Raw genomic sequence first — 288,358 nt, forward strand, 5'->3', positions numbered from 1 at the left:
TTTGGCCTCTTCGAGACACTGGTTGAGAGAGTCCTTTGGGAGACAGTCCTGAAGGGCAAAGGGGTCCGGGAGGGATGGACATTCTTTAAGAAGGAAATCTTAATGGCTCAGGACCAGGCTATTCCCATGTGCCACAAGTTGAACTGCTGAGGAAAACGACCGGCCTGGCTGAACAGGGAGCTTTTGCTAGGAGTCAAGAAAAAAAGGAGAGTTTATCATCTCTGGAAGGAAGGGCGGGCAACTTGGGAGGAGTACAGGGATCTTGTTAGGTCATACAGAGAGGAAATTAGAAAGGCAAAAGCTCAGCTAGAACTAAATATGGCCACTATTGTAAGGGACAACAAAAAATGTTTTTACAAATATGTTAACAGTAAAAAGAAACCCAAGGAGAATATCTATCCTTTAACGGATACAGAAGGGAATGTTGCCACCAGAGATGAGGAAAAGGCTGAGGTACTTAATGCCTTCTTTGCTTCAGTCTTTAATAGGGAGACCAGTTATCCTCAGGGTACTCTGCCTCCTGAACTGGAAGGCGAAGATGAAGTGCAGAATATACCCCCTTAATCCAGGAGGAAATAGTTAGTGACCTACTATGCCATCTGGACACTCACAAATCTATGGGGGACCCGCTGGGATCCATCCAAAACTACTGAGGGAACTGGTGGAGGTGCTTGCCAAGCCACTCTCCATCATCTATCAGCGATCCTGGTCAATGGGGGAGGTCCCAGATGACTGGAGGCTTGCCAATGTGACGTCCATTTACAAGAAGGGTCAGAGGGAGGATCCGGGGAACTACGGGTCTGTCAGCCTGACCTCGGTACAGGGAAAGATTATGGAACAGTTTGTCTTGAAAGCACTCACATGGCAAGTCCAGCACAAGCAGGGGATCAGGCCCAGTCAGCATGGGTTTACGAAAGGCAGGTCCTGCTTGACCAACCTGATCTCCTTCTGTGACCAGGTGACCTGCCTAGTGGATGAGGGAAAGGCTGTGGATGTTGTCTACCTGGACTTCAGTAAGGCCTTTGATACTGTCTCTCATGGCATACTCCTTGAGAAGGTGGCATCTCATGACTTGGGCAAGTGTACTCTCCACAGGGTGAAAAACTGGCTGGATGGACGAGCCCAGAGGGTTGTGGTGAATGGGGTTAAATCCAGTTGGTGGCCGGTGTATTGGCTTTGTGTGGCAAGGTTTTGGTAGTGGGGGGGGTGTTACAGGGGTGGCTTCTGTAAGAAGCTGTGGAAGCTTCCCCTATGTCCGACAGAGTCAATACCAGCCGGCTCTGAGACGGACCTGCTGCCGGTCAAGGCCGAGCCAATCAGCAATAGTGGTAACACCTCTGTGATAACATTTTTAAGAAGGAAAAAAAAGTTGGGACAGACGGAAACGGCAGCCAGAGAGAGGAGTGAGAACATGTAAGAGAAACAGCCCTGCGGACACCAAGGTCAGTGAAGAAGGAGGGGGAGGAGATGCTCCAGGCGCCGGAGCAGAGATTCCCCTGCAGCCCGTGGTTAAGACCATGGTGATGCAGGCTGTCCCCCTGCAGTCCATGGAGGTCCACGGTGGAGCAGATCTCCACCTGGAGCCCGGGGAGGACCCCACACCGGAGCAGGTGGGTTCCTGAAGGAGGCTGTGACCCCGTGGGAACCCCACGCTGGAGCAGGATCCTGGCAGGACCTGCGGATCTGTGGAGAGAGGAGACCATGCTGGAGCAGGTTTTCTGGCAGGACTTGTGACCCCGTGGGGGACCCACGCTGGAGCAGTGTGCTCCTGAAGGACTGCACACCGTGGAAAGGACCCATGCTGGAGCAGTTTGTGAAGAACTGCAGCCCATGGGAAGGACCCATGTTGGAGAAGTTCATGGAGGACTGTCTCCCATGGGTGGGACCCCACGCTGGAGCAGGGGAAGAGTGTGATGAGTCCTCCCCCTGAGGATGATGAAGCGGCAGAAAATAATGTGTGATGAACTGACCATAAACCCCATCCCCGTCCCCCTGTGCCGCTGTGGGGGGGTTGGTAGAGAATCTGGGAGTGAAGTTGTGCCTGGGAAGAAGGGAGGGGTGGAGGGAAGGTGTTCCAAGATTTGGTTTTATTTCTCATTACCCTACTCTGGTTAATTTGTAACAAATTGAGTTAATTTTCCCCAAACTGACTCTGTTTTGCCCATGATGGTAATTGGTGAGTAATCTCTCCTGTCCTTATCTCAACCCACAAGCTCTTTGTTATATTTTCTCTCCCCTGTCCAGCTGAGGAGGGGGAGTGATAGAACGGCTTTGATGGGCACCTGGCATCCAGCCAGGGTCAACCCATCACAGCGGGTCACAAGTGGTGTTCCCCAGGGCTCGGTGATGGGCCCAGTTCTGTTTAATATCGTTATCAATGGTTTGGACGATGGGATTGAGTGCACCCTCAGCAAGTTTGCAGACGACACCAAGTTGGGAGGCAGGGTCGGTCTGCTTGAGGGTAGGAAGGCTCTACAGAGGGATCTGGACAGGCTGGATTGATGGGCCGAGACCAGTTGTATGAGGTTCAACAAGGCCAAGTGCTGGGTCCTGCACTTGGGTCACAACAACCCCATGCAGCGCTACAGGCTTGGGGAAGAGTGGCTGGAAAGCTGCCTGGCAGAGAAAGACCTGGGGGTGCTGGTTGACAGCTGGCTGAATATGAGCCAGCAGTGTGCCCAGGTGGCCAAGAAGGCCAGTGGCATCCTGGCCTGTATCAGAAATGGTGTGGCCAGCAGGAACAGGGAGGTGGTTGTTCCCCCGTGTTTGGCACTGGTGAGGCCGCGCCTCAAGTCCTGTGTTCAGTTTTGGGCCCCTCACTACAGGAAAGACATGGAGGTGCTGGAGCATGTCCAGAGAAGGGTAACCAGGTTGGTGAGGGGCCTGGAGCACAAGTCTTATGAGGAGCAGCTGAGGGAACTGGGGTTGTTTAGTCTGGAGAAGAGGAGACTGAGGGGAGACCTTATCACTCTCTACAACTACCTGAAAGGGGGTTGTAGTGAGGTGGGTGCTGGTCTCTTCTGTCAGGTGGCTGGTGGTAAGACAAGAGGAAATGGCCTCAAGTTGTGGCAGGGGAGGTTTAGACTGGATATTAGGAAAAAATTCTTTACTGAGAGGGTTGTCAGGTATTGGAACAGGCTGCCCAGGGAAGTGGTTGAGTCACCATCCCTGGAGGTGTTCAAAAAGCACGTAGACAAGGTACTCCAGAACGTGGTTTAGTGGGCATGGATGATGGTTGGACTCGATGACCTTGAAGGTCTTTTCCAACCTAAATGATTCTATTATTCTATGATTCTATCATAAGTCAAATGAATCATATGATTGGGAAAAACCAGCATGGATTCACCAAGGGCTAATTGCGCTTAACAAACCCGATCACCCTCTATGACAAAGTAAGCTGCTCAGTTGATGTGGGACTTGCAGTGGATATTGTCTACCTGGGTTTCTTCAAGTCTTTTGATGTGGTTTCCCACAGCCTCCTCCTAAAGAAACTAATGTGTTACCGTGTAGACAAGTGGTGTGGTCGGTGCGTGGCTGACAGGCTGCACCCAGAGGGTGGTGGTAAATAGCTCTTTTTCAAACCTGCAACCTGTTAAAAGCGGGGTCTCCCAGGGATTGATATTGGGCCCAACACTGTTTAATATCTTCATAAGTGGATGATGGGGTCAAGCATACCCTGATGATGTTTGCTGATGATACCAAACTGAGAGGGGAAGTGGGGACTTCGGAAGGGACAACCATCCTGCAGAAGACCTGGGTAGACTGGAAGAGTGGGCTAACAAGGACTATGAAGTTCAACAAGGACAAGTGTAAGGTCTTGCACTGGGAAAATATAATGCAGGTGTGGAGCAGCTCTGTGGAAAGGGACCTGGGGGTTCTGGTGGACAATAAGCTTAATATGAGTGAACAGTGTGCTGCTGTAGCACAGAAAGCCAAGAAGATGCTCGGTTGCATCAACAAGGGCATCAACAGCATAGGTAAAGAAGTCATTATCCCACTCTACTCAGTGCTTGTCAGGCCATACCTGGAATACTGTGTTCAGTTTTGGTCCCCGCTACACTAAAAAGATGTGGACAGACTGGAGAGGGTCCAGAGAAGGGCCACAAAGATGATCAAAGAACTGGGAAGACTGCTATATAAGAAAGGGCTGAGAGAACTGGGTTTGTTCAGCCTTGAGAAAAGATGGCTTAGGGGAGACCATGTCACCATGTTCCAGTATTCAAAGGGTGGCTACAAAGAAGATGGAGACTCCCTTTTTACAAGGAGTCACATGGAAAAGATGAAGCATAATGGGTACAAGTTATTCCTGGGGACATTCCAACTGGACATGAGAGGAAAATTTTTCACAATGAGAACAATCAGCCATTGCAATAATCTCCCCAGGGAAGTGGTGGATTCCCCAACATTGGACACTTTTAAGATTCAGTGGGACAGGGTGCTGGGCTGTCTTGTCTATACCGTGCTTTTGCCAAGAAAGGTTGGACCAGATGATCCCTGATGTTGCTTCCAACCTGGTATTCTATGATTCTATGATATAAACCTCAGTACAGCCTTTGTTTCATCTTTAACTAGGAGTTAACCTGGAAATCAGGCCTGCATTGATATTTTTCAGGGCTGGCATGCACAGATGCACAGATATTTTGGAATTGACATTTTGAAACCGAGCATCGTAACAATCATTTCTTTGGATGTTTGCTACTTCTTGTTAATCTTACTATATTTGAGTTTACTGACACTGGGCCAATTAAGTATTTACTCAATCAAAACTCCTACTGAAGTCAGTGGGGGTTTTACTTAAGCTTATAGTCAGTGGGAGTTGTAATTGGAGCTTGTGTTAGTTATAATATGTTTCTTTCAAAATTTTTCACTTTGCATTGTTCTGTTCATTTTCCACTCAAAATGAATGATCTTATAGAGGGATAGGAATATTAAGAAATATATAAAGAAGATTTAATTGTATCCTGACTTTGTGTTTTAGGGAGGCAATGACCCTACAGAAGGAATCTGCAACCTCAGTATGCTACACACCAAGGAGGTCAAAGTGTTGCTGCACTTTAGCAAGTAGTTCTGAGGTGTCCCCGTGCTACCAGGCACAGCAGTGGGTACACTCTACCTACTGGGGTGTTCATAGACAAAGGATAGTTGCGAACATGGGGATTTGTTAGCTGTCTCCCTGTCCTGTTTTGTTTTTTATTTATTTTAGTTATTAAACTGTTCTTATCTCAAAACCAAACCCCAAACCAAACAACAACAACAACAATAATAATAATAATAATAATAATAATAATAATAATAATGATAATAATAATAGTAATGAAAAGGTATATAACAAAAAGAGAGAAATTAGACCCAAGAAAAGACAAGTGATGCACAATGCAATTGCTCACCAACCGCTGACCGATGCCTGAGCAGTGATCCACCCCTCCTGGCCAGCTCCCCCAGTTTATATACTGAGCATGACATTCTATGGCATGGAATATCCCTTTGGCTAGTTCAGGTCAGCTGTCCTGGCTATGCTACCTCTCAGCTTCTTGTACATCTGCGTGCTGGCAGAGCATGGGAAACTGAAAAGTCCTTGACTTAGGATAAGCGCTACTTAGCAGCAACTAAAACAGCAGTGCATTATCAACATTATTCTCACACTAAATCCAAAAAACACTGTACCAGCTACTAGGAACCCCCCCCCCCAAAATACTATCCCAGCTGAAACCAGGACACCCCTCTAGATCTTTCAACTTACCTCTGAGTTGAAAGTTGAGTTGCCATACTTTGGGCCACCTGTTGAGCACAGAAGTTACTGCCCTTTCAATGCACCTTTTTTTTTGTTTCCTTTAATGTGATATCAAGGCAGAAGAACATATTGGGTTACTAAGCCTCATTTTCTTGGTGAATCCATAGGCCAACACAGAAGAGGGAAAAGGGCAACAGAGGAGGAGGACAGAAGGTGAAGAGCAGGTAAGAAAGGATCATGCTCTGAGATTGGGGAATCAGAAGTTCTGAGAGTGAATGAGCCAGGAAATGAGGGCCTGACAGATTTGTGGTGTTGTCTAATGGAAAGACAAGACAACATAGCCTCTCATAGTCCCTCTGGAGTTGAGTGTCTAGAACAACCCTCAGCTGCCATTTTAACAATGGGAGAAGTAACAGAGACTACTCAATCTCCTGGCTTTCTGCTGTTGAATCATAGAGACACCTATGTTGGACAAACCACTTAGTGACCTTCAAGAGGATGGTTACTTAGTGACCCCTGCACAAAATGGGGATAACTTGTACTGCCAAACTTGCAGAATCTACAAAGATGGAGATTTCATAACCTTTCTGGGCATCCCATCTACTGTTTTACTATTGCTGTAATTAAAAAAAAAAAAAAAGAAAAAGTTCTTATCTCAAAATACTTTGGAAGCCACAGCAGTGGGCATTAGTAGACTTGCCCTGTACAGTCTGGATTTTGGACTGTTCGCTGGCACATCCAGAGATTTCAGATTTACAAAGTGGACATCTTGACTGTAACTATTGTTGGTGTCGAAGTACGATGAAGCTCATAAACAGAACATAAAAGGAAACCTGCCTCACTGAAAATTGTGTGAAATCCTCTTGTCTGTGATGATACAATCATGTTTTATAAAAAACTGCCTGCCTGACACACTACAGAGAAAATGTAGACAGAGAAAATGTAGACACAAGACTTTCTGATGGAAACATGTCAGTTTATGGAAAGAAACTCTGCGTCTTTGCCTCACAGTAACATGAGACTGCAGCTTCTCTAGCACAAAACCAGTTCCTATAAATTGTATAAGTAAACATGGAAATCAATAATAAAAAATCCCAAACAATTTGATGTGCAAATCTGTGCTCACAGTTATCCTATGGTTAAAAGGTAGTTGAAAAAGTAGGCCCAATCAGCAAAATCCTCTTTCTCTGTAACTATTTTTAAATGAACTTTTTGTTTCTTTATACCAATTTCATAAGGTGTTTTCTTTGGTTTTGGGGTGAGATACTTACTAAAATATTTTGCTTACATCACACCAAGCATTGATGCCTTTTAAAGATTATTAGATCCTGGAATTTGTGACATATGGTGATTGATGTCACTTTGCTTCTTTTGAAGGACAAGAATTTAAGTGGGAAAGTGTGTGGCTTTGAAATTGCCATCTTTCCAGTTGCCCTGCTCAGAGGAAACTCAGACTAGAAACAACAGTGCTGAAGTGATACATTCCCTCCTTAGCACCTCCTCCTTTTCTTTTTCCAGTCTCTCAAGTCAGCTTCAGGGTATGTTCCTAATTTAAAAATAGTTCAGTATTTTGGTTAAGTAGCTTGATTCCATCATTAATGGAGGTGTTTTCTTTTAAATTTATTGTTTTCTATCTGATCTAACATTATAAAGAAAGGAGGTCTTGGCAGATTGCCTGGTGTATACAGCATTGTATACTGGAGAAGATGACAGCTTTTTCCCCAGCATAATGGATTAGCGGAAGAGGGCTGTTCTCGGAAGTTTATGTTTGTTCTCACTGCTGTTTGTATGTCTCATACATCAACAAAAAAGAAACCAGCTTTTCAGAGTTAGTAGTTCAGCTGAAAGCTGGGTGACTGGCTAATAGACCTGTAGAGGGCCATGCTGAAGTGGAATTTTTGATAGGTTTTTGGTTTTATTGGTGAACAGTCTAAGAAAAACATGCCCAAACTTTATTTCTAATGCTTCTTATTTTCCTTTTATTCATAATTCACATTTATTAGACATATAAAAATTAAATTTATAATATGCTCTGGTTTTGAAGGAAATAGGTGATGTAGAAAAATTATTTTCACCCATGCTTTCTACTTTATTTATGAAATGATACCTACAGTAAGTGAAATCTAAATGGCAGAACATGTACACATAATAGGCTTTTCAACAAGAACCCTAAAGAATACAGATACTCATATTTCTTTCTTTCCTTTGCATTTCTTTGTACATTTCTACTGCATTTATGAAGCAATAGCTTATATCACAGACTGTGGCATACATAGTCTTGAACCAGTGCTTAAAATTAAAGAGCTCAAATCCGATTAAACTGTAATGGGCATGTTCATTGCATGTAGCCTATAAAAATTAGTAGTAAAAATTTGCACTCAAGGTACATTTTTGTCATCAGGGACAAATAAATGAACATTTTGGGATAAGACAGAGCTCAGAATATTAATGTATGATAAAATATATTATATATAATATAATATATCATGTACACATATACTACATACTCATATGTACTGTAGTATAATAGAAAGTTCATATATTATGGAATACAGAATGTTCAGCAAGAAATCCAGACAACTGAATATACTCAGATACATAGTAGTAAACACCTGCAGAGCACTGAGAGCTAGACTGGTCTTAAGAGTATGAAGCATTACGTTTTTTTCTATCATCATCTCTCCTCTTCCTATGGTAGCTACAAGGCAACTGACCTACTACTGTAAGGATCTGAGGGGAACCATGGTGCTACTGTTCAAGGATGCTTGAAGAAAATGGGAAATTACTTAGTTCCCTTGCATCTCTACATACCTTGCATGGAGCTGGCTGGAAGAGTGGGGAATGTGTACTGGAGTACCTAGTGGCGTTCTGAGAACTAATAGCAATAACATGGTAGTTCCTGGAAGCACTTTAATTCCAGTGCTGTCCCCGAGATGATGTACCTGTTTAGCACACCTTCTAATGTGGGACAACACCTTAAGCTTTAGGTATCAATCAGGGCCAACCCCACTTCTAAACATTTTTTGGAAAAGTGACTGAAAACCAACCAACCAACTCAAATTCCACTCACCATGAAGAAGCACATCCTGAGGTTCTAGGCTTACCAAAACAAACTCAAATTTAAACCAATCTGAACAATCTTCTCTATGATGGGTAAATAGAGTTGGCTGGAAGATAGGAACACATTACAGCTATATTTCAGGATACTATATATTTGGTTTTTACATTTTACTTTGAAAGGAAAATTTGTCAGAGCTAGTCTGCAAATGGAGCAAATTGCTTTGGGATGCATCATAGTATGCTAGTGGGTTGCTTCGAACACTTTGGATAAAATATTAATCTTTTTTCTCTTTCATTTAAGATTTTAATTATTTTTGGACACATCTCAGTGCATCTATTAGGTTAAATAAAAAAAGCAACATCAAAATGCACTCTAATTGGGTGTAATTATCAAGTACATACTTAATATACTGTACATGGACTCTTTTTGAAAACTATGGTCACACCCAACTCATAAAGAATATATGCTTGCATGATTTATCAAATGCGAGGTCAGAAAAAATTTTTTAAGTTTTAAAAAATCTGATCTCTGCACACAAGGGGCCAGGAAATTAAACCAATAGTGGTTAAATGTAAATGACAATTTACAGCTACATCAGCTATGTAAGATATGGCATACAGCTATGTAAGATACAGCATAACTGAAATTATAAACCAGATGTCAAGACTTAAAGTTATGAGGAACATACTGTACCCCTTGTGAAGACACACCTGCAGTTAATTCCTTGTTTAAATCCTCTAATATTTAATATTTGCTGTTTGATATAGTAGCTGTACTGACTCTAGTTCCTTGGTAAAGTGGTAGTCTCCCTCCTATTCATTAGAAGGCAACTTTTGCAAAACAAAACTATTCTTGATAACAAATTCTGTTCAATGTGTGGTGATTCTTCGACTTCTCCAAGCTCTTTGAACATGTGGATTTACTTTTTTGATGGCTTTATTTTTACAGCAGAATTCTTAAGATGATAAATAAGGCACATTCTTGGTCATATCCAATTAATCAGATTGGAACTGAAAAAAATACATTAATGGAAGACAATTGGTTTCTTTCACTGAGCTTTAAGTAGTCATTGTCATTTTAATCAAGAGCGGGTTGGGGAAAATTCCTACTTTGTTCCTTGATAAATAGGTTCAGAATATAAGGAAATGTCTCATTAAAAAAAAACAAAAAAGAAACCCAGCAAAAAACCCAACCACCTGCCCCCCGCCCCAAAAGCAAACCCACAAACACCAAGCACAAACCCCCAAACCCACTTTAACACTTTGTTTTAAAATGCATGGCAGTTCTTCCTTGTTGTGGTTTAAGCCCAACCGGTAACAAAGCACCATGAAGCAGCTCACTCACTCCTCCCTCCCGGCCCCGGTGGGATGAGGAGAAACTATAAAGAAAAGCTCATGGGTCAAGACAAGGACAGGGAGGGATCACTTACCACTTACGGTCACAGGTAAAAAACAGATTCAACTTGGGGAAGAAACAAAATCAATTTAATTTACTACAAATCAAATCAAAACAAGGATACTGAGAAGTAAAACCAAACCTTAGAACACCTTCCCCTCAACCCTCCCTCATTCCTGGTTCAACTTCACTCTCGAATTCTCTACCTCCCCCACCCCCCAGCAGCACAGGGGGATGGGGAATGGGGGTTGGAGTCAGTTCATCACATGTCGTCTCTGCTGCTCCTTCCTCCTCAGCGGCAGGACTCCTCACACTCTTCCCCTGCTCCAGCGTGGGGCCCTTCCCACGGGACACAGTTCTCCATGAACTTCTTCAGTGTGAGTCCTTCCCACGGGCTGCAGTCCATCATGCACTGCTCCAACATAGGTACTTCCCATGGGCTGCAGTCCTTCAGGCACAGGTTGCTCCATTGCAGGCTTTCCCACCATCTCTGGCGTGTGGTCCTCCATGGGCTGCAGATGGGCATCTGCTCCCCTGCTCACCTCCATGGGCTGCAGGGACATCCCCTCCTCTGGTGCACCTCCTCCCCTTCTTCCTCACTGATCTTGGTATCTGCAGAGGGGTTCCTTTCACATTCCAATCCCCCTCCTCAATGCAGGTTCCCCTTCTTAAATCTGTTCTCCCAGAGGCACTACCACAGTCGCTGATGGGCTCGGCCTTGGCCAGAGGCAGGTCTGACTTGGAGCCGTGGAAGCTGCTAGCAGCTTCTCACAGGAGCCACCCCTGCAGCCCCCTCCCCCACTACCAAAACCCCACCACACACACCCAAAGTATTCCTCAAGGGGAAAGTATCAATGAAAGATTCCTCAAGGTTGGTAGCACAGGGGAGATGGTCCACAGAGAGCCAAGCCAAGAGAGGGAAATTGTAAAAAGGAGCAGGATAAAGAAAAGCTGAAGATGCACTGAACAGCACATTAAGATGAAAGAGAAATATCAGAAGTTTGCAGTAGGAAAGCTGTATGCTAGTGTTACACCCCTCGAATGGGGCTTTTCCCACTGAAATTCAGCTGTCTTAAAGTTAAGGATATATGTAATCTCAGCTCCTTCTCTAGTCAATGGCAAGGAGCACACATCTCCAGAGGACAATTCCTCCATCCAATAACTGGATGAATTGTTGTTTGGAGGTACTTGCCTCTTCAGTGACTACACAGTATCTGGACAAGTGGTTTAAATTAGATACCAAAAGTTTAGATAACTGGAATCAGGAGAGTTGAATCCCAGCCCTCATGTAAATCACTATAGTTGTTCCATTACTGTACAAAACAAAGAAAAATATTCCTATGAATGAAAAGTACTCATGTTTATCCAACAATCATATGAAAGAAGAGCTAAATCCATAGTACATATGGACAATACCATTCTATACAAAATAATGCCTGAAATTGTTTTACCATAACCTTCTTAAGCTTCTTGAATCACACTAGTACTGAGCATTCAGTCAGAAGTAGATTGTTTGCCTTCCAGGAATTACTGATGTCAGAAGAAAACATTCAGTCATTATTTCCATTTAATATACTTTTCTATACTTCTACACTATCAGTTTTGTTCTGCACAAAATTTATAGCAGTATGGATCCTACATGCAATGAGCTGCTACTACATAGAGGAGAGTGAACACTCAATTCTAACCATGTGTAATTACTGTCAGTAAAATTTTTTATAATCACACTTCTTATTCCTTCAATACTTGCAAGTGGTTGAAAGCATGGAGAAGCTTAGAAGCTTTGATAGCTAAAAATCCCTTGCTCCTCTCCATTTATGGATTACATTGTTGAAAGAATTCATTTATGATTGCAGGATTTGCAAGCATATCTACAGGTACCTTGATGCACTAATTCCATGTAGCTTTTTTAAACAAATGGTAAATATACAATTGTCCACATGGAATGGGCAGTGAAATTTGGCAGTCTACTTGGGCATGTGGGGCTGATAGAGCTTAATTGTTTTTCAAAATCTCTCTGAATGGCCTAATCGTTTGAACTACTCTGTCTTCCAAGAATAGTTCATCCTGGTTATGCACCAAAGGGGATGGAAAGTCCTTCTTGAAATTCATATATTTGCTCTGGGATTTAGTACAGGGATATAATCTGACAAACAAAATTAATTTTTCCTTCACATAACTTAGCTTCCCATTTGAGTTCCTAGAAAATGTCTTTCTCCAAGCTAAGAGCACTCTAAGGATCTAAGTGTCACAGGGTGAAACAAGAAAGATTAGCTCCTGAATACATCAAAAGACTCTGGAACACACATTTGTTTTACTTTTCCTCATCTAAACTGAAAAGGCTGAGCATAAAGGTTCATTTCATAGAATCATAGAATCATTTAGGTTGGAAAAGACCTTCAAGGTCATCAAGTCCAACCATCATCCATGCCCACTAAACCACGTTCTGGAGTACCTTGTCTACGTGCTTTTTGAACACCTCCAGGGATGGTGACTCAACCACTTCCCTGGGCAGCCTGTTCCAATACCTGACAACCCTCTCAGTAAAGAATTTTTTCCTAATATCCAGTCTAAACCTCCCCTGCCACAACTTGAGGCCATTTCCTCTCATCCTACCTCTAGCCACCTGACAGAAGAGACCAGCACCCACCTCACTACAACCCCCTTTCAGGTAGTTGTAGAGAGCGATAAGGTCTCCCCTCAGCCTCCTCTTCTCCAGACTAAACAACCCCAGTTCCCTCAGCCGCTCCTCAGAGGACTTGTGTTCCAGGCCCCTCACCAACCTGGTTGCCCTTCTCTGGACACCCTCCAGCACCTCAATGTCTTTCCTGTAGTGAGGGGCCCAAAACTGAACACAGGACTCGAGGTGCGGCCTCACCAGTGCCAAACACGGGGGAACAATCACTTCCCGGCTCCTGCTGGCCACACTATTTCTGACACAGGCCAGGATGCCACTGGCCTTCTTGGCCACCTGGACACACTGCTGGCTCATACTCAGCCGGCTGTCAACCAGCACCCCCAGGTCCTCTTCCCCCAGGCAGCTTTCCAGCCACTCTTCCCCAAGCCTATAGCGCTGCATGGGGTTGTTGTGACCCAAGTGCAGGACCCGACACTTGGCCTTGTTGAACCTCATACAACTGGTCTTGGCACATTGATCCAGCCTGTCCAGATCCCTCTGATTTAGTCTTCTAGTCTTTAGTTTGCATGCCCAAATACTCAGTGTACACAAGGCAAGTATGGCAAGCATGGTCTTTCGAGCAAGGCCCAGGGAACTCAATGCAACATAAGCAAATGTAAGTGCCACTAGCCATGGAAGCTGCAAAGCTAGTCAAACTAGAGGATTCAAGAACCGTGGACGTTTTGTAATTAGCTTTGGTATCTGGAAGAGTGGACTATAACATGTACACGGGAAGGCAACTGCAGACTGAATATCCACTTATAATTACGGTCCAAATAACTTATTTAGCAGTAAAAAATGTTCCAAGTAGTTTCTCACATCTTTTAAAACAAATTAATGAAGCAGATGTAACAACGAAAATCATAAACCCGGTTAAGTTGACACACCGGCAACAAGAAGACTCTCATTTGATACACAACTATTGCTTTGTGACTAAAGAAAGACTGAGACAGAGTAATAAATATGTACATTATTATACTAGTAGAAAACTCTCTCACTTCTGTCACTAGCATTTTTCCCTTTGTTACTTTGATTTTCTTCTGCTGCTAATGTACTTTATCTCTCATATCAGTTGGACTCCCGTTCCCTGCTATACTATGAGTTGCTCCCAGACACTGTGCTGATAGGTGCCCTAGAATTTCAAGAGTAAAATAGGAGATTTATCTCTTTGCAACATTCAGAAACTGCACGTGTTGCTAGGCTGGGGGGAAAAGGAGCACTTCCAGAATAAATTTCGGAGTGGAGTATGACATTATGAACACATCTATGCACGTTTAGTTTGCTTGCAGCTGTTTTACATTTTTGGCTAGCAAGCAGGTGTAAACTGCAGAAGGTGATAAATGCTTTCCTTTCACCGACTCTAAGTTGTCTGCCCTTTGAGGCCACCAGGAAGCTAGGTCTGAAGACAGATGAACAGAACATTATGCAGTCTCAGGAAATGATGAAGAGCTGCATTTCTAGTCGCCATCTGGTGGTTTCCTGTACAACGGCAAGTAATTTGGGAAAGTTGTGATGTCATGAGATTATTTTTAAGGATTGCACCAAGTGCAATAAATATCGATGCAAGCATTTTACTGACTTCCCAAGGCGATGTGCGTGTCACTAGACATGTAAGAATAGTAGCTATTAACTGATCCTAAAATGCATTTTTTAAAGGATGTATTACGAAGATCCAGCTCTCACAAGCTGAGAATTTCTCTCTTTGCTCACTCTGTTAAGTACTTGGTAGCAATAACGAAATCACAGTATATTTACTACTGTCTGAGAGAACATACTTTTCTGACAAGCCCCACTTTTCTGATCACCCTGAAGTATTTTCCACATATCGCTTACTATTTTTTTACTTCATTTTATAGAGATCTTTTCTTTTAAGTGACTGATTTTTCCAGGTGTTGACATGATTGCTTAGGATCATTTCCCTTTTATTTGCATTTACTTGTGTGAATAAGTGTGCACAGTGTTTTACAGCCCTTCATCTTTTCTCAGAAAGTGTCTTGGAAGTGTCTTGAATAGGATAGCCACATTTCTAGTCTTTAAGAACATGATGAAGCGAAAGAGCCACTGAAAATCCTCTTTTCATATAGGTAGGTTGTCAGGCTGAGATATGCAATTAACAAACCAAAGTATAATCACCAATTAAATTTTTTACTGGACTTTCAGCCTGTCAGGAAAGATTGAGATCTTGGTATTGAAGAGGGCGTGCCATCACAAGTCAGTAACTAGAGGAAGAGACTGGTGAACCATAGCTAGATTATTGATTTACAGTCAATATAAGTAGAATAGGCATTCTTCATCTAGTAGAGAGGTTGCGGTAAACCTGGAGGGGAGGCAAGGAGCTAACCATCAAGGTTAGAGATTTGGAATAGCAGTAAGACAGATGTGATAAACCTGTATGAGATATCACTCCCCAAAGTGGGAGAGTTCAGATAAAGTCTGGTTTCAAGGGAAAAGCTAAGCAGTTGGAAAATAATAAGAGGATGATGCTAAGCAACATTTAACCACTCCCAGGTAGAAAGTAATAGCAAACATACAGAAAGCAAAACCACCCAACTACAACCTGCTAAAGAGCACAGTTTCTTCAGCTATTGCTGGTTATTAGACTGAAAAAAACTTTTTAGGCATACTGTTCTGCCTCTGATTTGTGTACAAACTTCCAAGTATTGATACTCTTATGCAGTAAAGAGGACTGTGAATGAGCACAGTATCAGAATGTGAGAATGAGGGGAGTTTTATGGTGTTTTGAGAGAGATTTGGTTGTTTGTAAATAAACAACCTTGACTCTGTATGTTGTCCAAACATTTTTGCATATCGTTACTAGAAGACTTTATCAATGTAAGAAGTGGAGTAAATAGGAAAAAACTACATACACATAGAACTGTGTATGTGTTTCTTGACATCCATTACCACAAATAGGAAGAAGCTTTTGAAAACAGAAATATTTACAATATAACATAGAAAATCAGTCTTTTCCTAAGCAGGCATTTTGTGTAGTGTCAATATACATCAGGCTGGGTATGGTTTTAGTGGAATGAAGGCATACATATTATTTAATGATTTTTTTGCTTGCTTCTTTTGCATCCTAGCACAATTTCCCCTTGAAATAATTTTCAGTCATAATTTATTGAGAGTCCTAATAATGTTTTGCTCTTTCACACTGATTCTAACAAGGTTCTGACCTGAATCCTCATGTGTTCCACATCACTTCCTTCTGGAGATTACCAGGCCAAGCCAAAGAGTAAATGAGTTGTAAGGTCAAGAGATTCTCACTGTGAGACAACTGCTGAATTCCTGGTAGTTATGATTGTATCTTTCTATTACACCTTAATCACCATTTGACAAATTCCAATCAAAGATTCATAAATTTATGTGACTTATATTAATTAAGGCAATATGTTGCTTCACTACAGGAATATTAAAAATACACAGACCCTGAAGACAGTAAACATGTCTTAAAAGGATGGTAAAATGATGGACCTTTAATCATGGGTGAGTTCTACAGATGTAATCTCTGATTTAAAGAGTGAGTACAAATCATCATCTAATAGTTATAGGAGAGGGAAAGTACATCTGAAATTAATATTTTTTTTAATCTCCAAATACTTTTAAGCCTTTAGAAATAAAATTAAAAAAATCACAGAGGAGAATTTAATGACTTGACAAGCTTTACTAAAAAATATATTTAAAAAGTAATGACTTCTGTTCTTTTTACTCATATTACTACATTGCTAACAGTTGAATGTAGTTTATGTGAATAGCTATGTTCTCTCCAGAATAATCTCTTTTGGTGCTGAAGAGTCTAGGAACCAAAGAATCAGATACAGAATCATCTACTATACACATTATTTCTGGCATTTCTACCAACCAGAATCAATGACATCACTTCTTTGGTAGCAGAATCTATCCTAAAAACAGTAGTACAGTTTTTGTCTCACTCAGCTTCTTTGGGTTGGCTTGAAATATTCTTTGTAAATAAAAAAACCCAGACCAGCACATTTTAACGTGCAAAACTTCAGAGAGTTTGTGTTAAGACACATCAAGTTCCACAGCAGTGGGAGGGAGAGGGACAAGTCTAATGCTTGCAGGCCACTCTAAATGATTAGGTATTAATTTAGCATTCAGATTTGGCAGTGAAAACAGAACAAGGCTCTGACTCCTGCCTCTGTATCATTAAGAGGAGTGTATAATCACTCTTTCATCACACTCACTATAGGAAATGTACCTTAAAATACTTACACTTTCATTTGTCCCTTAAAGCTATGCTTTATATTAAGATCTCAGAGTTTGCTGAAGCCTTAATTGATTCAATTTTGCAAACTTCACTATCAGGCAGGAAAATATTTGTTGTTTCCATCTTGTAGAGATCTGTATCTTGTAGATACAGAAGGTAAAATACAATCTCTACCCAAATTCACATGACAGTGTGTAGGAATCTAAGGAATACAAGAAATGTGTTGTCCAGTAATAATTCATTTTCCTAGCATGATAAACACTACTTTTTCTAGAGATTAATGTAAAGCAACCACGTCCATGAAAACTACTTGTATAATAAATTGAGTTGATTCAAAGCACAGGACAATAAAAAGATCTTACTCAGTTTATGATTTCACTTAGACAAATGGCTATAAATATTAATTTCTAAAGTAAAGTTCTGTTGACTTTAGATCAAGACAAACAAGAGATGTCTTTAATGCTGTCAGGCTTCTTGAAAATCTAATGAGCTAGTGAAATAGTTCCACTGACAATATACACTATAATATCAATTTTCATTCAAGTTTGCTGTAATCCATGTTTGCTTTAAAGATTATAGACATAGTTGATATGGGAATCAAAATCCAAGTATAGGTCAGATGACAATTTAAGTTACTAAACCTTTGTATCTCTCTGTCTATCAAATCCTTCAGTAATATGTGAACTCAAACATCTATAGATTCTAGTACAGCAGTTGAAAATTAATCCTTAAAACAGGTGGGCCTAAGATTGACTTTGATATAAATTTAGAAGCAGAGTTTGTGTGTAGGTATGAATATGATTTCAGTGATTAGAATTCACAGGACATCCCACTCAAGACTGATCTGGAAACTGAACATGTAGGCCATAGTTGGAGGAAGATAGTTATTGAAATAAAATACATTTTGCAAAATGACTAAAATTTGCTGATGACACAAATGATAGGGGAGGGAGATAAAGAACAGAGAAATATAGTGCCTTAACTACACTAAATTCATAGGCAGATGACTGATACAAAAGCCCTCCATTCCAAAAGTAAAAATATATGGGTCCAGGAATTATTTTAGGATTTGCACATAGGAACCAACAAATAGATATGTCCTATGATCCCTATTATCTAAAATAAAAGCTCCATTCACATTCTCACCCAGGATTCAAACCAAACTCAAAATACATTCTTCAGATCTCAAGAAAGGCCAGCTGAATCCATTAAAAGATGAAACCCAAAGCAGTTCTCCTAACTCTATGTTGATGCTAGATATATTTTTTCCTAGATTCTGTGTATACTAGCTCTATCATAAAAGTTTCCCAGCCAAATGGCATTTTGCATGTCTTTTTCGTAAAAGATTTCATGTCTTGTACAGTACACAGTGAAATCTTACAGAGAAGGGTTCAGCACTGCAGTGGTTGGGGCAGCGTGGTATCTCACTGTTTGCTACTCTGAAATATATTTAAATTGCCTATGTAACTTGGATCAGAGCTCTAGGCTTTTCCCTACAGAAATGGCCTTGCAAGCATGGGTCTCCTTGAAACAGAGAACGCAGAGAGGAAACCAGTGGCAGGTATTTACAGAATGATTTACAAATACCTGATAAATGGTATTAGTGCTCTGCTACAAAGTCACTCTGTGTTTGCCATATTTGCTGTCTTAGGTGATTCAGCTAACAAAATGCTGAGCGATTGTCCTGGTTTCAGCTGGGATAAAGTTAATTTTCTTCTTAGTATCTGGTACAGTGTGTTTTGGATTTAGTGTGAGAATAATGTTGATAACGCACTGATGTTTTAGTTGCTGCTAAGTAGCGCTTATCCTAAGTCAAGGACTTTTCAGTTTCCCATGCTCTGCCAGCACGGAGGTATACAAGAAGCTGGGAGGGAGCACGGCCAGGACAGCTGACCTGAACTAGCCAAAGGGATATTCCATACCATAGAACTTCATGCTCAGTATGTAAACTGGGGGGGGAGTTGGCCAGGAGGGGTGGATCGCTGCTTGGGCATCCATGAGTGGGTGGTGAGCAATTGCACTGTACATCACTTGTCTTTTCTTGGATTTTATTTTTTTGTTTGTTTGTTTGTTTATTTCTGTTATATTCCTTCTCATTACAATTATTATTATTTTATTTTTTTATTATTATTGTTAGTATTGCATTTTAGTTTACTTTGGTTATTAGATTGTTCTTATCTCAACCCATGAGTTTTACTTTTTTTTCCAATTCTCCTCCCCATCCCACTGTGGGGAGGAGGGGTGAACAAGCGGCTGCGTGATGCCTAGTTGCTGGCTGGGGTTAAACCATGAAAGAGATTCTGCAGTCAGTGAAGGAGGAATAGTCATTCAGAGGAAGATGGAAAAGAGATGATGAGGCTGTGATGAGGATTTTGGGGTTACACAACATTACATTGCTTTCTTAGGGAATACTAATGATTCTGTGTTCAGCACTGTCAGCTCTTTTTAGTAATCAGTAAAGTGTTAAACCTCATTGCCTTGTGCATACCAAAAAGACTAGCTTTCTGCTACATGATAACAATAAATTCTTTAAAACTCTACAGAAACTGTGTTTACTTTTCAAAACCTGATCAGTCAAGGTGACAACTTGTGTTGAGGAGGGCTGACTAGTGGTGAGGTACTGGAGAAATCCTGTTTTTCAAAGGTCAGTACAGGTGATAACACTGTGGAATACTAGGAAATAGGAAGGAGCACTAATCAAAATATACTGAAATTAGGCTGACTTTTGTATGGCAGGGCTGGAATGGATTGATCTAATGCTAAAGTATTCACACTGTCTGTAGGTCTGAGGTAGACGATGTCTTCCTGGACTGAATTCAGAGGCCCAGGGGGAGCAGTGCTCATGACTTGTTTTAACAATGCAAACAGAAAGTTTAGTAAGGACTGAACATAGGCACTATATTTTTCTTCAGTTTCCCCAGTTGTGAGTACCACGGCAAGCAATATTGCAGCCAGCATGGAATCCACACTGTGCATCTAAAAAGAATATTTCAACAAAGCCAGCATTTAGACAACTGAATGTAGTCCAAGCCAGCCATTTCCCAGATATAGTTAGGAAGGAGATGCTATGGTGGTTGTAGTATAAGATACAATCACTTTTCCTCCTATAAGGTGCACAATAGAAGCATCCTTAAATTCTCGAGTTACTTTTCCTTTTTCCAGATGATAGAGTGCTGCACTATGTCATGGTATCAATGCATAGACAGACTGAAATTGCATTGGCTTGCTTTTGCTGCTGTATTTCATACTGCTGTCTAAATTGCTTTGCACTATCACTCCTGTCTTGACTGTCTAGGTTTCCTTCTGCCTGGAAAATTTATGTTTTATGTTATTTTGTCCCCATCTAATTGTATTAGACTGAATTCTTCTTCTTCTCCCCTCCTTTTTTTTTCATTGTGTCCTGTCCACATTTCTAAATCTTTTATGATTTTTTTTCCTACCATCTTGTCCTTTTCAGTTCTTTCTTCCTGTCATAGGCTCATATCTTTGGTGGAGACAGGTACAAAATTCTTCTACAGAATCATTACTGAGGATCCATATTTTAAGTAATTAATTAATTAGCTTTTTAGAATTAATGGGGGCACAGAGCTTACTGAGAACTGATAATGGAAAAAAGGCTGGGAGTGAACAATCCTGAGCTGCTTCAGTACTTCTTAAAATGTAAATTATAGAAAAGTAGATCTGTAGGAAAAAGCAAAGCCTGAGAAATGGAAGAAACTTGTTAATGGGATTTACTGAGAAGAAGACCCAAAGAATTTAAACATGGAGCATGCCCAGAATTTACTTACTTTATTTTATTTTATTTAAGTGAATGTAAATATTTTCTAGAATTTGTATCTCAGACAGAAAACAATAAACTGACAAAGGATAAATAATGAGTAAAGAATAAACAACTCATATAGATATTCAGAAGAAAGGTACAGCTGAGTAGTGGGGAAAAAGAATGATGAACAAAAAAGCTCATTCTCAAAATTAAGGGAATTAAGGAATAGAGTGGAAATAGCTAAAAGCTGACGAGTTCTTCACCTTATAAAGAAAATAAATGATAATAATAAGACAGCTTTCAGCCACATGAATAAAAAGTTAAAAGGTGAGGCCTATACAACACATTCCAAATACCAAGGATGCATATAATGCTAAAGAAAGTCGTGAAGCAGAGAGTAAATTAATAGTTTATTTACAGTTTTTATCTGGACACCAATATATATATATGGATAGTTGTAGGTACTCATGAAACTGCACACTGAGTAATGAAAGCTGCCAAATTTGTGATGAAAACAGCATTTGGACTACTAATGGGTTAAAATTTAACCACCTTTTGAAAATACTAAAAGAGTTGGAAAATGAATTTGCAAATCCAACAGTAACTATTTCAGTTAATTTAGTAGTAGGGATTTGGATTTAGAACATTCAAAGCCATATTTGGGTGCTGGGATTTTTATAACTTCTGTTTAATACTTTCATTAATGAGCTTGGTGATGTAGAAAAGTAGAGGTGATACCAATCCAAGCCTCACTACCAGTTTGGGGAAATACAAGACTATCATATGATATAACTTCAAGGGATGGAGTGATAGCAATGAGATAGATCAGATCAAGTACAAGATCATGTATGTTGGAATGGATAGCATGACATTTGTTTTAAGCAAAAATGGTTCATCAAATTAATGTGATAGCAGAAGAACGAACCTAAATGAACAAGATGATGGGTAAATATCAACCATGGAAAAAGGTGGCAGTTTTGCAGTATATAATGTGAGATATTTTCAGGAGAAATGTTACTCCAGGCACTGTATAGTAGCTTTACAAGGCTATTAGTAGAAGCGCATTTAGAATACAGTAATACTGTGTTAAGCAATCTGTGTTTAAAACAAACTAACAAAATCCTCTGAGACTGGAACAGGAGCAAAGGAGGACTACTTGTATAACTAGAGGAAATGGAGGACTTACCATATATAAAGAGATTAAAGGGAATTGGTTTGTTCAGCCTAGCAAAATAAAATTTGAGAAGGGTATGATTATTTTTCATAAATACATTCAGGAAATAAATGCAAAAGCATAAATACTGAAGGATAGTACTTACAGAAAATTAAATGGATACAAATGTATAAATTTAAACTAGAATTTAGAAATAATTTTCTAATCACAAAGGAAGATTTGGAAAGGCTTACATAGCAATGGAGGAATCTAAATTGCCTCTAAACTTGAAGCTGGTGAGTTCATGGGAGGTGTTTGTAATATGACAGGAATGATTTTGATATAAAAAGCAAAGATTTTTTTGTTTGGCTTTTTTCCATTTGTCAGTGAAAATGCTTTTATTCTGCCCAATATACTACTTGTTTTAACAAAAAAAAAACCCCTGATAAAATCATGTGAAGCCATTTCTTGTTCCTCTTTCAAAACTGTCCTAAAAAGTTGTTCCATCATGTCATCTCTGAATAGCAGATATAAGAAAAAATTACAATCCTAATTAACAATTCAATTAAGATATCGATCTGTCTGAATACCTTCATGCATTGTCTTTTTTTTTTTTTTTTTAAATGCCTTTATTGCTTATATGATCTTCTGTGTTGCTGCCTGCCCTCGGTCCTCATCTGTTACAGGGATAATATTCTTCACTGGGAATCAGATACACAGGCTAATAAAGCTTCAAAAAAGAGAGTATTGACTGTAGTGACAAAAAAAAAAAATTGAGTAGCATGGTCTGGTACTTACTTGGGAGAAGAAATTGAAGGATTTGAGGAACTGTTTCAGTGATGTCAGATCATCCTTTTGCCCAAGTGCTTTTGATAGGGGAAGACAGAGAAAGTCAAACAACCCAAATGAACACCACAGGAGGCAACTACAAAAAAGTAGCAGTATCCATTCCAGTAGTGAATTGCATTTGTAATTGCCAGAGTACTGGCAATTTATAAGTGCCAGAGATCCAAAGGAGAATTTTTAGATCCACAAACTGAAAAGAGATTAAAAAGGTAGCATGGTAAGTAAGCTATATAGGACAAAGTTGAGATGATCATGCAATGAACAAGATACCTAGGTATACATATACATTAGAGGAGATAGTTTAGGAATGTCTAGGTTGTGAGTACCATTGAGGAATCATTTTGAGTCCTGCACCTTGACAGTTCCAAAGCACTTTGACATATAACCATCAGGAGAAACATAAGTAATACAAGAGTAACATTCAGAGGTAACTGGAGTTTTTGTGTATCCGTATTTTGAATATTAGCATCTAAGGTCATCTAAGTCCTGCTGCTGAAAATCAGACATTAGTTGATTTGTATCTTGATTGTTTGGCAAAGTTTGCACTTTTGAACGAAAGGTATACTTTGACAACATACAAATAAAAGACTGCACAAATACAAAGTCAATATTTTTAGATATTCAGCTATGGTGAATGTTTTCTTGAGGAATAACAAAGAAGGAAGGGAGCAGACATAGCACTTAACCTAAGAATAAAATTGTCCCCAAGAACAAAGAGGAAGAAACAATAGGGGCCTGTTAAACTACTGATTGAACAATGAATTCTGATCAGGGGATTCATGAGGATGTAATTCAAATCAGAGAGGTTCACCTTTACTGAACTCATGCCAGGTCTGGGACCTTAATTTGTATCATGGTGTCTTGCTGTGTATGTACTTGGAATGTGAAAACAATATAAGCTTAATACTTCTGTTTAAACATACAAGTTAGACAACACTTGCATAATCATGGTGAGTCCTTATTTGCAATTCGGTGCATGAGAGAAAGGGTTGTCACAGTGTTTGAACCTGACACTTTGGTACAATGCAATTTCAAACAAGAGACTTCTGTCAGATGTGCTGATCAGTCATTTCCCCTATTAGAGCTGACAGTGCTAAATAAAAGGCTTTTACACAAATCTTAATCATGACAAAACCCCTTGCAATAATATGCAAGGCTATATCCTGTCAATAAAGAAAACAACCTCTGAGTAGAAAGTGGTAAATAGTCACAATATTCCCTATCATACTTGCACTGAGAATCAGTTCAGTGTTTGCTAACAGAAGGAGCCTTTTCTTGTTTTCACTGATGCAAATGGGAGTTTTGCTAATGGTACCACAATGACACTGAGTTCTGGAGTATCACTGACAAAAAAAATATGGAAACACAAACAGGTTCATGTAGGCTTCTTTGCTGGGCCTTTGTGTTTTCTTCTTCTGTGCCTCAAAATACAATGTTTTCTTTCATCTGGTAGAAACAGTATAATTTTGCCATTACTTAGTGGAAAATATGTTTCCATGTCCTTTGAAACTGTAAAGCTGTTTCGAAAGAATGAATTTATCTTTGAACATATAGTAATATAGGTTTTGGAAATCTAGAAGTATTAACTGTGGTTGTCTTTACAGCAAACTGTATTGCCTTCAAATAATGTGAAACTTGGCAGTTTTGCTTTGCAGGGGCCCATGCAAACTTTTTATTTGGCTTTGATACACTTAGAATAACATCTGCTAATTTAAATTTGAGTTTTCTGTTGTCTCAGTAAAATTCTGTCAGAACTCCTGGACTTCTCTCAGTTTTACTTGCCATCCATAAAAAACTACAAACTTGGTATGTTACAAATGCAACACATGTTTTCTCAGGCTCAGAGATTCATGAGCTCCAAAGAATGTTTTCTTTAAAAAGAAGAGTTTTACACTTCACAAATTGACTAAAAGCTGAAAATCATTTTAGTTTAACTTGCAAATGTTATGTAAATTTTTGTTGTGAGAAGGAAAGGCCAAGCTGGTAGAAAACATGGACATGAAATAATTTTGAGTGAAGATTAAAGTTAACATGGATTTTCAAGAGTCTAGCTAAGGTTAGGGACAAAACATCTTAGATGGATAAAGTAAATACCCACATATGAACTATCAGAAAGTAAATTAGACAAGACAAGCTAGTTATATGCTTTGGACATCTCTAATTAAGGAATTCTAGGTAACTTACCCAGCCTACAGCATCATTGTCCTCATTAGTGTACTGTCACCATCATCATCATCTCCATCCTACCTAACACCAAAGCCTGAGGGATTTGCCATCACACCATTGGGCATCCCATTTCCTTGACTCTTAGATTGCTTTGAGACACTGTGAATCTCAGCTGCTATTCCCCAAGGAGCCTATTTAAAAGACAGAGCACAGAAGGGGTACTCTGTTGTTGGCAGCTCTTGTGGCTTACACAGATGGTCTACTGCATTCAGAGCCTAGTGTGTCTTTTAAAAGTTGGTTTCATTCCTACATGCAGAAGATTAAAGTAAGAAAGTGTCAATCACAGATGTGCAGACTGCCAAGTCTGACTAGCTTTTGGGTTCCTGGGTAGCAACCACTCAGGTATCCAAAATCAAAGAAAAACTAATTGGCCGAGGATACCATGACCATGCAGACCCCAGAAAAAGAATTCTAATGAGTGAAGAGCAGAGGCACCCTTGCTTTGGAATCGACGTGCCAGCCAGCCTGGGCCCACAAGCAGCAATCCTGTGCTTAAGTTAATAATCATCTCAGAGGTTTTTTTTCCCTGAGATGTGACAGTGTGAAAACACATATTGGCTGTATAAACTTATTGGTTCTTCTGAATACTGCCTTAGGGGTGCAGCACCTTGCTCACTGTGCTGCATGTGCAGTGTTGACCTGTTGCAAAGTTCTTTTATCTACTCCAGCCATCCAGCGCTCCCGGTGTTCAGAGAGTTATCTGTGTTTATTGTTATCGATACAAAAAAGCAAATGAAAATATATATAAATGACAGAGCTGCTGACATTTTAAAATTGTCAGTTCTGAGGAATTATTCCCATTTTAACCTGCAGTAAGTTAGGACCATGTCACCAGGATTTGAAATACAACCCTCACCCTGGATTAGGAGTAGCTACACAGCTACTTGTACTTTTGTTTCCAGGGAATTGTTTTTTAAAAACTTGCAGAAAGTCCTCTACTGGAAAAATTTTACATTGGGAAAAGGTTCATGCATTCAATAAAATCAACACCTCTGCATCAGTTTCATTGCCCTTTTTCCAGAGAATAATTAAAATGTTTTTTTATGTGGCTGGGGCAATTATATTTGCTTATTACATGACATTTCTACTGTGAATTCTTTTTTAATGTCAGCTACAGTATAACAGAAAATGAAAAGGTGAACTCAAAGACAATGTTGGAACCTTAGTGAAGCAGCATTTGTTTGAAGTGAATGTATTTTTGAGTATTTGTAGGGGGAGCAATTTGCCATTTTTATTTATTTTATCCCAATTTGGGGAGACAACTACACCAAATTGTTTGCGAGAAACTCTGTCTGACCTGCTCTGCTACTCAAGGAGTAAATGAATGCTCTAAGGGAACAGTGACTGTGGAGCCAGTTCTTTCCCTCCTGTCTTTGTAATTTGTACTTAGCCATGTGTAACCCTGCACATTATGGGCAACATGTGATGTCAGCAAAAGCAGCTGCCTGATTAAGTGCTACCTACTGCAGAAACTGGGCCCTGGGCAGAAACTGGGCCCTGGGCTATGATTTGTGGGGCAATAGTCATCATATTTAGATAACTACAGTGTTTACTGTAACTTGGAGGGCATACATAGCATTTTTAAAAGCAAGGAGAGGAGGAATATATGTCTCATTAATATCTACTTGGTAAATTCTCAGAATATATATCCATATACATATTTGATATATCTCATCCTGTTACCTTCAAAATGCACCTAGTTTGGATATAGCTCCAACTTCACTCTGGCTTAATAGGGTAAAGCTATATTTCATACCTACAGTGTCATCAGAGAGTTGTTTATTTCACTTGAACTGATATAAAACCTCTCCAGTGTCACCTGAGATATAAAAAATGGCTAGAGTGCCATGTTTAAAAAAAAACACACAGAAACATCTTTTAACTTAGAAACTAGCATTTTGGATGGTGTTGCTTTAAATATGTGATGAATTTCTGGTTGTGCTCAGTAGCAATGGTGATTTTCTGAGAATTAAGGCACAAGATGATGGCACTTAAAGTTTGCATGTGGGAATTGAGTAACTTTTGTCTTACCGTTTCAGCCTTACTCCCTGGAGCAGGCAATTAGACCCACTGAGCCAAGCAGTACTGTGGCCTCTCTGCCTCCCCAGGTATGCTTCAGTGAACCTCTCGGGACAGGAAACTGGGTTAAACCAGGCTCTGATCATTCTTTGCCCTCCTTCCATTTTCTGGTTTGTAAGAGGCCAGTGAGGAGGCAGTATAAGGCGGCACACACAGTCTCCTGATAGCTTGCTGCTTTATAGCAGACTCAGGGAGACTGCAGTCACCGTCGAGGTGATTCCCAGCTACCTAGGGAGTTGTATTTTCAGGGAATGTGGTTCCACTCCAGGTGAAAAATGCTGGTTGGATCAGGGCTCAGACCGTGGTATACAGCCACGACAGATGCAGACACAACTAGGCTGCATACGTCCTGCTGAAGACTCCCTGGTGCTGTTAATGGGGGAAGGTAGGCAGGTCAAGATGACATGACGGTGAGTTAAAGCATCAGTTTACACTTGCAGAAAGCAAGTGAAACTAGGTGCCACAATTCATTGTTATGGTGTCATCAAAAACTTCTATGTTCCAATGTCTTCAGGTGGCCTACACCTTGAGTGGGTACAGTAGTGTAACAGGGTGTTAGTACTACAGGATGAAAGGAATATATTTCTCTTTCACGTGCTGCCTCAGTATTACTAACCACTCACACACATTGTGTGTTGTTGATTTTTGTTCAATCGTCTGCTCAATTTTGGAGACTTTAAACTCCTGTCTGAATACTTCATGTATAAAAGTAATCTTCCTGAGGTCTGATTTCTGGTTCAGGAAGATCACAACATGACCTTTTATTGAAAAAAACCACAAGTCTTTTGAAATAATTGTTTGAATAGCTGCCAGAGCTGTGGCACTCAGAATCACTGATGCCGTGATTGCAGCAGGACAAGTGCCTGGGTCCCGTGGTTCTGCTTGTGTCCTTGCTGAGTGTGGCTCATGCCAGCCAGATCTGACACGGGGTGCAGGGGAAAAGTTCTGGTTATAGTCTGCCTGAGAAGTAAATTGCATGTATTAGGGGACCTTTACCAGTAATCCTTGTTTACGAAGTGGAGGAGAAAAACGAGTACTTCCAATTTTGAAAAAAAGGTGAGAGAAACATCGCAGCTTCTCGTTGCTCTCATGAGGTCTACTACAAAACTCTCATTGATTTCAGCTGGAAATTTTGTTTGCCTATGGCTTGGCTAGCCATCAAAGAAATTATGAAGTCAAAGACACTTCCTTTCAGGCAGTTTGATTATTGTCCATAATGTAAATACTGGCCTTCAGCCTCGTAATATTTTCCCACTTAATTCTGGAGGTTTTACATTTGCCATTTTTAGAAACATAATTTTAAAAGAACCCTAAGAATCCATCTGCCGTTTGTGTATTCATTGAGCCTTCTGTCTGTGAAAGTCTTCTTGCCTTGAGAAAAGATGTGTAATGGTTTTATACGGATATGAAATTTCTCTCATAAATGTGATATGATCTAATAATTAATGAATGCCAGAAGACAAGCTAGAAAGCTTAAATTCTAACAACTTTTGTCTAAGTTATTCTATCTTCTCACTTTCCATCATCTCAGACTTTCAAATAGGTCTAGGGTTTATAACTAGGTAGATATTGAAAGTCCAGATCTCTTTATACTGAAGCCCTATTTCTCCCTTTATGTGTCTCTGCCCATATAACGTAGCATCAAAATGAGGTGAATGTAATGCAATTTATTTCCACTTTAAAGTTCCTTAACAGTATAAGAATGTCATACAGTGGTATAGGTATTACTCCAGAATCTTACTATATATAAATTAAAGTTAGGCTAATAATAATAGTAATATTTATATATTCATTTACATATGCCTTTATATGTATTTTTTGCTGGCATGTCTGGGGGAAGTGAATCATAGGTACTATCAAGTGTGCAACATTTTTTTCTGGACAATAAAAATGGAAAGTGTCACTTTATTATGAATCAGATATTTTGTTTGACAGAAATATGATGCTTTCTTTTGATTAAGTGATTTTAATTTATATTTTTAATTAGGTTGATAAAATCCTTTATGTAAAAATGTTAAAATTCAGATTTAAAATATACTAAGTGGATGGAAATCAGTCAGCAGAATTTTATAGAATGTAGGGCTGGCATATGGTGCAAATGATTTTGCAATTTTCCATGACTTCCTGACGATACAATTTTCAGAAGTATATTAAGATATTAGACAGGATTTTCAAAGTGTTATATTCATACAAGGGAGGCAGATGCCTGACAAGATTTCAAAGTGCATAATGGGGCTACCACACCTACTAGCAACTGTATAGAGGGTTGTGAATATTGGCACAACATAAAGTATCTTCTGTGCTTATATACTTGACAGATAGATATCTTTTTGCATTTTACTAGAATTAATCTTTCTGTCTCACATGTATCAGCTTCTTCTCTGTTACCACATATGTTACTTCTGTTGTCTTTCTTGGAACATCTATGTATTTTGTTTGTTTTCTCTTTTTCTTCCCAGCCCTTTCTTATCTCCTCTTTCTATGTGGAATGAAAACGTCATGCTACATCTGCTGAGGAGTCAACATATAGTGAAATAATTAACTTAGGTAAAGGTCAGCAAAATTGTCAATAGTAATGTCCCCGGTCAAAAAAATAAACCAGCAATATTCAGGCAGATTTGCAATTGGCCACGTATCTTTGACTTTTCATGACCATATATAATGCAGCAGTGAATTGCTAACTTTTTTCCTGTATAAAAATAGAGCAATGGAAGATACAAAATCATTGAAAGAATACACAAAGGGGCTGAAGAAATAACTTCTGAATCCAGTAAAAAAATGCAAGTAGTTACCAATAAAGTAGAGAAAAAAAATGTGAAACTGATTTTGGAGCCTGATTTCAGTAAGGTGATGTCATTAATACAATGTTATTTACTAAGTTTAATTATTTTTTCCTCTGAAAAGCTTGGACTACTTCGAGATATACACTTAAATTTTTATTTTCATTGGAAAATACAGTCCAAATCTTCCCTTTTGTGTAAATTCAAAGCCAAATAGAATGGGTTTTATATCATTTTAAGACAGAATAGTCAGTGCAATTTTTTAATGAAAATCACTAAATACATAGGTGTTATAGTTTTAGTAACAGGGAATTATCAAATATATGGACATACTTAGCAAATCATTGGTTTAACAGAAAAATTTCTTTTTAGTGTTCTTTCATGACTCAAAGAGAAACATTCAGGACCCATTTGGTTGTCTTCTTTTTGAATCATAAATCAGTACTGGAAATGGAAAGAAAGCTGTAGTTCTTGCAATGAATGCCACTGTTCAGATGAATTGAGATCATTTGGTTTAATTTTAAAATACTAAAGTTTGGTGTGGACATATCTATTTCAAATAAAGTGAACATAAACCTAAGATCAAAAAATGTAAAATGATGCATACAAACTATATTTAGGATAATCCTAATGTAATTCTCAGTTGCTGGATTGATTTGATCTCCTTATCATGGGGAGAAATTGGACTCTGAGATATTATCAACAGCTTTTTACTCCAATCTGATTATTACTATAATCCTGACAGTGATTGATTCTGAGTAATTATCTCAGAAGCAGAATTAGATTAAAAAACAATATTCCAGATTATAGAAGACTCCAGTCCATTCTTGTAATTAGTTCCATCTTAAAATGTACGATGCTATCACATTTGAATAATTTAGAGTAAATTATTTGCAATCAGCCAGTTTGACTATACTTTAATAGGAAAACAGATAAACAAGAAACCATAATATTTTAAGAAACATTACATTGTAAATTAGCAGCCTCATTGCAGTAAAGTTTACTTTGCCAATGTTTTCAGTTTGCCATGTAGCTCCTAAAATATTACTGGGTACTAAGCGAAAGCCCAGTGCTACAATAATCAGTGATCATGCATTCATAATGATGATTTATGATTACTGATGGTGTCATTATCACCATAATTATAGGCTATGAATTAATTTTTCACTATTGACATCTGAATTGTTTTCAACCGAGACCTTTCCTTTGTGAGAAGAATTACTTGCAGATAATGGCTGCAAAGAACAGACTTGTGAGAATGAACCCATATTTGAAGTTCTTGAGCAATATTCACTTACTATTTTCATTAATTCTGTTTATAGCAGTGATGGCCTGGACCAAAAAGGGATGAAGCTTCATTGTGCTAAGTACTTTAAAGAATACATAGAATGAATAGTCTCTGTCCAAAACACAATAGTAACAGGATCTTAACAGAAAATAAAGAAAGAAGTGTATATGTCTTATGTATTGTAATTTATGGAAACTGATGTCGCCAGTTTTTCTCCCTTCCTTTCCTCCTTTCTGCCATTATCTTTAATTGAAGGACCTGACTAAAAATATTCCATAGTCCAGACTAATTTTGAAGATCATGATTCCTGTGGCTTCCTTGGAGCCAAGGGTGATGTGTTCTGGGCCATGTGTTTTCTTCAGGTACCTTAGGATTTGAGAATAGGTGTTTTGTTCTCCAGGCCCATGCTGTTGGGCTGATGTGATAGAGTTTTGACAAAGACACAACAAGAAAAGTTGTTTCAGGGTGTTGAGTCAGAAAGGAAAGAAGGAATTTAATTCAGTGGCGAAAGAAGCAGACACAGTCATTCACTGCATCATATATGGAAAACTCTTATGATTCCCAATATCCCAGGCTTTGATCCTGGGCAGACTTCAGTCTCTCATCCTTTTGTCCTCATGTAAAGCTCAAGTATGTGTTGTAAAGGAGGGTGATGTATGAGAGGAAATAGCTGTTGAGAAAAGTGTTGATCAAGTTCGAAGGAAGAGAAGCTGGACAAGGAAAAAGAAATTGAGAAAAGGGACAGAGAATTAAAAAATCTCGAGTTTAAACAGACTAAAACTTTGACCTTTTAATTTTTATGGTGATGTTTTTATGAGGGCTTCTCTTAAACTTCCAACAGCTTATGATATGTGTTAGTTTAAAGTATTAAATGTACATACAGTAAAGTATTCTTGAATATGTGATGGTATCAGGAATTAATTGCAAATACAAGGGCCTTGAAGGGAGCTCTTGCACTAAAAGTAATGGTAACAAAAATGAATATTAAGATTAGCTACTAATTTCAGTCTGTTACAAATCAACTATTGCTTTGATGCCTAAGGACAACACAAAATCTAAAAATACAGAAGATATGGCCTCTCTGAACAGTACAAGACTAGCGATCATTCCATTTGGATACATGCAGTATAAAGACAGTGCCTTATTTTGCTAATGAGATATAAAAACTGTGTTCACTGTGCTCTCTATCACTGGTAAACAAACAATGTAATGCCAACACATAACAGATGATGTAAAGAGTAATCTGTTATAAAGCATGGGTGGAAATTGACGCTTTTCTTGTACCTCTGATTTTCCCACAGGTGTTATGAATACTCTGACTGTTAGTAAAGATGCTGATCTGTTCTTGTTTCTTGAAAATTCTTTGGAATAAAAATGCACTGATGCATTTAGGATAGGCACACGAAAGCAGTGGATTAAGTTACTGGAATAGCTTTGTCATGAAACCCCAGATTTAAATCTCCAGAACATGAGCAGTTGTGCCTTTGAGCCTTCCTTTTTATTTTTGTTAGGGACTAAAAATGTTTTCTTTCTAAATATAGTAACATATTTTCTTTTCCTACAGCACTTAAAAATGAACAAGTAGACTTCTTTATATTAAATACATTGACTCAGCACTAAGAGTATTCTGAATTCAAAAAATATTGCTGTGGGTCATAGACTGAACTACTGCAACTTCTCTTAGCTTTTTTGACAGTGTTGAATGACAAAATCCAGGAGCTGAAAGTTTGCATTTTTTTACTCACTTCCATCCTGATGACATCTGAAGTTTATAAAGTTGTATTACTCCCTTCACTATCCCATTAGTTTTGTCACTGTGTTAATAAACGGTATTAAACATATTGGTAATTTTGATTATATCAAGAACAATTTTTATATTAATAATATTGTTTACATACAAGAGTAGAAGGGGTAGAGAATACCAGTTCTAAGAACAGCTGAACTTTAAGGCTTTAGCCTAAAAGGATATTTCTAGTTGAAAGTTTACACCTAATTCATTTATGTGGTTCTTAACACTGGTTTTGACAGTGTGGGTTATGTCAGGCTCTGCTTAAACACTGCCTTTGGCTAAACAGAATTTGCTGCAGATGATATTTTTATATAAAGCTAACTTTGTCATTGAAGCCTTTAGCAGTGAAAATACTGCAGAGACTTATAGACAGTAACTGAGGATGCAGGTGAGTGTTGACCCATGGGTAACTGCAGCTTAATAAGCTGTTAAGTGATTGCATGGATCAGCCATGACTGCCATTCTAAGGTGTTTGAGATATTCTGCTGATGATTATGGACTTCCAATCTAATTAAGCTGCTTATTTTCCTTTAGAAATACACCAAATTTAAAGAGTAAGGAAAGAAAAGTTGGGACTGTGTCCTGGAAACCATCATTATAGTTGTCTAGAGTGCATGGTATTTATAATTACACAAGGCAATCTGTGTAATTAACTACTAGAGAATGATTCAGAACTTACTTTTGGAATGTAGGAAAGTTGTTTAAACTTTTTACACTTAAAAGCACATAGACAAAGGCTAGATTGGTGGCCTTCCAGTCTGATAACAGCAAGCATGGTTCATTTTTATATTTTCAATGGGGGTTGATTCAGTTTTGATCTCACCTATAGATATGTGCTTCAACGGTTACAGAGGGAGAACTGATCACAACTATCCCTGCTTTTGAATGCATTAACTAGCAATGACAAAGTCCATTGAGTATGTTTATCATCTAGCAATGCAGAGGTTTGGGACACATGGCTCAAATGGACAATGCTTGAGTGTTCAAGCTATATGCTGAACTACAACGTAGAAAAAGCCTGGTTGCTGCTGACAGTTTATCAAGGACATCCTATGACTTTGAATTATTTGCAAAATTTTAAAATCTTTAATCTGCAAACAGACAACAATGTGAGGGATGCCTTGTGACAAAAAATCCTTATCACTCTTTGATCTGAAAAGTTACCTGTTCAACTAGCATAGCCTATATTAAAACCATACCTATTAAATTATTTTCTTCCTCAGTTTTGAAGCTCACTGACAAAAAAGAACCACTTAGGTAAAAATCAGAACTATCAGTTACCCGTGAAATGCATTGCTCCTCCAAATCCTTTGAAAGTTACCTTGAGTGTCACACTATTGTTTGGGTGACATTCTCATGCACTCAGTTTCACACTTCTGTGCCTTTGGCCTTGGTACAGACTATCTGAACTTTTGGCCTAGGTTCAGCAGTGAGTAGATGCACAATCTCATCACCGAGTGGGTGATGAAAGACAGAATATATATAAAAAAAGCTTTCTTTCACCCTCTGCACATGACAGCATGACCAGCTGAGCTGCCATTTATGCCATAGCCCACTTACTGCTAACGCTGGTGACCAGCAAAGTACAACTAACTCCCTGAAGGAAAGGGATTGACAGGGAATGGCTTACGGCACACAGATGTGTTTGTGCCACAGTGACGCCCAGTGTTTCTCCTGGGGTGATGACTTTATTGTAATTTTCTTAGCTGTATGCATCGTCACTAGCTCAAGGCTGTTCCTGGAGGTACAGACCAACCCTTGTTCATTCGTTTCTCATGTGCGGGGATCAGCTGCACCTTTATCCAAGGAAGAATGTCATCTTGTTCTCTCCAGAAGCAAATGACAGACTAGCAGTTTGACTGCATATTTCCAGGAGAGAAACACTTTCAGATTCTAAGCTTTAAAAAAATCTTATTCTTCTAGCACTTGAGTATAACAATCTATATAGCTCTTATTTCCTGTATTTATTCTTTTCTTGTATTCTTTCTAACAGGACGGTTTCTTTACATCATCAAAGCAAATAAACAAATACTCTAACTGAGAAGCCTCCTTCCTCTGTCCTGAAACACATTGAAATGGTTAGCCTCGCACTCCTTTTCAAATTTGCTGTTCCCAGATGAAAAAGCAAGCCTGTTCAGGATGTTTATTTTTAGTGAATACTAAACTAAACACCTGTAACAAGTGCCAAATTGTCTATTCTTTTATGTTGTTGAGTGCATAGAAACAGCACTGGGAAAACTCTTTCAACATTAAACCAGTATATTTTGCTTTCTCTAAAGGACAAAAAGACATGCTTTTCTTATATGGATTACTTTTTCCCATCTCTTACTTATAACAACATGTACCCTTTGACCATCAATGTCACTAATACCACTGCCTAAATCTCTTTGTAAGTAAGTCTCTATCCCTTTATAAAATAGTTTTCTTATCTTTGTTAGCTCATCTTCATTATAACTAAACCTAATTCACTCCCTTCTAAAGGATTTATTTTCTGCCAGTATTAAGGGAATGCCCTTTGAAATATTTCCTCTGGAAAACAAAGAACTATAAAATCTAAGTATTTAAATCTAGTTAACATTTTTTTCTGTAATGTCATTTTAGCAAATGTAGAATGTAGACACACGGCACTTTCCTCCATTCTCAAAGCCAGTAATATAAGAGAGAGCTGAACCAAAAAGAGCCTTCCACATGCATCACCATTCTTTTCTTGCTGCAGCCATTTCTGATACACTTAGGTGATACATCCATCCTCATTAGCTATTGTTCTTCTTTATGGGCAGACTATCTTGAACAATCAACTATACTAGACCCTACACAGGCTAAAAAATAACCTAGCTTTGTTCCTTTAGAACCTTCAATATGGTTTCTTGTCCCTTCTTCCAATTAATACCACCTTTTTCAAATTATCAGAGACTCCACATTTAATTTCCTGTGTGTTCATATATGCCAGAATATGTTAAATTACATTTTGTTTGCATAAAATAGTTCAGTTACAATACATGGTCAGAAAGTAAGATATGTTCTTGTCTACTTAATCTAGCTGCCCAACCAAATATTTTTTACACAATGCATTCCACAAAATGTAAGTAAGTATTCTGTAATCAAAACCTAAATATAATATTATAATAGAATAGACATCTTTCTATAATGGATATCAATTATTTGTAAATAAAGTTTTCTAAAACTGTTTTCTGTAATACTATATATATATGTGAAATTTAACAGCAAAATTCAAGAACAAGGGTTAAGAAGCTGCAAACTTCAACGAACACCTGACAATCATTTACAATGAATCTCAAAGGCAAAACTGAATTATGGTACCTAAATCTACAGAAGAAAAACGGTTCTTAGAAAATCACACAAGTACACTGTGTAGATACAGAAACCATTAGCATTACATGTGCTCAGGTATTTTGCTTTAATTAAAGATTCACTTTTGATGTATTTCAGGTAATTTATTTGCAGTCTTATCATCATTATTAAAACTAATTATACTTCCATGCCTGGATACTTGACATGGCTAAACAGAACAATCAGCAAACAAGCAAACAAATCAAAATATGAATAAGATAATTTTCAAAAAAAGGTGTACTACTCTTTGGCATGTAGATTTGGCATTGCTATTTCTTTCCAAACCCAGAGCTGCTTGCAATGCATTTGAGTTCTTTTTCTGCCATCTGTAATTTTCTTAAAACTAAGCTTAATTGTCCTACACCTGTTTTCTTCTTTGTATGAGAGCTCTTATTACTTCTGATATTTTGAGGAAGTATCTTTCTTCTGCTTTTTGTATTTTGGGCATTGGAGTAGAAAATGGCTTTCAGATTTGATCTCTACTCTGTCGCATCAATTGTAGAGTCAGTCTTCCATAGGTTTCTAGTGCATTTTGTATCATTCCTGGTTTCTGTTTCTAAGCTGTGATAACAGACTCTGTATTTTGCTAGGGCAAAACGTCTACATATATGACAAACATTGCTATAGAAAATTTGTCTGCAGATTTGTCTTTGCTCTCACAATCCAGGCTTTTAGTGAAGAAAGCAGAATGTATAGGAAAAACTGGTGTGTTTCTGTGTATGTATAGTTGCATCACTCATATCAAATTAATCTTTCTGCATACATGTGAATTTTAAACATGGCAAGGTTTTACCTACAGTCTTTTCTTCAACTTGCTTTAATGTCTAGTTAGAATTCACATGAGGAAAGATGTATGATTTGTCCTTTTTTAGGATGCTCATTTAGCATAAGTAGAAGACTATCTCAAGTGACTACGTATGTCCATTTTTATTCAGCAAAGTGTTTTTGCATATTGCTACTGGTATGCTGCTCCTGAATACAGAGATACCTCTAGTGAGCCATTTCTAAGTTAATTAGCATGGCACTGGGAGCTGTCTAGGCATGGTAGCAGGGAGCACCACAGAGGCTAAATTACCCTTCTTCTCAAGCAGTTTTTCAGTAGATTAGGCTTCACTTCAGCTGAACTCTGTGCTGTTGAAGCTACTCTGCTCCTGCACGTCTTAGTAAGCCTGTGAAAATCTAGTTCAGATTTCTGTAGTTTGCAATGTAAAGATACACTGACTAGCTCTTGGTCTTTGAAAGAACAAGTTGTTTGTAGCCCCACACTGTAGCATTCGCTACATATCAAGGTGCCACGCTTAGATCACTGGTCGGCCCGGACCAGGGAAAGAGACAGATAACACACACAGTGTGAGCGCCAACTTCCGCCTTTTATTGCACAGTTAATTCCTTTTATACTAACAAGGGGAGGCGGGGTTACAGGTACATCACAAGGCTGCGACTAACCCTCTAGCTTTCCGTGACAACGCGAGATCTTCCGAACGCCGACACCTACATCTCTCCCCTCCCCATGACGAGTTGGCTTCTATTGATATGAACAATTCCACACAAAGAAATAACTATATAAAGTGCCATGAGTAGAAACATATCTCTACAACTACTTTAAAACACTCTATCTTAAACACCTGTAAATGTCCCATTTACCCTGCAGAGCAAAAAGCTCCTTTATAGAAATTCACACAAGAGGTAGATTGAAAGTTAAGACTTGGAAAGAATTACTTCTATTACTCTATAAGGCTTATCGTTGGTGTGCTGATGTTAAGGCTTAATGTCCGAGGCACCTAGATTCCTGGCTGCGAGTTCCAACAGTCGGATCCCATAAAGGCACGTATTGATGGACTCTGAGAGGGATGTCATCCGGATACAAAAGGTGTCATAAGCCAGGACAGGATAACAGCAATCTGTAAGAAAACTCAAACACTACGAGGTTAAGGCAGGACGAATCATACGACTAGGAACCCATTTCAGTAGCCCTTCACGTGTTTGTACACAGGCATACCCTCGCTCATGTTATGTTTAATCAAAGTATGCTTAACACACTTTTTACCTAAAGCAAGTTCTACATACACTTACTGGCTTTATCAGTAAGTGGATTCCGCACTGACTCACAGCATTCTTTAAGTTCTCAAGGACTTTCCAGTGAAACGCCTCTCTCTCTCTCCTTTTTTTTTTTTTTTTTTTTTTTTTAAACTCCCCTCCAATGCCTCTGTAAGGCGTCCTGTCCCTCCCTTGCCTGTCTCTGTGGCGCGCTTCTTGATGACTGCCGTATCGCACTATCCATCCTCACCTCATCAGAATAATCGGAGTCTATAGCTGCTGGTACCGCGCGCCAGTTTCGGAAGGGCCCAGCCGAAGGATTAACCCGTTCCGGCCCAGGAGCGGCAGACGGCGCAGTTGATGGCGCAGCAAGAATAGGCACAACAAGGCCAGGCCCCGCAGGCAAAGGCGCAGCCAGCACAGGCCCAGTAGGCCCGGCCCGCACAGGCAACGGCCCGGCCCGCACAGGCACGGGCCCGACCACCGCAGGCATAGGCTCAGCCGCCACAGGCACTGGCGCAGCCCGCGCAGGCAAAGGCTCAGCCGCCGCAGGCACTGGCTCAGCCTGCGCAGGCAAAGGCTCAGCAGGCAAAGGCTCAACCTGCATAGGCTCGGCAGGCAAAAACTCCGCCTGCTCTCCCGGCAAAGGCGCCTGGTTTCCCTCGCCGGGGGGTGGTTCCCCCGCTACTACAGTTTTTAACTCTCTCAGCTTCCTGAGCTCCCCCTCCGGAGGCGTTCTTTCCTCCCATTCCTTCACCTGACGGGACAATTCCCCCTTAACATCCCCGCCGGGAACCCAGTCCAGGAGGCAGTCCCGCAACTCCTTCAGAAGATCCTGCCGTAACTCCTCCCATGCCCGCCGCAGAGAGGGCCCATCCAGTCTCGCAGGTACCGTCTCCACTGGAAAACCCCCCAGCGCCGCCGCACCCTCTGAGTCCACGCTATCAGTCAGAGAGGAACCGCTCTGCGAGCCCCGCTCCACAACCACCCACTCCGTCTGATCTTGTCCCACCGTCTCTGGGGGCACTATCCCCCGTCGTTTTTGAACCGGCGCTTCATCCGCGAACAGGATAGCTCGCGCTGCCGACCTGCACTCCCTAGCCTTTAGTCCTACCTTAACTACCCCCTCCACCATGTCCCAAGCTCGTAATCGTTCCGCAGCGCCGTGCTCACCCTCGAGCGCCAACTGAAGCAACATCTCCCGAACCACTCCCCAATTTGGGGGACTAAAAACTTCTGTGGGAGAACTCATCCCTCCCCGGCGCAGCACCCATTGGATGCATTCGCCCGTGGGGCCCCTCCTAATCGTTCCTCGGGCACCCACCTCATTAGCCAACCCTTTCAACATCTTAATCACTTGCGCAAGTTCCATCGTCGCCTAGGCAACCGATCACGTCGGGGTCACCACTATGTAGCATTTGCTACATATCAAGGTGCCACGCTTAGATCACTGGTCGGCCCGGACCAGGGAAAGAGACAGATAACACACGCAGTGTGAGCGCCAACTTCCGCCTTTTATTGCACAGTTAATTCCTTTTATACTAACAAGGGGAGGTGGGGTTACAGGTACATCACAAGGCTGCGACTAACCCTCTAACTTTCCGTGACAACGCGAGATCTTCCGAACGCCAACCCCTACACCACACAAGTTTTATTCTGAAAATTTGGATAAAGAAATGAACAAAAGCAAATACCACCACTAAGTTAGTGTTAAACATCTTATAATTTGCATCTGCCCTTGTTGATCTTTTTTTGCATCTCATGTTGATTAACTTCAAAAATCTGTGGACCAGATGATATCAGGTAGTTTGAAAGGAACAGATTCTACTAGTAAATGAGAAGTTAAGAATTGCTCCTGTACAGGTGCATTTCCTTTTGATGTATAACTCCTACAAGACAGTGTCCTGCTCTACTTTCTCTGTCTTCACCCAAACTATGCCATAGATGTGAAGAAGGAAGGAGTGTGGGAAAGCATACTTAAGTTGATGGAGGAAGGAGTGTGGGAAAGCATACTTAAGTTGATGGAGGAAGGAGTGTGGGAAAGCATACTTAAGCTGATGAATTTATGCACTTCTGTTTCCTATACTGCTAACACAGTAGAATCTAACTCCTTGGTTACTTGATTACTACTGATGTAGTAATATAAGTAATGTTAGCTCAACTAGCTAATTTACATCAACACCAGAAACAGTTTTAGTTCAGCAGGAGTCAGCAGCTGTAATTTTCTCCCTAACAGCTCTTCCCAAGCCCTTCCTTAAAGAATGTGTAGAAGCCAGTGAAAACTGAGCCTGACTTGCTAGTAGTAAGAATGATTTGATGCATATCATCAAGGACTGCCTCCCTGAGGAAGGCGCATTCTCCTGTTTTTAGCCATACTGAATACTTAGATTTCCACATGAAATGAAATTACATAAACTGAAATTATTTTATGTGATCTATTACAACAAATTTCGCTAGGGCTAAGGCATGTGAAAATTCCTAGTGTATTGCTGCTCTTCTGTAATGATGTTGGCCACGTTCCAGACTTTAATGTTTTCTCTTGGGCTTAATAAACTCATAAAAATATCCACTAAATTACTCTAATTTGTTTTCTAACTCTTTTTAGTGATCTTGGACTTGAATGTATACACTCTGATCTTAGAGTCTTAGCATTGTGCAAGTTTCAAACCTTTTAATAATCATTAACTCTGTTATCAAGATACTTTCTAATTTCTTCTCTTTTGTCCTGGTAAATCTAATTTCTGATGTAGGTAAATGTTCATTGATTTCATTTGTACAGGCTGTGCTTAAGTAATTGTTTAACATCCTTTCTATTTTCTTATCCTGTGTCTCTCTAATTCTGTGCTAATCACTCTTTCGAAGGTGACTTCTCCTCCTTTGCCAATTCGCAAATGTGGACAGGATATTCGTAGTCCTTTATGTAAGAAAGTCTTCACAGAACCATCCTTTATTATACTGCCTTTTATGGGAGATCGCTTTGGTTTTATGTGTAACTTTCTGTTCCCTTGCAATTGCCTGAAATTGCTGCACTGAAAAATTCAGATATAAATATTAATCATGTGTTTTTCAAGGCAAGAGAAGCTTTAATTCAAATCATGGTTAGAAATGTTTCAGAAACTATCCTGGGAATAGAGTATGAAGAAAGCGTTATGGCCTCCGACATGATTCCTGGATTCTGTGTTAATCTTTGCCAGCACCTTAAGATTTGTTGATAACTTCTTTTAACTTCATATTGGATGGTTCTGCAGAATTAAATATGAAAATATACAATAGAGTAGCCCTGCTGCATTTATTTTATAGCAATCAATTAACTTGACTCTGTGACTACATTTTCAGTTCTCCACATTTCAGAGATTTTTGTACCAGTGCTAGATAAGCTTAGCCTAGAAACTGTGAAGGCCAGAGCTGACTCCAGGTTCCAATAGACATCTCCTATTGTGGGGCAACAGTTGGGGTATTGGACAACAAAGAGAAGTGGCAGAGGATATATATCTATGAAATAATAAAATTAGCAGTGAAGTTAGTGTGAAGCAGTTAATAACGGAACAATTAACACTGCTGTTTTTTATAACATCACCTCCATTTTTCAGTGTTAACTCCTTCCTGAAGTGAATGGGACATTTCATATTACTCAACCTTGTTTTGCTCTCTACTTGGTAACTTTTTACACTCTGTTCTTGTTTGAAAAGATACCTTTCCAGTCCTAAAGGACTTAAATAATTTTAAACAGAAATAAAAATAAAGAAAGAGCCCCCAAATGAGTTTTGGTTTATGAGGTCATAATCCTAGATTAGCTTTATTATGAACTTTATGGTGGTCACAGGATGAAAAGTCTACTTTTCCTTCACCCTTTACTTTTACTTTTTATCATGCACCTAAAAGAAGTGATTTGAATTTTTCCTTTATAAGTAGTTTTGACTTGTTTTAGTGGTGGATGTTTGCTTTTATCACAGAAATTGCTATCATAATGAACTCTAATCCATCTTCGTTACATTCTCAGTAGAAAGTCTAATAAATAAACTACTGAGGGTTTTCATAGGCATGTCTTTGTGAAACAAGATAAAACAGTAGGGAGCAGAGTTTGTGTTGTCCTTTCCCAGGCCTCTGTGTTTTACATCTCAGTAAACTCAGTATCCAGAAAATCACTTTCAGAAATATCAGTTTTCCATTCTGTCCTATTACATACATCTACCTCACACAGTTACTCACATGTGCTGTTTCTTAAGGATTCTTTTGATGTGTGCGCTCTTCAGTAGGTGACAAGACTTCACATCATAATGTGCAAGGAGAAGTAGGATCACGGGCTGAGACTGATGGGCAGTGGATCAAAAACAGAGCACCGCAGATAGTCAGCTAAAAAATAAACTCAAGTAAAAAATTATAGAACAAAGGTGTTTAGGAGCTCCGACTCCCTCTCTTCTGATTGTAGAAATTCTGGAAATGCTATATCCTTAATTAATCCTTTAAGAATGATAATATAACAGTGTAACAAGGGTAGGATAAATACAGAACTCATATTCTACTCTGAAGTGTTTCTTAGATGAAGAGGAGGCTTCCCGCATAAGATATTAGTACCTAAGGATCCACTACTGTAAGAGTAATGAACACTACTACACTTGAACTTTGCTAAAAAAAGGTCCTATTTGGGGTTTCGTGTAAACAAATTGGATCAAGATAGATTTCTAGTGAATGCCTTCCTTTGCCATTAGTGATATGTCATGCTTACTGGACTTTTTTCTAATGAAACACTAAAAAAGATCTATTTGGGAGTAAGAAAGCATATATTTAATGAAGCCAAAGTACCTTATGGAAACATTTTGGTGAACTCTCAGTAAGCCATAGGCCAATTTTGCAGTACCCTGCATGGTTTTTTCCATGATTTTCCTGGTCCCTATGGCATCCAGCATGAAGGGCTGTAGTGGCCATACTCTGTGGACTGCCTTTGGTGTCTGAGTGCCTACAGAACAAGAACCCGAGACCTGCTGAAGGAAGGATTGGGGAGTTTGGGCAGTTTGAGGCAGGGATGGTTGGGGCTTCTAGGTTCCCTGCCTTCTGCTTTGTAGTCACTGAGTCCCAGAGAGCTCTGGTTTGAGTTGCTGCCCAGCACATTGTCCTAATATCAAGGGCTTGGCAGGTCCTTCTGAGTGAGAGTACTGTGAGCTGCTGCTAGGTCCCATGACTCCCCAGCAGAGGATTCCCACAACACTGGGAAACTATTTTAACTCCTGAGGAGCCAGAGACCATGGCCCATTCAGGCTTTTTGTTTTAAGGAAAAAATAAAGCAGAATCTGTTTCTCCGAATAAAAAAAATAAAAAAAAAATCTGTTCAGTCTGTACAGAAAACCATCAAACTAAATTTTCATTCTCAGTTGAAGTGAAAGATCTGTTTGAAAAGTTGGAATATTTTTTAAAATGAAAATATGATATTCTGATCAACTCTGTCCATGACTGTAGCTATTTTGTTTTTAATTTGGCACTGCCCCAAGTCATACACTGTTATTACTGAAGCAATTATCTGTCTTTGGTGAAGAAACTCAGCCTGGGAATAACCCTGTAAAGCAATATGGTATACTTACGTGAACTACAGTCTGTTTCCCTACTCCCTTTTGTGGGTGCTCTTTGATTTTTTGGGTCAATGCAGGGGAAGAATGGATGAGTAGTTACCACAGGCGCACTGCTACCATCACTTTACAGTTAGTTTCAACCACATGAGCTAAGCCTGCTCTGCCTTCTTGATATTTTGGTGCATTAATACAGCTTTTCACCTCTCTTATCATGAGAGCCATTGATAAAAGTCAAGTAAGAGTTCTGTGCCATGTAAGAGGCACATACTGATGACAACAAGTAAGATTTTATAATATCTCAAGGGACTGACATGACTTCCTTTCCTGATGGCTCCCCAACCTCATACAAAGAGTGGTTCCTGCTCTGTATGTAGGTGAAACATAACCACATAAAATCTTACAGAAGCTCTTTAAGATCAGAACTGGGAGCAAAAAAATATATCCAACTAAAAGTGCAATGAAAAAAAGACAAGAAGTAGCAATTAAAAGGAGGGTTCTTCCACGACTTTAGGGATAATGTTTTTCTTATTGTAAGGGAAAAAAAGGCACTTTGAGGAATTTGTTGGATTGGTTTGGTTTGGTTTTTTGTTGTGGTTTTGTGTGTGTGTGTGTGGGGGGGGGTTAATTGGCTGATGATTAGTTACTTTTTGTTCTGGGCACTTGTTAGACCTTGGTTCACATGACTCCAGATTGAAAAGGAGACCTGAATCTGACCTGAATCTATGTAATCTAGGTCTGGATATCTCAAACCTAATACAGAGTAAGATGAATGTGCTTGGCAGCTCTGACATAGTGGCTTAACAGTCCAGACTCACTGCACGTGCAATGCAGACTCTTCTGACTGTGCAGGGTGACGTACCATGCATGTATCTTTAAGCCTCTGCTCATATAAAGTAGTATTCTACGTTATTTACTTCCTAGAGCTAGCTGGGAATATCCTGGGCCTGTTAAAATGATCCTAATACTATCCATGTATCTTTTTATAAATCGTATTACCTAATGCTACCATACATCCAATAGATGGCATACTGGCTGTCCATGGAAGAGTTAAAAACATAAAGCAGGCAGCTTTCAGAAGCTTTAGGTACTAGAGTTTTACCTTCAGGATACTCATAAGAAATGAGAAAGGTTCTGTTTTGCTTTGTTTTCTGGTAGTGAAATGTTTGATTCGTGCTATTGTGTTTTGGGTGGGTAGTGAAGCCATTTCCCGAGCAGGAATTACTTCCAGTTTATTGTTGTCATTTCAATTAAACCTAAGTTGAATTGAGTTGTCAGTAAAATTGGCTGTTGTTTTTGTTTTTTTTTTAATTCACCTCTGGACTGTTAAATGTTATTGCTTCAAACACAATACTCTCTGGCTACTGTTGGGTGCTTATAGCTAAGATTCGTAAACAAAATGGACCAAGGTCGTCCCTGGTGTAATTTACTGGAATTCAGCACTGTCACACCAGGAGTGAATTTGGCTCAATGTTTTGGCATTAGCAGTAAAGGTCATCCCTGCAGTTTGCCCTCGCTATAGAAAGCGTGATCAAAAAGTTTTTCATTTTCTTTCTCTTTTGATGGTCACATTAAATCTTATTACACTGTTGGTACTTACCTCACTGGAGTGTCTGTGGGTTTTCTTTATAGGCAAAGCTTTCATCCCTGGACATCCATAAATAACTCTATTCACCACACTTTCTCCCACAGCATTTGAGTTATGTTTCAGAGCTGAGACAAGTGTTAGTTTGCATGTTCTGCAGATGGCTTTCTGCTTCATTTTTGTCCACTTCAGAGAGGTTGGCTATTAAGAAGGGCTTTCTACCCCTGGACCCTCCATTCCACTCAGCTCCATCTGCATGTTTTCCCCTGCACCATGCATTTGATAGGGCACTTATCCAACTTTTCTGATTAAAGTGGATTCACTACTGTAGATACAGAGCTCTTGAAAGCAGAGGCTGCTGCTGCAAATTCTCTTTTAAAATTTGTTTCTGAAACAGATGCCACAATAAAAAGAGGAAAAAGTGCTAACAGCATATATTTGCAATAAAAGGGTTAGTATTTATGTACTTGGGGAAGTTATGACTCAGTTGTATATTATTCAGGACTTCATTTGTGTAAGTTACTTTCTGATTAGTTATTGATTATAATCAGAACCCTTGGAGCTAAATGTGCAATATAGCTAATAAGCAGGTCTTTTGCAGAAGAAGAGGATCCTTAAATATAATTTTGATGCACTTTACACTTTCTATTTATTGAACTTTGTCACAAATGGCAAATTACAGCAGGCCATTGAAACTATAGTAGTAGCAGAAGATTTGCAGTATTTCTGTAAGCAGGGAAACAACAGAATCTTAAAAAAAGGTCTTGTTTTTCAGTCTCCAAAGTCAAAGCAATAAAAAACATTTCAAAATAACCCTTGGTATCTAACTCAGTCCAATGCAGGCCGATTAAATCTCATGCACTGACTGTAAGACTCTTAGAATGGGTAAAACTGCCTCATCAGCTCCCACCGGCCAGCATGGGTTGCAGGATCAGACAAGGGAAGAAAGCTCATGAGGGCGCACCAACAGCTGTGTCACCTAGGAGGGTCCCTGGTTAAAGCATATTTCCCAGGTTCATGCTGATGTTGTTATTCCTTCCCCATCAAGCCACCTGGGATTCAGATAAGAGACTACCAGAAGACTAGAAGCACCAGGTATTTGTCCTGTGTGCATGCCTTCTTCAGTCCTGGGAGATAAGTGACTTGAGACCTCTGCTCTGGACACTTTAAAAGGCTTCTACTTGATGGGCAAAGGCACAAAGAAGGAAGAGGAGTAGTACAAGGCACAAAGGATTGATGCCCTAACAGCCCACAGGAAAACAGAAGGGTGCTGTGGAACTGGTCGCAGAGTGAAACACACTCCTTTGATCCAGGCAGTATATCTGGCTGCATTTTAGATGTCTTTTCACGCTTAGTACATATTTACTGGCAGCAGACTCAGAGGTCAAAAATATCTACTGAATCTGTTAAAGGGCTCCCCTGAAGTTAATGGGAGTCTTTCAGTGAGTTTTGGTTTAAAACTTTCTGTATCATTGAGTTAGAAATCTGTTCTCTACCATGAGTTTTGGTCAGTAAAATTATGCTAGGCTATAAGAAATATATAAATATTTATAATGTAATCTTTCTCATGAGATAACATTGCATTAATATTCACTGTAAATAGGAATACTACTGACAAGATTAGATAAAACTTTGGCAAAAGCAAATTCGTTGTCTAAAGAAGCCAATAGAAATCAAATCCCAGGCAAAATTTTTACCATTAATAGGAGCTGCAGAATGTTTCAGTTCAATCAAAATTTATTAAAATCTTCTTTTTGGAAGTATATAATCTTTTTACTGCTTTTAATTTGCATTTTGAATCACTTGAAGCATGGAAAGTAAAACAGTCAAAATTGCAGCGTAGTACATAACACAAATAGTGAATCCGTAAATGAAGATGAATTTATTTCAGGGAGAAACCAAGTCTCCTTGAAAATTACATATTTTTTGATGAACATTGTCCAAACTTTTTAGCTTGTAATTAAAAAAAAAAAGATTCAGTGGTTAAATATAGCTCAAATTTTGAAATAGATTGTGTATACTTGCCTTGTTAATAAAAAAAGCTCTAATACTGTCACAAAAGCATACACAGCTCTAATACAAACCCCACCAAGACTCCCACGCTGAAAGATTTTCAGCTGGCATTTTTTACCACTTGATTCATTTCTGTTATTTGATTCAGAATTCATGGCATGTCTTCCCTGCATCTTAGTTATGAAATTGTTTGATGACAATCATAAACCCCTGACTACTAGATATAGTACCTGCAAAAGCTTTTGAAATTAACTCTTGAATGCACAAGAAGAGAAGAAATTTGTAAGGCAGATGAAGAAATTATTTTATTTACTAAACCCCCTGAAACATCAGAACTATATAGCTTTTAGCTATCCTGGTCAACAGAAAGGGGCCCATGGTGTAATGTAACAACAGAGTAAAATGATGTAAGAAATGGCTGATAAATTAGATTCATATGTTGCAGTGCCAAACTATGAAGAATTGGAGTCTCTCTAGACTGTGGATCTGGCTTTGTATCCGTCTTCTTCTGCGGAACTCATAAGACACTAACGAGTCACCCCAGATGACGAGTCCCAGACTAGATGATCATTCCACATTCTCATTCTGGAAAGTGTCTGCCTCAGACTGCCCATGCAATTAAAATAGATGAGAGCTTTGGGATTTTAACTGTTATTACACTATGTGGACTCTTCTATTTTGTATGAAGAGGAGAAATCATGAAAAAAAGTTTTCTAAATGCTTCAATTTATTTTCAATCTTTACTTTATATGAGGCCATTTATTGGATTTAGAAGGGGTCTCATTAACTGATTTGAAGTTGGGTTAGAGCTTTACTATTTCTTTTTACTTTCTGAAAAGCTTGATACCTCATTCGATGATGTCACACTTTTTAATTCTAGCAGAGGTAAACCAAGACAACATTCATAAGCATATAATAACTGATGGGATGTATGGAGTGAAATTCATATCCTTCACATCCATGGATTCACTGGTTAGGATTCTTACTTGTATCTTCTATGACAAAACAAAAAGACTTTTCCATGAATGCAGTACTTTAAATTGCCAAACACTCTTGAGTTGACTCCATTTACACATTCACAGTTTAATGACCTTTCCCTCTTATCCCTGGGCTGGTTCTTAGTTTCAGGACAAATGATTTGTAGATTGATTATCTGTATCTCTACCAGAACATGTTATCTATTTTCTGTACTTTCTTTTTAATTGAAGCATTTTCAGTACACACACTCGGGCTGACAAAGTATGACTGGATAGTTATGTGGTATCTGGGACTGACATCAGACCATCAGGTCCTTCTCAAAGTCATTGGTACACTGCAGTTATTATTCTCTCACTCTATATATCTGTATATTATACATTATAGGGGAAGGAGATTTGCCTGGATATACTTAAAATTTTAAAAGACTGGAACTATAAAACCCTAGTCCTAGAAAATAATATTTTTACAAAAAATTTACCTTTTGAATGAATTTCTTTAACCTCTGCTTGAAAGAGATCGAAATAGACAAAAGTGTGGACATCTGGAGATATAACAATGCAGGTATTGGTATGCGAGGTGAAACAGAGAACTACCCAAAATTCTCCTTAAATGTTACTAGCTTGATAATCTGTTCTAACAGTCCAATGTCACCCCCCCCCAGCCCCCCCCCCAACTCCAAAAATCCCAAACACACAAAAAACTGAAGAATTTCCAGATGACATAGCTGTAGATCTGTGCTCAAATTGCATTTTGTGGTGTCAAGGATGGTAGGAAATAATGGTATAATGGAATGTGAGCTTAAAAGAGCTATCTGATTTTGGCAGTTTACCATCTGGGACTGCTAAATAATATTTTCCTATCAGTAAGTAGAAAGAAATAGGAACTATGCTCATCTTATCTATGAATAATATACATGACTACATTTGTTGTAACCCTTACAATTTTCTATTAACTGGCACCTATGAATAGTAGAGATACTGGACCTTTCATCCTGCTTTTAAACTGAGCACACAAACCTTCCTTAGATGGTGTGGGTATAACCAGTTGTCCTCAGGCTGAGCAGCAGACAGTTTTATTGCAGGAAAAATTATATTTTGAAGCAGATCAGAGTGTGGAATGCTGCGGTGAAATGCATAAGGCCATGGTGAACATCTGTGGTAAGAAGTTCTTTGGGCCCAGCTGTGAAAGACAGACTAAAATCTTTTGGTGTCTTTATGACAGTGCTTAGTTCTGAGACTCTACACACTCTGAAAATTTCCTTTATTAAACTCAGGGAAGGAAAATTCCTTACCAGGCTTATCTTCTTCATTCAGCACAGACAATATATCCCATTCTCTTTTTCGTGGAAAACATATCATATACTGTACATACATCTTTCTTTCAGTGCTCAGTAGAGCACTGCCAGGCCGCTAACTGCAAATTCACTCTGTAGGTTACATGTTTTAAAAGCCTGGTAACTTTGATAAATTAGAACAATTTTCAGCAGACTAGTAAAAGTCAAAGCTGTATCTCCATGACAAATTTGGTGTGTCTATCTTTTCTCTAATAGGAAAGGTGGGTATTTTTCCTCATCCACTATTAAAAGTGGCAAATGATTGCCTGAAAGACAATGGTCAACCATACCCAGCTTTTGCTTGGAAAGGAGTGACTTTGTTATAAGCAGCTAAAGATAATCTCTTAGGAATAGTAGCATCAGTTTACAAAAATGTAAGTAAGGTATGATGCATTCCAATAAAATTTCTGGTGCTATACTCAAATGCCCTGATTTACAGTTGCTTAATATTGTGAGAAAGCATGTACAGTGCTAAATAAAATCTCAACATTTCAAAATTGAGACAATATGACAAGTCTCTGAAGTGATTTTTATATGGTTTCAGTCCCTTTATCCTGGAATTCAGACGACTTTGTGACAACATGTCACACAGTTTAGAGAAAACAAAAAATAACTAAAAGGTTAAAACAAACATGGGGACCATGAATCTTGTTTCAAGGTCATGATAGATATTCTTTTTCATTCAAGAGTGTGTGTGTATGTGTATATATATATATTTATATATATATGTAAAAAACAGGTTAAAAGCCACAACAGATTATAGAAAAGTGGAGATTATAAAATGTAAAAGCAGAAGTTGTGGCTAGCAAAAATCAAATTAAATAGAAAAGATAGATGTAAACAATAACAAGGCAAAGGAAAAATATTTTGAAAAGCAGCTTCCTTAAATATTTTTCAAACACAGTAAAAAAAGCTGGCAGCCTGCCAGGGAATCTGTAGAACTTATATACAGATCAAGATCTAAAATGAGTTCTCAAGGAGGATGAGGACACCACAGAAAACCAAAATGAATTATTTGACTCAGTGCTCAGTTTAGAGGAGTTTATGACAATCTCAACCTATTCTACAAGGGGGATAGGACAGATGAACTATCTCAGCTTGTGGTGCCATCATTTAAAGTTTTAGAAAGAACTGACGAAATGAGTATTAATAAAAGTTCTAAAGAAATCGCTGTATGAAAACTGCCAAAATATGAGTCGTGGTTTGTAATTTATCTATGAATCAGCCTTTGCACTAGATAAGAAGCAAGGTTGTAAACACAGTAACACACTAAAAGGTTTCAAGGGAAAATTTGGAGAACTCCAGGCTAGTAAGCCTGAAGTTTGTAACGGACAAATTGGTTGAAACTACAGTAAATAATAGGTTCAGTAGACACCTCATAGAGTGATAAAAAATCAGATGGCTTTTCTAGGGAGAAAACACATTTATTAATCTACTAGAGTTCTTTGAGGAATCAAAAAACACGTGATAGACTATTTGGGTTTACTCATATTCAGGAATCTTTCAACATGTTTCTTAGCAAGGAATCTTAACCAGCCATGAGTAAAAGGAGTGCTGCAAGGTATTAAACAAAATATAGGAAAGGGGATTTTCATTTGCTTTGGAGAAAGGAGGATATTAGAGGAATCCCAAAGGGAGAGGTTCTGGATCAAGTTGTATTAACTACATTCATAAGTGATCTGAAAAAAGAGAAAAGGATAATGACAAATTTGCTGAGAATGCACTTACTTCAGGTGTAAACCACTAACATTTAAAAGATGAAGATCTTGTGAATGTCTGAGCAGCATTACAAGAGATGAATTTTTTTTTTTAATAAATGCAGTCACCCTGAGGAAACAGAATCCTGAACATGCATGAATGATGGTGGACTCTCTTCTTTGTTGCTAAAGAAATCTTAGAGTGTGTCTGAATTGTTCATTCTATCAGATAATTATATAATAGAGTTTATAAAGAAAATTACAGAGAATGGAACAGAAATCTTTATACCCAAGCAAATTAGCAATGAACTACTATCATGAATATTACGTGCCATTTCAGTCAATCCCCTCTCAAAAGCAATATAATTGGATTTGTTACGTTACAGGGAAGTGTACCCTGTATATTTAGAGTTATTGAATTACCTTGGTCATAAGGAGTGATGAAATAGATTAGAAATCAGCTTGAAAAAGAGACATGACAGGGTGGGGTATTTGATAGAATACTTGTCAAGAAATACTTAATTTCATTTTTAATACTTTACCAAAGGATGTTTGGATGCCAAAAGAATAATTGTATTAGAGGGAAATAAGGACAATCATGGACTATTACATATAGCGATGAAGATGCTCTTACTTATGAAGTCTGGAAAGTGTGTGGGTATATCAAAGGAATTATCATACTGAAGTACTTACCCTTTCTTTACACAATTTCTCTACAGCAAGTGTTACTGTCCCCTTTTCAAGTGTAATTTTGGGCTAAAAGGATGACTGTTTTGACTTGGAATGGCTGTTTGCATGCCTTTTTTGAATATGAAAAAGTATAAATATTTGCATAGTCATTGAACTGGTTAGCCACTTTTATGAAAGCATCGTAGAAATAATTTTCTACTTGAGGCGCAGATATACATGCATACAGATATCATGGCAGAAACAGGTTGGGGTTTTGTGTTTGTATGGTATAGTACCTTGCATATTTCTGATTTAGAAACGGTTCATCATGTATTGCTGTTGTGCATAGGATGCCAGACATACTCACAGGAAGAGCAATAGATCACAGGTGATAAGCATCAGCCACAGGCACAGTGTAATCCTGGTTCCTTAATCATCTTTGATGCAGAATAAGATACAAGTCATTCAAACTGATAGCTCAGTCTATATTGAATTTTATTCCTAGAAATGACAGCGTGTAAAACAGTTCAACCACCTGGTCAGGTGTCAGGAAATCCTTTTAGTGTTCTTGTCCTGTAGAGAATGAGATCAAGAGACTTATCATACTCTTTTTTACACAGGTACTAACAAAATGATCATGAAAACACACTGAAATGTCTCTTGGTGTCAGTGAATAACAGTGTTCATAAACAATTTGACTCCCTGTGCTATTTCAGTTAGACTGTATAAAATGCTTAGCAAACATGGGTAAAATTTCTCTAGAAGAGGTACAGTTTACTGTGACTTTAACAGAATATGGTAAAATCTACTTTCTAAAATCTTCAGCTTGTCTCATCACATGACAAGACATTCGTAGGGTTAATGCAGAGTTATGTAATACAGTCGTATAAAGTATGAACACTGGTTCTGTTGACGACACCATTACAGGCTTCTTTAGCTTTTTTCATACAGAAAATGCAAGATGACTATTAAAGTGTAATGGCACAGTACATCTTGTTTAAAAAAAAAAAGCCTTTTACAGTATTCTTGTTTATAGATTATATTTATTGCCATTGTATTCTTATGGTGTGCTTCTAAGTCAATTGAAATTCAAGTGCTAATGAAACCTCTACCATAGCACGTTCATTCTTTTTTACACCAAATGAGTGTACTACAAGATGTAAATGACTTACATATATCTGCTGCTCAGGTTTTATTGTTTTAGGTTAATTTATTCACTGTAATATTCTTAATGAAAGTAATGACTCTTCCAGTAGTTTGTATATTCATATATTGCAATTTTATTAAATCATGCTGTGAAAGTTCACACTGGCTGCTCTAAACATTCCTGAAGCTTCATGTTATACTTAATATATAAATGCAATCTTCTAGCAGATTATCAGCATAGTATGTTTTTCTATCCTTTGCTCTTCCTAATTTGTTCACACCAGGGTATATCTGATGTATAGGGGTACTTGTACAGGCAGGGTTGTAGCATTCTTATGCATTTTATCAAAATCTACAAAACAGACCCAGCTCAGCACATAAAATTTTATTAAAATATTCTTTATTGTTATGGACGCTTAGTGTAAATTTACTGTTCTAGAAAAAAACCCAAGTTATTTGTCAGCTGGAGTATTGGCTTTTACTTTAAGTGATCAAATTGAATGTTTTCAGGTGCAATTAAGAAATAAAAAAATCTGGTGACTAGAATGCTTTCACCTGCCTCACACAACTGTAAAATTCTCATTACCAATCACATGTAATCTAAACTATTGGATAATACAGCTTTACATGATCAAAATCTCCTAGAACTCTTTTGTTACATAAACAGCTTGCATTTTCTTTTTTATTAAACTTGTTGCTCCATCAATGATGGCAGCTCTCATTTCTTAAAACATTGTTCAAACACTAGTTACAAAACATCAGACTTCTCCTAAGAAGGAAGAATTACTTGGAACAGTGTACAGAATAAAAGCCTGAAGAGCAAAAAGGTTAAGTGAGCTGCCCAAGGACACAGCAGGCAGTAACAAAAAGAGCTTCTGGTAACAATAAACCCTTTTCTGGCCGCTGGACTCCATTTAAGCCTAGCACAATCTATTTTAACAGACAATGAAGAATGTTGAGCTTACTGCCTGTACTGCAGTTCTAGGACAATATTACCAAATTATCTGAATAACTACCATGTGATTTGTTATGCGTCGTATATAGATTGACACAAAATAATTCTCTCTCCCTTAAGACAGAATCAATCTCAGGATTACTCTCCATCCTTTCCCAGTATGAAGTTCTCCAGGTTTCGTTCACTTAAAAGGAAGGTAACAAACTGGTTAAAAAAACAAGTTTAAAAAACGCAGATAATGAAGCTTTAATAACATGTGGAAAGTCACTGAATGTTGTTAACCCTCTTTTAGTAAACAGTGTGTTAGCTTTCACTGGGCATTCTTCTCTTGCTTACTCTACATGTCACACAGGACCAGTTCCATGGAAGTAGTAAAGGACTAAAGGTATCTATTAATAACTGCCTGTATTGGGGCAGTCAGCGATGTCATTCCTACCTAACAGCATTACTCACAGGTAAGAGTCTGATGTGTTACTGTTGTGTCAAGGCACTGCAAACAGCCTTCACCTCCCATTCTGTCCTATGCCAGTGTGAAATTGGAGAGTAATGATGTAGACAATCACCTGGATTCTGCAGAACATATTTTAAAATAAGAAACTGCTGAAATAAAACATGTATTTCTGACTGTATTGATCAAATAGTGCCCTGCCATGAATGTTAAATTTTGTTATATTTCTGTTTTTTTGTAAGTTTCTTAACATGGGACATATCAGCCTCGTATAATTACAAATATGTTCTACAATAAGTGTCCATAGAGTTAGAAGAAAGTTTTCACAGATGGTTTAGCATTTAGACAGAAACCATTTTGTCTTTATTGCTCTTGACTCTTTTTCTGCTTTTCACACTGCTATTCTGAAACTCCCTTACAGGTTTCAGATTAATAGCCGGATCCAAGAAGTGGTCACAGAAGACTGGTGCTACCTCACTTTTTGGTGCCAGCCTCCAAAGTAAAATCCATGTGGATCTCCCTACAGAGCTTGGAGAAGTTAGCATAACATATATTATGTTCACATGCAATTAAAATGTGTTTCATATGTCAAGCTAAATTTGTACTATCTCTTGCTGTGGAGATGCATGGGTGTATGACTGAAAATCTGAAATGACATATTTCCCTTCTCCTAACTATCCAAACATAGAGACCTTGCTTTCCCATCTTAAAATAATGACATGATACTTATATTACTATGGATCAACAAATCCCAATGTGTTTTCCAGATACAGAGATGTAACCTGCATGAATATCCATGAAAGACAACAAAAAATATGTGTACAACAATCCAAATCCAAAACCCACTGAAATTCATGGGAATGCTTCTGATACCTTCAGAGGATGTTGGATTCAGTTGTCATAGTTGGGTGCAGGATATGTTTTTATATACTTTGGAATGGTCATAAATATAATTTGATCACAGTCACATTAGAAGTCATGGATTGTCTTGTAAGTGTGCTTTCCTCTGAGATACAACTTTGACACATGGAACCGCCCACTTTTTAGAAACAACACCTGCAATATAATTTGAAACTATATCTATGCAAAATCGACATTCTGAATAGGTTAAAATAAACAGTTTCAGGTTTTCAGTCTAACTGCTAGAAACAATTTGTCTATTTTTGTTCTCTCCCCTCAACAAAAGAACAAACAAAGCAGCACAACATTCTCTCTAAATGTTGAAAGCACCTGGAAAATATTTCAGTGTGGGAAGTTCTCTCAAAAGAATTACTTAACACATCACACCTTTGTTAAGAATGCATCCTTCTATTTTCCAAATTAATTTATGTCACAATATTAGTAGTAGTCTGAAGGAAATTGCTGTCAAGAATTGTGTTTATGAAATAGGATATAAGCACTCCTTTTAAACTTGGGGCTTCTCTCAAAAGTTCTTCCTCTTAAAAGCATGATTTAGTGCTGCACATTGGAGTCTTTGCTTCCTTTAGTTCACAGTCACTGGCTATATCTGTGTGTCAAAGTCAGAGACAGCCTGATGCCTCCTAATGCTTGCAAACCTAAGCTTGAGTCCCCAAAGAAATTTAGGAATCCAAATCCCACTGAAATCCTGTCATAATAGTACCATTAGGAATCTCTGCTTTAACTATCTAAGATATATGGAGAACAGCTCTAGTGGAAAAAACTAGCCATGCTTTACATAGAGCTGGAATACATATAAAACCAGAGTATTTTTGAGATGGCATGAGAAATATTTTGATGGGATTCATATTATATTCAGAACAGATATTTATATTTTCTAAATACTTATAGCACTTTGCATCTTCATAATTGCTTTGCTGACATTAATTAATCCTCGCAATGAGGTAGGTGATAAATTAAGGTGGATGAAGAATTCACAACAATTAATTTATCTAGGAAATAGAGTTATTTTCCTGAATGTGAAGTGTTCAAGAACAGACAAGGAGTTTCACTGGCTTATTTGGACTTCACAACAACTGTGTTAACATTTTATGCAAATGTAATTCAATCAATGGATTTCTTGCAAAATGTTAAATGTGGCTGGATTTGATGTAGAAGCCTCAAGAAATTAGCTGTCCAATTTACGTTGCTGTTGAACCAGCAACACTTCCAGGCTCCTCACACATAACCTGTATATACCCTGTCCCCCTTAATGGACACAGGCCAGGCTATGTACCAGTGTCTTTCAAGGGTAGTTTTGGGGAGGAAACCTGGGCTTGTCAACTGGGTTGAAAAACTTCCCATTGGTCTTAGATGTGCGGGTCTGGGGGACTTGCACCCAGAACATGTCATTGGTGCGCAGCCCACTTTCAGTCAAGATACAATGAGCAGCACCTGATTTAACAACTCTCCAATTTAACATTCATGGAAAAAATCTGGTTGCTCTAGCTGTTATTCAATATTTGTAACCTCATCATTAAGATGAGCTGACCATGTTACATCAGCCTGCAGTTCCTGCTACTGCTGCTGCTGCTAATATGATGTGAACTGCTGCTACTGACTCTTACTCACTTCATGAGAGCCCCAGCTGATAGTGACCTACATAATATACAGCTGCTTGCTCTACTTTGAGTCGACCTATTCCAGCTTGCTTGGAACTACTATTTTAAATGTTAATGTCAGAAAAAACCAAAGAGATAACTGATTGCTGATATAATAAAATAAATAATTTTATTAGAGTACTTAAAACAGCAGGTGAGCTATACACAGAGTAAAGTAGGAAGGGTACATGCCAGCTCATAAATTTGGCATAAGAACTTCTGTGCTACTTGCCACAAAATTATATTGTGGGAAATGGGAATATTGTGTTGGAACCTGTACTAATATTGTAACGCTGTATGCTTTTGTTAAAGAAAGCATTTCATCACTTAAGAAAGAGTTCTCCACTCTGTGATGGAGAAAAGTATCCTCTCCCTTTAAAAGTGCATCTTCTGTAATAGCCAAATACCATAAAAATCTCCATGCTGAGAAACAAGCATGCTTCATAGCAGAAAATGAATGCAGACAGGTAAATGTGGTGCTTTCTCCACAGCATTGAGGTGAATTAGTTGCAAAAGGAAAGTAAATAAATAAAGATATTAGCAAACCTTGGTCATCTATCCGAGGTGCCTAAGTTAAAGGTCCACTCATTGGAAAGGAACAGGCACCTCTAAAAGAAATTTTGCATATTGCCAGCAGACAGTTCATGTCATTTATTTCTTTTTGCTTACCCTACAGAGATCTCAGGTTGACCAGGTTCCTCAGTTAGGTGCTTCTCTTGGGTAAGAGGTGAGAAGGTGGAAAGCCTTCCTGTGAGCCAGCTCCTATTTGCCCAGAGCTGCCAGAGCACTGATTTCCTGATGCTGCAGGACTTTGTCCCAAACTGCTGCACCACGACAGAGTGCTGCTGGAGGAGGGAGCTTCTCTGTGTCATCTTCTCTCCATAGCGCTCACAGTAATAAGCAAAAAAACCCCCAACCCTATAAGAACAGCCATTAAATACTTCTTTATAAACTTTTTTTTTCTATTATTTGTGAAAAGACTTAAAAAATTGCACTGAAAGCTTTGAAATTCAGAACAGGTCCTTTGAAATCTTGTCTTTAAATGGCATTCAAACCTTCTAATTAGCTTTTGATTTCTCTGTTCTGTACTTTAAAGTGAACAATGACATATACTTACTCATCTTGAATATGTATCTTTCCTATGTTAGAACAAAAATAAGATTTCCAGGCTGAAGTCAGATTGACCCTGGCTTTACCTATGGTTGAAAGAAGGGTTTAAACCTAGTCCAGTGCCAGCCGTGGAAAATGGAAAACAATTAAATGTTCCGTAATGGCATTATCTCCCATTTTTGAAGTTAATAAAAGCATAATCTATTTGTACCTGCCATTTGCCTTAGGAGACAGCAGAAGATAATGAAAATATTTTACTATCTATTTTCAAATTATAAGCTGTTGTTTCCAAAGAAAGTCAAAACCCATGTATATTATCACATTATTGTTCTCTGGGGACTGCAGTCACTATAGTGATTGTAATTACATGGCTTCATTAACTTTCTACATTCTACCTGTTATGGGGGTTTCACATTAAGAAAATTTGCATATACAGGAAATGAATGCCGTTTGCAAGGAGCTAATGTCATTAAACATTTAAGCAGCCTCTCTCAAGTAAACAAGGAATTTTCACTAGAATATCCTTTTAGCGTGCATTTAAAACCAATGCAGTCACAATTGTCACTTTAAAGAAAAACACATAAAGTGCATTTAGAGTAAGCAACAGCAATCCTAACAAAACAGCTTCAAAATTGGAAATAATTCAATTACCGTCACAATCATTACAATGCATAATAAGGTGTAATATCCTTCTGTCAGATTATACTAGCTCATGTTAAGACAGTGTATGTGTGCTTATGATATACTGTAACCAGTGACCCATATTTAAACAGCACATGCAATAAGAACTTTCATTTTCTAATCTATAATTGCCTAATTTTTGCTATGAATGGATTATACATAAAAATAACTTTCAGTTTTTACTTATGAGTTATAAAATGCAAAGAAAGACTCTATAAGAACAGATATTTAATACTGTGCTGTAGTAGTAAGAGCACGAATGCTTTGTAGTCTGTCACATTTTCGTTTCATGGGCTTGATGCAAGCCCACCAATGCCAAAAGGAGGTGATTTTTTTTTTTCTTCTTTTCTGTTTGCTTGAGCCAGTTTTGACTGAGAATACCTAGCTGCTGACTTCAGTAGACACAAAATTTTAGAAACTGTTTGTGGTTCAAAGTCCTTTGCCTTGTCCAGAACTGTTATTGTAGCATTATGCTACACCCCTGTGTGCCTCTCTCTTTTGAAGAGTCTGACCTGATTCTGATTTAATCCCATTCTGTGTTGTGAGTGTATCTAACACTCTTCTCATAGCTGTCTCCTTTGTCTTGACTGTGAGGAACACATTTCCAAGACTTTTCTCTATATACCAGCCCAATGGATAGCATAGATGCACAGGCATTAGGAAATTAGGATTAGGAAACCCCAGGGTCTATTCTTTCTTTAGCCCATGGACATACGTGTAAGATAGTCCTACAATGGCCAAGTTATAAGCAAGTCATGGTCAGCTGTCCTTTTGAATGATGTACTTACTGTTTCCTCTAGGAAGCTTACTGGTCAATGTACAGGTTTTGGGGATCATTCTTTTGATATAAGTAATTTTCTTATACAATGTAAGGGAGAATAAAATGTATAACTGTCCTTTGTAGATTCTACTTTAAGGAATTCAGAGGTTCAAAACTGAAGAATTGGGATTCTAGTACCTAACATAGAAGCTTAAGGTCTTTATTGGTTCTTGTTCTTCATGCTTTCTGCTTACTATCTCTCTGAATCAGACTTTATCTTATAAACTTTCCTTTTCTAACTTTGGACCAGGCAGAAATATCACAAAACCAGTTTTTTCCATGGGGTATTAATAAGGTTTATATTTGTTTGGTATTTTGAGCTCTTCTGATGAAAAATGCTGTAGAAACATAATGCACAACGAGCTGGACTTCATCCTGCCAGCACAAGGATGTAAAAGAAACATAAGAATGTCAGCCATGTTCCCTTTTGTACCAGTTCTGAGTGCAATATCAATCTTCTGCTTACTCTCAATGCAAGGATTATATTAAACTGGCAGCCATCCATAACCAAGATGGGAGGAACAAAGAAAGAAGTAGACCAAAATATTAAGAAATAAATCCAAGGTTCATCTGTGAATCTAGCACGAATGGTTAGAGAAGTTACTGCTCTTTAGTTCATGTTGCTGGGAGTACTATCCACACAGCTAATCAAGGTCAGGGATTTTGTGAAAATCTCCTGATCAGCTTTAGCAGAAAATTCAGCTCATAGTCTCCTGTAGCTATTCCAGCTACACTGGCTTATTTTGCAGGGAAACAAATAAGAAGCCCTCACACAAGTTCAGCACAGCTGAGAGTGGTCAAGTTTTCAGATGGTACAATTGGTCTGTGATGCAATTCCCTCCTGCCTGGCGACGCGGCACCTGGCCTTGTGTTGCCTCTCTCCCTTTCTCAGAATGCCTTTCCATTGCATGGGAGAGATGGGCTTGGGGGAGGGAAGAGTCCTCCTTCTCTCACCTCCAACTAGGTCACGAGCTCCTTGAGAGGAGAGTGAGAGGGAAACGTGCTAAGCAAGGTGTTCATGCCTCAGGAGCTATGGTATGGAAAGGGGTTATGGGTGAGAGATGAAGTCCTCAGTATTCAAGCCCTTCTTCCAGAGTACATCAGATAGCCTATACATGACTTTTCTGAATTTAGGTTTTCTTACCTTGGTAACCTATCTTTTTCATCTGAGGATTGTCTGTTATTTCTCATCTATCAACTCATCTTCTTGGTGTGTCCTGAATAATTCCATTTTTTTTCAATTTAATGCAGCCAAATTATGTTCACTGATTGATAAAGTTTCTTCCAAGTTAGAGGTAGATTTCTTGTTTGCAACAGTTCATGTTAATGGTTTCTCTTACACTTATAAAATGTCCTTTCCTTTTGCAATATATTCTTCAATGTACATGGTGTTGTGTAGAAGTGACTTTCCAATTGCATATTACAAGTACGCCGACACCATTTGAAAAAGATTGGTTTCTTGGACTGCAGCTATTGATCTGATCTTTGTCACTGGAAGCTTATGGTGCAAAACCTTCCTTCTCTGTCTCAGTTAACTAATTTTTTTTTTTCCTCTACATCGTGCTTTGTTTTGCTTTACTTACTTCCTTACTTACTAACTCATTTACTCTTTTTTCTTCTCAGCGGTTATATTTCCTTTCCTTTCTTTTAACAGCTGCTCTTAAGGAATTTCAGTGTTGTGTAGTTATTTGTGAGCTAGACTGTTTTACTCTCTTGGTACCTGCTGTCTTTACTTGAAGCCTCTAAACCAGTAATTGGTAACAAGTTTCTCTCAGTGGGTTTTACACACAGCTGCAAGGCAGAAAATAAACAGTTCTTTCAAGTCAACACTCTTAGGGTTACAGCTGTATACTAATGACTTCCCCAGCTTGCTAATGCAAATTTTAAAGAGATATCATCCATTTCTGTTAACAGATTTTTAAAAGCTTTTCTACAGTTTAGGCAGGACCTTGTAATGACAATTGTGAGAACATGACATCAGAACAATATCCTTCCTAATTAAAGTATCTTTCCTAATTAAATTAGTCACTGGTGTGTAAGTCCATAACTTTTCATTAAACAGTAATTCACCTTCTGAAAGTTTTTAAACTTATTATAATTTTTTAAAAAATAATGGTAAGAATGCCTGATGTATTATCACTCCTAATTATTTCAACACCTAAGTAACAAAATAAATAGCAGAAAAAAAATTATAGTATGAATTAGTTTTGTTCAGAATTTTCTCTTCATATTTTTTGAGGAGAAATTTGTAAGTATGAATAGCATTTAGGTGGGATACTTTTGCTTTTACTAAAAAAATATATAAACATGTAGTCAGTAACAACAAAGATAAGAAAGTCAAAAAGCAGACTTCAGCTAAAATGTTCTGTTCTTTTCCTCTTAAAGTTTTGACAAAAAAAAATAAATTCCAGTGCTTCTTGGAAAGTGGGGAAAGAAAGAAATAAATGTTTATTCAGCTATTGCAATCTTAATAAGCTAGGTCATGACTTAATACACAAAAGGATATGTGTTTTGCTGAAAATACAACATATGCATAAACTCTATGTGTGTGTGTGTGTGTGTGTAGATAGAGGAGAAAAATAGAGTTAAATAGAATTAATATACCTTTTGCAATTAAACTTGTTCTACTAAGATTTTTTTTTCACCTTCTAAAGAAACCTTTTCAAAGGTTTCAGAGATTTTTCTCTCAAGCTATTCCAGTATTGGCATCTAGTTTTCTTTTTTTTTACAGAATGAAACAGTAATACTAGCTCTTGTTGTTTAAGCTTTTCATGTGACTGTTTCATCTCCTAATAATACTTCAAAAGCTTATTTAACAGGTTCAAAAATATCTGCAATGCTATTTGCACAGGTATGCAAATAAGACTACTAAAGGCTTGGGATGCTGGGGAAATAATGTGGTTATTCCCACTGTAAATAGAGTAGCAAGAAAAAATTCACTTCTATTGATTTTGAATGGTAGATATTGTCACTGTACAGCAGAATAGGGAAAACCTCCTGACTCAGGAGGGAGTAGCACAGTTGTTGCTCTTCTTGTATTTGTCTACCTCTACCACTGCAGTGAAATGGCAAAGTGCAGAGGTTCACATGGAATTGAGTTTGAGCTCTAGTTGTGTCACGCTCATTCACATCATGTCTATAAAACACCTCTGTGTTGCCGAGTAGAGCAATGCTCTGTGCTCCAGGGCATTTTGTAAGTACTTTGGAAAGAAGCACAAACCCTTTGCCTCCCTATGTCAAGAACAGCAAGGAGAAACCACCTGGCAGCAGCAAGGAGGATCTGTTACCGACTGCAATGCCCAAGTTGTTTGAGTGCAGCTGTCCATCGCAGGCTGATGGATGGGAAGGTAAGGCTAAGGTTTGAGAAGCCAGGATTTTCCTTCTAAGCAGGGCATGAAAAGTGGGGAGAAATACTATATTATTACATTATTTTTAAGATGTCTGTGAACAGGTAGCTGACTATGTTTAAGTATACCCTACCAGCACTGCCCCCTTTGACTTCTGTTTATCAAAGGCAGGGACGTGAGGTTTAAAATATGAATCAAGAATAACTACAGATGTAGAGAGCTCAGAATGTGTCATTAGAAATCTTCTGTCACTTAGGTAATTACCAGCTTCTGTACTTCTGTGTCCAGAATGCCAGAGGCAATCTGGAAATGGCAGCTTACAGTTTTTTCTTTCCTTTGAAAAGTTGTTTCCATGACTTAAGATGTTACATGAAATCTTTAACTTCCTCCCTTCTTCAGGGGACAACAACTTCTTATTTGACGCATTATGTTGAAGATGTAACATGCATGGACCATTTGAGGTAGTAGAAGTGAGATTTCCCAGAGTGTGGGAAGAAAAGCATGTTCTTTACAGATCTCATTCAGTAAAGTGTTGTGAAAGGTCATTATTTTGTACTTTTCTATCAGTTCCAAGCCAGCAGATACAGGTTTCTTTCATTTTAAATAAAGCAGTACTCTTGTAAGTACTAACCTGATGAACTGACTGGCAACAAATAATTGTGTGAGGCCCCTACTTTCTAAATGCAAATTCTAATGATGATGTTCATAGGATAGCACAGTCTATGTTTTTTTTTAAATTACAAACATCAGAATGATGACAAATAGAAACCTGGACAGAACTTCTATAGGTGTCATGGTATCTTTGATTCCTGAACAGTGCATTCTCCCTTTTAATATTAATTACAAGGTAAGAGGCATCTGACAGTTTACAAAATTGGAACACAATCAGCTTGACCACATTATACGCTGTTGCACATAAGAATTCTTGATGTTGTTTAACAAATGTCTTTTTTCCACTTTTCATTAGAGCCCGTTGTTGCCATCCAATCTTGATTTTAGAAATTAAAGCTAACAACCAGATTGAAAGAATCCAGAGAATGACAGCATGGGGCACAGTCTCAAAGCCACAACTAACAGCATGAGGCAAAGCGAGCCTCAAGCTACTCCAGCTCTTAGAGAAGGAAGGGGGAGAAAAAAAGCATTTGCAGGAAAACTCAATTATAACAACCCACAGCTATAGTAAAGCACTTGTGAATGTTGACACTAAAGCTTTTTCTGCTTAATGTTTTAATTAAATACCTAGAAGCCAACTCTTCTCCTCAGTCAGTGTCAGACAGTACTTCTCTATGGATAAATGTTTACAGCAAAAGCTCTGCTGAGGGTTTCAGCAAACAAGTCTCGGAGAACTGAGAAGGCTTTCAGCCGAGGCACTTGAGATCAAGAAAGCACCAGTGATTAGAAACTAGCAGTACAATAACAGGACGATTTAATCCACCCAAATGTCAGTCGCTGGTTTACAAGTTGGCAATCCCATCTTCATCTGCAGACAAAAGGGCACTGGTTAGTCATCTGTTTAATTCTCTTGCTGCAGCATGTCATTTGGATGTTGAAGGAAAATCCCTTGATTCAGTCTGCCATTTCTGACAGTCTCCCTCTAGACCACATTAATAAGCTTTTTAGAGAAGTGAATGCAGAATAATCAGCAGGCAGCCTGCACTCAAAATGGAGACAGATCAGACAGCAGAAATGCCTTCTTCCCTTTGTAGTTATGGTGCATAGGTGACCCTTCTCTCACAGAACAGCAAATGATTTAGACTAAGATTGCCTTTGAAAGCTACAACATAATTAACCATTTTATGCATGTGATGTCTGCCTAGCTTCAAACCCTGATGCTTTGCAATGGAAAAGATTCAGCTGCATTTGTGTTAGATTTATGAAACATGTTAACAATAGAGCAGACACGTAGAAAGGCTGCCTGGCATCCTGGAATACCTGGGGAATTTCACTCAGAAAACAAACATATTACTCTTTAATGTAGGCTCACATCTCATTATAAAATCACAAGTGGAATAAGACACATTTCTCCTTTGTAACTGTGTTGCCAGGAGGCAGGTAAGTGTTGTGCTACAGACAGTCCTGCTAAGATCTGCATGATTTTAATATATTTTGAAAGCAAATAATTTGTTAGATAATGGGGGTCTTGCTGTGGATATTTCCTGTTTTTCTCTATTAATAATTTCTCTATTGCTAACTGTAAATTGAAATTGTCAATAGCTTTGTTTAACCTATTGTGCACTGGCTTCTTCAAGGTGCAGCTGAAAACCAAACTCTTTCAAGGTATCCTTATTTTGTTTTGGGAAGGATTTTCTGGTGAGGCATTACTAAACACTAAAAATGAGAAAGCAGAAACCTTGGAGCCCTGAAAACTCTTTTTATTTTACTTGGAGATGAAGGAAGTAAGCACCATTGAAAATCAAGCTCAAGATATGCACATACAGACAAGAAAAGTGAAAGGAGATTAAAAGGAGAAGGAAAGAAATGTAATCCTGTGTGATGTGGTAAGATGTAGGTAAGGCTCGGGGAGGATTTTGTCAAGCAGAAAATTGACAAAAACTGCTATTAATTATTGTGCTGATGCTATCAGTGGCATTACCATAATCAAAAAGTGAGGCGTGAGCATAATTTACGAGGCGCTAGGTAGCTGGGGGGTTAAATCACTTATTCTCAAAGGAGATTTTAAGAAAAAAACATAACTAACAGTAAGAGAGAGCACAAGAATTCTTTTCTGTAGCCCATGTAGTCAGTAATATCTCAGTAACAAATTCAGACATACTGGCCTGTTTGTGTGTGTGAAGGAATAGAGGAGAATGGAAGGAGACCTTATTTGTCAGATGCAGCTACCAGGAAAGAAGGCTGGATCACACTTCACCAACTTTTTGTTATAGAGAAGAAGCTAGGGTCTCTTTAAAAAAGAATATATTTGACGCTTTGCAGGCAAATACTAGTATAAAACCCCTTCCAGAAAGAGCTTATATTCTAAAGTATCAGAAATATAGGACAAGAATGTACCAAAAAGAAAAGTGCTGAATTGATTACTTTTACAAAATACCTTTTTATTTGTTTTTTCCATTAGAGAGACAGAGAGAATAAAACATGGCAGCAAAGACCAAGGCAAAAGGCACCACTGTTTTAGAACATCTTCATTCTCAACAATAGCATCTTCAAGGGAAAAGGTAGAAAAGAAATTAAAAACAAGACCAGATCATCAGGTTAACCATGTAACTTGACTCATTGCCTTGCAAATTTAAACTATTAAAGAACCTGAGACAAATTCAATATTTACAGCAGTTGCATCTTAACAAGTCAACATTTACCAACTGTTATAGGCAAAGTTGAATAAATAATACCGAAAGTGTTTGCAAATGTTACTTTGAAGAAAAACATCACATTCGCTTTGATTCACAACATATATTATTCACACACTACAAACATTCATGCAAGCAAATCTGTGTTTATGGTGATATTGTAATCTCTCAGGCTAATAACTATCTGCATTACTATTCACTCTGGAGAAAGTCATATGGCAGTGTAAAAGCTCCTGGTTATTCTGAGATTCAAAGAAAGAGAAATCAGCACTAATAATCATGTGACTAGTGATATAAGATCAGCAGCAGATTGGGTAGGATATTTAAGATGAGTGTCACAATTAGAAGATTTAAAGATTTGTTTGATGTTTAGTGTTCATGTTTTTGTCGCCAGAATGAAAACCAAACTATATACACTGTCTGTATTCTTGGTCCCTTTACCACTTTAAGAAAGCCCATGAAAATCCTTCTCCCAGGAGGGGTCCAGGAACAGTGGCCAGTGAAAGCAATGGCTATTGCCCTCATTGGTAAGCAGAAAGTTAATACCCTAGTACAAGACTCTTTTGGCTCTCAGTAATCTTGACAGATTGAACTGTAAATAAAGTTCTCCATTTGCAAGGAAATCTCATGGAAAAATTATATTATTCCTAGTGAAAAACAGTATTGGAAGACTAGAGGATGAAACCTTTTGTGTTTTTTTGTGGGACTGCCTGTAGATTTTCAAGATCTACAATACGTTGTAATGGATTAATAAATTAATACAAAACTGTTATAAATCCCATAATATTCTGATCCATGCAACAGCATTACTTGGTAAATTAAATGTTGAAAATGAAGAATCAATATTAAAAGAAGACCGTTCGATTATACAGGAGAGGTCTATGTAACAAAGCTAACATGAATTTGCATGGTGAAGAAAGTAAAGTTATTTATGCTTCTAATCTGAAAGGAGTTGTAAGAATGATTGGTTTTGTATCAAATCGAACTTGTCAGCAGCTGTGGCCTACCTTTCAAACTAAAAATGTTTTATGCTTCTTGAAATTCAGCTATGAACTCCTGAATGTTTATAAATCACTTTTGTTACCCTTTTTAAAACTAATGCCAGTAAAGTGGCTCTGATTAGTCAATATCCAAATTCTCTTGGAAACTTTGTACTTGCCCTTCAGTAATAACAAGACACTCATCCCTCTATGCACAAAAACACCATCTCTAGGCCCATTTCTAGGACTGGAAAGAACCAGTTGGATTTTGCTGGTTTGGACCCAAGATGGCCAGCAGCACAAGTGGCTGTGTGGTGTTCTGTTATGTGGCATCTTAGCGTATACAGAAGCAGGCACCAAACAGATCATGCAACATAATTAATCCCATTGGTGACAAAAATCAAATGAGATACATTAACAAACGTAAGAAAGATTAATTAAGATACATAAGAAAGGTGAAAGCTAGCAAAGTTACGGAAAGAAAGACTACTAGACAAGAAAGCCTTCCAGAGAGTCTTAAGCAAGTAGAGACATCCTGTATTTGTTGCAGTGAAATGTTGCTTTTAGAGCATGGGTAGGGGACAGTTAGGAATGGCGTAGGACAGCCATTGAGGGAGAAGTATTTAGGAATATGAGGCTAAACCAAGCCAAAGCCACACCATTCTTCATGGGCTACTACTGAATTATTTTGAGGTGAACACTACACCTCAAGCTCAAAGTTCCCTGGGCTGTTACTAAAATTATAGAGGTCACTGGAGCAGGCCCCTCTCCGTAATTATATAGTTGCATTTTCATGTCTCCTTAGTCAGTTGATTACAGCAGTTTAGAATGATAGAAACCACTGAAAGAAACAACTGCAAAATCAAATTTGTTTTATAGGCATATACTTCTAGTTAAATTAATTTTTTCCCACTTACCAATAATGTAAAAAGTACTGAAAGCCTGGAATATTGTATGACTCAAGAGCCATTTTTTACTTCAGGAGACTAAACCAGAAAAGCATAAAAATTTAGTCTCTTTGCTTCATTTCTGCTTTCTTTGTTGCATCCAGTATTAAATAAGAAACCATGAATACTGTTCCTGAAATAAAATCCTCACACAAAAAAAGCCTCTAAGTCTTTGTTAAGTCTAATATCTGCATGCATTCACGTGACTATTCAAAATTACTCACTGAAGCAGCTGTGAATGCATATGAAATGAAAAACCTCTGTCTTATGTATGATGAATATAAAATGTGCCTCTACTTGCTAAATATTTAGAACCTTAACTCTCTACTTTTTCTCATTACTGTAATTAAAAATGTTTGAATTACCATTGACAGAGAATGTTTGCTAAAACGTGAAGTTATTGGCATCTTTCGCATAGGATAAGGCTCACTGTGGAGAAGTGAATCTTTTGAACATGATGGTTAACTGCTGTCCTGACGGTGACAATCACTGTCTTCAGTGTGACAGTGACTCCAGTTGGATTCACCAAGACTCCCTGAAGCATTTTTTTCTGAATTCTTACACCCATCTGGCACATGGTCCTATGTGATCACTCCAGCACATGCACAATCTGTTGCTATTAATTATCATAAACTATGTACAAAACACCTCCTAACTATCTTAGCTATGTGCAAGTGGTTGTCCTATGTGATCAATTCTTCACTTGCAGGAGCAGTTTCTACTAATTACAAGTGCACTATCCATGTACAGTTTAGTCAATTCTATGGCTGGGACTGTCTAGAGGAGTTTCTGGAATGACCAGGGTCTCCACCCAGGACATTATTAATTATATTTAAACATGAAAATATTTAAATTGTCTCAGCAGTAGGACTATATGCTTCAGAAGCTGCCTGTGGGAGGCTGTGGGTCTGTCTGAAATCCTCACCTGAAGTACTATAAAAATTGGTCAAATGTTTTGTTCTGAAGTCGACTAGGAATTCAGTCAAACTATATAACTATAGTGTCCTCCACAATTATAATGTTAATTCCAGAGCTCTTGCCACACTAGCTTGCTACCAGCTGTTTGTTGAATCCGAAGTGGTCATTGCCAGTTAAAGGGTACTCCACACTATGAGCATAGGAGCTGGGTGAAGCCCTTAACCTCTGAACGCTCCAGTGTCTCAACATGCTCTTTTCTTTTTGCGTAATGATATGATTTCCAATGGGAATTATTGTTTAGGAACCTTGACACTACCACCACTCCTGGGCTGGTGCTGTTGCCCACCTTTTCAATAATAAATTACTCATTGGAGCATTCACCCAGAAATGGATGTCCTGGCTTCAGTGTTAAAGTCTAAGGGTTTAGTCTACCTCTTAGAAACCAAAATTCTAACACTGAATCCAGATTATGAACGGACCTAAATCTGGAATGATCACATTTTTAGTTTTGGCTTGGTTACTAATAAAAGAGGAACTAGTGAGGAAAACCCAGATCCTTGTCTGGTGTTTCAGATGTTTTGGTCTAGGACTTGTACTATACTTTAGGAATAAAGGGCCTGCAAAAATATTTTGTTTGCCTTCCCACATGACATCCTCTAAACTCTGTACTAGAAGAGGAATAAAGCAGGTATACACAGCTGAATCCTAATATTCTGATTTAGATACAGTAAAACAAACCCAAAAGTTTTCAAAAGTGTTCTTTTTTTTTTTTTTTCTGATAATGCTTAAATCAGTCAGGTGTTTATTTTCAACCAACTCTCTTCTGTGTAATGATTTGCAGGCTTCATCAAATAAATGGACAGACAAACACAGCTGCCATAATGTCAGCCATTGGAATTTCATTAGCAAAATAAGTCATTTGCTATCCTGAGTCATTTACTACCCTTACTATCCTATTACATCCATTTTAGATGCAAATTCCTTTGAATTACAAGTCTACTTGTCCTAGACTGACCTACCACTCAAGTGAGAAACTACTCACCTGAGCAAAACAAATTGGATTTGGTCTGTGGTTTCTGAGGCATGACAGGGAGGGGAGTTCTCTTGTGTTTGCTTTTTTTTTTTCTTTTAATTTGGTGATAAGACTTGATGTTTATGAGTCTTGTTTTGAACTCTTCTATCTGCAACTGAATCATATCAATGTTACCTGCTCAGATTGGCTGTTGCTTAAGACACATTACAGGCTGGTCCCATTCAGTGGATGTCTCCCTTCTTATTGATGCTATTAATTTTTTATTAATCAGTGCCAGGACAGTTTGTTCTGATGGTATATAATAAAGGGATTTAGTCAGTTTTGTAATTGTATTGCTGTTTTGCTTTTTGTTGTCTAAGTATTTCAGATATAACTAACACAAAACATATTTATTAATTAATATTATTTGGTTTTATTGGAAACATTTCCAACTATAGAAAAATACGTAATGAAATTACCTTAATTCAAAAGCAGACCAATAAAAAAGAAACTAATCTTATTACAAATTATACCCATAGTCTTAGGAAGAGCAAAGATTACTCTTTTGGAAAGATGGTGTTATATGTCTTGAGATGTCCCCTGCATTTTCTCAGGAAGTAATTCCTCATTTGGTATAGAAGGCATTCTTTAAAAATACAAAAAGTTGTAAGGAACCTTTTAGTAATTTTCTCTTGCCCTTGGATGTCTCTAATTGACTAACTACTTTAACCCCACCTCATAAATGCAGGAAGGTTGCTTAGGAACAGACAATGATTTTCCCAAAATCCAAATCGAGAGGAAGATGACTGTGATTAATGTTACCTACTCCCCCTTTCCCATCACACACCTGCAACCTGTATTTTCAAGTGATTTATATATTAAAGTGGCTCCCTGATGCTTACATTTTTACTGTGGTCCTGTAGTAGTGAGACGAAAGCATGAAGGTACTCAAATTTCTGTGGGAAATACACAGCTCTGCAAAAAGCAGTCTCTCTTGTCCACAAACAGACAAATCCTGACATAAGGGCACATTGGTGCCTATTGGAATTCAAAACTTAACGTAGTTCTTATGCTACCAATGTGGAGTCAAAAGTTTCCTCTCCAGAAGTTCATGGAACTGTCCTCAAATCCCCATTCAATTCCAAAGTTGCACAGGAAGAACTAGGTTCAACAGTATATGAGTAATTTATATACTTCCCATGCATAGAATTGTCAAATAAATGAGTAATTCAATAAATATTTGTGAAAAACATATATATACAATTACAGTATGATTTTTTTTTTTTTTCTGGACAGCTCAATATTAAAAAGTGTCCACATTACCTTCTAGCAGCACACACTTCTGATGAGCAGAATAACAAACAAGATGATAACTTTTGTAGAAAGAAGCAAATGCTTCCATTTGAACAAATGTGGTACCTGGAAAAACAGACAAAACTTTCAGGCACAGTAGCCATCCTTCAGGTGTGAAAAAATAGATTCAATATAGTAATCAAATAATAGATAATTTTTTTACTTGGAGATCAATAAACAACAGTCAACCCTTTTCAAGAGGAAACACATGCAGGATGACAAGAAAGTTTGTTCTTTCATAGCTTATAGAAATGGTTGCAATAGATGGCAGTATTAGAAGACAGGTGCCCGCTATGTAATGTGTCAAGTTATGACCTTGATTCAGCAAAAATGAATGCATATGAATACCTCTGAGCTGCTTGATCTTTGAACAAGTGGAACTGCTAACCCATGGACTGTTCTGAAGTAGAGGTATTTAGGTGTTTAAATGTTTACAAGATTCAAAAGTAATATTCAGAGACAATATGGGATCTGGAAAAAAGGGGAAAGAGCAAAGGCTGATATAGTGCTGATGTGGTGCTACAGCTTGGGAGATGCTTAAGATGACTATTAATACTACATATTACTGTTACTAATTTTTTTTCTCAAAAGAGGTATTTTATAGCGCTGGCTGTAGAAGTGAAATACCTCAAGTGGAACCCAAGCATCTTTGATGATGGGCATCTTCCATATCAGTAATAAAAGAAAATAAAGACGGTATAACTCTATCCTCTGAACTCTATCAGGATGGAAATTCTGCTTATCGTTGTAACTAAAGGCTATGTTCTCACAGTGTATATTAAAAGGTCATAAAAAGCTGTTGATGAGACTCATGTTTTCTTTCCTTACTTGAATGTAGTTATGAAAGCAATATGCACACAGATTTTTAATATAAAATACCTTTTCCACTTTATAGCTAACACAATATGGAATGAGTAGCCATTTAGTTGATGGCTGAAGATGGGATTGAATAAGAACAGATCCTGCTTTTATTTAGCTTATCTATAGTATAGCATGAGGCAGCCAGAGAGACGTTTAAGCAGATTACTGTTAATATAGGAGTACGTATGCTTAATTTCCTTAACTACAGTCTACAGATCAAGCTTTAGTCTGTGATCCTTCCAGTGTGTATAATAACATAATAATAAATGTGCATGCAGGTAGAAATAACTAAGTCATCTAATTCAAGCAGATGCACAGAACTGCACAGAGGCTTTTTCATTATCTGAAATGAAAAGAAACAGACATTCTAACCTGGCAAATGTTAGTATCAGAAGGTGTTATAAATAGCACAGATCTTTTTAATTGCTCAGATCTTGGCCAAAGACCTAAATTGAGCTTGACCGATCTATTCCGTTCTTCTTTAGACATATTTATGAGAATATAGATAATTAAATGATCAAAGGAGAAAAAACTGATGAAGAGATCTTTTCTAGTCAGGTATTAAATTTCTAGGATGACCTTTACTTTCAAAACATTGAAGTTTTATGATATTAGAAAGATGTCATGCCAGCCAAAGAGAATGTGCCATTTTCAAACAGGAGAGAAGTCAAGATTAGTTTTTCAATCAAATAGTCTTTATTTAGAGAAGACACCTATGCATTTTCTTTGGAAGTACATAAAAGTATTCAATAAATACAGTATAGGCTATATCCTATGCTACCAAACTACCAAAACATATTCCTCCAAACATATCGTCAGTGCTGTTAATGGTGTTAGATACAGTGTTTTATGCTGAAGATCTGGCTCAAAATTTGTTTTTCCTAGGTATGATGTTTGCATTCAGGTTTTCTGGGTTAATCTGCGTCTCACCAGGAATTACTATCACTGGTAGCAAGAGTGTTTTATGTACTGGTGGAAAGTTTCCTAGTCACACAGGAGAAGAGAAACTAGTCTTCCTTCATGAGTTCTCTAATCCCTCAGGGTACCATCAGGATATCATTGTAGTGGTGTATCTATTCAGTTCTTTTTTATTGTAACTGAAAAGGAGTTTTTTTATACTGAAAGAAATTTGTGTTGAATCAAATGTTCTGGGTGAACTAGATGGGTATTTCAGTAAAGAATACCAATAAAATTTAAACTTCATTAAATCTAAGGTGAAGTTTTTTATTTTGACTTTTTGTTTGGTTTAGTTCTGAAACTGAAGAATACTGGTTATTCACACAACCTTGTTGTTATCAGCTTTATTCCACTGAAACAAAACCTGTGAATGGACGATGGGCAAGAGGAGAACAATTTACTTAGACCATTCTTTGTAGAAATCGTAGAAGGAAAAAACCAACACACCACTCCTTTGAACTTCAGTTGCTGTAGAACACCAAGTTACAAACACACCAAGCTAGCATGTTTCCATTTCTCACTTACTTAAAGGAGAGAAGCTTTGATCTGTGGCACTGTATTGTCATCTAAACATCTCCTAAACAGAGGGTGAAAGGGTAACATTAGAGGAAAGGTTAAGTTGTACTGTAACGTTAGAGTATCTAGAATACTAGGGAAATGTATTGCAGGGAAAGACTGTAGTAGGAAAGGAGGCTTCCTGATCAAATGTGTATGGACAGATTCACTAACACAATAACTGATATAACTTTTTTCTTTTTACCTTTTTTTTTTTAATCTGGAGTTCAAACTGTGCAAACCAAGTCCAACAAAAAACCTATAATAGAATATTAAAATGCAGAATGTGTACACCTCAGTCCCCTAAACTTTGTCATAGTAAATGCTTAATTCTTTGAAACTAGCATTTAACGCAAGCACTTTTGAAAAGCCAAACTGTAGTTCTAGAAAGAACTTCACCAAAAAGAAGCCCTTTCTGAGAACTTACAATTATATTTGTATCTGTAAATACTTATACATTTAATACAATTACTTGGGAAATGAGGTACCATGAAACTGGGAGAAGGGTAGGATCTGGCCAATGAGAACATGAGAAACATGGCAGCTACTTTGTTTCAAGAAATATGTATCTTGAGGGAATACCAAGAGGAATAATGTCAAAATCATATCAGCTTAATGGAAATCAAAATATTGTACTTGTCTCCTGGGCCATTGCCAATGTCTTTGCAAAACTTTTCTGACCGTATCAGGGAAAAGAAAACCCCCACAGTGTTGTTGAGATTTTCTCCTTAACAGAACTAGAACAATTTTAAAAATAATTTCCCTTGTGCCCTTCTGAATTCTTATAAGTGTGTGGTAAAGAGCCTAGAGAATCAGAAAGTACAGGGTATGCAGGATAAGAGGGATGAACATCATCTTAGTCAGGTGTCTGGGAAGCTGTGGGGGGAGAAAATGCTTACTAAAGCCTTCTGAGGTACCGTGCAATTTGCTAATTCAAAGAACTGTTTCAGAAATTTGTTTGCTATTTTAATTTTATGCTTATAAGTTTCAAGTGTAGACTGTCAGGTACAAGATGAAATCCATTACCAAGAAAAATGCAATGCTCAAGTGTTATGAAAGGTTATACATCACATACATTCTGGTATATAAAAACATTTGAGTAAAACCACTAGAATTTATGAAAAAGCAAGCCATATCAAATTATGTGGAACTCTTACTAAGCATAGTGACTGTAAAAAGGACAGGAAGCACGAAAGGAAACTGTTCAGGGAGGTTATGTGGTCTGTAAAGGTAGTACCCTTAGGAACTGGTTGGATAGTCACATTTAGGGTATGGGTTAGATCTGCCCTTCCATGGTTGATAATAAAATAAGAGACAAGTATTACTGATTATTTTGTCACAACATGTTCTGTGCTTGACATTTGTTTGGGTCAACATTATATTCTGGCGGAGATCCTCCCTGCAGGGACTTCCCCATGGGTTGCCTGGAGAACCTGGCAAGAAGCTGGTGTGGCTCAAGGGTGCAAGCACTGTGGAGACCTGAGCAATTTGTTACTTCACCTCCTGTGACTGTAAGCTAAAACAGAAAAGCAAATACAAGATATGTGCAGCTGAAGGTCACTTCACACTAAACAGACAACGAGCAGTCAGAGAGCAATTCTACTTCAGAGTTTGTCTCAGGACTTCTTTCTTCAGGATTGTCTCTAAAGCAGACCCTATCATTTTGTAGGAAGCAAGGGGATGAGGGCAAGATTTTTCAAAGTACCTGTGTCGTCTGATAAACAGCACTGATTACCTCTGATCCTCCTACTTTGGAAAACATTTGCCTGCTTTCTTAATTTCAATTTTAATACACAAATTATCTGTGATGAGCTCAGTGACAGATATAAACTAATTCTGCATTTCAGGAGTAGAGAGCAGGGTCTTCCCTTTTACTTGAAGGAATTCTGTGTTACCAGAGTAAAGATATGTTACTTCAAGAACTACTGTCAAGAGTAACACATGTAGGGAAATTAAATTTTCCAGGGAGGTGCTATACTGTAAGAAACCAGTCTTCCCCCCTCCCCCCCACAAGGAGCAACTGTAAGTCAAAAGCATACTGCAAAATAACCCTAAATCTTTACATTCCCTATCTGCCCCATGCTTGTTATCCAGTTACGGATTCCTCCTCGTTATTCTTTAAATAGAGTTGTCCTGGGGAATCTACCATCTGCCTGATGTAAACTGCCCCGTTAATTCTCACCTGGCTACAGCTGCAAAACAGATGAGAACAAGGAGAGGGATTTAATGAATGAGTCCTGGTAAAGATCTCAGCAGGGTGCCTCTTCTAATTCAGTCCACGTTGGTAGTTAGTATGACAACAAGCTGTTACCACCTAATGATTTCAGTTCCTTAAGTATAATGAGTCCCATGTTCTCAGTATGCTTTAGACTGGACAACTTAAATACTGTTGTGTTTTGTAACCCCTGTTTTATGTTGCAAAATTCCATGTAGAATTTTCACTGAATAAGGCTTCAACATGGAAACAGCTAACTGTAATGGAAAAGCCAATTAGTGAGCTATCAATACATTAAAAAGTAAAAAAAACACCAACCAAAAAGACCAATAAAAATATGAAAGCCTTTTGGATTGAAATATCTAGGAGCTTCTTGATAGTTACATGGTTTTAAAAAAAAGAAAAGTTATTTGCATCAACTCAATATACTGCAGAAATTCTAATTTTATATTTTACACATTTTCTTGCTGCTTAGAATAATATAAAATCTGAGATAAAGACATACATGTAGTATATGAAAGTTGTTACAGAGTGAAAATATCAAAAGAATTCATTCAAACAAATGCACATCATTAACAAGAATTTGAACAGCTAATAAAGAGTCAAAATAAAGAAAATCCTTGAAGTATGGAGTGTGAAGTATGAAGAAGCTGAAGCACTTCTGAAATTCAAAAGAGTAGAAATTCAGCTTGTTCAGATTGAGTTGTATGTGGCAATATACAGTCTTAAATAGGTTCTTAAAATGATCCTTTGGGAAAGATTAAGCATCCAAGCTAAAACTTTAAGTGTTATTCCCCTGATTTTGGACTGGTGTCTATTTTAGAAATTGACTGAGGGCTTAGATATGCAAGATTTTGAAGGGGGAAAAGTGGCTTTCACATGCCAGATGAATAATCTGTACCCTTATGCATATTCATACCTTCTTTCACTGCCAGTGAACCTTGCATTAGTCCTATATAAAGGCTGTGCACAGATTTCCCTCAAGTTAAGCTGTGGCAACTTGTTACATCTAAGGCATTAGGCACTGAATTACTATCAAGGTTAGGTGACCCTAGTCAGTTTGGATACAGCAGTGACTTCCCCTTGTATCACTCAACTCAGAAGGGCTCAATGAGGGTGGAGAGAAGGAGGGAAAAGAGCACAATCTTCTGTGAACTATTCTAGCTGGCACAGGCTGGAACCATCATTGTGGATCCCACTCTTCAACACCAGGTGAGAGAAGCAGTAAGAAGCTTGTGGGCTGAAAGGGATCTGTACCCTTGAAAGTCCTAAATGGTCTGATGAGTCACTTGTCAAAAATAGCACAGAATGACATAGTTACTAAGGGTTAAACTGTCCTGGTGAAGAGACCTGAAAGGTTTAAGGGAAATTTTCTGTGGAAGCTAACGGTTAAATAAGGCTGCAGACTGCTGGTGACCACTTAAGAAGAACAGGTCATACTCACACCTGCACCTATCCCTCTCACAAGTCACATGCCAAGTTTTACTGGGAGGAATTTGTGACAAATTTGACTATTTGGGCAACTCCTTCATATGTCATGACTAAGAGACTTAGAAACTCTCCTTAAAGACTCCTCCTTCTGGAAGGCAGTCTACTTAGGGACACTATGACAAATCCATTCAAGAAGTGACATCCCAATCAATAAAGATGTAGAGCCCCTGAAATGAATAATACGAGAAACTATGGTAATTTTCTTCTTGAATAAACACAGGAGCATGACACTTGAAGTTGTATGCATTCTATTCATACCACAGCCAATTATCTCTGAGCTTGTCTTAGCATACTTTTCTTTGGGTAGGAGGTGCTACCCAAAAGGTGCCATACACACATCCATCTCGTACAGAATTTTGGATTGCTTCAGCCATCCCACTTTGAGATGGCAATATTCTCAATAAGAGCTTTGGCAAAACTATGCCATCTAGGCATTCTTGCTTGGGTGAATAAACCTTCATGAAAATTGGTGATGCTGCATGGGACATTCTCATTTTAAGAAACACTTTTGCCTCTACCAGAGTCTGCTAATGCAGTAGTACTCTACAGCAACTCACTCTTACTATCTAGTCTCATGACATTTTGAAAATAAATAATTTTATGAAGGTCTACTGCTTGTTTTCTGACTGGGGAACTTCCTCTCTACTTCACATATGGAGACCATTTCTTAAAATCATCCTTCTTTTCCCTGCTGATTAAACTGAACAATAAACTCCTAATTAGGAGGTTTTGAAAGTTCTGTTTTTGATGTTAGCTTTGGAAGTTATTCACTACAGGAGGTGATAGGGTAGTGAGGGTGCTTCTGAGTCATCCCCAATGCCCAAGCTGCTATACAGGATATAAAAGGCGTGCAGGAGAAGAGAACTAGTCAGATTTGGAACCTACTTTTACATCACTGTTACCCCTGAGATGACCTCAATTCATTAAAAAAAGTTATTTCTTGGGAAGTGTCTTAAAAGGTTGTTTGAACTTAAAGCTCAGGCTCTGTTGGTATTCAGACCATACCTATTCTCTACATTATTTGGGGCCATGCTTTGAAGTTTTCTCTTTCTCCTGGGTATTCCAGCTAATATAGTTCATTGTGAAATGAGAGCACAGAAAAATACAGTATCATCATATTATCTGTCTCAGATGTGAAATGCTACAAAAAACTTAAAAAGAAAATTTCTCTTATTAGAAATCAATACACATCTGTAAATAAAATCTTGAAGACAACAATTTGATAATTGTTTTAACTTAGTATTTTTTTTTGTCTTGTTTTATGATACATGCATTACAGATTACATTCATGAAAAATCTGTCTTCTGTCTTTCATTATTTGTCCACTATTCAAAAGCAGCAGAATTTGCTACTGGAAAAAGTCAAAAGAGTATGTAATCAGAGTCACCATTTCTCTTTTCTATACCTATTCTCTCAAGCTTCATACATGTGCACATACAGAGTCACACATTTGGTGTGTCACTCACTTTGCTGCAAAGAATGTCAGGAAATTCAGTGCTGGGTGGCAGAATATGCATGACTCTGCCCTGACCAATCCCAACAATTTTGCAAGCTGTGTTTGAATGAAGCCTGTAGGAAAACTCAGGTCCTTCCTTCAGACTGTCCTGAGTTCTTTACTTTTCATCCTCTCAACTGTTTCATCTCCTAGCTGGTTCTTACTACATTTCATAGTTTGACAGGATGCATGAAGTTCTTTGGAGGCTGTTAATGTAGCTAGGCAATTTAAACAACTGGTTTGACTCAAAAGAAAATTTGAAAACACAGTAGATTTGAAATTCATTTTGCAAATACAATGATTTTGATAAGGAACAGTTTTTATATAGACATGGTGATTTGGTTGGACTTTCTCCAGGATGCAAGAGAGAGCTCTATGAGATCAAAAGCCTGCATGTGCAGTAGTTTCTCATGCTTTGTCTTTTGCCCTAGTAAGTTCATCCACAGGACCACTATTTGGTCCTTTCCTTTGCTTTACTGAAATCTCGGGTGAAAATGTAATGAAGAAAACTCCTTTACACATGATGCACAGTTCCTTTTTGTTAATCTTTGCTGCTCAGCAGGGTCCAGTCAGACCTAACTCTTCAGGTCAGTAGGCTTACAGAGGTAAACTCAGCCTTCCTTCTGTTTCAGTTTGCCCTAGAGACAGTCCCAACTAGTAAAGGAAGTAATGCAATTCCTCCCAAGCCACATGTGCTGAACTACTTGCAAAATTCATGCTGTCACTTCTCATATTCCTGCTGTCATGTGGGAAAGGCCCTTCTAAAAGCACTGCTGGAGATAAAGCATGAAATAGAAATGCCTGTAGAAGGAAATGCCTGCAGAAGGGGCTGCAAAGCCAAAGAAAACAAGCATGAGCTCAGCTCAAAAGGATCTTCTTTCCTGATGACTGAAGAGCTCTGTCGCCAGTGGAAGACTGTGCCAGGCAGGCAGGTGGCAGTGGAAGCAGGAGGAGAATTGTCTGTGTATCAATGCCCCAGCAGTGTCTTTAAAGGACAAGTAGTCCTTTATAGCAATTATCTGATCCACAATGCAAAACTGGATTTGGATAGGATGTGAAGTAATTCAAACATATTTTACTATGTCAACATGTACCAAAATCTCTGTTTTTTCTGAGAAATATTTACAAGTGAGAAATATTACCTATGTCAAAGCATCCCAAGCAAGTCACTGCTCACCAGCCATATATTTTTTTTTTTAATGGATAACACAGTATTTTTTTTAATGCATTGAGACGTCTTGTATTTACTGCTAAGCAGCACTATTTTGGAGTGAATCTGATTTGTTAGCGTTTCCAATTTTGAAATATTTTTGTAAAGCTCGGTTGTGTTTCCAGGTTCAGAAAAAAGTGAGTGGGGGTTCTATTTAAACATCTATTAAAATCCCCATGTCTAATCTTTGAGTGCATGCAATGTGTTTTGAGGGGGGTATTTTTGTTGCTTGTAAAATATTTTTATTACATTTTTAAAGCAATTTATATTTTGTTATTATGTGCCATAATGACATCTGTTGCAGCAGAGTGAGACAAGATCAGACAGAAATCATTAATATTTCCTGGATTCCAATCTGAAACTCAGAAATATCAACAATGCTTCATTGGTTTGAGTGCTTCGGTCTTACAACTTTTTAGCAACTTCATACTAAAAAAAATCTGCATGTGCGGACACCTATAATGAAAAATTTGAAACTAAACTAAAATAAAGTCTGTGTATATGTGTAAAGTGGTGCTTTGTAAAACCAGAATTGGGGAAAATGAAATAATATTTCATGTAATGACTACAATTAATAGCATGTATGTGAGGAAAAGACGTGAAGACAAACTGAATATGTGGGTGTTTCTGTGTGTACAAAAGAGGAATGGAGATTACAAACTGGATTAAAAAAACTCCACTGCCATCAGCACTGAGGAGAACTGCCAAAGATGCCAGCTTCATCATTTACTGCAGCTGTGCACCTGCAAATGCCACCTGGATTGTCTGTCACTGCAGCAGTTTCAGAAAGGTCTGAATATTCAACCAGTGAGTGTTCTCATGTTTTATCTACTAAACATTCTAATTACTTTTGCTGCTAATAAATGGCAGAGGAAAAAAATGCCTCTAGGATTTGGCTCTGTGAGCAACAGGGGTTGCAGTGGTTAAGAGTAACTTAATCTACTGTGCCAACAGATGCATCAGTAGACTGCATCAAGCAATCAAATAAAGATTAAAGAAAAAGCCACATTGGCTTTAATTTTCTTAGTTTGACTGCTTGGCATACATTGCGGAAAACAATTAATTCAGGCTGTTTCTAACAAAGAATAACCTCAGAAAGTTTAGTGTTTATGAGCAGTCCAGCTGAAATGCAACCTCCTGTAGGTTTCTTTACATTTCCTATCATCAGAAAGACATATAAAAATACATCACTATTTTTCTCAGGGAATAGCTGTTATTATATATTAATACCATTAGCATTCAAAAGAAAAAATGACCAGATGAAGCACCACTGCTGTAGACTTAGATTTATTTTAAATTAAGGCACAATACCAAAGGCTGCTGAACAGTGGAAAAGTATTGGAGAATGTAGGGGCTGATTATCAAGCCACACAGGTTGTGCCAGCCAGTGACTGGCTTGGTGATTCCAGACTAGCTGAATTTAAAATAAATGAAGGAAAATTCAAAAGGGAAGACCTGAAAAATCATAAAATTATGCCTACATTGATAGTCAATTTTCACACTGCTCTGAGACCTTGCTCTGTAAATCTCCATAGTTCAATCCCTTGGCTGCTCATCTGAAAGTTCTGCTAAATTTCTGAGGATGAGGTGAGCCCTGCTTCTTTTTTCTGCTGCTTCTATCCATTGGAGTCTTTTTTATCCACTGCGGTCATTCTTTTTTGCAAGTAATCACAGACGTGGAAGCAGAAATAAACAGTCTACAGCCTGTTTCCTAAGAGAGCCACAGAAATGAACCTAAGACAGTCTATGCTTAAGGAATTAGATTTATACTGTAATAACGTAGAGGGATGGTTATCATGATGACAGCAAAAAGTGTAGGAAGGTTTACTGTTGTGAAGGACCTTGAAGACATCATGAAGAAGACTGTGTGGTACAGAGGGCAATGCAGAACAGAATGGAGGAACTCAGTGGAGAATACAATAAAATAAGATCATCTCAGCAATTATATTTTTTGTGGTCTCCAATGTATCACTGAGGGTCATAGGGAAACCATAGGATATGCAGCACCAGTAACCACGATGAAAGGAGATTAAGGCACAGATAAAGGTTTGACCTGTGTTGAGAGAACACAGAACTGATTTTACAGGTAAATAGCTGGGTAATAGCCAAGTACCCACACAATAGGGGTATTATGGAAAGGAATCTGTTTTGTAAAAGAGGGTATCAATACTTAGGTCATTCCTTAGGTTATCTTTCAGGCCTGCTGATGTCTGTTAGAAAGACCTGAGTTTTAAAATGCTATGGAAGAAGAAGTGGCAGGATTTATAGACTAAACAGACTTACTGAGCAAGAAAAGAAAAGGAGGTAGATGGCCTCAACGTTATAGGCTCCAGAAACAAATGAAGTGTATATTGTTAAGCATATTAGGGAGTCTATGGAGAGGTTTGTGAACTCCTTTTGTTCACACAAATTCAACAGGAGGTTTTGAGTAAGACTGAACAAGGACACTCTTCTATGTGAATCTTTCCCTAGAGCTGTTTATCATACAGAGTGGGCCACACTTAGGCAGTCCTTGTGGTAGACGCTAAACTTCATGTACAAATATTACTAAGCAACCAAAATAATTTTGCACATTTGAAGCTTGTTTTTATTGAATAAGGAAAGTAGGAATGTTGCTACTTCACATGGAAGCCTCTGCAGCATTTAAAATAAACCTTTACAAGAGTATTCTGCATTGTGTGTGCCTCGATAGCTTCTACATATTGTCATACAGAGCCATTTGCACAACTAGATGATTTCTTTCCAATTTGTCATGTATAAAACCAAATTACACCTTAAGTCATTTCTTGTAATATTGCTTTCCAATGTGCTTAGCAGAAGACAATAAAACAGGAGAAAACCAATAAGAATGTTGCAAACGTGTGTCTTGGAGGACACAGTGTGCCCATTGCATAATCAGAAGGAGTAGCATAAAGTGATGTTTCCTTCACTATTACCTACGTGACAAAGAGACTTCTTTTAGAAGATGCTCCCATGGGTACTTAGGCAGCTCCCTATCCTCCTTTATTTTTGACAAGAAACATCTCCACAAAAGCCTTTGCATTCCTACAAGAAGACAAAATGCTATTGATGAAGCTGGTGATGGGTAAAAGACAGATTTTTTCTTTATTCCTTGCTGACATAGAGATATGACCCAAACTTAATTGAGAGCTGGTTGGGTATTCACCATTAGAAATCTTTTTCAGGTAAAAATCATCTTTACAAAATCCGGATGTTCCTTTCCAAGTTTATTGATTTTTTTAAAAAAAGTATTCATTGTCTAATATTTTGCTGTTTTGAAGAAATGATGCTGAGCTGCTCTGAACTGAAACATTTCTCAGATGCACTGAGTTCCAAATAAAAGAATATTGAAAGATTTGCCATCTATATAATCTGAGATTTTCTGTCATCCATATACAAAAAAGACCATAAACAACACTTTCTATCTTAACTATGTGTAGGTAATGTGTCCTTGACAGATTGCACACATTTCTTAACCTAAAAAAACTAGTATCAGAAAAGTGTTCAATGTAATTTTGGTTTCTTTTAATATTGTTTGGCAGCTTAATAAGAGCTGGAGATGCATTGCCACATGAGAACTAGTTGTTCCACAGAGTACAGGTGGGAAACCCCTGAATTACTCCAGTGTTCTGTAGCTAATACTTGCTAGGTATGACTGAACACATTGCAGCTTTCTTATAGCATGACAACTGTATCAGGAGTCTGCTCAAATCTACTAAACCTGGTCAATGTATATAATGATCATATGAATGAACAACTATGTGATTGAAAGACTCCTGCCATGAATTCATGACAGCAAAAATGAACAAGAGAAGAGTTGAGCAAATTATTTACCTTTTATTCTTACTTATAAAATAAGTAAAGGCAACTGGACCTGGACTATTTGACTTCTTAAAATGCAAGTTATTAAAAACTACTCATATTTTAATGTGTCCCCTTATGTGACGGTCTGACAAATTCAATGTCTCAAACATCCATTAAAGAGCTTTGCTGGAGAAAATGGCCTCTGTAAAAATGCTGGAGTTTTGTGAACAGGACAACGTGGCCAGAGGAGAGGGCCCCACAGAGGGTGGGAATGCACTTCTCCAAAGCCCCAATTCCTTATCTTAAGTGACCAGGAGAAGGAACACAATTTATGCCTTCCTGGAGGAAGAAGGCCCCATGGAAGTTGGGACTGTGCTTCTGTCTTAAGTGGTCATGCCAGCAGGAAAAGAGGGGCAACTCCACAATGAACCCCCCCCCAAAGCTCACTGACCAATTCCAGTGAACCCCAGGTGTGGGAACTGCGCATGTTGAGATCATCAACCAACACACTATAAAAGAAGAGAGAATGAGTTCTCAGCATGCGCCCTCTGGAACTGGATCTCCACGCTGGCTGGACCAACGCTGGACCCAGGACTGGTGAAACCCTTCTCTCTTTCTTTCTTTCTTTCTTTCTTTCTTTCTTTCTTTCTTTCTTTCTTTCTTTCTTTCTTTCTTTCTTTCTTTTCTCTCATTCTCTCTCTCCCTCTTTTCCTTCTCTCATTTCCACAGTCCCTACACCTCATCCTTTGAAACATAAACCATTGACCAAGTCTGAGACTAGGAGTGGATCTAGCCACCCCTGGGCTCCTCTTTGAGAAGGAGTCCAGAAAGCAAGGGGGTCTGCTCTGAACCTCATGACTCAACAGGAGGGCTCTCCTTCTGACACAGTTTCATGTTCCTTTTTCCATTTCATTTTTCTATACTTCCCTCCTCTTTTCAAACAGCAGCTTAATGACATGTTGCAAAGTTCATATTAATAAGTTCATATGTACTTGGACAAGGTTAGCTAGGTTGAATAAATGTTGATTGTTGTTTGAACTCCCCTAGTGTCATTTCACCTTGATTCTGACAAAGGAAATCCATGAACCTGAGTCGCTCCAACTTTGGGATGCGACACCTTATAGCTAAAATATGAAAATTCATGAATTATCCTGCATAAATTCCTGAAATGTGTTCCACCATGAAAAAATATGAAAATATGAGTGAATTTTTCTTAAACAAAGAACTTGCAAGAGGAAGAAAACAAAGTGTGAAAAAACCAAGAATGAAAGGCACTTATTTTTATTCTACCTGCTCTTCCTTCACTCTTTATAAAAAAATAATGAATTAATTTTCATAGTGCTTTTCTGTTTTTCCCCAAATTTAAAGTAAAATAATTGATTAGGGTGATAATCCCTCAACATCTGACAATTTTTTGGCCCTGTACTGTAGTACACTCGAACTCTGGTTATGGGTAAATAGAAAACACACATTATACATAAAGCCAATAATTTTTTATTAGCATAATTGAAATCTCAACAGTCTGGTCAAAGTATTACCATTAGTCCTGATATCTCATTCTACACAGAATACTCGTTACTACTACCTATAGAAAAATCATCACTGTCCATACAAAGATAAGCAAAAGTAAACAACTTTGGCATAGCCACCTGGTCATTAGAAAAATTGCTGTTGCAGCTAAACCATGTGAAAACAGCAGCAGCAGGCGGGTTAAGTTCAGACAGAGTAAGCCTGACAATACTCAGTCTTGAGGCCTTGCAAACTCAGTACAAAGGCTGTGCTCTGTGACTACCTACATCAATATTGTATCGCTGGGCTCCAATGTTACCTCTCTGATTGACAGAAATGAGATGTCCTTGTCGCTTGCAAACACATCTTTATTAAGTGGCATTGAAGCACTATCAGCTAAAGATTTTATTTATTTTCTTTATAATCTTAAACTGATCCACAGATTTCTATTAGTGAATCCCTCAAAACCTCAGTCCCTCACATTTAATATGAAATATAAAGGTTGAAATATCATACTATAAATGCTTGCTTCAGTAGTATCATGGTCACTTTTTGTGCTCTTGTTCTATAATAATGAAGCTTAATGGCACTTCTCAGGCATAATTTAATTATTGGTTTGCTTCCTTGTTTGGTCTCTAATTTAAATGATAATCCTTAAGAAAAGAGCAGTTGGATTAAATCTGTGTAATTGATAATGTGTGCAATAGGAACATAAAGGTAAATAAAAGAATAACTCTGCCCTGCCTCTTCTCACATATATGCCCACAAAGAAGTCTTTCCCTCCTCCACTTCAAATATATAGCAATGTCAGCAAACATTTTTCTGTGGCTTTAGATACATTTCTAACAGTAGTGAAACATGCTAATTCACTTTTGTCCTATTAACTGCCATAGTTGCTCCGCTTCATGCTTTCTCCTATTCCCAGGCAAAGCCAAGAAGTTATGAGGCAGCTTAGTCTGAGGGCAAGTATTAGTGAAATAAAGTTTTCTGCTTATTGTGTTTAAAGAATGCTGCAGTTACCTACTAATACAACACTATAAACTCAGGACTTCCACTGTTAAATGTGAAATAACCCCAAATGTGTCAAGATAGGGAAATATTTTTGTTATAACAGAATTAAGGCAAAGTATCCTTTAAAATGACATCTTACAATGACAGTACAATTAAAGAGGTTGTTTGCTTGGTTTTAATCCCAGTGAAGATTAAATAAAATTTTAAATCATGCTTGTTACTTCTTTTTCAAATGTTTCTCTTACCTGCTTTGCCAAGAGGCAGAATTCAGAGAAGAAATAAAAGTTTACTGTTAAGTAACACTATACAGAGTGACCCAGAGAATTGGCAAAGGCTCACAGAGAAGTGTCAGCCTCTGAAAATTATTTCTGAGGTTCAGTGCCTACCACTCACGTGTATCTACCAAAAAGGTTGAAGAGGATGTAAAATATGTGAAATATAATACATGCACCAGCACTCGTTTGCAAGTGCAATCGCTCATTTTGAAGCTTCTCTGCCAGTTACCTATTTATATTTGTGTCTATACTTCTTGTGATAAAAATGTAGATGTCTTTATAGTTCTGGTCAGAAAATGTTGACTTGGCCTTCAGTAAATGTTCATCCTCTTGAATAGTTATTCAAAGGAAATGTCTGAAGTTGTTGCTGCTTTTCTACCACTTAAGTATGGAAGTAAGATAGTCTCCAAATCTAGGTGACACAATTTCTATTTGTCAAACACACCCTGAGGCTCTAAGTGTGTGCATCAGTCACAGCTATAGTGCAAATGGGTGGGTCTGACTGATCATGATTGAGTAAAATGCCAGCATAACTGAGTAAGATTGAAGATGACTACACCGATATGCTTGAATTGGCATTAGTATTAATGAACAGGACAGAACATATCTTGACGTGAGTAAGTGGTCACAGCCTGGGAGTGTGGAAGTGAATATTAGCTCACATGACTTGGTATAACTCTGCATGGGTGTACGCGTGACACATGAATGATTACTGGAAGTCAGTATTGGTGGGTGGGAGTAGCAGTGTCACTTTGTAGAAATGAGCATCCCTGACAAGGGGCAATTTAGTTTCTGCCTAAAGATTTCCTGTTGGTAGAGAATAACCTACTATCTACCAGTGACAGAATATCCACTCCCTTCAGGCAGTTACCCACTACTTTCCATTAGGTTGTGGTATTTCTCAACATTTCTGAAACTACAGATAAGTATCACTCTGATTAAGGTTACCTCAGAGGATTTTGTTGGAAAGAGATATTGTGTTTAATCTTGGATGGAATCCAAGCCTTCGTTATTATATAATTTGCTCAGTTTTTCTAACAGACAATATCTGTTGCCTGATTGATGGGATATTATCTCTCTTTCATGTTCCCTGTCAAAAGAGACTTCTAAAATTATTGGGGCATACACTTATCTATATGTATGTGTGTGCATTTATGCATGCTTGTATGTATGTTCATAGTCCTTAAAAAGAGTAATGAACATGACTTTAGAAGAATTTAAATTGAGGTATTATACAAACTTGATTTCCTGGTAGTAGAGACTACTTCACTCAGCATTAAACTTAGAACTGGAAACCTGAATGTTTGTGAGAGTACGTTAGCCCTTTCAAAAGGAAGTAGGTCCAGTGTAATGCAGAGCTCCCAGCTTGTGCCCAGGCAATCCTTGACTCACAGGCATACTGGCTACAGCAGCAGGTCAGAGCTGAAGCTGCAACGGTTAAACAATGAGGTTTGCCCAGCTGTGCCTGGAGGTAAATTGAGCAGCAGCTGCTAGCAATAAGCAGCAGTCAATCTGAAATGCTTCTGAATCAATTGCACACTATCCTGTGCCAGCTCTGGGATCCAAAGTGACTGGTATAGACATGGGATGGGCATGCATGGTCATGCAATTCTTTTTCCAGGCATGATAATGCAGTATCCTTCTGTAGACAACTCCCAGTACCTAGAAAGAGCTAGGAAGAGCTGTTAGCTCCTGATGATCCTGCTTAGGGTGTGGCTGTCTTGAACCTTCTTTTTTTTCCCCAGGAGTACAATGTATCTACCACTCCCCTGACTCAGCCCAGGATTAACAGCAATCTGTTAATTCTGTTAATCTGTTAATTAATGATGTTAATTCTGTGCTGGCACTGCCCCAAGCAGGGCAGTTAAAAGCCTTTTTTTGATTAACAAATATAAAAAGACTTCATAATAGTCAGTGCAAATTTTTCAATAAATATGGGGTTTGCACTTAGCGAAAGGTAGAGGAAGAAAAAAGCAGAAGAAAAGGAGAGGGAAAGTAAGCAGGTCCAAACCTGACATCAGGGACCCTGACTCCACTCACCACAAAATGTAAGGACAGGTATAATTCTCACTTTAGTCACAAGAGAAAGCAAAACTCTCTCTCACACACAGTTGCACTCTTTCTTTCTTTTCCTAATGCTCTCAGAAACTTCTCTCTTTAGTCAACCAGCCTTGCTGTGAGTTTCTTTAAATTATAATCTTCTAAATTCTGGGGGATTCCTCTTTCAGAGGAATCCCTGGGGATATAGCTCCTATTTGATGAAAATGAGAGTTGCTAAATTAACAAAGACTGGCTGAAGATATGATTCTTTTTTTCATAGTAGAAATCCTGCTAAACCAACAACTATTTTTAAGGAATCCTATAATGAAAGATGTATGCTTGAACATTCATGTTCCTGTGTTTTATTTTCTGCCAAATAAGACTCTGAATTTATGAATATTGTGGTCTCTGTGTGTTTCTCATTGGGAATTTGGACCATAGCCTGTGTGCTTGCCGCCCTCAACCTTAGAGTTCACAAATGTGTAGGCACCATTTAAACCAATTTTCCCCAATCAGTTTCATTTTTGCACTCTGCATTTTTGCTTGCTCCCTTCCTGTTGCTTCTTATAAAGGTTGTCAATCTGTATCATGGAGAGGCATCTGCAGACTACCCACAGTAAGACATTCTGCAACTCCCTGTGCCTTGCCTGGCGTTCACCTTGAGAATATATACTCAGCAGAAGGAAAGTAATGGACTTTTTTTTAAACTCCTGGGAGTTAAAAAAATGGGAATGGGCATAATACTGATTACACAAGTGCTGAAAAAGTATTCTTTTTATAAAAGGGGAAGAGCTATAAATTGTGCTCATGTGACTTCTCACTTACAGTATGTACCCACTTAATGGTAATTTTCATGAGCCATTTAAATAAGTGACTTTATAAGTAAGACCCCATGTAAATCATGAACACCATCATGCAAGAAGATGACAGATTTTATGGATTGGTCATGGCAAAAATGGCAAATTTCACAGTTTGTCATGCATTAATGGAGATGGTTACAAAAACAAAGTCATTGATAGTGATAAAAAATGATTCTGAAAGGATTCAAGTTATCTTTTTAACAAATATAAATCATAAAGATATGTGACAGGCTGTCAATGGAATTTGGAAAGATTATTTTAAACTGGGGAAAAGACAAAAAATAAAGCAGCAAATAGTGACTGTGAGAGGGTTCTTTCAGAAAGAAAACCGAAAATAACATGTAAGGATGACACCGCTTCAAATCAAGTTCAATAGGCTTGGAGTAGACAGTTAAATTTGCACAGAAACGTTCAGCATGTGCACAGTTATGAGCTCTGATGCATAATGTAAACACAGAGGAACACTGCAAAGACCTTTGTTAAGCCGGTATAAATGCAAGGTATTATCATGGAACATAATAAAAACTATTCTTACGGTAACAAAGTTGATCTGGAATTAAAGCAGTCTTTCAAATTGCAAAATCTGGTCCAGCCACCTGTAGCCATGTCACTTCAGCCTGTGATATCTGCTGGTTAATCTAAACAGGACTGAACTGTAGTGTCTACTTAGATGGGAAGCTAAGAGGCCAGTGCATTCAAAAGTATCGGCTGGGTTTTAGATTCCCTGGCTTTTGAGTGGTCTTTATGAGAGACTGCTTAAATGTTCCTGTCATTACAACTATATCACTTCTGACTCTAGGCAGCTGTCTTCATTTGGCCTTCCCAAACCTGGAGTTTCTTTTGAAAATGTGACAATGCGTAAAAGTCAGAAGTGCAGAAAGTACAATACAGGTTATAGGAAAACCTCGAGGTAGAACTGAGTTGGAAAGTAAATCCAAGATTTTTGAGGCAAGTATTGTGCTAGTATTTATTTTGCCATTTTACTCATTCTGGCCTTAGTCAGGGAACTGGTAGCTAAGATACTACAGGATTCACCTCTAAGGAAGTTCAGGAAAATAACTAGGTCTTTAAAGACTTCCAAGTGCAAAAATGGCCCATACTGGTGCCTAGGAAAACAAGTAAATGTAACAGGAGACCAGGCTGGCTAAACAGGGAGCTCATTATAGAGCTGCAATGGAGAAAGGCAGTTTACAAGAGCGGAAGGGGGAGTGGGCTACATAGTAGAGCCTGTACTGCTGCCTTAGTAGCAAGTGATTTAATCTGAGCTGCTCAATGCCTTCTCTGCCTCATTCTTCACAAACAAAGCCTTCCAGCCCTCTGTGCTTAGTGGAAGTTTTCAAGGAGAAGAACTACCAGCAGTGGATGAGGATTCAGTCAGGGCCTACTTGAGCGAACGTGACCCACATAAGATCATGGGACCTGATGGGCTCCATATGAAGGTGCTGAGAGCTTGCCAGTGTCACGGTGAGGCTATTCCCCACCCTCTTGAATTGTTGTGGATAGCAGGGAAGGTCCTTTAAGACTGGAGAAAGACAAATTTTGCATCCATGTTTTAAAAAGGACAATCTGGGGAACTATAGGCTGATCAGTCTCACTTCAGTATCTTGGAAAATTATGAACTAAGTCCTCTTGGAATATGTTTCTGGCCACAAGAGAGAGATGATGGCTGGAAAGACCAAGCATGGATTTACCAAGGGTAAATCAGACTTGACCAACCTGACTGCCTACTATGATGAAATGGTGGTGTTTGTGGGTGAAGGGAGAGCAAAGAATTTCTTTTACCTTGACTTTTTACTTTGGTTTTTCACCTTGACTTTTTACCTTGACTTACCTTGAGCAAGGCTTTTAACATTGTCTTTCACAATATTCTTGTATAGGTAGATAACTGAATAGGGTAAAAAAAGTGGTCAAATGGTCACCTTTAGAGGGTAGAGGACAATGTGTTGTACGCTACTTGGATGCCTGTCACAAATGAAGTTTGTGTCTACCTTGGGACCTGCCCTGTTCAACATTTTTATCCATGACCTGGAGGAGGCAATGGATTACCCTCTCCTCAGGTTTGTAAATGACACTTATGAATTGGGAGGGTTGCTCAACATCCTCAAGGGCAGGACTGCCATTCACAGGGACCTAGACAGGTTGGAGGAATAAGCCAACAGAAACCAACAGGATGCAACAAGGACAAATGCAAAGCCCTGTACTGGAGAAGGAATAACTCCAGTAATGATACAGAGTGGGAGCTGAATGGCTGAAAAAGCACCTGTGAGTCTTTGTATATGGTAAGCTAAGCATGAACCAGCAGTGAGCCCTGGCAGCAAAGGTGATCAGTAGACTTCTGGGTTGTAAGGACAGGAGCACAGCCAGTAGATTGATGGGATTCATTATCCTATCCTACTCAAGACTCATTAGACAACATTCAAATAATGCATGCAGTTTTGCCTCTTCTCCTGTACAAGAAAGAGATTAGTAAACTGGAGTGAGTTCAGGTCAGGGCCCAGAGAATTTGTCCTGGGAGGAGAGCCCGAGGGAGCTGGCATCTTCAGCCTGGAGAAGGGATGGCCTGGTGAGACATAACTGAAGCCTGTCAGGGTCTTTGGGGTGGTTATTGACAAAGTGGAGTCAGCCTCTTTACAGCAGTGCATATGAGAGGAAAAGAGGCAGTGGAATTTGACTGAAACAGGGAAGATTCAGACTGGACATAAGGAAAAAGGATTTCCACTCTGAGAACAGGCCAGCAGTGGAGGAGGCTGCCCAGAGAATTCATGTACTCTGCATCCCTGGATGTTTTCAAAATCTGACTGGATAAAGCTCTGAGCAACCTGGTGATCTTAGGCTGACTCTGCTTGGAGCAGGTGATTGGACTAGAGACCTTCTGAAGTTCATTCCAGCCTGAACTGTTCCATGATTCTCCCTGAAACATGGCTGGAACACAACCTATCAGTGCTGAGCTGAAGTATTTCTGAACTCAGCAGCCACCTGCTATGCTGAAATTATAGAGCTCACCACTGTTTTGTGACCTTTCAGCAGAATTTACCTAATTAAAGGAGATTCAGAATTACAACATATCTGAAGTTAAGAGCAGTCTCAGCTCAGCCAGCTGTGAGACTGCAAGGAAATACCATAATTTCAACAGCAACTGAACAGCTGGCGATGAAGAAAAGTGAGGCCAGGATGAATGGACATCCTCCAAATGGATCCAAAGATGAATTTGTGAAGTATTTTTCGGAAGTGTGCTATGTTGACTAGAGAAAAAGTGTCAAGAAAGATTGCCTTTTTGTAATTCTCTTTCCAAAATAGAATACATTTTTGAAGTTTATAAATCTGAAGCTTGCAAATTCTGCATCTGTAACAGTTCCCAGAAGGACTTTATTTTAGCTAATGAACTCTACCATGGCTGCAGAGCAAGACTAATGTAGCACTTCCTGCAGCAAACTTTTTCAGTGGGTGACATAATGGCATATAGTAAGAGAACTTTTTCAAGAGGCAGTCAAAATAATTTGAGAATGCAGTAGGCAATCCACTATAACATACTTGCAGGAATATGTTTAAGACAATGAACAGTTTGTCTGTAACTAAAAATACAATATTTATTAGATTTACATGCTTCATAAACATGATAAAATGCTTCTGCTAATGCTTTCAAGCTATAATATAAGACCTACACACAGTGTTCTCTAGTAAGCTGGATTAATTTTTATAGCAAGGTCCCTTAATTCAGTGCTAGTACGATGTAGCAGCTTGAAAATTATGCTGCAATTTCATTTAAAGTAGAAAATAAGCCATGTAATCGCAATATGCACTTTATTTTTACAATACTCTTAGTTTCCTTTGCTTTCTTTATCTTTTCAGAATTGCCAAATTAAAAATTGCTAGATTGAAGCTGCCATTTTTGACACTTGGGTTTTATGGCTTGTAAGCCCTTTTCTTACAAGGAGATCTGAACAATCAGAAACATGAAGATCTGCCTGCAAAGATCTCTTTGCAGTAATCTAGGTAAGCACATGAGGTTCATATTTTGCTAAATTGGTCAGCATTAACATAGCTGCACTGAAATGGAAATTCTCACTGACATCAGTACCAGTGTGTTCACATGACCACAAGCAATTAAGTCAATACTATTTAATGAGCTACCACTTCCCTGAGCCATGGTAATGGTATTAGCTCTCCTGGCTTGTTGCAAGTACAGTATAAAATTTAACTGTTTGAAATGTGGCAGCATATGCTGATGCATGTTATATATTGACTCTGTTAATTCTATGTGTACTGTAAAGGGACAACAAACTCAAAGGAAGCTTTAAGAGTAAGAACCTAGAAGTAACAAACCTAGGGGAAGTGAAGAACACAGAATTGTATGTACAGTCAGCTAAAATGGCTCAACCAGCTAGCAATATCTTGCTACATTGAAGTAACACATCTACTTGTCATTGTGCAAGAATAGACAGATGTTTTACATTTTGTAGAGCTGTGATCTGTACACAGATTCAGGAAGACATTATTTTATCAGTTTATCTTCAAGTTTTATTTGGTATGTTTTCATAATACTGAGAAGAGCTGTGTATGGGTGTTTATACATACATACACATAAATATATATAGATATTTACACACACTCATGTAAATATATAAAAAAGATGTGAACTTAGGTTTAGCCTCTTACTCCCACAGCAAGAAATAGATTCCACAGCATTTCCCAGAGTGGCAGTGTGATATAGATAGCTATAATATTTAAATTGACTTGTGAGGAAAAGGAAGAATAGGTCCCAGACCCAAAGGTAGCTTTGAAGAGTGAAATCATAAAAGTAATGAACCTAGTTATAGTGAAGAATGCAGACTGCTATGTTTCATTCAACATGAAATTACTGTCACCAAAATCTATTCATTGTGCCATTTTCAGTTCTCATTATGATTATTCTCAGTAGAATTAGGTACTAAAATTACAATTCTTCATATGTTTTATAAATCATGGTAGTAGACTTGACTATTTTGACCTTTTTAATATTTCTTGGTTTGATTGGCTGTGTTGCCTATCTCTTCCATGTATCCTATTATTTTACTGCCTCTCTAACCTATGGGGAAGTAGATGAAGTGGGTAGCCAATGAAGATGTAGGATATTGTAAAGGTCAAAGTACTAACATTATTGCTAAATATTTCACAGCATACTTTAAGTATTAAAGTTCTGACTGCAGTTCCTTATAACTAATGTTGAGCAAAAAGCAGAAAACAGTATGAATTTTATTCAGTATCTTAAGTTGGCAAAAATTAAAGTAACTACATAAGGAAACTGTAACACACTTATTACAACTATATTACTGAGCACTAGCCCACATTATCTCAGAATTATGCAGTTTAGTCAATACTTTGAGTAGGATAAGAATGTTATCCTCATGCCTTAGATCTCTTTCCCTGAGCATAGGTATTTCATGAGTCTGTGTTCATAGTTTCTGCAGATGTGTGTGAACACTGAGGACTTATTAATAATTTAGGAGCTCAGTCAACTAATTTTGTTGCATCTGGCTGGAATGCTTCCCAATGGGCAGTCTTTAACAGTAATGTGTAAACAGAAAGTGTGAACAGCCTGCTTACCTCTCTGTTTCTGGGACTTGAAAGAATCCGGACAAGTCAGGATAAAAATGGAGTGCTTATTTTCATGAAGCTTCCACTTAGACTGAAAGCAATGCATACCACTGCGTCTGTATTGAATCTGCTTCCACAAATTATTTAGTCCCGTTTCATGGAACTTACTCAAATCACTTAAAGAGACCTTCTGAAGCTTCTGGATGTTGATTTGTAATGATCTGGGATTCAGAAATTCCAAAGAATAGCCAGGTGAACTTCTAAGAGCTGATGGCTTGCCTTGAAAATACAAGTAAGTAGACACTGTGATACACAAATCTATTAGTAAAAGAAAAACGCTATAGGAGTAGTTTCAACATTGCAGCAGAAACATTTCTTTCCCAACATGACTGGAGTCACTCCAGAAAGAATATTAATACTGCAGGATGTGTACTGTGCTCTAATAGCTCTTTTTACAACGTTGACCTTTGATACCATAAGATTGACTAAAATCCACATACACACATGTCATCTTAACTGCAATAGGATCTTTTCTGTGAATGTATTATACAGGATGATATGCATTTTAAGGCAGATTACTGCACATCTTATTGTACACAGTGTAGCATATATCTTTAAAAGAGATACAGTTATTCCAAATGGTTCAGCTGAAAGCTCTTACAACGGTTTTCTATATTTTCAGTAAGGAGTACTTGTAAAATTGGAGATCATATTATCACCACTTTGAATTCCAAATGTCAAAAAAATATTTGTAACCTGTGTAACCTGAGTCCTAAAATTAGACCTGTTGATCCGTATTTGAAGTGTATAGGACAATCTACATTAACAAAACCACAGTTTTGGCTACACTACATTTCAGTTGAAGTTTATCATTCTCAATGAAGAACCAAAATTTTGATTTTTTACTGGAGATATTGTAAAATATTGGTGCTCTAAATTGATTTTTCATCCACCAGTACAATCTTGGTAACTTCAGCGTTCAGAGAATATTTGTGACCAGGGTGAATTGCAGTACATGACCAGAACTTCTAATGAAATCTTTCTGTAGAGGAATTCTTTGCTCTCCATCAATCTGCTCACAACACAGAAGAGTACTTGAACTGACTGTAGTAGGTTATATGTTGTGAGAGATGAAGACAGCATATTATCATGAATATAATCCATGTGTTTAGAAAACCCTACTCCTATTCTGCATTCTTCTGTTCCTCTCATCCCCCAAAATTCAATAGTGATTCTGTGACAGCTTAAAAAACATAAAGTGATGTTTAAGCTGGGGTTTCCACTCTATCATTTATCCTTCTGCCTCTGCCTTTAGTTTTAGGTAACGTAAGGATTGACTTATATGGACATACCTGAGGTGTTTATTATGATCTTTGCACACTGATTGAATGTAGTTTAATAAAGTTCCATGACTTTAGAATGCAGATAAACATCCCTATAAAGCAGGTGATGAGGAGAGAGTGACATTTGCTTAACAGTAATGTGTGCTGAATTCCTATTAAAAGAGCATGAAGATGGATGAATTAACTTGCAGTTGTTTTAGTGTTTTTAATGGGTAGGGGTGACAGTTTGGGACTCTGCACAAGCCACCGAACAAATATCAATATAGATCATCTAAGGTACAGTCATCAAGGCAAAAGTGAATGAAATGTAAAATGAAGGGTAATTAAATAAATAACTGGAACAAATTACCTTCTAATAAGAATCCTGTGCAAAAGGGATTTTTCAGGGCAGAAACAGAATTGAGCCTTATATCTGCTGATGCTGTTGAAGTTACCACATAATGCCTGAAAAGTTCAAAGGGGACCTTTGAAGAAGAGATCTTTGAAAGAGACCCCAACATCCTTTATATTACTTGATGTCTTGGTGTCACTGCCAGATACCCACAGGACTCTAGGACAACCAGGACCATGTGGTGCCAACCCTCTTCCCTTATACTCAGTGAGACAATTTTCAGCAATAAGGACCCACATATAAGGTGTGTGCAGGTTCACCAAGAAGCACTCAGCTAGTGTGCTTGGTCCCAGCACGGGGCCAGAGCAAGGGACAGAATGTTAACACCACTGAGGTCAGGGCCAGGGCACCTCTGTCTCTACACATGTTCATCTCTGTGCTATATGCACAAAACTAGGGGCAGAAGGAGTGCTCCCCTGTGTATCTGTCTGGCAATGTGTCATCTGAAAGTTTTAAGATCCTGCTATCCACCACATCTGCCTACACAGTTAGGGGACAGGCTGAATTGTTACTCAGGATGCACCAATTTCAGGGATCACCAGCTGAAAGCATGTGTTAGTGTGTTTTTCTGCATCAGGATTTAAATGCATTAAAGTGTATGTGTCTAGGTAGGTAGAAAAATGTATTTTTTTTTTGTCAGTCTGGAAAACACTCCTCAGAATACACCACCTTTGCTATTTCACTTTCATATTTTTATTAAGTGCTATCTATATAAGCGTAAGTTTATAATTAAGTAAACTGTGGTAATAGACCTCAATTTCCAGGTTGTAGTGCCCTTTTAATTCCCCGCATGATGTTCCAGTCTAAAAGGCATTAATAGAGATGTTCCAATGTTGAAAAGAAAAGTGAGGGAAATTGGCATCTAAAACTTAGTAAAGTCCTAGGTAGTCAAAAACCTTTGTTCTGAAGATTGTTCTCCCACAGAGTAACAGAATTTTCTTTTAGCCTTTATAGTCAATCCTCATGCTGTTGAAATATCATAATCAAAGCTCTTTGCCACCTTGTGTTGAATCTACTGTACTTGAAATCTTTTTATTTAGTGAGAAACAGTGTTTCTACCCTAAATAATATGATGAAAGCATTCCAAATGTCAAACGAACATTCACCAGTTAAAAATATCTTCACTTTTTACTATTACAATAGTAGAGGGAACTGCCTGTAGGTGACTGGAATGATTAAAAAGGGATGGAGAATATACAACGGTTGCTCCAAAGGGACTGTGAGAGTTCATCACACTATCAGGTGTCACTGTTACTTTTATCCCCAATTTCCTAACCAGGAAGGTACAGCACTTTGTTGAGGACAGGTTTGCACTGTCAGGAAAACTACGGTTTTGTTCAGACTCCTTTGTCAGTTGCTTTTAGCTTCCGCTTGTCATCCTCTCCATTCTTTCCTATGTGAAGGTAGTGTTAGCTCACAAATAGCTATTCCCCAAGGGAAATGAGCTATTACTTTACCAGTCTGTGCACATGTCTATCCATGGTTCAAACAGAAATTTTAGGAAAATAGTACATTTGAAAATTAATCATTTGGAAGTTAAGTGAATAATTTTGTGCATATCTATAGTTTTCCTGTTGTCATGAAGAACAGAATTGGTTGCTGGACTTATCTAAAGAAAAATAATAAGTAAATATTTTTATAGTGACTACCACTATAAATAGGTAGGTTTCTGAAACAAGATCTGTTTGAAGTCTGACATGTTTCCCTTCTGTAGGACATAACACTATATTAGTATTCAATGCTTTTTCTAACCTTACAAAGTCATTAAGAATACAGTATTTCACAATGTCTCATCATTACACTACTCACTTGACATAAGTAGACTTACCAAGATGAGAGAGGTACCTGGTCAGGGTAGCTGTTAAGAAGAACTTTATAATACTGCCTATTTTCCAATTGAAATGCCACTAGCCTCTGAATAATGCTAAATCACTTCATACATCCAAAATCAACACACCCAGAAGAAAAATATATACCGGTAGGTGACCTAGATCAATCGGTACATATGTCCATGATCAAATGGTCTTGGAATATACCAAGCATGTCAGAGAGAGTCAATACCAAAAAGCAAATAAAGAAAAAGGACTTTGTTCCTCCCATTCAAAGCACTGTTTTCCCTCTGTATTCCTCTTGTCCTCTCCACTGAGACAGAAGGGAATATAGGTCTGAAATGGATTTAATTTAATGCATGAGGGACAAGGGAGTCCAGAAATGGGAAAGAAAGCAGAGAAAGGAAAGGATTGGGGAAGAGAATGGGAGCGATGAAGATTTGTCCCAAGGGCTTTTAAGCTGTGCTTTGGCACTTCGTCATCTTGCCTACAGAAGAAAGTTCCAGAGAACCTTGACTGGGTAAAGATAGCTATGCCAAGTCACTGATGAACTGTGACTTGGCATAGCTAGCTGGACACACCACCATCCAGCTACAGGCTGCCTGCTAGGGACTACTGACAGTGGCGTGGAACCAGGTTCTCTTCAGGAGGCTCTGGGAGGGGCTATTGCTCATACAGGTCTTCACACTTCCAGGAGGTTTTGGAAGTAGTGCCAGAATCATCCATTACTACTTTTGGAAATCCCTCTGGTCAGGGAAGGAAGGTGCTGAATCTTTGGCTAGGCAGATGACAAACAATCTAGTTTGCCTCAAAACATGCAGCACCAGTGTATTGGCTTTGTGTGGCAAGTTTTTTTGGCAGGAAGGGGGCTACAGGAGTGGCTTCTGTGAGAAGATGCCAGAAGCTGCCCCCATGTTGGACAGAGCCAGTTCCAACTGGCTTCAAGACAGACCCTCCACTGGCCAAAGCTGAGCCAATGAGCAATGTTGGTAGTAACTCTGTGATAACAGATTTAAGAAGGGGGAAAAAAGTTGCTGTGCAACAGCAACTGCAGCCAGATGAGAGAGGAGTGAGAATATGTGAGAGAAACAACCCTGAAGACCCCCAGGTCAGTGAAGAAGGAGGGGGAGGAGGTGCTCCAGGCGCCAGAGAATAAATTTGCCCACAGCCCGTGGTGAAGATGATCATAAGGCAGGTTAACACCCTGCAGCCCGTGGAGGTCCACGTGGAGCAGATATCCACACTGCAGACCATGGAGGACCCCAAGCTGGAGCAGGTGCATGGGACCCGAAGGAGACTGTGACCTCTTGGAGAGCCCAGGCTGGAGCAGGCTCCTGGCAGGACCTATGTACCCATGGAGGGGAGCCCACGCTGGAGCAGGTTTTCTGGCAGGACTTGTGACCCCGTGGGGGACCCACGCTGGAGCAGTCTGCTCCTGAGGACTGCACACTGTGGAAGGGACCCACGCTGGAGCAGTTTGTGAAGAACAACAGCCTGTGGGAAGGGCCCACGTTGGAGAAGTTAACGAAGAACTGTATCCTGGGGGTGGGACCTTACACTGGAGCAGTGGAAGAGCACGAGGAGGAAGGAGCAACAGAGACAACATGTGATGAACTGACTGCAAACCCCGTTCCCTGTCTCCCTGCACCGCTTAGGGGGAGGAGGTAGAGAAAGCCGGAGTGAAGCTGGGCCCAGGAAGAAGGGGTGGGGGGAAGATGTTTAAAGATCATTCTTATTTCTCATTATCCCGCTCTGATTTAGATTGGTAATAAATTAAATTAATTTTCCCCAAGTTGAGTTGTTTTTTCCCGTGACAGTAATTGGTGAGTGATCTCTCCCTGTCCTTATCTCGACCCGTGAGCCTTTCATCATATTTTCTGTCTCCTGTCCAGCTGAGGAGGGGGAGTGATAGAGTAGCTTTGGTGGGCACCTGGGTGCCAGTCACAATCCACAACCAGTCACTCCTCTCCCAGTGCAACAGATCACAGTTCTGTGGGAGATATCCTTCATCACTGCCGTTGATGAGGTGCTGATATTCTTAGTAACACAGCCTACCTCAGACGAGTCTTTCAGAGGGCAGTCCTATTTTAGTTGATGGGAGGTAACTGTTTTGGCTTGATGGTAGTAGATCCTGCACCTCCTAACCTCCAGGATCATTCTGCTTACTATCCTTTCTTTATGCTCATAGTGCTCTTTTTCAACTAAGCAAGATGTTATAGATAAAGAACTGTTTGTTTACTAGTATTGGCAAAAGCTAAAATGTTGCTTTTTTATGGAAAAAAACCACAACAGGAAAAAACCACAATAAACCAAAACTCTTCAATGCCACGCTGTACTGCCTGCAACATTATAATAACTACTTTGTTGCCATTATTTTGAAAAAAAATGAAATTAGTCATTGCACCAGCCAGTGAAATTTTATATATAACTAAGTCAGGCCATTTGCAGTAGTGCAAGGGATTCAACTTAAGTCCATTAAAGGTATAAAAAGATTTGTCTTTAAGAATGCCGCATTTTAGGCAACATGAAAAGTTTTCAAATTTCATTCAAAGCCTAATACAGACTACTAAAAAGAAGATTCATGGTATAGAACACCAATCACTCACTTCAGCTAAAGAATAATGATACAATTTTATGAGTTTGAAAATTCCCATGATAGCCACAAAGTGTACACTTAGTATGTGTTCTTTGATGAATAGTATTAAAACTTGTCAAAATAATGAGGATGGTGAACAGAAAGTACTGAAAATGGTCACCATATTCTTAAACACAGGGGATCATAGTATTAAGTGATGCTAGTTTCTCTAAGTTGTCATTGTCCTGAAATTTCAAAGTGATGAAGTGTAACTGTTTTAGGCAAGCTCTTTAATGTTGCAGAAATGGGTGAAATACATCAAACAGGATTAGATTTGAAGCACAAGCAGCTTTGTCTTAACTGCAGCATATAATTACCAGATAGTCTAAAGCCCCCATAGCTGTTGGATATGGAAGCACAAAGCAAATAGCATTTTCCCTGAATAAATACAATTATATAATTACATTTGATATGTAATAAAACCTTTTAAAAAGTTTTTACATTTTGTCTTTTGGAGTGTTTACATTTGAAAAACTTACAAAGACTATGAATATATTTATCTGTGCACAGACCTTAACTACAAATTTAACAGAAAGTTCCTCACCATGAAGGACCAGGATTCAGGCTTGGATGCAATTTTTTTGTTAACTAGCATTATTTTGTAATAATTTTGTTCTTTCCATCGTTAACTTATGCGTTATCTGTACAAGGTGTCACTTTCAGTCATATATTTACTTTGATCAAGATTCTGTCAACCTTATTCCATTAAGTAGTGTGCTATTTTGAGAACACTGCCTCCAAGGTATTTCTTATGGAAAGAATGGTTCAGGAGAGGAAGATTGGCAGAATTTGGACATCTATGTCACAGCTTTGTTTCCTCCAATAAAGCTGGATGTGCCAGAGTTCTCTTCTAATACTTTGGGATGATGAATGTGTTAAACATTATATTAGGATTTCACATGCAGCTTACCATAAGTGGTATGTGTTTTGGCTTGTTTATTTTTATCATAGCTATATCCTATGGCTGCCCAGATAGTAGTTAGTTCTGCAATTACTTTGGCCTTTGTATTGCCTCAGGATTCACTGAGGCTAAGAAGAAATCCCATTCTAAAACATAGCAAACATGAGCAATAATAACTATGATAATTTTTCCACAGTTGTTATAAGTGCCAAACCAGGCTTATTTGTTTATATAATTTTAATTATATAATAATAAAATTCTAATGTAGACAAGTATCTTCCTTCTCAATTATCTTCAGATGAATAGGAAAAAATGAGACATAGAAGTTATAACCAGCTGGTTTCTAGTAAGCTCGAAGACTCAAGTTATACAAATTTCTTAAAAAGACCATAAGAGTACATGTGAAGACCATGTGTGACTTTACCTGTTTCTGGATAAGGAAAAGTATTTACTAGAACCATCAAGCCGCCTCCTCTATAAAGTCCTTAGCTGTTTTACCCCCCAAAATTATAAGGTTTCCTTCCTGAGACTGATCCACAGGCAAAAGAATCCACATTCATCAATTGTGCACGGTGTTTAAAATGATCAGTGCAATCTTATGATCTTGCTCACATTCTGCTTTTATGCAATAACCTGTGTCCTTGAGTTGTGCCTATCCACAATACTGAGGCAGTGATGGAAATCCCAGTTTAATATGTTGTTTTATATACTCAAATAGCATCTGCATTACAACATTGCCAAGGCTGATAAACTTTAGAAAACTTTGAGGTCTATTAAGCTATGGAAAAAGTTTCTACTCGTTATCCTTAAAAAGTACAAAGCTATGACATTGGCAAAGACTTATAAAGACAAATATGTCTCCTAGCCAAGCCTGGGTGCATGCCCTCAGATTAGAAAGGAACTGATATGAATCTTTGTTTAGAAATTACATTGCATTTTGATAATTTGAAATAATAATAATAATAATAAAAATAATAATAATAATAATAATAATAATAATAAAAAAACAGTTCACATTATTAGGCACAGTTTGGTGGGGTTTGCACTTTTTGGTTCTTCTGTGTCTTAGCCAAAGCTGGAATTGTTTGTATTATGTCAATGTTGTGATATTTCAGAGCCGCGTAGAGATAGCAAAAGGGAGAAGTCTGGAAAGAAAGCAGGCTTTGGACTGTTTTCTAGAGCAAAACATTTCCGCTGCCTGAGAGGTCCAAATCCTTGCTTTCTTTGATGATCTGGTTATAACCTAGGGGACATACAGTTTTTTTCAGTGCAAAAGAGAACAGCTTTGTATTTAATTTTTTAATCACTCAATTTTCATCCTAATACAAGAGCACTTTGCCAGCTATGCGAGCAGTTGCTGTGACTGATTAAAACAGCAGTCCCCCAAATAGATTTGTTTAAGAACTATTATTAGTATTAGTATTATTGTTGTTGTTGTTATTATTGCTATTGTTACTATTAATAATAATAATAATTTATTATTATTTCTCCTTCATTATTCCATTGTCTCTTCATATATTTTGTGTCAACAAATGATCAGTCATATATATCACCTGTCTTGTTAAATCTGCTTGTCTCTCTGTTGCCTATGCCCTTTCGCTTTCATCTCTTCTTGCTGCAGTGCAGAGCACTGGGTTTAAGGTGCCAGGTAGGATTAAAGGCATCCCAGGGAGAATTCGCCTTTGAAGTGGCAGAGAGTAAATGCTTCTTATCAGCTGTAAGTGCTCCCTGTGTCATTGGCTTTCATGGCTGTGGCATGTCATTTGTAAGGATCTCTTATTTCTGCATGCTATAGTAGAAAGTAATCTGTCAGTTTTTTAACAGTGCAACAATTCACTGGCAGAGACTGCTCTTGGTGGATGATGGTGCCTGATTAGTGGTAAATTAGTATCACAATATTCCTGTAACAGCAGAACACATACTTAAATATGATTTTAAAATATATTATTCAGTTGTCTGGCTGATTATAGTCTGTTTTTACAAATGTGCTGTGTCATGGCTGTACCTTTTTTTCGACCCTATGAGTTTCAAATGATTTAGAAAGGGCAGTGATCCCAAGGGTGAGTGGATTATTGAATGGCAATTCCCAACTCCTAACACTGTATTCTGATTCAGAAATAGGTTCTCCTGGACATACTTGATGAGCAACTTTAGAAGGAATACAAAGATATGATCAATACATATTTGATGTACAAAAATCTGAATTTATCACCTTTCTTTGAGAGGCCTATGTGCCTATGAGTATTTATAGGTAGAACATGAGTGAATTCTGAAAGACTTAAATCTAAATTGCATTGTTAGTTGCTCAAGTTTAATAATATTTAGTTTCCTTCAATATTAGATGATAGAACAGTAAGTCTGTTATTATACAGCCTATATTCCAGCAGATATCCAATTTTGTTACTGGTCATTTACACAATTGAAGATCTTGTTCAGGGACTATGTTCAAGCATTCCATACACAAATATAATTTTCCAGGAAGGTTTCTGCCAAGAAACTTGAATGTTTACAGTAGGTGAAGATGAAAGGTTTCAAAGTGTGGCTGAATCATGCTCGAGTTCAAAATCAAAAGTTTATCTTCTGAGTTCCAGGGAATAAACAGGACACTCCAAACACTTATATTCAAAAAATAAACAGTTTATCCTCAGATCACTTCAGAGCTGAGGGTCAATCACCAAGCTGATATTTCCCAGCACTATTCCTTTCTGAAAATAAAGAAATTGCATACACACAAATAAATTTAGTTCAGTGACTTCCTGTAAATTTGAATGATTAGAGTCCAAAGGACTGTTTCTGCTCTCACTTATAGTGGTGTAAAACAGAAAAAAACTTCCTTAAAGTGACAAAATGTCTGAATTTTTCTTTAGTAACCAATGACTAAGTCCATCAACTTTTGAATGTCGAAGATGAGATGTATTAAGAAAATCTTAAATATAGAAAATGCTATGGAAAACAACTGCTGTTATACTGTGGTAAGGAAGACAATCAAGGTTTTGTAAAAACTTGTACAATTAAATTATGTAGGTTTAAGACTCTAGAGACAGCAAAATCTATTTCTTTCATTATTCTAATTTTATTTAATATTGTTTTCCATTGCCAGTTCAAACTTTCTTCTACTGCTAAAATTAATATAGAAAGAGCTCAGATGACAGAATTAGGATATTTATAAGGGATTCAAGGTATTTTAACTCTTCTTTTTTCCTTACAATTTTAAGAAGGTGATCTGACATACTATTGTATTTTAAATTATTCTTTTCTATGTATTTTAAGCAATATGCAAATGTAATGCCTGTTCTTCCCACCTTTTACCCTTATCCATCTAAAACCCCAACCTTCATATAACTTTGAATTTCTTTAATATCTCTCTATATTTTTTTCCATTAGTGGCAGTTCTGGATGACTTAAGTTTTACAGGCTCTTAACTTTTCTAACTTGGCTGACGTAGTTTCTCAACAGTGACAAACTTGCTGTGCATCAGAAGATATATATATGTTTGGAAAATTTAGTACCAGCAAACCAATAAAGCCTCTCCAGAGAAAGGCTTGCTGAACATCGCACAGGAGCAACACATCAATCAATTTCTTAATGTAGTCACTTTACTGCTTCCTTCTTTCTCTTCCTTTTATTTATTTATTTAAAGAATCAGGCCAGAGAAAATAATTATTTCTGTAAAGCCTTAACTTTAGATGACCCCTTTGCATTCACCTCTTTATTTATATTTTATTTTTCAAAATAGAGCTGTTTTTCTCTACAGGGAGGGGGAGGACATATTGAGTTCTTCAAGAAAGCTTTTCTTCAGAAAAAAACTTTTTTTGTAAAAAAAAATAGGATCTAAAAAAATTAATTTTTATTTTTTTAAAAAAAGTCACTAAAGTAACATCACTTGAAACCACATTTTATGCCTGTGTGAATTAAAGATATGCCTCAGCTCTAAGGTAAATAGAGGTGAAAATATTTATAATAATAGAGCTCTCAGTGTGTATTTATGCACAGGTTTTACCAGACCTCATCAGATGAGATCAGGACCTAAAGGATATGGGTTTGGTACTCCGTTTTTTTCAGTCAGCTTTAAAACCTGACCATAGTAATGTACTTGTTTAGCTTTAAATATATGATACATTCTTGTGAAAAGAGTGGCATGACTTTAAAATCATGTACTTAATGTCAGAGAAAAAGTGTTTGCAGATTCAGGGTATTCTCATCTTTACGGAACAGGACAGAACAGAAGTCAATGCTTGCTGGTAGCTGGAAATGGAAGATACTGTTAGTGGAAGAATTGTATGTGGCCATTGATATAACTGGTGATCTGGACAGTCTGGGAAAATGCTGCTTGCTAATTATCACACAGAACTGTAGAAATATCCTTACCCATTCTGGCAGCAATGGGTCAGAGAAAAATGTCCATTCCAGAAAGAATTAGACAAGATTCATCAGAACGGCATCTGTATATTAGCTATATTTGTATAGAATTATAGTAACTTGAAAACCCTGGTTTTCTTTTCCTTTCATTCTTCCAGAAAGTGTTCTTCATGCCCTTCGTATTCCTGATTCTGTGTGATCTTAGATGCCATTGGTAAACTAAGGACTTGTTGGACAAATAAAGCCATATCTGAAAGAAAGCACTTGACAGAGTGGGGTGGACTTCTAGAGCTTTCAAAATGACAGTACTAGGATTTACATTCAGATCTGTACAGATCATGGACAATAAAACGTAGCAGTATTCCACAGCAATTTCTACGTGGCTCCACAGACACTTGTTTTATTAGGACATCTCTCAGAAATGAAGTAGACAGAGAGGCTAAGCAATATAACTTCTGGGATGTTTGAAAATTTTTTATCAATGTCACTATTATTTCAGGGATATTGTTTCAAATTTTTGTGGAAATATTTAGTACTAGGAGTGTTAATTACTAAATAGGCACATAATAACACCAAATTACTCACAAGAGATTGGGCAAAATGTTGATGGTATGTTCAAATTGGTTCATGACACAGATAAACAAATTCTGAAAATAGTGCATTGTATAGAATGGAAAAAACAAAGAAATTCAAAGTCTAATGGAATATTGCCAGATATTGATACTGTCTCCTCTATTTTCTCTCTTATTTTGAATGTGGGACCCTTTCTATTTTTGTTTCATCAAATAATACAGTTTGAGAGTCTACATACTATTTGATAGATTTTTTTTCCAACTTTTCCTCATTTCCTCACTTTTACAAAACACATTTGGTACGCCATAGATATGAAACTGTCATGTTTTTGACATCTCCTCTGTATGAACAGACAACCGAAAGGCAAATTTTAGTTCCCAATTCCTCTGTTTTGGTGCTCCTTTAGTCACAAAATTCCTTGATTAACCACATGAACTGAGATTTATTATGTTTACTCGTTTGAATTTTACTGTCCTATGCATAGCTATCTATGCAACCTGAGTCTCTACTATACATTTAATTACATACATGTCGTGGTTTAACCCCAGCCAGCAACTAAGCACCACGCAGCCGCTCACTCACTCCCCCCCCATCCAGTGGGATGGGGGAGAAAATCAGGAAAAGAAGTGAAACTCCTGGGTTGAGATAAGAACGGTTTAATAGAACAGAAAAGAAGAAACTAATAATGATAACGATAACACTAATAAAATGACAACAGTAAGTAATAAAAGGATTGAAATGTACAAATGATGCGCAGGGCAATTGCTCACCACCTGCCGACTGACACCCAGCCAGTCCCCGAGTGGCGAATCACTGCCCACCCCCCTTCCCCATTCCTAAACTAGATGGGACGTCACATGGTATGGAATACACCGTTGGCCAGTTTGGGTCAGGTGCCCTGGCTGGGCATGAGAAGCTGAAAAATCCCCGACCATAGTCTAAACACTACTGAGCAACAACTGAAAACATCAGTGCTATCAACATTCTTCACATACTGAACTCAAAACATAGCACTGTACCAGCTACTAGGAAGACAGTTAACTCCATCCCGGCTGAAACCAGGACAGTATCCACCCCTTATTCTATACCATTGACGTCATGCTCAGTTCCCATACCTTTAGTTACATTCTGATCAATCATCACCACCTTTCCATCCCTTTGAGACATATGAACAATGATATATATATATATATAAAAGTATATACACACAGAGATATCAGTTCTTTAGTTCATGGGTTATGTTCATAAAATGTTTGTTGAGTTCATTTAGTTTCCGACTCTGGGCTCCATCTGTCATACCAGTCTGTCTGGGCAGGAGGGATGGTGCAAAGTCCTCTCAGTCGGTAGAGCAGAATTGGGCTTCTGTGCGGTGTGAGGAGCAGATGACATTTGATGCAGCAGGAGGATGGTGTGCACCGTTGGATTGTTGTATGCTGGAGTCAGTTCTGGTTCCACCTCTACGGCGCTTTGCTCAGTTTTATCACAGTTCTTTCTTGCTTGATCCAAGTGATTCTTACTATAGTACTATGGTTATAGCATATAACAATCATAGTAATGATAACATACAGTAGCAGGGTTATATAGCAACTAATATCATACAGTTTAATTCTGGCTATTTTCACCTAAAATCAAATCCCCTTGAGGCACACATCAGACTTCCCCATCTTTTCGCATCACCCACCAAGTGCACCCAGGCCCTTGAGCAAAAGCAATCCCACGAATGGGTTTACCTTTGCCTGAGGCAGGAGTAACCCAGACTGTTTTCCCTAACATGTTTTTCATGTGCACTACAGGGACTTTATCCCCTTCTACAGTATGTAAAAATTCTGATTGGGCAGGGCCACTCCGATTGGCAGATCCTCTGGTGTTGACTAACCAGGTGGCTTTTGCTAAATGTGTATCCCAATGTTTGAAGGTTCCACCCCCCATTGCTCTCAATGTAGTCTTTAACAGTCCATTGTATTGCTCAATTTTCCCAGAGGCTGGTGCATGATAGGGGATATGATACACCCACTCAACGCCATGCTCTTTGGCCCAGGTGTCTATGAGGTTGTTTCGGAAATGAGTCCCGTTGTCTGACTCAATTCTTTCTGGGTGCCATGTTGCCACAAGACCTGCTTCTCAAGGCCCAGGATAGTGTTCTGGGCAGTGGCATGGGGTACAGAATATGTTTCCAGCCATCCGGTGGTTGCTTCCACCATTGTCAGCACATAGCGCTTGCCTTGGCGAGTTTGTGGGAGTGTGAAATAGTCAATCTGCCAGGCTTCCCCAAATTTATATTTCAGCCATCACCCTCCATACCAGAGGGGCTTTAACCGCTTGGCTTGCTTAATTGCAGCACATGTTTCACATTCATGGATAACCTGAGCGATAGTGTCCATGGTCAGGTCTATCCCTCGGTCTCGAGCCCATCTGTATGTTGCATCTCTTCCCTGATGGCCTGAAGTATCGTAGGCCCATCGAGCCATAAATAGCTCACCCTTATGTTGCCAGTCCAGGTCCACCTGAGCCACTTCAATCTTGGCAGCCTGATCCACCTGTTTGTTGTTCCGATGTTCTTCAGTGGCCCGACCCTTGGGTACGTGAGCATCTACATGACGTACTTTTACCACCAGATTCTCTAGCCGGGACGCAATATCTTGCCACAGTGCAGCAGCCCAAATGGGTTTACCTCTGCTCTGCCAGTTGCTCTGCTTCTATTGCTGTAACCATCCCCACAGGGCATTTGCCACCATCCATGAGTCAGTATAGAGATAGAGCACTGGCCACTTTTCTCTTTCAGCAATATCTAATGCTAGCTGGATGGCTTTCACCTCTGCAAACTGACTCGATTCACCCTCTCCTTCAGCGGTTTCTGCAACTTGTCGTGTGGGACTCCATACAGCAGCCTTCCACCTCCGATGTTTTCCCACAATGCGACAGGACCCATCAGTGAACAGGGCATATTGCCTCTCATTTTCTGGCAGTTTATTATACAGTGGGGCCTCTTCAGCCCGTGTCACCTCCTCCTCTGGCGACATTCCAAAATCTTTGCCTTCTGGCCAGTCCGTGATCACTTCTAAAATTCCTGGGCGACTGGGGTTTCCTATGCGAGCCCGTTGTGTGATCAGTGCGATCCACTTACTCCACGTGGCGTCAGTCGCGTGATGTGTAGAGGAGACCCTCCCTTTGAACATCCAGCCCAGCACTGGCAGTCGGGGTGCTAAGAGGAGCTGTGTCTCAGTACCAACCACATTCAGAAGTATGCTAATTCCTAGCAGTAGGGCTAGGACCGTGCTAGTCCCAACACTCCAGGAGTATTCAAATTTCTCAAAATTCTCCAAACACCATTGTAGCTGGACTGAAGGAGAAAGGAGAGGGGAAGAAAGGTACCCCACCCATAGACTGGTTTTCCATGGAGGAAAGGTAAATGGTATAATTATTAATAGTTTCCCACAAACGGCTCCCACAGTATAAAGGTGACAATGCTAAGTGCAAATACCGGATTAATCCCACAGCTGATGACTTTATCATACCATAAACCAGAGTTATACCATACATCAGAGCGAAAACCTTAATCCACCTCCCACGGATGATAAGCAGTAGAAGAGGAACTACACACAGCAAGCGAGGAGATACATAACAGAGCCTTAAAAACCAGAGCAACAACTCTAATACATAAATCAACATAATGAATGCTTAGAACAAATCTGTTTTAACAAGCTCTGGTCAGGTTTGTCGTTATCTCAACCCTTCGTGCCCCACGTTGGGCGCCAAAAAGGACTGTCATGGTTTAACCCCAGCTAGCAACTAAGCACCACGCAGCCGCTCACTCACTCCCCCCCCATCCAGTGGGATGGGGGAGAAAATCAGGAAAAGAAGTGAAACTCCTGGGTTGAGATAAGAACGGTTTAATAGAACAGAAAAGAAGAAACTAATAATGATAACGATAACACTAATAAAATGACAACAGTAAGTAATAAAAGGATTGAAATGTACAAATGATGCGCAGGGCAATTGCTCACCACCCGCCGACCGACACCCAGCCAGTCCCCGAGTGGCGAATCACTGCCCACCCCCCTTCCCCGTTCCTAAACTAGATGGGACGTCACATGGTATGGAATACACCATTGGCCAGTTTGGGTCAGGTGCCCTGGCTGGGCATGAGAAGCTGAAAAATCCCCGACCATAGTCTAAACACTACTGAGCAACAACTGAAAACATCAGTGCTATCAACATTCTTCACATACTGAACTCAAAACATAGCACTGTACCAGCTACTAGGAAGACAGTTAACTCCATCCCGGCTGAAACCAGGACAATACACAAATTGTGTTAGATCCTCAGTTGAAGTAAATCTGGCACTTCAACTATATATATATATATATCAGGTGAAGGTTTAATCCACTTAGTGCAGACTAGGTATAAATTGGTATTGTGTATGCCTGGGAACACAGGTATAAATGACAATGTCTTGCAGGATATGAGCCAATAGACTGTTGACTCTGCTAGTCCTGAATTGTAAGTGACACCCTGCTAGGTAATCCATCCTGCTAAGTCCTCTGAAAAGAGGAATGTAGCAATAAAATGAAAGATCCCAAGGCACGAGGCAAAAAATAAATAATAGCAGAAGAACAAAAATCCACATTTGGACTTTCAATTAGTTGTTGGTTTGTTTTGGTTTTGTTTTTTTTTTTTAAATGAACCTTAAAAATTAGAAGCTGGATCTGCAATTAAAGGTTTGGACTTGTCTCTGGAGCCGGTGTGGTTTTGAGTTTGCAAAACTGAAAATGTAATTCAAATAGTTCTTGTTATGCCTTGGTTTCTCAATATGTTTGCCCTATCTAGACTTTATCTGAACTGTGGACATGTCACCTAATGGCAACATGTAGTAAAATTACAATGCAACTGAAATTTATATGCTCAGCTAATAAATAAATTCTTTAAAAAATAATATCCTTGCAAGATTTAAATGCAGTGGGAAGAAAATTAAATGCGGGAAGAAAAGGGAGCATCACGCTCCAGTTAGGGATAAATTTGCTGTTTATTTTAACAGACATATTTACCCAAACAGGATAGCAACAATTTTACCTACTTATAGAAGTTATATTATCAATATGCTACCTTGTGTATGTTGGAATTAATAATGTTTTAATGATCTACTCAGGTACCACTATTATCTATGTTTTTCTTTTTGCAGTACAGAAAGATTTTCTCTGATTGACAGTTCATGAATCATGATTAATGTTGGAAGACTCCCTTGAAATATTAATTTGTTTCAGGCTTATATACATACCAAGAAAAATCATTAGTAATAAGTTTTATTCTACCAGTAGAGTTTTATATCTGTGCATACTTATTTCTTTCAGTCTTCCTTTCATGTTGATTGTGTTTATAAGGCTATCAGGGCTATCAGGGGTTATATGTGTACTGTTGTAGTACTAATTAATGGTAAGAACAGTCAAAGCAATGTTAAAAATAGAGAAGGAAAATTAAAACTAGTGTTAAAAGAACTTAGACATGCTTGTAGCATTAACAAGATACTTGATGGCTTCATTCATCACTCACTGTGTACTGTGACCCATTGCCCTGCTATTTGCCATTTCCATATCCATAACATCACTGGGAGTTGTTCAGCTGACTTTATTGGCTATTTTATCACTATAGACTATGATGGCTGGTGTCCTAAAGAAGAATAGAACTTACTAAGGTATTTTCTCTCTCTCCCAGTCCCCTCTCTCATCTACATGTAACTACACATAAATAGCATTAAGCATTCAACATATAAGACTCAGAAGCAGTCTATGGAAAGAGGTCAGAACACGGGTCTCCTCTGCAGGTGTCCTGCTTTATTGGGTGGGAAGGAATTATATTCCCCATTGCTCCTTTCTTCTGGACCAAATGAAAATATTGAATCCTTTTTTGAAACTTTTCAAAGTTACAGCAGGAGAGTGGAAATGTGTGACTGCTTGAAAAAGTGTGGTGCCTTGTAGGGCAGAAATATAGTCTTGAGTCCTTTCATGCTAAGGAGGACATTTTACATAGGTCTTCTAGCCTCTCTGAACTATCATATAGAAAAGGTGGAAATGCAGTCACCTCTGTCTTGTTTCACTGTGGTCTCGAATAAAAGCATTTGTGCCCTCTGTGGTTTCTACAGAGATTACTCCTGACATGGGATTGGTCATATCAGGTTCTGAGGATCCTGATGAGGCATATTCATGACCTTGGTGCTGAACTGCTAAGATGGCAGAAATCCTTAGTATTTATAAAAGTAAAGAAGATTTATAGGCAATTTAGGAAACTATTGATGAAAACTGAGATAGGTATAGAATTTAGGCACCCATCTCCTATGTAAGAAAAGGTCTGAGCATGAGTTTAAGGGGATTACAGTTAGATTCTTAATAAAACTGGCTCACAGTTCTTATATACACTATGTAAGGCAATTTTATCAAAAGATTCATTACTGTGCATAATCTTTACTTACTGCCCTGAATTACATGTTCTGCATTTATATAACACTTTCTTAGCTTACTGTTTTTCAAAAGACAATTGACACTTTATCTCTTTTCATGACAAATCTCATCTAAAAATATTCCAGATAACCTGTTTACCCCATTGCAGTCCATGGATACATTTCTACTGGTTTAGTTGCTTTCTACTTCTCTCATCAGCTAAATCTTTAACCATATCACTTTATTGTCTATAACATGACAGGTCAGATCTAAGGTTTACTGAAGTCAATAGGCATCTCTGAAATTACTTAAATGGGGTAGAGATAAAACTCTTTGAGCTTACAGTTCAGTTCATATGAAGGATGACACACAAAAAGTAAGTTTATTCTTCCATTTTATGGAAAAAGAGCTCCACAGTAATATGTGTCAGAAGTCAATGCCATGATATGCAAGAAATTCTGAATGCAAGTGCTTTTTCTACTTTGTACATAGAATTATAGCACTCAGCAGAGGCACACTCAGCTGCTGGAAAATGGAAATTAACTTTTGAAAATGAGGTAACAAAATATGCTGCTCTTGCATAATTGGGTTTCTCATCACTTCATACAAGCACAGGCAATGTTTACCAATGTGATGCTGAAGGATGCAAATATTTGCTCCACAAACAATAGGTCGGCCTTTAAAGATACTAGTTGAAGCTCTTGAAGTTAGCTCATTAGGGCCTGTGTGCCCATAAAAGTGCAGAGATTAGAAAAAAGGCTTGCAAATGTATTCATAATGAGAAAGGGGAAAGGGGTTGTGTTTGGGACATGATTAGCTGGTAATCAGTAAAGAACAAACTGATTATTAGCTGTTCAATTCTTGTCAGTCTTAGGGGATTCCACTCAGTGGCCTAATTAAACTGAGCTTGAAGTCCTCACATCTCCATTCAGTGGCAATTTCATTATAATATTCAGTTCTTTGCATGAGCTTTGCTTTCCCTCTCTTTAATCATATGTTTTGCATTTGTGTAACACCTTCCTTGATTAGTTTCTCTACAGGATTAGCTTCTGATAACTGCATGGCTTATGAAAGCAAATGTCACGTATAAGACAATCCAGATATTAGAATTTATTATCAACACTGGAATTAAAAAAAATCAACTAACGTAAACATTTTTAATTAAGATTTTCATCAGATGGAGACCTATTAGCTCTTAAAAAGCTAATCATCTCTAGATGACAAAGTTGGTTGGGGTTTTTTTGTTGTTTTTTTTTTTAATGGCTGGAATAGTCCATGTCCACAAATACTAATATGTTTGGTTGACTCCAAGAAGACAACCACAAAGCTGAACTAAGGATCTCATCACTACAGCCCAGCTGAAGGACCAGGTGGTGCAGTAGACAAGCCTCAATATAGCTGGACTATCACTTTTCCAGCAGAGGGCCTATGACACACACATACGAAATACTCTACAAAGAAAGATGGATAAGCTAGTTTGGATTTGGACAGTTCTCAATATTTCCCCATTGCTAGAACTTTACTGATTTTTAAAAGACAATTTTGGTTTTTTTTTCCCTCAATTATTTTGTATTTCTGCCTCGTCTGTACTTTCTTTTTGTTTATGGAATCTGGAAATAAAATGGCAAACTGTGATAAGAAATGAAGATTTGCAGATGTATATTTAATCATGCCAGGTGTATGAAATATTGGAAACTTTAAGAGAGGGCTTGTACCCTACTTCTTATTTGAATATTATGAACCCTTTTAAACAAATCCAACATATACTGGTGTATTTTAATTTGTGTCAACACAGCTACTCCTGGTTCTCATTTTTAGTGAAAGAAGTAACAATTTAGAAGCAGAAAGGAAAAGAAAGAAATCCCAAATCTTCCTTGCCACGGAGGCATAGGCAGGGATTTAGGTATATATGCTAGGTTCAAAGGGTGGGTTTTTTTTCAATCAAGATGGTTGCTGCTGTTTAATTCAGTGGGTTTTCCTATGCCAGAAGTTGGGATGGGGAGCATAAGCTGCCACAGAGCTGCTGTTATGTTTACTGACTATAAAATATATATCCTGAGTTCCACATTTCTTTAGAGAAGATGAAGAGGAAGACCCTAAGAGATTATGGTGAGGGTGTTTGCATATAAATATTTATTATTGTATGAAGTTATGTGCTCCAGGAGAAATATGTATCAGTTAGTCTAAAAGAGTACATTATGAGGAGGGGAACATCACAAAAATTGCTGTAAAGATTCATCTCCCAGAACTGTGAAAAAAACTGTAAAGACTTTCTTGGAACAATCTGGGTTTTTCTTTGAGTATTTTTTTTGTCCTGTATTGGCATATTTCCCTCCATAATTACTCCAAAATGTGTAATTCATTCACACCAGAGAATTTTTAATGAAGGTTTAAAAAATGTCGTTAATTAAATCTCAAAGCATTTCGATAGCTGTTGTTACTGTCATTGTTTTAGCAATGAAATCAAGGCATATGCTAAAGGTTGAACAGTGGCAAAGCAGAGATAAAAAGCCAGGAGTCCTGCTTCTCTTGACCCCATTTCATCTACTCTTTTTCTATGCCACATGTGATTTCTAGCAGGAAAATAACAAAGTTGGCTTCAGAAAAAGACGCATAGGAGAATTAAAGCATTTCATCAGTTGTTAAAGGAAAGTCTTACATGACAGTGTACATTTCCAAAGAGTGAAAGTACCATCTCCATTGATATGGTGGTGATTCATGCAGTTGCTTTCTGCTTTTATAACAATAGCAATGATGTACACAAATAATGTAGACCACTGCCACCAGTCTGAGTGCTACAAGGACTACACAGTCGGTCTATACTAGTAATACCAGAAACTGGTACTAGTTTAGCTGACATAGTGTTAGAGCAAGACTGAGTTTTATTTCAGTGTAAACAAACTATTTTTAACATTTGTTACTTACCACATCCTGCATCTTTGCCAGAATGAATAGATTCTATATATGGACATGCTACAGATTTTCTCAGATTTATTACTTTCTCCAAGCTAGTAGTTAAACTATTCATAATCTAAATTTTTGCCATGTCCTTTAAAAAGCACAGCTTTGGATGCTAAATTCTTAACTATTAAATTCTAACCTGTTATTTATTATTAAAAAGAGTCAAAAGCATTTATAGAAATAAAATTTGAAGCTATTGCGTACACTGAAAATCTGTACTGTTTGCAATTCTTTTTGTACAGTAAATCATTCCATGGGCAAATTGATTGAATGTAATCTAACCCAAAGAAATGTTGGAGTAGATCCTCAGCTGGTGTAAATCAGTGTTGCTCTTGCCCTTTCTTTTCTGCAGATTTAGCTGGAAATAGGGATGATTTGGAATGTTAATGTTGCTGCTTCTGGGAGGTTTATTGATTTGTTCTACTTTAGTTAAAAAAAAAAAAGGAAATGAAAACTATTTGTCAGTAGAAGAAGACAGTAAGAAGAGAAGACCCTCAGCCTTCATTTGAACTCTCAGCCTGAATAACTTTAGTTACTGGTCATGCACTGAAAAAAAAGAGAAAAGCAGCTATTGGTCTTGTAAGAGGAGTAATATTCAATCATCGAAAAGGCCCCTGTGAAACCATTTAAACAACTTTATTGATTTTTCCCTGGTTGGCAGTGTTTAATTCAAACAACTCCCAAGGAGTACAAGCATCACTGCAGGCAAATTATCAAGTGTTCTGGCCTCTATCACTCTGACCACCACTGTTACAATTACAAGTGACAAAAATGAGCATTTCTCCCCCTTTAGTCTCTGTGTTGTCCTGTGTTAAGCTCACAAAGACAGTGCAAGGTAAAGTCTGAACCTCTGACCTTAACTTACGGTATTGGGAAGAAAATAAACCCCCCATGTGCATACTTTTCTCACCAGTTACTGCAAGGATGACAAATAATTTTTTAAAGGGACTGAGGCTGCCTTTATGAAATAAATCCATGAATTACCATCCATGGCAATTCCTCATTAACATTTGGAAAGGACACATCTGGTCCTCTCCACATACACAAGCATCATTCAAAATAAGTACTGAGTAAGCAGTAGATCTGCTACAAAAAAGCGTTAGTCTACCTAGCAATTTATAGGAGCGAGTATAGTAAATAGAAAGTCCTGGGAACAAGCAAGGTTGCTCTATACCTCTGTGGATACATTATGTATCTATTATGTCAAGCTGATTGCAGCTAGGAACTTTCTTTTTCCCTTCACTCTGTAAAGATCAGTGCAGTGAGAATCTGTTTATTCTTACAGAAAAATGACCCAGGTATTTTCTCCCAGCAGATAGAAAGTGATGTTCTGTAGATATATCTTACACCCCTTAAAAAAACAAAAGTTCCATAAGAGACAGATGAAAATGAAAACTACCTTGCCAGTCACCTGTAAAAGAGTAGTTTGACATACCTAGATTCAAGGAGAGATTGGAGAAATGGAGGGAAGAGAATTACACTGAGGTTAGTAAATACAAAGAAAGTCCATGTAGCTCAGAAAGTCCATGAGCTAAAGAGTTGAGAGTATTTGGGGAGGCCCAGATATGGTTGCCCATTCTTCTGCCCTTACAGAAGCATGGACTTTGGATGGAGCGTGTGGACTGAGTTTCCTGAATCTCTTTTAGAGTAGTCTAAGAAATAACATCTATACTTTCAAGGAGTCTTTCCTTCTCATACATTGCCAATTGTAATGATTTAATAACTTAGAGTCAACTGATTCCAATTCCACATTAATTTTTCAAAAGTCTTAAAAAAAAAAGACAAACACAAACCACCATATAGATATACATATCTGAATAAGGAACATTTGAATGGGAAGGAGAAAAAATTGACATTAAAATAGAAAATGGACTTGAAAGAAACATACCTGGTCGTCAAACATACCTTTGAAAAAGTCCCCAGCAATACATTTCACACAAAATCAGAAATCTAATTAGTGGAAAATCACAGAAACCTTTTGAGCCTTGAATCTTGAAAAGATGAGGATAGATGAGGAAGGCAATGATTTTGATGACGAATAGGTTGCCTGTAAGAATAATGTGGACTTAATTTCTTCTTGTGTAAGAGAGGCAAAAAGAAAGAGTAGGTAATATGATTTAAAGAGGGACTGCTGAAAGACCTAAAGTTATAAAAATTGCTTATGAAATGGGAAAAAGGAAACAATGGTAGCAACAGATTATAATCAGTTAGGATTTATAAAAAGTAAAAGAAAGAAACAAACAGCAAATAAAGTAAATAAGCATCATATCAGAAAGAACAAGACAAGCACACATGATGTATCATGAAGCTGAAGAAAACCAAGCTTATTAAGATATTAGAGCAAGACGGAGCTAACAGAGATATTTAAAAGTGGACGAGGACATGAAATCCATTTCAAACTGGGTCTTTTGGGAAAGGATTTTTCTGGTGAAAAATTGCTTCTCCTCATGATAAGTAACTAAGGCAGCATAAAATGTAGATATTGATGAATAAAGTTTGAGGCAGTTGGAAAATATGAACACATATTAATGACATTTATTTTGTGTGTATTCTGCATGTTCATCTGGCAACTAAGACAGATAGCTTGGCAGCGCACTTCGCAATTCAACGGCTACTGTTATCAGAAAGCTGTGGAAGGAAAATCATGGAGAATGGAACACAATGGGACCTGATGAGATGCACCTGCGGGTCCTGAGGGAACTGGCAGATGAAGTGGCTAAGACACTATCCTTCATATCTGAGAAGTCATGGCAGTTTGGGGAAGTTCCCACTGACTGGAAAAGGGGAAATGTAACCCCCTTTTTTTAAAAGGGAAAAAAGGAAGTCCCAGGGAACTACAAGCCAGTCAGTCTCACCTCTGTGTCTAGCAAGATCATGGAGCAGCTCCTCCTAGAAACTATGCTAAGGCACATGGAAAATAAGGAGGTGATCGGTGACAGCCAACATGGCTTCACTAAGGGCAAATTGTGCCTGACAAATTTGGTGGCCTCCAATGATGGAGTTACAGCATTGGTGGATAAGGGTTGCATCAAAAGAAGTGTGGTTAGCAAGTTGAGGGAGGTGATTCTGCCCCTCTACTCCACTCTCATAAGACCCCACCTGGAGTACTGTGTCCAGCTCTGGGGCCCCCAACATAAGAATGATGAGGACCTGCTCGAGCGGGTCCATAGGAGGGCCATGAAGATGATCAGGGTGCTGGAGCACCTCTCCTATGAGGATAGGCTGAGAGAGTTGGGGTTGTTTAGCCTGGAGCAGAGCAGGCTCCGGGGAGACCTCATAGCAGCCTTCCAGTGCTTAAAGGAGGCCTACAGGAAAGATGGGGAGGGACTCTTTGTCAGGGAGTGTAGTGCTAGGATGAGGGGTAATGGTTTTCAACTGAAAGGGGGTAGATTTAGATTAGATACTAGGAAGAAATTCTCTACTGTGAGGGTGGTGAGACACAGGAACAGGCTGCCCGGAGAGGTTGTGGATGCCCCATCCCTGGAAGTGTTCAAGGCCAGGTTGGATGGGGCTTTGAGCAACCTGGTCTAGTGGAAGGTATCCCTGCCCATGGCAGGGGGGTTGGAACTAAATGGTCTCTAAGGTCTGTTCCAACCCAAACCATTCTATAATTCTATGAAAAAGCTAAGTTAGACTACTCCAAAAATGAGGAAAAATTATCTTGGCATTATTTGCCATAACAAGCAAAACACTAGTAATACTTAGAAAAGTCCTCATCACATCTGTTGAAGACACTGGGGCTGCAAGCTAAAGCAGAAAATAAAGAACAAACCTTAAATGTGACAATGTGACACCAAGTTACTAGATTAAAGCAATTTTTAATTAAATAAAATTTGAATTTAGTTTTGAATGTGAGAGTCAAGCAGACATAATTGACTCCATGATTGGTAAAAATGATACTTTAAACAAGTCTGAGTTCTGGAAAAATGTCTTGTGAGGTATTACTTCTTGTCTCTAAATTGTTCTCAATTTCATTATTGTTTCCACTCTAACATTTTTTATTTACAAAATTCACTGTGTAGCCTCATCATTGTTTTATTTTTTATTCTTTGGTACTTATACATTTAAATAGCAAGATCATAGTATAATCTTACTAATTCACACTGATAATGAGAGACCCCGCTAATTAATGCATTTTTGAATGAACAAAAATGTCAAGAGAGACTATCAGCTCCAAGAACTAGTCCATTTATTGCAATTAGTTTAGCTCTAATTTATGACAATTCTTCAAAATTTGCTAGTAAATGTACTGTAGTACTTGTACAAATGTAAAAATAATGACATCTATTGAGACTTCCATTTCTTTGATTTGATAGTGTATCTTCTCTGAATGACAGAAATGAACTGGTTTCAAAATGTGACTTAAAATCTTAAAATGGGTGCAATTCCACAATGTAACTAAAGAAAAGCCTGAAAAGATTTTAAGAATGATATTGAAGATACTTCAAAGAACTCAGAAACCTCAACTTTCACTTTCAGGTTCTCTTCAAGGCAGAGAAATGTTGAGGCTTGCTTTCTTAAAATTATTTGAGGGCTTCCATAGAACTAAGCCCAACTGGAAGCCTAGACTAGACTTAGCTTTCTGATCATATGTAGGTGATGAACAGTGGATAAGGTATGTTTTGTACTTATTTTAAGCACAGGGCTAACTCTTAACCCCTATGTAATTCTCTATTTTTTCTGTGACTCTGTGTATGAACATTATAAAGGTTTTCAATTTTTTCAGTGCATCTTACATAGCAACAGAAAGTTAGTGTAAAGACAACAAAAATCTGAGAAAGAGTAGATCACACAAGGGTAACAAACTCACAAACATCTGAAAGACAAAAAGAAAATCAACATGGATAAGAAAAGTATTTGTTCTCAAAAGACACTTTAGACATAAAATGTTTGTGATATCTCTACACGGGGGCTTTAAAGTGAATTTATAAAAGAAAATAGTATTTCATATTATTCCACAGAATTAAGCATACTTGAACTTCTTTTCCCAGATGGGATGCTCCAAGGACTATAGACTGATGGGTAGTTTTGCCTAAGCAAAATGCAATTATGCTTCCTAATTAAGGATTTCTCCACAAGAAATACGGAAGTTCAACACCAGAATCTGGAGGCACTGAGCTCAGGATAAATGGTAGAAATAAGCTGAAAGTGCCTGTTCTGTTTTCTGCTGTTGTCACTGCTACACTAGTATTACTTCATTATGGGAAGTATTTAAGCAGACAGCTCAAGAATCATCTGGTCATTTTTAAAGGAAGAGTATTTATATCTTCCCATCTCTCAGCTTTGATCTTTGCCTTCAGGCTGTATTACCGTAATGTGCTTCATTTGGAGTTACCCTTGAAAACCACTTACAGATTGCAACTCATGTTGAATGCAGCAGCATGACTGCTCAAGGACCTTTTTTCTGCAGGACTCATGCAAACTCAACTGTCTGTCTATTATTCAAGTTGTGTGTTCAAGGTCTTGTTATTAGAGTCTTACACTTGTATTAGAGTCTTACACTATCTCTTTCATCCTGACCTCAACTTTAAAACAAGTGAGGGTTGGAATTTTCAAGTGCCCATCACAAATATCTTTTCAGATAAATTCAACTTTCTTTTCAGCAGAAATGAGAAAACCAGATTTAATTGCCTCTAATCTTCAGTGAACTGTAAAAAGCTTGACTGGTGCTATGACATATGACAAACTTTTAATGGAGTTAGGGAAAGAATTTCCCCATTCTAAGCAAGCCATGGGATTTCCCCTAAAAAACCTAAATGTATTTCTAGCATTATAGGAACAAAACAGTAAGAATTACGAAAAAAATAGAGGGATGGAGAGAGGTATAGAAATAACTGTGATTACCTGCCATCTCAGAAACTGGGGCTTGGGAGGGAAGAAAACAGAAGTCACTGCAGATTCTTTGAGCCCATGTAGTATTCTAGCCATCTCCTTAATATTTAAGGAAGTAATATTTCCTCTCTTCAGGTATTGCTGTGCATCTTAGGGTTTCTTTTTCCATTTTAAATTCCAAGCCTACCCTCCTTGTCAAAGACTGCATTTTGTTGTTGAATGGTCTTGATGACCTGGTTTGCTGGATGTCTGCCTAACTTCAGGTTCCCCCTTCACCATACCTAACCATCTATACCACCACATACCTAACCATCTGTACCACTACCACACGCACCCCAAAACCAAACCAAACCAAACCAAAAAAACCCCAACACCCTGACAAGGCACATATGTTACTTTTAATGGCATACACATATTGGTATTTTGGTTTGAAGTAGCAGACCTATATGTCCTATGAGGAGCGGCTAATGACTTTGGGTTTGTCTAGTTTGGAGAAGAGGAGGCTGAGGGGTGACCTCATTGCTCTCTGCAGCTTCCCAGGGAGGGGAAGTGGAGAGGGGGGTGCTGATGTCTTCTCCCTGCGATCCAGTGACAGGACGCCTTGGAATGGTTCAAAGCTGTGTCAGGGGAGGTTTAGACTGGACATTAGGAAGCATTTCTTTACAGAGAGGGTGGTCAAACACTAGAACCAGCTTTCTAGAGAGGTGGTGGATGCCCCAAGCCTGACAGTGTTTAAGATGCATTTGAACAATGCCTTTAATAATATGCTTTAGGTTTTGGTCAGCCCTGAAGTGGTGAGGCAGTTGGACTAGATGATATTGTAGGTCCTTTCTAACTGTTCTATTCTGTTCTGTTCTGTTCTGTTCTGTTCTATTCTATGTCTAGAAGGACAAAAAAGAGGGCATGTATGAAAATGGGCAGAAGGACAACATAAGCAAAATTTAGGAAGAATAGAAAGGAGATGTGTTGGTTTTGTACCCTTAAAAATGGTAAAGGAAAGGATCCAAATTGAAGCTCTACTTAAGGCAGATTCAAATGTTATGATACCTCAACAGAGACAAAGGAATTCCCTTTAAGCCATCAGTTACATGAAAAATTAGATTGGCATGAACAAGCGACTTTTTTTTAGGAAGTGTGTAGCACTTCTCAGTCCATTAGAAAAATGAAAGGTTGTTTGAGTTTCCCTTTAAAAGTTAAGCACCCATGCCTCTGTAATGATGATGATTTGACAGCTAGTTAAGAAGTGTCTGCTTGTTAGTGTCCTGACAATTTCTGTGTTCAGATAGTGTCAGTCATTTCTGAAATTTCTTCAGGAAGCTTCATGAGCTGTGACAGAGTTGCTGAGCATGAGCAGGTGAGCTCTGTGAGAGATGCCCTGCCCTCAGCTTTTCAAGATGACAATGGAGAGAGAATAAAAATGTGTACTTATGGGCCTCTCATGCTGGCCAGTTTCTACTGTCAAACAGTGTCAAAAACTCTTATCAAAGTTTATGAAAGGGGAACATCAAAGGCCTATACAACATCTGTGTATACACAAGTTAGAACTTTCCTTAATCCATTTATAAACTCTCTGAGATAAATATGCAGCCCTCTCTGCAACACCATTGTGATGTCATTGTCATCGCCATTGAGTCACCAGCTACAGCTCAGCATAGAAAGAGCCTTAAGAAAAATATGTTTGTATTTCCTGCTTCTATAGCCCTGTGACAGCAGCATACTGGGAATTACTGAGTTTTCCAGGGCCTATTGCAATGTTATATCATTGCCACCACCTTCATGATTCTTATTAAATGAGAACAGCAAACATTTACTGTTCAAAGAGAAAGATTCCTCACTGATCCCCCAAGCAAGCTAGGTACATAAATAAGAAAATTTTGCATTGTTAATCAAGTTGGGTTTTAATTTGCAAGTTTTTTTTTTCTTATCCTTTTTACCAGTGTGTCCATATTCTACATATGAAATACATATATTTAAATTTTTTTAAGCAGAATGATGATTATGCAAATAAGTAAATAAATAACATCAAGTGCACATTACAACATTCCTAGGCAAAGTTTAGGTTGGCAAAATACAAATAGCTCTCCTTTGAAGATGTTGGTGTTGTGACTCTCCTTTCTGTTTTTTTTTTGGTATCTTTCCTCCCCACAAAATTAGTGATGGATAGCTGGTGGTAACGGTTATGTTGATTATAGGTGACCACTGCATTAAGTTTAAAGATGTTACTTGTTTTCATGAATAAAACTCAAAGCTTGATTTCCTAAACTAACATTTTATTGCCCAACATGAAAGTATCTCTCAAAGTCTGATGGTCTGGGCCCACGGTGAGGAACCTGGTATTATTTTCCTTGCTAGAAGTGAAATCCTATTGCTGGTGCCAGGGCTCGGGTACTGGGACTAACTGCTCATTCACATCAGAGACTTTTCACACCCATTGCATGATACACATTCATTTTATAACTGCAACTATTTGTTTTCATCAAGAGAAATACATACTGAGAAAGGGTGAAACTCCAGAAAGCTGGCTATGGCATGTCATTGGAGCAATGAGTTGGTGTGCCTATTTGAAAGTTATTGTTTTATCTCATTTGCTTGCCCTGCCTTTTTAACTTTACAAAGCTGTTTGTGCATGTGTCTTCCCAGTTAGGACCATGAGATCGGTTGCCTTGGTTAGCCATTGGCGTGCTGTTAGTGAAACAAAAGCACACCTGAACAGCACATCTGCACTGCACTATTTGCAGTTCATCCTCAGATTCTCCAAGTTAGCCGTGAGCAAACTCTATCTAGATGACACCTTGCATCTCTGCCAACATTATATACAGTGTTTATCATCTGAGAGGCCTTTAGCTTCACAGCTTGTCTCACTTCAGCTAATTAACCCTGCCTTTCAGCAGGGCTTGGCTGCTACATGTTGATGGTGCAGCTATACCCCTTCTCAAACATACCTGGTCCATGTTTGCTTTGGAATTTCTGTGCTTTTACTGTGTATCCTGCTGCCATATCCTTTAAGTGCTGTTGATACTGAACTATACAGACAGCAATTATGTCTCCCTGCCCTGAAATACACCCTTTTGCTGCTCCTAGGTGCTTCATTCAGCACTCCACTTGATACTTTTCAAGATTAATACACTCAGTGTTACAGCCAAGGAAAACTGATTTTAGTCTCATGCTCTTTAGCAGCATTTACTACTCACCTCTGTGCTTTGGTGAGAACAATACTGAGGTTCAGATGTTGTGGGCATTGCACTTCACAATCCAGTAGAAGCAGGAATCTCCTAAGCAGCAAATGACATCAGCAGGGTCATACACTAACAACGCAAGACAGTAATAGTCCTCTGATTAAGTCTTACTGCTTCACCTTCCACAGTTACAGGCCTCTTCCATATCATCCTGCTATTATTCACTGCCCCATTATAGCCCCTCACAACTCATCCCTCCAGTGAGTTTTTCAGAAGGTGTAAGTTAGCTGCCAAGATGCGCCAAGAAGATTATTATAAAATTCACTGCTTCCCACAAAGTTTTCACATTGTTTTAGCTTCTTTCATTCATTTTACTGTTGTTCACATAGCAATTCATCCCAGTTAGAAACCTGTTAGCTCTGTGGGTGTTGTACATGAGCAATGATCATGCAAGCAGGCCATATGGGCCCCATCTGCTTCCAAGGAAGTAATGACAGTTTGACCATTGACTTCAAAGGTAACAAGACCATGTCCTTCATAAACAGAATGCACAAAATTTCCTAAATAGGCAGCAGGTGCACAGGAGGACAGAGAGGAATAGTAGGACTCTCCAGGGTTACCCACAGGATCAGTGAAAGTGTGCCAGTCCAGTGTTTTACTGGTGTATAGTCTCCAGCTCACTATCTACTGCCTGGTATTTCTTGTCCAAACGCTATCAATTTCATCCATTTTTAGTAGAGTCATGCTCCATTTCTGTTGTTGTCTTTATTGTGTCTATTTACCTCCTAGCATGCTACTGAAAAGCACCATTCAAATTTAATTTATGGTTCCTGACTGACCTTCATAACTTGCTTACAGTGAAAGAGTTATACTGAAATACTCACCACTCATGCCAGGAAAATGACTGAACAATGCCCTGGCAGTTGGGGGGGCTTGTTAATTTTTTCTTTAAAAAAAATTTTAGATTTATTATTACATTTTACATTAGCTGAAGAGCTGATCTCCAGTAGCAGTTTTATACTTACTAATTCATTCACAGAGGTGTCTAATACTGAAAAAATATTACAGAAATACAATGCAACAATGGAGGATGGTAAAACTTAAGATGTGATTAAAAAAGAGAAATAAGAATAACATTTGGACCTGTTCTGCTAATGTACTAAGTCATGAAATAACCTAGACCTTTTCTATAATTTAGATGCATATCATTAGTCTTGTTAGTCAAGTGTGGTCTTCCAGGTTAAGATCTACCAGCTAAACCAAAGTTAAAAACCCTCCAAAACTCTAACCTTCAGGCTGGTGGCATATCATACCCATCTAACACTGTGTCTAAGCACTGACCCTCAGGGCAGGATCTAATGCTAATGAAAAATATTTATCTGACCAGGGAAAGCTGCTTTCCCCAGCACTGTTTTTCCTAACTGGTTGCCATTCTTTAAGGAACATCCTAGATGTTTCTTTCATATTTCAGAAAACCTGGCTTTAAGTCTTGTGTTCTCCATTACGTTTAAATTTTTCTTTCACAAGAGATGGTCTACACCTATACTTTATCATATTAAAGCAATGTCTCATTGTGTGAGCAATCCTAAGATATTAATAGGTGTTAATTGACTTTCTGTCATTTACTGTACTGATTTAAAAGTATATACACTTTAAATGGAAAGAATAAACATAGGTATGAGCTGAATTTTTTAAAGCAAATTAACTTTTCCCTGAATATGTATTTTCAGTATCCCAGAACTAATTCTGGATATGGATCTAAATTAGTAATACATTTTAGCTGAATGAAACAACTTCTTTTAATGATAGGTAAAACATTTGGAATTTTCTAAATGGATTACCATTGTGCTTACAAGGCAAAACTAACAAGCCTACTCACATCAGGATTTAAGTATCCATGTGTACCAGCCTCAAAGAGGTCATGACAAGATATAACTCCTCTCTGCCACAACTGCTGAAGGATTTCAACAAGGCTGTGGAGCTATAGGATGTGCTGATGCTGAAAGTGTCTTGTGGAATGTCACCATTTGTGTAAAATATTTATTTATTCACTAAGCCATGTGACTGGGTGCTTCTTTTCGCCCAAAACAATGCTGCATAAAAGGTTTGTCAAGGTGTGCAGGTTCCATGGTATTCATATCTCTTTATTCCAGTTCTTTCTACAGACGTGTAAAGTTATAATGGAAAAGTACCATCTGAATGCCTATGAAAACAGATGGAATAATGAGAAGATGCTTGAGATATGTCTACTAGTCCCTATTGTTACATGAGAGAATAGGAGCCAAAATAATGTCTCAGAATTGTTTAAAATATTGTATATCTGATACTACTTTTCCATATGATCAATTTCTCTAGCTGTCCATTGCATAATCAGAAATAAAAGATTGCACAGTGGTGATCAAACATTGATGTATACATGAACAGCCAGTGTATTATCCTTAAGACTCACTTTGTATTACAATATTGCCTACCTTTCAGAGCTATTTGAAAATTTCTGCTATACTGCATCCACAGGAAAAGATCTGATCAAGGCCTTAATATTAGTGCTTATTGATATCAACCCTACATACAAATAACCTCCTCTCTTCTTGAATTCTTTCTTTCACTTCCCAAGGGCATTTAAAACTGTCTTCAGAATCAAGGCACTTCTCTGTTCCCCTGAAGAAGGTCCTTGATAACCATTTTTTGCATTCCCTTTAGCTCTAGTGGACTGCTTCTTTGCAGGGTTTCTCAAGAGGAAAGTCCAGTATTTTGGTTACAACTTCTTCAGTCTGGAGCCAAATTTCTGAGCCAAAGCAGGAGAAGGAATTAGGATCAATCATGTCTGGGCACTCATAATGTCCTTCTTCATTTCCATTCCCCTGGGATGATACTAGTTAGTTTTGTGTATGTTCTTTTTGGTTTTTTCCTTATGCAGAAATCCCTTTAATATGCCTTGATTCAGAGACTTCTTGTGACCATTTTTAGAAGCTGACTATTAAATCAGTGCCTCATATGCACAGCAGGTTTAAAAAGTTATAAACCATAGGAAACCTGCGGAGACACACATAATGAGAATTCCTCTTCATGTACATTAGTTGAACCTGCGTATCATCAAGCAGCAGATTTCTGTTTTCTAAATACTCAATGCTATGACGTGTGTTGGGTTGCGTAGAATAATGGTCAAGCAGATCATAACATCCTGACAAGGTCTTACAAATTCAAGCTGTAGTCAGTAGAATCTCAGATTCAATCTTATTACTAGAAATATGGAAGTATCAGAAATGACATTCTAGCTATTGAGTTGCTGCCAAAACATATAGCAGGAGGGAAAAGGGGCTTTATTTTATATATACTTTTAGCTGGCTATTTTATCACCGCAGTGGATCTGCCAGGCAGCAATCCCAATCTTATTAGCTACTAAGCAGCAAACCTATGAAGTCACATTACAAACAGCGGTTTTTGCCATATTTTCTTTTCAAGTGCTGGAGGATTTTACTTAGAATCAGAGTTGAGGACTAAATCTAAAGTGTCACATGAACAGCACTTGCTTATTAGAGGAAGCTTCTCGTCAAGCCAAAAGCCTTTTTCAGAGACTGTTATGTTATTGATTTCAAATCTGAGAAGGTATAGGCTGCCTGACCTTGACCCAAGGTGTGGATAAGTAGGATTTTTAATCTCTCATTACAAGTGGAAAAGTGCACTTCATGATGCTGTCAATATATGTTTCATAGGTCATCAATATTACCAGCAAGTTATTCTATGCTTTTAATGTGTAGTCATTTTCTGTGTCTTGTCTGAAAAGACACATGTACTTTATGTTCTCATTAAAGGTTTATATTTTATTTTTGCTCTTCCTTTACCAGAAGAAGGTCATGGCAGTGATTAGTCCTCTGTCCCAGCAACAGACTAAAATTTTTGGCCCAGTATTTTTTGCATGTCTATATTGTGTATTTCAGTTTTTTAAAAAAGAATCTACTCATATTTATTCAACATGTCTTTTTTCCTTTATGAAGAACCCTGTGGGTCTTTTGTTTGTGAGGGCTAATGTCAGAAAGAGAATGAAGAAACAAAAGGTGCAAACTATTTCATGGGGACAATGAAGAAAGAATGATTGAAGACAGAGGCACTGAGAATATAATAGTTAATATTATTTTTGAACAACGACAAGAAGAACAAATTCCATAAAAACTAAAAGTGTTTTTCCAAACTCTTGAAAAAAATCAACTAAAAACTTTAGTTAGCAATATGCAGTAACAGTCTGCATAAAGAGTCTTTGCTACTAATTGGAATGAATTCATGCCTTCCCCATTGTAAGTCAAAACTGCACAAGCTTTCTCTCTCTGATAACGTTGCAAAGGTAGCCTCACTTCCATCTATTAATGTCATCTCTAGTGTGCCTGCAAAATTTGCCAGAGCTGATTAGAGCAGATATTAAATGATAATTGGACATTTAGTGCTCATCAAACAGAAAGTGACAGATGGGCCACTAATTAAATTATAGTTCTGACATTATTCACAATGGTTTATGAATCTTCAGTAGTGACCTTCATGCATCTCTTCTCTCTTTGGGGGGATAAGAGAGTGATAAGGAAAAAAAAAAGAAGACACTATTAAAAATGTTAACAAATATGTGCAAAGTGAAAAACTTTTATTTTCCCCAATTGATCCCTCCATAGAATTAGATAATTATAAAATAGTGCAACAAATAATCAGATTCATGTAAGTCAGGTTGAGTGGCTAAAGTTGGGAGGAGAAATTAATCACACCCTGAAAGTGGTATGCATGTTTTACTCAGGCTTTCATACTGGAAAAAGAAATGTGCTGAAACATAGACTGATCCTAGAAAAAGAAATTCAGTGCCTCTGATAGTATGCTCTTTTACTTATTAACTCAAGACTGCATTACCTGCTGTCTCTACCAGCTAAATGAAAAGGCTTTACCTAATAAAAAGGGTAAAAACCTGAAACTGTGAGTCACAAATGCTGAGCCGGACTACATTTTCACTTTCAATTAAAAAGGAAAACATACTGTTAATTACTTCGTAGCTTTGGTTTCAACAGTCTTCACTTTTTAGTCACTACTTTTAACAGGTAACAGCTGTAATAACCCTGGTTATCAGCAGTCTCCATTTTTGTGTAATCTATCTTCCAATAATTGGTCAAGTAATATTTGTATAAAGAACATTCAAATAAATAAATAAATAAATGCTAGGTTTAGTGTTTCCATATGGTTCTATTTGTTTATAACATTGTACAGGCATTACTGTATTAAAGATATTAGTGTATATATATCATGTTGCATGCACATATATAGTTACATACACATATGCAAAAATTGTAAGAATTCAGAGACCTGTTGCTACGATAAAAAATGAGTAGCTCTTTTTTAGGTAAGTAGCCTTATTATTTTCAAGAGGGACTGGTCCCCAGGGCAAAAATCCCATCCATATGTTGCTAGAAATTGGCTTGTTAATATGAGGACATATAGGTATACTTTAAAGTTTTACAGAGTTATATATCTCTGATTTTTTTCACTCTTTTATTTAATAGCTGTAGGTATAAGTAGTATTCATTAAGTCATTATGTATGTGTACCTTTGGAACTTTAGTTTTTTCCCAGGTATTTCCTGATGGGTGGAAGGTATAAGAAATACTGGAGCTCAAAAAAAAAAAAAAAAAAGGCACAAACAAACAACTCCGCTCCAAAATCCTCAGAAACAATAAACCTTTCAAAGAGTTGGAAATAAATACAATCCTTAACATGTTTTATTAATATGCTTCATCTCTACACTATGCAAAAATAACTGTGATTTTGAAAAACATATTTTTTTCTTCATATGAACCTTTCTTTTTGGTCATACGTCTAACTTTTCAGTAATGCTATAGAAAATTTTTAATCTTTATGATTCCTGAAGTGTCTCACTCACACTTGACCAGAACTTCCAAAAGAAAGTATGTAAACCACACAATACTCAATTTCATATAAATTGTACAATAACATAAAAGATTTTTAAAAAATCCAAAGACATAAAATTCAGAAAGTATAAGTAAATGCCTATAGAAAATACGGATTATTTTACTGGAATTCAAGAGTGTTTGGCATCAAATATAGCTAATGTAAAGACCATAGCATATCCTGAGTGAATTTTAAAACACTGTGTCCAAACAGTAAAGATTAAAATGCTGAAGTAAAGCGAAATGTTATTGTTCTGAAAGGACTGCTCTCCTCTGAGCTTTCAGGAGCCTCCTGCTGTGAAAGTCATTTGGACTTAATGGAAAACTCCTTGATTCAATTATACTCAATGGACCTTTTTCTTCTCTCCGTTAAACCGGTATAAATGTGGAGTAACTTCACTGTCTTCAGTAGTTACTCTGGATTTATACTGCTGCCCTGGTCCGCCTAATCTTCTGTTTCTGTTCCATAATGGGTATTTGCAGGGGTAAGTAGCTTTGCTGGATAGTCTTCTCATTTCTTCTCATTCTCAGCTTCTAAAAATGGTCACATTTATTTTCATTCTTTTTCAAGCTACCAACACGAGAAAGCCCATTAATCGCTGCTCATGAGATCTGTGTTATATTTGCTACATTATGTTCCGGAATGCCCTTAAATTCATCATAATTTCTCTTCAAATTCTCTCTTAGCACCTTATTCCTGCAAAGCAAAAATGCTTTTCACTTCCAAGGCATTTTATATCTGAAAATCTCAGTCTATTTTAGAAATACTAAGGAGATGCAAACGACTATGCAGTGAGCCATTTGTTTGAATCTAACTTACATTTTCAAAACTGTATATCAATCAACTTTTTCAGTAGAAATCAACTCAGTTGCACCTCAAAATACAGGGACTTAATGTGTCCACGAAGTGACCCAAGCAAACAAGTACAGAATTTCCCTAATCAGAGCTGATTTCAGCCTAGTGTTGGGGCACATGCCCTGGTTTAAATGTTTCTAAACTAAAAGAAATGCTCATATATATTTCACAACCTGTGTCAGGGCCCTGAGCAAACTTCCCCATTTCTGGGAGTTCATGTGGCTGACTCAAGGGGTTTAGCTGGTTGAGCCCAAGGTCATATACTTCACTGATAAAAGCTGTTGTGAAGAAAGCTAGAATTGAGGACCTGCCTCTTCTTTCTCTTGGGAACTGCTTTTAAGAAAAGGTTTTACTGCCAGCCCAGCCTGTGTGACTTTGCAGATGGGCAGCAGTGAATTCTGTGCTCAATTTCATACCCTCCTCCATCCATCGTGCCCTTGACCCACACGTGCTGGCTGGGCTTCCTGGCCTTCCCTGGGACTGTCCTTGTCACTGTGAACTTGCCGGGAGATCATTGCTCTGTGTCTGACTGAAGGCAGCATCTGGACCTGATCCTGATGCTAATTTGTCACTCGGCATCCTTGCTGATCATCAGAGAACCCCTCTCCCCCACCTTCTGAAGAAGACAGGGAAGAGAAGGAGGACGGTGACCTTAAGAAAAAGTGATCAACACTAGATGCCTCTTCTGGTGGTTGAAGGGTTGTTGACATCAAAAGGATGGAGGGTCGAGAAGCCAGAACAGGTGTATGAGATCTTTAATCCAGGAACCAAGTGAAAGAAGAGGGCTCAGCCAGCTAAACTTCTTAACTCAGCCATCTAACTCAGGCAACTAAACTCAGCCAACTAAAGGGATGAATGCTTTCCAGGCCCTGACATCCTAGTTCATAGGAAAGTGCCATCTTAGGTCTTTGAAAGAAAGAGTAGTGGCAACTTCTGTGTCATGGAGACATGAAATATGAGACTTTTTTGGCAAATATGTCATATTGGTCATCTCTGAATAGCTGCATGCTGGTGGCCTGAATGTCCTTTTCACTTTGCACACACTGAACATACTAGGAACACAAGGAAAAAAACCAAACAAACAATCCCCTAGTTTTTCAAGTAAGAAGGTTTTGAGCACAAAAGTTTTGAGCTTGGCAGAAAGCAAATTAAGTTTTGGGGGATCTTTGGTCTTGTCACTTCTTTCCTCTGACTGTTGGTAGTTAATACCTCAAAAGTCATAGTACCTGAACCTCCTTCTCACTGAAGACAAGGGAAGGAAAGGTAGCAGTAGATTCTGGGAAGAGGTTGACACCAAGACCCTACCAGTCCCAGCAGAGGCTTAGAACAATCAGAATTGTGACACCATGTGGACAGGCTTCATACATACCTATCACTCACATAGTCTGGTTTATCATTTTGATACGCCCAAGGCTTTTGCTTTCTGTAAATATTCAGTATGACTGTTTGGATACCACAGCTACCATGGATATTGCTCACAGGGAAAACAGCACCTCAGGTACAGGAGAGAAATTAGACTGATGGAATTATCCTCAGCTAACAAACAGTAGAATAAAACTAGGGTCTGAGCAGAGAGAGGAAAAAGCAAGTGATTCCATACTTGGATTGAGAGACGGGTTTGGGCTCCCATGATGGTGGTCTCAGAAGCTGTCCACAATATCTGCTGTTGGAAGATGAGACCTTGTTCTGTCCATGCGTTTTGCTGGCAGGGTATGCTCAAGCCTTGAACTGAAAGTTGGAATAGAGCTTGATTAAGCAGCATTTTGCCCGTTAAGATCAAGATGAAGGGGGGTTGTTTCTGTCCACAATATATTATGCAGACATATTCAAGAGAACAGGAGGATCCTGACATGTCTTTAGGCCAAATAAAGTGATAAAAGTAACAACTTATGCAGCTGAATGATCTTATGGTATATCCATGTTTTATCACTGCTCTTCTGCACCACTTAACGCTCTCACTGACAGCAGTCCTAGTCACTTGTCAAAACTATAGCAGATCTGGCAAGGTCATTGGCTGCTTATGCTGACAAACTGATGCAGAAAACCATAAACAGTGTGAACAACAGCCAATGGGGTGGGATGAGAGCACATGGATGTCTGACACCACGTGGAAGGCAAAGCCTGAGGAACTGCTGCCACGAGTTGAATCCAAGCTGCCAGGCAGGACCTGACAACTGGTCAGTGTCCTCTTTCCCTGGGTCTACGATGTACTGGTCTAAATTGGATTTAGGGGATTAAGCTTTGATTTTTGTGTATGTTTTGTGGAATAAGAATTGCTATACTACTCCCAACACCCATCCAGTCCATTTAATACATTTGTGAGTAAATGTCACTGAGTTGTGTGGTTATCTTCTAGTGGTCTTCCAACCCACGTTTTAGTCTGCATTCACTGTAGCTTGTATCACCATATCATGGTTTGCAAAGAGCCTAAGTGCATGGAAAAGGAAGGTGGAGGAGGTGGAAGCATGAAAATCCTCACACCCTTGCTTAACTGCAGAAATTTATCCCTCTTCCCACTCTTAGAAAAAATTGGAAATCTTCAAAGTTCCTCAGTCATCTTCTGTTATTACTGAACTCAAAATATCTTACTATTTCTAGGTGCAAATCTCCCTTACAGCTGTTCTTATGATAGAGGCACTTCTGTTTTTTCAATCTTAAGTAATTTCTGATGTCTAGATCAGGCTACTTGTTAAATGATGTGCATGGTTTTTCAGGAGTGCCTTCAATCACAAGAGTGCTGATGATTATGCAAAATAATGACTCAAAATTAAGGAAGATGCATTTTTAATCTTTGTTCCTACATTCTCCGCACTTCTTAATTAATTTTTTCTAGTCATGACTGATAATATTTTCAATTTGTTCAGCAAGAGGGATTCATTTGATCAGTTTTTTAGAAAATTAGAAAGAATTCAGAAGTGAAGTGCTACTGCAAGTTTGAATGAACAATGGCAATTGGTTATTTTCCACAGGATCATTGACTTAAAAATATTTAAACAATTGATCTAATAAGGTAAGTTTCAAGAACAAAAAGTTCTTGTTTTTTTTTTTTCCTTTTCTTTAATGGCACTTATAATTTCAATAGAAAAAAAGAATAAATGTCATTTTTTTATCATTAAGATGTTTGGGCTTAAAAATGTCATAAAATTGATTAGCTGCTTTGCTCAGGGGGGTACAGTCACAAATTGACTCATGTTAGACCACAATGAGCATGGGTTTCTCCTTTCCTTCTGATTTGCCTGGTGCTGCAAAAGGAGTAAATCACTGCAGAGCTGTCTCCTCATCCTTCCTCTTGCTTACCTTCTCCATCTGCCACTTTTCTCCAGTGATTCAGGTGATTGATCCACCACTTTATAGTATCATTCTTACTAAAAGAACAGACATTTTCAGACATGGGTCCACTTCTATCTTATGAGGTATGCTTTACTGTTTGGGCTGTACTGACAACCCCCTGGTTAGGATAATAGGATTTTGATTTAGGTAAGCTTTGTGTTGTGCTTTTTCCTCTCACACTTGGTGATTTTAAAGAGCTTGTAAAAGAAAAGATTTTTTTCTCATTTCAAGAGTATAGAATTTGTGAATGTATCTATATTTATCATAAACATTTTTAATAATTTTTGGTTTACTCTAACCATCAGAACAGTGCTTCCAAGATTACCTGAGTTATAGTATACATCACAATACATATTCCTAAGGTACATACTGTATTTAAGTTACGATTATCAATTCATTCTGCAGATGGTAAGAAGCAATAGACACTGCCAAAAAAGGTTAGAAATCAGCTCAATCGTATTCTTAAATTATTGATAATAATCTAATAATACCTTTCACCTGTAGCAGTCACAGTTGCGTCATTTGAGACAAGTCCTAACAGCCTATCCAGAACCCAATAGTTGTCCAGAATGTGCATGGCACAGCAGGTGAAACAGTGATGAAGAATATTATCTGCAATGAACAATAGATAGGAATAACTGCTTGCTGGGGATTATGAATCTTTTGTGTTGTCATACAGCAGCTCACTTAGTTTTGTTTTGTAATAAACACAAGTGTTTTAGAAATTATATATTAAAAGGATGGAATTCTGAAAGACACCTCTGGGCTGATGTGGTGATAACAGCTATTTGGGGACTTCTACAGTACAATGAGTAGTGAATGGAGCTTGGAGAGAATCCAAGAAGTGATTGATCATGCACTAGCTTAACTAGTTAATTCAATGCTTTTGGCTCCATACACAGAAAGAAGGAACTGTCATTTTTATTACCAGGGCATCTAGGTTAGCTTGTCCCTAAAATTCTTGTAAAACAATGCATTGAGTGTTGCCTAACATTGGTAGCCCCATCTTTTTCACTAGTCACCAAGGCTTGATGAACCTCTGACTTCCTTTAGTCAACAAAACATATACTCCCTTTAAAAATAAGTACTTATGTAACTGTACACCGAAGTCATTATATCTTTCTAGTAACTGCTGTATATATGTATCTTTTATGTAAATACTGTAGTTTGTTGTATGCTGCTCTTGTTTATACCTGTTTTTAAAACATTTATCTTACATTTTATGGTGATAACCACTTCCTGAAATTTAAAATTTTCTCTGCAGAGGCTAAGAATAAACCAATAAAACTTCGAAGAACCTGATAAAAAAACCCAGTAGTGATACAGACTTTTCTTGTATGCAAACTATATTAAAACTAGAAGTGAATATAAATGTTGCATTAGGTTATGCATATTGATTGCGTCTGATGCACTATGTTATCTTATGTAGTCTGTATAGTATTATGTACTATAACCATATATGCTACCTTTAGGTTTCCCACACCCCTCTAGGCCCTGTAAAGGGACATGAAGTGTTCAGTAGTTAAGTTACCTAACTATTGCAACTCTGAATCAGCAGGCTAGAGAATTGCTTCTCTTGTCAACAACAGTGCAGACATACTAGTGATTTGGCAAAGGTGAAAATCTTGCTAAGGGTATGGATGCACATACCTCTTCGACGGTAGCAGCACCCACTAAGGAACTTCCTCCATCTGGCCATTCACTCTAGCCTTCCTGCCACCAATTGATTCTATGCACCTGATTTTAGACTGTCTTGTATATAAATCAGTGCATTGACATACCTTAGGTATTTTATTTACTAAAAGCTGTGGCAACTCCTTAAGCTGGCATTTCCGTGAAGAAAGGTAAGTGTAGAGCTTAGTTATGAATTGGCAGAACAGGTTTCAGGTAACTCATTGAAAAATTGCACAACAAAAACAAATTACAATATAGTCAACAAGAAAATTTTAAATCGGTAAGAATGAAAGACGACCTTGATTGTAGCAGACATACCACAGAAAAAAGGCAGATGGAGATATTGCTAGTGATGTGTGGTGGTAGTTCATGCTGTTCTAATGGAGAGTTTATTTGTATGCTTGTAAACTAAGGAAATTAGTGGCTTGCTATCAATAAATAAAAGTATAAATCAACATATTTTAATGGATGCTTTCTCCCCCCCATTTAATGGGAAAGGAATAATTTTATGAAGCCATTAGATGCAATACTGAATTGGGGCTTAGTTCATCACTGTCAATTAATCATGAAACCCATCTCATTAGCCTTGTACATATGCAGCTTGTATCACCGTATGTAAGCCCTTTACATACACAATTTGAAACTGTAGCCTGCAATTTTTTCAGGGTGGTCAACATGACTAAAACTCTTTTGCTGACATCTCGTTTTGTCCTTTATCTTGCAGTTGCTAGACTGGTAATGGAAAAGTGGGTCTCTATTTTGTAAAAAGTGAAAGTGTCAGTTAAATTTTTCCATCTATTTTTGAGTTCTTAGAAAAATCATTGTTCTGTCTAGACTCTGGTAGAATGAGTCAAGTTCTTTTACTTCCCTATCCAGCTTAACTATGACTTTCTTAAAAGCCAGGGCTTTTGAAAATTGTGGTCTGTCTGCTGAATATTATGGAGCTACTGCTATGGGTTAACATTAAAGACTCTAGAGCTTTTTCATCTGTTGACCAGAGATGTGGACACTTATTTCTCAGAAGTCAGCAAGCTTTTCTGTGGAGGTGATCATTGTAGTACCTTGGTGCTTCACACACATTAATAGATTAAGCTTCACAGTGACCTGAATTTGAACTTAAACATGCAAAGATCTACTCTCCAAGTTTACCTGTTAAAAGTGCTCAGACTTTTGAGCTACTTCTGGTTTTTATAATTATGATACTCACCTCCATACTCAAGAAAACTGTATTCTGCCCATATTTCTGCTTGGTAGGATAAAAGGTGTGTACCAGTGAAGAATGTGAATAATCCAGCAGACTCTCCAGGGTAGAGAGAAAGTGTGTGAAATTATACTGAAGCACTAGAAAACATGGTCAACAGAAACAGAGGAACCTGGGTTAGGACTGGGGTCAGAGGAAATTCCAGTGCTTGAATAATTTCCCTGAAACAATTGGATTTTGGAACCTGAAGTAGCAACAGAGGTCCCTGAAGTAGAAGTGTAAATGCATGCATTCCCATTCCTTACCTAAAATCAGGAGAAGACTGGGATTTGTACAAGAAGTGAGAGCTGGATAAGAAATTGTCTACATGGAAGATGACAATAAGTTGTGTTCAAGGGAGAATTCAGGAGCTAGAAATGATTACCAGGGTCCTTCAACAAACACTTTTACACGCAACCTTATTTAATGTTTTCATTAGTGACCTTATCGTAAAGTAAATCATACTAGGGAACTATGCTCATGCACGACACAAACCTGGAAGACATGTTCTATATAGACAAGAAGCGGGTTATCTCACAAAAAGAATAAGCAGACCTTGAGAACTGAAGTAGTAGGATAGGATTTTATAGGGGCTAGTAACTTAACAGTTTATTATTGCCTCGAAATTTATCAGTTAGAAATGAAGAAAAAAGACTGTGTATTAGTCAGTAAAAGGGTAACAATAAACACTCCTTGTGCCGTAAGTGGGAAATTGTGCCTACAAAACTCAGACTGACTTAGGTCTACAGGGTCTTCTATTGTCAATAGTCAGAATATTACATGTTGCGTAGTGGTGTGTTTTACTGAAGGCAAAAAGCTGAGTATTAAAGAAAGAGAAAGACTAAAGACGTTGAACAGCCTGGTGAGACACACAGATTCAAGAAAGGTGAGTTAGTAGCAGAGCAGATGAAAGAAAGTCTATTTGGATACATGAAACCACACTGGAATAGACTAAGAAATTTTGATTTGTTTATCCTAGTAAAATGTACGTAGAGAGCATCTATTGGGAGAGGCTATCCAAAGGTATATAACAGGGTGGGAAGAATGTGATGGATGATTAACACCAAGGGAATGAACTGCATTTTAAGCTGAAGAACTATAAAGAAATGTGAATTGGGCCACATTTTATGTAGACTGAAATTCTGAATGTTAATTGCAGTCAGAGAACTTATTAGGTTCTTGAATAACTTCCACTATTTCCAGCAGAAATGATAGGGACTAAAATCCTTAATCTAGCTGAAGAATGAATTTGAGCCAGTAAGTTTCCAAAAACTACATATACTGTCACACGGGCACAGAAAAGTTACATAGTAGGTTCAAGGACACAGGAATATGGATAGTAATATTGGGATATAGAATATGAGCTTATTGAGTGCCTGCTCAGAGTTTTAGCCTCACATCATCATTCAATCTTTTCCTTCCCCTAAGTTAGATTATATTCAGCCCATAGCATTTTAATGTACCAACCTCCTTATTGCATTCCATGAGTTCTAATTGCTTTTGTAGGAAGATCTTGAGACAAAAACTTCTACTCTGAATCTTGAATTCATCATGTTCGTTACAGGAGATCATTATTAAAGATTTTTCTTAAGAAAGAATATGTGTTATAAATTGCAGCTTCATATGAATCTGTTTCTAGGGATAACCCTTGGCATATACATATGGATTAATAGAAACAGTGATCTTGGATATAATGACTTACTGTCATTGTAACAAATGAAAAAATAACCCTGCAAAATTCTTAGAGTTTGTTACCCCCATATCTGGGCAAATTTACATTGTGTGATATTTTAAGTTAGACTCTTCAAAATCTAAAAAGTTTAGATTAGGCTACTCTCTCCAGTAGCAAATGAATAAATGAAAGAAAAGGAGAGGTAGATGGAAAATTAAAGTAAATGAAGCATTTTTAATGAAAACTATTAAAAGAACAAATTAGGCTAAAATGTCACTGTCATTAAGCTATATTTAGCAAATGTCAAATAAATAGTTTTACAGAACTTCAGAGCCTTCATGAAAGTCTTGTCTCATCAGCTAGGACAGATATTGGAAAACATTATTTTCTGTCACATACACTGCTCCTCCCAAGTTTAATATAATGTATTTATGCTGTCCATGTCTGTGGAGGGAACCATTACAGATCTTTTTTCTTCCATTCAGCAACCTAGCTTTGATATACACAACTGCCATACAGTCTCATACTTTTATGACAAATCTAAGTAACACCTACAATTCAATGCAGATATAAATAAATCCTTTACTCAGCTACCATATATTTTGGGCTGTTGTTGATCAAGAGAGGACTTGTCCACTAACTCTTGCTGTTCTTTTAAAACTAACTTCTTTTAAATTCCCAATACTTTGAGTTGTGGCAAAGAGAGAAATGTAGGGCTTTCTGGATGTACACAAACTGGAATTGTTCAAAGCATATTAGGCTTAAAAAAACCCCCAACTCATCTTTTTAATGCTTCAAAGTATTCAAGATAAAGAAAGTGAAATAAGATTAACAATGCCTTGTTACCCCTATCTGTCAGGGCCTCCATCAAACCCACTGTAATCACCAGAAATCAACGAAAAGACACCCATTTACCTTCAAAAGTATAGAATTCCCAGCTGGCAAATTCAGAAGAAATTAATTGATTTCAAGTTCTGTAATCCCATTAAAATCAAAAGTACTTTTCTTACCAGGCTTAACCTTCACTAAAATCTTGTGATCCTCATCCCTGTGATTCAATGATATCCAAGGAGTAAAACATTGAGACATCATTATTTCAACATTTTTAACTCCCCACTAATCCCCTTTTCAAAGGACCAGTCATCAAGCTCCAAAACAGAGGTAGAAGCTACTACTTAATACATTTTTTACTGAGTTGGCTTCAATCAGTACAGTCCATCACTCAGACAAGCATATTTTAGTGGTAAAATGCAAGCAGTGAGCTCCTTTTTTTTTTTTTCCATTAGTGGTAAAAACATGAGGAATGTTGTTGGGAAATGCTTATGCAAGTGTAATTCTTTAGGCCTTTTGGCGAAGTAATCACACCAGCCTGTGTTATAGCAAAAAGGAGTTTGAGTTTACATTGCCTTGTCTTTAGCTGTGAAATGGTGGTGATGGTGGTAATTTAACTAGGCATTCTATGATGACAGAATGTAAATATCATTTGCTAAGCAGTCTGTAATGTGAATATATTTCAAAATTGCTTCTTTACTTCTAAATGTTTTCTGTCTTGTTGGTATACTGTTATTTATTTATTTATTTTTCACAATTCCCATTGTATGTTATACAAATCTGGCCGGGGATCCATCTTACCTTGTCTGAAACTAAGGTATCACCATGTTAAACATCTACATGAAGATATTATGAATAACCTTTAGAGATGCCTACATCTTTCTTTGACTGTAATAGGAGCCTTGATGACTAGCTTTAAATAGGACCCTAACTTTTAGATAGGTAAAGTTAAATAAGATTCATCTTATATTCAAAATATGAGACTTGATTGTAGTACTGTAAGGTATCTAACATAGTCTTTTCCACTTGATTTATTACTGTCTTCTGGCCAACTTCTAGGCTCCAACCAGATAAATTACATGTCTTTGTAATTTTCTCCTGTAGCCCTGTTTACAGACTTAAAATTACCCTGATGTTCTCATAAACTGATGTTTACATAATCAGGCATTCACCTGTGAAAAGGGTTGTTGAACAAGGGTAATTTTCTCTGTGTAGAGTCGGTAACTTCTAAGTATTGCACAATGAACTTTCCCTTTATTACTTGTTTGCATCTTACTGAAAATACCTTCCTAGCTCTTTATTTAAGAATGGCACTAGCCTATGCCAAAAAATATTTGATGAAAGCAAATTATGATTATTGGTTTAAAGGTATGGTAGTAAGAAGATCAAAAATGAATTATAATTCAAAGGGATTCTGCAAGATTATGATGTCATCCTTTAAATTTAGCACTGCACCATTTCTTCGTTTGATTGCATGCAAATTGTTGATCAATTTCCATTTTGTTTACAGCATTAACTGTTTTTCTATTTTTTTAGAATTCATTCCATAGCTCTTCAGTAAGAGCGAATGACATAAAAGCAGGTTATGAGGTTTTACAGAAAAAATAAACCTCTGAAATAATTTAAAATTCGTTTGCCTTTGAGATTTGTGGTTAATGAAAATTCTGTCATTAAGCCTCTTAATTTAAAAAACTGTACATGATTCAACTGGATCTAATGTTTAAAAATAATTGTCATGCTACAGTATTAACTCCACACTGGACTAGAGTCTTCCCTCCTTAAAGTGAATACAAATTCCTTGAGCATTGATTAAAATATGACAAACGGTACCTACTTACAGGCTTTGTCTTTCTTTTCCTTTTAAAACAGATTTTTTATTACTAGTATTTCTTCCTGTTTCTCTTCATTTAGAAAATGCACATGCTGTTTGTGTAAATCCCATGTCTCTGTGTAGAAGGATACTGCAGAAGACTAGGCATTTTGAAGGTTTCACCCTTAACATGTCTAAAAGCTATGTTTCTGCCATTAAGAAATGTTGGTCAGTAATGTTTTCTGAAAACCTGATCCCTATAAGCAGTTGAGAGGATATGTTCAAAATGCAATTCAGTTTGAAAACAACTGGGCAACTTTCACAATACTTAATCCTCTATAGTCCCTACCCATTTATACCAGACAAAATTAGCTATTACTGTCTCACCATTATTGTCATTTTGGTTTGGGGTTATGCACTGTGGGGTTTTACCGCTTTCTCTGATGGTAAGCAATCTACAGAAATATGCAGGTTATTTGAATCACTTTTAAAGGATGGCCAGAAATTATTCAGAAAACATAAGCTACTCTGTTCACTCATATCTGAATTGCTTTTTGAGTCTTATTACTATAAAACATAAAACCTTTAGTGCCTGATCTGAAAAGCAGAGAGGTTGGATTTCAGACTGGGAAATAAGAGAAAATTAGAAGGTTAAAACAGTCAGAACTGAGTGAATTACCCGTTTTAGAAGTGCCTGCTTCTGGATGCAGTGCCATTTGCAAGGCCTTCTTTTTGTTTTCTTGTGTCATGTTTCTAGCCCCATAGATAGCTTTCTGTTTTATCTGTAGCAATGAAAAATTGAGGCTCTGTTTCCCTGAGGGATATTTCTTAAAACTTATATGAATAAATTTCAAGTAAGACACAGCTTTCTTGAAAGACATTGCAATTTGACATTTGTGTTTGAATTTTAAGAGAGCTTAGGAAGAGCCATTACCACCTTAGGCAGATATTGCTGTCTATTTCTGTGATAATGAGGTACCCTGTGTTTTCCACACTCACAGTGCAGATCTTGCTGAGAGGTGTCTTATTTGTATTCATTTCTATTGCATCTTCCCAAGTTCATAGAATAAATAACATTTACAAATCTTAATTTCTTTTATCATTTGTGCTCAGAGAAACTGCACAATAGAAAATGAGGTGGTTTTTTTCTGACAGAATGTAGAATGAGCTACTGAACCAGCAACAGGTTACAGGACTTCAATCAAGTGTTCTTGATCTACTAGAAATCCTGTGTAAGATGAAATGCACAAGTGCTAGGTCAAGGGAACAGAAAAGCTTGTGCGCTTTGAATTTACAAGCAAAGACAAAATGCTTTAGTGGTCTTTAAAAATGGTATTTCTTAGAACTCTTTAAAGGCTTTTGGCAGCATAAATCATGGCAGTGTCATCACTGACTTCAGTCTTTTTATTTCCAGTTGTCCTTTAGAGTTTGAATTGTCTTTGTGGAAAGAACAAATTCACTTTCATAACCCTTTGAGCTAAGAGAGAAAGAGATCATGACAATAAAGACTGTCCAGACATTTTTACAGTAGCAAGATTAAATATGATAACCAGCACAGACAGTTAGGGTGTGTTAGATTTGTGGACTGGATTGGCAGAATGTGGAAGGGCCATAAGAAAAAAAAAAAAATTAGGGGATTGGAAAAAGAAAGGATCACCTCTGCTATTACTGAAAAAAGCAAAGACATAATTTCCATTTTGATTCATTCACATAGTAACACAAACTCCAGTAACACTCATATATTTGGAAGAAAATATCCCCAACATACAGAAAAAAACAGGTGCAGATTCATAGAGGGTAAACAATATAAAATGACAGAGAAGATCTTTTAAATTTTTGATATAGACAAAAAAGGTGTATTTATTTAGCTGTTCTGCCACATATGAAATTGAGATCAAGGAACTTATTTCAAAAGTTCTTGCTCTTTCACCGAGCTAACCACTCACAGGTCCAATTAGTTTAGGCTCAGACCATCAGATACTGTAATGCTGCTTAATTCAGAGCTGTGGTCAGCCATCCAAAATCAGTGGCACATGGTGAAACACTTCTCTGCATCAAATGATGTTATAGGTAATTAGAACAGTGATGGATGTAACAAAAATATTACAGCATTAAATTGTAAATCTAGTCACTCAAGATAAGAGTCATCTTATCAAATTAGATATCTAGAATTTCAGTAATTACTCTGAATTAATCATCCAGGCATTGAGTGTAGTATGTGGAAGACAAAGCCACCTCAAGAGTCATTCTTCCCCATGTATCTCAGCTATGTATTTGTGGATCCATTTTCTATACCCATAATTTAGACTAGACATGTAATTCCTAGAATTGTACTTTGTTGCTTGTTACGTTTTAGAAATGCTCAAGTTCTGGGAGACACACAGGCACACTAATACATTTGCAGAAATATTTTTAATTTGGCTATTATATACACTATCAGCAAATGCACACACTGTGCTCTTTGCCATTCACCTTCTCTCCTCAAAAATCAGACTTACAGTTTATGCATGAAAAGACATGGAATTGCAGTTGGACTAATGTTTTAAGGAGAAGACATTAAAGGGCCAAAATAGTTTAATGACTAACTGACCTCCTTCCATGTTGTCAAAAAAAAAAGGTTATATCCTTTGTTTTCACAATCACTTTGAGGTTATCATTTCAAGATAGTTGCTTTTCCTGATAATATGAAGAGAGGGGAGCAAAAAGCCTTAAAACAATCAATACTTTACAATAAGTTCTGTGCTTCATAATTTCTTAGCAAATGGTGCAATGTTTTCTTCTCTGAATCCTGCATTCAGTCAGTGTTTTTCTGTCCTTAATTTAGACAGCCAGCTCTTACGTCTTTGTGATAGAGGCAATTGAGTGCTACAGATTCCTTTTAAACATCCATACTACATTTCAAATATCACTATATGTTTTTTCCCATCTTTTGCAAAAATATGTCACCTGTACATATAAAAGATAAAGGGCCAACTGGCATCTTACTGCCCTTCTCATCAAAAGACATAACTGGGGTGTTCAGGAAACATGGTTTAGAGAAAAATTAAGTGGCTGAAGAAAGACTATTCTTCAGCCATTCTGGCTATCAAAATAATGCTGTAGGGCTTCAAACACTCAGGTTAAACCAGAGCAGGCCAGAATCCTTGCTTCACAGAAACATTTCTTATGACTCCATCCTGAAGCCAAGGGGAGCCCTAAAAGAAAAAGTGTGCTAGGAAATGTAAATATTTTTAAAATAATTGTTTCAATAAATCAGATCTTCTACCTCCAAGAAAGAGTTAAAATATTATCAAAGATTGCTCTTTTTTTTTTTTTACTTTTCCTTCAATCCATACCTTTGTACAAACTTAAACTAATCTTCTAAAAATATATTTGAAGTAAATGTAGCAAGTAAACACAGTCTTATTCCCCCAAAGGCGAAAAAGGCTGATTGTATTTTCGTTTTCCAAAATAAGACAGTTTTTTTACAGAAATGGTGCTTAATTGTTGGAATAAAGAATCAAATTAAATGGGGGGGTTGTCCCTCTCTTGACATCTTCAAATTAGCCTTTTTTGGAGGATGTCCTTCCATCAAGGACATGTTAATGGTCTCAGTATGGTTGAAATTAAAGGAATATTATTACAATGTTGGAGGTTAGACTACATTATGCAATGGTGGGGTTTTTTTTCTCTAAACTCTGGGGGAAAAGAATCACAATTCATGTTAACTCGGGAGTTTTGTGGAGGGTGTCTACAAATGATCTGAATTCTCTGTCCAGGAGTTGAGTGACTAAGCATAAACCAGATTGCTTTTTTGTAAGGCATATAGCTATGTTACCATGTCCACGATGTTATTCCCTATCTCTTAGCATTCATTACTTAGCCTGATGATAGTTTCTGAGCCAGTATATGCATTTAGGCACATCACTACATACTAACAAGGCTACCTGCCTTCTGGACAGGTCTGCCTCTGAGCTACAAAGGCTGGAGTGCAAGCAAAAGAAGCGAGACACCTGATTTTTTTACTGCGGGAGCAAGATGGATCAGAATTGCAAAGCAATTTCTTCTTAGGCTATGCCCAGTACCACAGCTGGAGTTTGCAGAGCTTCAGAGGTAGTCCTTTGGGCCAAGTTAGTCCCTCTTTTTTCTGTGGAGACTATTTCAGAGGAAGTGTGTGATGCATTCTTGACATCATGATTGGAAATGATTAGTCTAGTCCCTATAAGTCTCATTGACCTAAGGACACTTAGTTGTAACCTGCAACTTCACATTGCTTTGCTGTGATTCCTGAATGGACCAGGTCTGTAGCTAGATGAACAAAGGGTCCAGAGAGGAAGAAAGAATGTTCTTTATATTCCAGTGCAGTTTGTCAGTGTGAAAATTAAATGGCTGATTCTGATTAAGAAGGAGAAGGAGATTACCTATACAGTACACTTTCTAATTATTTTCTCTATCCTGGGGTAAAATATATGAGCAGGCATATTCTGCATATTGTAAAACATTGCTAGAGGCAGGTAGGAAAATGGAAGGAAATCTGACGTACTTTAAGGTGGCTGTGCTTTAATACACCTAAAACACATTTACATAGCTATTGAAGAACCAAATGACTGTTCTATAGTAAAACATATAGGATTCAGTGACTACTGATTTGATAATAGCCCTGAAGAAGGAAATCAATCTCTGCATATTTGGGTTTTTTTCTTGTTTTTGTTTTAGGTTGTATTTTTTTCTGAGATTAAACCTAAATATAAATAAGGGAAGTAAAATAAAAATCTTCTTAAAAAACCCCTACTATTGTAAGACTATGAAGCAAAAAACTACATAGCAAACATCTTGCTAAGACATGCAGGTTCACATTCACTTGTTAAAAATTAATAAATGAGTTTTGGTTCTAAATTCTCTGTGGTTACAAAATTTTCACCAAATAAGTTTTAATGTATTTGATTCACCAAAGTAGTCAAGGTTTTGGGGGAGAAATTTATGTCAGATATACCAAAAAAAAAAAAGTAAATAGTAAAAAGTTGTATTGGTTTTATGTGGCAAGGTTTTGGTAGCGGGGGGGGGGTTACAGGGGTGGCTTCTGGAAGAAGCTGCTGGAAGCTTCCCCTGTGTTCGAGAGAGAGCGAGCCCATACCAGCCGGCTCTAAGATGGACCCGCCGCCGGCCAAGGCCGAGCCAATCAGTGATAGTGGTTAATGCCTCTGTGATAACAATTTTAAGAAGGAAAAAAAGTTGGGAGTGAGGAACAGCCGCCGGAGAGAGGAGTGAGAACATGTAAGAGAAACAAGCCTGCGGACACCCAGGTCAGTAAAGAAGGAGGGGGAGGAGATGCTCCAGGCGCCGGAGCGAAGATTCCCCTGCAGCCCGTGGGGAAGACCCTGGTGAGGCAGGCTGTCCCCCTGCAGCCCAGGGAGGTCCACGGTGGAGCAGATCTCCACCTGCAGCCCAGGGAGGACCCCACGCCGGAGCAGGTGGGTTCCCGAAGGAGGCTGTGACCCCGTGGGAACCCCACGCTGGAGCAGGTTCCTGGCAGGACCTGCGGATCTGTGGAGAGAGGAGCCCGTGGAGCAGGTTTTCTGGCAGGACTTGTGACCCCGTGGGGGACCCACGCTGGAGCAGTGTGCTCCTGAAGGACTGCACACCGTGGAAAGGACCCATGCTGGAGCAGTTCATGAAGAACTGCAGCCCGTGGGAATGGCCCACGTTGGAGAAGTTCGTGGAGGACTGTCTCCCGTGGGTGGGACCCCACGCTGGAGCGGGGGAAGAGTGTGATGAGCCCTCACCCTGAGGAGGTGAAGCGGCAGAAAATAACGTGTGATGACCATAAACCCCATCCCTGTCCCCCTTGTGCCGCTGGGGGGGGCTTGGTGGAGAAATCCGGGAGTGAAGTTGTGCCCGGGAAGAAGGGAGGGGTGGGGGGAAGGTGTTCTGAGATTTCATTTTATTTCTCATTACCTTACTCTGGCTGATTTGTAATAAATTGAGCTAATTTTCCCTAAGCTGAGTCTGTTTTGCCCGTGATGGTAATTAGTGAATGATCTCTCCTGTCCTTATCTCGACCCGCAAGCTTTTGTTATATATTTCTCTCCCCTGTCCAGCTGAGGATGGGGGAGTGATAGAACGGCTTTGGTGGGCACCTGGCATCTAGCCAGGGTCAACCCATCACAAAAGTCTAGCATTATTTCCCAGTTAAAGCAAATTTGCTAGATAGATTTTTCATGCCAAAGAAAAATGTAAGAGTCTTAAAAGCAGCAAACATAAAAATCTTTTCTTCAAAACAGGTTAAAAGATACTACTGCAATCGTTGAATGTTTAGCCATAGTCTTCTCTGGGATCAGGATTTTACTCAGTATTTCAAATTCAGTCAAAAAACACCTACTTCCAAATTTTCTCTCATCTGAAAGCAGTCAGAACTTTATTTTTTCTAGAAACAATTTTTGGTTATATCATTTTTTTGAGATAAACTACTGTGACCACAATTTCTTCCTAATCAATATTAGTATAGGCAAATTAATACCTAATTTCCTTTTCCTTTACTCATTAAGTCTAATATTAAAATAGGATTGAGGGAATATTTGCATTTCATGTCAGCTATACCCAGGTTATTTGCAACAACAGCCATGACAATAACATAAATCTTGGTCCCCACAATGTACATTTTTTAAATCTTGAGTTACTAATTGAACACCAAACTCTCTTGAAGAAGAGATTTGAGGATTAATTTTTAAATCAGTTTTTAATCTGCTTATTCAGTTTTCATTACTGTGCAGTGGAAATTTATAATGAAAAATACAGTACTTAACCTTTAATAATTTTCCTGTTTTCAATATACATAATCCCACAGAGCCAGAAGGTTCTTCAGATATGCATCTGAAGTATATTCTAGGGAAAAATATACAGCTCACATGACATTACATATATTTTATTTTACAGTACATCTATCAAACAGACTTTAAAAATATTCATTATGACTTCACTTGCTTAATGTAGCATATACCCATTGGTTTTGTAAATACGAGAACTAAGTTGCCAGCATGACACTGGGCAGAAAATACTTCCCCAGGAAGTATTGTGTCACTTGGGGCTGTCACATACCACAAAGTGCAAGTAAAAAAAAAGTCTTACTTACAGCTAATAAAAAAGTTAAAAAATTTAAGACAGCATCTGCATAGTTTCATTGATATGAATTGAATTATGCCCAGCTGAATCAGCCAAGGACTTTATCTATCAAATGTAGATGAGCAGGGGTGAAGGGAAATTGATCTTTAGTTGTTTTTTGACTTGACTCATGGAAAGCAACAGAAGTTTTCTTGTCTTTAAAAGGATCAAGTTTTTATACTAAGGATGGATTGACATAAAGGATAAGATTTTATGAAATGTTCTTGCTTTTGTGATTGTGCAGAATTAGATTAACTGTAGTCACAACCGCTGGCTGCACAGGAGGACATTTTCTGTAAAATCCACCAAAAATTATTGTGGAGCTCATAATACTAACTTGCTTGCCTTTTTCTTTATTTTATGCTGTGCTATTGTCTGAACTGGGATTTAAAGTTAGGGTTTAACTTCAGGATGGATGTGATTCTTGTTCATGTTACACAGACAAGAGAGCAAGGAAATATTCATTTAAGTGCAGTTTAAATGGTTTTGGCTAAAGAAAAGGATATTTTGCCTTTTTTTTTTTTTTTGAGGGTTTTTCTTGTCTTGTTTTAGAAGAAGTAAGTGTAAGAAAGAAATTCACCATTTCCCTCTGTTCTTCCTTGCAAAAATCAACTTACATTGAGTCAAAGATGCCTTTGAACTCGGATATTCCAAGCAAGTAAGGTGAACAAAATCAATAGTTTCACAAAAAAAAAATGTTAAAAATTTCAATAGTATTGCTACTAATTTACAAAACTTTTATGCAAACAACACCTCAATGCAGAACTTTTCCTTGTCTGTATAGTTTCTATTTTGTTTTCCTTTGCCGGTTTAAGGGAACCATCTTGAAGAGTCATTTTAGGTAGGACACAACACCTGCTGCCACTAGCCACTGCCTAAAAGAGGAAGCGAAGAACTTAGCATTAGAAACACATAGCAAAACCTGTGTGAACTCAAAACATTTACATATGACTTTCTCTGCCATGCTCAGCTTATTTGCATGGGCAGATAACTGTGTTTATTACAGTGCTGAGACTGATATCACCACTACCTTCTACTGTTTTTAACTCAGTCCAGCAGCGGGACTCAGAAAACCTTAGTGAAGCCTGGAGGGAAGCAGAGAGTCAATGTATGCAAACCTGGCAGTGAGAGGTGTGCAAGGTCTCTGGAGCAGATCCAGCCACAGGGCTGGCCAAGGACCCATTTCCAGTCTCCTGCCTGGAGAAAAGCTGAAGCTTATGGCTTGCTTTACTATCTCTTGGATACTTAGCTGCTCCTACTCTGCTGCAAAAGCAGTTTTGATGCCCCATGTTGCCCTAAGAAGCAAAAGAGATACCACTCTACGTAGCTGCATGTGTTTATTCTCCTAAGACTTAGTGTAGTGATCAAGGATAGTGATCAAGGAACTGACTGCACATCAAGTCAGGCCCGTGGCCACCAGCAAGCCTGCCTAGATGTCCATAGCATAGCGATGTTGGCAGTTTTGCTGTTGGGTTTTTTATTTTCCGTTTTGTTTTGTAGCAAATACAAGTAGGAATTCCTAGGGGCTGAGTGAATGGCTGAAAAATACTTTGAAAATGTTAAATTCTAAAAGCCAGCAAGCTCTCTGCAAACTTGACCTTAAACTTGTATGGATCAGCTGAGTCTGGAAGGGACTTTCCACCATACATAGTATTTAAAGAGTTCCATTGATTTTCCAAGTTGTTTCTCCCCCTCCCTCAACAGTTCTGATGCAACTGCTTCTGATTAGGAAGTTGGCCCTTTCAAGGGATATTGCCCTGTTCACAGATCTCTTTCAGAAAAGAAAGAACTTTCTTTTCTTAACCTTAGATTGTCCTTGCTTTTATGATGTACGGACTTAAATTGAAAGTAGCTAAGATGTACGAGCAAGGTTAACTTTCTTTTTGGAGGGGAAGCATTTTTCAGAAACTGCCAAAAGCTAAAATTCACTGAAGTCACAAAAAGCCTTTTCCATATAGTTCTTTCCTTACACATTTTCTTTATCTTTGAACTGGAAAGAATAGCAATATTACTCTAATTCCAAAGTTTTGCAGTTCATTGATACCACAAAATATCATTCAAATTACATACAAGAGGTGTGCAATTATCTTGCTTGGTAAAACAGGCTCTAGATCTATTTTCCACTGAGTCTATATGCATAATTGCATTTAACCATTTCATTGCTAAAACCCACTTCGAACACTGCATTTCAAAGGAACATAATAACTTTTTTTAAACAAAAATGTTTCCAAAATGTGAGCACTGCAATGGCACTACTCTCTGTTTGATTCAATGCTCTGAACAAAAAGCTCACTCCTCAGTAGAGGCTTAGTCAAATGTTCTGCAGTATGGACATAAAGAGATACCTCACTCCATGCTGCACAAGATATCCTTTCTTGTAGAAAATAGTTTAATATTTAGAGGATTAGCAAGAAGGAGAATCTCAGAACAATCCTTTAATTCACTGGTTGGGTAATCAGAGATGAGGCTCCTTAATTTCAGTCTTTATCACAGCAAATATTCATTTAACCCTGCAAAATGGCAAAAGGCAGTTTGATAGCTCAAGAGTAAGGTTACAGTGTAATGACTGTTTTAGGGAATCTGAGCTAACACTTCTAGGCCATGGGAACGTATAATTTTTTTCTGGGTTTGTTCAGGGTTCTCTTAACCCATTCCACAGCCTAGATAGATAGGTGTCTTGTCCAACAATTCAAGCCATAAATTTATAAAATTCCATCCTAAAATCAAGTAGGTCATTAGCTTTGGACACTCCTCTTGGAATGCAGTGGCAGAGACCCTAATGGTTAGGAGCCATTGTATAACTTCCAGCCTTAATTTACTTGTACTGTTTTATGCACTTTTGCTCATGCACCAATGTTAACTTCTAATTAAATAGATAATTTTTACCACTAAAATTTTTTGCCCTTTCCTCCTTAATGCATCTTTTCTTACATTTATTTTTTCTACTCTGGATACTCTCTACGCAGAGTCTTCTTGCCTCAGTTTACAACACAAGTGCTTTGTTCCATTTATTACTTTGGTGTACCATTTCTGTGCTGGTTGCAGCCTGAATGAACCATTTTTTGAAGAAAGGTGATTGTATCTGTGGTTTTGCCAGGGTCGTCTTGTATGATGACTGTAACACATAGCTGTGTCTTTGGGAAATAGCTGTTACTTCCCATTTATGAATCTTTCCTGGTGCATCCCATGCAAGCGTGCACGTGTCATTCCTATATGCTTTTGTTTCCTTCTTTGGACTCGTCAGGAAAAAGTCTGCTTTTGCATTGCATAGCACCATTTCCTGTTTCTGCTTCTTAATGAGCAGTTGCCTCGAATGTTATAAACCCTCTGCGTTGTTGTGCTACTGAACCTTGTGTCCCATCCCAAAGTGACTCCAAAAAGAAGAAGTTGCCAGACACTGTTATTCCTGTCAGTTCCTAATTTCATCAGGTAAATGAAGCAGAAAAGCAAACAGTCACATAAAGGTCTTCCCAAAGCTCTACCTGGATGAGATTAACGTGGTGAAAAAAGATAACATTTCTATGCAAAAGACAAATACCTCTAAATGGGAAGAATGGCAGAAGCAATGTGCCACATGGACAGTGGTACAGATGCAAAGATATTCTTAAGGTAACTTCCACAGTGCCCCACAGAGCTGTGGGCCTTAAATTGCAGAAACCTTCTACCTGCTAAATGCAGAAGTCACTATCCAAGCAGAAAGTGTTCTTCTCCATAGGAACTACAGGGTAGAATCTCTCTTGTGCTAAGTTTTCTTTACAGAATCATTCATTTGGCCTGTTTTAGGCATATTTTCTAAAATTAGATTAATCCTATCCAAGACGCTTTTAACTATCTTGACTAGATCTCTATCATCTTTAAAGGGAGTCAAGAATGACTACATGTCTGGATTTAGTCAAATCTGTGTCTAGTTCCCCAAGACTTGTCAGCTTTCTTTTGACTCAGCTGGCTTGTAGTTTTGTCAGGCAATACATGTTCTCACTCTAAAAGGAAAAGAAAAAAGTTAAAACCTGAACCTATTAAAATACAGTTGCCTCTTTGTCTTTCTCCAGGTCCTATATGCCTGTGTCCAAGTTTGCGTGTGTGTGCGATCTCAGGAAGAATGGTTTAAAGAAAAATCTTATTTTCAGTTGAACCTAATGAACATCCAGTCCTTTAAAGAAATCTATTCTTAGTCTCATTTTATTCTTTCAGGGAAAGGTAGAAGGACACGCACACACACACACACACAAAGGAAATTTTTTTTGTGAAGTTACCTGCTTGCTGTCTTAAGGATGGAGCCGTTTTATAAGGCTTTAAAAACTGAAATATTTGGTCCCATGTTTCTTCTCAAAACCATGCAAATTTGTCATTGTCAACATGCAAATAGATTGGGAGTAGAATGAGATTCAGCAGCTTTGTGCTAACTGTATTGTACCCAAGGACCTGTTTATCTGTGTTCAGAGCTGACTACATGCATTTGACAGCAGTCAGCAAAGGTATTTATATGTGGAACACCTACATGGCTTCACATTCAGGTTCTTTGCAGACCCCTTATTCATAGTTTGGATGCTGCTAATATTTCTTTGTATGATGGAAAAAGGTAGATAATGTATTAAAATAACAGTTGGATATTATCAGTTGGAACTCATTCTCTATAATGTTTCTGTTAATCTGAGATCTTTAATTAAAAATCAAAAAAAAACTCTTTTAAACTTGACTTACTAAAATTCTTGTTGATGATTTCTTAAAGAATATTTTTCAATAGAAGAGTAGATAGCTGGATGGTATTTGGGGTAATCAAAATGAGAGTTTTGCTGTTAATTAACTCTTTGCTCTGAAGCTTGAACTATGGTGTGGGGTGTTCTGTAAAAAGGGTGGTAATGTATACACTTTTCAAAATAAATCACATCTCCTGTTGTCAGTATCGTGAATCCTAGACTATTGCTAATATTAAATCACTATTTTTCAGAACCATGTTAAAGAAATTCTTACAAGTTCTGGGAAAGCAATCTCCACAGGGAAATATTGAGCTTAGTTTATTTGAGTATGGGGAAATAGGGAGCCATATCTTTCTTTCATGAATGGTATGAAGCTATTCTTTACAGAGATTTCTAAGCCTCTATTGTTGCTATACTCTCAGGCTTCTTGCTGCAGGTCTTCATACTGCAGGTGTGATTTTTATCTTTGTTTCTGATTCATTCCTAAGACCATCCTAATCCAGCTGTAAATGGGTCATTTAGCCTAAGTAGTCAAAAGTAGCTAAATTTTATTGCAGTCATATCGCTTCTTCTGCAGTGTTGACTACAATGAATTACTCTTAATATTTGTCTACAGAATTTTCCAGTCTTATCTTAAACAAACCAGCCTGGGGGCGGGGGGATCATCTCATCTAACATGGACCTTTAGCAACCAGCTCTCAGGCCTAAATCAGTGTGCTGTCCATCAGTGTTGTACATGAAGGTCTTGAAGGCATTTACTGCCATGCTAGTTGCGATAGGAAAGTCCCCATTTTACAACTAGAAAACTAAGGCAAACAAACATGAAGTCCAAGATCTATAATGGCATTTAGACCCCCAAAAACCCTAGCAAATCTTTCTACTCTTGAGCAATCCAAAACTGAATAGAAAATCTGTGGAAGAACTATTTCTTCCATCCTGTGACCACTGAGGCACCCTTTCCGTTTAGGCCCTCCTGAAAGAAATAAGCAAAGAAAAGGACTCAGCAAGGTTCTTCTCAGACTAATATTCAAAATTGTTTTCTGTGAGTCTTGAGTTTTTTCAAGCTTGTGTAACAGGTGGTAGTCTTGCTCCAAAGCTGAATATCTGCTCGAGGCACACAGCCAAGAGTCTTGAAACACTAATCACACACTACCAGCTGCAGGCAATCATACGGGTTTCCCCAGCTCCCTGAAAATTATAACCACAGTGTGGTGGTGTGTGTGTGTCTATTTCTGTCTGCAGAGATATGTGAAAGTGGGTTAAGAGCACACAGTGCTTCTTTCCATATGTATTTGTTTTTCTGTTCAGTGAAGTTTTCATGTAAGCCTACAGATAAAATATTGGGTTTTTTAAAAAAATCACTCTACAAAATATATGAACATCAATTTTCATATTTTTGTCTACCGTGTAAGAGAATTTTTGTGATAAGAATTTACAGATGTTTTCCCATTGTTATGTTTTCCATTCAGAAAGAAAACAACAGATAGAACCCTTTGAATGGGTTACTTCTTCACATTCATTAAAGGGTCAATGACTGGACCTGGCATTTGTACAATGAGAAACCCACACTGGTTTTGGATACATGCCTATAAACCACTGGGCTGAAATGACAGTGTGTGTTTGGATTTGCTACCTCCAACCTTTTTCTTTTTCAGACACTAAAAGGGGAAAAGAAATGAGTGGAGATAAGGAAGCAGGCTAGAGGAATGTCCTGGTTTCAGCTGAGATAGAGTTAACTGTCTTCCTAGTAGCTGGTACAGTGCTATGTTTTGAGATCAGTATGAGAAGAATGTTGATAACACACTGACGTTTTCAGTTGTTGCTCAGTAGTGTTTAGACTAAAGTCAAGGATTTTTCAGCTTCTCATGCCCAGCCAGTGAGAAAGCTGGAGGGGCACAAGAAGTTGGCACAGGACACAGCCAGGGCACCTGACCCAAACTGGCCAATGGGGTATTCCATACCATGGGACGTCCCATCTTAGTATGGGAACTGGGGAGTGGGGGTGGGAGGATTGCCGCTCGGGGACTGGCTGGGTGTCGGTCAGTGGGTGGTGAGCAATTGCACTGTGCATCATTTGTATATTCCAATTCTTTTATTAATACTGTTGTCATTTTATTAGTGTTATCATTATCATTATTAGTTTCTTCTTTTCTGTTCTATTAAACCGTTCTTACCTCAACCCACGGGTTTGCTTCTTTTCCTGTTTTTCTCCCCCATCCCACTGGGTTGGGGGGGAGTGAGTGAGCAGCTGCATGGTGCTTAGTTGCTGGCTGGGGTTATACCACGACAGTCCATTTTGGCCCCCAATGTGGGCCACGAAGGGTTGAGATAATGACAAACCTGACCAGAGCTTGTTAAAACAAATTTGTTATAAGCATTCATTATATTGGTTTAATAGTCACTGGTCATTATGTTGATTTATGTGTTCTTAGAGTTGTTGCTCTGGTTTTTAAAGTTCTGTTATGTATCACCTCGCTTGCTGTATGTAGTTCCTCTTCTGCTGCTTATCATCCGTGGGAGGTGGATTAAGGTTTTCATTTTGATGTATTGTATAACACTGGTTTATGGTATGATAAAGTCATCTGTTGTGGAATTAATCCGGTATTTGCACTCAGCATTGTCACCTTTATACTCCTGGAGCCATCTGTGGGAAACTATTAATAATTACATCATTTACCTTTCCTCCTTGGAAAACCAGTCTATGGGTGGGATACGTCTCTTCCCCTCTCCTTTCTCCTCCAGTCCAGTTACAATGGTGTTTGAGAATTTTGAAAAATTTGAATATTCTTGGCATGTTAAGACCAGAACGGTCCTAGCCCTACTGCTGGGAATTAGCATGCTTCTGAATGTGGTTCAACTCTTGTTTAAGGTTAAACAACTATTTAAGAAGATCACCCAGAGATCTGTCCCAGGGCTGGATAATTATGAGTGGCAGGGTGTGTGGGGTAGTATGGGCAAGTACCTAGAAAGTGGGTGCCTCCAGTGTTTTGGAAATTCACCCATGAACAAGTGCAGAATCCAGAAGAACTAGTAAGATATTTGGAAAAGGTATGCTGTCACCCCGGCAGCTCCAGAGAGATACAAATCACTGCAACATGCTGGGACCTGGCCCATGCCTATTGAGCCCTGTTTGACACCACTCAGTACCCTCAAGGGGAAGAGAAGGTCTCTGGACCTAACAACAAAATGATGAGCACTGTGGTCATCCAAACCTCGGCAATGGGTGCTGTGGCCCCTCCAGCCCCAGTGATGAACACTGTGGCTACCCAAACCTCAGCAACAGGCACTGCAGCCCCTCCAGCCCCGGCAACGACCACGGCAGCTACCCAAACCTCGGCAGCGGGCACTGCAGTCGCTCCAGCCCCAGCGATGAGCACTGCTGCTACCCAAACCTTGGCAACAGACACTGCGGTTATCCAAAACCTGGCGAGCGATACCGCAACTGAACCAGCGGACCAACCTGCACCAGTATCAGTTGCCCCTGTACAGAAAAAGAAATATACAAAAAAATCAGTTCGCTTAGCAAAGGATGAAGGTGAACAGGGCCATCATGGGAACAGGAGGAAGAGGCAGAACCAGAGGTAATCACCCCATCCCTATCTTTGAGTGAGCTGTGGGATATGCGAAAAGATTTCAGCCGCTGTATAAGTGAGCATATTATCACCTGGCTCCTCCAATGCTGGGACAATGGGGCTAATAGCTTGGAATTAGAAGGTAGGGAAGCCAAGCAGCTGGGATCACTTGCCAGGGAAGGTGGCATTGACAAGGCAATTGGAAAAGCGACACAAGCCATCAGCCTCTGGAGGCGACTCCTGTCAAGTGTGAAGGAAAGGTACCCCTTTAAGGAAGATGTTATATGTCAATCAAGCAAGTGGACTACCATGGAAAAAGGTATCCAATATCTGAGGGAATTAGCTGTGCTAGAGATGATTCATTATGACTCAGACAACCCACAATTACCCAAAGATCCAGACGAAGTCCAATGCACATGACCCATGTGGCAGAAGTTTGTACGGAGCGCACCATTGTCCTATGCCAATGCATTGGCAATAATGACCTGGAAAGATGAAGAGGCACTGACAGTGGATGAAGTGGCTCTCCAACTCTGTCAATACAAAGAAAATCTCTCCTCCTCCCTACAAGCCTGCATTTCAGCTGTGGAGAAGCTGCCCAAGGATTTCCAGCAACTCAAAGAGGATATGTCCTATTCCCCACCTGTAAGGACCAATGTCTCAGCTATTAAGAGTGAGCGCTCCTCTGCCCAAGAGAGAGTATAGAAGGTACACACCACAAGGTGTCCTGTGGTTTTACCTATGTGATCATGGAGAGGACATAAGGAAATGGGATGGAAAACCTACTTTGGTCCTAAATGCACGAGTACGTGAGCTGCAAGGAAAAACCACCACAAAAGGGGATTCTACCAGGAAAAATGCCGCTCCAGTTTCCAAACAGAGTAGAAGGGCTGATCTTATTTCTGATCCTCTTGAAGGGACTTCTGAGCCAATTTTATGAGAAGTGAATACTGGATACTCTGACCAGAATTAGAGGGGCCCTGCCTCCAGCCAGGTGGAGGAAAGGGATAACCGGGTCTATTGGACTGTGTGGATTCGATGGCCTGGCACGTCAGACCCACAGGAGTATAAGGCTCTAGTAGACACCAGCGCACAGTGCACTCTAATGCCATCAAGTTATAAAGGGGCAGAACCCATTTGTATTTCTGGTGTGACAGGGGGATCCCAAGAGTTAACTGTATTGGAAGGTGAAGTAAGCCTAACTGGGAATGAATGGCAGAAACACCCCATTGTGGCTGGTCCAGAGGCTCTGTGTATCCTTGGCATAGACTATCTCAGGAGGGGGTATTTTAAGGACCCAAAGGGGTATCGATGGGCTTTCGGTATAGCAGCCTTGGAGACGGAGGGCACTGAACAGCTGTCTACCCTGCCTGGTCTCTCTCAAGACCCTTCGGTTGTGGGGTTGCTGAAGGTTGAAGAACAACAAGTGCCAATTGCTACCACAACAGTGCACCGTCAGCAATACTGCCCCAACCGAGACTCTCTGATTTCCATCCACAAGTTGATTCGCCAGCTGAAGAGTCAAGGAGTGATCAGCAAAACTCGCTCACCCTTTAATAGTCCCATATGGCCAGTGCGGAAGTCTAATGGGGAATGGAGACTAACAGTTGATTATCGCGGCCTGAATGAAGTTACGCCACTGCTGAGTGCTGCCGTTCCAGATATGCTAGAACTTCAAGATGAACTAGAGTCAAAGGCAGTCAAGTGGTATGACACAATTGACATTGCTAATGCATTTTTCTCAATCCCTCTGGCAGCAGACTGTCGTCCACAATTTGCCTTTACTTGGAGAGGTGTCCAGTACACTTGGAATCGATTGCCCCAGGGGTGGAAACACAGCCCCACCATTTGCCATGGACAAATCCAGACTGCACTGGAAAAAGGTGAAGCTCTGGAACACCTGCAATACATTGATGACATCATCATATGGGGCAACACGGCAGAAGAAGTATTTGAGAAAGGGAAGAAAATAGTCCAAATCCTTCTGAAAGCCGGTTTTGCCATAAAAGAAAGTAAGGTCAAGGGACCTGCACAGGAGATCCAGTTTTTGGGAATAAAATGGCAAGATGGACGTCATCAGATCCCAATGGACGTGATTAACAAAATAGCAGCTATGTCTCCCCCGACTAATAAAAAGGACACACAGGCCTTCTTAGGTGTTGTGGGGTTTTGGAGAATGCATATTCCAAATTACAGTTTGATTGTAAGCCCTCTCTATCAAGTGACCCAGAAGAAGAATGATTTTAAATGGGGCCCTGAACAACATCAAGCCTTTGAACAAATTAAATGGGAGATTGTTCATGCTGTAGCCCTTGGACCAGTCCAGACAGGACAAGATGTTAAAAATGTGCTCTATACTGCAGCTGGGGAGAATGGCCCTACCTGGAGCCTCTGGCAGAAAGCACCTGGGGAGACCCAAGGCAGAGCCCTGGGGTTCTGGAGTCGAGGATATCGAGGATCTGAGGCTCACTATACTCCAACTAAAAAAGAGATATTGGCAGCATATGAAGGAGTTCGAGCCGCCTCAGAAGTGGTTGGTACTGAGACACAGCTCCTCTTAGCACCCCGACTGCCAGTGCTGGGCTGGATGTTCAAAGGGAGGGTCTCCTCTACACATCACGCGACTGACGCCACGTGGAGTAAGTGGATTGCACTGATCACACAACGGGCTCGCATAGGAAACCCCAGTCGCCCAGGAATTTTAGAATTGATCACGGACTGGCCAGAAGGCAAAGATTTCGGAATGTCACCAGAGGAGGAGGTGGCACGTGCTGAAGAAGCCCCACTGTATAATAAACTGCCAGAAAATGAGAGGCAATATGCCCCGCTCACTGACGGATCCTGTCACATTGTGGGAAAACATCGGAGGTGGAAGGCTGCTGTATGGAGTCCTACATGACAAGTTGCAGAAACTGCTGAAGGAGAAGGTGAATCGAGTCAGTTTGCAGAGGTGAAAGCTATCCAGCTAGCATTAGATATTGCTGAAAGAGAAAAGTGGCCAGTGCTCTATCTCTGTACTGACTCATGGATGGTGGCAAATGCCCTGTGGGGGTGATTACAGCAATAGAAGCAGAGCAACTGGCAGTGCAGAGGTAAACCCATTAGGGCTGCCACACTGTGGCAAGATATTGCGTCCCGGCTAGAGAATCTGGTGGTAAAAGTACGTCATGTAGATGCTCATGTACCCAAGGGTCGGGCCACTGAAGAACATCGGAACAACAAACAGGTGGATCAGGCTGCCAAGATTGAAGTGTCTCAGGTGGACCTGGACTGGCAACATAAGGGTGAACTATTTATGGCTCAGTGGGCCCATGATACTTCAGGCCATCAGGGAAGAGATGCAACATATAAATGGGCTCGAGATCGAGGGGTGGACTTGACCATGGACACTATCGCTCAGGTTATCCATGAATGTGAAACATGTGCTGCAATTAAGCAAGCCAAGCGGTTAAAGCCCCTCTGGTATGGAGGGTGATGGCTGAAATATAAATTTGGGGAAGCCTGGCAGATTGACTATATCACACTCCCACAAACTCGCCAAGGCAAGCGCTATGTGCTGACAATGGTGGAAGCAACCACCAGATGGCTGGAAACATATTCTGTACCCCATGCCACTGCCCGGAACACTATCCTGGGCCTTGAGAAGCAGGTCTTGTGGCGACATGGTACCCCAGAAAGAATTGAGTCAGACAACGGGACTCATTTCCGAAACAACCTCATAGACACCTGGGCCAAAGAGCATGGCATCGAGTGGGTGTATCATATCCCCTATCATGCACCAGCCTCTGGGAAAATTGAGCGATACAATGGACTGTTAAAGACTACATTGAAAGCAATGGGGGGTGGAACTTTCAAACATTGGGATACACATTTAGCAAAAGCCACCTGGTTAGTCAACACCAGAAGATCTGCCAATCGTGGTGGCCCTGCCCAGTCAGAATTTTTACGTATTGTAGAAGGGGATAAAGTCCCTGTAGTGCACATGAAAAATATGTTGGGGAAAACAGTCTGGGTTACTCCTGCCTCAGGCAAAGGTAAACCCATTCGTGGGATTGCTTTTGCTCAAGGGCCTGGGTGCACTTGGTGGGTGATGCGAAAAGATGGGGAAGTCTGATGTGTGCCTCAAGGGGATTTGATTTTAGGTGAAAATAGCCAGAATTAAACTGTATGAGATTAGTTTCTGTATAACCCTGCTACTGTATGTTATCATTTATAATTGTTACATGCTATATCCATAGTACTATAGTAAAAATCACTTGGATCAAGCAAGAAAGAACTGTGATAAAACTGGGCGAAATATAGTAGTGATGGAACCAGAACTGACTCCAGCAGGCAACAATCCAACAGTGGACACCATCCTCCTGCTGTGTCAAATGTCATCTGCTCGTCACACTGCACTGAAGCCCAATTCTGCTCTACCGACTGAGAGGACTTTGCACCATTTGTCCTGCCCAGACAGACTGGTATGACAGATGGAGCCCAGAGTTGGAAACTAAATGAACTCAATGAACATTTTATGAACATAACCCATAAACTAAAGGAATGATCTCTCTGTGTGTGTATACATATATATATATATAATTGTTCATTGTTCATATGTCTCAAAGAAAATGTGTTGATGATTGACCAGGATGTAACTAAAGGTATGGGAACTGAGCATGATGTCAATGGTATAGAGTAAGGGGTGGATACTGTCCTGGTTTCAGCTGGGATAGAGTTAACTGTCTTCCTAGTAGCTGGTACAGTGCTATGTTTTGAGATCAGTATGCGAAGAATGTTGATAACACTGATGTTTTCAGTTGTTGCTCAGTAGCGTTTAGACTAAAGTCAAGGATTTTTCAGCTTCTCATGCCCAGCCAGTGAGAAAGCTGGAGGGGCACAAGAAGTTGGCACAGGACACAGCCAGGGCACCTGACCCAAACTGGCCAACGGTGTATTCCATACCATGGGACGTCCCATCTAGTATAGGAACGGGGAGGTGGGGGCAGGGAATAGCCGCTCGGGGACTAGCTGGGTGCCGATTGGCAGGTGATGAGCAATTGCACTGTGCATCACTTGTATACTCCAATCCTTTTATTTTTACTGTTGTCATTTTATTAGTGTTATCATTATCATTATTAGTTTCTTCTTTTCTGTTCTATTAAACTGTTCTTATCTCAACCCACGGGCTTTGCTTCTTTTCCTGATTTTCTCCTCCGTCCCACTGGATGGGGGGGAGTGAGTGAGTGGCTGCATGGTGCTTAGTTGCTGGCTGGGGTTAAACCACGACAAGGAAAGAGCAGGAGACTGATCAGTGGTAAGTAAGATAAAATGGCTATTACAAAAAATTACCACTTCTGAGTCAACAGGATGGGTTAATGATCATACTTGTCAGAATCACTGTTAACAGGGATTTTTTTTTTTACCTTTATTTTCAATAAGGCATTTTTGCATGGGAATGCCCTACAAGACCCTCAACAGTAAGTTTGCCCAGAAGTGTTCTAATTAACTGTACCAAATGGTCTGCTATGCTGTCAAGTTAATGCCTTCTATCTGGCTGTTCACTGGCCATCATGTATCATTGTTCAGCGAATGACAGCAGTCAGGTTATTAAAGGTGTAGATATTAAATTAACAACAGTGGTAAACATTGTAGCTGTACTTCGCATCTCAGCAGAGCCAATGAAGTGGATGACACTGAATCCATGCTGATATGCTGCAATGACAGATGGGCGTCATTTAACACAATACATCAGTGGGCAACCCACGTACCACAGCTGTCCTCCACTAAATGAATTAGATCAGGGTAATTAATCTAAGGCAGAAAGTATTACTAAAGTGGGTCCTAAGCAGAATTAGAAACGAATAAAATATCCTGTTAAAAAAGGGAAGGAAAAAAAGAAAAAAAAAAAAAGGGGGCTTAATGCAGCATGATTGTGGAAGTGATTGTCAAGTATTTTAATTCCACACACAAAAGACAATACCCATCTCCTTGTGTGAAGGAGTATATAACAAACACCCTTTTATTGTCCGGTATTTTATCATAATCTCTTTTGTCACCACATGCAACAATGGGGGCAACAACAACAACAGCAAGGGATCATGGCCAACATGATACATTTGACACAATACTCTAATGCAAGAAAAGTCCTATCATCACCTTTCTTACATGTATTGCTGATGGAATTATTCCTTGTGGAATAATATTGGCATTTTATCTGAGGGATTTCTTATTTCTGTTTTTGGCCAGGAGGGTGCCTGTAAAAAAACCCTATACAATTACCTTTTGTTCACACAAAATTTGCAGTGTTTCTACATCATCATTGTTCCCTCCCACCTCCCCCACCTATAGTCAAAAAAAAGACTACAGAGAAGAACTAAAATAAGTTTGTCTTCCTGCCATACTGGTTGGTTAGAAAAAAATTTCAACACTTTTTATTATACATTGATATTGATGTTCTATACAAAAACGTTGCAAGTTTTTTGATTAAAAACAAATCAATGTTGTGATGTGTGTTTGAGATCATAAGCAGTTTAAATATCAAAGGCTTAAAGCTAGGGTGTATCAATTCATCCCTAAATGTAGTCAACTTAAAGAACAGTTGTAGAAGGGGAAGAGCAACAAAGAACTGCAGCCTTGAAAATTTCATTGTTAGTCTTGCAGGTTCTGTATTAATTCCGTTCCACTTCATTTAGCGTATGACATCTGCAATGGAAAATTTCCCTAAAGAATGTCTCTCACAATGGCAAGCATTGATCAAGCGTCATGTACTCGCTTGATTCTGTCAGCTCACTTGCAGCTTCCTCTTTATTCTTCTCCCTTCGCCTAAGAGAGCCATCATCCTTTGAAACACTTCCTTCTCTGTAGGTAGAGACTGAGATTTGCTACTAGTTTTAACCTGTAGGGGAAAAGGGAGATGGGGAAGGAGAATTATTTTGGGAATAGGTATTATAGCAGTGATTGTGTTAGACGGGTGTAATGAAAACATATGTTGCTACTAGGCTGGTGTGAACCTACAGGCAATTCCTGAAATGTATTGATTTTTATGAAAGTGAGGTTTAAAAACAAGTCACAGTATGTGTGGGAACTGTTCAGTGTATTTTAAAGTGCATCTGAATGACTAAATATGTATTTACTGTTGTTTGAGTATACTTTCCATTGTGAAACAAACCTTATTCTCTGTGAGCATTGCAAGATCTTTCTGTTAGCCTTTCCACACTGGTAAACCAGAGCAGTCTTATGAAAAGATTATATGGGACATGCTTGGAAATTCTAGCAAAGCATACTTTGTATATAAGTTGTTTTCACATGTGTAAGTGCTTTAAGAGGGACAGAATGACAGGCCCTCGGTTATTTTAGTTAATACCCATACTTTTCCTACTTCTGTGTTACTTTTTCTTCTGCGGCATCATGAAAAATGTCCATCCAACCCACCAGCAGTCTCTCTTATTAATCTGTTCCTGCTTTCATTATTGCATCCTCCTCTTTGTGTTCCTTGAAACACATTTTACTGCCATGCACAAAACCTAACTGCTCAGATGAGCTTTTTCCCTGTAGCCTTGAGCATGTGATGTATTTCCTTCACTTTTAGTTTCAAGATGCAGCATAGCATCTAATCTAGTCATCTGCCTGGCTTTATGCTGGTGGAATTTTCCTTTGCACAGATAATCATGGCATGCCTTCCCTGACAAAAGAGACACTCCTATTTTCTTGTCTCAGGTTTTATTTTTCTTCTGATTGCCACCAGAAAATAAGTCAAATAGCATTGGTGGAATCAAGCAGCATCTGGGGTTTTATGAGGCCTTAGAACTTATTCCTATGCAATATACCAATGTTTTGAACCCACCAACACATGGTTTCTACATGAGTATATCAGTTTTTTTCCTTGTAGATCTTCCATCACTGATGTCTTATTTTTAATTACCTCACTCTTACATAAAAATTCTAAATGTTACAGCTCTTTGAGATCAGGGGTCATACACACCTAGGGGTTTAGATACAGTTAGTGCTATGATTATGAAGATACCCACAAATAAAGCATGAACTGCAATATAAACTAGATGTATAGAATATGTTGTCTGTGAATTTTGGGGAAAATAAAATGCCTTCCGATTTTCTCTCACTTGTTCTGACTTACAGAAATCTTTATGCCTATGAAAGGAATACCCTTTCCCTGAAATTATGCCAGAAATTGGGTGAGAAAGTTGCATACATTTCTTGGTTACATGAGACACTGGGAACTGAATGGAGACAATAAATTCACTCTGTGTAGATGATTGAAAAACTTTGGATAGCCATACCTTCAGTTTCTTCTGATTTGATCCCAAGTTGAATTGCTAGCTTTGAGATGAAATACTACAAATATCACATTACTACTATCTTCTCTGACTCGGTCTCCAGAAAATGATCCACTTTTTGCAAGCTTTTGAAAATTAGCATCCGTAACAAAGTATAATCACCTACATTGCAGAAATATCATGCATAAACTAAGTTAGAAATAAATGATGATTTATCAAGGTGTCAGATGTCATGTGGTGATGGATGAACCACAAAGATGTAATGGTTCAGCTCGCATACTCATTGAAATGCTGCATCTTCATTAGCAATATATTCCTATAGCTTCTTTTGAAAATCATAAGCTGAGAACCTTAGAAGAAACAACTGCCACTTTGCATGCTCCACAGTCGCATAGTACCCAAACTTTCTGAGGCAACTTGTCTCTTACAAGTTGTCTGAAATGTCTAGTGATGGAGGTTTGATCTCATATGCTGACTGCATTAAAATTTGGAAGATGGTAGAAGTTTTATGAACTTTATTAGACGTTCATGCAGTATCCAGCATAAAGGACTCATCACCACTGTGGCCTTAAGTTACTTTTACAACTTAAGAATTAATAATGAATATAATAGTGACTTTTTATGAATATGAAAGTGAATTTTTCTCCTAATATCCTAATATGGCTTCTTTTACAACAAAACATTGCAGTACTCAGACCACAAGTGCTAGACCAGACATGGACATGCCATCTCAGGACAGAGGGAGATTGTATAGAGATGAAATAATATAATATTGCACTTTTTTTCCTTGTCTTTTCAAAGAAATAGCGAGAGTGGTTTCAGCACTGGTAAAAGCTGCTATATAAATACTCTGTTGATTGAATTCCTCTGTTTAACTACAAAACCACTTCACCTAAGACAAAAGCAACTTTTTTCATAAGGTTCATCAGCCCCACAGGGGATTATCATGAAAGACAGAGAGTACAAATCATTCTTTATTACCATGTAATTCTATATATAGTTTGCTGAATCAACCCAGAAAAGGTTATAATGTTATGTGAGCAATGATCCACAGGGAATGGAAGAACTAATCAGAATATGATCACATAAGATTTCACAATCAGCAGATGATAACATCTCAAAACTGCTGACTTCAAAGGAGGAAAAATGATTTCAAATGGCATTGCTAAACTTTGACTGCAATCTACCTAGCTTTTGAGATTGAACCTCAACTTTTCTTCCTCCTCTTCTTCACTGTCATCATTATTCTTACTTTTATATGGTATTTTCCATATGGAAGTAGAGATATTTTCTGAGCCTGTAGTTCCACTAGAAAAATATTTCTTAATCTGATCTACAACAAAGGTCCTTCTATTACAAAATCTTCAACCTATGTTTGGGGAGAGAAATTTGTTGGCCAGTGTTTTCAAAAAAGTTATGAAGCATGAAGGTACTTTTTTTATTAAATGTAACTGTAAACATTTAAGTTTAATTAACTTTGGGGAATGTTGAGAATTAGTTTTGTAAGAATAGGATACCACAGTGCAATAGAAACTCATTTTTTAGGATCCATTTTCAATGTGTGTTATTTGATATACTATTTCAGGTTTCCAAAATAGCTCCCTATATATGCATAGCATCTTCATATGCCTTATGTACAAACAGAAAATTAAACTGAACCAAACCATTGACACTATTTCAGAAGCTTCACTGCACTTACTAAGTTTCCAGGGCTTTCTCTTATTGAATCCATACAGTATTTCTAGACAAGTAGTACCATAATAGCACCCCATGTCAGACTCATGTTAAATCTTTAGTAAGAGCTAAACAATATTTTCACTGACTTCCAGGCAACTGCAAAGATTACAAAAGCCTTGTTTGGCCCTAAATCTCTTATCAGAAGATGTCAGGTTAAGTGTTCATAACACTGTTCTTTTACTGAACCAGTTTGATGAGGCTAATTAACGCCAGCATTAGCTTCCCAGCAGCCTTTGCAATCTTAACAACTGTAAGTATGGTAATGCTGCTGCAAGGCAAGTGCAGAGGCATGACTTTTTGTGTCCTTTTCCTTTCCTTGTGCACAAGCACAGAGCTAGTCTCAATAAATCTGTGTGATATATTTTATCATCCTTGACACAAGAACTGGGACAGTGGGAGTGTCCCTTGAAAAGAATATTTAGTTCCTATTGGAGATGCATGTGTTTTCATTCTGGGAGGTCTGGTCCACACATTTTAGCCCTCTTGGTGGGTAATCTACTTTATTACAGGGGGTGTGAATAAAGCTCACCTAATTTTCTGCTGCAGTGCATCCTTCTTGTTTCTATATCTGTTGAAAGTAAAAGACTGCCTGCTAGACTAATTCAGCTCTGGTGTATTGAAGCTTGAGGAGAGAAGTGTGCTGGAAAACAAGACATAAGGATAAAAAAAGGGTCAGGAAAGATGAATAAACTAAACAGAACCAAGTACTTTAGTCACCAAAGGAAGCAAACCATTATTTACTCTACTCAGGAAGGAGATCGGTAACTCATTGTTTTTGTCTGTCAACAATTATGAGATCTTATTATCTTATAACCCATAATACTGTAGATCTCAGATAAATCTTCAATACCAAGTGTCGCGGTTTAAGCCCAGACAGTAACAAAGCACCATGAAGCTGCTCTCTCACTCCCCGCCCCCTCCAGCCACAGTAGGGTGATGAGGAGAAAATATAAACACACACTCATGGGCCAAGACAAGGACAGGGAGGGATCACCCACCAATTATGGTCACGGGCAATAGACAGACTCAACTTGGGGAAAAAAACCCATCGATTTAATTTACTACAAATCAAATCAAAACAAGAACAATAAGAAGTAACCCCCAAATCTTAAAACAGTTTCCCCCCACCCCTACCTCCTTCTTGGCTCAACTCCATTCCAAATTTTCTCTACCTCCTCCTCCCCTGGTGGCACAGGGGGACAGGGAATGGGGGTTGCAGTCAGTTCGTCACACATTGTCTCTGCTGCTCCTTCCTCCTCAGGGGGAGGACTCCTCACTCTTCCCCTGCTCCAGTGTGGGGTCCCTCCCACGGGAGACAGTCCTTCATGAGCTGCTCCAGCATGGGTCCTTTCCACGGGCCAATATTCAGGCACAGGCTGCTCCAGCACGGGCTTTCCCACAGAGTCATGGCCATCTTCGGGGGCATCCACCTGCTCCGGTGTGGGGTCCTCCCTGGGCTGCAGGTGGGCATCTGCTCCCCCACTCCCCTCCACGGGCTGGGGGGGACACAGCCTGCCGTCTCACCACGGGCTGCAGGGGCATCCCCTCCTCTGGTGCACCTCCTCCCCCTCCTTCCTCACCGCCCTCAGTATCTGCATAGGTGTTCCTCCCACATTCCAATTCCCCTACTCACTACCAGTTCCCCTTCTTAAATCTGTTCTCCCAGAGGTGCTACCACTGTCACTGATGGGCTTGGCCTGGGCCAGAGGTGGGTCCAACTTGGAGCTGGGGAAGCTTCTAGCAGCTTCTCACAGGAGCCACCCCTGCAACCCCCTCACCCACTATCAAAACCCCGCTATACAAACCCAAAACACCAAGTAAAGACATAAACATTTTGTCTGGGAAACAGAAATAGAGGGACATTCACTGGGCTCCAACTCTTGCATTTCTGAGACGGAAACAAATATTAAACTGAAGCCAATCTATATGTTACTGCAGGGCACTCCATTGGCTTTTATGGGCTTTGAATCAGGCCCCTGATGAATGACTTCTTTCTTAAGGAACAATTTTCTCAGTCTTTTTCCTCTACTCTTTCCCATCTTCTGTCCCTATTTTCTTTAAAATAATCTTCTCATTATATTTCATCAGCATGCTTTCTGGTCCACTGAAACCCAGCACTAGAATTAGAATACACAGTTGACAGAAATGTTTCATTGATAGTAGTGGAAGTGACCCATGGATTTGTTTATTGAACTAGTTCTATACGTTTCATTAGAAACAATTCAGCAAGGAAAATCTACTAGGGTGAAACTAGAGTATGGATCTGTTGAAGTTCTTCACATCAAAAGTGAGGAAATTTGTAGCAAAGAATTAAAGCATCACAGCTTATGTCAACAAGTGAAATATACTACTGAAATGATGCTCAGCATTATTCAGAAATGTAAGAACATGATCCTCACCGTTACAAACTGACCACAAGAAACTAGCCATAATTTCTCTTCTCAGGTCACTTACATTGCTGGAACCACACTGGGCCTAAATTTCCTGTAGTTAACCTTGTTATTCATACCAGTCTAACAAAATTTTGACAATATGGTGTTATTTTGCACCCAGTTTTGAATGGCACTATAAGTGACAAGATGAGTTAAAAAGCAGTTGAGTTCATGAGGTGCAAAGTTGTTGCAGACTTTTTCAGAATTGCTCTTGATTCATATTACTGGAAAAGAAGATTATTTCCATAAATGGAGATCTTCAGACAATACACAAAAGTTTAACAGAAGACTGTCAAATGGAGTGAATTTTAAATTTAGAAAACATGTATATAAAAATAAAGAAACAGAATTCTATATCCATAGAGAGGTCTCACACTTCAGCACATTACACTTTGGATATCTCTGTTTCAGACAGCAATTTACACAGCTTTCAAATACATCAGTGAGTTTTTAGGTCTTGCTGCTGTAGAATCATTTGAAACAACAAGAACTTTATACCCTAAATTTTTCACAGAATGGAGGAGAAAGGTAAGAGAACATCTTCTGCTATGAGATGGAATGTATTGGGTTTGCACAGCAAGGTTTTTGTAGCGGGGGAGCTACAGGGGTGGCTTCTGTGAGAAGCTGCTGGAAACTTCCCCCATGTCCAACAGAGCCAGTGCCAGCCGGCTCCAGGATGGACCCACTGCTGGCCAAGGCCGAGCCCATCAGCGACAGTGGTAGTGCCCCAGGGATAACAGAATTAAGAAGAGAAAAAAAGTTGCTGTGACACAGAAACTCCAGAGAGAGGAGTGAGAACATGTGAGAGAAACAACCCTGCAGACCCCAAGGTCAGTGAAGAAGGAGGGGGAGGAGATGCTCCAGGCGCCGGAGCAGAGATTCCCCTGCAGCCCATGGGGAAGACCATGGTGAGGCAGGCTGTCCCCCTGCAGTCCATGGACGTCCACGGTGGAGCAGATCTCCACCTGCAGCATGTGGAGGACCCCACGCCGGGGCAGGTGAATGTGTCCTGTTACCCTGTGGAAAGCCCGTGCTGGAGCAGGCTCCTGGCAGGACCTGTGGACCCGTGGAGAGAGAAGCCCACTCTGGAGCAGGTTGTCTGGCAGGACTTGTGACCCTGCGGGGGACCCACACTGGAGCAGTCCGTGCCTCAAGGACTGCACCCCATAGAAAGGCCCCATGCTGGAGCAGCTCATGAAGAACTGCAGCCTGTTGGAAGGACCCACATTGGAGAAGTCCATGGAAGACTATCTCCCATGGGAGGGACACCACGCTGGAGCAGGGGAAGAGTGTGAGAAGTCCTGCCCCTGAGGAGGAAGGAGTGGCGGAGACAACATGTGATGGACTGACCACAACCCCCATTCCCCAACCTCCTGTGCTGCTGGGGGGAGGATGTAGAGAAAATTGGGAGTAAACTTAAGCCCAGGAAGAAGGGAAATGTGGGGGGAAGGTGCTTTAAGATTTGGTTTTATTTCTCATTATCCTGCTCTGATTTGATCGGTAATAAATTAACTTAATTTTCCCCAAATCAAGTCTGTTTTGCCCATGATGGTAATTGGTGAGTGATCTTTGTCCTTATCTTGACTCACGAGCCTTTCGTTATGTTTTCTCTCCCCTGTCCAGCTGAGACAGGGATTGATAGAGTGGCTTTGGTGGGCACCTGATGTCCAGCCAGCATCAACCCACCACACAGGAAGATAAATAAAGAAAGGTTGAAACACACAAAAAAAGAATGTGCACTAATACCAGCATGTTATCTGTATCATCCGATAAGCCCAAATGTCACTGAAGTTACTGTAGGCTCTAATCAGGATCTCAGGGTATGAATATCATACGATAAATGTGAAAGTCCCTTATCTGACTTGAATAACCTACAGCCTATCATCTAACCCCCCCCCCCAATTACCTCCTGCCAAACCCCTAAAACCCCACCCCCACCTTCCCCAGCAGTTGTTTAGGAATGAAGTGAGATATATTGCCTCAGCTAAGTGAAGGCATCAGGTTATACATTACAAGTTATTTGGCTTACCGTGACTGTCAAGTGTCCTTCCTTGAACTTTATGTAACCCTTTCTCATTTTCCTACAGGGATTTCCACTTCTAGTTTAAATGGGTGAAATTTTGCCCCCATTTCTATCAGCGAGAGTTCTGCAGTTAGTAGTAAGTGAAAAAACAGGATTTCAGTTGGTGTCTGTATGCCCCCCAATTCATGCCCTCTGATCCACATGAGCAATTCCCTTGTGAGATAATTAAATGAGGCCGATGAGACACTATTCTGTTCTATTCATTGGTTCTCAGGCTGAAATCATCAGAGTGTAAGACCACCTGGCAGTAATACAGACACAGACAGCTATCGGTCCTGGCCACAGGTATTTTCATACATGGTGAAATGAAGACTCTTACTGCTTGTCTGGAGGGCTTGACAGTGTATTTTCAAGCTGCGGACTACATGGCAGTCCGGGTCTTTAGGTGCAGAAGGAAGTGGCTGGCGTGGATGGTAAGGCTGGCTACACCAGATTACCCCAGAGCTTAGCTTTGCTGCAGCCGTCTCTCACTGTGAGTTTGTAAGCTGGCTGGTGAACTGGTGCTGTGTATCCACTCATGACCTATCCCCAGAGCTCTCTATCCTCTTGACTGTGTGGGGTGTCTTGTAGTCACTCAGCCATTTGAAGACTTTGAGTGCCATACAAGGAAAAGTTGCCTGTCCCTTTGTATTAAATGCCACTACTAGCATCTCCTTCAAATGCCTTGTACTTATTCTTCAGGGGACAATTGTGTGCAGTAAAGCATTCAGCTGTGCTAGGCATTTGGCATTGTTTTCCAATGTACACACTGTTATTTTTTTATGTTATAGTTGGCAAGGTTGAAGAAGTGCATGTTGACCTGGTCACTTCCTTGCAGACAACACAAGAGAAGTGTTTTTTTCAGGAAACAATTACACAAGGAAAGGGCAATGGCTTTTCTGACCCGTTCTGGTACGGTACTTCATTCATATTGATAATGGGAAGAAAGCCATGCAGTATTTGTGTGTTTGTATTGAATCACTGGTGAAGATGTGGTGTGATGTGATAAGAGAGTGGACGAAATTGATTCAAAAGAAAAATCATCAAAACACACTTTCAAACAGAGCTCTTAACAGAGTGTTATTCTTGTATTCCCTTTTATAATTAACATCCAGTTTTTATCAGACTTCTTTCTGAAGTCTAAATAAATGCCCCTATTGTGTGGCTTCTGGCTTATATCTTGCAGAAGATACAGGTTCTAGTTCATAATTAAAAACAAATCCTAGTTTTACGAGCCATATAAAGAATAAGGCTGCCCATGGCTATAATTGAGTTACTGGTTTTTATCTCACTACAGTCTGTTGGATGTCTCTCTAGCTATAAAACAAGCAATTTTACAAAGACCCTGTGGTGAATAGAGCAAGACTTCTGGCTTTCTAGTTATTTAGTTCCCTGTTTTCTCTTTTTTTTCCAGAGGTATCAGATGCAAATTAGGTTTCTAGTTTCTCTTATCTCTTTGTTCCCTCCAAAGCTGAGATTGATAGCTTTAAGAAGATCAAAGTCAACTTTCAAATGTATCCCAAATTGATAATCTCCAGACTATCATACACCTTGTACTCAGAACAAAAACCTAAAATCCATAATGACATGAGCATGGTAAATATGGTTCTTCTGTTAGACTAAGTAAAAGTAGATTATACATGTTTTTTTAGACTTCAAAGGCCTGTCCTTTCGGTTGGGTTTCTTTAAGGTCTCAAAGGCGCTCTGTGCTTCCTTTTGTGTAAGAATAATAAAAGACACTGCAGCAAGAACTTGAGAGGATCTTTTCCTGCTAACATTGCAATTTCAAAGATAAACGGTCAAAACATTTTAAGAAATGAAAAGCAGGGGCATTTCTAGTTTATTTAAAGTAAATATAGAAGTATAATGTGCATCAAAACTAGTTTGTGCTTCATACCTGACTGTATAAACCATGCTTTGTTTTAGTTATGCTGGCTGAACAGGTTACCAAAAAAGAGACAAAAATGAGGGGCCCTTATATTCTCTTCCTATGCCAAGAAAAAAGAAAGAGAAAAATGTACATTTCCAATAGAGTGCAAAATCTGCAGGTCTAATCCAAAGCCAGTTCCCACTGACACTAATGAACAATGACAATATTTCCTAATGTCGATATTTTGGACTGAACCGCCCAGTGCAAATGAGACTACAGTTGGGGCCCACAGAAAGTTGCATGACCAGGGACATGTCAAAACCATTGGGGCAGATCATGTGTATCCCCACGCTGTCACTGCAGAGTGGGTCTCCAGCAGTGGCAGGGCAGCTGGCAGGAAGCCACGTTGCTTACTGGCTGGCAGCCAGTGGCTCATCTCTGTGCCCTGGTGAGCAGACTGTAATAACTAATCCTGGATTTAGGGAGAGGTTTTAGTATGCACTCTATGGGAAAAAGTGTCAGGAAGAGCTACATCCTCCCTTCAAGGAGTGCCTCTGATTTTTCTTTCAGCCAACACTTATTTTGTAGTACTCAAAGGCAGATGTTTGGAAAAGAAACAAACATTTTGATCCTTCCAACTGTCCTTCCATTCTTTTCCAAAACACAAGGATGATTGTGTGTATGTGCATGTGAGAGGAGGAAAATAATCCTATTGTTCAGCATGGATAAATACTTCTGTGATTTGTACATAAAAATATTTGTATGGAATAGTGCATGGTAATCTGTTTATGGGCTAAGAAATACATTCTTTCCAATAACCTGTCTTCCTGGTATAGTACTGGGTAACAATTTCATCCTGTATATGCTTACAAAATATATGTTTTGTTATTCTCTCTGCAGTGCCGGAAGCACCTGAGCGTTTCCCTTATGGGAAGTCTATTGTGATGCAACAGATCTTCTGAGACTGCACTTCTGGGAAATATCAGAAACTCTACACAGCACTAAAGCTAGAAGAAATAGAGAAGTTTGAGTATTTTTACACTTCAAAAACTCTTAGAGAAATATATTGTGAAAACACTAAATTGCCAAAAGAATCCCCTTCATTGACTAGTAAAAAAGCAGCAGCGAGAGTGTGCCATCCTCACATTGCTAATTGCTGTGTCACAACTCCCACATCTAAGGATAAGTGCATGCATTGGTCTCTGCTGTAGTCACTCAGCTGAGACTGCCAGTAAAGGTGCAAATTGTTGTCAGCTGTCATTACTTAGTATGTGTTTGTTACAGAGGCATGCACAATCAAATCCAACAGGTGTTAAAACTCAGATTTATTCTTCACTAAAAAGTTAGTTAGAAGTCCAATAACATTTGTGAACCATGGGTTCAATGATGGAAGGGGAATTAGTACTACACAGTCAACTTAAGAATTCTTAAGATTTAAAATGACTCAAAATGTGCATACCACTCACCTAACAGATGAGGGCTCTCAATCTGCTGGAGATACCTAGGGCGGCATCCCAACCCAAGGGGAGAGTCCCCGACTGCAGACCCGCTGCTCCAAGGAGAGCTGGCTCAAAATGTCCTCCAGCAGGGCCCCGTTTATACCCTTGTTGAATCTGATCTGTGGTCGTTTTAATCCCTGTTGGCCAAAAGGTCACTTCTGTGTACCTGGCACATCTCCATTGGTCAGTTCAGTTTTCAACATACAGCCTCTAGGGTTTGGGTTTTTTTCCCTCTCCTCCCTGCCCAGAGAAATTTTGTTTCCTGCCAGGGGGTGGGGTGTACTGCCACAGTGTTATAACCTAGGTCTAAATGGAAAAATACCTGAGAATCAGTGACCTGTCCACATACACTGAAACTGATTCATGATCATAACCACATTTGAATAAAAGCTGTAACCTGTGACAGGCTGATGTGAAGAATGTCATCCAAAGACATTAGTAAGTCTGATTACCTCTGGAATACAACTAGGCTCTAAAGAAAAGTTGAAAGATGAAGAGCCAATATTTTTGCTTTCAGTCCACAAGTGCATTTAATTAAAAGAAGAGGGAAAGGAAAGAATAAAACTTATAGGGAAATACAGCATTAAAAACTCATTTTCTCACTCACTACTGCCTTGACAAGAATAAAAATCTGCTCCACATGGAGTCCTTTAGTATAAGCCCCTCCTTCCACACTCTGGAGCTCTGCAGAGCCAGAGAGGATAAATAAGGTAGGAAGAGGTGGGGAACTGAGCTCTCATTTTCTTATCCCAGGTCTGCTGACATCTGTCAGTAGTTATGCAGGTGGGAAGAAAGGAATATATTTTGGACCTTGCCAAAATGGCTCTAAAACATCATTCGTGGGTTTGCTTTGCTGGTTCCATCTGTCTGTGCCTTGGTGCACATGCAAGGTATTTTTAAGCCACCTGCTGTTGATACAGTGGTTTCTTTTTTTGCCAGAGTGGCATTCAGCATTGCAAGATCAAAGTATTGATCAGAATTCAGTGGAAGGCTTAGTATTATCCCTAAACCTTAACTTGCATCTCTAGATTCCCATTACACTAACCTGTGATAGGCTGGAACATTTTCTGAAGTATTCATTTTTCACCATAGTGACACTACTATTATAACTATGGATGCTGCCTTTGATTGTAACAAAATTATACTAACAATATGTTTTGGGTTTTTTTTTCTGTACTCACTCAAGACTTGGACCAAGGTGGACTAAGGAAGATTGAACTAAACAACACTTTTTTCCTTCTTTCTTTTACACTAATAAAGAAACAAAAAATTGTAACAGGATGTTACTGCATTCACAACAGGAATTGTGATGTGTGTCATCAAACACTTGAGTATTTCCAGTAAACAGAGGAGAGGAATAGAACTGTGGAAGCTCTAACTGTTCTGTGTCTTCAAGCTATGGCAGCACTTGTTGTTGCACAAAGTGGGAGTTTACTCAAATAGGTTTTTTTCACTGATAATTCAGTTTTTGGTGTTTTTAAAGGGATAGGTAAGAACTCAGTGTCCGAGGAAGAGCTTCAAACAGTAATTGTAAAGTTCTAATATTTTCTGTATTTTTCTATTTATCTGAGGCATCATTCATTACTTAAGTGTGAGTTTTGACAGTGATTTTTACAGAAACAGGATTTAGCTTTTACTGCACAGGGATTCTCCATTACATCAAGTATTTTCAGTATTGAAGAAGTAAATCTGGAATCTCAGTTTGTATGGTAAATTTACAATTATGAGTATGAAATAGAGTTTTCTTCACTTGTAATACTCCATCTTCCAAATATCTTATTCAAAATTTTGTAAAAGATAACAAATTTCAGGAGAGATTTTGAATATTTCCAAGGGAAAGCAAATATAAGGACAGTTCATCGCCCCCAAAATATTCCTTACAGTGAACAAAAGTCAAGCAAAACTTTGTGAATTCTCTGTTTGCTGTAATATACACAAAAATTTTGGGGGATATAGATGCTTGTCTATGCATACATATATGTCTGTGTAAATGAACTAAGAAAGAAAATGTAAAAATGCAATTATTACCATTTCAGCATTTTAAAAAATGAAATTATTTCATTTCAAAGTAATGGTATTAGTTTAGTTTGATATCAAGAAGTGAAAAAAAAGAAACTTTGGGAGATTGATAATAGAAGTATGTATGAAAATATGACTATAAATATGAAATAGTACTTTGAAATGAGATATATTTAACTGCTGGGAGAAAACAATGAAGCTTCCTCAGCACAATTAATTTGAAGATAAAATTATACTTGGTTATACCTTCTATGAGAGGTTACCATTGCTTATCCCAAAACTCTCCATGAGAAGGCAAGACATGGTCTGCATTTAACAGCCTTTCAGCAATGCAAATTGCTGTCAGTAATGTTATCAGATGTATTTTGAGTTTATGCCACATGTTACCTTACTGGTGCATCTTTGATTGTAACTGCTTGGAAATCAGGAGCCAGGAAGAACTGTTTCTTAGAGCAATCTTCCTCAGTAGCTTCCAGCTAGTTACAGCTTTGCTTTATCACTCAAGCTGTAAACTATAACCCCTGTGATACATAATCTAGCACCCTGATATCTGTGAGAACACCTACATAAAACAACGGACTAAAGGATTAGCAGGAATGAACTGTGTCACAGGCTTGGCCCACTGTCCTTATGGTAGATAACCCACCAAACATTTAATCTAAAGAGGTCACAGAAAAACAGTCCTATTCTAACTTTAGGTCATCTGTTCTTCTTGGTCATAATAGATTATGTATGTCTTTGGATCTCCCCTAGCACTTTGTTAGTACATGATATTGTTAGGTAGCTTACAGTAGTGAGACTCCAGAGCAAATAAACTGGTCCTGTGGTAAGCATTACAGTATAGGCATCGCTAATTATTTATTTCCTGCTGTTAAGCAGAAAACAGGCTTGACTGCCCTCACAACAGCTGCAGTATTACAATGTTTGAAACACTATGAACTTTATGTGCTAGCTCTCCTGAAGAGCTCTGGGGGCAATGGGTATTACAAGCAGGTAGACTAGTTGTCAGAAGAGCCTTCTGAAGAGTCCTAGTGCATCAGCAGCAATTAATGCAGGTGGTATTTTAGACAAGGGAGCTAATGAGCTTTAATATGCATGCAGGTGAGGGAGTGCTGAATCAGTAGAGCCATTAATGAACCTATGACAGCCTAATTAGCTACAATTTAAAATCTATGGAATCTAATCAGAAGAGCTGAACACTGCTGCAAATCTGTGTATGAATGAGTCTTTCTAAATACTCCAATCTGTTGCTTAGTCACTGATTGATAGTAATTGCTTTTTTTCCTCTATTGTGTATAGGAAAATGCCCAATTTTGTTCTGATAGAGGAGGACACAACATTGAAGTTAAATGCCTGAGATGTTTGACTGCTTAAGTTTTAATCAGGAGATGTTTAAAAAAAATCAAAGTAAAATTAATTTCCAGCTCTGAATATAGATGATTAAAAATACACCACCAACTTTTCATGTATTTGGCTGGCAGAGATTATATGCTAGTTAATCAACTCCAAATAGCTTATATGAAATTAAAGATAGAACTACAGCTAAGTGGTATAAAATACACATTAATATAAGAACTTCTTTATATAGGAATTTTATTAAACTCCTTAGATGAATGATTTTTAATACAACCAAAAAAGAATTTTCCTATAAAAGGAGAACAATAATACCTCATGAATGTTGTTATTAAAAACCTCAAAAAATAATAAGAAACCTATTATGAAACATTATATTTTCCTTTTCCAAAATCACTATGGGAAAAAGAGCATTTGGTAGTGCACAGTAGGGGAAATACACAACACAACTAAAGTATATGTCCAATATTCTCAGTGAGATATGAAGTATTCTTAATGAAAGTTTAAATACCTGAAATACTATGAAATTTTCCTTGTGTTGAGGGCTCTGATCCTACTACTTTATGCAGATGAAATCCCATAAGAATTTTCCTTTACTAGCCAGCTAGCTATCTCTTGCAATACTACAATAGACAGATATATATTTGATCGGTAAGAAGTTGCTGAAGAAATGAAGATGCCTTTTTTGGCTCAATCCACCTATCCTTGGTATCCCTAGTAAACATTACCGTACTGAATATGGGTATTAACATGAATCTACATCAAAAAAAAGATACACGACTAACATTTTAAGTCCTAGTGTTCTGTGTCACTAGCGACATTTTCATGTAGATAGAAAGTATTTGAAAACAGAAAACATGCAAAAGTTTTCAGTCATAGCTGATGCCCGTTGGCTTGGAATTGCTATCTATTGAAGCCTGTGTGCGCTGCAGGTTGACCAAGAAGAAAGAAGGCGGGGAAGAGGGAGGAGGACATTAAAGACAATTTACACTTTAAAGATTGCTTTTTTCTTCACAGGATTCCATGGTAATTGAGACCACCTGATGCTCTCAAGATCCCAGCTTCCCTCCCTTACCACCCTACAGGTGAATTAGGAAATACCAGGGGGAAAGTACTGTATAGTATTTCAAAGGAGGAGCTGTCAGCTCTGTTGCTTGCTTTCTCCACTTCCTCAAAGTGACTTGATTTCAAGTAGAAATTGGTGAAGAAAACTGCTTTGTTAATGATTTTAAGCTTTCTCCCCATAACTTATGTTAAGCCTCTGTTTCCCGGAGTTAGCATAAAGAACTGTATTTTCAGCATGGCAGCCTTTATTGAAAGGATGTCACATACATTTTCTCCAAGATGTTCTACAAAGGTTAGTGAGAAGCCAGTGAAAAAAGGCACTATTGAGACACCTGCTACCTGATAAACTCTTGGAGACAAACACAGGCTTCAGGCTAGGTGTGGCCTTTGAATAGCTGTTTGTGAATGTCTCCTGGATCAAAGTGTGCTGAGTGATGACATCTCTTAACAATTCTGAATGAAGAATAACACTGGGAGAATCGCCATCTGATCACAGACAAATCACGGGCAGAAGAAATGGTGAAATTCATTGAACAAATAATTTGCTAGGAATTATTTCCTTGGCTGTAATCATCACTGCCACTCACACAAGGAATTTGCTGGAGCAGCAACACCAACTTTACTGCAAATGAACTTTACTTCTGGTGTTATGGTTTTTTGAGATCATAAAGAGATATTGAAGTCTGATTTCACATATCCCAACTGCACAATTTTCTTCTTTTGACAAAGTGAACAGCCACATCTCAATAGGTTCCATTTTATACACATTTTTTACCTTGCAGTTCTAGTTATTGAATTATACAGCAGGAGAAAGAAATAAATAAGCATTGGGCCTGATCCTGAAGCTTTTATTCATGCAAATAGGAACTTTGCTCGAATTTTATATGCAGAATCAATCCCTAAGAGGTTCACTATATTTATTTTAGCTTTCTCTAAAGTAGTGAAATGTTTTAATTTCATGGACATATATGTTATAATAACCACATTGTCACACAGTAGGCTTCAGTTGAGATTCATCTTTCTCTTAGTTCCTTTGCTCTCTATGATTATATATATACACACAAATATCTATTTATATTCACAGAGGTATTTACTGTGTATAATGTGAGTTTATCTTCCCTGGTTTTGCAGTAATGCTACTTAGAAGGCTCGTCATTATTGCAAAGACCATAAACATATTTCATGTCATTTTTTTCCACAGTCTCTTTTTCTGCACACAGACAGAAGAGAGCTTTTTATCAGTGTGGTCAAAATTGTCTGAGCCACATCAAGAATGAGAGTCCAGGGCTTGAGTGCTCCTGGCCCCAGTGGGGAAAGACAGGGATACCTAGAATAAATATTAGAGGAACATGTCTGACAGTAAGGTTTTCCTGTTCTTACTACCACAGAAAGGCTGACATGTGGGAATAGAAAGGAGTACTGCTGGGAGAAGTCATGGAGTCTGACTTTTCTCTTTGTACTGCATCAGTAGGCATGGTGGCTTTCCAAGGCTTGGCATGGATAAAGCAGGTAACAGATCTACGTCTACTGGAACAGAACAGAATCACTGCACCCTTTGCTGCCCCAAGCCTGTTCCTAAACACAGGAGAGGCTTCAGGCAATCTAGATAGTAAAGGAGTTCTCCGGGTTGACAAACCTAGATCACACTAGTGGAACAAAAATCCTGGCGAGAGACTGAGAGCTTGAGTATTTATAAGGATGAGGTTCATTTTACTTGCATATGAAGCAATGGCCTGGAACAAAGATCCCAAATGCTCCATCTTAGTGTGGCAAAAGTAGTTTGTTGTTTATTTGTAAAAATAAGGAAACCATGAGCTATGGGGCTAACAAATATATCCAAACTTACAAAGTCAATGGCAAAGCCAAGTTGATAGTGAAAGGACTGACTCTGTTGTCACTTCCAACACCGTGTATCAGAACCAACGTCACTGAGGGCAGTGGGATGACATAGTATGTCATAGCAGAGTGAGGCCCTGGTGTGCTCCTACCTGGTCATAAGCAGTCCTTGGCTTCTTTAAGGATACTGTGCTTCCATGCAACTTTGGGTACCGCTTTCATAAAAATTCACACAAATACAACTGAAATGTACTGCACAAATACCAGATTCCCAGTGAAAATTATGACTGAGCTGGAAAAGAAACTTTTAGAACAGCTCTATTATCCTTTTGAAAACAGACTTGCAAGATATAATTTAAAATATAATTTAAAAAGATCAGCTATGAAAGATGGTGAGTTCACTGATGTTTAAACTTGAGGTAGCAGGGACCTCTCACATGCTTCTGTTTAAATGTATGTTAGACATGTTTGTTGAATGGGGCCAGGTCATGCGACATTATGAAGAATGAAGCCATTGGTGAATTGATACAATACAATGTATATAAATACAAAAACTATATAAAACTATTTTAAAAGGACTTTATTTTTCCTTGTTTTAAAATATTTTATTTATTTTCACACAGTGGAAATTTTACTTTTTATAGTGTTTCCTGCTGGGCCATAGTTGAATAAATTTATTTTAAGATGGTTGGTAAACTGTTTTCTTTCTGTACATCTCTGGTGATGCATTTTTTAATAAATCATTTTTAAGGTGGCTGTTTCAGTATTTTTCTTTTTATTTCCTGCTGTGGAGACGAGCGCTTTAATAAACAATTTTTTGAAGTGGCTATTTTTACATTTTTTCTCCTGTATCCTGCTGTTACAGTGCTGTAAGCTTGTTACATGTTCATTTGTTTTAAATAGCTGCTGTTCCTTGGTTTTTTAGAAATTATTCTTGTACATTAGCTTTCATTTTGAGAATTTCCTTCTCTCTTCTAAATAAAATGGAATAGGAAAAAGGCAGTGGAACAGAGTTTAAAAAAATGTTAGTATTACAATTCACAGGAATAACTAACCTGAGGACTTAGTTATAATAGCATGTAACCATTCCACACCAAGTTACAGTGTTAACCACTAATAGCTTCAGGCTTGTCACATTTGAAGTAATTTTACTAAGTTTAAGCTCATTTATAATTACCTTGGTGTAGTTCATCACAGATCAAGTGCTTACATGGAACTATGACAGTTCAGCTGATCCATGGTAATGTTTCAGGATGTGCTAACTCAACCACGGGTTTGAATGCTGATCTTCATGTAGCAAATAGTAAATGCAGTCATAGTGAAACTATTCCTAAATTTGAGCTCTGTTGATTACTCCCTTGTCAATATGACACAATTTCTAGAAATGTTGACATATTTTGTGTTGATTTTAACAATGTTTTTGAAAACTTGACCAGTTCAGTGTTTAATTTTGTAGTAAAAGTTGTTATTTTCATCCACAAATAAAAATGGACTTAAAAGGTTTGAATAATTTGGAATATAATTCAATATTGCATGTGAAGTTGGCAATTGATACATATTTTGGGTAGGAATAAAAAGCAGAAAAAGACAGATTTTTTTTTTCCAAAGAAAAAAAATATTTCATGATTTATCAGAAAAAACTGTTAAATGAGAACTCCAGTATTCACTCAGTCCCACTAGGGCACTACCAGGCTTTTTTTAGTAGCAGACCAGGGCTGTCAAGCCTAGAACCACTAGGAGAATGAATAGAACAGCACAGTGAGATCAAAATGCTTATCTGAGTAAGAAGAGAGGACTAGAGATATACAACTATGAAAATAAGGGAAAACCATATAGATTTGGAGAGGTTTCATTTCAGTTGACATAATCATTTAGAGGGTTGATACACAATTGAAGCTAAACATTTTGGCTCTCTTAATAGTCTCTGGACATTAACAAAACAAAACAAAACAAACCACGGAAGAATCTCAGAAGTGTGATGTAGCTTAACCATTTCAAACACCTGTCTTAGAATGGGATGGTTGCTCTCCAGAGGCATCTCTCACTACAGAGAACACCTGGACATTTAACTTTTGAACAAGTGAATTTATGTGAGGCAAACCCTACCTTTTAATGCAGTTGTGTGAACCTGGAGGCCTTCCATGAGAAAAGAGCAGTTAAAGTGACCGGTGTTGTCTAAGGCCACATCTTACATTAGGTCCATCTTCTATGTTGTGGTTATACTGGTTCACTGAGTATGAATGAAGTTCTAGCAATACTGAACTGAACAGAAACTTCAGTGTAGTCAGAGTTAATAGTCGTTTTAGATGGTTAGTCTCACTGCCAGTTTCTAAGGAACAGCTTGATTCAACTGACTTCTGCTTCTCTGATGAGCTGTAGCTTATGATGGACCGTAGTTTGCCTATTGAGGATGCACAGTCTGGTTTTATCCCCTACATAAATAGTTATTGTGTAATATATAAACAAGCCCTTGAACAGAAGTAGTCATAAATAGCACAGTGATCTGTCCTAACAACAAGTTTTCAGGCAGTAACTCTGGCCAGAGAAGATTAAGACAGAAAGGAAACTCCCTCACTGCTTGCCAGATACTACACAAAGACTTCGAATCAGAACATAAACATCAATACTCTCTGTCTCAGGGGTACACTCTTGCAGGCTAAAAACTTGAACAACTAGAGTTCAATTTATTGATCCCCGCCCTAGTTTGGCATTGTATTTTATCTCTCTAAAATATATTTACCAACGGATTAAATCATACAGCGCACTGAAGAGAAGATACGTGCTGAAATACTCCTGTATTCATCTGTTCATACTTCACTACAGTGGGGTTTCAAGTTCTTTGTACAGTGCAGAGAGCTGGAAGAACAGTTTTCTTTTAAGGAAAGGGTACGTTGTCCTAAAACCTAATCACAGAACTGGCTTGGGGAAGATAGCCAAAGCTTTGCCTTTTATGTACAAAACAGTCTTCATAATTGCTACTTTGTATTTGCAGAGAATTTGAAGAGTCTGTGAAAATAAAGTACTTTTAAAAGCGTTTATTAGCCTTACTTTCCATTTTAATTCCTATCCTCATCAAATTAACTCCTCCAACTCATTTAATGCTGCATGGTCTGTAGGTAAATGAAAGACATTTGTCTGTTTATCTGGCCCTTTTCATAAGCACAAAAAATGCTTGTTAATTCCAATTATGTGTACATTCTGGCATCAAATTAACGCAGATTGAAAAGTGGCTTCACTTGTTGACCAAATCCTGAGGTGATTAAAGCAAAATTCTAACTCGAGTTTGAAACCATTTATTTTCATTACAAACAGTGTAAAAGTTTGTTTCCCAATCACTGTAAGAGGAACATTTGTACTGACATCTTATGAGTAGAACAGCTAGAGGTGGAAGGGGACTGAGAAAGAGGTAGTGATAAGATTGTCCCACCGGAAGACCCTCATCTTCAAAACAAGAAGTGGAAACAGTTTGAAAGTCAAATCATCTTCCAGAAACTTCATTTAAATTAAAGTTCCAAAAAAGAAAAGATTAAATAATTCTTCAAAGCTAAACATACTGTTCAGGATGAACTCTTCTTGATCTCTTCTTAGCTTGAGCTGAAATGTTGTGATTTCTTATGTGGCCTCAGACCCACACTAATTCCAATCTTCTGGTCTATAAAATTTCTTGGTACTTCATAAAACCACGTTTTCCATGGCTGTATTTCGTGAAGAAGTTATTGGCAGAATCTCAATTTGTTTTGTGTTAACCTACCTGCTTATACTTCTTAAGAAATAAAGTGTTAGTTACTAATTATAATTGGAAGGCTCCACAAATTTTTATATGTTTTGCTATGTTATCAACAGCTAGACATATATAGGGCATGAATACACATGCTTTGATTCTATAGGAAACCAAGAAAAAAAAATTGCCTTATTGGGGAAAATGGGAAAAACTAGGTGCTCGAATATCACTGTGATAGGCTGTGGTACAAATGGCTGATTACTGGAGATCAGAGTATGTGTCAAATCAACTTTCTTTGATATTTTAAGATTTGCTTTGGTTTTGTGTAGCATGAGCATCTTGCTTGTTTGGGACAAGATATTTTGATATCATTTTTGACTGCAAAGAACCATTTATTCTAGTCTATGTGGGAAAATTTATCAACGTATGAAAGAAACATTTTATGGACTTACTGAAATATTGAAGCTGTGAATACTGCCAGAGATATGATTAAAAATATCAAAATTTTTCAAGGACTGGAGCTATCATTGCAAAGCAAACAAATTTGAGCCACTAATAATACCAGGCATTACCTTCTGCTGCCTCTATCTTTCTTTTTTATTTTTTGCCTCACTTGAATATGAAGATATCCTGTGTGATTGAACTATCGAGTACTGAAGAGTCAGCATTGCTGCTGCATTTGAAAGAGCTACATTGAGAACTTTATTATGCACATCTGAAAAGCAAAATCAGTAATTACAAACAACTTACAGGACAGCTGAATGTAGTTAAATCATTTACTTGCAATACACCCACAATCTTAAAATGCTTTAATATATAAAAACATATTCAGCAGCTGCAGTGCTTTTATCTGACAGGCACTTTCTCTTAAGATTATGGAAACCCTTTTTTTAGGAAGGTGTATATGTTCCTTTATAAGCAAAATGTAACCACAGGTGAAAGGACATCTGTCTGCTTGATAGTTCCTTGAAGCTACTCTGATCATGGCCAACAGAGCAGAGAACTGTGTAACATAATGCAGACAGTGTTCCCTTTATCATCTTACAAACCACTGTAGAAGTTGCCTATGTGATCTTAAGGGAATAATAAAGCTGTTATGTCAAAATTAACCATTGAAATAGCATTAAAATATACTACTATTAATAGATAAGAGAAGTCTGAAGATACAGATGTAATCAGAGATGCGTAGACATCTCTACATATCTCTCATCATGTCTACAAATGTTTGCTTATCTCTGTATCTCCAGCTTTCTCTCTACATATCTGAGTTTGGAATTTTATTAGAAGTTGTAAGAACCAGGAGACTCATATACCTTTCACATGGGAAATGTTTGAGAAGAAAAAAGTTAGGAATATTTTTCTATGAACAGATGTTGATTCTTATATCACAGTTTTAATGTTGAAATTTTTTTAATACCATGTACTGGTGCCTTCTCTGAGGGATACTTATTTCTGTTTTAAAGTCAAGCCTCTGAGCTCTTTGAAATATGTAGTTATGCAGGAAGTAATCTGCTGGAGGCTTTGAGACTTAAAGCCCATAACCTTGGGAGATCCCACGTCTGCCTTTCAGCTAACAGTGTACCCTGAAGTAGAGCTGCATTAGCAGCTGTAAATTCAATCTCACTGTAGTTTAGCCACTCTATTCTTCTTCACTGGTAATTACACCATGGGAAATAACTATTTAAATGGAATCCTGTGCTACAATTACATTTTTCAAAAACTGATTACAACATACAAGACAGTTTTCAATTTAAACTTCCAAGTTTTAATTCAAAACAACTTTATAGTAACAATTGAGACCTGAGAATGTACAGACATTAAAGAGAAGCAACTTACATTCCAGTTATTTGTACTGCTTCTTTATAAAAATATTTCTAGTATTTCTGAAGATTAAATTCTGCCAACCAATGACTAATCATCAGAGTTGGGTAAACATTTCATAATAAGCAAGTGATTTGAAAAACTCTGCCTTTTTAGTGAGCTACACACATGCACGTTTAAAATTTCTTAAACTAGATCCTGATAGCCAGACGTTAAATTTCACCTTACTTTACAAGTAAATCTGTGTGTCCATACCAAAACTCTGGTATAGTGCTCTGCGAGGTAATTGTTTAGAATTGCATACAGGGGTGACTTATTTTCCTGACTTATGTTCCACATGCCCAAGAGCTAAATTATTCTGTTTAGCCAAGAGACACAAGATCCTTACTGCATACCCCAGGCACTTGCCAATACTCTGGGAGCAATTCAAAGAGGTATTCACTAAAAATTCCCAGTGATTCTAGCATTCTACTCTAGGATGAGATTAGCCTAGGCTCACGGCTGGGACCAGGGAATAACTTGATGATACTTGCCTCAATTAATGCTGCTGGATCACTGCCTTCTGCAGTCAGGTATTCAGACCACCAGAGTCCTAAGATGGGAGGCGATGGGAGAGTTTTACAATCCAACAGTTGCAGCTTGGCTGTCCTGATACATTCAGTTAAAATGTTAAATCTGGATTCATTTAATCAATTTCTGGTTGCTAAACAGAGGAATATAACATATATGAACATGGCAATGAACCATAGTACTCTGTAATGTTAAGATTCAATACATTATTTTAAAGAGATACTTTCACTATGAAAGACGCCTTAAATTCACATTTATTGTCTTACCTGATTTTAAAAAAGTATCTCTTTAGATACCATAGGCAGGAATGTATTCAGTTTTACTTATTATGATGATAAAAGTTGTTTTTGAACGATGACTCAAAAAAAAAGAAAAAAAGATGATTTGAGGAATGAAAAATTAAATGGTAAATACAATCAATAACAACTACTTTCTGAGAATTTCTGAAACTTTCTGAGTTTAGTCATTCACCACATTACTACATAGATAAGGTCTATGGTAGCATAGTTATGAATTTATTCTTCTTTCACTTGAATCACATTACTGACTTCAGTGGAGTATTCCTTGGTTTATACCACTGTGAAAGGAGAACTGGCTTGGTGTATCAGTTTTTACCATCTCATTGCATGGCAATTTATTAATTGTAACTGTATAACATTTTGTAACAGTCTGGTAGGTTTAGTAATTATTTTGTATCTAATCACCAAAATGTTATAAAGGATTGGATATAATAATCTTCACACTGATTAACCAATTGTTAATGAAAAGTGGTATTTGTCCACAAAATAAGGGGAAAGAAATATTTTATTTTTATAACTATACATAGCAGAATAATGTATTATCTTTGGCTTGAGCCCACTGATAGATCATTTTCTATTTATCTATGATGATATGGAGTCTCAGGTAAAAAAAAACAAAAACAAAGAAATAAAAATTAAATAGAAGTACAATGGAAACTCAAACAGTGAGCAGCTGTTCTGTGAAAAGTATGACTACAATACCATTATCAGTAAAAAAGGTCATGGGCTTGATTCCTTACCCTGAACAGACCAATCTGACCAGAGCCATCTGTGTCAAATCCTCCAGGCAAGGATATTTTATTGTTGAATGGCATTTGTCCAGTCAGCAGTGAAATGGGTACCAGCAAGAGCCAAATAAAGCAACAGGAGATCACTCATCAGATGTCCTGGAGACCTTCTGGCTTAGGGGCATTCCTCAATAGGAGATTTTCACCACTTGCCTGTCATAACACAGCATGCGTGGGTCCATTTGTAAAATAAACACATTCATTGCAAAAACTACTCTGAGTGAAGCTGCTATTGTATATTGTAGCAGGGAATCATCAGCATCAACCCCGTTCAAGCAGTTTCAGGGGAATAGGGTTTTACAGGTCATACGTAAAAATTATAAAAATTTATCTTTATGGAGACTTTCTTGAAGTTAAAAGGGACAGTGAGCAAGGTACTAGGCAGGAGTTCTCCAGTAAACCATGGAGGGGCTATGGTCATCATACTATATTTTAATATTCAAAATATTTTGTGTTCACAGCTGGGAAAAAACTGATTATCTATGGTTCTTCTGGAAAGGAACATGGCATGCCATTACAGTGCAGTGTTTTCCTTGTTTATCTAAGAACAAAGCTGAGGAGCAAACTAATTTGCCAAAAGTAAGGTGAGACAAAAATTTCTTCCTCAAACTGAGGTTCCTCTGTAGCTTACCCACACAATATAAGGAAGAAACATGAAAATGAAAGTAAAGCCAGGGCTGATAGTTAAAATGAATACACTGATGTAAACAGAATCATTGAAAAGGATGTACACTACAGGTTTTTATTGTGAAACAGGTGTTGGTCTTCTACTGTTAAAAAAGCTGTGAGTTAATTATGCTACGGAGTAATGAGGATGTTAACTAAGACTTTGTTTCCATTAAAAGCTGATTACATAGCTTCCAGCATCCTAATAATAGTCCACTCTGAAAAATCTAAAAAATATCAAATTACCCAAATTATCCTCAGAACAATTTATCTCTTTAAATAGGCACATAACAGTAGAAGTAGTTAATAAAATGAAGGGAAAAAAATCAGATAAAGCTGCCAATTTGAATGGGTTCTCAGCAGTACATTATAAGCCATGTCTCCTGCCCCAATTCTTGTTATGACTGGTTTAGTTTTCTTCCACCTAGGAGCTGGATATCACAATATGCCTACAAGGTCATTTAAGGGGCAAATGTCCCAGCTATAGATTTCTTCCCTTCCACCCACTAAGTATGGAGACATTATCACCCTTACCCTAGGAAAGGCAGTCTCCTATCCTACTTCACAAATATTTAATTGGGTTTATACTGGGGCAGTAGTCATTTGTTATGATGACTGTAAAGGCACAAAGTACCAGTAAAATTTGGTACTTTTTGCTAGAATTCATATAATTCTTTCAACAGATATAGAAAAGGCATTTGACTGGATTGAGGGACTTTATTTATTTATTTTAAAAGCACTATATGCCTGGCACATGCCTTATGGTCCACTGGTAGAAAGTTCATATCGGTTTTCTTGCTTATCCCCTCCCCAGTTCAGGATGAGTCTCAGTCACTCTTAAGGCTACAATCCCTAAAGAGCTGTCATCTAGATTCAGTACAGTAATAGGTAAGACACATCAGAAAGGGAACCGGGAACCTGAGTGTGATATGTTGGCTCCAATAACAGCACGTGGGGCAATTTTCACATGTCCAAATGGGAGCAAACTGTAGAAAGGGCCAGCTCACATCAGCTTAGCTTGTAGTTGCCTAAAACTAGCAAACAAGGAGAATGGGACTGTATTTTTAATGGCAACCACTCTCTTAAGACTGCCTGTAAATGTATTTGATCCCCTTATCAACCTTCTTGAACTTTTCTGAAAGTTGGGTGCCAAAAAACATTCAAAGGCACATAAAACCATGTTTCTGAAAGAAAACAGAATATATTTTTGAGCTGCATGTATCAACTATTTGTATAGAATAATCTGATATTGAACACACTCATTCAAAACTCGAGCGCTGTTAAGCCTGATGAGATTTAGGCCACATCTCTCTCCTCAGGATGATGCTCCTCCAGAGTACAGTAGAATGTATTGGAGTATAACACTTTCTACTTGGATTTACCTAACAAGGAGAAAGAAATGCAAAAAGTGGACTGGATCAGAAAGTGAGTAGAAGGTAGTTTTATAAAGAAAAGCTTTTTTTACTATGTGGGTGGTCAAACACTAAAACACATTTCCCAGAGAGTTAATGAAAGCTCCATCTTTGGAGATATTCAGCACTCAACTGAACATGGCCCTGTGCAACCTGCTCTAACTGGACCCAGTCCAAATGGGGTAGGATTAGGGGTGTGATTTGGGGTGGAAGGAGTAGACTACATGATCTCCAGAGGTCCCTTCCAACCCAAGTTGTTCTATGATTCTAAGACTAAACATGACTCTGTAGTCCATTGTTCAAGATACTTAGCTAGGAAAGATCAATCCCGAGTTCTAATTATTGCTCTCTAATTTCTATTTAAATTAAAATATTTAAATAAAAAATATACATTCAATCTAAAACTAGAGAAGAAAGCAGGACAGAAGTCTTCTCCATATCAGTGGCATGGACTAAAGTTTTTGTCCTAATCTCTCTGGCGTAATCATTTAAGAAAGATCAAAAGAGATATCCTAAAATAACCTTAAATGGGAAAGAAGGAGGCTTGCATAGGAGATGAAGAATTCAAGTTCAAATCTCCTTCAACAGACCTGGCTACTCATACACTTGTTAATTGTTTTAACCACTGGGTATGTAGTGAAAGGGGAAAAGTAAACTTTCCTTTATTGCGCGAGGCCTCATTTTGTACATCAGTTCTATAAAATTTTGCCACATTTGAAAATGCAGGAAAAACAGTTAGGGCAATAGTTATTCTGACAATCTTGATGGGATCTAGACATGACATATGGCACTTGCTTGCTTGGAACTATCAACCTTTAAGCATTCGGAGCAGCAGAATTTTATGGCAGGAAAACTCAAAACTTCTTCCTGTTACTTTGTTCATGAAGGTTACTCAGGTTTTCCTGTATTTCATCCTTCTGTACTGAAAATACATCTAAACTATTTACTTTTAACAATTTTAATAGTTTAATTAATACCTTCTATTAGCCCCACAGCTCTTCTTCATTTAGCTAGTTGCTTGTTCAGCTTATTGTTGTTGCATTAATCAGCATTTTTGCCTTCCTAATTGTTTCCCATATGGCCAGTATCAAATGATAGACCCAAGTTATCTGTGGCCATCACATATTTTCTCTCTGTAGAAAGCTAGTAACTTGCTCAGAGAAAACTACCAAGTCTGTCTGTCATGATGTCTCTCTCGTAAATCAGCATTAACTTTTATGTTATTTTTCTATTTATCTTAACTCTATGTGCACCTTTGCTGTACAATACATTCTAATATCTTGTAAGGTAGAGAAGTCAGAAGGCTCATATTCTGTTTCTTAAATACAGGTACTATATTGTCATTCCATTGTCATACAACAGTGTTGCTGACTTACAAACATTTAAAATCCTTGTTACTGAATCTTTGATTTCATGTAATAGTTATTTCAGAAATCTAGTATGATCATCACCTTGTGCCCATGCTCAAGTGTATTAAGGACTTTGAATTTTCTTTCTCCTGATGATAAGAATGTCTGTTTCTTTTCAACTCATTCCTATTAGCCATCTCATGATGTCCTCATAAAAAAAAAAAAAAAAAAAAAAGACAAAGATAACTAAATTAAATTTAAAATCAATGCAATATTATCTTTGCATGCCTCACTTCTTCAACCTCATTCCCCATCATTCATGTGTCTAACAGTTTTGTTTGGTTTAATATACTTTATAAGCTGTATCTCAGATTGTTTTTAGTAATTCTACACCCCATGGACTTTATAAAACAGCTTTCTTTGCTAATGATATATTTTTCATTCATAAGGGATGAGAACATTCTCAAGGAATTTAAAGGATATACAAGTTCTTTAGGGTTTAAAGTAAGTACCAAGAGTTATAATGCAATAACTCTGATTAGAATAAGTCTGAGAAGCATAATCTGTTTAGTATATAACCTTTCAAAACAGTGAAAAAGGCTTTAAATATTTGCGACTGAAATTAATATCCAATGTGCAAGATTTATACAACTGGAGTTTTATCCCATTCGTAAATATTGCTAAGGGATTTCCTAATGTTACACAGTTTTCTTCTTAGCTCAAAACATATTGTCATTAGTATTGAAAGGAATATGACAGTTCTATTCCAAAGCAAATTTTAAGGCACCAAAAATGTTTTATTCTTCCTTAGAACAAAACCAGATACTTAAAGAAGTGAGAAAACAGAATTGTCTTAAAGCAAAACCACACTCATAGTTAGCGTAATGGAAGAGACACTGAGCAAGAACATGCTAGATGCAGGACAAGTTTGTGCTCAGCCTCATTCCCATTACAATTTTTTCATGCCAGGTTTGTCCAAATCAGACTGAGGAGAGAGTTGAATCTTAAGATTTCTTAACTCCAGGCAAAGGTATGAACACAACATATTAAACAGAATTCTTATAAGGTATGCAAGTGCCTGTTTTTCTTATAAGTGTGTATATCCCAGTGTACTGTGGGACATGTAAATCTTCAAGGCAAGGAGTCTATACATAGCCAAAGCCTAATACTTGTAAAGCAATGTGCTAGGGAGATATAATTTATTGGTTTTGAACCAGTTCAAATTGAACCCTTTGGGTGATTTCAGCAATGAAATATATTCCAGTTATAGCTTGAACTTATTGAAAATGTAATATTTAATTTCAGTTTCAGATGGAAAGGAACTTTTTCCCCAAAATGAAAACTTGCAGAAAATTTTGAGAAAAATACATTTTCTCTCAGAAACTCGTTCATGTGGTGTTTTCCTCATCAGCTTTAACACAATTACCTACTAAGGTATTTTTTCCATTGAAATCAATAAGGAAATTATTAACAACTTAATTGTTATAATTTCTCAACCTCTTTGTTTCCATGACTTCCTATGGTGACCTTTGAACACATCTATATTTTTTGCCACCTAATATTATTTATTTGTATTACAGTGGTGTCTAAAAGTTTCAAAGTGAAACTGGACTTGCATTGTATTGGACACTTTACCGCTGTACAAAAGAAAACTGCATTTGGAAAGTTACTTTTTAAAAAGCAAAGGCAAAAGACGGTCAGTAAAGTAGGCACAGAAGACTTGCTAATCACCTGCAGAGTCTCTGGCAGTAGAGGGTAGAGAAATCAGGTCAGGAAATCAGTGTAATATTCAATAGAATACACTTTACTATTTGTAATGCTATATCTTGGCACAGAGAATGTGCACTAGCACTGGTCATAACTGCTAATTCTTTACTTTTGCCAGTGCTGAAGTGCCCAGACATGGTTGAATTCATTCTTCCCAACCTGGTTCACAACACTGAAACTTTTGCCTTTTTTGAAAGAACTTCAATTACAAGGAAAAGCAAACAATATATAGAAAAAATTCCACCCCACCAGAGTCAGAGAAAGGTTCATATTGACATGAATAGACACAATTGGGTCAACACTCAGCTCTTTTGAAAGATCCCACTTTTCAGATGGTGTGTGAACAAAGGAGAATTTTGTTTCTAAACTGTTAAGTAGTGAATCACAATAAAAATGAAAGAAAAAAGATTGTTTTTGTAATCAAAACCAAAAAGCATTTTATGAACAAAATTGAGTGGATCTGTTTAAAACAAAGTTTATAATTTCAGTAATTGTGCTCTGGAACATGTTTTTATTTCTGTTGATATGCAGCTTCAGTTATGTGCAGCTGAGTGTCTGTGCTGACCTATGTTGAGAGGATTGTAAGGAAGCATTTGATAAAAACCACTTGAGGCTTTTGTTATCCATCCTTCCTATAAAACTCCAACAGGAGAACCTCTGAAGTTTTCAAATGCAATAACTAAAGTGAAAATGGAGACCTACTGTTGAGTTCTCATTGACTAAGATGAGGTAGATTCAATATATCAACAGAAAAATATTATTGTGTTGTCAGGACTGTAATGGTTAGCATTCACAAAAGTTCCTAAATTGTATACTACTTCAAAGAAGACTAAAATGCAGTTGTCATGACACCCCACTTATCTCTGTCTTAATGACAACATAATGACAACAATAGGAGTGTAAAAATGTGTTTCTAGTGGTCTGTATGTTCTTGGTAGTCTGTAAAATTTAACATAAATAGAGTTTACCAATACACCTGGGCAGGAAAAATCTCTGAACCTGTAACTTGCACCCTGCACTTTCTAGCCACTTTGTCTCTGTATTGGGTTTGTGTGGCAAGGTTTTGGTAGCAGGACGACAACAGGGGTGGCTTCTGTGAGAAGCTTCCAGAAGTTTCCCCTATGTCCAACAAAGCCAATGCCAGCCGGCTCCAAGACGGGCCTGCTGCTGGCCAAGGCCGAGCCCATCTGCGACGGTGCTAGCACCTCTGGGATAACAGATTTAAGAAGGCAAAAGAAGTTGCTGTGGCACAGAAACTGCAGCTGGAGAGAGGAATGAGAACGTATGAAAGAAACACCTCTGCAGACCCCCAGGTCAGTGAAGAAGGAGGGGGAGGAGATGCTCCAGGCACCGGAGCAGAGATTCCCCTGCAGCCCATGGGGAAGACCCTGGTGAGGCAGGTTGTCCCCCTGCAGCCCAGGGAGGTCCACGGTGGGGCAGATCTCCACCTGCAGCCCATGGAGGAGCCCACGCCGGAGCAGGTGGGTGCCCAAAGGAGGCTGTGACGCCATGGGAAGCCGGCACAGGAGCAAGATTTCTAGCAGGACTTGTGACCCTGTGGAGGATCCACAGTGGAGCACTCCATGCCTCAAGGACTGCACCCCGTGGAAGGGACCCACGCTGGAGTGGTTCATGAAGAACTGTAGCCCATGTGAAGGACTCACGTTGGAGAAGACCGTGGAGGACTGTCTCCCATGGGAGGGACTCCATACTGGAGCACGGGAAGAGTGTGAGGAGTCCTGTCCCTGACAAGGAAGGAGCGGCAGAGACAACATGACCACAACCCCTATTCCCTGTCCTCCTGTGCCACTGAGGGGGAGGAGGTAGAGAAAATTGGGAGTGAAGCAGTGCCCGGGAAGAAGGGAGGGGTGGGGGGAAGGTGTTTTCGGATTTGGTTTTATTTCTCATTACCCTACTCTGGTCGATTAATTTTCCCCAAGTTGAGTCTGTTTTGCCCATGGTGGTAATTAGTGAGTGATCTCTCCCTGTCAACTCGCGAGCCTTTCATTATGTTTTCTCTCCCCTGTGCGGCTGAGACAGGGATTGATAGAGTGGCCTTGGTGGGCACCTGGTGTTCAGCCAGGGTCAACACCCCACAGTCTCCCTTTGCAATTGCTACTGTAGTCCTTCTTGGTAAATATTGGTGGCTCCAACATATTTACTCTGTTTGCATCCTCCTCTGATCCCTCCCTAAACAAAGTATCATATAGAGATCTAGTGTCTGTATGTTTGGTTGTGGCCTACTGTATTACATATCTTAATTTGTAAGAAACACAACTCTTGCAAAGCTTTCTTTTCTAAGAGTAGTTTGAGTCTCCCTGTACTGCAGTGCAGCCTGCAACATCAGCTTGGTCATAAATTTAGCTGAGCTAGACTTAATCTAGTTAGGTCAACTACTGATAGCCTGAGCACAATGAGCTTTGGTGAGGGCTTTGTAAGTCTAACCTGCATCCTGGGAACAGGTTCTTTGGTTGAAACCTGTCTCAGTGTTGACTTACTACTGTTGGTACCACTTTGTATAAGCTCAGGTACTGAGTGTGGTGTCTGAACCTCCACAACAGTATTGTGTTTCAGGGCATAGTTAACTGATAATTGCATAATCTTCTCCAACCTTTTCACCTGTTTTAGCAGAGAAGACATACACAGGAGTGTCTCCAACCTATTATCATGAAAAGAGAAAGATAAAAGAGAGCAAGTGAAGTAATCGAGCATTTATGGTTTGATTTTTATTAAAACTACTTCATGGAGCTTGATCATCTTCTTAACTTGAGAAGGTTATTGTTTTATGTACAAACAAAGATTTGCAAAAAGCAATGAAATGATGGAATAATACTAACTCATTCAGTTAATCAAACTGTGAACACTGCTATTTCAGGTAGAAATCAGTGTTTTCTGATGTTTAGATTTTTTGATTGTCACAAATGTATCTTTGTCTTTGCTTCTACAAATGAGACAATCTAACAGAGTAAAAATGGAATTTTTGAGTAAATTTGATTATGGTTATTTCCATAATTATCCATGAGCTTCTTACAAAACATAAAACCATATGATCAAAAAAATGAAGTCTGTAAGTGGAAATTCTTTTAAAATTTATTTTACATCATTTTAAATTAAGAGCAAATATACAAAGTAGCTAGTTCACAGTGAGTCCAAACATAACAGAGTTTTTTTGTAAACTCCTGGTATTAAAAAATAAGCAGGTGGAGTTGTAGCATGAAGTCATCAACCTGTGTTTCAATGCAAAGTGGCCAAATGATTAGTTCAAAGATTTAATAAAATGTACATAAATAAACTAAAATGGCACAGTCAAATTTCTGTAAGATCCTATATAGTTCCTGAAGTATTCAAGATGTCTGCAAAATTTGGTTAAATTAGATAGCATCTTTGAAAATCATTAGCTGGGGATAAACCAAGTATCACATAAGCCCTTTTTTTTTCCTAAGAAAAGCAACTTAATAAATGCTATCTGATGTTACCTTGTGTAGGGGTTTGTGTTTCTGCTTAGAGTACTTACTTAGGTGAAGTAAGATGACAATTAAAAGCAAGTCCAGTGGCAGCAATGGAGACAGATAAAAGTGGATTTTTTAAGTATGCAGCTCTACAATTTTTGGTGTAAAGATCTGATCTCTTAAGAGGAAATTTTTCTGTTCACAGTTGAAGCTAGGAATTTACATTTATTTCATCAATCTGTTCTAATTATGTTCTCATTGTAGTATGCTTTAAAAAATGAACTATTTTCCATGCCCTGTTTATTAAATTTAGGAACTAACAAAACATTAAGATTTTTCATGTTTTTAATTCCTAAAAGTTATGTGCTTGCATAGTATATTTCATGCATAATAGGTAATAGGTGTGTTTTTTTCTTTTGCAAACAAAGTCAAGTAGGTCACAGAAAGAAACAGCAGATTGTTTTAAAGCTAAGAGGAAAACCTTATTATCTAAAAGCTCAAATGAAATTTTTTTGTGGAGGACAGAGCACCTTTGGATGGGACTACACGAATCCTTTCTGAATAGAGGAGTGTTTTTTTTTTATCGTGCTGATAGTGCATGAGATGCCTCAACAGATTAAGGAGGTTCTTTTCTTACCTTTTTCCTTCTGTTTTGTTTGTTTGTTTTGTGGTGGTTTTTTTTAATAGGAAGCATAGAAAATTGTGTTCTAAAAATTAAAATGTTCAAGTAAGATCAAAATTAAGTACAGAAAGGTCAGCAAATGCCAGAGCTGCAGTTCCTCATGCAAGCTAAATTCATTAGCAGCGTGCATATGTGCCAAGACAGCCATTATTTTTTTCATGAGACTTTCATAGTTAAATTTTTGAAATATATTGAAATCAGAAGTTGAAGCTTGTAATTTGAAAATGTCAGAACAAAAACTTCCAGCTACACACATTAAGAAATATTAACCAAACATACCTTGAAGCAAAAAATAGGTTGAGTTGATCAAAACTGAATACACAAAATCTCTCCCAGCTCTCAGAGGGATGTCTGCACCATGACTCAGAGATGATGAAAGCCTAAGTTTTGTCACTAAGACAGTTAAACTGAGTTTTAGTCCTTCCTCAAATAGCAAGTTTTTTTCTGGTTTATACTTTAACTCTGACAATGAGTGTTTGACTTAACAAACTCAACAGTCTTTTTCTGTAGGTTTTTTTTTGTTTGTTTGGTTTGGTTTCTTTCATGAAACAATATATATTTATGTGTGTAGTAAATATGGGAAGTAACTTGTATGCTGAATAGTATCCTGACTTGGCTGTGTTATGAGGCTGTATGCATTAGACATTACATCAGTCTAATAAGTTCTGTAGTTTTATTGGTCAAGAATTCTCTCTTTAGGAGAGACTGCAGTCTCAGTATATTTTACAAGGTGGTTGAAGTAAAAAAATACTTTATCTAATCAGCTTCAGATTGTTCCTACTACACTTTCAAAAAAAATTTGTCTGCTATTTTGTATATTTTATGACCTGATAAATAATTTTGTCAAATTCTGGTCTGCTCACAATATAATTATTTTGCATTTTCACACAGTACTGACTTAAGGGAGGTAGCCTAGATACCTTTAATGGTTGCTGCCAGATGTTGCGAACCATCTGAAAAAAGAAATAAATACCAGCACTTTTCAAGGTTTCTTTGAAAGAGGTTATTAAGAGGGATACAGGAAAATATATAGAGGTTTGGCCACACGGGGACGCAAAGGCAGTAAATTCATTCTCTGTTTGCACTCAGAAAGACAATGAATCAGGAACAAATTTTGAATCCTGGCAAAGGTTTCAGATCCTTCAGGTCTTTCAATGACTTCCGCTTTATACTTCACTTTCTGCTACTTTTGGTTTGCAGAATATAATGGCACCTTGTGAGCTATGAGTCACTGAGGTAGAACAACATATACGAAGTAAAGGAAAAAGCTAACCTTCAAAACTACTGGAAAGGGTATCACTGAGACACTTCAAAAGAAGGCCCAAAGGGTTAAGCTTTTCACTTCATTAAGTTTAAGCTGTTCCCTGCCTGAAACCTTGCAAATTTCTGATAAGAGTTGTAAAAACCAGGTGTTTGTTCTAAAACTACCCTACCATAGCAGTGAATATTTCCCAGATAAAAATTAATGAAGGGAAAACTCATAAATGTGTCAGAAGAAGATAATTATTATTTCAGATATAAGCCAGATGCTCCCCATTGCAAATCAAGTAGGAGTAGGAGTCTCAGTTTACAAAAGACTTCTCCAGTCATGAAGAGTCTTCACTGGTAGACTCTAGGTAGTATAAATCTAATCAAGAAAGATCCCACTCAGTTCTAAGATGTTATGCTGTGAAATGAAAGAACTTACTGGTATTGTATTCATATGATTATGCTGCCATCTTGGCACATGGATTCTTGAGTGGCTCCCCAAATTTGCTTCAGATTATGCTGTTCTGTTTTTTGAACCAGACATACATTAGCTAGAGCCCTTCGACAGCTTGTAACTCTAGTCGTTGTGGATAAATTTTATCACCACTGTAAAAACCCAGAAAAGTTAAGTTTTATTCAGATAGTTTTGATCCAAATGCAATGTCCATTTGATTATTTATGCATGTTTATGCATGTTCATCCTGTTGGGCTGGACCAGGATGCAGGGGCCTCTCACTCCAGCTCACTGGACTGGGCTCTTCTTTGTAAGTTTGCACCAGGGCCCCCTTGGTGGCCTCCTAGAAGGGGTCTGCAGGTCCTGGGTATGTTCCAACTTGCATGTGCCCTGTCCCCCATCCCCCTTTGGCACCCATCTGCCCTCTTGAAGTTCCCTCACCTCAGACATGCCATGGCTTGTTCTGCAGCCTGGTAAAGTGGGGACCCTGAACCAGTCTTTTGCTTTTGTCTAATTACTTTCTATTCATATTTAAACTTTAATTATTCATTCCATTAGCTCTTATTAAGACTGTTGTAGCTATTTTGTACCCACGTTTTTATGGCTATGAGTATTTAATTTCTATAGTTTGATAAATACATATGTATATATATAAAAAAACATATATTTGTACATATATAGGTGTATATATATATGTAAATAGTGTTTCTATGTATAAATAAATACAATATGTATTTATACATATTTGTACATTCCTTAATGTACACTATATATGTATATAGTTGTATATATTTATATATCTGAGTGTTTCCTGGTCCAAAAGAAGTGGGCAGCCAATCACAGGTCTGCTCGAGAACACATGGGTATGACAGTGCCAAGAAATGGTCATCAGTCAATCACAGCGCAGTGCTATGTTTAACAGAGTGACAGCCGCTTTCCATAAAATGGTGGCATCTTGACCTAAAATGATGGCCAAACCAAAATGGCAGCCCCCTGTGTATATAGGGGAAGGACCTTCTGGGTCTGATGTACTTCCTGCTAAACTTGTAGTGGGTCTCTGGTCCTGCCAGCCAATCACAACAGACCACGTGACTGGAAAAGGGGAGTGACTTCCACAGCAAATGGCCCCTGAGGCTGCTGGGAGGGGGAGAGGACTTCTGCTGGAAGCTGAGGACAGGGTAGCTGTCACTTCCTATCTCATATATTCGTGGTACCTACACTAGTCACACCCTTGTTTCCAACTAGCTTTGGCCTCAGTCTGTGCACTGAGCAGGCAGAGAAGACCTGGGTCCTTACCACATTCATTGGTAGTAAGTGAAGTCTGTTTTGACTGTAAATGAAATTATAGTGGTTCTCATCTGCTTCCTAGTGCTGTTCACATTGTCATTGTTACCTTCTGCCTCCTAAGGAGATGTGGCCTACCTAAATTTCACATCAAACTGGCAAAGAAATTAGCACTTGCACTGATAGTGTTCATGTTCTTTCTGCCCTGGAGATGGGAGTTGCACTCTAGTGGAGTTCCTGCCACTTTCCCTATGAACATTAGTCAGTTCAGCGTAGTAAAAAGGCATGTCAAGCAACTGAAACGTAGCAGGAGTGGTATAACTACAATTTCTTGGAGTTTTGAAAGGCTGCCAGGATTTTCTCTTTCCAGAGTTTATTAGCTCAAAATAATATTTTTAAATTGTTCATGATAGGATTTATTCTCTATTCATTATACCTGCAATTCTTCCATTGACACTAATGGGAATTTGCATAGGTATAAGAGAATAACATAAGGTACTGTATTCTGCTCTCCTTTTCTCTTCAGTACAATGTTTCCGCTGTAAGGAGGAAAGATACTAGATTTCATTTTTAAGAAGAAATACTTATTTTCAGGAAGGAGCAATATGTTTCACTTACAATTTCCATTCTCAGTATTGTTTAGCAGTGCACTGTATGTATAAGAAAGAAGAGCTTCTTGAAGGTTTGGTCTTAAAATAATTATTTTTTAGGTATAAACTTGCTGATGATATGAAGCTATGATGAATCAAGTTTATCCATGACTACCTCTGACAAAAAATCACCACATTTAGTCCCCAATGGAAAACAATATTCTATAACTTTTGAAGCATGATACAGTTTATATAGAACCAAAACAGTCAGGCCATTTTTTAAAAAGCCACAAAATAAACTTTGGACATGAATTTACATTGTTAAATAACAACCATTACTTTTAGAGAGATTTTTTCCACACTTGTCTCTGGCTTAGAGATAATTAATACCTTGTCTTTCTGTCTGTCCTCCCCTTGTTTTGTTGAGTACAACTACTTTATCAACACAGTTTTACTTTGTCATTCTGTGCAACATTAAGTACTTCCAGAGAGTTGTCAATAGCCATTATGGGTCTCGTTGTCACAGTCATTAACAAATAGCCCTTTCTGTGCACTTCCATCCTTGCTACACAATCCTATGAAAGGCTTATATTAAATTCTTTAAAGATTTATGGCATATCTTCTAGATGAAGGTAGCCCAAGTTCTGACTCAGGTTTTATCCAAACTCAGTAAGAAGAAGAGAACAGAAAGACTACACTACTTACCAAATTAATCAATGCTTTTTTTGATGCTGTATTAGTTTAGTTTTATACAACTTGATTTACAACCTGGCCACAGGCTGTCAGTGCACAGTAGACTGAAGACTCAAGGATGTCAGACCTCCAACTCAGGTACTACCTTGCTGATCTGTAAATGAGCAGTAAGTCCAACATGCCAGGCCTAGATAAGTCCTCTGTACAAGTCCATCAAGTCTGATGAGTCAGACTTGCTCCTTGCCAGCAAAATAATCAGCACCTTCCTAACTTTTAAGAATTGGCTAGGCCTGACTTCCTATAGGCTAGAATGCATTTGAGAATTTTTTTCACTAAGAAATGAATGCGCCTTGAGGCAACAGGATTAATTTTCCTTTCCTTTGATTTATTGTCTTTTTCACCTCTTTATTGTAATAGTTGTTTTAATTTGTATTTAAACTCCTCTTTAACATTAACTTAAATATCCTACATGAAAGTAATCTTTTGTTGAATCCACAAATCACAGCCAGAATGATTAGATGAATTTTCTTCATATCCTGGTGTAGTGGGTGTAGGTGGCAAGGGGTTGGTAGCAGGAGGGGGACTGCAGGGGTGGCCTCTGTGAGGAGAGGCTGGGGCTGTCCTGTGTGAGACACAGCTGGTTCTGGCTGACTCCAACCGACCCACTGCAGTGCTCACAGCTCAGCCCGTCAGCCAAGCTGGTGGTACCTGTGAGAAAACAAGGACCAGCATTTTAAAGCAGTATTGAAAAAAAACTGGGGAAAAGAGGAGCTCCGATATTCTGGACATATTGTACCAGCAGTATTATTAAAAAAATATAACAGTCCAAAAAATGTTGTTATTAGTCTAGAATTTAGATTCACAGTTAAAGGCAAAACTGCACCAAACTTTACCATACTCACGGTGGGAGCTTAAGAGAGATTTTGCTGATTCATCTTCTACAGCAGGAAGGACAATGGGTACATTAAAACTCCTAGAAGCTGTGTGAAAGCTACATTAACTAATCCTGAATAAAGTTGTGGTTGGCATAATGTATTTGTTGGGCAATATTACCAGCTTGGTTTTACTGTCTTTTTATTCATCTGCTCTCAAATGGACTGACACAAACTATTGCTGCTTTCTGTTTCTCTGAAGGTCTGTCACTAATATTTTTTCCCTTTTTCTTGGATGAGTATAGTAATAAAAAATGCTTTTCCTTGTAGCGGTCAATTGATAGGTGTAGAAAATGAGAACAGAAAAGGACCATTTTGAAAAATGCCACAAATAATTCACAAGGATGATATTTTAAGGAGCTCATAGAGTTTCCTGCCAAATGATTGTATGAGACGTTAATAGCCTTGCTTTGTTTTATGACCTCTTCATACATGGTTAAGAACAAATAAAAGAATTGTAGCCTTCCCCATTCTGTTAATATTTTACTTTTTTATTTTGCTTGATTAACGGCCCTTAACAAATTTCTTTGTACAGAAAAGAATGGTATTGCAATGTAAATAATTTGTTTGTCAGTAGGTTTTGGTGACATGATTGATTTATAAGTTAATTTAAACTATGTTAAATGAAAGCCCATCCTTTTCTGTCAGCTGGAAGAAGCAATCATAAATAGATACCAAGAGAATAATCAAAAGGGATTGCTGTGGGTAGTTATTGCTGTTTTGCCACAGGCAGTTGTACCACATAGTGAAGTATTACAGAAAATTAGTATATGAAACTAACAGACCTGGATTTCTTGGAGGATAGCAGACATGCTCAGAATGTCAGCAGTGAACAGAGAGACTGACGGATGTATGAACATTGTCATTTAAGACACTGCCAGATTGTTTACTGTCACATAAAGTCTGGCTTACTAAGGCTAAAACAGCCAATGACAGAGAAATAGAAGGTGATCTGATACAAGAGGGCGAGACAATGTTAAAGGAACTTTTTTTTTTTTCTGGACTGTGAGGGTTTGGCTGTAATATAGTGAACTCAAATTTATGCCAGAATTAGAGCTTAATGGTAGTCTGTATCATGCTACTGTCTTCGCATCTACCATAAAGGACTATCAGGTATGAGAAGTGCGAAAGGCTTGTCCATATCAGATGAAGTACCTACAGGCTGTTCCTTTCCAAAACCAGACTGAGCCCTAACACAACTCCTTATATATGGCAGCTCAGACTTTGATTTTGCATGAATTGGTGGGGTCAAAGAACTGAGCTTTACTGACTACATCAAAGGTCTCCATTTTTACCTTTTTCTATTAAAAGTAAATTTCTGAGTTTAATAGGACTAATTAAAATGGATAAAGAATTGCGCATATAGCTAGTTCTTACCTCAGTGATTTGGTTACTCTATTGAATTAGATCATATTAGTAGCTACTTTGTATTCTGAAAATGAGTCTGCATGACACTGGTATGTACCTGCACTGCTCAAGGATCAGGTATGACAGAAAATTTCCAGCCAGTGTGTCCTGCCTTCCCATTTACCGTCCTGATGAGAAAAAAGTGAAGCCGTGTTTCTTCCTTTCTTCTGCTTTACACAAATACAGCTGGAATCTGTCCTGAAAACTGCCTTTCTTCTCTTCTTCAGAGCTGGAGTTACTCCCTGACAAGAGGAAGCAGTGAGAGACCAGTTCCCTTTGCAGGCATAAATACAGGCTATGACAGTAGCCTTTTATGTGGTGTCTCTGTTTTCTTCAGTGACGAAGCCATGGAACACAAACTTACTGAATATTGCTCTCAGAACACATTACTTGAATATGAACACAAATTTTAAGCCCTTGGTCTTTATCGTAGGGTATTTTTTTCCTTGCACTAGTGCCATTTGTAAAATTAATTTGGGATAAAACTCTCCTTTCAGGAAAACCAGCTATGCAGAATTTTGGTAAGGTAAATGAAGAATAGGTGTCATATCACAATTTACTAAAAAGGCCAAATTGAAAGTAAAATACCTTACTCTACTAATTAATTGTGCATCAAAGCTTCCTTTGAGCTTATATTCTTATTTTATGAGAGCATCAAAGGAATATGGAGTATTACACAGCAATGACTGAACTGCATGCAGGGAACCAAATTGAGTGCTATATGTATTTTGCAGAAATGGTATGAAATTAGCAACTGATAACTTATTTATTTATTAGCATCTAAACTATCTGATTTTACATAAATCAGAAAAATTGCAGTGGCCCTATGAGATGGATTTTACATTCCTATTACTGTTCAGTTTTAAGTGTCGTGAGGTAAGTGTGAAAGTAGAAAACCAAAATAAAAAAATGAAGAAAATGTCTACAAATACAGTTGGCTAGTTTGTTGGTGTAGTGAGGGAGAAGAATTACTAAAGTCGCAACAAGGGGACTGAAACTCACAAGAAGGTCTGCCAGTCCTGCTACATGGGATGCTATGACTGATTTCAGTGGAATGATTCTTGGCTTTAATTTTATTTTTATTTTAGAAGACCAAATATTTCTTCCCTTTTTAACTGGACATCTTGTTTTGCATGTGGAAAGTTAGAGCATTTAGGAAAGTAAATGATTGATTTAATTTCCTATATTTCTGACTTATTGGTATGATCTTTTTGAGAAAGCTCTTGTGAGCTGATCAAGTGGAAAAAAAATAGATGAACTAGTGAATTTTTAATGGGTTTTATGGAATGTCTTGTTGTAAAACTCAAACTAGAAATGCACTTCTAATAATTATCCACAAAAATTTCATAGGAACTATCATTGAATATACTGGTCCCAAGAGAATAAACTACGAGTCTTTCTTAAAAATACATATTGTGAACACATGGGGCTACATTCCAATTTTCCTGAAAATTACTGGATTCAACTTCCACTAAAATTCACTCCTGTCTTTTTTAACAGCTAAAATGTTTATTTGGGGTGCATTCTGTCTGGACAAAGTATGGCATATCAGGCCAAAATTCAGTATTTGTGATACCTTCTTTAAGATGTGATTCTGCTGGCGTCTTGCTCATCTTGCATGAGCTTTCTTCAATGTTTCTTCTAGAGTATAAAACAATAAAACTCTTCATATAAGACTTGCGTCCTGCTGAGCAGAAAACTGATATAAATATGTATAAAACATGGTTTATCTAATGAAGCTGATGTGGTATTTGCCACCGTCATAAGTGTCCAAACATTGTGATCTTAATGAATTTCCTTCATAGCATGTAAATAGGATTCCTTTTCTCCAGAGAAAATTACGTTAAGTTACTAAGGAAATAACATTCTTGCATGTGTGTTACTTAATGTGGTTGCCTGTGGTATTTTAATTAATGTGCTTCTATTTTACCAACCAATTCATAGACCTAAGATCTTCAAAGAGGACCAACCATCTTCTGTTAACAGTGTGTGTATTTTATTTCTCTCTCTTTAAAATGCATATTCTACAATAAAAACCTAATCATTTTGGAAGTACATGAGACACCAAGATGGGATGAAAGTGACGGCATTTTGTCATTATTTTTATTACAAGGGATTTGAACTTGCTATGGAACTGCTTACCTGTCCAGCTGCCAAGGGTTGATTCTGGCCAGCAGCTAAACACTCCCCCAGCCACTTGCTCAGTCCTCTGCCTAGTGTGATGGGGAAGAGCAAAAGATAAAAAAAGTCATGGGTTGAGATGAAGACAGTTTAATAAATGAAGGAAAGAGGTAAAAAACCTGCAAATGATGCAAAGATAATCACTCACCACCCTCCCACAAGCAGACCGATGCCCAGCCAGGCTCTGAGCAATGGCTACCTTGGATATACCACACACCCCAGCCAAGTTTTTATTGCTGAGCATAACGTCATATGCAACTGAATATCCCTTTGGCTGGTTTGGGTCAGCTGTCCCAGCTATGTCCTCTCCCAAATTCTTGTCTACACTCAGCTTACTTGCTGCAGGGGTGGGGGCAGAGAGAAAAAGTGGAAGTTTTGACACTGCAAGAACTCTTCAGCCACAGCCAAAACATTGGTGTGTTATCAGTACTGGTTTAGTTACAAATCCAAAGCATAGCACTATATAGGTTGCTATCAAGGTTAAATCCATCCCAGCCAGACCTAGTACACCAATTAAATAGTAATATTTCTGCATTATATTTAACAGTGATGCCACAGCTAATGAAACTGATAACACAGCTGTTTCTTGTTCTGGGTTTTCCAACAATAAAAATAAAAATCAGTCCCTAGATACTCTGATTTCTTTTCCTTCTTTGACTGACCAGTGCAAAGATTGGAACATGATTCTGTGCCCAAGGTCTAGACCCCACATGAATGACGCAGCTGCTTGGGGTAGAGATTCATTCTCTTTCACAGATGGTCTGCTACTGTTCCCCATTACGACTGTATGATTTTCATGATATATTGGTCCAGGTGCAGATGGAGAGAGAGCCTGAAACAGTTGATATCAATAGTGCTAAGAAGAATTTTTAAAAAATGGCAGCAACAATCTTTTCTACTCTGACTGAAGACAAGGAGCAAGTACTACTTCTCTGAGTGGGCATTGTTCAGGTCTAACCCTGGACTTGGGTCAGGGTCACACTGGGAATGGATTTATGTTCTCTTGTGTCTAGTTATTAAGACCTACTCTAAGTTGTCATCGATGAAGTATTGCAGCCTTTGGAGGCAAAGACCCAAAGCAGTTCAGCAAGGTTAGTGACCCTTGCAACAATAAGAAAATAAGAGTGTACCACTGTAAAGATTAGTTTGTGATGAAAATGATCATGTGTAGACAAATCAGATCAGGGAAAGGATAACTGTCTTTTTTTTTTTTTTTTTTTTTTTTAAATCATTGCAGCTTGTAAACTAGAGTACACACACTAGATTACCTTGAAACCTATGCTATCTGCAAGAGGTCATGTAAATTTGATAACTCCTTATGGCTTGTTTTTGTATTAGGCTGTAGGAAAGAAGTTATATTAATTACCAGTTTGCAAAAAAATTAAAAAATGATAAACTAGAACCTGACAAAAAGGAGTCTATCTGAAAACACTGTATTTCTTTAAAATTCTGGAAAATATTTTTTAAAAGAAGGAGTTCCAGACTGAACAAAACTTTTTATCTAACATGAAATATAATGTTCATTTAAACATAATTTTCATTTTCAAACATAAAAATATTGTAACATGTACAATTAACAGGAATGAGAATGCAATTTCCACAAGAAATATGTATCTTGAATAAATACAAAGTCAAAAGTGGTGGCTTGAAAATGTCAGTGACATTTTTCACTTTGATTTTTAATCCCTTAGAAATGCTATACCTCACTGAAACAATTTTACAAAAGCTACATGATTTTTTAACATGTTGCTGTAAGCTTCAGTTTATTTGGTTTTGGGGTTGTTTTGGGTTTTTTTTTTAGCAAAAAAAAAAGATGTTTTAGCTGGATGTTTTCCTGAGCTGTAATGCTACTTGTAGTTTATTTCTTATCAGCTTAGCAAAAGAGTTTATTTTATATTCTCTAAAGATGAAATGACATGTCATGTCTAGGCATTGCTATCTGACTCATGAATATGATCTAAGGGATTGGTTTTGGTATTTCAAATTAGCAGTAAGGAGAAAAGGAAGTTTACAGACTTATTGGTTTGAAAATTATTGTCTTCATCATGGAGCATTCATAGAATCATAGAAATACTGGCTAGAAGGGATGTTTGTAGGTCATCTAGTCTAACCTTCCACTCTAAGCTGGGCTGACATCAACACCAGATCAGGTCAGCCATAGCTGTGTCTGGCTCAGTTTTGAAAACATCCTAAAACCGCCACTACCCATCTATATAACCTGCTTCAGTGCTTTGCTACTCACCTACAGAAGAAGCTTTTCCTCTTGTCCTCTTTGAATCCCCCATGCCACAGTATTTCCCTGTTCCCCACCTGATGTACTGTCTGTCATAAGTGAATATTCATCACGAAATGATTCCTCACTGATACCCTTTTCTATACCTGTTGCAGTGTTCTTGTCCCTTCTGATGATGCATCAAATTCCGTGTATGCAATGCATTTTCAGTAAGAGGAACTTTTTCATAAGGTCTGCTGCATAACTGAACTCAGTCCGATAAGTCATTATTTTTCTTGTACTGGGGAGCCCAGAACTGGAACCAGCACTCCAGGTGTGTCCTCACCAGTGCTAAGTAGAAAGGATCACCTTCCTTGACCTGCTGGCAGTGCTCTTCCTAATGTAGCCCTGGGTGCTGTTGGTCATCTTTGCCACGAGGGTGCACTGCTGGCTCATGGTCAGCTTGCTGTCCACCAAGACCCCAATGGTCCTCTGCAGATCTGTTTGCCAGCAGGTCCACCCCCTGCATATTCTGATGCCTGGGATTATACCTCCCCAGATCCAGCACTTAGCATTTCCCTTTGTTGGCTCCTTGATCACCTATGTCAGGAAATTGTTGACAATGAACTCCAGAAATCTCCTAGATTCTTTGTGTCCTGTGCTGTTGTACTTCCAGAAGACATCAAGTCCCCCATGTGGGCCTAGACCTGTGAATGTGAGATTTCTTCTAGTTGTTTGAAGAAGGCCTCATCAACCTGTTCTTCCTGATCAGTAGGTTTATAGGAGATACCCGGTAGAACACCCATAGACTCTCAACTGGCTTCTGACCTTTTCTAAGTGTACTTGGTTTTTGCCAGAACAGAGTTAATTTTCTTCATAGTAGCTTGTATGGCACTACGCTTTGGATGTGTGCTGGAAACAGTGTTGATAACACAGGGATGTTTTAGTTACTGTTGAACAGTGCTTACACGGAGTCAAGGCTTTTTCTGCTTCTCACCCTGCCCCACCAGCAAGTGGGCTGGTGGTGTGAAAGAAACTGGGGAGGGACACAGCCAGGACAGCTGACCCCAACTGGTCAAAGGGATGTTCCAGACCATATGATGTCATGCTCGGCAATAAAAGCTAGGGAAAGAAAGAGGATGAGGACATTCAGAGAGGTGGCATTTGTCTTCCTAGGTAACCGTTATGCATGATGGACCCCTGCTTTCCTCGAGGTGGCTGAACACCTGCCTGCCAATGGGAAGTAGTGAATGAATTCCTTGTTTTGCTTTGCTTTGCTTGTGCGTGCAGCTTTTGCTTTACCTATTATACTGTCTTTATCTCAACACACGGGTTTTCACACTTTTGGCCTTCTGATTCTCTCCCCCATGCCACTGGGGTGGAGTGAGTGAGTGGCTGTGTGGGGTGGAGCTGCCCACCAGAGTTAAACTACACCACCAAGGCAGAGCTCCATGCATTCCAGCTGCTCTGTCACATAAAGTGCAACACCCCCTCCTTGCCTTCCCGCCCTGTCTTTCCTAAAGAGCCTGTATCCATCCATTGCAGCACTCTAGTCCTGTGACCTATCCCACCATTCCTCTGTCATCCTGATGAGGTCATAGTCCTGTAACTGCCCACAGACTCGCAGTTCCTCTTGTCTGTTCCTCATTACATGCATCAGCATATGGTATTTCTACTATGTTCCTTGCACATTGTCCTGATTTTGGCTGGGATAGAGTTAATTTTCTGCCTAATAGCTGGTATGGTACTGTGTTTTGGATTTAGGATGAGAATAATGTTTATAACACACTGATGTTTTAGTTGTTGCTGAGCAGCGCTTACACTAAGTCAAGGACTTTTCAGCTTTTCATGCTGCCCTGCCAGTGAGGAGGCTGGGGGTACACAAGAAACCCGGAGGGGACACAGTCAGGACAGCTGACCCAAACTGGCCAAAGGGGTATTCCATACCATGGGACGTCATGCTTAGCGTATCAGCTAGGGGGAAAGCTGGCTGGGGGGGCCACTGCTTGGGAACAGGCTGGGCATCAGTTGGTTGGTGGTGAGCAATTGTTCATTTGCATCACTTGTTTTTCTTGGGTTTTAATTCTCTCTCTTTTTGTTATTTTCCTTTTCATTACTATTATTACTATTACTACTACTACTATTGTTATTATTATTTTATTTAAATTATTAAAGCATTCTTATCTCGACCCACAAGTTTTCTTACTTTTACCCTTCCAATTCTCTCCCCCATCCCACCGGGGGGGGTTGTGAGCCAGCAGCTGCGTAGGGCTTGGTTACCAGCTGGGGTTAAACCATGACAGTCCTTTTTGCTGCCCAATGTGGGGCTCAAAGGGTTGAGATAATGACAAATCTGATCCGAGCATGTTAAACCAAATTTTTTATAAGCATTCATTATATTACTTTAATAGTTGCTGGTCACAATGGTGATATATTTGCTCTCAGAGTTGTTCTGCTTGTTCTCAGAATTGTGTTATGTAACACCTTACTTGCTATATATGTTCCCTGTTGTGCTGTTTATCACCTCTGGGGGCTGGATTAAGGTTATCATTTTGATATACTGTGTAACACTGGCTTATGATATGATAAAATTACTGGTCGTGAGACTAATCTGGTATTTGTACTCAGTACTGCCGTCATCTCCGTACTTCGGGAACCATCTCTTGGAAGCTATTAATAATTACACCCTTTACCTTTTCTCCTCGGAGAGCCAATCTATGGGGGAGGCAAGGGGGGACACTTTTCCTCTGCTCCTTCACCTTCTCCTTTGCCTCCAGGCTAGTTACAATAGCTCTTGAGAATTTTTAATATCCTTGAGAAGTTCAAACCAGCATGTTCCTATTGCTATTGCTATGTCTCCTGAATGTGTTTCAGGTCTTGTTTAAGGTTAAACAACTATTTAACAATACCACCCAGAGATGTGCCCTGAGGCTGGATAATTATGAATGGCAGGGTATGTGGGACAGTATGTGCAAGTACCTAGGACAGTGGGCACCTCCAGTGTTTTGGAACTTCACCCCTGAACAAGCGCAGAATCCTGAAAAACTAGTAAAATATTTCAAAAATGTATGCTGTCACCCTGGCAATTCCAGAGAGACACAAATCACTGCAACATGCTGTGGCCTGGCCCATGCCTATTGAGCCCTGTTCAACACTATTCAGTACCCTAAAGGGGAAGAGAAGGTCTCTGGATCTGATGACAAAACAATAGGCACTGGAGCTACTCCAACCCAGGTGACAAGCACTGTGGCTACTCCAACCCCTGTGACAGCATTGCAGCTGAACCAGGGAACGAACCCATGCTGTATCAGTCACCCCTATACACAAAAAGAAGTATTGGATGCAAAAGTCAGCTCATTTAGTAAGGGAAGAAGTGGACAAGGCAGGCTACTCTGAAGCAGGGCCACCACGAGAAGAGGAGGAGGAGGAGGTAGAAATCATAAACAAGGTGGTAACCACCCGATCCCTATCCCTGAGTGACCTGCAAAATATTCTTTTTCTAGTCCTTTTTAAATTGTATTTTATATTTTCCCTTTTCATCATTTTCAGTTTTTTAAATGTTTTGATTTGTTGCTATTGTTTAACCTATCCCCTCCAGAGCCACTGAAATCTGTGCTTATTTAGAATCTATGCTCTTATTTCTCAAAAGACAAAAAAAATCTAAAAATTAAGTTTTATATGTTACTGGGTCTGTTATCTTCTATCACATGTTAATTCATGTTTTCTTATTGTTAAAACAAACTCTACACATATCAGAAGTGGTATGCATATGGCACAGACTAACAATCTTGTATCCAAATGCCTGTAATTCTCTTTTTTCCTTTTTTTTTTTTTTTTATTTTTTTTGTCTGTAAGTCCAATTAATGACCAGAACTTTCCACCACTTTCAAACTTTCCTGTTGATACTAACTAATATACAATATAGTATCACCAAAATATGATGCACTGCTTTTAATGGTGATATTTTGCATGCTTAGTTCTTAGGGAGTTGGAAAGACCTAGTATCCATTTTTAAATTCTACAGCACAAATAATGAAGTTTCATTTAACTCTTAGTTTGACGAAGTTTTCACAGTAACTATAAGAACAAGATCTTTTAGATGTGTTCCTCTGTTTATATGAAGGCAAGTTATTTTTTACGAATTTCCTAACAGAACAAATCTGAAACTCATTACTGACATTGCTGGCATAACTATTGCATAAAAACTTATCTTACAGATATTGCCATTATGTCAAGAGCGTACAAATATTGTGGCTATTATTCAGACATTTACTGATAGCATGAAAAATAAAACATAGTTTCATACAGAACCAGATTAAAACTGTCTAGAGCAATATTTGTTCAGAGGCGTATTACTTTAAACGTCAAGTGTTAATTGTTTTTACCTAAAGATGGATGTCTGTTGTATTAAAATTTAGCTCCTAGTAGAGTCACAAGACAAGTTCAGACTATCACTGCTCTTAAAGGGAACTTGGATACAAAAGTTTCTGTTAGTGTCAGCTTTGTCAGTCAAAGGACTGAAAGGTTTATTTCCAGTTTCACATCTGCTCTGTTTCATTTAAGTTGGTATTGTATTTTTCAGTCTGAAGAACTTCCTCTTGTACATTTCTTGCTCATTAAAAGATTTTAAGGATCAGGGAATGTTGGTCAATCTTTGGAAGGTTGTCAATCTTTTCTCTGAAAGCACATCAATGACCTTTTATTTTAGTATAAATGAGCAGCTACAGTTTTGATTAAGAGCCACACATTGCTGGAGATGTAAGTTCCTTATCGATCCACAGGTCAGAGCTTCATTGCTTTGTTCTGTTTAACCCTTAGAAATAATTCAATTTGTGTGATGCACAAGTCCTGGGTGTTAACAGAGACTGTTTTTATCACTGAGTAATGATCCACTATGTGCATGAATGCTTTGACATCAGTTATTTCTAATGGAGAGATGATGGTGAATACTTCAAGCTTATTACAGTTAGTGTTACAGAAATGAATGATTTTCAAAAGGAAGACCTCTATGGTGCAATTACAGTGATGGGAGTTGGGGATATTCCACTCCGGAGAGTTATCCATGGTACTTTTAGGTCTGCTCTCACTCTTCTGTGAAGAAGTCACTGGTTGCAGCAAGAGCTAGGCTGAAATGGTAAGAGGCCACTGCTAAAACAGTGGTTTGAACTATTATCCAAACACTTGGCAACATTTAGCTGGAGTTTCAGACACCATTTCTTCCCACCTATAAACATTCATCAATATGTTTAACAAAAATATTTTATTAAATGAGGAAAAGTAAAAAACAGTATAGAATGTTTGCCCTGTTACATTAATTTCTTCAGTGTAACTATAAGTGCCTCACATTGGTAGGATAGCTAGTTGCTTTCTCTGCGACTCAATAGTTCAGGACTATCGGGTCTTCCTGCGGTGTGACCTGCTTCCCTTCTCATAGCCTCTCCTTCTTCTGACTGCTCCTTGCTCTGCTCTGCAACCACCACTAACTTCTCTCCACGGCTTCTTATTCTTCGAGCTACTCCTTGGTGTGCCTTGTTTCATCCATCTGATACTCTTTCCACTGCTTGAGCCACAAGCTCTTCCCACAGGTCGTCATTCTACTTCTTGCCAGGAGGCATTCTACTCTGGCCAACCACTGCATTTGCTAACACTTTCTCTTATTTCAGCTCCTGGCAAGGGCCTGGATATCACTGAGGACCAACAGAGTGTGGCAGTGCACCACACACTTACATAGGTGACTCTTAACTTGCTGGTGTCACTTTACAGCTAGCAGGAGATTTTTAAACAGTATTTTCTACTTTTGCTTTTCCTTTCTAGGCTGTACATTTTTCATGTTGATGTTATGTGCTGTACCTTTAGGCATAATTACCGGCTCCAGACTTCTATGCACTAGTAAAATCAGAATTTTTTTTTCCATTTGCCTCATTTTTTTTTTAAATCAGAAATGGCTCACTGACATAGTAAAACATCTATAAATATATGTAAAATAATAATGATAAAAAATACCTAGGCTTGCACACTCATCCTTTTCATTTTTCTCCCCTTCTCTCTACCTTATGTTAACACATTATTTCTCCATCTTTGGGCCCTCAGTCCCCCTGAAATCTTTTTGGCTGTGAGGGCAGACTGCTTTTGCTTTAGGCTTCAGCTTGCAATGTGTGTTTCTTCTGTACTGTGTCTGCACCAGAAGATGGGGTTTTGGTATGCTGCTGAATAAAAACAATCTACAGGTTCTAAGTCTTTTGTTTCATAAGAGTTTCTTTTAAACTCATAATAACTTGGCTCTCTTTGGCTGGAGGTCTAGAACAGTCCCTGGTCACCTTTGGGTAGTTAGCAAGGGCTTTGTCCATGGAGTGCTGTGGACGTATGAGTTGAAAAGAGGCTGAAAGCATTTATGAGAGAAAAAATCTATCACAGGCTGCTGTCACAGAGACCATCTCTGATTCAGGAAGACCCTGAGTCACAAAACTTTGGAAACCGGGAGATCTTGATTTATGATATTCACATATTCTTGCCTTGGTATCCACTGCTGGAAACAAGGTAAGAATGGACATTTATTTCATCCAAAAATGCAGTTCTCATGTTATGTAATGTATAATGAAGCAAAACTGTGTGTGCATAGGCTTATATAGATTTTAATTGATTCATAATTGATATTACAATTACATTTTCTACTTGGAATGCAAAACTTTCTAAGCTGATTCCTGCTATTAAGCTGATACCCATGAGTTGAATACTTTACAAACAGACGCAATGCACAAGAGGAGGGAGCAGGGTTTGACTTGCTGTGTTCCAGAACCATACTTATGATGTCTTTACCAGTGATGAATTTGACTGGCTAAAGTTGCCTGTTCTAGGCACACTCATCATGCATGTGTTCACAGAGCAGTAGCTGTTTGATGGTCGTGTCCGCATTGCAAGAGGGGTGCTCTAGAGGGTGCCTTGATTTATACCAAACCTATTCCATCAGGAAAAAAAGCACATTTCAGGCATATCAGCATAACACTCAAATCTGTACTGTATCACTTTAAGTATAGACACTCTGCAAACACCAGAAGTATGCCTATAGCATACAGTTGTCTGCTCTATGTCACCTGAATAATTACAACCAAAGAGCTGACAGGTTCATGGCAAGAAAAAAAAAGCCTAATAGGACACTAAAATTCCAATCAATGGTATTATGGGCCATGAGGAAGCAATGTGTGAAGTGACAAAAGCATTTTGGCAAAGTGCATTCCTGTTTCCCCTCGTAGGGGAAGTGGTTATTCACACCAGCAGATAGTATACCCTTCTATAATAGGGTAAAATAGAGCAGTTGGGAAAACAATCTGGGGAGCCTGTCAGTGTGTGAAGAGGAATAAAAAGAGGAAAGGGAAATCTGTGTATAAGAGAGATTTATGTGGCTGAAAAACTAAGTAAGTACTCATGTAAATACTGGGGGCACAAATACATAGAAAAATCAGTAGGTTTGATAGGATGAACTATATGGGTAGGAACTATATAAGCAGTTTTCAGAATGAACTACAGTGAGGAGAGATGTGAGACTACATACACTGGTAAATTAAATGTGGCTGGGACTGAGCTATTGCAATGAGACCAACAGACTGTGTCCATACCATTAAATTTTCTTACCTTCTACACCAGGGTGGCCTCCAAACTAATCTGTGGACTTAATGTTATGTTCATGGCTCAGCTTAACATGAGAGCAGTGCCCTGAAGTTTCCTAACACAGTCCTATTTGGGCCGGATGGAGTCTGGTCAAGAAATATCCTAAAAATGCATGTATAACCAAAAGAGAGTTTCAGTGCTCAAGAATGTCCTCATGCCTAGGATTGTACCCTGGTACTGTTTAATTTACCAGCAAAGGCAAAGCTGGAGGGTAGAAAGCTTGACTATTTGGTAATGAGTGTGACGTGACCAACAGAGACTACAGTTTCAGTGAAAGTAGTTACCAAAAATGAAAATGCAAAACGTATCTTTAGAGTGAAAATATGTCATGAAAAAGAAGCGGAGAAGCTAAATATTACTACAAGGTAAGATGTATGTGATTCTGAGTGGTCGTAATTCTGTGGTTAACTCTAAAGGACGGGTCTTGAACATTTCAGACTTGTTTATAGATAGACATTTAGAAGAAGATGGAAGACAGAAGATAGAAGAAGATAGAAAGACAGAAGGAAATATTTACATTAGAAAGCTGTTCAGGACACAAAAATGTGATGTAAGTGAATTATACCTTTTCTTTTTAAATACAGAAATCTTGTGTTTGGTAGAAGGTTGAAGATTTGTATTTTTTGCTGCTATGAATGGCCTACAGGATCCCCAAACCCAAATACACATTAAAACTGATTATTGTAAGTATTAAGTATTTTTCATATCTACACATCTACACTCATAATAAACTTTAAATAAATGAAAGGAAAAACAGAAGCATACTAATTGGCTGTTCTATCTACCGCAAAAAAAAAAAAAAAAAAAAAAAAAAAGATGGAAATGAGCTGTGAATTTTTAGCTATGAGCTAATCATAAATTTCAAATGCATTTTTGCTTACTCCATTAAAACTTTCCACAAGTCATTTTAAAATACATTTTTTTCAGGGGAAAAAAAAAATCTTTTTATTGAGTTAACATTTGAGCAAAGAAAATCGACACAGAAAGAGCTTTTACAATGGAAGCACAACTGAATATGCATACGTGGTTTGTGCTAAAAAGATCAAAAGGATCCCTGGAAATATAGTGAGTCAATATAAGAGTGTCTGAGTAAGTTAGAGCAGCAATCTGACCATTGTATAATGTCTCACCAATGACAGCTGGTCTGGTAATGGGTGCTCTCAAAGGAGTTTTGAATACAGTTCTGCATCTGAAAACCCTCTCAATACCATGGATGCCTGAAGTCCTAAGTCAGTCATGGATCATGCAGTAGTCTTCATCTCAACTCTTAGATCTATTCTTCAAAACTAGACAGAACATATTGGATCAGAACTATATTAAGATAGACAGATATTTCCCAGATTAGAGTTGTCCTGCACATGACCATCCCGGGCAGAAGTGGTTCTTCCTCTTTCTTCTCCCCACATGCACACGTTCATGCACATGCAGACCATCTCTCAGATCATACAGCATGGAAAATTAAAAGATCAGTGCAGACTCCTAGGCATTTTTCTTACTTCTGCCATTACAGAGATAGTTTTAATGTCTACCAGTAGCAGCAAAGAACTTGTATTAGTCATGAACAACTAAGAGGATCAGAGAATGAAGATAGCAACCTGAACCACTGAATTCAGTGTGCAGGAATTCCAAACAATTTTTTTCAGATATATTTATGCCCACCCCCCCAGTGATATAACTGGTAGTGAAATCTGGACTTACTATCTTTTTTGATTTGATGCTACCAGTAGAATGGTCCAGAAAAATGTCCATTCCTTATGTTTATGCATTACAAGCCTAAAAAAATTCCCAATGTTCTAAACCAAACTACAACTGCAGTTCCAATTTGCGTGTGCTGGAGAGGGCTGTGGAAAGACTGGAAGACAAAGAAACTCAGAAAAAGCAGGGGTGGGAAACTCTGATTTTTTTCAAAACATACCAAGATGATATGTCAAGTTAGAGTTGGAATGAAAGAGTGACTTGCCTGGCATGTGCAAGGACATGACATACACAGGAGACAACAGACACATGAAAAGGAAAGAAGGAGAAAACTCGAGACGACTTAGTGGTGGGAAGTATCTTCCTTTAAAAGTAGCCTTTATACTGAGGCCATCTGAATCACAGCCTTTGTCCATGCTCAGCCTCTTACCCTGGAAGGATCTTTCCTCAAATATGCAACTATCTGCCCATGAAATCAGGGGTTACTTGTATGTTTGGGGATATGGTCAAACAGTGACCTGTGCTTTCTCTCTTAATAAGTATGGAGGTGAAGTTAGCACCTGGAACTTCATATATTTACACTATTCTTCCTATAAATCCTGACTCGTTCTGCCACAGTTGAGAAAACAAAATAGGAAACAATATCCTTGCCATTTCCAGATACATTGTTGGCCATACACAGACAAATGCAACAAGAGTAACAAGCGAATGCTCACTCAAAAACTGATACAGCCTTAATCTGTGTCTGCAACAGGAAGACATCAAACTCCTCCACCTCCTTTGAAATAATAACTCAAGTAACCATGTGAAAAGCAGTGCACTGAAGGAATGTGGTTTTTAGAATATTTTGGGGCAAAAAACCCCTAATGACCTTCTATTAAAATGTTGGGTTTTTTTAATTGGAACTTCCTTTCTTTTTTGGTTAACTTGATGAATACATAATGTTTACAGTTATCAGATCAAACTGGGGAGGAGGCTTTATTGGTCCAGGTGTTTTGGTGATTGGAGAAGACTATTATATCGGCTCTGAACCCTTCTCAGCCAGGCTGTAGCTTTCATCCATGACATTTAGACAGTCCAAATCTGCACAGTCATTCATTTCAATAGCATTCTCTTACAGTTTTATTGTACTGTTGCTATGCTCATATCAATAAATATTTCTAAACGACTTGACAATTTGCAGCTTTTTAAAGGAGTTAGTGAAAAGGAGCTCAATTCCAAGTTCAATTAACATGCTATGAACCTGGCAAAGGGCACAGAAAGGAATAAATGTTAGAATTTAAAACTGCTTTGCTTTACAGTCGTCCACTCTGGATGGTCTAAATGAAGCATAACAGCCACCAGGCAAAGTACCTCAGGATTTTCTGTAACCACTTAAGTTACCTGCTGTTTTACCAAAAGCAGGAGCTTTCCCACCCACCTTGTAGAAGCAGCTCATCGCTGTGTTGACAACCTTAAGATCCATATCCTTAGTTATAATTTGACTCTATAGCAAAGAGAAAAAAAAGAAAAAGGAAAAGATAGTAGATGCTAGAAACTAAATACTGGAATTTAAATGCCAGCATTCTCATTTAATGGCCAAAGAACAATTCACATGATAGAGAAAAAGAGCTTTTTAACCTCCTTGTGGTCGCTTTTACATTTTATGCAAGTGTAGAGTTTATACTTAGAAACAAACAACTATATTAATTGTGAAATAATACAATGAATAATACCATCCAGTCAATCCCCAGATATTTGAACACAAATCTTGAGAGGATATGTAGACTCATGTTAAGAAAAAGGTATATCCCTGCCTTTCTGTATTGCTTGTAAAGTCAGTTCTTTTAACTGCCTTTATCCTCCATGTTCCCTGACTAGATCACTGTGGTGATAGATAGACTGCTGACAACATATGAGTACTCTACCCTAGTTTCATTCAAAAGCTGACATTTTAAATGGTAACAGAAAAGATGCATTAAATGAAAGAATGACTTTCTATGTTTCTTCCTAAAGCTCATACTTTTGAGTCTATAAAAATAATCACTACTACTTTTAAATTCTCCTATGAAGTTGATTCCTGACAGTTTCTCACTTTCAGAGCATATAGAACCAGGATATTCAAGAGATGTTTGCAAGAGCACCTGAAAGATGAAGTCACTGACATAAAGCTGTAATAAGCATCTGAATCAAACCCTTTTAGTTTAAAGGAATGTCAGTATGTGAGGTTGTTATCCCTGCTTGGAAATTGTTTTTAGAAGTAGTTGCTGGCATCAACAAGAAGTAAGTGAAATATGACTACTGATTAGTCAAAAGAATGAGCAACAGTATTAAAGCATGTGGCAAATTTATAGATCTACACCATATGTCACACATATTTACTGAGATAAACTGATGACTGATACTACAAATTATGTTGTTCTTGCACTTTTAACTGCCCCATGGCACCTTGTGCCCATTAATCTTCATTAGGGTGTGGTAAAACATCAACTCTTTAAGCAATTGCCTAAAATATCTTGCTGTATTTTCCTGTAAAAACTCACCTTGCTACCTTGAATGCTAAGGCTGAAAAAACCAAAGATACCTAGATTAGGTTCTTTCATCATTTGGTTGTTTTTTTTAAGTTTTCCTCTATTCCCACAATCTGTTGCATGCAGTCCTGATATTTACCTTTCTGTTACCTCCTTATACCCCTATTTCTTCTCCATGTCAAAGAAAAGATTTGAAGCTCTGTCCTAAACCCTCAAACTTCCCAAACAGTGTGGGAAAGAGGGTAACAAAAGAAGGAAAAACCTTTCACCTTTCTTTACAGTAGATACAGTTGACCACTATCAGTGCCTACCCTACTAGTTTTATGATCAATTCTTATTCTAAGACCTACCTGGATTAAGAAACTGCAATGGTTTTATTCAATGCTTCTTTCTTCATTTTTTTACCTGGAAATAATGAAAAAATAATGAGGCAAAAATCAAAGACCACCAAAAAGCCAGCAGATCTGATTTCACAACTAATTTACTTGTTCCATTTCATTGGAAATACTCAATGGAAATGTTGAGAGTGGTAACCATTAATATAAGACTGAACAGTGAGGATCAGAGTTAGGGTTAGGGTTAAGGTTCAGAGAGCCACAAAGCCTACAGCTCCAGGGACACTGGGGCTGGAAAAGGCATGCATGCTGAAGGAAGCACGGCACTGCACCAACATTGCTACCTCCACACATTTCTCATCTGGGCCATCCATGGTGCTGGGGACCTCAGCTTTAGCTCACCTCCACCCTTACAGTTATTGTTTTGAGGCCACCACAAAAATCTCTGAGTACAGTACAAGAGAGATAGAAATGAAGCAGAATATGCGATTCTTCTTTATGTTATTTTTTTGCTTCCCCTAAACAAGAATAAGCATATCTGGTAGGCAGAGGACATCCTCTTTTTTTTTCAGTACTTGCGATCCTTCAGTGCAGGCTGGCACATCTAACTCTACACTTTGTTATACTGTTAATGTTCTGTATTCCTTTTCTGTGTCTTTATAGCCATTATTTCAAATTTTTGGCAGTATCTACATGCCTTAGCAGATGAAGTCTTCAGTACTGCTATAAGTCTTGGTCAAGTAAAGAATTATGTATATTTTAGCTAGGTTGCATTCCATTCCATTTGCTGTGGTTCAGAGAAATGGTTCCTGACATGCTGTTAGGAATAACATAGTCATATCACATTTGAGCAACCTTGCACTGTTCTTCCCTTTTCAAGAGGCCAACAAATTTTAACTTCTCCATCTAATTTTACTTTCTCAATCCTGACGTATACAGCAGTTCCTTACTTCTATCCCTATACCTATTAGGTTTTCCTTACGATAGCCAATGACTTTTGCTTACCACAGGTGAATATATAACACAAGAATATAGCAAGTGTATCAATAGTACACTTACCCCATATCTTTACATAACCCCAACTCTGTATTCGGCTTCATACTTACACAGACATATAAGACATACTAGAGTAGTACAAGAGTTTCTGAGGATAGAAACATGTTGCAGTGGTAATGCCTATTAAGTTATTAGGAAATAAATCAAGGAATAAACCAAGGAAAATATTTTCACCAAGGACGGAGTAAGGTTCATTTATAAAATCAACAGTTGTTACTGCATTCCAAGGTTGGCTTTTACGTGATACTATTTCTGCACTCCTGTTCCTCAGTACTACAGTTTCTCCCTCATGTTCCTGTTCTCTGTAGATCAAGTTTTGATTTCTTAGTTCCAGAAGTTATGATAAAAATGATTTTACAATGAAAGAATGAAACCAGGTCATAATTTTAACCAGTCTGATGCTTAGCAAACTAAAAACTCATACATGGTCATACCTTTTGACATCAAATTCTAAATGAAATTTACAGTTGTTTGATGCACCTATGAAATCGCAGGTTCTCTTGCAAGTACCAAATTCTGTCCCCAGAAGAGGGAAGTTTAAAATAATGGAAAGATTAAGGTCAGGAAAAGGTACTTGAACAATGCCAGGCATATAAAAAAAGGTCTCTGAATCCCAGGTTATTTTAGAAATCAAATGCTGCTCTTTTCTAAATTATTAGTGCTGTCCAGATAAAAAAATTTAGTTTTTTCTCCAGACTCCCTTTTGACTAGGCAATACTCTGGCTTTGGTGAGATACCTGTCATTTGAGAAAGCTCTTAGCTTTCAGCTCCTGTTCATGTTTTCAGGTTCATGTACAGTGCTAGAGGTTATCTTGCAGTATTTGGTATTTTCCAGAGGAGTAGTTCACATACGTTTGGGTTTTTTTATCATTCTTTCTAATCAGTTGTGTAGGTATAAAATCAGCAATAGATCTGAAGAAGCTGAAACAAAAAGACACAACTAGGACAAAAAGAAAGACATCTTGAAATATGTTTCAAAAAAACTTAGTGTCCGAATGTAGCAAGATGTATTTGTTTTTATAGTGTACATTATGCAGCTCATAATGATGTTTTACATCCTAAAGATCAGACATTTTATCTCTGTAGCTGGCTGTTTCTGTACAGCCTAAGAAAAAATAGATTAAATTTGTTACTTTTTAATGGAATTTTTTTAAAAGTGTAGCTTTACAGTCAAGTTATAGATGAACCAAATTTATCTTATAATTGAGGGAGAGTGAGACTAAAGACTCATAGGAAATTTTATACTATGGGATCACTCACTATTTCCTTCTGAGATAAATAAAAAGTTCTTTACAATACTTTTTTTTAGGGAGTTTAAAAGTTAGGGGCAGTAAATAGAAAGTCAATTACATTATCTCTCAAAAAAGTAAGAAAATTAACTGTCAGTTCACTGTCAGAGGCTGAGCTATCTTCTCCTCCTGGGTGTGGTGCTACTTGTGCACAGATCTATGGAATCCCTAGGTACTCATTTTTCTTCTCTACTATTTTTTCACTGTCTTTTTACATTTTATCAGACTTAGAACCTTTTACATCAGCATACAAAAGATCCAGGTTTGGGTTACATCTTTACTGGCAGCAAACGGCTCTTTATTCCATACAGGTTGGAATGCACTTCTTGCTATGTTGACTTATTACCAAAGACTGTTGGTAGATGCATGTTAAATATGGAGAAGCATGTGGTAGTCAGTAACACTGACAGTCATGGCTGATAAATAAAGGGAACATGCCCAATTTAAATGGGCAGTACATGTCAGACATCTGTCTGGAAATGGCTTTCACTGTGGACAGTGAAAAAAAACTAGCTTAGATTATAGTTCTATATTTATTATTATTTACTTTTAGCAAAAGGTAATCCCACCCTCCATGTCACACACACAAAAAAAGTGATTTTTCTAAAAATACTGCAACTACTTTAAAGCATAACAGAATTTCCAAATAACATGTAGGAGGCGAAATGCGTAACAGAAGCATAAGAGGTTGCCTCTAACTGCTTTCCTAGTTGTGCTAATGCTACTGTCTTCCTGGCTTGTCATACATGATTATGAAGCATTACAGCATTTGGCAGGATCTTGATCCATATAGGACACGACAGATATTCTTACCCAGTTAAGTAACAGTTATATTACTGATGGGATCAAGAGGAGGTTAAAAGATATGCTGTCCTTTGGTTTCTTTAATAAACCTAACAATTATATTTATATTGCAGGTCTTGCTATAACACCCTCTCTGTGCTAACATTTCAAAACCATCACACTCTGAATATAAATCTAATTAATAGCCAGATAGCCACATTAGTAATAGCCAGATTACAAATACACTGTTATTCATTTGTAGAAGTCACTGTAAATTGGTATAAAAAATAGAAATGGATGAAGAGGGATTGTGAACTTTCAGGAACAGCTTCAACTGCTGCTTTTTTAGTGTTCACAAGTGTTGCAAATGTAAACATTTATGAATTGAAATATGAATTTGGGCTTGGGTAAACCTTCATCTTCCACCCATTGTTCCCTGCAAAACTGTTTCCAGCTATGAGGGAAGTGACATTACAACAATGCAACACAATCAATTTGTTCAAATTTCTTTTCCTCTGGCCCTACAAATTGCATTCTTGGCTGCATACTAATCCACTTCTGATGGAAAGAGGAAAGATTTTCCTCTTGCCCCTCCTTTACAACAGTTTTTCAGAGAAGTTGAAGAGGTGGTTTTAATTCCCTTTGCCTGAGGAGGTCAATGAATGGAGAGAAGTGCTTCAGCTGCAAAGCTATTTTGTGTACATGCAAAAAGCATCACTGCTGATTGTATTTCTGAGTTGCATTTCATGCTAGGCTCAGATGCCACCTGAATGCTTCAGTATGCACCTTCTGGAACACAGGCAGAGTTCAGGCAATGCTCTGCATATCTGGTGATCAAAACGGAGCCTGTATGAGAATGAGGTGCCTAGCTCCCAGGAACAGTAAGCATAAGGGAATGCCGGGGCAGCTCTGCAGTTCAAAAAACAGATGCTAAGTACATTCATGTGTCTCCAGCTCTAGGTGGTTACTTAATCTTGTACATTCGGGGTTTAGACACCTAAATCCCACTGACATCAGTTTTCGGTGTCAGACTAAGCTTTCTGTATCTTAAAAGTTTTGCCAATGAATTAAAGAGATTTAAAAAAAGTAGGATTTTCACAAGTGGTCAGTGTTGATCTAAATGCTACTATTGAAGTTCATAGGATATCTCCTAAGAATATCAATAGAATACAAGCTAGAGAAATGCTGAATCCTTCCAGAATCATATACAAAGTTTTTTTCATTGTGTTTCTAACACTTCCCATCATACATCTTTTACCAGCACTTGAATATGATGTTATTTCTCATGTTAAAATATTCATTATTTTTCTACATAATTGCCAGAGAGTAAGAAGGTTGAATTCCTACAATCAGTGAACAATGACGGCAACAAAAACACCCTAAAAATCTTTTTCCTCTAAACAATTTTTTAACTCTATGAATACAGCAAAACTTAATCATTTGGCACTTTATGGTATTTCACAGCAGGAAAACATTGGTAGTGTCAAATAACAACAGAAACTTAAGAATATGAAATATGAACCCTAGCAATACCGGAGATGCATGCCAGTATTGCAGGTCACATGCTGGAGGCTTTCCAGAGACTACTATATTCACTATAAAACCTACTGGTGACAGACATAGTGTCTTTTCTGTACTGTTGACATTTCCTTTTCATCTGTGCATTTCTATGAGTATTGACTGAATCATTCAAATGAGGATCTGAGTGAGTATCAAGTTACGCGATGAAAGAGACTACAAATTTTAATACATTTACTTGAAGATGTACAGTTTAACACCGAGGTTGAACCACTTCTCCACAAGACAGACTCTCATTAACTTTAGTGGTTATTAGTTTCTATACCAAGTTCTCAACAATTTCAGTTGCTAAAAGCTTTAGGAGTATTTTATGGGAAAAGTGAACTATCCCAGTGTGACACCTTTTTGGCTTGTATAACACTTAGGACAATACAATTCTGATCCCTGGCTAGAGCTCCTACATGAAAGTGACAGTAGGTATAATAACTGCAAGTTATACCCAAATATGGATTTTAGAAATACCAAATATTTATAATATTAGATCAGACACTAGATCCGGAGTTCATTCAAACGTTGTTTATTTGAAACGTGGATCCAAACATTACATCTTGTGTACATTCAGAATTTAGGAATATGAGAATTTATGAATATAAGAAATTCTGAGTGTTCTTCATCCAGATTTAATTGCAGTTCACTAATGTAAGCTACCAACTAATTCCCTCTAACAGCCTGCCACATATTAGTTTTTTGATACCACTGACATATGAAGGAGATTGGAAATCAGAACTGTCAACTAGATGTTATTCCAGTTCTAAGAAATCTATCCAAGGCTATGTAAGCACTAAATGGTTTACAGTTCACATGAGACACAATGTTGGCCCCTCTTCCCTTAAGAATTCCAGTTCAGAATGTCTCCTCCATAAACAGAAAAAAAAGACACTTTTACTTCACCCTACTCTTGCTTCCTAATAATCTTCATGAAAAAGGAACTATGGAGAAACCAGGCTTTGACTGGTTCAGACTTAATTTGAAAAACATTGTCATACAATAAGGGCAGAAGCAACTTCTAACCAGAACTATCTGTTGCCAACATACCCTCTCTTTAACCCAAGAAGAAATTTATTTGTAATTTTAAAGGTCTACAGAATAAAAGAAAAAGTAAGCAAAGCTTGAACAAGGTTAGCGCAAAATTAGGAACATGGACAACTAAGAGGATTGGCATTTCCTCCCTAGATTCATATGATTTTAAAATTATGTGAAAATCTTTTTTGAGACTGTTACCAATTCTACTTTACTTTGTAGTTAGCTGTTTTTGCAGTGATAAAAGTTGGTATCATAAAATATTTCTTACAGGATACCATGAACAAACAGGACATAGGATCTGCCAGTAAACAAACATCCCCATCCAATATTAAAAAGTATAAAATTATTTAAAATACAGAGAATATATTGTAAAATAGATATTCCAATGTAATTTAATTGGATCACAAAGAAAATGTAAACTTTTCTAACATTGCAGTTAACAGATGACAAAATCAGAATATCCATTCTACAGAAGTGTGCATATTAAAAATATATGTGTACATATATTTGTACTATTAGAACCTCAACATTTTTCCAAACTCTTATGACTTTGAATTGAAAAAAAATAAGGAAGTGAAAATCAGTTGGCTTGATGGCACTGAAAGGTAAAATTTTGATTTTGACAATTTATCTTAAAACTGAATAACATAAAATGTAATAGCAAATATCTTGAAATGAATAAATATTCTGAAATGAAAAGTCACAATGTTCTGTCAAAGAAGGTCACCTGGAACATTAGTACTTTATTGAAATTATTTCAGTGTTCTTTAAAGAAAAGTTATTGAAATCTAGCTGCTGAATTTTAATGAGGTGTCATTCCTCAATGAAAACAATATTATCTCAGAATATTTTATAAGATTTCGGGGGGGGGGGGTGTCACATCTCTGATGCAAATGTGCATTTGTCATTAACAACTCAAAATGGGACACACAAGAGTGTTTCATATTGGCCCAACTTTGCTTCCATGGAAGGAAAGGAGGTGGGGAGAGTAAGTTACCAGACATTTCACAAGTTACATACATGACTACTGCATCAAGAGACTTGTACCGAGCAGTGTCATAGCAGAGTGATGGTGAATTTACTCCTACTTCAGACCATATCCTATTACAGCCAATTATATATTTTTCCCAACTCCAAAATGTAAAACAGAGATCAATTAGGACACCTAGGAAAAGACCATGCTTCTCACTCTATTGTCTGTATAAATTACACACAGAAGAGCTTTTCAGATTTCTCTTGCCTTTTAAGAACATCCCACCACAAAAATATTTTGCAGCTAGCACTGAATTAAATCCATTGTACTTTCCTGTGGCACTGATGAAGGAATTGTGTGCTATGTTTTCATGACAAACACATCATTAGTGTACATACATTTAAGCTGATTATTTCATTCAGTGCAAGGGACATTAGGGTTAGAATGATACAAAAGCACAAATCACGCTTGATGTTTCCCAAATACTAAGCTTTATGTGATCTAATCAAAATTTCATCAAATGTTTTATTAAACTCAGTCACGCGAGCCTTGCTGAAGCCAGATGATCTCTTATTATCAACTAGCAGTAAATTACATTCATTTTTGAACTGAATTTCAATGAAACCCTTCCTAAAATACTTGGAAGCTAGAAGGGGGTCAACTTATAAAAATACAGAATTGCTGCTCTGTTTTTCCCTAGAAATTAAAGGGTGAGCAAAGGAAATCAGGGTTATAAATGTTGCTGATCACAAAAAAAGTGGAGATAGTGATGCTAGCAATATATGGTATGATCATTAATGACCAAAAGGAATTAACTTTGATTTACCATTTACTCCTCATTTGTATTACAAGTAGTATCCTTTCAATTACAAGAGAAATAATAAGAAAAGATTCCTGACTAGTGAGATAAATTGCATGCTAGTAAACAGCATAAAAATTACTGCATGTGTCCTCCAAATTAAAGTTACATTTTCAATCTTTTATAGGTAAGATGAACAGGGGAAAGACCTAAATATACATATTTAAAAGCATGAATGAGCCTCTCATTCAGATGGCGAGAAAGAAAATGCTGAAAAGAGGTGTTTCTGCAGCAGGCCTTTCTGAAACAGACCTTATGTTAACAGTAGCATGCACTACTGATGAGTATCAACAGTGGGAAGAGACTTTACTTGACCATCCACTGAATGCCCAATTCTACACCTGAGGTATGCCAAGTGGAGGAATGCTTCTGTTAACCTGAAGATAAAATCAACATTTCCTATTAATAGAGAAAGAGTTTTCTAAGCTCTGTAACGTGCACTCCACAGCTGGAGATCATGGCATTCATTTAGCAGAAAGTACAACCGTAAGAATCCTACTTAAAATTACCTCAGAAATTACAGAACTATACACATAGTAGGGATATAGCTCTCTGCAGCACATATGAGGGCAGACCTGGTTCTTACCTGTCACCGTTTGCACGCATGTCTGTAAGTAGACAGCCTGGTTTTCATCACTCCTTTCACACCAATTAAACCTTTTAGCAGAAAGGCACTTTCCCTGCTAATGCATAGCTGCACACTCAATGCACATGTCAGTCAGGTAAAATGACTTATTTACAATTGCTTCCAAAGTCAGCTGACTATGTTTAGCTTAGCATACTGCACTGGGCACACCTGGCAGGTTGAGGATAGCAGGGGGCTGCGGGGTGGCCTGTTTGGGGGGAGGCCATGAAACGTCCTGGACTGTGCCCCTATTTATTGGCCCCAGTTCCTGGACTTCTGGAACCTTCTCTGAACCAAGTTCCGGGAGTGGTTGAGACACCAGTCAGTCAAAAGGAGTGACACCAGGCCCCTCCCTGTAACTAGTTCCTGAATTTCTGGAACCTTCTGTGGGAGCATTGTCTGGGCTTTTGGTACAGTAACTTGGGGCTTGTCTCTTACAAACATATCCATAATTTATTATATTGTTATAGGAGTTTCACTGTCATTCAAGTGATGAGATTCATGAGAAGGAGGGAATAAAACTGCATTATCAGCTTAATTATTACCATTATTCTTCCACTGGAAGAGGCCTGATGTACAACTATTTTTAAATATAAAGATATTCTCATGTGAAACTTATAGCCCTGATAGCCATAGTAATTGTTCAGGACTGCTTGCTCCTCATTATTTTTGTTTATATTATGTTGCAATGGTTCTACATTTTTACAGTTGATATAAACTTGGTAGTACGTCTTGTTTCTCAAGTATCAAAATGTATTGTACAAAGCATCACATAATGCCAGCACTGTATTTAAACCCTTAACTGCAAATTGAAAATTTAAACTGGACACTTATTTGGAAACTGAGTGTAAGGTATGAAAAAGAAGGAAAAGGCTGATTTTAAATATTATTATTAATGAGTAACTGATAAGCCACATAGACTTTTCTATCCAAGTACATTAAATCATTCAAGTAGTGAAAATATAGCAGTCACTTTGACCCTTGCTGCGATATAACCACTTTTAGATTCCATTATGTTATACTACTTCCTACACTACAGATCTTTCTCAGATTGATACCTCAGTAGGTTGAGACCTCAGCTTCTGTAATAATCTAATATAGAAGTTACAGCAAGTTGACAGGACAATGGCAAGGAAATAATCATTGACTATAAAGGAGGTCAGGACAGCGCAGATTCCCTCAATACTGATTAAAACAAACAAACCAAATAATTAAGGGCATTTAGTAACCAAAATTCTTTCTCTTTCAAAATGCAGAGTCTGATTAGACAACCACATGAAGAAAGAGATGCATAATTTACTGTTGGATAAAAATTACGTAAGAGTAAAATCATACTGGGAATTTCTAGTATCACAATTTTGCCCATATAGTCTTATCAATTACTACTTTCTTAGGGATGATTGATGACTCCTAAAACACCACTGACCAAACCCTCCAAAGTTAAAAGGGAGGATCAGGAAGTCCTGACCAGACACGAGATTTTTTACTGTTTGGAAATGCTCAAAACCTTGGAACATTAGCTGAGAATCTCTTCATGGATAGCCAGTATCAGTCTATTACTTTTCTTAATATGGGATATGATTTAAATATGCTCTCATTTCTCTCTTTAAGAATTTTTCACTGTTTTGTACTAAAATATCAGAAGACTAAATGTAGCATAACCTTAAATTGGGATACTGTTACAAAAATTGTCTGTTTCTTTATGACTGTCATGGTTTAACCTCAGCCAGCAATTAAGCACCAGGTAGCCACTTGCTCACTCCCCCTGCCCCAGTGGTACGGGGGAGAGAATCAAAAAAAAAAAAAGAAAGTAAAACTTGTGGGTTGAAATAAAGACAGATTAATAGGACAGAAAAGGAAGGAAAAATAATAATAATAGAATATACAAAACAAGTGATGCACAATACAGTTGCTTACCACTCACCAACCAATGCCCAGTCAATCCCCAAGCCACAGTGCCCTCCAGTCAACTCCCCCCAGTTTATATACTGGGCATGACATAATATGATATGGAATACCTCTTTGGCTCATTTGGGTCAGCTGTCCTGTCTGTGTACCCTCCCAGCTTCTTGTGTACCCCCAACCTCCACTGGCAGGGCAGTATGAATAGCTGAAAAGTCCTTGACCTAGCATAAACATTGCTTAGCAACAACTAAAACCTGAGTGTGTTATCAACATTATTCTCATCCTAAATCCAAAACACAGCACTATAGCAGCTACTAAGAAGAAAATTAACTTTATTCCAGCCAAAACCAGGACAATGACAAAAAAAAAAAAAAAATCCAATTCTATATACACCCAATGGTAAGAATGGTTTGAGTTGGAAGGGACTTTTTAAAGATCATCTAGTCCAATGCCCTGCCATGGGCAGGGACATCTTTCACTAGACAAGTTTGCTCTAAGTCCCATTCAGCCTGACCTTGAACACATCCAAGGATGGGACATCCACAACTTCTCTGGGCAACCTGTTCCAGGGTCTCACCACCCTCATTGTAAAGAATTTCTTCCTTATATCCAATCTAAATATACCCTCTTTCAGTTTAAAACTGTCACCCCTTGTCCTGTCACTACAGGCCCTGGTATAAAGTCTTTCTCTGTCTTTCTTATAAGGCCCCTTTTAAGTACTAAAAGGCCTCAATAAAGTCTCCCCAAGCCTTCTCTTCTGCAGACTGAACCTAGAAAAAGTCTGCTCTTGTACAATAGAGTGGTTTGAAAGATTATTTTCTTGTGTTTTTTTGTTGTTGTTAATTTGCTTAAATGTTACTGACAGAAAAAATACTGTCAACATCTTGTCTCTTTTATTAATTCAGAGATTAAATGTAGAAGTGAACAGGTAATGGGTTAAGTCAGTAAGTATAAGTTAGTTTATCATTCTTCCCTGATGGCAAGAATACCTCTAGATTATTATGATAAAGGTAGAAATATTGACTGCAAGCCTGTAGTGACTGGGTGAGTCCTTCAATGACCATTCAACTGATGTGAAAAAGGTAACTTTCTGGGGGTAGATGATTCCCAGATAGTTAAATGTATTGATAGCACTTCCACAGAGATAAATAAAGTGAGAGGTAGGCAGCACAGCTGGAAATGAAGGAAAGCAGGCCATTCAGTGTACCTTATACTGAAACAGATGGTTCAGGGGCTCATACCCTGTGTGGGCACTCAGAACACCTCTGGGTACAATTCTTTTGGAAGGAGGTTAAATAATAAAACCACTCTCCATAAAGAATTGGAAATTCTTAGATTTCCTATGCTCAATTGTAGTCAAGTTCGGTTTGTTTTATCATTAGAGGATAAGGTTTACAGAGTAACTGTCACCTCAAGATTGAGACTCACATGCTACTCAAGTCCCGTACTATGGCGGTTCCTTTCATTTGTTTTAGCAACAAATCTGAGTGAAAGGTAAAGATAACACATCACTTCTGGCAAAGAAAGGTGGCTGCAGGTTTCAAATTTAACCTGCTATTTGTGACTAACTATGTGAAATAGAATTAGTTCTGTTTGCCTGACAGCGGAGGATCCATGTCTTATATATTTCTGAATTCCACAACTTGTATTTGTAAAGCATGATACTACTTTACAAAATACAAAGTAGATGTTTTTTCAAGGCACAGTATATAGGTATATATAAGTATATGAATTATCTTATCCAATAAACCCTTTCAGTTTAGCCTAATCCAAACTTAATGATAACATTAAGTTTGAAAACAAGAAGTTGGAGAAATGATTACTCTTTTGAAGAATTAAACACTATTTGTGTTAGCTTCTTTCAACTGCATGCATAAATATTTAAAAGGCTTAACCCTTACATTTAATATTTTAAATCTTTCTCTCTTCTTATTAGCTTTAGCAGAAAGAAAATCAGATTCAGGACAGAATTTAACAAGAAATGTTTCTGTAACAATTTCCTAAAACTAAGGTGCTATCAAAAAAGTTGGTTCCAGAGTTGCCATTTCTGAAGAGAAGCTTCATTTATGTGAAGTGTGGGACTGATCTGAAGTGATTCTGATATGATCTGAAGTGCTGCAGATGCTGTACATGCTTCAGTAAATAACATGCAAACAACACCAATTAAGATCATTTCAGTCATTTCAATTATTTTTCAATGTTGATTTTCAGTATGTTATAATCCCTTTTGTAATTTATATAACCTTGCCATGATGATGAGACAGTTTCAATCATCCCCTTTTTTGAGGTCACAGAAAATTTGACAGGAAAATGTGTAGGTTTTTAGTTGCTGTTAACAGAAAAATCTACTTTGAAAGAGTCACTTTGTGATATAAATCTATGGGGTGTACGAGATCACTGATTTATTTTATTTCATTTAAAGGAATAACATCTGTGGAAACAGCAAATTAAGATATGATGAGGCCAAGCACCCTGAGGAGTCAGAGAGAAGGATGGTTATTAAGTAAGGAGCAGTTAGGAAGCAATCATGCTGCTCTCTCTTTCCGTCCATATGAGGCATTTCAGACTGGCTTTAGAGCAAACATCTCATCCCAGTGGCTGAAGTAAACATCAGCACACTGAAGCAACTTCTGTTTAAACTCTTAAGATTCGGTTCACAAGTGAATCCTTTCAGTGCAGATTGGCACACTGAAAAGCAGTCTTAAATTTACATCTTCTCTTCTTGTACTGCTCTTGAAAATCCACAGACAAAACAGCATTTTGCTTCTAAACCAAACAAAACCTTTTAAGAAAGGCAAAACTATTGAGTGTGCTATATGTAGGTCTGATCCTGATACCAGTGATACCAGCAGGAGTTTGGCAATTTAATTTCAGTGGGAAGATTAGATTGATTAAGCAATGGACATTAATAAAAATAAACTGTTATTAGTATGGTTTAAAATTAGGCAAATAATCTGTTTCAGTGGTAAGTCCTGAGGAAACCTAAGTACTTGGGTGAGTGCTCCATAATTTCAACTCCTGTATTTGTTAAAGTACAAAGAGATGTTTTTTTTCTTTGTTCCATCAGAACAGAAGATTACAGAAATAATTCTGCTGTTTCAAAAGAAATAACTAGATAAAGAGATACCCTACTCCCACATTAAATGCAATAAGAATTTGTTCTGGGAGTAGGTGTACATGTGGAGAAAGTAAAAGAAAAAGTGAAAATGCAGTTTTTAGTATGAGGAAAGATCTAGAAAGAAAACAGCATCCTTTTATTTAGACATGAATATAATTCTTTCTAATGGATGAAGGATGTTCTGATGGAGAAGACCATCCTTTTTATAGAAAGGCATTCTTTGGAATATCTTAATTGTAGGCAGGTTCTTGATCCCAGCATATGACCCTACCCACTTCAGACAGCCAAGCTTACAATTTTACTTCCAAATATGATCCAAGGAAAAAGATCATAAACTAATTCCTAGGTATGTTGATGTTCCCTGGCAAACATAATCTTCTTCCAACAGAGCCAAAGAGGTTCATAACTCTGGTCTATCTGGATACTTAAGTACAAAAAGAATTGTGTTACCAAAACTTCATAGTGCAGTCAGGCTATACCAGGAAATCTGGCTGAGAGATTCTTAGAAAAAGACCAAGCTAGTTCAGAGAAGATAGGAAAATGTTTGCTTTACTGGAGTAATTTAAATCTCCAAAATAAGTAGTAAAGTATATTATCTAAATTTTTTCATGTGTTTCAGTTATATTTACTGGAAAGTGATGCTAGCCTTGATATTTTGTAGTATTTGTTTATTTGGTATTTTCAGCCTCATGAAAGTTTATCTTACAACGTGTATTTTGTTGCATGACATTCTTTTAATCTAAAATAGAGCAGAAAGCTCCATAGTGCATCTTGTTTCCTCCCAACCTCAGCCTCCTGATTCGTAAAGCACATAAACACGTGCCTCTTTATTCTATGGCTCTTGCATCTTTTAGACATCTCATACTTACCTCCTGGTAAATAGGAGCTCAAAGCCAAGAGATGCTACTTTTCTGAGCTAGATCCTCAGTAGTTTCAAAGAAACTTAGTTCACGCCAGTAAATTTGTATTGAATACACCAGCTGATGATCTGGTCTATAGCTGGTGAGCATTAGCCTTATGCATAATTTACACCATTAAAAAGAGCCCCTACAGACTTGACTTTTCTACATCATTTTAAAGTAGAATGAGTAAGGCTGAAATTAATGGGGTAAGCACTGCTGTAAAACATGGCAGAAGATTACAGGAACACAAACTGTTATCTTCCTTCATTTGATCCATCTTTTTGCATTTCATCAGGCACTACAGGAAAAAGGCACAGGACCTGGTAACACCAATGTGCCATGCCAACAGTCTGGAGAGCTGCCTAAACTGGCTAAGGTTTAATGTCATCTGCTGCACTTAAGGATGCACTTCAGCAGCAGGAAGATAGGGAACAGCCATATCATTCTCTATTTGAGAATGAAGAAGTTTGCAACAAAATTTCTAAGTCTGGAATTATTATGACTGAAAATATTTGTGCAAGCACTAAAACTGAAATATAAAAGAAGGGTCAAAAGGGTTACAGGGTTAAACCCCCTGTATTGACAACATAGGACATTGTTTCCAGAACACCACTGCCAGCAGTAAAATTAAGAAATGTGTTATGTCAAGACTAAAAGGCTTGCACTCGGAAACATCAAAGCACAGATGACTGTCAGCACAGACCCTGTGTCCTAATACCATGAAGAAGGCAGCAAGATTGCAGTTTATCACATATACTAGTTTTTTTCCTGTTAGCTGTTCAGGAAAACAAACTGCAAACATATATTTCAAGCATATATGCCAAAAAAGTTAAAAAAACCCACCCAGACAGCAGGCAAGCAATGTGGCCTAAGATCTATGGAGACTGAAGTAAGCAAGATTCTGAGCCAAATTACAACCCTAACAGCTGATAACTACTAAAGGTTATAGAAGATCTGCCCAAAGACTGGTTTGTTATTGCCAGTCAAAAGGACCCAGAGCTGTCGTGAGGACTTGACTGCCAAGCGCAGAAGTGATCCTGGCCAGACCAGCTGGATACACACATCTTGGTGCTTGACAATGTGAGCGCATAAAATTAACTTGCATAAGGGTTTTGTAAATAAATATCACCTTCCCCTTCGATAAGATCTCACATTTAGTTTTATAGTACTAATTTCCATACATCACTATGCCTTTATTACTGATGGTGTGTATATCAACAGCGTCTAACACACTGCTGAATTTGAATATGTCTGTATTGCTGTGTTATCAGGCAAAATTAGGGACAATCAGACATCTAGTCTGTATTAGTTCCAACCTCTGAACGATCACATTCAAGACCTTACAGCAAAGTTGCATGTTTGCACTGCAGAAACCATGCAAGACATGTTAGCACTCTAAAATCAATGTAAGTTCTCTCAAAAGCAGAGCCTGCTAGCATTATTTAGACTCACAGCCTCCTCAGAGACAAGATGACCTGACAGATGTGTAGGTTTCACCTGAGAAAAAAAACACTCAGCAAATCACCTTTTGAACACACCCTTTTGTACCTTATTCATCTATTTAACATACTGAACTACTAAAATCGTGTATGTCTCAACATATAAAAAAGCATATGACTCAATATGGGGGAGTTTGATTCTGTTGGCTACAGACTTACTCATTTAAACTTATATCATTCCTATATTAGCATTGTTTCCATTGTTACATCGCGCTGAATATGTGCCGGCAGTGTGCCCAGGTGGCCAAGGCAGCCAATAGCATCCTGGTTTGCATCAGAAATAGTGTGGCCAGCAGGACTAAGGAAGTGATAATCCCCCTGTAGTCGGCAGTGGTGTGGCTGCACCTTGAATCCTGTGTTCAGTTTTGGGCCCCTCCCTACAAGAAAGACATTGAGGTGCTGGAGCATGTCCAAAGAAGGGCACTGAAACTGGTGAAGGGTCTAGAGAACAAGTCTTATGAGGAGCAGCTGAGGGAACTGGGGTTGTTTAGCCTGGAGAAAAGGAGGCTGAGGGGAGACCTTATTGCTCTCTACAACTACCTGAAAGGAGGTTTTAGCAAGGTGGGTATTGGTCTCTTCTCCCAAATACCAAGTGATAGGACAAGAGGAAACAGCCTCAAGTTGCAACAGAGGAGGTTTAGATTGGATATTAGGTAAAATTTCTTCACCGAAAGGGTTATCAAGCATTGGAACAGGCTGCCCAGGGAAGTGGTTGAGTCACCATCTCTGGAGGTATTTAAGAGACTTGTAGATGTGGCATTTAGGGACATGGTTTAGTGGTGGACTTGGCAGTGCTAAGTTAATGGTTGGACTTGATGATCTTAAAGGTCTTTTCCAATCTAAATAATTCTACGATTTTTATTACGGTACAGCCCTGCAGGAACCTTATGAAAGTGCTTGGTGTGAAAATAGTCTTGGTACCAAATTTATGTACAGTCCAGTCTAACAAACTATGATACACCATACAAACCAGTTAAACCAGCTAAATGGAGTCACAAGATCTTCCCCTAGCACACTAAAAAACAAGCCTCTTTTGGATCAGAAATAAACAATTGCATGCAGCATTATCCCCAGTCTTCATTTTCTTTTTCCAAATAGCAAGGTTCCTAAACAATTTTGTATTTCAGAAGTGTTGCTTCCTTCTATTTGCATGCACTGGTAAAAATCTTAACATATTAAATGCTATTTAACATGCATTTACTATGGTCCTAATGCTAAAACACTGAAGTCAATAGAAAGTTAGTATTTATTTTCTTTGGTTAAAAAAAAAAAAAAAAAAAAAAAAAAAGAGTCAAGACATTGTATTTATACTTCACTTTTGGCCTAGAAAGGGAGCACCCACATTACTGTTTCAGGGCAGATCAGGGAACCCTTTTGAAGCAGATCTCTGAACTACACTTTCTTTCACATTGCAAAGAAGTCTTAGAGTACACGAACTCGATGAAGAAGCTAAACCAGAAGGTGCACTCAGAGCGCATTTAGTGTTCTCCAGCTGCTAATGGGCACTTATCTCACAGGAACAAACTACAGCTAGTTCAAAGTAAAAGTCATGCATGCTATAGCCATTGGTACCCCAGCACAAGCTGTAGCTATCCCTAACAGATACCACTACTAGTTAATGAAGACAGCACTGAATAGCCTTTCCTTTATCTGAAGTGGTAGAGAACATTAAGATGTATTCTGGTTTCTCCACTTTGACTCCTTTGCCCTCACCTTCCTGCTTGTACACAGTAAAAATCCACGCTTCTGGTTTCTCCATACTGATTTCTGCAATGATCCTTGTCTGTCAGTCTTTTATTTTATTTTTTTTTCTGAGTCTCCCCTGCTGTGAAAACACTGTGTGGCCTGGTACTGGAAATCCTTACTCTGCCAAAACATTCACAGCTTTCCCGGGTGGTGCAGGAGCTGGGTGAGGATGCTCCTGCAAAGCCCTCTTGCAGAAGCTCAGCTGAACTCCCCCTGCTCAAAGCTGGCTCAAGCACAGTGCTCAAGCACACCCCTTACACACATTAATAGACTTCTAAATTGATGACAAATACACAGGATTAAAGCTGCACAGTCTTTTAGTGTTCTCCTGCATTAAGAGCAGAAACCATGGTTAGAAACTGGAGTTTGGGGGGTGGGGGGGGGTGTTTGCAATTATATTTTAACCGGAATTCATATCCGTCTCAAAGTAGGTTAAAAAAACTTAAAAAAATGTAAAAACAAAGTGATTTTCCTTTTTTTTTAACAGGAAACAAAAAATGTATCTGCCCGTAGGAAGAAAAAAGAACAAAGCTACCCCCCCACACCCCCAAAATCTACTCTCAAAAGAAGGAAAACACTACTTTTCAATGTACTACCTGCATACCTGCAAGGGTCCTGTCTGTGCCACTTTCTTCTTGCAGGAAAGAGCATTAAGTGCCGTTAAAGGAAGCAACCTCTGACCAACTGCCCAGGGTCACCAAGGCTGCACTTGACCCTCCCCTGCTGCCCCCCCCTCCCCAGCAGAGGGCTGTACTGGGCACACGGGTGCCCTGTGAGGGGAGAGGCCGTGAACTACCCTGGACCGGTTCCAGCTGGTTCCAGCACTGGTGTGAGCTCCCCATCGCGCGCCAAAACCTCCACCAGTCAGGGGCTCCCCCGATCACGCAGGTGGCTGTGCCAGTGACAGGGGGTACGCAGCACGGAGCAAGCGAGGAACGCTGGAACAGGAGCGCCTTTGGGGAGCGCGGAGGGGACGCACACGTGGCCCCTGGTTGAGGGGGACACGGCTGGAGCTGCGCGTCTGGAAGGAGGCGCGCCGTGCTGGAGGAGGGGCGGCCCTGGGGGCCTGCGGCCGCGGGTCAGCTGAGGCAGAGGAGCAGTGCGAAGCAGCGAGCAGTGGAGGATGAGGACCGAGCGGCGGACAGGCACCACACACCCACCCCGACCCCTGCCCTGCCCGTCCTCGCCTCACCGACGGGATCGGAAGGAAGGGAACGTAACCCAGGGCAGGAGCTAGGGAAGATGCGATGAGGAGAGGTGTTTCAAGTTAAGCCTGGGAAAAGGGGAGGAAAGGTGTTTCCCACTGTTCGTTTTCCTCAATACAGGAGTCGGGAATTAAGTTTATGTTAGTCGGCAGTAAGTTAAAGCGGTGGAAGGTGTGTGTGGACTCGAGGAAGTTTGCCTGCGGCAGTAACCGGTGGAGAACGTGGGCGATGCCCATCGGGGGACAGGACTGACTTTGAAACTCAGCAGCACCAGCCCGAGCGCTGCGACACCCTGGGGAGGGTGGGGGACGTGCTGCCGGGGGGTGCCCGGGGCTCACCACGCGCTCCCGACCGGATTCTGCAAGGGCCTAGGCCCGCTCAGCAGCGCCGGGTCGTGGAGAGCGGGCTGACGGCCTTCCTCTGAGCGACGGGCTGCTGAGGGAGGCGTTAGCAGGTGCTCAGCGCGGGCCGGGCCCCTGCGCATCAGCGAGCAGCCTGTGGCACTGCCCTGGGCCCCGGCTGGTGGGGGAGGAGCGGGCGAGCTGGGAGTGACTGCCCGGGCCGGGAAAGCCAACCCCCCGGGTGTGAAAACTGAGGGCTGATCACGAGGGAGCTATGCAAAGTTTTGTAAGCTTCTGGGGGGGGTGTTTTGCAGGGTCAAGGGAAGGGAGGAGTAGTTACTCCAACGGTGGTAATGTTAACCCCAACGGTCTTGTTCCCAGGAGTGAGGGGTGGAGATTTACTGAGCGTGTGAGCACGTCATACAAAATTAATCCCTGTTGTTTGAGGGGAAAGGTTGGGCTTACAATTCATGTGTATTAAAGTTGTGGTCATGCTAAAAGTACAGTTTATACAGGAATGTGAAGAGGCATGTTGCAAGAGAAAATGGAGGAGAAAGCAGAGGAGACATGTGGAAAGCATCATGGTTCGAGACGTAGCTGGAGAGCTGCTCCCTGCCAGGGGAGGTACGGCTCTGAGGGACTGTGGCCTGTGGGTGGGTTGCCCACACCAGGCTGTGAACACAGGCAGTGCTGCAAGACTGTGGCCTGCAGACAGCTCATGCTGAGACAGAGGAGCTGTCAGAAACAGGGAGCCATGGGGGAAGAAATACTCTTATAGGCCTACCTTAGAAATAGCATACATTCACCTGCTAATGATAACTATTGAGGAGAAAGCTTTTCCTGTGAATGTAGTCCAAAAAAATCAACTATATATACTTGTATTTATGTCCTGCAGAAGTGTGTTTCTTATGTATCTTCTGAATTCCATGTCTAGCTTAGTGACAGAAACACATTTATCTTCTTGTCAGTACTGCTGAGCCAATATAGTTGCAGATGGGCAAGCTGTGTTCAATTTTATCTCGTCCATCATCAGCAGAATTTCCAGATTAATTCTCACTCAAGAGTCTTTCCTCTTAGAGTTCATATTTTAAACAGAAACAGAAAGGGCTTGATTTTGAAATCTTGGCTCTTGATCTGGAAACTTTGTAAGTCTGAAAAATCATTCCTGGGTTAGGAAAATGACTGAATGAGCTGTGTTTATAGCTAAAGAATCAGAAAAGGGCTGTATAGGGAAAACAGAGGCTGTATCTCGTTCAGTTCTGTGTACAGTGAGAGTACATAAAGCTACGCACTTAAGATGATTTTTCATTGTCTTGGCTCAACTGAGGAGAATAGGTGACACAAGGAGTTGTATATTGTGAATTTGGTTTCCATAGGAATAAATGAACATTTTCCAAATGCTGTTCAATTAATTAACTTACACATCTTCGGTGCTCAGCTGCCTTGGCCAAATTTCTCTGCCTGAATTTGGTTTAAGTCCTACTAAGTCCAGCTTCCCTGTTGGCACCAGAAGAACACACATTAGCAATGCATGTGTTCTATTGTATCTGCAGCTCTGTGAACTATTAGTGGCATAAGATAGTCTACTTCTTTCCAGGAAAAATATCTATTTTTTTCTTTGACTCTTTTACAGTGAAATGGCATTGCATTAAATCAAACTGGGAAGAATAGCGCTTGATGTCCTACAAAAAAAAAAAAAAAAGAATCTCAAGATATGTTTTTATGGCTAGCCAGTAACTTCTGTATTAAATAAGCAGCAGTCATTAGGCAAAATAAAACTGATATACTCACTAAAAATGGAAATGATGCCTCAGGTTCTAGTATCCCTTACAGAATCAAAGGGTGGTATTTTCAAAACACTTATTCCTCAGATTTACTCAGGACCTACCTTAATCTGTAAGTGGCCTGCTGATTTCTCATGACAAAATGTCCTTCACATTTGCTATTGCCAACCTGGCCTGCTGTCAAGTACAAAGTATTCCTTGACTCATTGATATTGTAATCTTCAAAAATAACAGATGCAGTGATGTGGGCTGAGCTATTTTGACTTAGGCAGTCAAAAGTGGGTAATATGCGTGTGCCAAGTGAATAAGCTTCAAAATGTCTGCACTCCTGAAGAGACAATAACCCTTTCTCGTTCATATCCATGTCACTTAACACAGTACTGAAGACTTAACAGTTGTTTCTTTGAAAGTTACTTGAGAAAATGGATTAATTTCTGCAAAGATATACAAAAGAAGGAATTACTTGACTATTTAAATTAAAATTATAGCTCAGATTGATTATAAGTGAATGAAGTAAAAAAGATGCAGAAGAAAGGGATGAGAAGTGTTACTAGATTATAGTTGAGAAAGGCTGGAGAGACGTCTGCGTGTACTGAGCAAGGTGATAACTCACAGAGCAAAAGGATTTGTGTGGCTTCCTACTCTAATTTCTTAATACGGTTAAGTGGAGGTTAACATCATCCAGCATGTTGCTTACCAGGTTCTGTATAGACTCTGTTGCCATGCTGTATCCTGGCATAAGGAGATGCACTCAAGATGGAGCCTGTTTGTATAACTATGACAGAGATACCGGCAAAGTACTTGGCTTTGTAATATAGCTTTTAGCTCTCCAGCCAGACATTGCTTAGGGATTGACTTCCCATGCATGTTCTGCAAAGCACCCTCTTCTTAGTAGGCTTTTGGGTGGAAGCTTTTTTTTGTAAGAAGAGTGAAGTTGGGGTGGTTAATTGTACTGGTTCAGCTATCTTGATTAAAAGATGATTAGTTCTGTTTTGCAATAGACTCTTTATTAATATTGATGTGAAAGTTACAGACTGCTTTAAAAAAAAACCACAAAACCCTCCAAAAAACCTGGGTGGAAATGTGAAAGATATAATGAGAAAGAGAGAGAATGAATTAAAGCCTGAAGAAAAAAATCCTGATGAAAAATAGTAGATAAGAATGAAACATGCTTAAGACTTGCTAAGTGCTGACCTGAGTCAGGCACATTGTCTCAACAGAGCTGAGGGCTGGTGAATGAATACAGAGTCAATATACAAGTCAGTATTTTTCAGCTCAACAAATCAAGTGAATCTTAAATGAAGTAAGCTTAAATAATTTAATCTTAGAAGACAATATGCAAATTCCACAAAGTGTACATTAAGGACCTTTCTTTTTCTGTTTGGGATCTGGATAGTGCCTGTGCAGTTCCTGAGGCAAAATTACATTGTGTCTGCAGTCACAAAGCTGTATCCCTGTTTACCTGCATGACTGGCAAGCTACAACAGATGAACATGAAATAGAAGTATTTTGAATTTTTGAAAAAGCAATAGCAGATTTCAATGCATGTTAAAGAATAAATCAATAAAATACACCTAATCCTTCCTTACTCAGAAGAAAAGCAGGACAGTTATATTTACCTTGTAAAATACTGTGTGTTTCTCTTATAATGAGAAATTCATTCCAGTTCCAATTCTGAGGTATTATTTATATAATCCCTAAAAAAAAAATATTTCTAATCAGAATGAAAACTTACACAGATCTACTAAGCTTATCAGAATGTAATTCAGGCTGTCAATATACTCTATTGTTCTCTACATTTCGGGTTCCGGCCTCTATGCTGAGTAGGTCGGAACTGTGTAAATCTTTCAATATTTTCTTTAAATCAATATATTTAATATAACAAACTAAACTATATGATATCCATTTAAATTCTGATAAACCGGCATTTTATGTATGAAACCACAACATGTAAAACATGAGTAAAAAATTTGGGCCTGCTCAAAAGATGTGCTTGAACATTCTGTTTAATCAAAACATATTTCGTAAAATATTTCATTTTTTATAAGATTGTATTTTGAAAGGAAGAAATGAAAATGTAACCATGTTTACAGTTTTTTCTAAATTGATTTTCTACTTTGAAATATTTATTTTTGTGTAAAAATACTAAAAATGTCTAGGATAAGTGTAAGAAGTCTAAATAAGATTTTTTTGTTTTAAGAAAATGGTTCTGAAATTTTCTTATTCACTCTAGAATGTCCTTTTAATGACAACTTTGAATTTTCAGATCTTTCTTTTAATATGGGCAAAAATATTTGAAATTTTAACATTCTAGAATGTAATCTTTCTACTGGAGTCTGCAAATAATTAGTTCGAACAAGCAACACTTCTGTACTGTGATACAATTGTCTAATGAAGCGTAATCCCATCACTCATTTGTTAATTTCCAAATATAGGTAGACTCTTTCAGGAACAGAGCAGCTACAGGCTTTTTAAAGCTGCCCATGACCATGTGACACTCACCAGTTGAAGTAGATAAGGCTTTCCGTTGGATCAGGCTTTTATTTGCAACAAGTAGAGGTGCCAGGTAAGGTCTTTGCTGAAGGCGCTGTATATAGATGTAGTAAAATATACTCAGAGCAGTTTACAAACCTGGTTGCTCAAATGGGCCCGAAATTCTAGTTCGGTGGGTTTTTTTAAAACTATTTTTGCCTGAATCAGGAACATGGAAATAACATTTTTAATAAATGAAAATTCCCACAGAAAGTTTTGCATTGACACACAATCTGTGGACAATGGGAACATTTCTGAACTATGTCTACTGAAAATATCTCAGCATCTATCTCAGCTGGGCTAGTATCTGGGCGTTTCTCTGGTAGGAAGGTTGTGTTGCACTAGAGGAAATACACAGTCAAATCTATACAAAAGAATTCATGCAGGAAGAAAATAGTACTGGAACAATCACCGTTCAAGAAGACGTGGCTTTAGGTCAAACTGAACTAAAGTGAAATGTTCTTGTTTGTTCCTTTGCCTGCAATGCAAATTCAGTGTAAAGTTTAGTGTTCTTCAAAAATTGTTCTAGTGAGAAACTTAGTAAAAAAGATCAGTGTTTTTAAGAGGAAAAAGATTCAAGATAAACATTTCAAATAGGATTAATTTTACCTGACAGTTCCCATCCAACGGTTTGATACCTAGTCTTAGCTAGTCATCAGCATTGCGTCCAGAGTCCACAAAAGGAGGTAACATCCATCAGATGACTCAGCTCCATCCTGGAGTGAAGTCTAGCAGCTAGCTAGCAACCAAGGTTTGGTTAAGTTTCTCCCTCCCCATCTTCATGGGACCAGCATTGGCTTTTGCAGACACAACTGTTCACTGACTTTTAGTTACAATTCTGCTTGTTTGGATCCTAAACCATCCTTGGTGCTAGGCAAAGCAAACAGCAGCAGCTTGTTGCCAGGGATGGAAAGGAATGTGAAGCCAGGCAGTTGTGATTAGATCAGCTTAGCCATACTCATTGAGATGTAGCCTTATTTACTTTCTTAGGATCATCTGAGAGTCTCTCCATAGACTAGAGAGAGCGAGCCTATGTAACTGTCTTTGACTATACACTTAGTTTTCATTTGACTATAGTTAATTCTTCATTCCAGCTATCTCTGACTATTTTGGATTGTTCGATCTACAAAAAAGTATAATTTGGTGTGGCGTTATGTGTTATTTTCAATGTCCTTTGATACAGTGTTATGCATTATTGCTAGTGTTCTGGAATAATTTCATAAGAACCCAAGACCTGCATCCTGTCAGGGCCATGAGGGCACTAACAGGCCTTACTGGTCCTGACCAGAGTCCTCTGGGTCTGCCCCACCACCCTGCCTGCAGCTCAGGGCCCCATTTCAGCCCAGCCTAGGGCTGCGAGTCCCTGCCCCACTAACGCTGCAGCAGTGTGGGGCTCCAGATCCGCCACGGCCATGCCCTGCCCGGCTATGGTCTGAGCCAGTCCCGACCCACAGGCTGTCGTCTCAGCCCGGCCTCATCCTGTTCCCGTCCCTGCAGCCCTTCCCAGCCATCCGGGGGCTTAGTCTGACCCTGGTTACCCTTGCCGAGTCTGAGCTTGACCCCTGCCTGCAGGCTGACATCCTGGCGTGGCCTCGGCCTGTCTCTGCGGAGGTACTTGATGCCTGAGGCTGCCTCAACGGCCCCCCGGCCTGCCATGCTCCTTTGCCGGAGACAGTGCCGTGGTCCCTGGCCGGCGAGGCCCCTGGCCTGCCAGCTGTGCTGTCAGTCCTGGCTCCACGTCCTTTAGGGAGCAGCCACTGACAAAATCCTTGGGCCCCTTTTTGCACAACTTATCAAAAATTGATTTGCTATGATGTATGAAAAAAATCATAGGAACTGTTCAGAAGTAACCTGGGAATTTTAAATATGTAAGCTGATTGTGAGTGCAAATTTATTGTCCCAATAAATAGCCCAATTCTAAAAAAAAATTAAAAATCAAACAACTAAGAGCTAAGTAGCAATTACTATCAAGATATAGGATTAGCTTGCAATTTACACTTGCATGATCTGTAGCTATCTATTGTAGTGATTTTGAACATTAATATGGAAAATTGAATTTTTTCCATTTCATATAATAGTACAAGGAGAATTGGGTTTGGATTATGCTCAAAATTAGCATTGGTTTTCTAACTGCTATACTCACAAGGACTCAATTGCTGTGTTTCAGTCCACATGTGAAAAAGAATATCTATAACCAGTATTTCAGGATGAAACCTTAACAAGCCTACAGGCATACATGGGAATTCCTCACCTCTTTTGGTAGTTTCAAAAATTCTCTAGTCAGTCTTAAACATACATACAGGTACTGCTGGGTTATTTCGGTAAATAACCATAAATACATCAGCCTGACAAGAACATTTCTTAAAAAAATCTGAATTTCCAAGTTTTATCAAGCCTCTCTCTCTCCTATTTTTTCAATTCAACAGCCATAAAAATAAATTAAAAAAAAGACAAAATATCTTGCTGACTTTTAAGAAAGCAGATTATAAAGCCGAAGTTTTCTATTCTCTCATGGTGCCTCTTTCTCCCCTTGTCCCACAAAAAATTCTAGGACTTCAAGTGCATTTAAAACATACTATTCATTTTCTTAGGTCAGTATTTAGACACAGGAACTCTGAAACAGTGCCATTGATTATGTAGGCAAACACTTAAATTTTTCCCTAAGCTATTTGTTTTGGAAGGCTCTATGATATGGAGACATATACTCGGAAACTCTAACATTCACTGGATATGTATTGGTGGAGCAGAGTATTGCTCCATTTGCTGGTAATTTCTTACCCAGATCTGCACTCAAGGAAGTTGAACATAGTTATTCAACTAATTCCATCAGTTTGGGAGGTTTTTATTATACCCAACAGTGATCATCAGTTGCAATGCTTTTTATTCAAGAAATAATTTTGTAAGTTACAAGTTAAAATTTTCTAAGCCAGTAAGTCTGGTTAACAGCATAAACCAGAGCTAAATTATGAGCATTAGGGTTATAGATGCTCTCATTTGCACATAATCTTTGCAGATACTAGGCACACTAAATTTAACAGTAATGAACCACACTAAACTCAACAAATCTTTCAGAAATTATTTTACAGACTGACACCAAGAAAGTATTTACTCCAGTGTAGGCAAAAGTAAATGGGCAGTGGTCTAAGAAACAGGGAGCCAGAAAATGTTCTTGTTCTTCATTGTAGGGGAAACGTTGTCATACCAAATAAAACAGTTTGTGGGACATATGGGCCATTGAGAAGAATTTGCAATAAGTTTATCATAAAGTCAATTCTTGGTTCAAAAATACCTTTTTTGTTTGAAAACTGGATGTTATTTAAGTAATGTAATGGCTCATGATGGATCAAAATGAAACTTAACAGTCTATGTAGTAGAAATATATTCTGCATGAACAATTCGTGAAAGTTTGGATAATTTTATTTTTCATCTTTACTTGGAAAAATGGAAAATGAAATCTTATGCAGTAGGAAAGCATTCCCTACTCACCTGTACTGAAAAATGCCTAATGGTCCAGGAGAAAAAGTGGTGCTGGAACCTACACCTTTAGCAAGGACAGCGGTAGTACAATGTGAAATTGGGTAACTCTATCTTGTTGTGTCAGCTGCTGTTACTGCTGAGAATGGGGGACTCTTGGTCAATAGTTGCTGCAAGAAAGATGGGAGAAGGGAAGACAGTGGCAAAATTATTTATTTCTTGACTGCAGCCTCCTGTGACAGGTACATTCCTGCTGCATAAGGAGGTTGTTCTCTGGCTATGAACATCCAGTATTGCTTTTGTCTCTTTTGTCCAAAGGTAAATTTGAATTACACATCCTTGATGAGAAGGAGGTGAGCCCTAATCCGTATTTCCAAATTTTGCTGATCCTACAGCAAAAGTATCTGCAACAGGTATCTGTAGCATGCAGTAATGCTGATAAAAGTTAGTGCACCCTTATACAAAATAGGGCATTAATTACAGAACTGGAAGTGCTTAGGAGAAATATATGCCTCCATGAAATCAAGCCACATGTGTTAGAAACTTGAAGTCAGATCACTTTGTGAACAAGTCTAATAACAATGAGAAGAGAGCCAAACATTCAGTTTTATCTTCAGTTTTCGAAAAGCAGGCATTGCTAATAGGTGAGGTATTTCTCAGTCTTCCAATTTTTATTTGCATTTGCTGGTCTTTTGAGGAAGAGATATTGGAGTAAAGAATTACTGCTTTGTTACCTGATTAATGCCTGTCGATCTTTTCTTAAAATGTGCTAAAAATTCAGAGGTGGTGCATTCAACCCAGGAATTCATTAGCTCTAATATATCAATGACACATGTCCAGTTTGACCTGAAACCAACCAAATCAAAATCCACTAGGTTTATGAGAAGGAGCAAAAGCATTGTTTCAACAGGACTCTCCAACTATAAGATATATTTGTATTAAGTATTGGACAAAACCTTGTATTTCAGGGGGAAAAAAAAGTATATTTAGTAAGAGCTTCCTTTTATCCTAGCATCTGGGAGCATTTATTATAGTTGACGTCCATTTTCTCTCTCAAAATATATTTTGTTTTCTTTCAGCAAAGCATCTACATAACATGCTTTATATGTGATACACAAATTTTAGCTTTTCTCAGAGCAAAAATTACTGATCAAGAAGACCTTTATCAATGGGTTCTCAATAACTTTGCTCAAGTTTCATACTGGCGTTTTTGTATGCCATCTTTTCAAAATCGTTTTCCTTCATACAGTGCACAGTCTCAGATGACACAGCAACAGTGCAGCTGCATTCTGTCTGGACAGTTATCTCTGCCTTTTCTCTCTTCTCTAACTCTCTTTTGACATTATCTTTTGCTATCTCTCCTTAATGCATTCTTTGTTTTTTATTACATTCTACTTGGTCTTGACTTGTTTCTCACCCTTCTACCCTCCTTCCACCTTTGTTGATATTTCTATGACTCTCTTCCTTATACTCATTTTTTTCATTTTGTGAATATTTGTGTTGTAACTTTTTCACAGATAATTTGAAACCTTAGACATTTGTTTCCACTTTTCCCCATTTGTTCTCTTTTCGTAGTCCAAGAAATCTTAAGTAAATTTACTATCCATTCTCCTTCTTATTTATTCTATTTTTTTCTCTCTTCTTAATATGTTTACAAAAGTACACAGTGGCTCTTGCTGCTACGAGTCCTTGCTGTAAGTTCCTAAGTGCTGCCTTCACTATAGTTTATAAAAAACAACAAAATGATGGCCTTAAATTTTAATATGTGTATTTGTTAAAGATGACAGAACAGGACTTTGGTCCTCATAAGCTTTGGTAAAGGCAAAAAGGAGGTTTTGTTTTTCAGTAGTGTCCTAATGAAAAGATTTATATTATGGAAACGAGGGAAAGTTCTCTTGGATTCATTATTCTACTTTATTACTAGGTTGCATACTGTATTTTATATTGCCCTTAATATTACTCTTCTGATAAAGAAAAATGAACACTGACACAGCAAATACCTGTTACTCCATCTTGGTTTTCCTTTTGCCAAATCATAGTGTGCTTCGAAGTGCTTTTTTTTGCAGTATTTGTGTTTTGTTTTCCCACTATAGTTCAAGTTGTCTGTTTAGATGGACTTCTTGACATAACCAAAAAGGTCTCCTGTTCAGAAGTCAGTTTCTTAAGTTCATTTTGCTGACCCATCTATAAAGCCTTTCATCCTGATAGTGTCTGTTCTTGTCCAATGGTTGTACTCTTTAATTATTTAAAGCTGTTGCTTTTATATCCAGGCATTTTTCCTCTTTAATAACATTAGAATTGCTACAGCATCATCATTATTTTTGCTGCTCCTTTCTGAACTCCTTTCAACTTATCTATACACTCCTAAGAATGGAGTACCAAGGTCTGCCTACAGTATTTTAAGTACAATTTGCTATTCATAACCCAAAGAGGGACTTTTTGCACCTTTGTCATTATATGATCCCTCCCTTCAAACAGTTCCAAAATCATATTGACCTTTTCTTGTTGAAAGTTTGCTTTATAAGCACATATCTAATTTACTGTCCATTTTCACTTGCAAGTCCTTTAATCAGTGTTCATTTCTAGATTACTCTCTCATAGAATGTCTTTATTTCATATTATTTTTTCCCCAGATAAATAGATCACATGAGAATGCCAGCTGCATATCCATCCTGATATTTTCTGTAGATACTTTGTCTGCTTTTTTATAGTTTTGAATCTTTGAGCTCTTTTAACACTCTTGCAATCTATGAATTTAGTGTCATCTTCAAATTTAATTACCACGGTGGTTTGCCCCAGCCTTAAATCATTCAGTAGCATGTTTAAATAAGAGCAGGTGTGCTCAAGAACAGTGATCCTTGTAACACACCATTGCACGCTTCTGTAGACTGTATGCTGCTACAGTTTCGATCTTCATTATCCTTTCTGTTGTCCTCACTACATTTTCGTTTCCCATTTGCTTACAGCCAAGAGCATTGCCATTAATTTTGCATGATGCTACATAAAAACAACACGTGTATGTATGGGACTTGTGTTGTGTTTGTTTCATCCACTCATTTTATGAGAAGTATAAAATGATCTCTTCATTCATTGGATATGACCCTCCTGTTAAGCAAGTCTCATGACTGTAATCTCCTAAATGTTCACTTATGGGTAAATTGTCACAGATGTGTTGATGCCACAGAGGAACAAGCATGTGGCAGGCTTATAAGATTATATTTACATTATGAGTCTACCCAGTGCGGGGAAAGGTAGATATCTGCTGATACTCTCTATTCTGACAGCAAACTGTTAGGTGGAAAGATCTGGGAAGAAGGCATATCCCCAGGTCCCTCCTTCCCTACTCTATAGCCAGAGAATGTAAAAGATGAACAGAGGGCAGTGTGCAGATCCGCAAGAAAAGAGGAGAGACATTATGTTCTCTCCTCAAGAGATAAACTGTAACTATCTTTTGTAATTTGTTTTCAGATCTGCTGCCTGTGTGAAGAGGCTGGAGAGGGTATGTAATTATTTAAGTCTCTCTTTCTTCAAACCACATGATAGAATTCTAGGCTTCTTCATACGATTTTCCTACATTTCTTACATTATATATGTTTCCCTAAACAATGGAGTTAAATATATGGTTCCTAAAGATTAACCTTCTCTCTCTTCCTTTTTTATGATCACTGGTAGGTTTTCTTTTTTCTGGTACTTTCTAATTCTCTATGGTTTAATGCTAAGTGGTTCAGTAAGTTTGTTAGCTAAGTCCCTGAATACACTAGAATGCGTGTTCGAAGTCATTATTACCTCCTAATTGTCCAAAGCTGTTTTGCTCATTTTGTATAGCACTAACGCTTTCTCTTTTTTGAAAGTTGAGCCTTAGGAGAACATGTTTATATTATGTATTTTATCCCACTCCTTATTTATTAATGAGCTAAATCTCACTTGTTTTAATTTGTCCATTTATTAGATCTGCAGACATCTTTCTTACTCCCTTGACCCTATTTTGCTAGCATCTATTCTGTTGTTTTTACTACCTAATGGTTTCCCGTTGTAGGATATGCAGTTTTCACTTCTAACAAAGAGGTCTTGTTAGCCCTTCAAGGATTTACTTTTTTCCTTACATTCTGACCACATATTTTTATTTTTTGTAATAATTGCCTTACTTTTTATATAACTTACTTCCAAAAACATATATTCCAACAAATATTTTTTGGATTTAAGCTTCTGAAGTGTCCTGATCAATCTACTACTGCTGTGGCCTTTGAACATTGAAAAGAGTTACAACTTACCATCTCAACTTACCAATTACTTCATTTTGCTCTTACAAAATACAATATTTTTATACTGCTTCATTCAGGGAGAATGTTTCTTACTTTGTTAAATTGAAGCAGCTTGTGGGCAAAATGTATTGAATGTCACTTTCTCACAATTTCTACTAATCCTTGAGCAGGCTAGTTAAATCCTTTCCTTTCTGGATCATAAAATTGCCCTCTGTGATGATGCATGCTTGATTAGTTGTGGTTTTATCCAACAGCTGTCTTAGTACTTAATGTCCCCCATGACAGGTGTGGTTTTGTGCATCTTGGGAGATGGTCCAGGAATCTTTTTCTGTTTCATCCAGTCTTGATGCAGTCTTGCAGATGTTCAGTGAAGTTCACCTCCGTACTCCTTTTCTGATACTCTTGATCAAAGTACATCACTAACTTTTTATGTATTAAATAACTTTTTTTTTTGTGCATCGATTAATCTACATTTACATACATGTTAGTGTTGCAGTTAATGTGAATTAGTTTGAGATGGTTTATTGTGTCAGTGGAAGTGGGGTAATCTGCCTAATTTGCTATGTAGGAAAAGCATGTATGCAGGTCCTTAAATGTCCATATACACAGTAAAATGTGGTACTTTGATATAAATTATTTCTGGGAATTAGGTTGTTGGCCTAGAGCTTCAGCAAAATATTTTGCTATCATTTTATCCGTCACTTACACCTTCCCCTACCACTTCTTTTTGTCCCAGTGTAGACATGCTGTCCAGTGGTTTTAACATGAAAGCTTTTCAGAATTACTTTGTCAGGGTTCAGATATGATTCTATTTCCAAAAACACATTCAGTGATTTTTTTTTAATTGTTTATATTAAAAGAACCTCTGTGACCTTAGCTGGGATTAAAATGTAGTTGTGGAAGGACCAGAAAATATACTCAGATGAAATCAGTTGCTGTTCTGAAGATCAGACAGTTCAGAGAACAGAGTCAGGCAAAGAGTGGGAGAACAGAAGTATTACTATCTTATTTTACAGATAAGGAACTGAATAATAGAGAGATTAAGGTCAGACAGGGAGGCTGTGGCAGGTCTGGGAACTAGTCCCAGCATACTTCCTTAATCACAAAACCATTCTTCATTCTGAAAGATTTTATTGTTTATTCTTCAGATACCTTCTATGGAGCTGAAAGAGAGGCAGAGCTTGCATCAAGCTTCAGATCCAGAGTGAGGATAACTTTGCTGTTTGACTTAAAGACTACCTCCAGGACAGGGTCTCTACTGAAGTCTCTGAGTTCTTAGAAGTGCAGTTCTTACCAGCTCCTGGTGATCTGGAGACATAGGGATTTTGGTTCTGTGTAGTTAAATTCAGGTCACAGCAGTTTTTACACATCTAATTCCAATTAATTTTAGTACGAGTTAGACAAATAAATAAAAGCTACTTCTGTTTTACATTTCATTCACATTAATTTGCATTATACGAGAATTCAGTTTTCTCCATCTTGCCTCATTTGTATAAATAAACACATCTTCAGGATGTTAATGTGCTATTCTTCTGGCATAAGTGGGAAGCTGCTGATCCAGAAAGGTCCCACTTATCACTGCCTGTATTTTAAGTCCGTGGATTCCAAGATCTGCTAATTTACACCAAAGAATGCCTTTTCAGATTTGTCCTGGTCCTCTGTTACTGGGGTCTTTCACTATATCAGAAGCTACGTTTTGCAGTTTCCTAATGGCTTTAAAAAGGAACAATAAATGTCAACAGGCAAAAAGGCCAAAAAAAGGATGCTCACTAACAGATCCTTTGGGGACTAGTCCTACCAGTTCTTGGTTCTTTCTTTCTACAGGCATTTTTACAATAATGTTATAAGATCTAAAAGCAAGATAAATGTTAAAGGTTCTTTAGTCACTTCCTAGTCCAACAAATGAGTGAAAATTGAAGAAAATAGCATCTAAAAGTCTAAGCCCTTGAATTAAAATGTTCAGTAGTTTTAAGAAGCAGGTCTTTCTATTTATAGCTTTAATTATCTTGAATTTTGTGTCTCCCATGGCTTATACAAAGAAGCAGAAAACATATATTTAAAAAGAGACCTGTAAATGCATTTTGTTATCAAAATTAGTTGCGGTCTAAATTATATATACTTTTTATAGAAATAGATGTTACTAGTTTCTTTCCTGGTTCAGTCATTTATCCTGCAAGTTTTTTCCCCATATTAAAAAGCAACAGAAAAGCCCACAACATGTAGATACTGAATTATTTCAGTTATAATAGCCTCATAGTTCATATACTACTTATTTATCTTCTGGTTTATTTTAGTGATTACATAGCTACCCTTCTTCTATAGTATAATATTTATAATTGATTTAGGAAAATAGAAGTATCTGGTTGACCTTATGTTGCTTTTTTCAGTCCTGCCTAAAGATGCTTTTTGTATTTGTACAATAATTCCTGCTGACAGAGTTAAGCGCTAAAAGAATTTTGAGTGTTTCAGCTCCTTAAAGGTTTGTCATGTCTGCTTTAATGAGAAATCATTTTATGAACTATATCATGACCTGTATAGTCAGGTGATGATTTTTCCTGACCTTGCTTTTTGCATTCTTAACAAAGCTTTTGTCCACCTGTGTTCATTTCCATGGGAAGCCTTTCCATGAGTCCTGCAGTAGTCTGCTCTGGTTGTTTTTGAATGATACTGAAAATAATAGACTTCACTCTTCAAGGTGGACCTTTGGGCTGTATTTTCCTCTTCATTATTGTTACAAACTGGCATATACATAAGAGCAGAGATCACCCTCTGAATTTGGTCATGCTGAGCAGGTAAATCCCCCTACCCTCTAAAAATACCCTCTAAATCAGGCCAAAAGAAGGAGACCGTAAGTCATTTTTTAAGAAAGCCCTCCACTGAGTCATTGAACCATAGAATATTTTAAGTTGGAGGAGACATCTAGAGATTGTCTATGCTGACCTCCTGCTCAAAGCAGGGCTGACTTTAAAACCAGAGCCACTGAGTTCCTTAGATGGTAAGGCCCACTGGTCCAAGAGTTCAATCTTCCTGTCTTTCCCTGTCTCCATTCCCCATCAAGAAGTCAGGTTTCTCACCACTGCATATGCAAAGTAGCTTCCCTCTACTTCAAAGCGAGGGCAGGAAGCAACCTTTAACTATCTTGCGCTGCTCTGATGTAAGTTATGCTGGATAGTTGCTCTGACATGAAGCCTTCTTTGGAGCTAGCAGCATTTGAAGCACTGTCCCAGGATCCAGAACTTACTCTGCTATCTGCTCTGCATGGTAGTTGATCCTGTGCCAAAACCTGACCTTGTGAATGGGGTAGAGGAGAACTGGATGGGGAGGCAGGGTTGGGTAGCTGAGAGATTTATGTGGTATTGTTTTTGGAAGGCTGTATGTAGTTGGTGGGGAGTGGTCAACAGCCATGAGATTTAATATAATTTTTGAAAGGTAGGGTTTGTAAGAGTAAATAGGGATGTGGACCTAAGTGCCATACACTGCAAGTGGGACTTACTCATTTGACTCCTCTCTCACACTCCTTCCTCATAACATCATATGTTATGCATATTAGCATTGCAAGCCTGTTTCGCATGGTCATCGCATAACAGATGAAACCATGAAACAGATAGAAAACAAAAAGGCAGAGATTAGTGGTCTTCTACATGGAAGGTAAGTTTCTTCTGTTTTGAGCTACAGGACGAGGCATGGGTGGGTGGCTTCCCAGAAATTGAAAGGGAGGTGGAGGAAACTTGATGAATGAAAATGTGAACAGTTGATTTGCATAGCGAGCAAATCTTAATAGCCAGTTCTACTGAATTAGCTACTGCTCCAGAAAGGCTTTGGCTTACAGCATTGAAGACAGTAGCCAGGCTTGTTAAGAATAATTTGTGGCTCTGTATCTAATTTTTTTCTAGAGCTCTGAACCATGAAAGATAGGCTCTGTCTGTGCATGTTTTGCAGTGGGCACTGAGCACCTTACAGGAGCAGGACATTGCAAACTTGCTGCTGCTTTATTCATATCATAAATACTGTCATGGCAACTAATAGCACTTGCACAGACAAGCAACCTTTTGTAGAGGCTCAAGCAACAGAATAACAAAAACTAAAACCAATATTATCCAACTGTCTGGCAGTGATCTATACTTACAAACAGTGAAGACTCTGAAAACAGTGCTGATCAGCTTCATGTTCAAGAGTGGGTACCCTTAGGAAGTGTTTGTACCCTTGCTGTCTATCTGTCTGTTTGGTGTACTGATGTGCTACCTATATTACTGACAAAATAAAGAAAATGAATTCTTTTAAATGGATATAATTGATAAGTACTTCTTTTGCCCTAAAATTTAGCACATAGACATGTGCAAGTTGTTGCACAGTTTGAGCTTGCATTGAATTATATTCTGAGAACAGAACTATTTTCTCAGTACTGCATATAAGTATCTTTTAAAAACCTACATCTTAGTTTGCATACTCCACAGAATACAAGAGGCTGTGCACATGGTCACTCCCACTTTACATGGTTCATATTTGTACTTTGGAGCCTAAAGATTATGTGATTGCTCACAGCTAGGTGGGGAGAGGGAAAGATAAGATGTGATCAGTACAGGGCTCAGAATACGTGGCCCTCTACACAGCATCACAGCAAAATTGTTACAGCTCTGTATCTTAAGGGCTGGCCATGGGTGTGTACCAGTGGTGAGTAAGTGGCTGTTTTTTTTAGTGGGACAGTGCTTCCCTAATTCACATGTATACCCATTAGCGCACTTGGTCAGCATGGGGTATGGTCTGTGACCAGCATCCTTGCTCATAAACCATAGGAAGAAGCAAAATGCTTCTTTTAGGCAGAGATGATTCAGATATGCCAAACAGTGCATTAGTTTTGCTTCACCTAAATTCAATTAGCTCCTCTGTATGAAGCTTTTAAATCTCACTGATTTTTTTTACACTAAATTAAGTATGGCTAGGTGCAATAGTCCCAATCAGGATTTTCTGTTCTGAAGAGATGATCGGACTATGCTTCCTATATCCTTTACCTTCTAGCATGCCAGAGTTCTTATAGTATGATTATGTCTTTAATAGCATTCCTTTCCTATGGATGTGCAATGAAAATAAATTTCTAGCTATCTTGGAACTGACATTACCCTGCCTGACATATGACTTTTGAGGAGGAATGATGGAATATCGAACCTTGTCTTTGTTTTTATCACAAGATAAAAATGAAGTGACTGAGCATTTTACAGTTTGTAAGCTGTAGCCCTTGGATAAAACAAGAATATTGCTGGCTAAAAGCAGATTTTCTGCTTTGGCAATTCTATTTCCACTGACACCAAATTTCCTCTCAACTCCTGCTTTGGTGTATAAAAGCCTTTCACAGAGGTAAATTACTATGGTTCCTCTGGGAAAAGACAGAATTTCTTCATGTATTTTCAAGTCTTAAAATCTCACCAGGGAAGAGACCATATGTCAAAATAAAGTCTCCCAATTTTAAAATCAAATTCATGATTTTGAGGGAAAAATAAGTCATGACTTGTTATTGGGTAAGGTTGGCAGCATTAGAGAGATGGCTTTTGACACATTCAAAGTGGTAACTTGTGGAAAATAAGGTCATGTAATCTGTAGTATCTGGTGTCTCTACGTCTAATAGCCAATAGCCCGATACCTGTAGTCCTTATCAAGATGTATAATTACAATTATTTTTCTTGTTACATGCTTTAAAATGCCCGATTATTATCATGAGTTATAAGCCTCTCAAATTTACTGACAGTAACGTGTTCCATATTCTCCCCGTGGCTTGTCATTGGATGTTCAATTGCTGTTGTAAATTCCTTTTTCAATCTGCGCCATAGTTTTTTATTTCCTACTGAAGATTTCCTGTTATTTACATTAGTTGGAGACATTTAAACTTGAACATCGTGACAAAATACTGGATTACATTTGCACTGAATGAAGCATAGATCAGTAAGAAGGGGCAATGTGGCTCTAAGACACCTTGTTGGCTTTCATATTCTAGAATCAGCCAGAGACCTGGCTTTTTCTCAAAAAGACACAGAAAACAGTCACATAGTTCTTATACACTGTGAGAGACTGAAAGAGTTAATGTCTCAAACATTGTGGTGGGGCAAGTTCTGCTTAAAGACAAACCCTGCACAGCAAGGAGCCAAGGTGAAAAGCCCATCAGCTCAGACATCAGCAACAGGAGGGGGAGGGCGTGCTGGAGGGTGCGCAGCTCCCTGTTCTGATAAGCTGTTCTGATACAAAGATCAAACAATGGCCACCGTCTGCAGGGAAGGAGAAGTTACTCCACAAACAACCCCCAAGCCCAAAGGCTCACAAACTGTTCATTAGCCAGAGGAGTTTGGGTGCCTGCCCGAAGGAGGGGCAAGGATGAGAAAAGGACACCAACTGAAGCCCTGGGTGTGCAAGCCCACCGGGACTGGACACCTTTGCTGACTGAACCAACACTGGACCCAAGACCTGTGAAATCTTTCTCTCTTCCTTTCTCTTTCTCTGTTTTCTTCTCTCTTTCCTTTTCCTTTTCCACAATCCCTACACCTCATCCGTTTCAAGAGGTAAACTGTTGACCAAGTCTGAGACTAAGAGTGGATCCAACTGCCCCTAGACCCTTCTCTGAGGAGGAGTCTGGAAAGCAAGGGGGTCTGCTCTGAACCTCGTGACTCAATGGGAGGGATCTCCTTATTCCCTGAATTGATGTATATGGTGACACAGTTTACAGAATTAGTCTTATGCCAAGTCCTGTTGTGAGAAACCCTGCCATCTACTACCACGCCTCCCCAGTTCAGTTTGCTTCTGTCATGAATAAAATCTTTAACCGATTGTTTGGTGTTGTTTCACCTTAATTTAGCCCAAGGGAGTTTTGAATTAAACATGACTCCCTGATCTGTCCAGTCTGGGTCTTGACATACACCCATATCTTCAAAAGAAAACCATGCTGTAGGAATCATTTTTCAAGATCCAAATGTCCAACTAATCCAGGATGACCCCAGAATGATGTTTGCTTTGTTGTTACAATACAGAATACATTGTTCAGAATAAATGTACAGAATAAATATGTTTTCTGTGTTTTTAAGCAATATGGGGAAGTAAAACAGAGTGTGAAGCAGGACACCATTTTCCCCCCTTAAGGTTTAGCAGCAACACTGCATTCAGTCTCTAGTGTCACACAATCTAAAATCAAATCCAGCCTTCATCAGTCCATCATTTTCATGGACTAAGCCAGCAAACTTGAAATAAGTTTGTTTCAATTACATATTTTAGCTTGGAACAGTATACCTTCCTTTTAAAGTTATCTCATCTAACTAATGATTTAATGTACGTTTGAGTCATAGTTTTGCCCATTGACATTACTTTGCTTACTTGTGTGACATCTCGCCCTTACACAGATTCTCCTTGAATTTTATACAGTAAATTACTTCCTTGCTTATAAAAATTATTCTGCTTCTTTACTTAGACTGTCGTGAGTTAGAACCAACTGACAAACAAACCTACTGACTTAATCAAAGTCAGTAGAATTAATCCTGTAAGAGTGAGCTCAGAGGCATGCCCACTACTCTGTCAATTTAGCCCTTTTCCTCATCATTAAATCTTTCCACAAATAAAGATTTCTAGTTCAATCTTTAATAGAATTATTGGTTGCTATCTGTGAGTTCTTGCAATGTCAGCCAACAACTTGAAATTCATCTGTTAATAATAAATCATTCATTTTGAATATTTCTAGCTGATGATTCATTGTTTGCAGGGACGAGTGGTAACCTGCCTCTGAAAGATCCAACTGGGCCTTGTTTTGCTAGATTACTTCTGTTTTTGAAACAGGGAAATGACAAAGCAAAAACTTTAGCTCATGTATAAATACCTTTGTAAGTGTTTGAATTTACATATTTACAAAAGAATGGTCATCCTTTTTTTATATTGGACTATGTGAATCAATAATAATTGTCTTTCATATTTGGTCACTAGTAGTGTCTGATGTATTCATTGTCCATTACTAAGGGAATTGTTGTTTTTCTTCATTCCTTTCGTTTGTGAAAGTAATACATCTGACCTAGGTCAAGTAAAGATTAGCACTGAAAGCTTCCTATTTGCTAATGCAGGCTAGATATTTGCTACTACTTTTCCAAAATACAGTAACACTTCATTTGTAGCATCATGAAATTCTGGCAATCTGAATGCTTGACTTTGTAACCCTGATAATGTTCTTTTAATGTAGATTGTTGCTGTGTAGCTTCTTAGCCAGTTTTCTCTTAAGGGAGCTAAAAAATCTCTGTACTGCTAAGTAGCATCCTGTTGACACCCATTTGTTCCATGTTCTTGTCTGGAACCTTTTTATCCATCCTATAGATGCTGGTACTATTTTTTCTTAATTCTCATTGGCTATTTCTTATGAATGGCAGCGTTTGTTTAAATTACAAGCTCTTTGAAACAAAAACTGTGCTTTACAGTATGTACAATGCGTAGTACTTTCAGTTCAGAGAAGTACAGAAAGATTTTTTGAACTTTAAATGATCCTTAGCTGGAAGAAGCATTTCTCAATAAAACCTTACTTTTCTTATGAGTTTTTTCCCTTTGTAATGTCCATACTGCAAAACTGAAATTTTACATTATAGTTTTTGATGTTTCATTTAAGAAAAACTTATTGAAGTAGTTTAAGAAAAAAGATGAAATTATTAATGAACTTCAATGTAAAACTGATCATTAGAATGCGAGTCAATCTTGTTGGTGTTAATAATAACATAGAGCCATTCTAAAATATAACTATCACAAATTAAGCTAACTGGAACAGCAGTCAAATAAAGTCGATGCAGAAGTCTAAAGACTGCCATGATTGGTAGGTATTTCAGATTATTGTGGACGCCCATGTACATCCACTTTCCTGCCCCCATGTGTGTAAAGATTAGAATGTGAAGATATGAAATAAATAGAAATGTTCCTTCAAGTAGGGTAACAAAGAGAATTTTGGGGATGTAAACCTCATTTCCATGATTCAGGTGTGAAGATAATGCCCTTTTGCAGTAAAGTCTGAAGCAATTGTACTGTTATGCAACAACAATTAAAGAACTGAATTATTTTTTATACTTCAGCAGAAATGAAATTTAATCAAATTGTTAGGAAAAACACCATTTTAAAAGATGAATCAAAATGCAGTATGTTTAATTTTTAAAATAGAATAACTGGGTTTGGTTTTCTTCCATGTTCAAATTGTGCTTTTACTTGCAAAGACCCCTGTGGTTTAAATAACCCAGTCAGTGTACACTAATAAAAATCCCATTAAATTAAATGGCCACTAGGCATATAGAATGTCCTGTTGCAATTTCAAGAGACAGTTTGTTACAAGACACCCTGCTATGTACCTTTTATTTTATCAAAGTACAGGAAAAAAAGAAAAGGTTGTAAAATGTGTTTATTTCTATGAAAAATATGTTTCCAGTGTACTAGGAAAAATTGATCTGTTGTGTGTTGTTTTTTGTTGTTGTTTTGGGTTTTTTTTATAGAATGAAAGAGTTGGCTTATTCCATGTCTGGTACATTTATAGCACAACCTACAATAAATATATATAATCAGCAGAATCGGTCAGTAATTTTCATCCTCTGAACTATTACTTGTTTCTTTTGGAAGGTGGCAATTCAAGAAGTAATTCAGTATATATTGTATTAGAGTAAACTGTTTTAGAGCACATACTGTACTTGTTTGCCAGCAAACATTATTTCTGAAATAGGGGACTGTTTTTCTTTCTTTCCTTTCTTCTCTTAAAAAAAACCCAAACAAACAAACAACCCAAACCAAAAAACTGTGGATATATTGAATACTTGTGGAAACAAGTTACAAATATCACACTGAGATGAGTTTAGTGCCCATGGTTCTCAGCAGATATTACCCTCCATCCTGCCTACCCAAGCAAGGTCTGTGATATTTTGTTGAAGTAGAAAGCAAGAAATAGGATAGGCTATCAAACTAATTCTACTTTGTGAGATTTTATTGGAACCTTGAATCTCCAGAAGTTGCTAAACCTCCTATCTTGCTTTCCCATATCTCCTCCATACTCATGGAAATCACAATGCTGAAATTTACAGTTCTTTAAATTTGTTTCAAATATTCTGCTCCAGTCCTGTTTCACTGCTTGTTTCCTGTTTCATCATTTCACACTTAGCCAATCTCATTTAATAATATCTGATTCTGAAAGATATATAGGCTGGCTGCTCACCTGATGTCAGGTCTGTCAATTCGTTCTTATGGCTTCTGAAAACAAATTACCAGCATCCTTATTAGTACCCCTACCATAGAAAAGGCATATATTCAAAAGATGTTTAATGACAATATAAGGAGATATATTAAAGATATTTTTATGAAATAGAAAATAAAATTGAGATTGTCTCATGTAAAGACATAGAGCCCCCATTCTTATTTTAGTCTTTGGTCTCTCTTGTATTGATACAAAATATGGAGGGTGTAAAATGCCTACAATAAAGAAACATAACGTAGCTTTGAAATAGCAATGTGTATGTTAACTCCTCTCAGACCAATGTGTTTGTATTACATACAGGTGTTTTGAAAGAACTTTGCACTTTGAGTGTTTTCTGAAATTAAAAACCAATCTAAAGACCTGGCAAGTATAAGAGGTGTATAGCTGCTCCTTTCTGAATGACACAAAAATGTTGTAGACAGCTTTTCTTTCCTGCCTTCCAGTATAACATCTGGCAAGGTCTGCCATGCCTACCTGTGGTTCTGAAACCCTTCTGTTGACTATTTAAGTTGGCTGTGATTTTTTTTTCTGAAGACTGAATTATCTTGACAGTCCTTGTTCTTTCAACCAGTTGCTTCAGTGAGCTCAAAAGACAGCCTGTCCTCAAAAGATTATGGCCCTACTATCTTAAGTATTCTCATGTAGTAAATTGTCTTTAACTACTATCCCATTTTCTCTTGTTTTTTAACAGCCTACTGCTAAAACAACCTACTGTATTAATGCAGAAAGTTTCCCCTGTAATACATTAAAAAGCCAACACTGATAATAGCTACTTGCTGCAAATATCTGTTGTAGAACCTTCATTAATTTTCTTCTGCTTATACCCTTTATACTCACAGTTTAGATCAAAACACCATCCTCACATGGACAAAGTTTATTACTTGCTAAATATGCATGAAATGGGCTTTATGTATTACATGTTAACAGCACAGATTTCTTTTCTGCCATTCTCTTTCCAGTTTTGAGTGACTCCTTGAAGTTTACAGGGCAATAGGCTCAACTGTTTTGTATTAAAAATTTTTCTTTAAGAACAGGACAGGTAGTAACAACATCATACTTTCAAGTTATTCTCAAAGATTAAGTTTTTTGTGAGAATGGATGGATCTTGGCTGTCTTAACATTCCTATAGACTCTTCATGGGCCTAGGAAGGATATGCTGACCCTACTCAGGCTTGAGGAACGACTTTACTAGGAAAACTCAAGGAATTTTGCTGTTAACTCTGAGTAGGCTATGTAAAAAATTAATCTTCATATTGAGATCTTAGAGGACAATGAAACTATTTTGGCTGAACTGTGAAATGGTGTTAACAGTTGACTTAAAAAATAAAAGCAAATAGTGTTCTTCTGAAAATCATTTATGTAGATATAGTGAAATTTTTCTGAGTACATAGCATGATTCTCAGGTGCCACCATGTTATGAAGTGTTAAAGAAGCAGCACAGCAGAAGTGTAGGAATGTGTTTAACTGGTCAAAATTTCCATGACAAATCTTATAGGTGGGGTTTCTAGCACTTCCTATTGCTTTGAGAAAACAGACAAAGCATGAGAGGTGTGTGAGAGGGAAAGATGTCTTTCACTCCTTTATTTAGCCATTTTACTCACATATTTAAATTATATGTAAATTGTATTATATATATTTAAATCATTTTGCCTTCTTACAAGAAACATTCTTGCCCCCTCCCCCCATGTAATTAATGTGTAACAGAAATTACTGATAGAAGGCAAAATGCAACCATCTGCATTTCTCAGCATTGTCATTTTTCAGATAGAACTCACAGGTGTCTTTTAAACAATGATGAATTAGAAGGTACAATCTTTTTTTCATACTCGTTTGTTTAACTACCTCTGTGATAATAATGTATTTGCATATTTAATTTCCTCCATTGTAAATGAGCACCTTTGAACCACTTCCTAATTATTTTATAGTATTCTTGTATTCTTTGTTATTCATGCATTCTATTTACCAAATAAAATGACTTTTCCTCCAAAGGACATTTGAAAGTATTATAATCCTATACATAGATCAGTTGTTTCCAAATGCAGTATTAGAAGAGTCAGAAGGGAGTTCTTAATAAGAAGCAGATGTTAAAAAAGCAGAGTTCTTTATTTTGTCTGAAGTTATCTTTCCTTTGCTCTCTTTTTTTCTGTGTACAAAATCTGAATAAACAGACTGAATATGGACTAATTGGACTAATGCATGGGAGTAAGGAAAACATCATTCACTCACAACTTCAGGGTAGGGGGCAAGGATCATGCAGAGCAGTCCTGGTAGTGTCATGCAGTCAGTGGTCACTAACCACCATTGATAACTTGTTCTGAGATTTTGTATGTTCTCGGGTGAGTTTCCCTTGACCATACATACCCCTATTGCCAAGTCTGCACATATAGCTAGAATTTTATTCAGCTGCATTGTGTGTGGGAGGCAGAATCATGTTCCCAGTGAGGATGCTACCCAGACTGCATTGTGTTCATGCAAAAACCCCATTATTTGGCTAATGGCTATACACACACATAATCACCTCCACTGATTTGCCATCTTTACAGATCTTGTAAAGTTTCTTTTAAAAAATATTTTTTAAGTGTTCTAGGTGTTGCACTTACCTACCCTCTTGTCAGGTACCTAGACAATATTTTCAAGATAAAATAAAGTCTATTTTGTTTTGCACTCCCTGCCCTTTTCACCTCTGCCTTCTTTGATCCTTTGCTATCTCTTTCTAGATTGTACATCAGTCCTTCACCTCCATGATGCTATTTCTTCCTGATTTCTAACCTTCCATTATGTGCTTCTTAATCTTTCATACTCCTCTCTGAATCCTGCACACATTACAAGTAAACCCCAATCTCTATCATTCATTGCTGTGTCAAGTGATAGCATTGGACAGCCCTAAAGGAAGCCAGCAGAGCACTTCAGAGACTGGGAGAAAATGTATGGGTTGCACATTGGCAGTGTTGGCAGTACTACCTCAGCATCACTTCAACATTTAATCAACTACAAAACCCATTTAATGCTTGGGATACTCCAATCCTATAAATATGATCCCTTAAGTAATTACACAGCTTTACGTCCTGTAACATATTTGGTAACACTTTAAATAAAGTGTCTTCATTGCATTTCAATGCATTTTTAATTTAGACTGGATACAGCTATGATTGCATGCTAGATAAATAACAGTTCAAATTTAAATGGATGCATTGAGATTTCACAACTAGCTAATAATTAAATAACTTGGGATATTGCAGTTGAAAGTATCAGTATATTTCAATGAGTAATTAATAACATATAACTTTTATGTAAAACATCTTTCCTAATAGCACACTATCAGCCACACTGAGAAGTAGTGTGGCGAGGCCTATTACTTTGCCTCCAAATGCAGACTCTAGTAGAGATTGGGTTTGGAGTGTAGAGAAAAATCTATGTCAATGCCTGGATTTCATCGTCTGGATACCACCTTTTATCACCTGAAAATGAGTTACCTCAATCTCTTTATTTACCCATAACATTCCAGATGTAATACCCCTGTCATATTCGTCTCTGGTTTGTGAAATTGTAGTATGAAAATAAACAAACTGGTCTTAATTAAAAAGTCAAAGTGTTTTATTGTCTCAATTTTTAAATGAAATGTGTACCTTGGTATTAAAAATCCTGTTCACTAAATACTTTTCTTTAGCTTACCTTTTAATTTAAAATCATTAAAAACCTTACTTGACTATGAAGTAAAACTTTGTATTTTAAGATGAAATTCCAAATCAAGCTTTTACTTTTTATTTAAAAAAAAAATAAATTACGAATATCCCCAAATATACCTAATAAAATATACAAGTCATGTTACATACTTCAGAGCAGAATTAACACTTCTCTGGCCTTCAGAGTTCTACACCACTGTAAATACAGACTATAAGTGAAGAGTTACAAATGTTACTGCACCTATGAGCTCCCAGTAATACATTTATCAATGTAATGTTTGAATAACAATTGCTTACTCTGTAATTTGCACTACAATTAAGTACTAGTTGAGGACCCCTTCTAGCAGAACTCTCCAATATCGCAAGCATTCACTAACTTCCAGAAATCAAAAGAAAGTGGGGGTGGAGGGGAAGTCAAACCTCTTTTTACTAGCAGCCATTATGCAGATAGCTGAATTCCTGATGAAATCTGTGGAAGAGTAAGATACTTACTTCTGCCATGCAAGGTACATTGGTACGACATTTCATCTTCTTTAAATTAATATTGTTATATAGAACCCTGATGAATTGGATCTAAGGTGGACATGTAGGAGAATTACAAAGCTCTATTATACAACACCATCCAAAGTTTTAGGCAGCTACTCTATTAATTAGGCCAACAAAATAATTTTTTGTTACACTTAGGTTTCTACATTTAATCAGTTAACTTAATTACAAATGCTAATAAAATTTTCACTTCTGTGAAGCCATGAAAACACAAAGAACTGTAGAGAGAATGTTACATAGGTTTATATAAGGATATATGTATTTTTTTAATATGTGTTTCCTAAGGAAGTACAATTCTAAAACAATTGAAACTATCAAGTGGCATAGGCACGGTAAGAAAGCTTTGTGGCAGATGAAGGCTATATGGTTATCTGGAAGGCCTGAGTAGCCTAAAGAAAAAGACATGACTGAAAAGCATTTCAGTTAACCTCATAGTAGATAATAATAGATTATAATATCCATGTATTTTGTTATCCATTCAAAGCTTAGACCCGAAGTTCAATGAGAAACTAATTGTTTAAAATGAATAGATCTAACATGTGTTGGATCAACCAAACAGTAGAATAAACCTATTATTTTCATCTTTCTTCAATTCAAATGCAATAAATAGCAAAAATGAGGGAGATTTCATAACAGTCTAAGTTAGGCTGTTCCAGTGTTTTATGATCTAAACAATTAAAAAGTGTTTTTTATTTTTTCCTAAAAATGAGTCTACATCAACTTATCTCCTGTTTCATCAGAACTGATAGAACGGAATAATTATTTTCCATGTCCTACACAGGTTACTTCTGTTGCTGAAGCTCTGATCTGCATTGCCTAACATAATGTTTTTGTAATGGAAACATGTAGCTGACTCATATTTAATTTCAAAGACGTTATAACCGTTAGTTTCTTTTCTGTACTCCTGTACAGGTCTCATTTTGTATAAGTGCATTCAAATACTCTCTTTGAACTGTAGATCTTTGCTCATGCTTTCATTTAATTTGCTTATGTCAATTTCTTGCTTTCTCTCCAATTAGCCAAGATCATTTTGATTTATGGTCGTATTCTCCAAAGAGCTTGCAAACCTTGTTTTTTGCAGTTTCTTGCAAAAATGTCACTCTGTCATCCAAATTGTTGAAGCTGTTAACTGGAACTTGGCCTATGATAAACCCTATCTGAAAAAGATCCCTTCCCATTTTGACAGAGACATATTGATAATTCTTTTTGAGAGCTACTGTTCAAAATTGTTGTACATAAACCAGTCAATTTGTTGTAAATATGCAATGTATTTAACTTAAATCTAGACCAGTATTTCTTTAGCTTGCTTATGAGCCAAGCCATTTGACTAATACCAAAAATGTTGCAAAATCCAAATATCCAAACAACAATTCCTCCCATGCTCACTATATTCTATCAAAGAATTTGCTTTTGTCAAATCAAGGTTAATTCTTTTCTCTTAAATTAGTATTTTCAGGTATTTATTTGATTATTTAGTAATTTTACCCAGACTCTTTCCAGAGATGAAAAGGAAGATAGTTTCTGAGTTTCTCATTCTCCTTTTCCCTTCTACTAAAGATAGTTACTACACTTGCTTTCCTTTACTCCTTGGGGATGACAGTAAAGACTTAGAGAGTTCTTCAGAAAAGCATTCAAATGTGAATTTCATAAGGCCCTAACAATTCAAACTGTTCTAACTGCATATTTTTCAGTCTATTCTTATTTGGACTGTGTTCCTATCTTCTGGATAAACTCAAGTAGCTTGTCACAATTTAATGTTTCGGTAAAGCGTAAAGAAATTGGAAGGCACTGAATATTTCAGCTTTTCTGTGTCATCTGTTATTTGCTCTCTTTCCCATTTGGTAATGGAATTATTCTTGCCTTTGTTTTCCTCTTATTTATAGTGTATTTATAGAACGTTTTCTTGTTGCCTTTTGTGTTCCTTACTAATTAAAACTCAGTTTATGTCTCAGCCTTTCTGGTTTTATTCCTACTTGTGCATTTTGTTTGCAAGCATATGAGTTCAGATTCAGTTATTATATTCTCCTTGAATCTTACCTTTTTATTATTATTTTGCACTGTAATTCAGGTAGATCCATTTGAAAATTTGTATTTTAAATGTAGTATTTATCCAGAGGACGCTCATCTTATGCATTTTGTGTAAAAATCTACTGAGGTGATAAGGAATAGTCATCATTTATTTTTTGAGTCACACTTGTTTTTCTTTCCTCCTTATCTTTATTCTTGTTTGATATTTCTCGCTCTTATCTATAGTATTCTGGAAGTTGCATGCATTACTAATATAGTAAATCCAAATATTTCACTGTTATTTTTCATGGCTGTCTTTCTTTTATCAGATAGAGTGCAAGTGAACGGTGAGGCTCCCTGAGAGTAACAAGGGCTAAAGATACACGTCCCTTTAGTTTGGCCAGTGGAAAATTCCCCTTCATTAGAACTTCAGTAATGAACTTCTTTCTGAAAACCTTCCTTAGTTTCAGTGGGATTAGAAACCACCATTGGACCTTTTTTTCCTCATAGAATGTCTTTGCAGTAGTTAGTAGTTCATTACCACTAGCATGGTAATTTGTGTATATTAAAATACTAATATATTTTGAGATTTCCATTGCATTGCACTTCACTAAAATTAAATACTACTACCTTGGTCCCTATAATGTTCTTCATGTCCCAAAGGGGTGCACAGCTACTGCAAACATTAGGGTGAAAGCAATCACCATCAGCTGAGACAGTGTAGTCAATCATCTTGCAGGAGCAAACTTCATAGTAGGACAGGGAAGCAGGTAAGACAGTAAGTGTTTTACTGGAAATTTTATCTTTCAAGTCAAGATGATTCTTCTGTTGGGTGCAGATTAATCCAAAAAGTTTTATCAAATAAGATATGCCATTGCTGGTGTGAGGCCATTCTTTAAAGACAAAGTCAGTACACATATAAAAGTTTCTTGTTATTTCTTAACAATCTTCTTCCTGTTTATTTACTTGGTGTATGTTACATTTCCAAAATAAATATCGCACATCCCCTAGACAATCTGATTAATGAAAACTATCAATGTATTTTCCTTAAGAGTTCCTATCAAGGTAAAAAGTTGCAATTCCTGGCCATTTAAGGAATGCCCATGTTCACTGCAGCATTTGTTCTGTCCTGCAGCCTATCTATTCAAAAAAATACACTAATGAAATGAACCAGTACTTAATAATCCAAACTATGAAGAAATTGCTGTTCCTTTTTCTCACTGTCAAATAAAGTAACCAATTTAAATAAACTAGGAATTACCCTTCTAGGTCAGGCCAATCTAGTTAGTAACATATCTTCAAAAATGTGGAAGAGCACATTCCTTTCCTGTCAAGGAAATTATTTATTGCTGCAATTTACCATCTTCCCACAAGCCACTTTCCTGTAATCCAGGGTTTAAAACTTCTGATTCTTCTCATTAAGGAAAAAAAACAGTCTGCCTTATGGAGGAATCCAAGAAAAAAAAACCCAAAAGTATGGAAGGAAAACCTCACAGAGATCCAAAAAGCTAAGAGCATGAAGAAGTCATGTTTTTAGGTGACTAAGATTAGACATTTTAAATGCTTCTAAAAGTAAGTGTTTGCTTCTCCTGGAAACCAAAAGGTTAGCTGTCTAGAAATGGAAGCAACCAAACCCAGTCATTTTTAATGTCTTGCCCTTTTTTCTTTTGTGATTCCTTCTGCCTTTCCATTTTCCTTCATGTCTTTTATTTTTTCCCATTAGGAAAAGGTCATCATGACCCAGCTGACAATATATCATGGAAGAAGTTACAAACCAGTTGCAATAATCACTTCTGCTTTTTTCTTTATATGTATATTTATTTGCTTTGACATCTGAATGATAAGATGAAATTAAGCAGGATGCACATGTGTGCTCTATATGCAAAATTTTTAGTGAGAACATTAAGATGAGATGAGTTGCTCTTGAGATCTGTTGTATCTGTTGCACCATCATACATGAAAAAAAAGTCAAGCCATAGCTTCTGCATGACACATAATGGTGGTAATTATACATTGAGTTTTACATAGGCTCATATGGATAAGAATTTAATAAATGTGAAATCCAGCAAGGTGATAAAATAAGAAAGTTTCGTACAGGTAGATTTCCTCTTTGATCTGCAAACACAAAATCAAAATGAGAACATTAGGAAGCATAGCTTTCAAGTAAATTGCTTCTCTGATAGCAGGTCTGTAAGTAGACTTAGTAGGGAAAAAAGCTAAATTAAGTATTAAGGCAAATGCTCTCTTCTTGAATATTTATATGGCTTATTTTACTATTCTCCTGTCACTGCTGGTGTCAGAGAATCAGACAACTCAGAATGCTGTAATGTTTGTCCTATAAAATAGGGGTCATTATATCTAAAAGCTTGCTGCCCAAGAATGCCAAAGCAATACAGTCAGACCCTTTTTTACTGATCACTGCAATAGAGATTATTCAGCCATTTAGACCAAAACAGGCATTCTGAAAGTGGCAGTTTGTATTTTTGCTTTAAACTTTACTTGCAGTGTAAAGGTTCAATAACTCATTGGAAATTACTGTGTTCTTTCCCTTTGGTTTGGGAAGCAGCTATTGTGTCCTATTCTTGAACTTCTCAGAAATGCAAGTAAAGGAGGGACATTCATAGACCCTGACTTCATTTTCATCTGCTCTTTCCTGAGGCAGGTTCCTGACAAATATACTGCACAAAAATACCAGATAGTGCAAATAGAATTTTATATTTGTTTATCAACCTCAATATTAAAATTCCAACAATACATCACGTACTTCACTCTACCTTTTTTAAACAAAATTTGTGTAATGTGTCCACTTCTGCAGTATAAGCTGATATATACAGATCATGTCATGCTCAAGAAGCTTTTTGTTAAAATACCCTAACGATGACACTTTGTTGCCCATCTAGCACTGACCTATTAAGAAGGTTCTAACTGTTGTAGACAAGAACTTTTAAATCAATTACTATTTACAATTTTTCTGTTGGTTTCTGTAGAAATATACTGCTTTTTCATTTTAAAATTAAAATCAAAGTAGGTGGATTCTGTATACTCAAGTTCCCTTTTCACACCGGAAGCAGACAGATTAACTTTTCACACAGGAGGAAGACCCAAACCTTTTATGCACCAGTTTTCTGAGATTTCATGGAGGAGAGGAATTTGAGGACCCTTGAATGTGTATAATACAAGCCCATCTCATCCATAGAGCACTGGAGGTGTACATGGGAAAAGAGGGATAATGTTTAAGAAATCTGGTCTATGAAGGAAGAGGAGCTACCACTTTTAAGAAAATGGAAGTGAATTTGGGAAGAGGTGGGTTGAGGTTGGAGCTTAATTTTGACTTGCCAAATGTTTATGTGACCAACCTGGGAAAGGTGCTTGAAAAACTTTGGTTGGCAATGATGATAACCTAAATATTGGCATAGGTCTCTTCTAAAGAGTTGTCTGTCTTCTTTCCATTGTTTCTTCCAGGAGGGGGTCACCTCGCTGTATATTTGCCAGCAAATAGTTTGGCAGGACTTTGCTTTTTCAGTCCATCAATCTGCATAGATTTTCTGTTAGGCCAAGCTCTGCACAATGCCCTCTGAACCCTGGCAGGATCATCTTAAGTGTGAGGTGTGTCTACATATCTAGTCCCTAGTCTCATGATAGTCTCAGTCTCTACTCTTGCCACAGATTCCCCAGTTTGTACATCTCTGTCCTACTCTCTGCTGTTTTTACTACAGCTCTCCATGACATTCTTCCAGGTGTGTATGCTCAGTAGCTCCAGGGAAGAAGCATTCCCTAAGAACAACAGATTCTACCTGTCTCTCTATATATAAGCCAAAATGATGGAAATCCACTGCCCTTTGTGATACCCAGTCATAGTCTTTTTAATAGGTCATTCTATAACCATGTGGTACCATAGAGCAAAGAAAGAAATAGCATGTCATAAAAATGTCAATGTTTTAGCCTCACAAAAACTTTCATCAAAGTCCCAATGAACATTTGAACTCCAGGTAGGACATTTTAGAATTTTAAGCAAGTGACTGGGATGCAAGGGAACTTTGGAGTACAGCATATTCCTCTGCCCACAACAAAGTTTAGTATTTCCAAGACAAATTGAGAAGAAAAGAGAGTCATCAAGATAATACATTCTGCTCAATGAAAATCACCAGATGATAAAGTTCAGGACATCTCTACTGAACCCCAAAGGTAACACGATTTGCTAGTGTGCTCTTCTACTTGGAAAGAGAGCTATAAGTAAAATGAAAAAAAAAAACAACAAACCCACAAGGAAAGGATAATTGGAATTGCTGATGTTTAAACACTGGAGAAAACCGAAGCCATTGTTTTTCCACATCCACCTAATATTTGGATAGCATCTTGCACTGTACTGAATGAAGCACAGATATTTGGCTGTAATTAAAAAAGATTAATGTGTTCTTAACAATAAGACAATTTGAATAATAATAAACTTTGACTGCCAACCTCATTTCTTTTCCAAGGATTAGCAGTCCTTTAGAATTATTTGGAAAATAAAAATGAGAGTTTCCTTATATGTGTAACTATCTTCAAAATAGATAAATACAGTATTTATCCTGGCCTGAAATAGCTAGGTATGTATGTGTTCTTCCTCACTTATGTATACTTAACACAACATAAAACTGTTAATTCTTGAGTAATCATATCTATATTAGAATAAAGTTGTCTAGTCTTCAGAAGATGCAAAATCTACATTAAAACTAACACCATGGATATTTACCTGCTTGATAAAGAGACCGCATGAATGTTTTCAACCATTTCCTGTAGCAAAGATGAGAAGAACTTTATGTCACAGCACAGTCCAAAATACCAAGTGTAACTCCTGGAGTTAATGACCCATTTTCTCAGGCTGAATTTGGCATACAACAGCTTCCTGATTTTCAGTGGGCAAGGAATAAGTGTTTAATCATCATGAAGGAGGGAAGACTTCCAGTTCTGGTTTGATCAAAGTTTCAAGAGACCCCTTATGATTTAGGTTTATATGAGAATATCTCGGGTTTAGGCTTAGAAATTAATTTGACAACAAATTATTTCTGCTTGAGCGTTCAATTCAGTGATAATTCTAGACCATAATTTTCTGAGGAAAGAATCAGAATCAATATCGAAAGCTTTCAGAAGTGTAATCAGTTTGATTCTTGCTCCTCCCTTTGCAAGTATCTTTTCACATTTTGTTTCCAAATCAATTGGTTATATTTTTATTGTTTTATTTCTCAACTATATTAAATTTATTTTTGTCATTTTTTTGTTAATATGAGAAAGGTAAACAAGGTGACATTACCAAACTCTAGATCTGCAAACTGAGATAGAACTGGAAAGAAATTCTACTGATAACCTCCCAATAGATACTTTTGATTTTTTTAAAGATATTTTAAGCAACGGGTATTTGGTTGTATCATGACAGCAGCAATTGTGAAGATACCTTTCAGATCCCACTGGGCACTCCTATGTCTGCTGAGACTCATATCAAGTCAGCATTTGGTATGATTTTTGTAGCTTGCAGCTTCGATAGGTTTTAGGAGAGTTACTGACTGAGAAGTAAATGGTTGATTGTTATAGGGAGGGAATATTTCCTTTGTTCTGTATCACAAACCTTTTGTAAATATTTTACACCTTACATTTGATTAAAGTGTTTACAATGAACCATGAGGTAATTTATTTATATTGTGTTCCTTAGAGATGAATGTTCAAGTAAATACATGATAAACTGAATTTAAAACTTGTACACAAAATACTCACTTTAAAGTCCTTCTGCATTGTTAATTATAAGATTTTTTACATGATTGCAGGAGACAGCAAATTATTACTGAGCAAAAGTGATATCTTTTTGAATATCATCTGTCTGCAGACCTCATTTTAACCTGTTTTTTCTAGTAGTTGTGGCTTATAAAAACTTCATAGTTCTAACAAGAACAGATTGCACTTACTAGAAATATTCTTAATATTCTTGATATAATTAAGATTTTTTAATTCTACCAGTTTTCACTCCAAGAGATTCATGGTTGTCTGTTTCCTGCAAACTGTGTTCCTTATATTTGTTTTGTCTAGGAGCAGAATAATTTCATATGAATAGTCACAGTTGTTCAACATCTCCATATTGGAGTAAGAAAAATAAGATATTCATGGAAAAATTGACAGAGTGTATTGAGCAATTTGGGGTGTTGTTGAGATTTTTTATCATAGAACATAATTTTATTAGGTCAGATGTTAAATAACTTAGAAGAAATTGTATCATTTTATTGGTGTCCTTCAGCAAGCAGCAAAGAGATTACTTTGTCCAATAAATATTTGCACTTTAGCTTCACAGAGCATAAACTTAATGAACAGGTAATTTTAAGGGGTTTTAAGGGAAAATGGCAAGGAGCTAAATTCACAGATGATAGTTTAGTGCTTGATTCTGTGAAGCAGTGAGTAGTCTGGCCCAGTCAAGCAAATCCCAAAGAATGGTTATGTTTAAGTTTAAGCACATGCTTAAGTGCTTTGCTGTAGAAGAGAAAGAATGCTCAGTAGTTTGTAGGACTGCAGCTCTAATGAGTAATTCCAGATAAATTAATTCATCAGTGAAAGCTGGACAGATTAGTTTCTGGAGCCTAAGTGTTTATTTTCTACTGCTCCATTTCCCTGTTCTCTCTCAGAGGAGAGCTGAGGAGATTTACTTGAGCTTCTCTTTAAAATACCAAGTTGTGGCTGAGCAACTGAGCAATGCATTTCCTCAAAGCTTGCAATCACTGTCTCTATAGAGAACAGAAGCACTTGTCTGGAGCATTTGCAATTCAACTTATACCACCTTATGCTTTGTTACCAAGAGTTTTTCAAATTGTTTGCAGTTCAGATGAGGAGACCACTATTTACCTGAGAATGGAAGTAGATTTGAATTATTTTCCTCTGTTCCAAGCTTTTTGTACTGGGATTCTAAGAGCTAGAGGGTAGTTCCAAAGAGTTTTATTATAAATGTGTCAAAGATGAGTTATTATTGAATCGATCTCATAATATTTAGTCTAATGTTGTATAATTACTTAATATAATCTAGTAGTTCATCATAACGGAAAGCTCCCTGTACTATAAGAAAATTCATTTATTAATCTTTTCATAAATCAGTAAAGAGACTAGGATATAACTTCTCCACAGCAAGAAATTGAGTCCAGCCTGACAGCAACTCACTTTTCATTGACATATGTCCACATAAGCACAGAGGAACCATTTGAGAATAGCTGTAATAAGCTGCCATCTGTCTATAAAGCAGGAAAAATCTTCTTTGTTTAATTTCGATTTAAAGACAGGCTCAATCTCTGTGTGGCCACATGAGCTGTGTGGATGAAATAGGAGGTGATGACAAAAATATCATATATTGTGAAGAGTTACTGTTAAAATGTAAAACCTCCTGTATCTGAAGATGCCTCTGTGGTACTCAACACTCTGCTACTTATTTTCATGTGTGTATAAATCCAGTTCTTTATAGGTATCATGCTTTCCTGAGCATAAGGATGAGAAACAACCTTTATGAAGCTGGATAAACTAAACTATTAAAACAGAGTAGTGTGGGGAGACTGGCTTCTCAAACTGTCTCAGTCTTAGTGAGCTCTTAGTGTGAAATGTATTTGGCCTAAAACCAACTTGTTACAGAAAACTTCCTGGCTAATTCAGTTGCTATAAACCTAGTTAATTTTTGCTGGAACACAATTATTTACAAAGAAAAGCACAGTCTATTAAACACCTTCAGATAGCTCCAGCTAAGTACAGCCATTTTGCATTTGGAAATGAATGTGGAGCAAATTGCACAAGGCATTAGATCTGCGTTTTCTTAAATGGTTCTCAGCAAAGACAATGGTCTCATGATAAAATTCCTGTTCTGAAACTCTGTGTTGTCCTGTTTAATTTCCTGTCACATCAGCCATGCACTATCATGTTACAGAAGGCAGTGTTACTAAGCTTGACGGGTGTAGTCGGATGTGCTATGTCACAACATGATATTTCAGCCAAGGAAATTTAAGAAGAGTCTGTTTTGAAAGGGAAGTGATCAACAAGATCTGTTTACATTTTATCTATAAAAGGAAAAAGGATTTCATGTTCTTTCTTATCAAGAAACAAGTAAAGCGTATATATTCAAATTCAACTTATAAATTTCACAATCCCTGAAAACAAAAGCAACAAGAAATACATTCCTCTTCCCCTTCCCTTTTTCTCCTCTTCCTTTATTCCTCTCTTCAACTTTCTCTGCCAGCTCCTTTCTCATTGGCGACATCATTACAGAATGTGAAGATTATTTAGTGAATTTACTAGAAAGACAACACAGAGGCATGTCCTTCTCCTCCTGCAGGTCTCTATGTCTTTAGGGAAGTATTCATTGTGCTAGAAATCCTCTGATCTAAGGACAGTGAGAGGTGTGCCAGGCTGCACTTTTCTTGCTCAAATTAGAGGTTAAGTGTGCATTGGAATGTCAACAGAAATAAGGAAATGATGTATTTCAAAAGTTGATGTTCCAAATACTGCTAACAGCAATGTCTTGTCCCCCTGCAAGGGGCTTCTCCAGACAGAGAAGCTGGGATCTGCCTTCTCTCTTTCCTAGATGTCTTCCTCGAGGTGCTGCAGCTCTTGGGCTCATGCAGTCCGTATTGTGCATCTTTTCAAATCTTTTACCCTGTGATTGATTGTGTTGACCCCTGTTCTATTGGTCACTAAGTGGCACTGTAATGTGAATTTATGGGAGGCTGATTTAAAAAAAAAAAAAGAAAGACAACATGTCCTGAATGCTTTATTGGAGGGCTCTGATTTTCAAAGGGCACTGCATATTCACACATTTCACCTATTCATATCATTCTGAGCACAATAGGCAAAGCACCAGAACTCGGTCACATCAGCAAATTTCTATGGATATTTTTATTATTGCTAATAATAATTTTGTATTTGACTCTTTATAGCCCAGTTGAAATTCTTCTTCCTTTTCCTGTCTCCTAAGCAACACAAACAAATGGATTTGATTGTCCACTATTTTTTCAGTTGTGACAATCTAAATAAGAAGTGTGTTAGGCTTCTTGGAATCAAACCTATCTGAGCATCTAGTCAGAGACTAAAACAACAATTTGAAAAAGAAGCTGAAATTGCAAGTGTCCCTGAATTTTAACCCTTTGCATCCCAGTTCTCAAATTCTGCTTTGCAATTTTTAAGTAGATTTTCTTATCCAATGTAAATTAATCACTTTGATTCACTAAAATTGAAATACTGTAACTTAATGCACATCCCCCTTGAAAGTCAGTTTTTATTTTTACTGAGGAAATATTCTCTCTGACATGTTAAATTCCATCTAATCCATGAGCACTACCGTCTTTCACTGGAGGATCATTATAAAGACAGACAATCATTTATTCTCTTTGCTGGAGGAAAGGTGCAACGCAATGATACCATGAAAGCTCATAATCCACTCATGTTTACACTTTAGAGATTTCCCACAGAGCACTCTGGAACAAGGGACACAGATGATGATTTGACAAATGCTGTCCTTTCATACAAATTCCCTGGGTGCATTTGGACCAACATATTGGAGAATTCTACTCCTGCTATTCATTTCAGTAATTAGATTTGGAGAGAGCAGTACCACGTGCATGTTTATGGTAATCACTATTAACCCAAATGGCGATCTTTTTCCTTTCTCCCTCCTCTCTCTCTGTTCCCACTTGAATTTGCTGCTTACTGCCACAGCACCTGCCAATAAATAAATAAATAAATAACCCCAAATACCCAGGTCTGCCACCTAACAGAAAGAACATTCCCTGTATTTTCCTGATTGCAAAGGCAAAAAGTAATCATAGTTGAAATTTGGAGAAGAAAGAAAAGGAAGGAGAGAAAACAATGAATTAAGATGAGAGAGAGAAAAGCATACAAATAAAATTTTCATGGGAATTTTGAAACAAAAGCTAATTTTTTAAAAGATAAAAAAAAAGGTGTTAGGCTGTAAGATTTAATGAAATGGACTTTTTAGGAAAGAAATGTACAGATGTATGAGATAGTGGAGTATAAAGGAAAAGTATAGATAGTCCTTTATATATTTAACTGCTTTGCATCTTTATTTTCATTAGTGACAGACAAGTTATTAGAATATAGCAATGCCTTAGGACTGAATCTGCAGAAACTCAACTTAAATTCTTTCCACATTTGCATAGCATAAATGTAAAACAAGTTAGTATATTTAGATCTTTTCCAGAGTTCATAATATTTCATCATGAATGCTAATGTATGTTTTTCCTCCTTCCCTCACCTTTTTATCTAAATACGCTGATGACGTCACTCCCAACTTAAGTCCTCCTTCGGGAAGACCTCACATTCACTTAATAAAAATCTTATCTCAAAGAGGTTTCTAATATCACGTAATATTATTGAATTGGATTAAGAGTTTCCACATTTACCATGTGTTTTATGTGGGTATCTAGCACATTTCAATTTCATTAGGTATAATAATAGATATCCTTTATAATATATAAAATTAAGACACACAAATACATATATATGTTCACATCATATATTGTGTAGTGTATTGGTGCCACAAAATAAACAAATCCTTTTCCAGGATTTAATGTTTGCACTTGCACATATCCTTATAATACAACTGCTGTTTTCACTTCTACTTCCATACTTGACATAAGTAATGGAAATGCAAGTATACCATCAAAATACTTCCCTTCTGGACTAATGTATGCCTAAGTATAAAGCATTATTTGTTCTTTTCATCAGCTTGGATTGTATTTTTTATCCTCATCTGCTAGCAATTGAACAATTGATCATTCTTGTAAAATGAACAATTGATCTTGGTGGACTAGAATTAGACATTGAGCTAATTTTGTATATGCCACAGAATATGCATCAGATAGTACTGGCTGTCACTCTGTATGGACTTGGGCCATATTCAGCTTACCTGAAAGGAGAAAAGGTCACATATCTTTCTAACAAACCCTTGACTCATCCATTTACTCATAAAGAATGTGTTTTTAACTAGTGGAGGAAAAAACCTCCAGTAAAATATGTATTTTTGCTGTCAACAGGTCAGGTAATATAACTATCCCTGTAGTCAGTTTTTGTTGTTTTCATTAGCTGAGATTCTTGACATTTTAAGTTCTACAGATGAAATTTCACAGTCTATTATCTTTATTAGGACCTGGAAACCATGAAACTGTTTAAAAATCTTTTCTCTCTCTTTTTTTTTTTTTTTTTGGGGGTGGGGGGAGGCTAGTTTTAAAAGAACTGAACAGGAAAATGACCAGCTGCTTAGATTACCACTCCAATCCTCTCATGAATTTTTAAAGGTAGGGATTTTCTGAGAAGCAACATCAAATAAAGGATCAAATGCCTTCTATTACAGAATACAAATGTGTTGTTCAAAATCCCTAGAAATTACAGTCTTTGAGAACCATCTGGACCCACATGTTACACAGAAGAGGAGAAACGTAAAGGAAGTACCGATTAATTTTAATGTAGGGTGAAAAGACTTGTAATTAAATGTATTTTATTAAGTTAGCGTTGTTTCTAGCTCAAATCTTCAAGATTAGTGTCACAGCCTTGACTTCTCAAAAGTAGGTATTCTTCTTCATTTTGAAAAATTACTGGATATATTGATAACAAGGGTAAGCTTGTAGATATGACATTGATTTATTTCATGGACGTCTCTTCTGAGCAACACACTGTATTAGTTTAGTAATGATTTCCATCAATGATCTGCAGTTTTTTGTCTTTACATACATATCTCTCTTTCTCTGCTGTTTATGGCAGTTTAAACAAATTCACATTTTGTCATGAAAAGCAGAGTGAGATTTTTTATTAGCATTCATTCAATATACTTTCACCTATAAATTTAAAGCTTTAATTTTGATCTAGGTTGCTAGTGTTTGCTAGTAAGTGTGAAACTGCTTGTTTATCTGAAATGAATTGACAACACAGATCTATGTTTTCAGACACACTCAGTGATGCTTTTTACTTTGAGTACAGAACAGTGAAAGGGGACAAGTTTTCTTAAAATGTTACCTACCACTCTTCTGTTGCCTTTCAAGGGTAATAAATTGTCCACACACTGCTGTCTCTGATCATTTGGAAATAAGATTTAAATGAGAGACAGCTTTAACTGAATTAATATAAAATTCAGTCAGAATAAAGAGATGGCATGTGACCATATCACTAAGTAGTGCATAGACTTAATACTGCTCTCTGCACGGAAATTATTTTCTGCCAGAATTGCTTGCCAGCCAGTAAGAGGGCTACATTTGCTTTCAGTATGGTATTTTCATTGTGTATAGAAACACACTAATTAGAAGAGCCTTTTTCTGATGCTTACTCTAAAATGCAGAAAGCAAATGGCATATGCACAAATTTCCTATTTCAGGTATAATGGAAAACAGATAGATGAAAACCCATGTAACCTGGAAAATGAGAAAATCTAAAAATATGAATGATCAAAGTATTCATACCAGAATTTCTTGTGATAAAGCCATAAGAAAGAAATAAAATTACTGATTCATTGTCTAGTTAGTTGTTTGGGAAACTACCTAGTTTGGAATGAGTTTGTTAGGAAAGAAAGAGAAGTCAATATCACTGAAAGAATGTCAAAAAAGAATGAAAATTTATCAGTAAGCAGAATTACTGAAAGACAGGAACTGAGAGGATCATAAGCAGTTTTATTCTCCTTCCACTTGCCACCACACAGGATGTGCTATGTGTTACAGATACTTTTATCAATCCCCAAAAGTATTGGTCTGTTCTTATTGATCTGTAATGTTGAAGACTCAACAAGCTTTTCAGGCAAACTGCCCTTGTACTTCATTATCCATTACCACTAGATATATATATATATTTTTAATATCTACCCTGAATTGTTGTTGCTGTAATTGCTCACAGTCCTATCCACTCATGCATGGAGAACAGATTTTTTTTTCTTTATCTCAGTACCAATCATTCAAAATCCTGTTAGGCACATTTTCTGAGAGTTAATAAATACATGAAAGCTACCTCCAGTTCAGGAAGTCCGTCAGCTGAAAATAGTTAAAGGTTGAGAAGGTTTTGGATGTATCATCTTTTCTTGTACTTAGTTTCTTTGAGCTTCTGTTTCTGGCCATTACTAGAAACATGATAATAAGCAAGGTGGACCTTTGAGATGATTTATTCTTTTCCATTCTGATTTTATGTAACTTTGAATATGTTATTGTATCCCCTCTCAGCCTTCTTCTTTTATTTAGGTTTAATAGCTTCATTTTTTTCAGTAAGTAGGTCATGTTTTGTAGAACTCGATCATTCCCTTTGCTGTGTTGTAGGCATAGACTGCATAGACTGGTTCATATCTTCCATGAAACACAGGTCTCAGAAGAGTTCAGCTGAGCTGAGTGGAGTGGAAAGATTTCCTCTCTTATTCAGTAGACTATCCTCATATTTATTCATTCCACTATGCAGTTTGCCTTCTCTACAATGGTGTAGTATTACTGTCTTGTGTTCAGTTTGTGATCCACAAAAGCCCAGAGCCTTTTCTGAAGAAATGCTACCAGACTGTATTCGTGCAGTTGATCGTCTTGCATTTACCTTCATAGAAATTAAAATGATCTTTCCAGATCATCACTCAAATATGTTCAGGCTTTTTTAATTCTAACCCTGTCCCCAACATATCCTCATTCAGCTTGGTGTCATTTGTAAATGTAATAAGGCCATTTTGTATTCCATCAGCAAGATTGCTAATGAAAATATCAAAGAGTGTCATAATCTTCAGAATGCTGCTTGACACATAGTCTTCAGAATGCTGCTTGACACATCTTTCTATGTGACAGTGAATTGTTGAAAACTTATTTTCTGGATTGAGCTGTCCAACCAGTTTTCCTGCAACAGAATAGAAGTTTCATCAAGAATCTTTTCCCACAGCTTTCTTATGGGAATGTTTTGTGAGATGTGAGTTAATAGATTAAAGTCACAGAATTTCTGTTACTTCGCCCCTATCTATAACACCTGTTTCTTTATCATGCAGGTTGGTTTGACTCAATTTGTCTTGACTGCTGTTCATCTCCTTGCTATCATCTGTGCACTTGCAAATAATTCCTTTGATTATCTTTTCCAGACTCTTCTCAGAACTGAAGTTGACTGGCCTCAATTCCTTTTTTCCTCCCTTTTCAACAGCTGTGCTATGACATTCCTCAATGCTCCACCACCTCATCTTTCTCAAAAAAAAAAAAAAAAAAATTGATTATGAAGCTGTTTCAGATGTTTCAGGTTTTTTTTCAGTTTTCCTAGGAAAAAGCCACAAAAACTAGGTCCACCCAAATATCTGAAAGAATTGAAGAATTGCATGTCTGTGCTTACAAAAATAAGTTGATTTTTTTTAAAAATGCTTGGCATGCAGAATTCTGGAAGGTAACTTTTTACCTTAATCTCAAAATGATTCATGTTATCTAACTGTGAGCATTATGACAGCATTCAAAAAATTGTTTGAAACAAATAATGAATCCTGAAACTGTAAAATATCTGGGTGAATATAGATTTCATTCACTTTAAAAGTTTAAAGCATCGTTACTCAGCTCAATTTTGTGCCTAACACAGGTAGTGCAGGACCTCCATTATGTTAACCCTTTTATTTAACATATTTGAGTAAAATACAAGCTTCATATAAAGACTTTGTATTCCTTTGTAAACTTTGAAAATTCTTTGAAATTCGGGAACATAGTTAGAAATGATGTGACTGAACCTAGATAGATTCTGGAAAGGAAAGTAATATGGCTCCAACCTATTAGAAAGATATTGTCAAGCTGGTCAGCAAAACAGTAGGTAAACAGGAACTGACAGTTATAATTTATTTTTATTCAGAAATGCTGCAATCAAACTCCTCATAAAAAGCTATGTGGAAATACAGATATTTTGGGATAAGAGGCAAACTACTGTTATGGATTGGATACTGACAAAATAAACAGTGTTTTCTAAACATGGAAATATAAAATACAGAGTTTGCTAAATGGTGCAATTTAGGACCGTTTTTAGTCTTCATTAATGATCTGGAAACAGGATGAATAGGGAAAATGAATGAAGCAAACGAAACTAAATGCTGGTTGCTTTTTCAACCTGTAATACTCTCTGGGTTTTTTTTAAGTTCGATCAATACGTTAGCCATTTTTTTGTGCTTCAATTTCAAGAGACGATCATAAAAGCTACACATCTGAATAACTGTGTTTCATAGCAGGTCCAATTCTATTGTTCCTTCTCCTAAGCAAGTTTTTATCCACACACTGAAAGTAGAAATTGGTTTAGAAGAACTGAAGCTACTTAATGAGTCACTATGTGTTGACCCCTGAGGCATCTACAGTCAGTTTTTGTTGCCTGTTTTGCACCAGGACCCTTGCTTCCCAGTTGCATACACACTATGAGTGTACATGGTATGCAGAAACACATTGATTCACCCTCAGACTTCCATTATTTTGTGAATCCTGAGTTTTCTTTTAGAGGTTCAGGCATTTGGTGGAAGAGGAATGCCTTACATTGTGAACGCTTGTGTGTGTGTTTGTGCATGAATGTCTCAAACTAAACCTTTGAATTCTCAAGCACAAGTCTACTATAGTGAGCTACAGCCAGTATGGGCTGGTTGTAAACTATGATAACGGCCTGACTGAACAGGAGTTACACACATGGGACTCTAAAATGTAGAGATACACACTATACATTAGTCAAAAGAACAGCTGGGAAGCTGATGATGCATTGTGCTACTGCATATAGACTGTTGAGATTGGGGAAGCCTTGTCCTATGGGAGATATGCTTTGAAATGCACCAGCCATTGCTGGAGGAGGCCTAGGGACACAGCTGTAACTGCAAACAGCTGGACCACATGAAACCAACAGGACTTGCAGTCCAGCTTTCCCAGACCAGCAGCGATCTCCTTGAAGGGAAGGGAAGGGAAGGCAAGACTGAGTAATGCTGGGGGGGGAACTGAGTGCATGAAATAATCAAATAAGGCAGAATTATTAGTCTTGCTGGTTCTTAAACAAACCCCAGTGTTCAAACTTGCTATGGGTTGCCATTTAGTCTGTCTCTCCTGTGACAGGCATGACTGAGAGGATGGCTCACACTCTACAAGTACTACAGACACAAACTGTGAGGACTTCTTGCTGCGGCTTTATCCAGGGCCAGTTCTCTACACTCTGATAAGAGAGTCTGGGGGGTAGTCAGGCTTGTGCTGGCCCTAGCTTTTCACAGGAATCTGAAAACACACTTGACGATTGGCATAGAGTAATGTTATTCTGGCAGAACTTCTTTTTTATGACATTCACTCTCTTTTTGCCACAGTAGCAGCTGGAGTTGGGAAGAGGACTATTGAAAGGATCCCTTTATTACCCCTGTAAAATTAGGCTCATCCTTAAATCTAGTTAACCATGGCTGGCTAAAACAGCTTTAGAAACAGATTATACTTCCTATAGGCTGTACTACACTGCAGAGCTAAGCAAAATGCAGACATCCTAAAGAGCTCTGTAGTCCCTATTTATCCTGCAAGCAGAGTGGCAAATTCTGTCCTTAGTCAAGCATGTGACACTTCAGGTGACATTTACAGCCTTTGCAAGGTTATAGAGATGCAACTGAGAGCAAAATCTGACTTTTTAAAATATTAATTCTACCCATCCTCAATTTTTTCACCAGCATATGATGGAAAACTCTGTTTCACACAAATGCATGGACTGGGGTGACTTTGTAGAAAATCAGTAGAAAGTCTTCCTTGACTTCAGTGGCAGCTTTCACTTCTGCAAAAAAGATCCACACCTAAGGAAGGGGATATATTAGTCTGCCTCTTTCTTGCAGACATTTTTAATTTTAGCAGTAAAATAGCATTGGAATTTACTGCCATCTTGGATATTGCATCTTCTATGTATAGCAAGATACTTTGGGTTCATATAGTTGATTGACAGATAAGTAGAACACACATCTTCTCTAGATGTGTGCTTTCCTTTATCCAATATTCTCAAACAGAACTATTAATAGATGTTACTTAAAGGCTTTATTTATCTGAGGACTTTAGTATGAGCTATTGCAAAAGGGAAACAATACTAACATATTCTTAGTCTGCCTTATTGTTTTTTCCTAATGTATCTGTAGTAGCCAGTGACAGGAATTGGCACAATTGAAGTTTCCAGCTGCCTTGGCTGTTAATCACGTATGGTGCCTCATATTGATCCAGAGGGCCATGTTTCTGCTATCAGTCCTGGCACAGATGTCGGTGTAAGTCTCATCAGGCGCAGCTAAAGCAGCATACTGCCCATGGTGGTGAAAAGTAATACCGTATTAATAACCTTCAGCTTCCACCTAATCCATGGTAAAAGCTGAGGGGTAAACAGAATTTCCACTTCATGGGCACAAACACCTGTAGGTGGGTAACAGGTTTTAAATGTTCTAACACCTGCACATATCCAGGTATGGTGCTCCAGGGACAATCTGCAAGCTGTGCATCTGCCTGAAGTACGTTTACAGTGTGTTGACTTTCTGCTTTGTTTTGGTTCATGTTTTACCTCGATATCACAGGTGATCATCCTCTGGAGGCTGTCACACAGGGGATTTTTTTGCTCACTTCTTTGAAGCATGTAAGCGCATTACTCCCTATCTATGTCCCCGCTAACTATATAAAATTATTCTGTCTTTTAGCATTACACAGGGAGCAGCAAGCTTTGATAAGCTGTTGGAGCAAGATACCTATTGGGGTTATTGGTTTTGTGTACTCTTTTATTTGACCTGCTTAAAACAACTTTAAGCAGTTGACTAGGTTGTGATTTTCCTTCCCCCATTCCTCTCATGAGAAATTTTAATTTTAAAATCCTAAAAGAGAAGGTGTACAATTCAAACAATGGCCAACCTGCAAAAACAGTGGGATAGGTACTTAGTTTCTGGAATATTTTCCCAGCTCTCATATTGAGAGTTAAAGCAGATTTCTAATTTTTATTCCACTCATTACTAAACAGGAACACTGAGGTCACAGCAAATAAAGCAGTATGAGTTAATGAGAACAGCTTTAGCAAAAAGAGGAGGTGTTTCTCAAAGTACATCAAGTGCTTCACATATATTAAGAAACCCCAGCTGAATCGATTTAATAATGTTGGGATTTACACAATTATTACAGAGCCTTCATTATTCACCCAGCCTGCACATACCACAGCACAAATGAACATCTCAGTCTGGTGGTATTAACATTGCCATTTT

Source organism: Buteo buteo, chromosome 2, assembly GCF_964188355.1.
Source record: "Buteo buteo chromosome 2, bButBut1.hap1.1, whole genome shotgun sequence".
Lineage (NCBI taxonomy): Eukaryota > Metazoa > Chordata > Aves > Accipitriformes > Accipitridae > Buteo > Buteo buteo.